Source organism: Schistocerca americana, chromosome X (genome assembly GCF_021461395.2).
Source record: "Schistocerca americana isolate TAMUIC-IGC-003095 chromosome X, iqSchAmer2.1, whole genome shotgun sequence".
NCBI lineage: Eukaryota > Metazoa > Arthropoda > Insecta > Orthoptera > Acrididae > Schistocerca > Schistocerca americana.
This window is the reverse complement of record NC_060130.1, coordinates 684,816,563-685,069,742: the sequence shown is the minus strand read 5'-3', so window position 1 is coordinate 685,069,742 and position 253,180 is coordinate 684,816,563. Positions and strand designations below refer to the sequence as shown.

The window sequence follows — 253,180 nt, the reverse complement described above, 5'->3', positions numbered from 1 at the left end:
CAGGATGATGTCGTAATCCGTGCGCCTGTTCCGTACAACCTCCATCGTAAAAGCATATTCTGTGGAGTCCAACATGAACTCAACGCAACAGCTGCCATCAGGTTTCACTATGCCGGGACCAATACCACTGATATGGTACCGCGGCAGTTGCAATGTTCTTTTATCTCTCTTCGATAAAAATGCCAAGCTGATCTGTGCGCCTGTGTCAATTAGCACGCGTATTGGTTTGCGGCCTCTAACACCATCGACAACCACGCTTGCCACCTTATAAGCTAGGGGGGTCACTATTTTTAACGGGGGCCAGGAGGGGTGGCACTTCCTGCCCCGCGGCCGTTTCCCGAATTCTGTGGTTGGTTTGCATTTCGCCAGGAATTTGCAGGCGGTTGTGGCCTATTATTTGGACAATGCACGCTTTGGTGACCCATGTTCCTGCACTGACGACAATATGGCACGCGACATTGCTCTGCCACATGTCCTTGTCTATTACAGCGCCCACACTTAGTATCGTTCGAAAAGACACGCGGAGACGGCCACAAATCGGCTCGCCTCCTCTCTTAAGTGCTAATCGCACGGCTTTGTGTAAGGTGCGGGGGGAAGCTACCTTGATTTCGCCCCCTATTTGAGGGTTTATGCCACAAATAAACACGTCTATCGCACGACATTCTGATTCTTCCAACAGAACCTCGTTACGAGCAGAACTGGCACTTAGTGCGTACGTGTGGCATGCGACGCTTCTAATCCTGTCCGCGAAGGCTTCTAAATCTTTTTGCTTATGGGTGGAAAGCAAGTCGCGATAGTAACTAATACCACGTTTGTCTGTATACCTTTCAATCAACCCTGTTGCAAGGGACTGGAAGGTAGGGGCATTTTTCAAGCTCTCTACCGACTGCACGTAGTTCCGCACTTCGCCGGTGAGTTTCATTTTCATCACGTTTAAGAGAAATTCATCTGGCCAACCGCAAAGCTTTCCGATGTCCTGGATATTCTGGACAAGCGTTTGAATATCCTCGTGCGGCTTTCCAGCGAACGCCGGAATAAACGCTACTGCTGGAAAGCTCTGGACCAAAGTAGAGATGGCTACTGCCACAGGTGATTCTGCACTTGAGTGGTGGAGTCACCTGCTTCGGCTGTTCTTCCACTAGCACTTGCTTAGCAACATTAGATTGTGGAGAAGCCATTTTAAGATCATCTATCTGTTGCTTAAGCTCCGCGTTAGTTAAAATTAATTGATTTAACTGGGACTGCAGCGCCAAGAGGGGATCTTCATCCTCTCCGGCTGCTCCTGCCTCCGATTGCTGCCTGGTGATCGGCATGTTACAATAGTGTGGGCATCTACACCACCGTAGCGTCGCTAGCGACTTACATTATTTGGTGGTGTGCAGACGACGGACGGCGGCGGTGTCGACGAGCGGCGGCAGGCGCGTTGATCACGCGCGGGCGCAGCAGGCGGCGGGCGACAGCATGGACAGCTGCGACGGCGGGGCGGCGCGAGGGCCGCACCCCGGACCCTGGCGCAGGCGGTGACCCGTGGCAGCTACGGACAGCGGCGGCGGCGTCGGCGAGCGTGACTGCATCGCGGACCCTCCTCGGCTGGCGTCCGGCGGCGAACTGCGTCACGCTTGTGGCGCGCTAGTGAGCGGCCACGCACATTCTGCAACGCAGGCGACCGGTTGGCACGCGCATGGCGCGCTGCAGCCTCGCCACGTTCGGTCTAGTTTCCTTTACTTGCTCAGCCTCGGCCCCTTTGTAGTACTCATACTCAACTCATGAGTTGATTTTACAACCGTAAGGTGGGTCGCATCCCACTCCTGACACCACTTGTTCGTCAGGATAGAGGTCAGGAGCGGAGGGCGTTGTAAAATGAAAAGTAATGAAGTGGAATGGACCCAGTTTATTCTTGTAATGATGATACAGGGGTGCCTACGTAGGGCCGAGCAGCCCCAAGAGAGGTTGCCGTCTGCTCATCAGAGAGGCAGAGGCTAGAGGAGCGACTACTCGGGGCTGAGGTCAGCAGCTAAGAGAGCGCGGAGCTGTTTCCAAGCCGCCCTCGCCGCTCCCGGCCGCGTCCCCACGTGATCACACGATTAGTCTCTGATTGGAGGATTGATTCCGCCAACGCGCCTTGCTAGTAGCGTACCCTCGTCAGCGCAACCAACCCGTGGGACTTGAGTCTGACCGAGGGGCACGTGGCAGGAATGTGCCTACCATGGTCTTCCGGCCAGCACCTTCCACCACAGTATGCCCAAGCCGGCTATGGCCGAACATTATGCATGGAAAATTCTATTTAATAAAATTTTGTCAGCATTGATCCCTCTGGGGGGGTCTCCTCCCTGCACACCTGCGAGGATGAGTCGCTAGGCAAACATCTCAATCGGCGCTGGACTCAGAGGTACAAAGGCGATGTGTAAGCCACAGTGGCTAGGTAAACATGTGTTTCGAAAGGAATTTCTTAGATGTCAAGTATGAAAGGGATGCTGCCGCCTCATGCTTTTGTTCGAGAAGTAGTGTCACATTCAATCTGTCAGTTGCAGGACCCGAGTGGACACCTGCGAGTGGCTCGGCAGCTGAAGGCCGTGTCGTCACTTTGTTGGGGCCACTGGTGCACCCTGACTTCTGGTAGCATGTGCGATGGCGTTCTGTGCAGTCCAGTGCATGGAGCATTCTTCGCGATCGAAAGATTTTTAACTGTGAAATTACATGTGGTAGGTTTACATAATGGTATTCCTTGTTGTTCAGAGTGAAAAGAAAGGCATTCAATTTAATTACTTCTTACAAGACCTGCATCTTCCCAAAAAGCAGAGAATAATGAGCAAGAGAAATCAAACCACAATAACTGTATTTTTAACAATATAGCCATGAATTTCCTGTCATGAGATCCTTCCTCTCCACCACAGAGCCACCAATATCCAGCTAGAGGAGGGGAGGGGGTTTACCGGGGAGGGGTTAATTAATTGATCAATTTAATTAAGTAGTCAATAAAATTGATAAGAATGGGAGGGGGATGTTTGAATAACTCAGACCTGAAAGTGTACCTGTATCAGCAAAGGGGGGGGGGGGGCGTGGGTTAGAGGTTTCCTGAAGGGTTGTGGGAGAGGTGCAGAGGGAAGGGCAGAGGAACAATAGGTTAAGAACCTGTCAATCAGAATGATAGATTATCCTCAGTTGGCCATTACCTGTCAGTCAAAGGAGAGCAATAGGCTTGCCCCTGAGTGCATGCTTGCCCCTGGTGTAGGCACCCCGCACTAGCAATATGCACCAGCTCCCTCTTTGTCCTCCTACTGGTATCTGGCCTGTCAAACACGAAATCATGATCCTCTTGCACGTCTGAAACGATATTCCTTAGCTAAACAAACTAATTTGAAGATTCTTGAGAACAGTGGTGTCGAAAGCCATCTGGAAATTTAGAAACTGCACAAAAAGAGGGAGCTAGTTGTTTGATCTGTGGCCTTTCAAACATCAGATCGTGAATGCTGTTGCACATCTGAATCGGTACTCCTTTGGTATGCAGTTTGATTGAATCTGCTTGGGATGAACGGTGTCAAAAGCCTTCTGGAAATTAAGAAATATATAATAAGTATGAGACCCCTTGCCAGTAGCAGTCATAACTTCATGCGAGCAAACAGTTAGTTGGTTGATCTATGGCTGACCAAACAGGAAATAACGAATCCTGTTCCACATCTAAAACTATACTCCTTCGGTACACAGTTTGATCTGATGCTGCTTGGGAAGAGTGGTGACGGAAACCTTCTGGAATTTAGAAACATGCAATAAATATGAGACCCCTCTCAGTATTAGCGGAAACCTGATGTGAAGAAGGAGTTAGTTGGTTGATCAGTGGCGTATCAAACAGGAAATCACGGAGTCTGTTGAGTGTTTTTATAACGATTCACCTTATGTGCACAGTTTGATTAGAAGCTGCTTGAGCGGAGTGGTGTTGAAAGCCTTGCGAGAATTAAGAAATATGCAATAAATTTGAGACCCCCTGCCAGTAGCAGTCATAACTTCACGTGAACAAAGTGATCGCTGTTTGGTCTGTGGCCTAAGAACCAGGAAATCAGGACTCCTTCGTTACACAGTTTGATTTGAAGCTGCTTGGGAGGAACGGTATCGAAAGCCTTCTTGGGATCTAAAAATATTCAAAAAATTTGAGACCCCCTGACAGTAACACTCATGACTTCACATGATGTAAGAGGTACCCGACTAATCTGTCGTCTGTCGAACAGGAAATCACGAATTCTGTTACCCATCTGAAATGATAGACTGTAACAGTCTGATCTGTACCAGCTTGAAAGGAGTGGTGTTGAAAGTTTTCCGGAAATTTAGAAATATGAAAAAATTTTAGAGCCTCTGGCAGTAGCACTCATTACTTCATGATGTAAGAGCTAATTCATTCATCTGTGGTCTATCAAACACGAAAGCACCAATCCTCTTGCACATCTGAAACGATACTCATTAAGTACACAGTTTGATCTGAAGCTGCTTGGGAAAAATGGTGTAGAAAGCCTGGGGACCTTAAAATATGCAATAAATTTGAAACACCCTCTCAGTACCACTCATTACTTCACGTGGAGAAAGAGTTATTTGAGTTATCTGTTGCCTATCTAACAGGAAATCACGAATCCTGTTGCACATCTGAAACGATATTCATTAGGTACACAGTTTGACTTGAATCTACTGGGGAGGAACGGTGTCGAAAGCCTTCTGCAACTCTAGAAATATGCAATCAATTGGAGACCTCCTGTCAGTAGCACTCATTACTTCATGTGAAGAATGAGCTAGTTGATTGAGCTGTTGCCTATGAAACGGAAAATCACGAATCTCGCTACACATATGAGACCATACTCCTTAGGTATACAGTTTGATTTGGAGGTGCTTGGGAGGAGCTGTGTCGAAAGCCTTGAGGAAATTTAGACGTATTCAATTAATTTGAGACACTCTGTCAGTAGCATTCATTACTTCGCGTGATGAAAGAGCTGATTGTTTGATCTGTGGCTTATCAAACAGGAAATCACGAATCCCATTGCACATCTGAAAAGATACTCCTTACGTATACTGTTTGATTTGAGGCTGCATGGGAACAATGTTGATATGAATCTGCTTAGGAGGAACGGTGGCGAAAGGCTTCTGGAATTCTACAAATACGCAATAAATTTGAGACCCCCTGCCAGTAGCGCTCGTTACCTCACGTGAAGAAAGTGGTAGTCGATTGGTCTGTAGCCTATTGAACAGGAATTCACGACTCCTGTAGGATATACTGTGGCGAAACGAGCGCTTCATCATTTGGGAGATACAGAGGCGTGCGAGTGTGCCGGGACTTATCCCAGATCACTGCTACTAGCGCCACGTAACCATAACGCGTCAGTGTGTAGCATAGAAGTATTGCACCGTAATCTAAGGATGAAATTAAAAATTAAAGTAAATTTTCCGTATTTTGTCAACATATGCTTCAGTATATTAATGTGAAAATACCGAACCTCAGAGTGATTAGATGAATATCTTTCCCTAAATACATCGTTTTAAGAAAAAAATAAGTTGCGCTTAATAATAAAGCTAGAAAATCAAAAATTCGTATGAAGCTTCTGTTCATAAAAAAAAACCTTAGCTATGAGACCCCCATTCAGCTACCTCTAATACACTACTGGCCATTAAAATTGCTACACCACGAAGATGACGTGCTACAGACGCGAAATTTAACCGACAGGAAGAAGATGCTGTGATATGCAAATGATTAGCTTTTCAGAGCATTCACACAAGGTTGGCGCCCGTGGCGACACCTACAACGTGCTGACATGAGGAAAGTTTCCAACAGTAAAGTTCCCCACTAGGATAACCACTTGCTCACAAACAGCCATTGATAATATCTTTATAGAAAAGTCAAATGAACAAAATTATATTACAAAACCAATAGTCAATGGCCTCTCAGACCATGACATGCAGTTCCTTCTGTTAAATGTTAATACTGAACAGGATATAAAATCTGTTAAATCTGAGCTCAAGAGGGTAATCAGTAAGCCAAAAATTGATTATTTTAGGACACTCCTCAGAGACATTCACTGGACTGATGTTTACAGTGCTCATGGCATGAATGAAAAATATAACATTTTTGCTAATAAAGTGCTTACCTTATTTGAACACTGCTTTCCCCCAAAACTTACCAAGGTTAGAGCAAAGTCTACAAAGAAGCCATGGATTACTCGAGGAATAGGGGTATCTTGTAAAACAAAAAGAAAACTGTATCTGTCAATCCGAAACATTTCCAATGTTGATGCTATAGCACATTATAAGAAATACTGCAAAATATTAAAGACTGTAATACGGATGTCAAAGCAAATATATTACAAGGAAAAGATAGTCATATCAGATAACAAAATAAAGACAATATGGGATATAGTGAAGGAGGAGACCGGTAGAACCAGACATGAAGAGGAACAAATAGCATTAAGAGTAAATGATGCATTGGTGACAGATGTGTATAGTGTTGCAGAACTTTTTAACAAACATTTTATAACTGTTACTGAAAAGATGGGGTTGTCAGGTTCGGTAGATGCTGCTATGGATTACCTTAGACCAGACATTTCAAGTAACTTCCATAATATGAATTTGACCCTCACTACCCCAACAGAAATAATGTCCATCATAAAATCTTTAAAATCAAAAACATCTAGTGGGTATGATGAAATATCAACAAAGTTAATTAAAGAATGTGATTCTGAGCTAAGTAACATATTAAGCTATCTGTGTAACCAGTCGTTTATCAGTGGAATATTTCCCGAATGGCTGAAATATGCTGAAGTTAAGCCACTGTTTAAGAAGGGAGATAAAGAAATAGCATCAAATTTCCGTCCAATTTCACTGTTGCCAGCATTCTCAAAAATTTTCGAAAAAGTAATGTACAGTCGTCTTTATAACCATCTTATCTCAAATAACATACTGTCAAAGTCACAGTTTGGATTTCTAAAAGGTTCTGATATTGAGAAGGCTATCTACACTTACAGTGAAAATGTACTTAATTCACTAGACAAAAAATTGCAGGCAACTGGTATATTTTGTGATCTGTCAAAGGCATTTGACTGTGTAAATCACAATATCCTTTTAAGTAAACTAGAATATTATAGTGTAACAGGAAATGCTGCAAAATGGTTCAAATCTTATATCTCTGGCAGGAAACAAAGGGTGTTATTAGGAAAGAGACATGTATCAAGCTATCAGGCATCATCCAACTGGGAACTAATTACATGTGGGGTCCCACAAGGTTCCATTTTGGGGCCCTTACTTTTTCTTGTGTATATCAATGACCTTTCATCAGTAACATTACCAGATGCCAAGTTTGTTTTGTTTGCTGATGATACAAACATTGCAATAAATAGCAAATCAAGTGTAGTCTTAGAAAGATCAGCCAATAAAATATTTGTAGACATTAATCACTGGTTCCTAGCCAATTCTTTGTCACTAAACTTTGAAAAAACACACTACATGCAGTTCAGAACTTGTAAGGGGTGTCCCAAGAGTATATGTCTAACATATGATGACAAGAAGATAGAAGAAGTGGACGGTGTTAAATTCTTGGGATTACAGCTTGATAATAAATTCAACTGGGAGGAGCACACCACAGAACTGCTGAAGCGTCTTAACAAATCTCTGTTTGCAATGCGAATTTTGTCAGACATAGGGGATATAAAAATGAAAAAGCTGACATACTATGCTTACTTTCATTCCATAATGTCATATGGGATTATTTTCTGGGGTAATTCATCAAGCCAAGCTAAAGTTTTCCGGGCACAAAAACGTGCAGTAAGAATTATATGTGGTGTGAACTCAAGAACATCCTGCAGAACCCTGTTTAGGGAACTAGGGATACTAACTACAGCTTCCCAATATATTTATTCCTTAATGAAATTTGTCATTAAAAATATATCACTTTTTCAAACCAACAGCTCAATTCATGGAATCAATACTAGAAATAAGAATAATCTTCACAAGGATTTAAAGTCACTTAGTCTTGTACAAAAAGGTGTGCATTATTCAGGAACACACATTTTCAATAACTTGCCAGCAGCCATAAAAAGCTTAACAACCAATGAAATTCAGTTTAAGAGAAGCCTAAAGGATTTATTGGTGGCCAACTCCTTCTACTCCATTGATGAATTTCTGAGGAAAACCAACTGATTTGTATATAAGTACAACATAACTTCTGCACAATTTCAGTGCAGTAATGTGTTCACTGAAAATTTGTGTGTGTGTGTGTGTGTGTGTGTGTGTGTGTGTAAGTATAATCTAACTTCTGCACCATTTCAGTGCAGTAATGTGTTCATTGTAAATAAGTATTACAGTAGTTGTATTACATGTTTCTTACCTTATAAATAAATATAAAACTTTTTTATTTTAAATTCAGTGCAATAGTATTTGTAAAATGACTCTTAGTGTTCATTAAAAAATGACGATCATTCCACTTGGGACCTGTGGAATGGTACATTAGCTTATTTGTTTTAGTTTAAATATTTGTCATGTATTGTTGTTTTTCTGACATGTTCCACATCCTGGAGGACCTCCTCACTACGGATCAATTGGAATGAAAGTAAATCTAATCTAAAAAATCTAACAGACAGGAGCGCCTGCGATGGTGTACTCAACGACGAACCTGGGTGCACGAATGGCAAAAAGTCATTTTTTCGGATGAATCCAGGTTCTGTTTACAGCATCATGATGGCCGCATCCGTGTTTGGCGACATCGCGGTGAACGCACATTGGAAGCGTGTATTCGTCATCGCCATACCACACCCGCGGATGTAGTGCTTGGAAAGCCATCACCGACGCGGGTTGGTATACTGTAGTCAACATCACTATCGACAGAACAAGGGAAATGTGAGGGTATGCTTAGGGGTGCCGATGAGGGGATGTATTGTTACAGCCATATTGCCCGTCCTGTTTGTACACTATAACAGGTCCAGTTGAACATTTGTATTGCTATATTGTGCAGCTGTTAACGAAATGTATCTATCACCACTTACGTTCTCATATACACCTCAGTGTGTTGAAATCACAGTTCACCATGTCCAGTCTATCCTTCCATTCTGACTAGGCATACATATTTTTGTTTTTGTTTTTACATGAATAGTAGTTTGATTTCTTCAAAAATGGTTCAAGTGGCTCTGAGCACTATGGGACTTAACTTCTAAGGTCATCAGTCCCCTAGAACTTAGAACTACTTAAACCTAACTAACCTAAGGACATCTCACACATCCATGCCCGAGGCAGGATTCGAACCTGTGACCGTAGCGGTCGCGCGGTTCCAGACTGTAGCGCCTAGAACCGCTCGGCCACTCCGACCGGCTTGATTTCTTCCCACAAACATATGTCGGATAATAAGCCATGGTACCTTTATGTTCAAGCAGCAGCATAACATTTCTGACTATCAATTATAGCTGTATAAAAAATTATGATACGTCCACACTTCCACCACCTGGGTGCAGTTCTGCTACTGGGCACAACAGAAATTACGGGATGATGACAGATTTTTTGCATGCGTTCTGTTTAGTGATGAAGCGTCATTCACCAACAGCGGTAACGTAAACCGGCATAATATGCACTACTGGGTAACGGAAAATCCACGATAGCTTGCGACAAGTGGAACATCAGCGACCTTGGTGGTTTAATGTATGGTGCGGCATTATGGAAGGAAGGATAATTGGCCCCCATTTTATTGATGGCAATGTAAATGGTGCAATGTATGCTGATTTACAACGTAATGTCCTACCGATGTTACTACAAGATGTTTCACTGCATGACAGAATGGATGTCCGGCACATAGCTCGCGTGTGGTTGAAGCGGTATTGAATAGCATATTTCATGACAGGTGCATTGGTCGTCGAAGCACCATACCATGGCCCGCACGTTCACCGGTTCTGACGTCGCCGGAATTCTTTCTATGGGGAAAGTTGAAGGATATTTTCTATCATGATCCACTGACAACACCTGACAACATGCTTCAGCGCATTGTCAATGCATTTGTGAACATTACGGAAAGCAAACTACTCGCTGTTGAGAGGAATGTCGTTACATTTATTGCCAAATGCATTGTGGTTGACGGACATCATTTTGAGCATTTATTTCATTAGTGTGGTATTTACAGGTAATCACGCAGTAACAGCATGCGTTCTCAGAAATGTTACGTTCACAAAGGTAGATGTATCACGTTGGAACAACCGAAGTAAAATATTCAAACGTACCTACGTTCTGTGTTTTAATTTAAAAAACCTACCTGTTGCCAACTGTTCGTCTAAAATTGTGCGCCATATGTTTGTGACTATTCCAGCGCCATCTATCACAAAGCGAAAAAAGTAGTGGTCCAACTAAAACATTCATATTTATTTACGTACTACACGAATATGTAATAAAAAAATGGGGGTTCCTGTTTGAAAAAACGCAGTTGATGTCCGTTTGACCTATGGCAGCGCCATCTAGCGGGCCACCCATAGCGCCCTCTGGTTTCCCCCTTCAAGCTAGACAAGTTTCGTTCTCTGTAGTTTTTTCGTTTGATGCTTATTTCGTTAGATATTTGGCCCTGTCACGATCAATGGACCACCCTGTACATATTTGATCGCTATACTTACAATTAAATCCTACGACAGCAGTCTCGGTTGAACGACATTCGAGAATGAGCGAGGTATCGGAAATACACCTTGCTGACGGCTGTGGCTCTGGAATTAAAAATATCTGTACACTTCTTATGACTTGCCATGCTCTTCCCTTTGCTGTAACAGCATTCCACGTCAAATGCATACCATCCTTACAGCTGGAGATAGTCATCTCCTTTGCACATATCGGAACACAAACGCATACTTATAAGCCTGATTCTCAAGGCGAACCTGTCACGCATCTCCTGTTACTAAATATAATACTTCGCCAATAACTGATTGCTGGCGATGCAAAATGATACTGACTGAAAATCAGCGATTGGTGTACATGTCACATAAGCTTTTCTTGCAAGTGGTACAATTGTGTCTTAGGGGAGAGGCGTAAACGTCTTACAAGCTGCCAGATGTTAAAAAACACGATCGCAACAACTACTGTGTGTTACTATCACAAGTGGTCTTGGTACTTCAGGTGCATACAAGTATCCATGTTAAAAGCTACACTGGCTTTATAAATCGAGGTATGGCATTACCTCAGAATGAAAAGCTTTTACCAGACAAATACCGCGACTCTGAATAAAACAGTGATCGCCAGAGTGTATACTATCAGAGCAACAGTGCAGTTACACGTCGCCGACAGTGCAACCTCGTAATAAAATTAGCGAATTTAGAAAGTGATTCGGCTAAGGAACATGGTATGAAACCAGTATTTGCAACTCCCTTATGCCGACGCTAGATATTTCTCCAGTATTTGTAAGAAATTCTGTCTCGATGCCACGTCAGACGTTCGATGATATATCGACTGGGGTTCTATGCAATGGTTGATTGAGAAGGATCACAAACAGTAGATGGTGTGCTGATTGAGGTCTTAAGAAATGTACAGTAGCTTCCCAGACCTCTAGTGCGACGCTTTCTGGTAGAAATGATGTCTATGATTTGGAATAAAGTCTTTTCTTTCAACCACATACCTGCGTTGGAGCCTTTGGAGAAGTCCTTTAATGAATACAGCCAATAGTGAATCATATTTCTGGCACTCTCATATCCTGCAATGAGTCACCTTTTTCGAAATTATCAGCTTCAGTAAAATTTTAGATAGTTTCCATGCCTCTTGCAACCGCCGCCATTTCTGCAGCTTCGCGCATCTGGCCGTTCCAGTTTAAGTAGGAACTGAGCAGAATACTGAGAGAGCTGTATCTACCGCCTTCGGCAACCCGTGTTGAAACAGAGTGATCTGAGTTAGAGCGACAGGACCATGTGTTGACCATTTGGTGGAAACGGAAATATGTTGTTGTAGCTCTGCCAACAGTGTACGATGTGAAAGGCCAGCGCCAAACGAAGCCTGCTTCTGGAACACGAGGTAGTATAAAAGACAGTACAGGAACTGCGGGAGGACGAGGATTTTGCTACTGCATTGTGCTGCACCCCCCAACAACATACAAGTACTGCTGTCCAAAGAAGATCCACATCCCTCAGGGCCCATTCACGTTTATCACACCAACATTCTATCTTCGTTATTCTATACAATCCAACAGAGAAAAAAAATTTTTTTTATTTGGTCATCAGTCTACTGACTGGTTTGATGCGGCCCGCCACGAATTCCTTTCCTGTGCTAACCTCTTCATCTCAGAGTAGCACTTGCAACCTATGTCCTCAATTATTTGCTTGACGTATTCCAATCTCTGCCTTCCTCTACAGTTTTTGCCCTCTACAGCTCCCTCTAGTACCATGGAAGTCATTCCCTCATGTCTTAGCAGATGTCCTATCATCCTGTCCCTTCTCCTTATCAGTGTTTTCCACATATTCCTTTCCTCTCCGATTCTGCGTAGAACCTCCTTATTCCTTACCTTATCAGTCCACCTAATTTTCAACATTCGTCTATAGCACCACATCTCAAATGCTTCGATTCTCTTCTGTTCCGGTTTTCCCACAGTCCATGTTTCACTACCATACAATGCTGTACTCCAGACGTACATCCTCAGAAATTTCTTCCTCAAATTAAGGCCGGTATTTGATATTAGTAGACTTCTCTTGGCCAGAAATGCCTTTTTTGCCATAGCGAGTCTGCTTTTGATGTCCTCCTTGCTCTGTCCGTCATTGGTTATTTTACTGCCTAGGTAGCAGAATTCCTTAACTTCATTGACTTCGTGACCATCAATCCTGATGTTAAGTTTCTCGCTGTTCTCATTTCTACTACTTCTCATTACCTTCGTCTTTCTCCGATTTACTCTCTAACCATACTGTGTAGTCATTAGACTGTTCATTCCGTTCAGCAGATCATTTAATTCTTCTTCACTTTCACTCAGGATAGCAATGTCATCAGCGAATCGTATCATTGATATCCTTTCACCTTGTATTTTAATTCCACTCCTGAACCTTTCTTTTATTTCCATCATTGCTTCCTTGATGTGCAGATTGAAGAGTAGGGGCGAAAGGCTACAGCCTTGTCTTACACCCTTCTTAATACGAGCACTTCATTCTTGATCGTCCACTCTTATTATTCCTCTTGGTTGTTGTACATATTGTATATGACCCGTCTCTCCCTATAGCTTACCCCTACTTTTTTTCAGAATCTCGAACAGCTTGCACCATTTTATATTGTCGAAAGCTTTTTCCAGGTCGAAAATCCTATGAAAGTGTCTTGATTTTTCTTTAGCCTTGCTTCCATTATTAGCCGTAACGTCAGAATTGCCTCTCTCGTCCCTTTACTTTTCCTAAAGCCAAACTGATCGTCACCTAGCGCATTCTCAATTTTCTTTTCCGTTCTTCTGTATATTATTCATGTAAGCAGCTTCGATGCATGAGCTGTTAAGCTGATTGTGCGATAATTCTCGTACTTGTCAGCTCTTGCCGTCTTCGGAATTGTGTGGATGATGCTTTTCCGAAAGTTAGATGGTATATCGCCAGACTCATATATTCTACACACCAACGTGAATAGTCGTTTTGTTGCCACTTCCCCCAATGATTTTAGAAATTCTGATGGAATGTTGTCTATCCCTTCTGCCTTATTTGACCGTAAGTCCTCCAAAGCTCTTTTAAATTCCGATTCTAATACTGGATCCCCTATCTCTTCTAAATCGACTTCTGTTTCTTCTTCTTTCACATCAGACAAATCTTCACCCTCATAGAGGCTTTCAATGTATTCTTTCCACCTATCTGCTCTCTCCTCTGCATTTAACAGTGGATTTCCCGTTGCACTCTTAATGTTACCACCGTTGCTTTTAATGTCACCAAAGGTTGTTTTGACTTTCCTGTATGCTGAGTCTGTCCTTCCGACAATCATATCTTTTTCGATGTCTTCACATTTTTCCTGCAGCCATTTCGTCTTAGCTTCCCTGCACTTCCTATTTATTTCATTCCTCAGCGACTTGTATTTCTGTATTCTTGATTTTCCCGGAACATGTTTGTACTTCCTCCTTTCATCAATCAACTGAAGTATTTCTTCTGTTACCCATGGTTTCTTCGCAGCTACCTTCTTTGTACCAATGTTTTCCTTCCCAACTTCTGTGATGGCCCTTTTTAGAGATGTCCATTCCTCTTCAACTGTACTGCCTACTGCGCTATTCCTTATTGCTGTATATATAGCGTTAGAGAACTTCAAACGTATCTCGTCATTCCTTAGTACTTCCGTATCCCACTTCTTTGCGTATTGATTCTTCCTGACTAATGTCTTGAACTTCAGCCTACTCTTCATCACTACTATATTGTGATCTGAGTCTATATCTGCTCCTGGGTACGCCTTACAATCCAGTATCTGATTTCGGAATCTCTGTCTGGCCATGATGTAATCTAATTGAAATCTTCCCGTATCTCCCGGCCTTTTCCAAGTATACCTCCTCCTCTTGTGATTCTTGAACAGGGTATTCGCTATTACTAGCTGAAACTTGTTACAGAACTCAATAAGTCTTTCTCCTCTTTCATTCCTTGTCCCAAGCCCATATTCTCCTGTAACCTTTTCTTCTACTCCTTCCCCTACAGCTGCATTCCAGTCGCCCATGACTATTAGATTTTCGTCCCCCTTTACATACTGCATTACCCTTTCAATATCCTCATACACTTTCTCTATCTGTTCATCTTCAGCTTGCGACGTCGGCATGTATACCTGAACTATCGTTGTCGGTGTTGGTCTGCTGTCGATTCTGATTAGAACAACCCGGTCACCTATCTGTTCACAGTAACACACCCTCTGCCCTACCTTCCTATTCATAACGAATCCTACACCTGTTATACCATTTTCTGCTGCTGTTGATATTACCCGATACTCATCTGACCAGAAATCCTTGTCTTCCTTCCACTTCACTTCACTGACCCCTACTATATCTAGATTGAGCCTTTGCATTTCCCTTTTCAGATTTTCTAGTTTCCCTACCACGTTCAAGCTTCTGACATTCCACGCCCCGACTCGTAGAACGTTATCCTTTCGTTGATTATTCAATCTTTTTCTCATGGTAACCTCCCCCTTGGCAGTCCCCTCCTGGAGATCCGAATGGGGAACTATTCCGGAATCTTTTGCCAATGGAGAGATCATCATGACACTTCTTCAATTACAGGCCACATGTCCTGTGGATACACGTTACGTGTCTTTAATGCAGTGGTTTCCATTGCCTTCTGCATCCTCATGTCGTTGATCATTGCTGATTCTTCCGCCTTTAGGGGCAATTTCCCACCCCTAGGACAAGAGAGTGCCCTGAACCTCTATCCGCTCCTCCGCCCTCTCTGACAAGGCCGTTGGCAGAATGAGGCTGACTTATTATGCCGGAAGTCTTCGGCCGCCAATGCTGATTATTTATCAAAATTTAGACAGTGGCAGGGATCGAACCCGGGACCGAAGACGTTTTGATTATGAATCAAAGACGCTACCCCTAGACCACGGGTACCCCCCCCTAGAGAAAAATTACGAACTATAAAAGCTCCACTAACTTTATCCAATAGAGAACTCGATAAGAAATTTATCACATCTCTCTCCTCCTATTCCTCCCATAATTCGAAAACAAATCCTGTCTGCATGCCGGCATCGAGCACATGTGATGATCCTCTTAAATATACAGCTATTGATCCATTTCATGGACCAGTGTAAAGTTGCAGCTCCTGTACTGTAGGAGGATGACCGTATTCCACAAACTATAAGTCGAAGAGACGCTCCCTGTGACCCTGTGTCGTTGTTTGAAACATTGTTTTTTTTCTCCTGTAACACACTTTGTACACTGCCATATATTTTGTTTTTATACTGCCTCCTGTTGCAGAAGCAGGCTCCGTATGGTGGTGGCCTTACACATCGTAACGTACACTGTTGGCAGAGCTACAACGACATGTTTTCGTTTCCACCAAATTGTCAAGACATGGTCCTGTTGCACTAACTCAGGTCACTCTGTTTCTAGACAGGTTGCAGAAGATGGGTAGATACAGCTCTCTCCGACTTCTGCTCAGTTCCGACTTAAAGTTGAACAATCAGATGCGCAAAGTTACAGAAATGGTCGCAGTTGCAAGAACCATAGGGACTATCTAAAATTTTACTGTAGCTGATAAGTTCGAGAAAGGTGACTCTCACTTCAGGATATGACGGTGCTAGAAATATGATTCACTAGTGGCTGTATTCGTTAAAGGACTTCTCCATAGGATCCAACACAGGTATGTAGTTGAATTCAAGGACTTGATTCCAAATCATAGACATCATTTCTAGCGGAAAGCGTCGCACTAGAGACCTGGGAAGCTAGTGTACATTTCTTAAGACCTCAATCAGCACACCATCTACTGTTTGTGATCCTTCTCAATGAACCATCGCATATAACCCCAGTCGATATATTACTGAACCTCTGACGTGGCATCGAGACAGAATTTCTTACAAATACTGGAGAAATATCTAGCGTCAGCGTAAGGGAGTTGCAAAATACTGGTTTCATACCACGTTCCTTAGCCAAATCACTTTCTAAATTCGCTAATTTTATTACGAGGTTGCACTGTCGGCGACGTGTAACCGCACTGTTGGTCTGATATACACTCTGGCGATCACAGTTTATATTCAGAGTCGCGGTATTTGTCTGGAAAAAGCATTTCATTCAGAGGTAATGCCATATCTCGATTTATAAAGCCAGTATATCTTTTAACATGGATACCTGTACGCACCTGTAGAACCAAGACCGCTTGTGACAGTAACATACAGTAGCTGTTGCGATCGTGTTTTTTAACATCTGGCAGCTTGTAAGACGATTACGCCTGTCTTTCTAAGACACAGTTGTACCATTCGCAAGAAAACTTATGGGACATGTCCACCCATCGCTGATTTTCGGTCAGTATTATTTCGTACCGCCAGCAGTCAGTTATTAGCGAAGAATTATACTTAGTAGCAGGGGATGCGTGATAGGTTCGCCTTGAGCATCAGGCTTATAAAGTATGTATTTGTGTTCCGACATGTGCAAGGAAAATGGATATGTGCTATCGTAGTAGTAGGTAGGGATTTCCAGAATAAGATTTTCATTCTGCAGCGGAGAGAGCGCTGATGTGAAACTTCCTGGCAGATTAAAACTGTGTGCCGGACCGAGACTCGAACTCGGGACCTTGCTTTTCGCGGGCAAGTGCTCTATCAACTTTTTTTTTTTTTAATCTCATTTTGTTCGCTTTTGTTCGTTGCGTCTGCTCGGGGCGGACGCCGTAAGACATCCATTTATGTTCGTTGTTGATCGATTGACTCAGTTTTTTTTTATTACAGAGGGCACGTAACCTTCTGACCGAACACGCTGAGCTACCGTGATACCAACTGAGCTACCCAAGCACGACTCACGCCCCTTCCTCACAGCTTTACTTCTGCCAGTATCTCGTCTCCGTCTGTGAGGACGGGGCGTGAGTCGTGCTTGGGTAGCTCAGTTGGTAGAGCACTTGCCCGCGAAAGGCATAGGTCCCGAGTTCGAGTCTCGGTCCGGCACACAGTTTTAATCTGCCAGGAAGTTTCAGGTGGGGATGTGATGGGAAAAACTGCGATGGCTGCAAACGGAATGAATTTTTTTTTCTTTTTACGTGAAAAATATGTCAAGTCATAAGAATGGTGATGTGTCGACAGAAGTGCCGACACAGTGTGATTTGAGGGGACCGCAATGCACGCTATAAACACACGAAGGATGGCGTGAGGTCTGAAACAGGGTACGTAATGAATGCTATAAGAAAAGTACGTAGCTTTTGGAATACTTAACTTTAATCCATCCTTGTTGTATACATCGTTCTTAATGAGACATGCTTTATACGATAAGTATCAATTGCTATGTAAGGCTAATGGCGCCTTGCTAGGTCGTAGCCATGGACTTAGCTGAAGGCTATTCTAACTATCTGCTCGGCAAAGGAGCGAGGCTTCGTCAGTGTAGTCGCTAGCAAAGTCGTCCGTACAACTGGGGCGAGTGCTATCCCGTCTCTCGAGACCTGCCTTGTGGTGGCGCTCGGTCTGCGATCAGACAGTGGCGACACGCGGGTCCGACATGTACTAATGGACCGCGGCCGATTTAAAACTACCACCTAGCAAGTGTGGTGTCTGGCGGTGACACCACATTCCTCCCCCGCAAATCGGCGAACGGTCGTGTTATAAGGCTTCCGCCCGCCGTGGGGAGGACCCCATGTTGACGTATGCGATGAGGTGGGGAGCCTAACAACAGGCGAGGCTGCGCCACCCGCACCCGGCCATTCGGTCCGAGGGGAGCTAGGAAACGCCTGAAAACCTAGTCCAGGGTGCACGTCAACATGCGGTGTATGCGCCCGTAAAGAGACAGGAGGGGCCGAAGGGTCGACCTCCATTGCGTGGGGGTACCCGACGCGCGAAGACGCCATGTGGTCCAGAGCGGGCAAGAGTTCCATGGCGGAGGACAGCTGGTCACGGGAAGCGATCGGCGGCGCGTGACCCAGGGAGGCGCCCGGCGGCTGCAGCGAAGCGTCTACTGCGGGCGTCGCCGGCGGGAGAACAATCGGCGGCAGCGGCGGCGGCGGCGCGTCGCCATGGGGCAAAATGGAAGGCAGCGTCGGTATCACCTGGGGATGAGGCGAGCCAGTAGATGGGTCCCCAGGGCGCTGACCGGACGGCACCGTCGCTGAAAGCAGACGGGGAGCGGCAGAACCCAGGCGACGACAGAGGCGCAGCTGATTGAGATGCCGACGCACCTCACCAGAGGCCCCCAAAACCAAATACATTGCGCGGCCGAGGCAGCCAAGAATGCGCCCTGCGAGCCAACCCCGTGAACCTCGATAGTGGCGATAGAATACAACGTCGCCTGGAGCAAAAGCAGGAGTCTGCCGCTGCACAGGAACCTGATGCGGCGGATGCAGCAAAGACATCAAGGTTCGATGAGGACGACCGTGGAGCAACTCAGCCGGCGAGCGACCATCTCGGGGCTGAGAGCGATACGAAGACAAAAAGAGCAACAATGCGTCCTCCCGAGAATGCGACTCTTTCAACGTCAACATCTGTGACTTGAAAGTCCGGACCAGTCGTTCAGCGGCACCGTTTGACTGAGGTGAAAACGGCGCGGATGTCAGATGTTGAATACCATTGGCCTTGCAGAAAGACTGAAATTCTGCGGACATGAATTGTGGGCCATTGTCGGAAACAATAGTCTGTGGAAGACCTTCAATGCAAAAGACAGCAGACAACGCTTGGATGGTGGCAGATGACGTCGTGGAAGACATCCGGACAACTAAAGGAAAATTACTGAAGGCATCTACCACAACCAACCATCTAGCATTCCAGAATGGACCAGCAAAATCGATGTGCAAGCGTTGCCAAGGGGAAGTGGCTTGTGGCCATGCAAAGAATTTCCGCGGTGGTGCGGATTGTTGTTCGGCACACGCCATGCAAGAAGAGCACATATTCGTAATCGCAGCATCGATTCCGTACCAAGTACAGTGCTGACGAGCAAGTTGTTTCGTTCGCATAATACCCCAATGTCCTTGGTGAAGAAGCCATAAGACAGAGGACTGTAACGAACGTGGGACCACGACTCTGGACTGATCATTATCAGAACGCAACAACAAAACACCACGTCGTACAAAAAGTCTCTCCTTGTGAGCAAAAAATCGGCGAACCAACGGATCCTCGATCCATGACTTTGACAAGGGCCATTGCGTAGCAACAAAACGCAAAACCGTAGCAAGGACAGGGTCAGCAGCTGTGGCTGTAGTACACGACGAAAATCAATCGGAAACGATTCGACCACGTCATCGGTTTCCGCATCAATGAACAGGCAAGCAAGTTCGGAAGAATCGAATGCTCTATCCTCAGCAACAGGCAAACGGGACAACGCATCAGCGTTTCCGTGCTTAGCAGTGGACCGATACAAGATATCGTAGCGGTACTGCGAGAGGAAAATAGACCAGCGAATGAATTTCTCCGCTGTACGTGGAGGTACAGGCTTGTTCGGATGAAAAAATGACGTCAAAGGTTTGTGGTCTGTGATGATGGTAAAGTGACGACCATACAAGAAATCATGGAACTTAGTAACACCAAATACGAGAGCCAAAGCTTCTTTCTCTATCTGTGAATAATTTCTTTGCGCAGACGAGAGCAATTTTGACGCAAAGGCAATAGGGCGATCATGCGATCCATCTTTGTGCGCAAGCACAGCACCGATCCCGAAATCCGATGCATCTACCATCAACAAAAGGGGTTTCTGGGGATCGAATGGCGTAAGGCAAGTATTAGAAAGCAACGCCGATTTCAACTGGCGAAAGGCGCGTTCGCATTCCGTCGTCCAGACGAACGGAACACCTGTACGGCGTGAGCGATGAAGCGGAGCTGAAAGAGAAGAGGCATTGTGCACATTCAATCACACCTTGCAATCTCATCACGCAATGCGTGGGGAACATTGCGCTCTCGGAAAAATTTCGGTTGCACGTTTACTTTCAGTTCCAAATGTGCTTTATAGTTCTTAGCGCAACCAAGGTCCGGTGCAAAAATGTCTGCAAATTCTGCACATAGGCGAGAAACACTGGCTGAAGGCACAGTCTGATGCACTGATAGGACCTGATTGACTATAGATAAGTTAAACAATTGAAATAAATCTAAACCAAACAAGTTTACTGCAGTAGAAGAACGAAGAACGTAAAATGACACAAGTTTAGTTTGACCCTTGTATGTTGCAAGAAGAGTGCACTGTCCTAACACAGTGATTTGCTGTCCCGAATAACTAGTGAGCTGAACATTTGCGGCACGCAACGGAGGTTTGCCCAGTTGTTTGTACGTGTCGTGATTGATCAATGAAACTGCAGCTCCGGTATCGAGCTGGAATGGGAGCACTTTGCCTCCAAGGTCCAAGTCTACAAAAAGTTTATTGTCCTGCTGACGACAAGAGCGACTTTCCCATGCAATTTGAACTGATACAGGTACAGAAGCACTTGCGACCGACGGGATTTCCGTCGACGGCGACGCACACGTTTTGTGGGACGAACACAGTCACTGTTAGAGAAAGTGGCACTGGACGGAGTGGAGTTAACTACATGAATGTCCATGGGTGAAGGTTCACGAGTCTGAGTATTCTTGGTTCGATGCCGGCACGAAGCAAAGGGCCTGGAATGATTAAGAGTGTCTGATCTGAGCTTTTTCTGGCAAACACTTTGAACATGTCCTTTCTTATTACAGTAAAAACAAATAGCTTGGCGTGACGGGCAATTGTCACGCGAATGTCTAGTTGCACACCGCGGGCATGATTTCACTGCATTTGCATGCTTGCGCGGCACACGTGGAGAGCTAGGCGGCAGCTGCGCGGACGAGCGCGAAGGCTGTTTACAGTTCCGTGCAGCTCGCCCGGCGGGCCGGTTAATGTGACACACGGCTGGCGAAGTTTCAAATGATTCCTGTGCAAAGTCAAGTGTGTCTTGTCTATCTAATATGTCTATCACTTGTTGAAGGGAGGGATTAACTAGTTTCAAAATCTGTTCCCGTATACGAACATCAGAAACGTTCTGTGCAATTGCATTACGTACCATTGTATCTGAATAAGGGAGTCCACACTCACACTCAAAAGCACAATCCCTTGTAAGGCCTTGTAATGTTGCAACCCACTCCCTATTAGTCTGACCGGCCGTACATTTCGTACGAAAGAAAGTATACCTGTTTGCAACTACATTGACTGTTTCTTTGAAATAGGCATCTAAAGCAGACAAAATTTCTTCGTAGGACAGAGTTGCTACGTCGCGTCGGGGAAATAATTTCACTATCACACGGTACGTTTGGACCCCTAACACGACAATAAGTGAGGCTGCCGCTCATTACCTTGAATTCTGTAGGCGGCGAGATGAAATCCAAACTGGCGTGACCACTCCGTCCATGTTTCCTTAGCTGGGTCAAATGGCCGGAACGGGGGTGCAACAGCATGTTGTGGCTGCGGTAGCGGTGAAGCGGCGGCCGCCGCATCGTTTTGCATTGCACGTTGACCCTGGACGAGCTGTCCAAGGGCATCCAATAACGCCTGCGTCTGCTGATTCTGCAAGCGATAAAATTCGGACAGTACATCTGGAGAAGCCATGACACAAGTAAATGTAAGCAAGTAGAAAGAACAGGACCCTTTTTTGACTCGTCGCCATATGATGTGTCGACAGAAGTGCTGACACAGTGTGATTTGAGGGGACCGCAATGCACGCTATAAACACACGAAGGATGGCGTGAGGTCTGAAACAGGGTACGTAATGAATGCTATAAGAAAAGTATGTAGCTTTTGGAATACTTAACTTTAATCCATCCTTGTTGTATACATCGTTCTTAATGAGACATGCTTTATACGATAAGTATCAATTGCTATGTAAGGCTAATGGCGCCTTGCTAGGTCGTAGCCATGGACTTAGCTGAAGGCTATTCTAACTATCTGCTCGGCAAAGGAGCGAGGCTTCGTCAGTGTAGTCGCTAGCAAAGTCGTCCGTACAACTGGGGCGAGTGCTATCCCGTCTCTCGAGACCTGCCTTGTGGTGGCGCTCAGTCTGCGATCACACAGTGGCGACACGCGGGTCCGACATGTACTAATGGACCGCGGCCGATTTAAAATTACCACCTAGCAAGTGTGGTGTCTGGCGGTGACGCCACAAATGGTATGGATATTTTTATTTCCAGAGCCACAGCCGTCACGTAGGTGTATTTCCGATACTTCGCTCTTGTCGAATGCCGTTCAACCGTGACCACAACAGTAGCATTTAATTGTAAGTATAGCGATCAAATATATATATATGTGGCCGATTTCGTAGGACGATTCTGTCTATGTGTGGTTGGTGTGACGGCGGCGGTGGCCTGTGACAGAAATGATTAACGTTTCCCACTAATGGCAGGAGCCGTCCGAATGGAAAGACCTGTTGGGATGCAGGAATGTAGTTGACTTAACCATGTCGTGCTCTAGACGGCCGAATAGCAGACTAATACTTAGAATGTGTTGGACAGCTTTGGTGATCGCATGTAACAGGTGAAAGACGGGTGGAGGACACGTTTGCTGGTTTTCTCGATATGAGGAACACCTTAGGTGACTTTGTATATTATAAGGATGGTTTGAAATCTGTTATATCACCAACATCGGCATTCGCGAGTGGAAATATCAGTTTACGCTATTTTTTTCGAGTTTTCACGTAAAGGTCGTCGCAGGTGGGATACGTTTCTAGTTACTCAATGGCTCACAATGATTTATTAGCATGGAATGCACTGACACAAACCCTGAAATTTGTGGCCTGAATATATATAAAAGACGCCACTGTGCGTTGGCTGGATTTACAAGTATCGAAAACACCAACAGGTTTCGTGGAAGTGGTGAAATCGATAAACCGAAAAGACTCTAGGGCTTTTTTAAATTGTAATTACATTCTTTATTCATCGACAAATATGTAACAGAAGGAGGCTTTTTTGCAATGCGAAAACGACACCCAGGTGGTGCAAGTGTGGACGTATCATAATTTTTTTTTGTACACCTATAACTGATAGTCAGAAATGTTATGCTGCTGCTTGAACATAAAGGTACCATGGCTTATGTTCTGACATATGTTTGTGGGAAGTAATCGAACTACTATTCATGTAAAAACAAAAACAAAAATACGTATGCCTAGTCAGAATGGAAGGATAGGCTGGACGTGGTGAACTGTGATTTCAACACACTGAGGTGTATATGAGAACGTAAGTGGTGATAGATACATTTCGTTAACAGCTGCACAATATAGCAATACAAATGTTCAACTGGACCTGTTATAGTGTACAAACAGGACGGGCAATATGGCTGTAACAATACATCCCCTCATCGGCACCCCTAAGCATACCCTCACATTTCCCTTGTTCTGTCGATAGTGATGTTGACTACAGTACACCAACCCGCGTCGGTGATGGCTTTCCAAGCACTACATCTGCAGGTGTGGTATTCATTATCACACAGTGCCGGACGTTTGTCCTTCATAACACTTCTTTGAGAGAATCTTGGCAGGCTGCAGCACCTTCCAGAAGTGCTGATTCGAAGACTTTGTCAGATAATTTTCTAGGAATGAGGAGAATCGAGACATATAGCTGATGTGAGTGTAGGGATACCACAATTTTTTCGGGCGCTGTACAGATATAAACGATAGCGGCACTGTTTGTGTAAAATGTGTATATATTACAAAGTAATGTTACTGTGGCTTATGTTGTGGCATGACCAGAGAAAATGAGAGTGTGTCCTATTGTGAGGGATGTATAGATTCAGCGCATCGATAACCGCAAGGGTATTAGAGAGATTTTTGTGTTGAAAATTATGTGCACTACAGATACTGAGGTTGGTTCCAGAACCACAGCTGTAAAGAGGAGACATTACCTGTACTCGATTTGGGTCAGACTGCAGCAGCAGCGTAATATTTAATTGTAGTTACACTGGCAAATATGTTCCTGGTTCCCAATATTCTTGTGAGTCTTGTATGTATTTGATGATCTGTAGGTAACTTTTGTGGGGTTTATCTAAGGAAAGTTCTGAGTGTAAGGTGATGTATTCTTTGTTGATGTGTTCAAAGACAAGTTGAAGCAGACCATCCATCTCTGGCGTGATGCTGTCCATCATCCGACATTGTCATATTTGGACATCTCCAAACCAGAAGCTGTAGGACACCGAAAATCCCAGCCACACTACACACACATCTCGTGTCGATGCAGCAGCCTCGCTGGGCAGGTAAACACCTGCGCGCAGCTGACGCGTCTCGCTTATACTGTTAGGATCGCTAGGAACAACGCACCCTGATCTACTCTGGGAAGCATTGGAACTGATTTCCATAGAGCTGGACCCGCAGCTCTGCATCATTTCGCTAGCAATGGTGCCTAGATGAACACATATTTCGACACGAATATCTCAGGTGTTAAGTATGAAAGGGATGCCACCGCCTTTTGCTTGCAGGACCCAAATGGTCACCTGTGCATGGCTCGGCAACAGATGATTTTATCGTCACTTTGTGGGACTGATGGTGCACCCCAAATCCAAGGGGTGCATGCGGAGTTGGCGACGTCGGTGTTGGGTGACGGAATGTGTTTTTTACTAGCGCTCTTTTGTTTAAACTATATGCCATTGAGTTCACCAACCAATAGGATGCTGCAAACTAAAAAATCTATCCCATACATGTGAAGAATATCGATTTAATTAATTTGCGTAATTTTTTTTATCAACATGGCGTTAGCAGTACAATAATTAAGGGGAGGGTGTGCGAAAGTGGGTGACGTGGAGTAGAACAGCAGGTTAAGAGCAGAACACTAGTTTAATTTGAATAATATTTATGTAAAACGCAGTACAATGATTTAAGGGGGTGGGTAACAAAGAAGAATGCGCCAGAAATGGCGTTCAAAAGCATGTGAAATTCTAAAAGTGTACCAGAAAATGGTGGGACGACGTAACTAATTACTTAATTTGGTATCAAAGGCGGTGCAACAGTTTAAGGAAATGGGGGTGACATGGAACACCACTTAACAGAACAGTGGGTTAAGTGCCGACAGAGGGACGAACGTTAGGTTACGACATTCACAGTGCAGTGCCAAACATCAGGTTATGCAACATGTTTGCTCAATGTAATTACTTCTTACAAGAGCTACATGTTTCCAAACAGCAGAGAATGATGAGCAAGAGAAATGCAGCCCCCACAAACCTAATTTCTTATAAATAAACAATATACCCTTGAATTTCCTGTTATGAGATCCTTCCTCTCCACCAAAGAGCCACCAATTTCCATACATTCTATACACTTCCTTGAATCCCCTAAATTGTTTAAATAAACAATATTCCATACATTCTCTAAATTGTTTAAACAATATTCCATACAGAATGAGAAACATCCCCCAGGCTGTGGCTAAGCCATGTCCCCGCAATATCCTTTCTTTCAGGAGTGCTAGTTCTGCAAGGTTCGCAGGAGAGCTTCTGTAAAGTTTGGAAGGTAGGAGACGAGGTACTGGCAGAAGTAAAGCTGTGAGGGCCGGGCGTGAGTCGTGCTTCGGTAACTCAGATGGTAGAGCACTTGCCCGCGAAAGGCAAACGTCCCGAGTTCGAGTCTCGGTCGGCGCACACAGTTTTAATCTGCCAGGAAGTTTAATATTCCATACACATCAGTCCGTTTCCAGACTAATTCTGTAACTAAATAAATAAACTATATTCCATACACTGCCATAAATAATGAAGTAAAATTCATACATTGTCTAAAGTGTTTAAACAATATTCCACACACTGCAACTGAATTCCCTCCAAATAACCGATCAACTGAGTCTCTTTCATGTCAATTTCCAGGAGGGTGGGAGAGGAGGGGGTTTACCAGTGGGGGATAGGTTAATTAATTGATAAATTTCATTAAGTAGTAAATAAAATTGATAAGAGTGAGAGGGGCTATTCCAATAACTCACTAGGGGAGGCCGCTAATTGTGAAATTCAGATTCGATTCATACTGCGCATAATAAAAGCTCATGGCCAGAGGTGTAATGTGGCAAAGCACCAAGATGCACTTCTCAGCCGTTGTCGAGAAAATCGACAGTTAAAAGAAACCGTTGCGGTGAAGCACTCTCTACGATTAATAATTTTCCACAGTGTCGTGGCGCAGCGGTAAGCGCTCGGGTTCGTAATCCGAAGGTCGACGGATCGAATCTCGCGCCATACAACCTTTTTTTTTTTAGTTTGTGTTTTTTGTAATTCAAATGTATACACGCACGCACGCACACACACACACACACATATATATATATATATATATATATATATATATATATATATATATATATATATATATAAAATTCCCTGCAATCAGTTGCAACAATTATGCATGTAATAAGTTGTTGCAAGTCGTTTGTTGTGGAAAAACTGGCGACTTCGAACATCATTATGTTTTCCGCAAATAAAGTTGTATTTCACAAATGTTATTAATTGTCTTCATAATGTTTACCACGTATAGTTAACGGAAGACATAGAAACGATATTCCGAAACGAATGCGTATAGTGTAAGTCAAACGTTCGTATTAGAATATAGACCCCACGAACACAAATTTGCTGTGACAGGTATGAAATATAAACTCCGTTACTCGCTCGTTACACTTGAAGGACAGATGTTGAATGGGCCGAAACGAGTCGCCGCATAACAGCGTAGTTGCCTGCTTACTTCGAAAGAAGGTAGCCCGGTCCCTAGCGCAACTTATAGCATCGTCGAAAATCAGTGCGTACGTGAGAGCTTTGGTACACCCTGTTAAACAAACGGAAAAATGGAGGCGGTTCAATTGGAGAGCGATCCGGGCCCTTCGCATGAAAGTGATGTGATCGAAGAAGATTCTATACAAAGTGAAGTGGCGAAACAACAATTGAAAGATGCGTTGGTGTATTTTGAAAGCCTCCTTCGTAATAGTAATCGCATCGCAGCAGAACCGTCATCATCAATCAACGAAGAAGCCATGGTAATTGGGGAAGAAATGTACCAGAATACGCTGCAAATGCTCTCCGAAAAAACCCTCGTTGATGATGAGAAACTGATAGACTTTAATGAAATCGACGATAATAGTGCCTACGAAGACGTTGAAACGGGTCCCATTGCCAACGAATCATCAGACGAATACGAGCCGGACGAGAAGAAAAAGAAAAGGGTACGACTATATTTCTCTGGATTACAAAATTAGAGCTGTCAATCTGGCCAAAGAACATCCAGGATGGAGTCTCAAAACTCTACAAAAAAGGGGTGCTCTCGTTTGACAAATATGGGCTATTTATCTAGGTGGGAAGAGCAAATCAAACGTGGCGGTAGCAAATTTGATAAATATTGTACCATCGATTCATGGGTGCATGATCGCTTCGTAGAAGCTCGACAAAACTTGCAGCAAGTTACTACCAGAAACCTGCAGCAGTGGGCCTTGGGCGCTGCAAGTCAGTTCCCAGATTTCAGCTTCAAAGCTTCAAAAACATGGGTCACCGAATTTAAAAAGAAGCATGGGAGTCGGCAACGGAAAATCACAAAATTTGATTCCCGGTAAGAGACGGCTACCCAAGACGAAATTTTGGCTGGAGCGGACACATTTCGTATCCAGACGCGAACGTTGATAACTAACTTCGACAAAGATTTCATAATTAATACTGATCAAACAGGTACGTAAAGAGCTGTTCACAAATGATGATAGAATATGATAATCTGATATATGATAGACAACACAGATTTCGTATATTTCTTGTATAAACGATATTTTTATATTTTGTTTGTCAGGGTGCCAGTACCACTCCACGTTCAACAGAACTCTCACCGAAAAAGGGTCAAAGGCTGTCCTGGAACCCGACACGACATGAACAAGGTCACGCATTCGTTTACAGCACAATATTCAATCATGATGTTTGGACTTGCCTCTTGTTTTCGTATGGCTCCAAGAGTCCACAGGTACGTTTGGACCCAGAGTACAGAAGACAGTCGACGAGTACACCAAGAAGTATACCAACTTTGTTATTACATCTTCCAAATCCGGTAAACTAACAACGGGTTTGTTCATGGACTTCTTGCGTAATGCTTTGCAACCATACATACAAAAGAAAGAATTTCTCCTTCTGATCGACTCTTGGGGTGGGCAAACGAACCCGGCGTTATACGATGAGATGTTCCAGGACGATAAGAAGTTACCAACGTGCACTACAAAAGTCATTCCTCCAAAGTGCACTCCTCTCGTCCAATCATGTGACATGTATTTTTACCGCCAGGTAAAAAATTTGATCAAGCGCCTTCAAAATTGTGCTTTTTCAATCGAGCGAAACCGTGACATCAACTCCATCGTCCACCACCAATTGTCTTCTCTGATTTTTGCCGATATGATATGATACGCATGGTATGCATCAAACCTGACGAACAATAGAACAATTTTTCAGAATGTCAATCAGGTGTGTTTCCCAACAGATAATTTAAAAAAACAATTGTTCTTGTAAATACGCATCGTTCATCAGATGTGCTCGATGTCATGCTGTTTCCTGGTTTCCATGTTTCTATGATAACTATCACTCTAGTTCGTGCGATACTCCAGCTACTTCTGGTCACTAGTTGTTAATTATGTGCGAGTGTATACCGAACTTTTCAATAAATTGTATCCATTTGAATATTATTTGTGATATTGTGTTTTATTTCAAGTATTATTTTTCCACGAGAAACGACTTTCAACAACTTATTATATGCATAATTGTTGCAACTGATTGCTGGGAATTGTGTGTGTGTGTGTGTGTGTGTGTGTGTGTGTGTGTGTGTGTGTGTATACATTTGAATTACAAAAGACAAATACTAAAGAAAAGGTTGCATGCCGCGAGATTCGATCCAGCGACCTTCGGATTACGAACCCGAGCGCTTACCGCTGCGCCACGACGCTGTAGAAAATTATTAATCATCGAGAGTATTTCACCGCAACAGTTTCTTTTAACTGTCGATTTTCTCGACAACGGCTGAGAAGTGCATCTTGGTGCTTTGCCACATTACACCTCTGGCCAAGAGCTTTTATTATGTGCAGTATGAATCGAATCTGAATTTCGCAAATGGCAGCCTCCCCTTGTCAGACCTGAAAGTGTACCTGTAGCAGCGAGTAGGGAGGTTTCCTGAGGGGGCAGTGGAACAAAAGGTTAAGTGCCTGTCAATCATTAGGAAGTATCCTTTTAGCACAACAATAGGTTAAGGACCTGTCGGCCAAAGGAGAACAATAGGTAAATGACTGGTCAATCAAAGGAGAACAATGGGTCTGCCCCTAAGTGCATACCTACCCCTGGTGTAGACAACCCGCATTAACAAAATGCACTGGCGTCCTTGTTGCCCTACTACTGACAATAGATCGCGGCTGCCTCCCGCGCTGAGGTTAGTAAAACACGGAGCTGCGTGGACCTGCGAGACACCTGCAAGCTGTTGCGCATGCTCACTGTTGCCCAGCCTCCCTGGAAGGTACCGCAGTAGGCAACACTCGCTGCCGCTTTCTGTTGACGCCGCTTTCATCGCCTGTCGTCAATTTTTATGTTTTGATCCAGACAAACAAATTCACCCATTAGAGTGCTGGAACCGTTTTAAGGATGTTTTGCCTAATGCATGGTCAGAGCGAGAGAAAATTTCTTTCTGATGAAGTCATTTGTCAGGAGATGCTTTGCGGTGGTCAGCTGACGTAATGATAAGATTCAAAATTCTTTCAGAATTTAAAATTGAATTTCTCAACGAGTACTGGTCACACAACAAGACAAAACGACGGTCTGAGAGAGTTATAGCGTGGTAAAAAGTTTGTTAGGTCATGTAACTTTATGTAGATAATATACTGTTGGCAACTCCCACATGGGAAGAACATACGAGCATCCTACTGATCAGGATGCTAGAAGCTATAGAAAAAGGAGGTATGAAATTGAAGTTAGAAAAGACAGTGTGTAACGTACAAAATAAGATTTCTGGGCTATGAAATTAGCACTGAAGGTATACTGCCTGATTCGTCCAAATTATCAGTCATTGAAAAATTTGAATTGCCCCGAAATAAAAAGCAGCTCAAGTCAATGTTCGGTTTATTCGGATTCTACCGCCCTTTTGTTAAAGATCGCTTGTTTAATTCATCTTGTTTATTCAACTTGTTGAAGAAGAAAACCCCATGCGTTTGGACTAAAGAGTGCCAGTCCGCTTTTGAAGAATTAAGAAACTGTTTGATGAATAATTATTTTTCTTGCTTGCCTTGTCTGTTTCTTGCATTTGTCTCTTCCAAAATGCCCACCCCACCTATCCCATGCCGCTCAGACGCCACAGCCACAAGCGTGAGATGCAACACAGCTAATGCAGATGTTTCCGTTCCAGACGCAGCAGATACCTACGTTGCTCAACACGGTGCAGCAGCTACTGGCCAACGCTGCACGCCCGGCGGAACAAGCACCTACAGCTATACTGCCTTTTCACCAGTTTCTTGAACAAGAAGAGGAATGGCTCGACTGGTTGCAACAGTTCGAAGCCCACATACTAGCTCACAACGTACCAGGTACTATGAAACTACCGTTTTTCTTATCCACGGTAGGAAGTGCAGTGTTCCGATTAACTCAAACTGTTTCCTAACGCCACTCCAAGTGAACTTTCGTGCGGGCAGGTTGTAGGTTCTCTAACTAACTATTATGACCAAAAAGTGAATGTGATAGCAGCTAGGTACCAGTTCTTTAATTGCAAAAAACGGTCAGAATAAACTTGGCAGGGTATGATGCGGAAATGCAAATTCAAATGAGCTTGTGTTGCTTTATACTCAGATGTTATGTTGCGTGATGCGATCATGTACAACGTACCTGATGCCAGACTCAGAGAACAGATTTTGAAGCAGTCCAATCCACCATTTCAGCAGATAGTGCAAATACTGTATCAGTATGATTCAAGTGCCCTGTCGGCTGATAAATTTGCACAGCCAGCAATTTGTCTGGTTGAGTCCCCTGTTTGCGATCGGCCCATTCCGCAGAGGCAGCTTGCACTTGCTACGTCGAGTAAACAACGTTCCACGCCGCGTAAACAGCTCACTAAGCATGCGGCTACACAGGCGAAAATAATTAAGTCTTGCCCTCAGTGTTATTCACGGCACAAATGCCAAGATTGCTCCTCCTGACAAGCTCAGTGTTATGCTTGTGGCAGGAAATGACATGTACAATCCGTATTTTTGAAACTGACCAAACATAAAAATTCGGCCCACTCATAAAAATCTAGTCAGAAGGCCCATGTCATTAATGCAGTATATACAAATTCTGTAACAGGCATTCACAAAACTGACACACGAGCAGTTTCTTCAGTGATACCCCAGTCCAACAAACTTTTTGTTCAATTGTGTCTTTGTGGGAAACGTGGGAAATTTCAGTTGGAAACGGTTGCCTCTGTCACATTGCTAAATCGTCACACATATAAACTATTAGGCACCCCATGCCTGTTTAAAACTCGCACGCTACTGACGGCTTATAATGGACAAGACAATCCCGGTCTTGGAAAATGTACTTTTCCTGCTATGTATCGCTCGTGTACGTGAACAGTGACTTTTACAGTGCTCCAATCACGCGGATGTGCGTACATATTAATTTTATTTGTTTGGCTTTAACATTCAGGACAATGTGTTGTCAGTGTCTGCATTCCATGCAAGAGACAGTGCAGCTAGCTTGTTAAAAGAATTCCCGGAACTCTTTTCTGAAGGTTTAGGCAAGGATAATAACTTTGTTGCACATATTACTCTGAAAGACAATGATCAGCCAAAACTTTGCTGGGTCAGAACTGTTCTCATTGCATTACGAGACAAAGTCGCTGCTGAACTTAAAGAACTGCAATATAGCGGAGCTATTGCGCCCATACAAGCTAGTCAATGGGCAAGTCCACTGGTTTTGCTCCCCAGACCTTCGCCTCTGTGTTGACTAAGTCTACAGTCAACCCACAAACTGTGATTGATACTTATCCATTGCCACGCCCTGAGGATCCCATGGACAGATTAGGCGCTGGTCGCTACTTTTCAAAAATTGATTTGCGCGACGCGTTATCTTCAAATACAGCTCGATGAAGAATCTCAAAAAGTGTAAATACTCATTTGGACTTGTTTAAATTTTTGTGTTTGCCTTTTGGAAGTGGCCTCTGCACCCGCAATTTTCTTGGAAGTGGCCTCTGCATCCGCAATTTTCCATCGGTATTTGGAACAGCTGACTGCAAAAGTGCCAAACTCTTCAAACTATTTGGACGATATTGTCGTAGCAGGTCGTACACATGAAGAACATATTGCAAATTTGCGTGATTTTTTCGTGTGTTACCTGATGCGGTTTAAAGTGTAGACTAAACAGTGCGATTTTTTTGAACCTGAGTTGCAGTATCTTGGTCATGTCATAAACAGTTAAGGTGTACATCCTCTTTAGTCGCATTTGCTAGCCATACGAGATTTGCCAGCTCCTCGCAATGTCACAGAATTGCAGTCAGTCTTGGGGAAAACGAACTATTATATTCGGTTCATACCGAATGCTACACAAGTCGCGGCTCAATTGCATCGCTTGCGTCGCAAGAATGTCGTCTTTGTTTGGACAGATGAGTGCCAAGTAGCTTTCGAAAAACTGAAAAATGCATTGCTCAGTGATATATCTAGGGTGACCAGAAGTCCGGATTAATCCGGACATGTCCTCCTTTTTAGCTCTTTGTCCGGGGTCCGGGCGGATTTTTACAGTGTCCGGCTTTTTAGCAAAATTGAGCGTAATACAGTTAAATTTACAATTCGTCCCGTTCTATTGCTCTTTTCTTAAATACTTTCACTATTGGCACAACCCTCGTGATAAACGCGCACGAAGGTGCTGTTAGTAGGTGGCACCAGGACCGTCGATGATATCGTTGATCGATCTATAAGCGAATGCAAATATCGATTATTTAAAATTTTCGTTTCGTATCTTCGCTTTGTATTGGCTTGGCTTCCTGTAGTGCACGTGTGATTTGTGAGTGTAATTTTTAACCGAGTGAGTTACGTAAAATATTTGGCTATGCATAAACGAAAGTGTACATTTTCTGATGTCCTTTCCTGCAAATATCCAGCTTTCAAGAAAGGGAGAAATGAATTTAAAGCGGAATGTAACATATGTGGAGCTGGAACGTACGTCTTAGTGAGTGGCCAATACAGGTAAGAAATAACTCGACAGATTAACTGTCATGGTTTTATTTCATTGTTTCACAGTCATTCCATTTATTTGCATTCGGAAGGTTAAAGTGCAGTTTACATGTCGTCAGCTGCTGCTTGAACTGTAGATGTTGGTAGCGATGCGTCATATGAAGGGAGATGAATCGTCTTACGTTTTTCGCTTTGTAAACAATTCCGTGTTGTTGACCTAACAAATCAATTGACGCCACATTGTCACCACAATCAATGTTTTTAATTTTTTTTATATTGCTCAGTTAACCACCACCTGACCATCAGTAACAATTAACTACTAGTTTTACCGGTAATTCCCGGTAGTCACGTGACTTGTACACAGCTGACGAGTGGTATCCTCATCTGCAGTTGACCCGTTTGATGTGTCCTCTTTTTCTCTTCCTTTGTCCTCCTTTTTAAACAATTGCATCTGGTCACCCTAGATATATCCTTACTTCACTTTGATCCTGACAAACCAGTTGTATTGCTAGTTGGCGCTTCCTCTTACGGAACTGGTGCAGTGCTTTTGCATAGAATTGGTGATAAAGACAGGCCTATTGTTTTCGCATCAAAGTGTTGTACAAATCTCAGTGTGACTATTCACAAATCGAGAAAGAGGCTTTGGCTATTGTGCATGGTGTCACCAAATTCCACCGCTGTTTGTATGGCACAAAATTCTGCTTAGTAACGGGTCACAAGCCTTTGCACTCCTTGTTTCATCCGACGAAACCGGTTCATGTACGAACTGTCCAAAGATGGGCTTCGTTGTTGTCTCAATACCAGTACGAGATTGTGTATCGTCCGACAGCTCAACATGGTAATGCTGACGCACTTTTACGTCTTCCGATTGGCCCTGACACAGACTTTGACGCTTCTGCTGCATCTTGTTGTCACATCGATGCTCAGAAGTCTGGATTCCTTCAAGATTTTCCGCTGAACTACAGAAGAATTGCTCAGGCTACGGAAGCTGATTCAGATTTGAACATTTTGCTAACTTACATTCGCACATCTTCGCCTAGATCTTCTCATAGCATAAAGAACGGTGTAGTGCGACGATACTTTGCCCTTCGGCATGGACTAGCTGTACAGAAAGGTGTGATTCTTGTTCAAACTGACAGTGGACAGTCACGTATGTTGATCGCCTAAAGGTTTGCAAAACGAAGTGTTGCACTTACTTCACCGAGGACAGTGGGGGATTGTTCGTACGAAACAATTAGCGCGTCGATGCTATACTTGGCAAGGTATGGACACTCAAATAGAACAGATGACGTCACAGCGTCACGCATGGGCGGGAAAGCAGTCTGTTCCACCACAAAAGTTCTTTGCTTGGCCTAAGTCGCAATCGCCATGCCAACGTGTGCACATAGACTTTGCAGGACCTTTTTGGGACACTTGTGGTTGTTGGTTGATTGTGTTTGACGCATACAGCAAATTTCCGTATGCTGTGCCAATGAACTCGACAATGTCACATAGCAAAATTCAGGTTTTGTCCTCTATTTTTGCTTCGAGCGTTTACCAGAAGTTATAGTCTCAGACAACACTCCTCAGTTCACGTCAGATGAATTTGAAATATTCTGTGAACGAAATGGCATACAGCATCTAACTTGTGCACCGTTCCATCCACAGTCAAACGACGAAGCGGAACTTTTTGACAGAACCTTCGAGCAGCAGATGGCCAAACTTCGATCCGCACACACCACAGATCAAGTATTGCAACTGTTCCTCGGCTCCTGTCGTTCGCACCCACGAGATGGCCCGTCGCCAGTGGAATTGCTTCATGGCCGCCTTCTTCGGACACTGCTCCACCCTTCTCAGCATCCGGCGCCGAAGGAAGGCCACAAGTATCGCTTCCCGCCGCGAGATATTGTCTTTTACAGGGTTTTTAGCGGCAGCAGACGATGAGCGCGAGGCGAGATCGTCCGTCGACTTGGCGCTTGTATGTATCTTATTTCAGGTCCGGATGGCGTGCAGCTCTGACATCAAAATCAATTTCGCCACTGTCATGTGCACGATGATCTTTCTGTGTCTCTTGCCCCAGATTCACGAATCCCAAGAACAGAACGGACACAGCAGCCGCCAGAGGGTGTCACCACGACACCGTGGGCCGACCTCATGGAAATGGAGTCTTCACCTCCTCCACTTCGTCTGATCCTAGCGATGAAGATGGACCCCCCACACAGCAGCAGCCTACGCTGTCCACATCTGGTTATTGGCCACCAGAGGTGGGCGCGTTTTCCAGGCGACGTTTGCGCCAGAGTGAAGGCCAGATAGCGGGGTACGACTGGAAGTATGACGTCCCCTGCACCCACAGCCACTGCTTCTGGTCCAGCACTGAGTCCACCCTGTGGCCTCCACCGCTGTTGTCGCACTCCCTACACGACGACGGTCTGTCGCTTTGAGGAGTGGAGGAGGGGGGGGGGGGGGAAGGATTGCTCCGGCATAGCACATAACATCAAGCACTGGCACATCAGCATGGAACATAGCCGCAGAGGAGGCTGTGAGATGATGGCAGCCAATAAAAGTATTGGGACAAAGCTGTTTCAACCCCTCAAGAGTACCGTCATCCAAGATGTCGGCCATTACGTCATCTGATGACGTCATCCAAGCTTGCGGCCGTTCTGTCATCAGATGGCGTTATCTAAGATGGCGGCTATTCCATCAATTAAGATGGCAGATTCTGGCGGGAAGTTTGAATTTTGGTGGGAAGATAGTTCAAGTGTGCTACCTCCACTAACATAAATCATCCGACCGCCACCTCTTCCTAGGGATTGGCTGGCAGAGGACTCTACCTGTGCTGGCATTTTTTGCAGGCAGTGCCTTCACTATGACAGTTAGACTCCATCTGACCTAGTACACAGCACTGCCACCAGAGGGTGCTGTCATCTCTCCTGTGACATAACCCAAGATGGCTGTCTGCAGGGGGAAAATGACTCAGCCTGAGCTGCCCTTCTGGAGAGATTAAGGAAGGAGTGTACTTTATTTATTATGGAACAATTAATTTAGGTATGGATTTTGAAAGATAGAATGTTTATCACACTATTACAAAACACATGATCTTCCATGCTTGGGCTCACACCACACAGCCCACAGACCTGTAAACTACTCCTAAATAGCACTCTGCTGACACGCAAACAACTCCTAAATTACCGAAATAATTTCAGTACAGACATGCAAACTCCTACTAAATAATGCAGTACACTGATGTGTAGACATCGTAAACTGTCCAAGTAACACACAGCACAATCTACAGACCTGATTGCAAAATAATGCAACAGACTTGCAAACAACATTCGGATGCACCGCCCACCGCCCCCTCTGCACTGGATCGTACAGGAGACTACTGCACACGCTCCCAGGAGTGAGGATGCACTGCCCCTCAAAGTGACGCAGCCATCAGCTGCCAAGCCTCGCACAGGTGCTCATACGGGTCCGCCAAGCATGAGGCGGCGACATCCCTTTCATACATGATACCTGAGAAACTCCACTCGAAATGTGTGTTCATCTAGGCACCATTGCTGACGTGACCAGATGGAGCGAAGACCTATTTGGGAGTGCGTCGACGCTGGACGCAAGACAGTGCGAGCCATTACTATCACTCCACTGACAATGGCACGTGAAAGTTCTTCGAGTGTTATACTGACGTCACATGTCTATCTAAATAAGCGCCAATCATCCTCTGGACTGCACGGGCATGTGTTTACCGATTCTGGGGCGATGATGCATAACTCTGGTGCAGATCCAGTGGCAGCACCATCTGCCATTGTTTTCTGCAGACGAGATTTTCGGCACAAAAATTATTTTGCACAGATCGCTAAATCTTACTGACAGATAAACCTGCAAAAGTTGTCTACAGATCATCAAATACATTCCAGATTCACAAGATACTCGAAGCCATGAACATATTTGCCAGTGTAGCTGCAATTAAATATTACGATTGCTGCTGCAGTCTGACACCGATCGATGTACAGGTAATGTCTCTGCTTGACAGCCGTGGTTCTGGAAGGAATCTCAGTATCTATAACTCACATAATTTTCCACGTAAGAAATCTCTCATATACCCTCGTGGTTATCGATGTGCTGAATCTATACGTCCCTCGCGATACGACACGCACTCATTTTCTCTGGTTATGCCACAACATAAGCCACAGTAACATTACAATGCAATAAATACACATTTTACACAAACAGTGCAGTTGTCTTTTACATCAGCACCCAAAAAAAATTATGGAATGCCTACACTCACACCGGCTATATGTCTCAGTTCTCCTCAGTCCTAGGAAATTATCTGACTGTCTCACAATCAACGTTTCTGGATGGTGCAGCATTCTGCCAAGATTCTCTCATACAAGTGTTATGAAGGACATGCGTCCGGCACTATGTGTGATAATTAATACCGCACCTACAGACGTAATGCTTGGAAAGACATCACCGACCCTAGTTGGTGTACTGTAATCATCATCAGTAATGACAGAACAACAAGGAAAGTGCGAATTCGTTCTTTCTCACGGTCCTAACGTGGTACCCCGTTCATCATGTGTTACCCTTCCTGCTTTTAACATACAAAAACGTTCCTACCGCTATGTAGAGACTCCTATATCCCAGCACAAAGGACGTCTTGTGAAAGAATGGGGGATTATGACTGGCTCTTATCGAATTTACCCACCGAATTACTGATACCACCGGTGTGGAAGCACCGTCTGCCTTCTCTTTTTTCCTTTCTGCAGACGAGATTTTCAGCGACAAAAAAACTATTTTACACTGATCGCCATATTGCACTGACAACTAAACCTGGATACAATTGAGTACAGTGCTATACTACGCCTCCCAATCTGTGCATTTGGGCTAAGTGTTGGTAGCTGTGCTACATTTACAAGCAGTTTTAGAATATAGAACGAGAGGTTATGTCATGATCGCATGGATAAAACTGACACAAAAAAATCTATAGAATTGCGAAAAATGACGAGTAATAGGTATAAACTGAATGAATATACATCAAAATGCGGGGAAACTGTGGAGGTACTTGCGCATCTTCTGGTTCGCGCAGAGCAATTTCTACATGGGAACAAGTATGCGGCAGCAAGAGGAATCCCAGAAAACGTCGACATGGAAGCGACGGGAATCAGGGAAACAGTCAATCTTTTTCCGTCGAGGTAGCATTATACTGTATGTCTATTGAGGTACGAGTGATACATGCGAGTTGACTACTGTACTTGATGCTTTTCGGGAAGACAGAGAACCAACCACCTTTAAACTTACTTGCGTCTGCGTTAAAGAAAAACAGCGAGTAGACGGGGTGATCGATTCAGATGGAGCTGTAACGAGGTACGATTTAATGGTAGACTGATGATGCATTCTAGAGAGGAGATGTTGCTGCAGGTCAATTTTTCCACTGTTCTGTCAGGATGCGTCCGACTCTTATACAGCCACGTGTTCAGTATGTGATTTAAAGTGCTGTCTACTTGCGATCTTTAAAAGTTAACCTGTCGGTCATCAGAGGACTTCCATCTCATGTGTGATGAAATGTGACACATCCCTCTAAATGAACTTTGATTTATATGATGTACACCATACCCCTGTCGCATCTTGGGTGTAAAATCGAGACTTCTACTTCATAACTAAGTTAGCGATAGGTGCTTGTGAGGTACTACAATCCCCGTGTATATATTTACCTGACAGAAGTGGTGTTTACAGAGTTGTGGCGGAGTGACTTGTAATTTTCACATGTCGGACGCTGCTGCTATGCGTTTATCTGTTTCTTTGTAAGAGGTATCCCCAGTTACTAATGATCATTTTATATAGGACAGATGCAGGCATAGTATAATTTCTGAACTGTGATCGGATGTGAACAGTGGATGCTATACATCTCCGGAAAGATGTATTGTGCTCTTATCACACAGAGCAAATGTTTTAAGGAAACAGTTTTTTCGTTTTACCGTTTGATAACATAGTTTGTCGTAGACAAACCGGGAAGCAGGATGTAGGTCATGTGCTTGAAATATATTTCTTACATGGGGGTATTAAAAGTGCTACATTCCATATCACTGATAGGTCGCAAACGCAAGTGATCTAACGTTATAGCCCGTTTTAAGTGCAGAACGTTGTAGCCTGAGGAGTGCATGGGTTTATGTTCTCTCTTACCAATACCTTCCAGGTACTGATTCTGTTGTTGTTGTTGTTGTTATTGTTGTGGTCTTCAGTCCTGAGACTGGTTTGATGCAGCTCTCCATGCTACTCTATCCTGTGCAAGCTTCTTCATCTCCCAGTACCTACTGCAACCTACATCCTTCTGAATCTGCTTAGTGTATTCATCTCTTGGTCTCCCTCTATGATTTTCACCCTCCACGCTGCCCTCCAATGCTAAATTTGTGATTCCTTGGTGCCTCAGAACATGTCCTACCAACCGGTCCCTTCTTCTTGTCAAGCTGTGCCACAAACCCCTCTTCTCCCCAATTCTATTCAATACCTCCTCATTAGTTACGTGGTCTACCCATCTTATCTTCAGCATTCTTCTGTAGCACCACATTTTGAAAGCTTCTATTCTCTTCTTGTCTAAACTATTCATCGTCCATGTTACACTTCCATACATGGCTACACTCCATGCAAATACTTTCAGAAACGACTTCCTGACACTTAAATCTATACTCGATGTTAACAAATTTCTCTTCTTCCAAGACGCTTCCCTTGCCATTGCCAGTCTACATTTTATATCCTCTCTACTTCGACCATCATCGGTTATTTTGTTCCCCAAATAGCAAAACTCCTTTACTACTTTAAGTGTCTCATTTCCTAATCTAATTCCCTCAGCATCACTCAACTTAATTCGACTACATTCCATTATCCTCGTTTTGCTTTTGTTGATGTTCATCTTATATCCTCCTTTCAAGACACAGTCCATTCCGTTCAACTGCTCTTCCAAGTCCCTTGCTGTCTCTGACAGAATTACAATGTCATCGGCGAACCTCAAAGTTTTTATTTCTTCTCCATGGATTTTAATTCCTACTCCGAATTTTTCTTTAGGCTACAACCCTGTTTCACTACCTTCCCATCACTGCTTCCCTTTCATGCCCCTCCACTGTTATAACTGCCATCTGGTTTCTGTACAAAAAGTAAATAGCCTTACGCTCCCAGTATTTTACCCCTGCCACCTTTAGAATTTAAAAGACAGTATTCCAGTCAATATTGTCAAAAGCTTTCTCTAAGTCTACAAATGCTAGAAACGCAGGTTGCCTTTCCTTAACCTTTCTTCTAAGATAAGTCGTATGGTCAATATTGCCTCACGTGTTCCAACATTTCTACAGAATCCAAACTGATCTTCCCCGAGGTTGGCTTCTACCAGTGTTTCCATTCTTCTGTAAAGAATTCGCGTTAGCATTTTGCAGCTGTGACTAATTAAACTGATAGTTCGGTAATTTTCACATCTGTCAACACCTGCTTTCTTTGGGATTGGAATTATTATATTGTATTGATCCTAGACTCTGGCATAATACTTTAAAATTGATAGCTTGGTTGATTCACGTAAAAATGCTTCGAACTCTATGCGCCTGGAACTGCATTGCACGTAAAAATCATCCGTTTCTTGCTCTTCTTAATCATCTGCTATTACATCACGACACTTTCATATCTGTTGCTATACATTGATGAGGAGTGCTAACCACCTCGACATGGGCGCACCTCGAGAAATTTTGTGCACCTGGATAGGTGAAGACTTGGCAAGCTCCATTCATTCATGACACGTGTAATGTAGCGTTCCACTTCTTGAAACTTCCTGGCAGATTAAAACTGTGTGCCCGACCGAGACTCGAACTCGGGACCTTTGCCTTTCGCGGGCAAGTGCTCTACCATCTGAGCTACCGAAGCACGACTCACGCCCGGTACTCACAGCTTTACTTCTGCCAGTATCTCGTCTCCTCATTCTGGAAACCTCCTCCAGGCTGTGGCTAAGCCATGTCTCCGCAATATCCTTTCTTTCAGGAGTGCTAGTTCTGCAAGTTTCGCAGGAGAGCTTCTGTAAAGTTTGGAAGGTAGGAGACGAGATACTGGCAGAAGTAAAGCTGTGAGTACCGGGCGTGAGTCGTGCTTCGGTAGCTCAGATGGTAGAGCACTTGCCCGCGAAAGGCAAAGGTCCCGAGTTCGAGTCTCGATCGGGCACACAGTTTTAATCTGCCAGGAAATTTCATATCAGCGCACACTCCGCTGCAGAGTGAAAACCTAATTCTGGTTCCACTTCTTGTCGGTTGTAGATTAAATCAGTAACATCGCTGCAGCGCGGGTTGGTCAATGACAGTGTAAGGGGGTCTTTCACTCTCTAATTTTACCGTAAGACAGCGAGAATACTCTGTAACTCCCATATGCATGTTATCACATCATTGGTCTGTGTTGAAATTACTGTAAAATTGATTAAATTTTTCACACTATCAACTGTGGTGCTTATTATTAGAGTACATCGATGGTGTCTTTTCCATCCCATCCATCCACTGTCACCCTGTTGGTTACCAAATAGTGAGTGACCGACATCGCTTCTTTGAGTTTGGGAAAGAGTTTTGGTGGTGGGACAGCAACTTCTAGGGTGGATAGCACAGAGACATTGATCACGTACACGACTGCAATATGAGGAATCAGTCGAAACGGAACATAGTGCCATCAGCTATTCCATCACTAGGACATATGAGTTTAAATGTAGAGCTCGTTGATCACCTTCGAACTGTGGTTTGGAAACTCTCCACAATGCAGCCAAACTCCTCCAGCTTCCTTATGTTGTGACGGCCTTTTATTTAAAATCATCCAGTGTATGTGGCGTGTTATGTCTTCTTTTGACGCCTGTGGTTCCGGAACGAATCTCAGTATCTGTAGCACGCATAATTTACCACATAAAAAAATCTCTCTCATACACTCATGGTTATTGATGTGCTGAATCTATACATCCCTCAGGATGGGACACACACTCATCTTCTCTGGTCATGCCACAACATAAACCACAGCAATTTTACAAAGTGATATATGCACATTTTACACAAACAGTGCAGTTATCTTTTAAATCAGCACCCAAAAATATTATGGTATACCAACACTCAGACTCTCCTTAGTCCTAGGAAATTATCTGACAAAGTCTTTCGATCAGTGCTTCTGGAAGGTGCTGCATCCTGCCAAGATTCTCTCGTACAAGTGTTATGAAGGACAGGTGTCCGGCACTATGTGTGATAATAACGCACCTGCGGACGTAATGCTTAGAAATACATCACTGAAACGGGTTGGTGTACTGTAATCATCATCACTAATGATAGAACAACAAGGAAAATGCGAATTCGTTCTTTCTCGCGGTCCTAACGTGGCACCCCGTCAAATGGCTCTGAGCACTATGCGACTTAACTTCTGAGGTCATCAGTCGCCTAGAACTTAGAACTAACTAAACCTAACTAACCTAAGGACATCACACACATCCATGCCCGAGGCAGGATTCGAACCTGCGACCGTAGCGGTCATGCGGTTCCAGACTGAAGCGCCCAGAACCGCGCGGCCACACCGGCCGGCGGCACGCCGTCCATCACGTGTTAACCTTTCTGCTTTTAACATACACAAACGTTCTCACTGCTATGTAGAGACACCTATATCCCAGCACAAACGACGTCTTGTGAAAGAATGGATGATTATGATTGGCTCTCTGCGAATTTACCTGCCGAATTACTGATGCCACCGGTGTAGAAGCACTATCCGCCTTTTCTTTTTTCTTTCTGCAGACAAGACTTTCAGTGGCAAAAAACTATTTTACACTGATCGCCATAATGCACCGACAACTAAACTTTGCAAAGTGGCCCACATATCGTCAAATACGGAAATACTCTTACTCAATTGCACTGCTCTCCCACTGAGGACAAGAGCTCGAATATTAGAATGTGAAACCAGTCTCCAACCCAGCAATATGCCACTGCGTACTGTGTCGATGTAGTAAACATACAATTCGTATCCTGCACCATACAAAATCAGCCCTGTTACATCATCTGTACATATACCGCGAAGACAGACAGCACTATATATACTCCTCGCAACAATGGATACTTCCATGCGACGTCGGCTGCCAACGACCCCGATGGGTGACCAGAGCGCGGACCGAAGTCACTCTCGGAAATGTTCTACAAATTCGGGCTCATACCCCCTTGGCACAAACGCGTTACTGTTTCTGGTCCCAACCTGCTTCCTTGCTTGCTTTTCCACACCCATAGCCAGACTCTGGGATTACAAGAACACATGTGTTTTCGCATGGTTTGCCATAATATTATACCATTTTCGCAGTACTTCTCGATATCAAGCACACAGCAGTATCTTACCGATCGCTCGCGCAACACAAGGTATAGACTGGAAATTATTTCTCTACAAACCCCAAACTTCAGCGAGGTGGAGCGTGCTGTAGACCACTGAGGAACTATAAACCTATCCCGTCTGCGACAACCTTTACGTGAGAATTCGAAACAAATAGTGGAAAATGATGTTTCCACTTGCGAATACCGCTGTTGGTGATGTAACATGCTCCAAAACATCCCTATAATTTACGAAGTCAACTAAGGTGTTTCTCATGTCTAGAGAACCGGCAATCGTGTCTCCCACCTGCTAGATGCACACCCCACAATCGATCTTCTCTCAACTAAATAAAGAAGTCAAATGCGAAGAAGCGGTCAACTGAACAATTTACATGGGAGGGAATAATGGTCCAGCGCAAAAATGTGTCCATTTTGAATCTTGTCAAATTTCCACTTGATCACGAAAGCGGCCTAACACGTACTAAGTACTAGTTCGCTATTCAACTGTCCAGAGGACAACACGGTTAATTCATCTACATTCCTACACTCCAACAAGTTTCTCCATTCTAACAGCTCGTACCGTTAACGGGAACGGTGAATCATTCCCGTCACTGGTGCTGCATGCCAAGCACGCACAGGTAGAATCGTCCTAATAAACTGATCACATACATACACTCTTGGAAACTGAAATAAGAACACCGTGAATTCATTGTCCCAGGAAGGGGAAACTTTATTGACACATTCCTGGGGTCAGATACATCACATGATCACACTGACAGACCCACAGGCACATAGACACAGGCAACAGAGCATGCACAATGTTGGCACTAGTACAGTGTATATCCACCTTTCGCAGCAATGCAGGCTGCTATTCTCCCATGGAGACGATCGTAGAGATGCTGGATGTAGTCCTGTGGAACGGCTTGCCATGCCATTTCCACCTGGCGCCTCAGTTGGACCAGCGTTCGTGCTGGACGTGCAGACCGCGTGAGACGACGCTTCATCCAGTCCCAAACATGCTCAATGGGGGACAGATCTGGAGATCTTGCTGGCCAGGGTAGTTGACTTACACCTTCTAGAGCACGTTGGGTGGCACGGGATACATGCGGACGTGCATTGTCCTGTTGGAACAGCAAGTTCCCTTGCCGGTCTAGGAATGCTAGAACGATGGGTTCGATGACGGTTTGGATGTACCGTGCACTATTCAGTGTCCCCTCGACGATCACCAGTGGTGTACGGCCAGTGTAGGAGATCGCTCCCCACACCATGATGCCGGGTGTTGGCCCTGTCTGCCTCGGTCGTATGCAGTCCTGATTGTGGCGCTCACCTGCACGGCGCCAAACACGCATACGACCATCATTGGCACCAAGGCAGAAGCGACTCTCATCGCTGAAGACGACACGTCTCCATTCGTCCCTCCATTCACGCCTGTCGCGACACCACTGGAGGCGGGCTGCACGATGTTGGGGCGTGAGCGGAAGACGGCCTAACGGTGTGCGGGACCGTAGCCCAGCTTCATGGAGACGGTTGCGAATGGTCCTCGCCGATACCCCAGGAGCAACAGTGTCCCTAATTTGCTGGGAAGTGGCGGTGCGGTCCCGTACGGCACTGCGTAGGATCCTACGGTCTTGGCGTGCATCCGTGCGTCGCTGCGGTCCGGTCCCAGGTCGACGGGCACGTGCACCTTCCGCCGACCACTGGCGACAACATCGATGTACTGTGGAGACCTCACGCCCCACGTGTTGAGCAATTCGGCGGTACGTCCACCGGGCCTCCCGCATGCCCACTATACGCCCTCGCTCAAAGTCCGTCAACTGCACATACGGTTCACGTCCACGCTGTCGCGGCATGCTACCAGTGTTAAAGACTGCGATGGAGCTCCGTATGCCACGGCAAACTGGCTGACACTGACGGCGGCGGTGCACAAATGCTGCGCAGCTAGCGCCATTCGACGGCCAACACCGCAGTTCCTGGTGTGTCCGCTGTGCCGTGCGTGTGATCATTGCTTGTACAGCCCTCTCGCAGTGTCCGGAGCAAGTATGGTGGGTCTGACACACCGGTGTCAATGTGTTCTTTTTTCCATTTCCAGGAGTGTATTTTATCCCTGTACTTACAACTAAATGTTACGATTGCGATCTCAGTTGAAAGACATTCGACAATGAGCGAAGTATCATAAATACACCCTGCTGATGGCTGTGGCCCTCGCTCTGGAAATAGAAATATCTGTACCATTCTTATGACTTGCCATACTCTTCCCTTTGTTATGGCAGTACACGACGTCAAATCCATACTTTCCTTTGCACATGTCTGAACACACACACATACTTTATATACCTGATGCTCAAGTTGAACCTGTCACACATCCCTTACTACTACTACTACTACTACTACTACTACTACTACATACACTCCTGGAAATGGAAAAAAGAACACATTGACACCGGTGTGTCAGACCCACCATACTTGCTCCGGACACTGCGAGAGGGCTGTACAAGCAATGATCACACGCACGGCACAGCGGACACACTAGGAACCGCGGTGTTGGCCGTCGAATGGCGCTAGCTGCGCAGCATTTGTGCACCGCCGCCGTCAGTGTCAGCCAGTTTGCCGTGGCATACGGAGCTCCATCGCAGTCTTTAACAGTGGTAGCATGCCGCGACAGCGTGGACGTGAACCGTATGTGCAGTTGACGGACTTTGAGCGAGGGCGTATAGTGGGCATGCGGGAGGCCCGGTGGACGTACCGCCGAATTGCTCAACACGTGGGGCGTGAGGTCTCCACAGTACATCGATGTTGTCGCCAGTGGTCGGCGGAAGGTGCACGTGCCCGTCGACCTGGGACCGGACCGCAGCGACGCACGGATGCACGCCAAGACCGTAGGATCCTACGCAGTGCCGTACGGGACCGCACCGCCACTTCCCAGCAAATTAGGGACACTGTTGCTCCTGGGGTATCGGCGAGGACCATTCGCAACCGTCTCCATGAAGCTGGGCTACGGTCCCGCACACCGTTAGGCCGTCTTCCGCTCACGCCCCAACATCGTGCAGCCCGCCTCCAGTGGTGTCGCGACAGGCGTGAATGGAGGGACGAATGGAGACGTGTCGTCTTCAGCGATGAGAGTCGCTTCTGCCTTGGTGCCAATGATGGTCGTATGCGTGTTTGGCGCCGTGCAGGTGAGCGCCACAATCAGGACTGCATACGACCGAGACACACAGGGCCAACACCCGGCATCATGGTGTGGGGAGCGATCTCCTACACTGGCCGTACACCACTGGTGATCGTCGAGGGGACACTGAATAGTGCACGGTACATCCAAACCGTCATCGAACCCATCGTTCTAGCATTCCTAGACCGGCAAGGGAACTTGCTGTTCCAACAGGACAATGCACGTCTGCATGTATCCCGTGCCACCCAACGTGCTCTAGAAGGTGTAAGTCAACTACCCTGGCCAGCAAGATCTCCGGATCTGTCCCCCATTGAGCATGTTTGGGACTGGATGAAGCGTCGTCTCACGCGGTCTGCACGTCCAGCACGAACGCTGGTCCAACTGAGGCGCAAGGTGGAAATGGCATGGCAAGCCGTTCCACAGGACTACATCCAGCATCTCTACGATCGTCTCCATGGGAGAATAGCAGCCTGCATTGCTGCGAAAGGTGGATATACACTGTACTAGTGCCGACATTGTGCATGCTCTGTTGCCTGTGTCTATGTGCCTGTGGTTCTGTCAGTGTGATCATGTGATGTATCTGACCCCAGGAATGTGTCAATAAAGTTTCCCCTTCCTGGGACAATGAATTCACGGTGTTCTTATTTCAATTTCCAGGAGTGTATAATACTTCATCAATAACTGATTGCCTATGATACGAAATTATACTGAGAGAAAATCAGCGATGGGTGGACATGTCTCATAAGTTTTTCTTGTGAGTGATACCACTGTGTCTTAGAAAGATAGGCGTAATCGTCTCATGTTAAGAACCCGATCGCAACAACTACTCTGATACTGTCATAAGCGCTCTTGGTTATACAGGTGCGCACAAGTATCCATTTTAAATGCTGTACTTACTTTATAAATCGAGGTACGACATAACCTCTGAATGAGAAGGTTTTTTGTCCAGACAAATACCGAGACTGATCGCTGGAGTGTATATTATCAGGCCAGCAGTCAGATTACATGTAGCTCACGATGCAACCTCGTGATAAAATCGCTGAATTTTGAATTTTATTCGGCTAAAGAATGTGGTATGTAAGTGATGTTTGCGGCTCCCTCACGCCGCCCCAGCTATATATTTCTATAGTATTTGTAATGAATTCTGTCTCGATACCATGTCAGAGGTTCTGCAATATATCCACCGAGATATAGGCGATGACTGATTGAGAAGGATCATGAACAGTAGTAGTAGTTGTGTGCTGATTGAGGTCGTAAGAAAATGTACACTAGCTTTTCAAATCCCTAGTGTTTCGCTAGCCACTAGAAATAATGTCTCTGAATTGGAATCAGGTCTTTCCATTCAAGCACATACTTGCACTGGATCCTATTGACAAGTCCTTTAATGATTACAACCACTACTGTCATATTTCTGGCGCTCTCATATCTCGAAACGAGTCACCTTACTCGAACCTGTCTGCTACAGTAAAATTCCAACCTGGTTTTAGTCACCCCCTACGAATCTTGCAAATGGTCCCATTTCTACAGCTTTGCACATGGGATCGTTCCAATTTAAGTCGGAACTGAGCAGAAGTTGGAGAAAGCCATAACCACCACCTTCTGCAACCCGTGTAGAAACAAAACGACCTGAGTTAGTGCAGCAGGACTTTGTTTTGACCATTACGTAGAAATTCGTGCATTGTGGTGCATTGTGGTGCATCTCCAAACCCGATACAGATACTACAGTCTGAAGCAGATCCGTGTCCATTCACATCTATCAACCCAACATGCTATCATCGTTATTCTGTACCATCCAAAAGAGAAAAAATTACAAACTGCAAAAGCTCCAGTAACTTCATTTGATATAGAACTCACCTAGGCACAATGACACATAGCTGCGGCGGGGGTTCAGCACGGAGATAGAGACGTTGCGATGCTTTCCAGAATAGCACAGAGTGCATTCCTCCTAACAATCCTAGTGGGGCAGCCCATCCGTCACTGAATTCATCTGTCAAACTGCTGCTGCCGCCGCCACCGGTGTGGGACGATCCTATTAAATATACAGGTACTGATCCAGTGGAGAGGTCAGTTTAAAGTTTTATCACCTGTACTGTAGAAGGATGATCATATCCCGCAGACTATTCTGTAAATCGCGAGAGACGCTCCCTTTGGACCTGTCTCGCTGTTTGAAACATTTTTCTGCTGTAGCACGCTTTTTACACTGCCATACATTTTGTTTTTCTGTCACGACTTTGAAATCTGTGTCACGTTCTCAACTGACATTAAGACGTTCTGATCCACGGCCTCTCTTAGAAAGCTAGACGACGCACAGTGTTAATCACATTGTTACTGTGGCTTTCATAACATGCCACACACACTGGATGATTTTAAATAAAAGGCCGTTACAACATAAGGAAGCTGGAAGAGTTGGTTGCGTTGTGGAGTGTTTCCAAACCACAGTTCGAAGGTGATCAACGAGCTCTACATTTAAACTCATATGTCCTAGTGATGGAATAGCTGATGACTCTACGTTCCGTTTCGACTGATTCCTCATATTGCAGTCGTGTACGTGATCAATGTCTCTGTGCTATCCACCCTAGAAGTTGCTGTTCCACCACCAAAACTCTTTCCCAAACTCAAAGAAGCGATGTCAGTCACTCATTATTTGGTAACCAACAGGGTGCCAGTGGACGGATGGGATGGAAAAAGACACCATCGATGGACTCTAATAATAAGCACCACAGTTGATAGTGTGAAAATTTTTATCAATTTTACAGTAATTTCAACACAGACCAATGATGTGATAACATGTTTCCCAATTTCAGTAGCATAGCTAAACCACCCCTTCTCCACTTTGCGAGTATCATTGAGAATGTGGATAGATGACTGCACCGTACGTCCATTCAAAGTTAATTCTCGAACACACAAATGCGTATGGGAGTCACAGAGTATTCTTGCTGTCTTACGGCAAAATTAAAGAGTGAAAGACCCCCTCACACTGTCGTTGACCAACCCGCCCTGCAGCACTGTTACTGATTCAATCTACAACCGACAAGAAGAAGTGGACCGCTACATTACACGTGTCATGAATGAATGGAGCTTGCCAAGTCTTCACCTATCCAGGTGCACAAGATTTCTCGAGGTGCGCCCATGTCGAGGTGGTTAGCACTCCTCATCAATGTATAGCAACAGATATGAAAGTGTCGTGATGTAATAGCAGATGATTAAGAAGAGCAAGAAACGGATGATTTTTATGTGCAATGCAGTTCCAGGCGCATAGAGTTCGAAGCATTTTTACGTGAATCAACCAAGCTATCAATTTTAAAGTATTATGCCAGAGTCCAGGACAAATGCAATATAATAATTCCAATCCCAAAGAAAGCAGGTGTTGACAGATGTGAAAATTACCGAACTATCAGTTTAATAAGTCACAGCTGCAAAATACTTACGCGAATTCTTTACAGACGAATGGAAAAACTGGTAGAAGCCGACCTCGGGAAAGATCAGTTTGGATTCCCTAGAAATGTTGGAACACGTGAGGCAATACTGACCCTATGACTTACCTTAGAAAATAGATTAAGGAAAGGCAAACCTACGTTTCTAGCATTTGTAGACTTAGGGAAAGCTTTTGACAATGTTGACTGGGATACTCTCTTTCAAATTTTAAAGGTGGCAGGGGTAAAATACAGGCAGCGAAAGGCTATTTACAATTTGTACAGAAACCAGATGGCAGTTATAAGAGTGGAGGGGCATGAAAGGGAAGCAGTGGTTGGGAATGGAGTGAGACAGGCTTGTAGCCTCTCCCCGATCTTGTTCAATCTGTATATTGAGCAAGCTGTAAAGGAAACAAAAGAAAAATTCGGAGTAGGAACAATGCACAAGAAATAAAAACTTTGAGGTTCGCCGATGACATTGTAATTCTGTCAGAGGCAGCAGAGGACTAGGATGACCAGTTGAACGGAATGGACAGTGTCTTGAAAGGAGGATATAAGATGAACATCAACAAAAGCAAAACGAGGATAATGGAATGTAGTCGAATTAAGTTGAGTGATGCTGAGGGAATTAGATTAGGAAATGAGACACTTAAAGTAGTAAAGGAGTTTTGCTGTTTGGGGAGCAAAATAACTGATGATGGTCGAAGTAGAGAGGATATAAAATGTAGACTGGCAATGGCAAGGGAAGCGTCTTGGAAGAAGAGAAATTTGTTAACATCGAGTATAGATTTAAGTGTCAGGAAGTCGTTTCTGAAAGTATTTGCATGGAGTGTAGCCATGTATGGAAGTGAAACATGGACGATGAATAGTTTAGACAAGAAGAGAATAGAAGCTTTCAAAATGTGGTGCTACAGAAGAATGTTGAAGATAAGATGGGTAGACCACATAACTAATGAGGAGGTATTGAATAGAATTGGGGATAAGAGGGGTTTGTGGCACAGCTTGACAAGAAGAAGGGACCGGTTGGTAGGACATGTTCTGAGGCACCAAGGAATCACAAATTTAGCATTGGAGGGCAGCGTGGAGGGTGAAAATCATAGAGGGAGACCAAGAGATGAATACACTAAGCAGATTCAGAAGGATGTAGGTTGCAGTAGGTACTGGGAGATGAAGAAGCTTGCACAGGATAGAGTAGCATGGAGAGCTGCATCAAACCAGTCTCAGGACTGAAGACCACAACAATAACAACAACAACAACAACAGAATCAGTACCTGGAAGGTATTGGTAAGAGAGAACATAAACCCATGCACTCCTCAGGCTACAACGTTCTGCACTTAAAACGGGCTATAACGTTAGATCACTTGCGTTTGCGACCTATCAGTGATATGGAATGTAGCACTTTTAATATCCCCATGTAAGAAATATATTTCAAGCACATGACCTACATCCTGCTTCCCGGTTTGTCTACGACAAACTATGTTATCAAACCGTAAAACGAAAAAACTATTTCCTTAAAACATTTGCTCTGTGTGATAAGAGCACAATACATCTTTCCGGAGATGTATAGCATCCACTGTTCACATCCGATCACAGTTCAGAAATTATACTATGCCTGCATCTGTCCTATATAAAATGATCATTAGTAACTGGGGATACCTCTTACAAAGAAACAGATAAACGCATAGCAGCAGCGTCCGACATGTGAAAATTACAAGTCACTCCGCCACAACTCTGTAAACACCACTTCTGTCAGGTAAATATATACACGGGGATTGTAGTACCTCACAAGCACCTATCGCTAACTTAGTTATGAAGTAGAAGTCTCGATTTTACACCCAAGATGCGACAGGGGTATGGTAATTGGAGGAAGAAGAGTAGGGTGCTTGAGATTTGCTGATGACATGGTCCTTCTAGCCACAGGGGAAAAAGAATTACAGGATTTGGTGGACACCATTGCAACTAACGGAAAAAAATATGGAATGAAAATTAACACAAATAAAACAAAAGTATTGGCAATAGGGGGAAATAAGGAAATAAAAATTGTGCTGAATGGAGAAACACTAGAACAGGTGCAAAATTTTAAGTATCTTGGAAGCAGGATAGACACCGACTGGAATTGCACCACAGAAATTAAAACAAGGATAGTAATGGCAAAGGAGGCGTTTTATAAGAAAAGGAGAATCTTCTGCAGCGGTCTGGACAGAGAACTCAGAAAGAGACTCATAAAATGTCTTGTATGGAGTGTTCTTCTATATGGCGCTGAAACATGGACTATGAAGAAAAAAGACAGAGAAAGGCTGGAGGCTTTTGAGATCTGGACATGGCGGAAGATGGAAAGAATAAGTTGGATGGACAGAGTAAAAAATGAAGAAGTACTGAGAAGAGTGGCAGAGAAAAGGCAGTTACTAGATGTAATAAAGAGAAGAAATAGGAATTGAATTGGGCATATATTAAGAAAGAATGACGGACTGATAAAAACAGTTTTAGAAGGTTATGTAGAAGGCAAAAGGAAGCGAGGAAGGAAGAGATTCCAGATACTGGATGACATGATGGACGGTACAACATACAGCAGCCTTAAGAAGGAAGCAATGGATCGCAGAAAATGGAGAGGCAAAGGACCTGCTAATATAGCAGATAACTGATGATGATGATGGTGTACATCATATAAATCAAAGTTCATTTAGAGGAATGTGTCACATTTCATCACACATGAGATGGAAGTCCTCTGATGACCGACAGGTTTACTTTTAACGATCGCAAGTAGACAGCACTTTAAATCACATACTGAACACGTGGCTGTATAAGAGTCGGACGCATCCTGACAGAACAGTGGAAAAATTGACCTGCAGCAACATCTCCTCTCTAGAATCCATCATCAGTCTACCATTAAATCGTACCTCGTTACAGCTCCATCTGAATCGATCACCCCGTTCACTCGCTGTTTTTCTTTAACGCAGACGCAAGTAAGTTTAAAGGTGGTTGGTTCTCTGTCTTCCCGAAAAGCATCAAGTACAGTAGTCAACTCGCATGTATCACTCGTACCTCAATAGACATACAGTATAATGCTACCTCGACGGAAAAAGATTGACTGTTTCCCTGATTCCCGTCGCTTCCATGTCGACGTTTTCTCGGATTCCTCTTGCTGCCGCATACTTGTTCCCATGTAGAAATTGCTCTGCGCGAACCAGAAGATGCGCAAGTACCTCCACAGTTTCCCCGCATTTTGATGTATATTCATTCAGTTTATACCTATTACTCGTCATTTTTCGCAATTCTATAGATTTTTTTATGTCAGTTTTATCCATGCGATCATGACATAACCTCTCGTTCTATATTCTAAAACTGCTTGTAAATGTAGCACAGCTACCAACACTTAGCCCAAATGCACAGATTGGGAGGCGTAGTATAGCACTGTACTCAATTGTATCCAGGTTTAGTTGTCAGTGCAATATGGCGATCAGTGTAAAATAGTTTTTTTGTCGCTGAAAATCTCGTCCGCAGAAAAGAAAGAAAAGAAGGCAGACGGTGCTTCCACACCGGTGGTATCAGTAATTCGGTGGGTAAATTCGATAAGAGCCAGTCATAATCCCCCATTCTTTCACAAGACGTCCTTTGTGCTGGGATATAGGAGTCTCTACATAGCGGTAGGAACGTTTTTGTATGTTAAAAGCAGGAAGGGTAACACATCATGAACGGGGGTACCACGTTAGGACCGTGAGAAAGAACGAATTCGCATTTTCCTTGTTGTTCTGTCATTACTGATGATGATTACAGTACACCAACTGGCGTCGGTGATGTCTTTCCAAGCATTACGTCTGCAGGTGAGGTATTAATTATCACACATAGTGCCGGACGCCTGTCCTTCATAACACTTGCATGAGAGAATCTTGGCAGGATGCTGCACCATCCAGAAGTGTTGATTGTAAGACTGTCAGATAATTTCCTAGGACTGAGGAGAACTGAGACATATAGCCGGTGTGAGTGTAGGGATTCCATAACTTTTTTGGGTGATGATGTAAAAGACAACTGCACTGTTTGTGTAAAATGTGTATTTATTGCATTGTAATGTTACTGTGGCTTATGTTGTGGCATGACCAGAGAAAATGAGTGCGTGTCGTATCGTGAGGGACGTATAGATTCAGCACATCGATAACCACGAGGGTATATGAGAGATTTCTTACGTGGAAAATTATGTGAGTTATAGATACTGAGATTCGTTCCAGAACTAGGGCTGTCTAACAGAGACATTACCTGTACATCAATCGGTGTCAGACTGCAGCAGCAATCGTAATATTTAATTGTAGCTACACTGGCAAATATGTTCATGGCTTCCAGTATTCTTGTGAATCTTCAATGTATTTGATGATCTGTAGACAACTTTTGCAGGTTTATCTGTCAGTAAAGTTTAGCAATCTGTGAAAATAATTTTTGTGCCGAAAATCTCGTCTGCAGAAAACAATGGCAGATGGTGCTGCCACTGGATCTGCACCAGAGTTATGCATCATCGCCCCAGAATCGGTAAACACATGCCCGTGCAGTCCAGAGGATGATTGGCGCTTATTTAGATAGACATGTGACGTCAGTATAACACTCGAAGAACTTTCATGTGCCGTTGGCAGTGGAGTGAGAGTAATGGCTCGCACTGGCTTGCATCCAGCGTCGATGCACTCTGCAAGTAGGTCTTCGCTCCATCTGGTCACGTCAGCTATGGTGCCTAGGTGAACACATATTTCGAGTGGAGCTTCTCAGGTACCAAGTATGAAAGGGATGTCGCCGCCTTATGCTTGGCGGATCCGTATGGGCACCTGTGTGTTGCTTGGCAGCTGACGGCTGCGTCACTCTGCGGGGCAGTGCATCCCGACTCCTGGGAGCGTGTGCAGTAGTCTCCTGTATGATCCAGTGCAGTGAGGGACGGTGGGCGGTGCATGCGAATGTTGTTTGCGAGTCTGTCGTATTATTTTCCAATCAGGTCTGTAGACTGTGCTGTGTGTTATTTGGACATGTCTGCACATCAGTGTAAGCTTGTTGGCCATACATGAGATCAAGAAGAAAAGTGCCTTGAAGAAAATATTTAAAATCTTAAGACAGGAGGAGAATGATGACGAGCAGTGGAGGCTAGTCAAAAGCCATTCAGGAATCTCTAATTATCCGAAAGTAGCAAAATACTACTGCTTACATAAATGAATTTTATTCTTAAGAAGGAAATGAAATTCAGCAGAGTGGAAAACAACATATGGATTTGCTGATAATTACTTGTATCTACGATATGGCTATTTGGGGCCAAGAAATGCATTGCTAAATTAAATGAGGAAGTCATTTTCGATAACATGCATCGTAGAGTAACAAGAAGGCTAGCATCCTGTGTCATTTGTCAGAAAGTATGTGCAGTAAGTTGTATAGTTCAGGGAGATATGCACGATGTAGAACCAAGTGAACCCCTGGAATTATGTGCAGCCGAAGTTTTTGGCCCCCTCCCAACATCTAAAGGAGGATGTACCCATGTTTGTTATGGTTATTTTAGCAAATATGTCAAACTATATCCGATGAAGTGAGGTAATGCCCAAATGCTGGTAGACCAGCTAGAAAATGACTATTCTGTAAAGGTTGGTAAGCCCAAGTGTTTCCTATCAGATAATGGTTCTCAATTTGCAGCTGCAAAAATTTATGGCATGTCTTGAAAAGGCGGGAATTCGCCATATAAGTATCTCGGCGTATTTTCCGCAGGGGAATATGAGCGAGAGTGTTATGCGTGAGTTAAACAGATTGTACAATGAAGCATTTGACTTGGGCCGATCATATAAAAAAAAATTGAAGAAATCATCATAAATCTTAAACATGGTGCCACAGGCTCTGCTCCTTGTGAACTAATCTTTAATCAGGAACCCCACAACGTCCTTTCAACAATGTTTGATTTTTCAGTCCTAATGCAGAGCTCATTAGATGAGAAGAAGCTTCAGGCTAGGGTAAACATACGTAAAAGATCCTTGGACAGAAAATGTAGGCATGACGCAAAGGCTTCCCCCACTAGTTTTAGCATTGGTGAACTAGTGTTGGTCGAAACTAAAGATAAGTCTAAGAAAATTTTGGCGGAAACAAGGAAGTTTGCATATTTATGAAGGACCATTTAGGACAATAAGTAAGCCTCATGCAAACGCGTACCGCTTGGAGTAACTGAAGAGTAAGAATGAAATAGGTATACGAAACATTGTAGAACTGAAGAAATTTAAAAGCAACAGTAACTAGATTCTGTAGGGAGACTGTCACTCTTTGGCGAATACGCAGTCTGGCGTACTGTACGGTGTCAGCTGGATGAAAATATTTTCCTTTCAAGTTTTATTCCCTTTTTCTGTTCTGGCAATACTTGATACTGTAGGGGGGCTGCCACTCTGTCGGATACACGGTTTGCCGTACTGTGTGGGCCCAGCCGTATGAAACTTTATTTCCCTTTCAAGTTTCATTCCCTTCTTCTGTCCTATCATAGTAAATAAGGAATATATATCTTCATGTTGTATATGTGCGTAATGTCTTCCTAGTGACGAAGACTGATATCCAGATGTGACTATACCCGAATGATGACTTACAAAAGAATGTGAGATATAGTTTTCAGTAGTAAATTCGAAAAGTTAAAATAACAATGGGTAACTTTTGAGCACCAATAACAGAAAAATCATGGCTAAAATAAATAAGTAATAAATAAGATTCGTGAAAAGGGTTATTAACTACGAAATGCCCGCATCTCGTGGTCGTGCGGTAGCGTTCTCGCTTCCCACGCCCGGGTTCCCGGGTTCGATTCCCGGCGGGGTCAAGGATTTTCTCTGCCTCGTGATGGCTGGGCGTTGTGTGCTGTCCTTAGGTTAGTTAGGTTTAAGTAGTTCTAAGTTCTAGGGGACTTGTGACCACAGCAGTTGAGTCCCATAGTGCTCAGAGCCATTTGAACCATTTGAACTACGAAATACGGAACACTTCGCATTAAGAGAAGTTATGAAGCTGGCAATTCCTAAAATCTGAAACAATAAGGCGGCAAAAATTAATAATTTTGAGTTGGGAGTAAGGTTGTTTGAAGGTAAGAAAGGGTAATAATATGGTGCCTCAAGAGGCAAGCTAAAGCGCTTTGATATTAATTAGAGGAGATGTGTGGAAGTGGTGTGAGGATCACGTCAAAAGTATAGGTAAATAATAAGGTCAGTAGACTGACGGATGTAAAATGGCGAAAGAAGCCTCGAAATAAATGAATAAATGAAAGTAGAGAGAAATTGGAGTAATGAAGTCATTGGGCTCACGTATCTAGTTGAATGGTGGAAATTGATGAAAAATTCTCACATGTCTCGTAAAAAGGTTATAGAAACGCGTAATATTACTTTAGGCAGATGGACAATTAACAGATAAATACAGACAACTAAATACAAATAAACGAATGGGTTAATAAATGCAGATTGCTAAGTATTGATATATTATAATAAAAACAGCTTTCTAATTATGTGTGTTACAAAGCAACGTAACTGCTGTCGAACAAATTACTTCTTTAGCATTCTAATCTGTACGACAATTGAGCCAAATGAAGGTAAAACTTACTAAGGTTACTCAATTTTCTAAGTTAAAGCAACGTCTAAAGTAATAAAATAAACTGCAAACTATCCAAAAATGTCACTGTTTAAGAACATAAATTGACCTTCAGTGCATAATAGCTATGGTTTATGTGTAAAAGAAAAGAGAACTGCAAAGTTTGTGACTCAAGCTTAGTAATGAAGTAAAATGTTTTATTATGTATTGTCAACAATTATTTTCAAAAAATTAGTAACAATTTCCTTAAAAAAAAAAGAGAAAAGAAATTCTTTCTGGTAACTTCTCAATTGTTGGAACTATTGAATGAAAATAGAATATAAAATGTGTTTAGTACTCCCTTATATGTAAGTTGAGAACAGAAGCATGGACTATGTCACCTGTTTCTTACGGGCAAGACAATCTATAAGTTGTAGTGGAGAAGGAAGCGAGGACGACGCGATCTACAGTGAATCCCCCCTTTCCCTTTTGTAGCAAAATATAATGGAGAAGTGACTTACCACCCCCTATCTTTAATGATAGAGTGAAAGTATGGTACGAACGCTCACAGTGGTGCCTACGATTGTGATTAAATAATTTTGTAATAATGGAAAGTGTCATTTCACGCTTTATGTAATTTATGTACTACATGATTTGCGAAAGTCATATATATAGGGCTATTACAAATGACTGAAGCGATTTCATAAATTCACTGTAGCTCCATTCACTGACATATGGTCACGACACACTACAGATACGTAGAAAAACTCATAAAGTTTTGTTGGGCTGAAGCCGCACTTCAGGTTTCTGCCGCCAGAGCACTCGAGAGCGCAGTGAGACAAAATGGCGATAGGAGCCGAGAAAGCGTATGTCGTGCTTGAAATGCACTCACATCAGTCAGTCATAACAGTGCAACGACACTGCAGGACGAAGTTCAACAAAGATCCACCAACTGCTAACTCCATTCGGCGATGGTATGCGCAGTTTAAAGCTTCTGGATGCCTCTGTAAGGGGAAATCAACGGGTCGGCCTGCAGTGAGCGAAGAAACGGTTGAACGCGTGCGGGCAAGTTTCACGCGTAGCCCGCGGAAGTCGACGAATAAAGCAAGCAGGGAGCTAAACGTACCACAGCCGACGGTTTGGAAAATCTTACGGAAAAGGCTAAAGCAGAAGCCTTACCGTTTACAATTGCTACAAGCCCTGACACCCGATGACAAAGTCAAACGCTTTGAATTTTCGGCGCGGTTGCAACAGCTCATGGAAGAGGATGCGTTCAGTGCGAAACTTGTTTTCAGTGATGAAGCAACATTTATTCTTTATCGTGAAGTGAACAGACACAACGTGCGAATCTGGGCGGTAGAGAATCCTCACACATTCGTGCAGCAAATTCGCAATTCACCAAAAGTTAACGTGTTTTGTGCAATCTCACAGTTTAAAGTTTACAGCCCCTTTTTCTTCTGCGAAAAAAACGTTACAGGACACGTGTATCTGGGCATGCTGGAAAATTGGCTCATGCCACAACTGGAGACCGACAGCGCCGACTTCATCTTTCAACAGGATGGTGCTCCACCGCACTTCCATCATGATGTTCGACATTTCTTAATCAGGAGATTGGAAAACCGATGGACCGGTCGAGGTGGAGATCATGATCACCAATTCATGTCATGGCCTTCACTCTCTCCGGACTTAACCCCATGCGATTTCTTTCTGTGGGGTTATGTGAAAGATTCAGTGTTTAAACCTCCTCTACCAAGAAACGTGCCAGAACTGCGAGCACGCATGAACAATGCTTTCGAAATTGATGGGGACATGCTGCGCCGAGTGTGGGAGGAACTTTATTATCGGCTTGATGTCTGCCGAATCACTAAAGGGGCACATATCGAACATTTGTGAATGCCTAAAAAAACTTTTTGAGTTTTTGTATGTGTGTGCAAAGCATTGTGAAAATATCTCAAATAATAAAGTTATTGTAGAGCTGTGAAATCGCTTCAATCATTTGTAATAACCCTGTATATATGAGAGAGCTTTTTTGTGCGTGTAGTAGTAAGAAATTTAGCTAAAAACAATTTCATTTAAAAGAGGTCAGCTATAGTAACATCCCTTGTTTCTAATATTTAATTTTGTTCAAATGAATTTTTTCACTAAAATAAATAGCGGTGAGGTGGCGAAACAAGCGCTATATCATTTGAGAGATACAGAGGCGAGCGAGTGTGCCAGGTCTTACCCCAGTTCACTGCTGCTAGTGCCATGTCACCATAAAGCGTCCGTGCGTAGCATACAAGTATTGCACCCTAATCTAAGAATGAAATTTAAACATTAAAGTAGCTTTTCAAAATTTTATGAACATATGCTTCACTATATTAATGTTTAAATTGTCAAATCTCAGAATGATCAGATGAATATCTTTACCCAAATACATCGTTTTAAGAAAAAAAGTGGGTCTAAATAACAAAGCTAGAAAGCCAAAAATTCGCATGAAGCTTCAGTTCGACATGCAAACCTTGTCTCAAAGATCCCAGTAAGCTACCTCCAATAGTTTTCGAGTAATTTACTGAAAACTAAATTAATGTCCTTATTTGTAATGGATTAAATATCATTTATATTAATGACAGGAAGTTTTGATTACAATACTTGACGAAACCCACTAAATAATAGAGCTATAGCGAGTTTCAAAACTGATGTAAAAAACAATTCATACAAAGTCTCTTGTAGTTGTACATCAGACGTCATGTTCTTCTGTCAGTTCCGTTCTAAAAATTCTAGACGGCAAATTTTAAGTAAAGGTAAGTTAAAACTTTTTCTGTGATTAAAAATACGTAACTCCATTCATATAAAAATTGCGAAAATTGTAAATTGATAGACAACAATGTTATAAAACATTGTGTGTCCGACAAAGCGGCCATTTAGAGGCAGCTACCCGGATGACAGCAGGTGTTCCCTTCGGCCGTCTGCCGCGGCCGTATATAAAGACTGCCTGAGAGGCAACGACTTCACTTCTCACCCTGCTGGCCCGCGTCAGTCGAACGCCCGATACACGCTTCCTCGCTGACGTCACATCCAAGCTGCAACTAAACGCATTTTTATGGCACAAATAGGAAGTGAACTCGCGAGGACTGTACAGCGACCTGGATCGCCTGACTTCGCGGAAGTAACTGTTCGTGTGCCGCCCGTAATGTTAACAAAATCGCGAGGCAAGTGGTGAATTTATATTCCACATTTGTAACGAGCAATTAACTTAGATTGTCAGAAGTTAGGGCGATAGACTATTTATTGGGAGATTACCACAGAGGACGCTTGTAGTACTCTTTATGATAGACACGATTCAAATGCCTCTGAGCACTATGGAACTTAACATCTGAGGTCATCAGTCCCCTATAACTTAGAGCTACTTAAACCTAACTAACCTAAGGACATCACACACATCCATGCCCGAGGCAGGATTCGAACCTGCGACCGTAGCAGTCGAGCGGTTCCAGACTGAAGCGCCTAGAACCGCTAGGCCACCTCGGCCGGCGACATCAATATTACTATTATCATTATCAGGAATAATACAATGTTGTGTGTGTGAAAGTTTATCAAATATATCAGTCAGTGAAAGCTGAAAACTTTCATTTACAATCATTGTTCCTAGACCCGCTGAGTAAGTAGAGAGTAGAAACATTTCTTTCAGTGGACAAGACAAGAATGTGGACTTGCAGACTGGAAACCATGGTCAGTATGTTCTCGATCGCCTTCTGGCTGGCCACAAACAGTTTTCAGGAGCTCGTAAAAGACAGCGAAAATGATTTCTTATTATTAACCCGCCGCTGCACAATATGGAATGATACTTCTTAGGTACACACTTTGATTTGAAGCTGCTTGTGAAAAATGGTGTCGAAAGCTTTCTGGAAACTTAGAAATATGTGAGTAGGTTAGAAGCATAACTCACATGCTCCAAAAACATAAATTTTACACAAATGACTAAAAACGTGTTTCACATGCACGTGCGCATGTCCCATATTTGACATCAGTATGTGCAAGAACAATGGCTATAAATCATTATGTATATTTCAGATTATGTTTGCTTATTGAGAAATTACAATTATTTAAGGTTATATTATGGATCATGTGAGTTTTGTTAATGAGCTATGGAACATGTAAGTTTAAACAATCCCCATTTTGGATCTTGTGAGTTTTTGGTACTCAGCTGTTTAGGCGATGTTGATTTCGCAGGAACTATCATGTTGCGACTCGATATTGCAACACTTTTTGATTCTGACTGCAAGCCACTTTCTCTTCTACAGTGTATATATAATATTACATTCCGATGGTAATCGTGATAAATACCAATTAATCATCTTTTATGGACTTTGCGTGTGTTAATTTACAAAAGATATTCTCTAGCTCGGAATACCGTTTGTAATTTCATAAAAGTAACGTCTACCGTGCACATTTCTTCAGTTTAATGATCAAATAAATTTACAAATTTTCCATTCATGGGAGCTAATTATTGATCACAAAGAAAAGTAGAATATTATAATCAGGAAAATAATTCAAACTTGTTAAGCATTCTTTGAGAAGAAAGAAACTATCAAATACCAAAAGAAAATAAGCTACTAACATAAAACTAAAGATTTGAAGGAGATTCACTTCTAAAACTGAAAATAATTTTACTCTTCTATGTCTATATCACAACATTAAGTTCCTGTTGAATCATGTCACACATTCACTCATGATCAGTTCGATCCGATGTATTCTCATCAATGACATGCTTATAAAACTTGAGCTCCTCTATTTCTCTTCAGTTTTCCCCATAATGGGCAGTCAGAAGGTTTTCAACATCCCTCCTTTTCTCTAAAGAGATTGAATTCTTTGGTTGGATGAGTTCGGGATGTGTACGTGAATTTACTCCAGATTTAAACACAGATCTAAACACTCCAAGGTCATTTCTGTACGTTTGTTCACCATGCACATTTCTGGATGCTGTGAATGTTTTCCTGGCCTTCCTCATTCTCCAATGGGTGGAACGTTTTCTTCCATGACTTGTGTCCCATATCAGTTTTATTGCAACCACTATATTGAATTATATTCCCCAAAATAACTACCGAACGAAGTGGCACAGTGGTTAGCACACTGGACTCGCATTCGGGAGGACGACGGTTCAATCCCATCTCCGTCCATCCTGATTTAGGTTTTCCGTGATTTCCCTAAATCGCTTCAGGCAAATGGCGGGATGGTTCCTTTGAAAGGGCACGGCCGATTTCCTTCCCCATCCTTCCCTCACCCGAGCTTGCGCTCCGTCTCTAATGACCTCATTGTTGATGGGACGTTAAACACTAATCTCCTCCTCCTCCTCCTCCTCCTCCTCCTCCTCCTCCTCCCAAAATAACTGAACAGAATAGAAAACACACTCCACTGGCATCAATATTTACTACTACACAAGAAAATGGCGCTGAGTGAGCTAATTGCTGATTGGTCAAGATGAGGTATGGGACAAAACTCACAAAGATCCTGCGGATCATGAGACTTTTGAAACTAACCATGCAGTTTAAAACCAGTTTTCTCAAGGATCTTGTGCCAAATGTGAATAACTGTCTCGTGAATTAAGTTCTATGTATAAAGCTATATGAAAATATGTCGGCATCTCAATTTTCATTATTTTGGAGCATGTGAGTTGTGACTAACGTACGCATGTAATAAATTTGAAACCCCCTTTCAGTGGCACTCATTACTTTATGTGAATAAAGAGCTAGTGATTGTGGGCTATCAAACAAGTAATCATGAATCCTGTTACACATCTGAAACGATACTCGTTAGGTACACAAAACGATTTGATGCTGCTTGTTATGAATGGTGCTAGAAACCTCCTGGGAATGGAGGAGGAGGAGATTACTGTTTAATGTGCCGTCGACAACGATAGTAGTGGGACAAAGTTCATACCACACCACTCTCCATTGTTGCCTGAAGTATCCAAGATGGTGGCGATGACGTCATCCAAGATGGCGGCCTGTAGACTTGGCAACAGTGCATGACGTCATCCAAGATGACGTCTCTGATGACACAAGTACCATTATCCAAAACGGTTTTTTTTTGTAGGAAAGTGCCACGCCCCTTGGTGGGAAGTTAAAATCCCATCAGGACAATGCAACACACCACGGCTACCTCTGCTAACCTAAGAAAATGGCTTGGAAAAAAGGCACTTGGGTTACCTCCACTAACCTAAGTCATCCAACTGCCACCTCTTCCTAAGAACTGACAGGAAAAGGACTTGGCCTGTGCTGGATAGGATGGACATAAGTCTTTATTTTGCAGGCAGTCTATTTAAACAATTTGAGGCAGTACCTCCATCCACTGTGTCCACCATGAGGTCAGAAGTCCAATTGACCTAGTAAACAGTATTGCCACCAGAGGGCACAGTCATCTCTCCCATGACATAATCCTAGATGGCGGCCTGGGGGGGGGGGGGGGGGAAGGGGGGGGGGAATGGCGGGAAAAAGACAGCGTGTGCTAGGCTGCTGGAGAGAGGAAGGAGTGTACTTTATTTCCAATCAATTTATTTAGGGACAGATTTCACATAGTTTATTTATTACACTGATACAAAACACTGTCTCTAACATTCTTGGGGTCACATCACACAGCCTACAGACGTGCAAACTATTCGCGAATTACCGAAATAATGCATGTTTAACGCACTACAGACACACAAACAACTCCCAAATTACTGAAATAATGCACTACACAGCACAAAGACATGCAAACTACTCGTAAATAATGCAGTACACTGACGTGCAGACACGAAATCAACTCGTAAATTGTCAAAGTAATGCAGTACACAGCATACAGACCTGGATACTACACATAAATCACCGAAATAATGCGTATATAATGCTCTGCCAACACGGTCACAACACTTGAACAACTGAAAAAATGAGCTGCACAAACACTCAGTGCACGTAAAAAAATGCTTTCGAACTATAGTCAATCTTGACGTATCAGAGGCTCCAACGTCTGCATGCATCGACGCAGCCGTGAGCCACCACTGCTGCCCTGCCATGCATAGGTGTCCATTCAGGTCCCTCAAGCATGAGGTGGTGGCATCCATTTCATACTTGAGACCTGAGAAATTTCTGTTGAAAATGCGTGTTCACCTAGGCACCATTGCTGGTGCGAAGACACACAGCTGTGGTGTGGATCCAGTGCCGAGAGAGATGTTTACATAGCAGCTAAAAGGTTTGTTATACTGACGTCACAGGTCGCAGAATAGAAATATGTTCGACTGTGATCCTAATGGGACAGCCAGTTCATCACTGAATTTATCCATCAAACTGCTGCGAGTGTGGTAGCACTGTATGCCATTGTTTTCTACAGAAAACACTTTCTTTGGCAAAAAAAACTATTGCTTTTTACATATCGCCATATTGCACTGACAGTCAAACCCTGCAAAAGAGCCCTACATATCGTCAAATACGGAAAGACTCTTACTCAGTTGCACTGCTCTGCCACTGAGGACGGGAGCGAAGACCGGACAGGAGTGAAGACCTAACTGCAGAGTGACTCACCCTCGCAGACGCTGCAGAAATCTGTTCCAATGCTTCCCAGAATAGCATAGGCTGTTTTCTCTTCCTCGTGATGCTAACGGGACATTCGAGCTGCGCCTAGCCATGCACACATGCTTACCTGTCCCAGCGTAGCTGACACATCACTGCAAAACATCCTCATGGTGACTCACCATCTAAAAGGTTCTCAGTGTTGTACTGATGTTACATGGCTAAGTAAAATAAGAGCCAAGTCGACCTCTCGGAAATTGTATGGTGTCCCAGAAATAGTTAACAGACGCTTTTTTAGGAGCTTTTATCATGTCTCAGCTTGTCGGCATGGAAATTCTTGTCCTAACAGAACCCGTTTACGAATATAGCGAAGAATAACGTGTAATGCCTTCCTCCTGATGGTATTAATGTGGCACCCCACCCGTTACGTGTTACCCTCCCTGGAAATCATTAAGTCCTGGTTTCAACAAACATCTCTGAAACACAAACATTCTCACCACTATGTAGAGGCTCCTACATCCCAGTGCAAAGGATTTCTTGTGAAATGAATATAGCATTATTATTGGCTCTTATTGAATTTACTCGCCGAAATACTGATCCCACCAGTGTGGAAGCACCGTCTGCCTTTCTTTTTTCTTTCTGCAAACAAGACTTTCAGCAGCAAAAATCTATTTTGCACAGTTCGCCATATTGCATTGACAATTAAACCTTGCAAAGTGCCACTATATATCGTCAAATATGGAAAGACTTAGTTACACTGATCTGCCAATGAGGACAGTAGCTTGAATATTAGAGCGTGAAACCGATCTACAACCCAGTAGTGTATCACTGCGTACACATTGATGTAGTAAACATACAATTCGTATCCTGTGCGACTCAAAAGTCGCCCCTTTTACATGATTTGTAAAGCTAACGACCACCAGACACTAGTACATATACCATAAAGACAGACAGTATCATATATCTTCCTCGCAGCACTATATATTTTCCCACAGCCGACAGTCACAAGTCATCTGCTCCCAATGCATGAACAGAGCGCCCTCAGCGGACCGAAGTCACTCTCAGAACTGTTCTACAAATTCGGGCTCATTTTTCCTCGGCACAAACACGTTACTGTTTCTGGTCCGGACCTGCTTGCTTGCTTGCTTGCTTTTGTACACCCATCACCAGACTCTGGGATTACAAGAACACATGTATTTTTGCATGGTTTGCATAATATTATACCACTTTCGCAGTACTTCTCGATATCAAGCATACAGCAGTATCTTACCGATCACTCATACAACATAATTCTCAAGATATAGACTGGAAATTATTTCGCTACAAACCCCAAACTTAAGCGAGGTGCAGCATGCTCTAGACCACTGAGTAACTAGAACTTATCCCGTCTGCGAAGACCTTTGTGTGAGAATTAGAAACAAATAGAGGAAAATGATATTTCCCCTTGCGAATACCGATGTCAGTGATGTAACATATTCCAAATAATCCCTATAATTTACAAAGTCATCTAAGGTGTTTCTCATATTTAGAGAGCAAGCAAATGTGTCTTCCACCTGCCACATGCACTCAACATACACCACAATCGATCTTCTCTCAACCAAATAAAGACGGGAAATATGAAGACGCAGTCAATCAGACAATTTACATGGGAAGGAATAATAGTCCAGCGCAAACACACGTCCATATTGAATCTTCTAAAATTTCCACGCAATCACGAAAGCTATCCAACACATACTAAGTATTAGTTCGCTGTTTGGCCATCTAGAGAACAACATGGTTAAGTCAGCTACATTCCAACAGGCCTCTCAATTTGGACGGCTCCTACTGTTAATGGGAAGCGTGAATCATTCCCACCGCAGGTCACTGGCATTGGACGCCAAGCACGCATAGACAAAATCGCCATAGGGAAAGAAAACCGGCCCCATATGTTTTATCCCTGTACTGACAACTCGCGTGTCATGGGTATTACCTCAATAGCCATGCAGTAGAATGCTGAAGCAATTGTTTCCCTTATTCCCTTCGCTTCCATGTCGATGTTTTCTCAGGTACCTCTTCCTGTTGCAGGCTTATTACCATGTACAAATACATACACGCGAGTTGACTACTGTATTTGACGCTTTCCAGGAAGACAGAACCATCTTCTCTAAACTTGCTTGCATCTGCGTTAAAGGACGACAGAGTGGGTGGGTTGGTCAGTTGAGATGGAGTTGTAACGAGGTGCGATTTAATGGTAGACTGATGATGCATTCTAGAGAGAGAGGTAGAAGTTGCTGCAGGTCATTTGATCATTTTTTTCCTGGTGTTCTGTCAGGATGCATCAGTTGTGTAACATAATCAGCATTTGACTCTTATACGACCACTTGTTTTGTGTGGATCTTAGAGCAGTTTCTACTTGCGATCGTTAACAGTAAATGTCTCGGTCATCAGAGGACTGTCCGCGCCGATAGCTGAATGGTCAGCGTGATGGACTGCTGTCGTAAGGGGCCCGAGTTCGATTCCCGGCTGGGTCGGGGATTTTCTCCGCTCAGGGACTGGGTGTTGTGTTGTCTTCATCATTATTTCATTTCATCCCCATCCAGCACGCAGGTCGCCTAATGTGGCGTCAAATGTAATAAGACCTGCACCAAGGCAGCCGGACCTGCCCCTTAAAGGGGCCTACTGGCCACTGACGCCAAATGCTCATTTCCATCACAGGACTTTCATCTCACATGTGAGGAAACGTGGCATTAATGAACGAAGATTTATGCGATGTACGAACGTTTAGAGGAATGTGTCACGTTACATCACACGCGAAACCAACTCCAAGATGATTCTCTGTCTTCCTGAAAAGTGTCAAATACAGTAGTCAACTCGCGTGTATGTATCTGTACATGGGAACAAGCCCGAAACAGTAAGAGGTATCCAAGAAAACATCGACATGGAAGTGAAGGGAACCAGGGATACAGTCACTCTTTTAACATCGAGGCAGCATTCTACTGCATGTCTATTGATGTAACAGTGATACATGCGAGTTGTAAGTACAGGGATAAAATATATATGAGGCTGGTTTTTTTTTTCCTAGGATGATTCTGTCTATGCATGCTTGGTGTGCGGCTGCCAGTGACCTGTGGTGGGAATGACTCACATTTCCCATTAATGGTGGGAGCTGTCCAAATTGAGAGGCCTATTGGAGTGTAGGAATGTAACTGATTTAAGTATGTGTTGGATAGCTTTCGTGATCATGTGGAAATTAGAGAAGATTTAATATGGACGTGTGTTTGCACTGGACCGATATTTCCTCCCATGTAAACTGTTTGGTGGACTGCTTCTGCACATTTCGTGAAAGACAGGTGGAAGACATGTTTGCTGGTTCTCTAGACATGAGAAACATCTTAGTTGACTTTGTAAATTGTAGGGATGATTTGGAATCTGTTGCATCACTGACATCCGTATTCGCAAGTGGAAATATCAGTCTCCTCTATTTTTTTCGAGTTCTCATGTGAAGGACTGCACAGACGGGACAAGTTTCTAGCTACTCAGTGGTTTACAGCACGCTCCACGTTGCAGAAAAATGATTTCCAGACAATATCTCCGGAATTATGTTGGGCAAGCGATCGGTAGGATACTGCTGTGTGCTTGATATCGAGAAGTACTGCGAAAGTGGTATAATATTATGGCAAACCATGTGAAAATACATGTGTTCTTTAAATCCAACAGTCTGGAGATGAGTATACAAAAGCAAGCAAGCAGGTCTGCACCAGAAACAGTAACGCGTTTGTGTCGAGGGGAAACGAGCCTGAATTTGTAGAACAGTTCTGAGAGTGACTAACTTGTGACCATCAGCTGTGGGAAAATATATAGTGCTGTGAATTAGTATATACGATGCAGTCTGTCAGCCAGAGTGTCTGGTGGTCGACAGCTATACGAATGATGTAAATGGGGGATTTTTCTATGGTGCAGGATACAAATTGTATGTTTACTACATCGACATGGAACACCGTGTTATATTGCTGGGTTGGAGATCAGTTTCACCCTCTAATATTCAAGCTCCTCTCCTCAGTGGCAGCACAGTGTAATTGAGTAAGAGTCTTTCTCAGTTTGACGATATGTAGGACATTTTGGCAGTGTTTAACTGTCAGTGCAATATGGCGATCTGTAAAAAAAAATAATTTTTGCCAATGAAAGTCTCATCTATAGGAAACAATGGCAGGTGGTGCTCCCACACCGACAGCAGTTTGACGGGTAAATTCAGTGACGAACGGGCGGTCCCATTAGGATCACAGTCGAACATATTTCTATAGTGCGAACTGTGATGTCAGTTTAACATTGCAAACCTCTTAACTGCTATGCAAACCTCTCTCTCAGCACTGGACCTGCGCCACAGCTGTGTGTCATTGCATCAGCAATAGTGCCTAGGTGAACACACATTTTCGGCAGGAATTTCTTGGGTCTCAAGTATGAAAGGGATGCCACTGCCTCATGTTTGCGGGCCCAAACAAATAACTGTGTGTAGCACACAATGGCGTCGATGCTTGCGCACATTGGAGCCTCTGATATGTCGCGATTGACTATACTTCAAAAGGGATTTTTTTAAATGCACTGAGTGTTTGTGCAGTGCATTATTTTCGGCTGTTTAAGCGTTGTGAGCGTGTTGGCAGAGCGTTATATATGCATTATTTCGGTGATTTATCAGTAATTTGCAGTTCCGCACATCAGTGTCCCGCATTGTTTCGGTGTTTTATGAGTAGTTTGCAGGTCTGTATGCTGTATACTGCATTATTTTAACAATTTACGAATTGATTCCGTGTTTGTACATCAGTGTACTGCATTATTTACGAGCAGTTTGCATGTCTGTGTGCAGTGCGGTATGACCCCAAAAACGTAAGAGCCAGTGTCTTGTATCAGTGTAATAAATCTGTCCTTAAATAAATTGTTCGAAAATAAATAAATTACACCCTTCCTCTCTCCAGCAGCCTAGCACAGGCTGAGTCATTTTCCCACCCTTCCCCCCCCTCCCCCCAAGACCACCATCTAGGATTATGTTATGAAAGGGATGACAGTGCCCTCTGCTGGCAATATTGTTTACTTGGACTCCAGACCTTATGGTGGACACACTGGATGAAGGTACTGCCTAAAATTGTTTGAATGAAGACTGCTTGCAAAATAAAGACTTATGTCCATCCTATCCAGCACAGGCTGATTCCTTTTCCCGCCATTTTCCCCCACCCCTAACCGCCATCTTGCATTACATCATGGGAGGAATGGCAGTACCCTCTGGTGGTGGTACTGTGTACTAGGTCACTTGGACTCTGGACCCATGGAGAACACACTTGATGGTGTTACTGCTTCTAATTGTTTAAATAAAGATTGCATGCAAAATAAAGACTAATGTCCAGCACATGCAGATTCCTGTTCCTGTCAGATCCTAGGAAGAGGTGGCGGTCGGTTTACGTAGGTTAGTGGAGGTATCCCAAGTGCCCTTTTTTCCCGCCATTTTCTTAGGCTCGTAGAGGCAGCCATGGTGTGTTGCATTGCCCTGATGGAATTTGAACTTCCCACCAGGTGGGCGTGGCGCTTTCCTGCCAAAAGACGCCATCTTGGATAATGGTACTTGCATTATCAGATGACGTCATGGTCACCATCTTTGATGACGTCATCGTCGCCATCTTGGATACTTCTGGGGATAATCGAGAGTGGGATGGTATGAACTTTATACCAGTACTAGCGACATCATTACAGACGGAGCACAAGCTCAGATTAGGGAAGGATAGGGAAGGAATCCGCTATGCCCTTTCGAAGGAACCATCCCGCCATTTGCATGATGCGATTTAGGGAAATCACGGAAAACCTAAATCAGTATGGCCGGATCTGGGTTTGAACTATCGTCCTCCCAAACGCGAGTCCAGTGTGATAAACTTTGCGCCACTTCGCTCAGTGGTGAATGTAGAAATACGCAATAAATGGAAGACCCCAGTCAGTAACACTCATTACTGCATGTGAACAAATAGTTACCTGACTGATCAGTGGCCTATCAAACACGAAATCACGAATTCTGTTGCTCACCTGAGACGGTACATCGTAGATAAACAGTTTGGTTTGAACCTGCTTGTGTGGAGTGGTGATGAATGCCTTCTGTAAATTTAGTAACACGCCGTAAATTTGAGACCCCCTGTCACCAGCACTCATTAATTCAGGTGAAGAAATAGCTAGTTGATTGATGTGTGCCTATCAAACAGGAAGTCACGAATCCTGTTGCACTCTGAAACGGTATTCCTTAGGTATATAGTTTGAACTGAACTAAGTCGAGAAGATCGTTGTATTGAGCCTTCTGGAAATTTATAAATATGCAACAAATTTGAGACGCCCTCTCAGTGGCACTCATTACCTCACGTGAAGAAAGTATCAGTCGAGTTATCTGTGGCGTATTAAACACTAAATTACGAATTCTGTTGCACGTCTGAAAAGGTGCTACTTAGCTACACAGTTTGATTTAACCAGCTTTGGAGGTACGGTGTCAAAAAGGGCTCTTGAACCCTAGAAATATGCAATAAATTTGAGACCCCCTCCGTTAGCAGACATTACTTCACGTGAACAAAGAGTTAGTTGGTTAGTGGACTATCAAACAGGAAAAGATGAATCATCTTCCACATCTGAAACGATACTTCTTTGGTACACAGTTTGACTTCATGCTGCTTGGCAGGAACGATGCTGGAAACCTTCTGGGAATACGCAATAAATTTGAGACCCCCTGTCAGTTGCGTGCATTACTTCGTGTGAACGAAACGTTACTTGTTAAGTCAGTGGCGTATCAAACAGGAAATCGCGAATCCTGTTGCACAATTGAAACGACACTTCTTAAGTAAACAGTTTGGTTTGAACCTGATTGAGAGAACTGCTGTCGACAGCCTTCTGAGAATTTAGAAATATGCATTAAATTTGAGGCTCACTGTCAGTAGCATTTATTACTTCATGTGAAAAGAGAGTTAGTTGACAGATTTCTGCCCTATCAAACAGGCAAATGGGAATTCTGTTCCACCTCTGAAACGATAAACCTAAGGGACCCAGATTGATATGAACCTGCTTGACTGTAGTAGTTCCAAAAGCCTTCTGGATATTTAGAAATATGAAATAAATTTGACACCTTCCGCCAGTAGCAATCATCACTTCACGTGAATAAAGTCCTAGTCGATTGATCTGCGGTCTGTCAAACAGGAAATCGCGAATCGCCTTGTACATCTGAAACGTTGATCCTTAGGTACGCAGTTTGATTTGATGCTGCTCGAAGAACGGTATGAAAGCATTCTGGAAATTTAGAAACGTTTAATACATTTGAGATCCGCTGTCATTAGCACTCGTTACTTTACGTGAACAAAAACTTCATTGATTTATCTGTGGCGTATCAAACAGAAAATCACGAATCCTGTTGCATATCTGAAACGATACTCATTATTTAAACAGTTTGATATAAACCAGCTTGAGCGGTACGGTGTCGAACAGCTTCTGGAAATTACGATATGTACAATAAATTTGAGACACTCTGACAGTACCACTTATTACTCCACGTGAAGAAGGAGTTAGTTGATTGCTCCGTGGCCTATCGAGCAGGAAACGACGAACTATGTTGCACATGTGAAACTGTCCTCCTTAGATACACTGTCTGATTTCGGTCTGCTTGGGAAGTAAAGTGTCGAAAGCCTTCTGGAACTCTAGAAGTATGCAACAAATTGGAGACCCTATGTCAGTAGGACTCATTACTCCACTTGAAGAAAGCGCTTACTGATTTATCAGTGGCCCGTCAAACAGGAAATCACGAATCATGTTTGGTATCTGAAATGGTACTTCTTAGGTGCACAGTTTGATATGTAGCTGCCTGGTTGGTTTGGGGTGTAAAGCGACCAAGCTACAGGATCATCAGTCCCTGGCTGCCTGGGATAAATGGTGTCAAAAGCCTTCCGTAAATCTACAAATATGCAATAAGTCTGACACTGGCTGTCATTAGCTCCTATTACTACACCTGGAGAAAGAGCTGGCTGATGATCTGTGGCCTATCAATCAGGAAATCACGATTTTTGTTGCTCATGTGAAACAATACTCCATAGCTAAACTGTTTGATTTGAACCTGCTTGAGAAGATTGGTGTTTAAAGCTGTCTGGAAATTTAGAAATGAAATACACTAAAATTTCAATAAACTGGAAGCAGTCTTGATCGCATAAATTTTTTAATGTGGTGACCGGTTTCTATCTTATTATAAGATCATCCTCAGACCTACAATGAACAAGAATCCTTATAAACCTATAAAGAACGAAATCGTATATTGATAAAACAGTAAATAACGCTGATGTACCATAGATGTCTGCTGGAGGTGGAGGCGCGTGGCGCATGGCAACCCTTTTGCTTGTGACTGGTGATGTACTGCAACGTGAAGTTTATTTTTTGTGTGGCAGGTTACTAATACATAGCGTCACTGGTTCAGATCCGATCCAACTGTCGCGGTGACGGTGGACAAGTAAGAGGAGACTCAAAGCAATCGCTGAATAACAGCCGAGCATAGCACTTTGAAGGTGTGGCGGTGGAACTTTAAGTTCTGTGCCACTCTCCGACAGAGGAGGGGTGCAGTAATGCGCCAACTCTATGGCCAAGGAGAAAAGTGGCTGGACGTGAACAGGCCACTGCTAGTGACTGTACGAAATGGGCAGAAAAACGTGGTCGTATTGGGCCTATCGTCAGTCATAGCCCGAATCCGAGTCCTCCAGGATGGTGAGCAGAACTGGGTGGCGCCGTGCAACTGTAGTGCCGATGGTTTGGAGTCCAGCGATTGCCTCACAGAGGAAGTCCACTTTTCTGTACAGTTGGCGAGCCTTATGGCGAATGGTCGTCTTGAGAAGGGCTGTATTTGTCTCCTCATGCAGAGTGACAATCCTGGTGAGCAGAGGGCCGTGAAGACTCCAACTGAGAACATTATTCTGTAGGCGCTGGAGCATCAGTATCCACACAGAGGAACCATACGTTAGTGAGGGTAGGTTCAAATGGCTCTGAGCACTATGGGACTTAACATCTATGGTCATCAGTCAATGAGGGTAGGACAAGGGAGTGATGCAGCCGGAGCTTGGTATCTAAATTTGGCTCTCGGTTGGATAAGAGCGGGTACAAGGCCTTTGTCAACTTTAACCCTTTATAGGTGACGTATTCTGTGTGACGGTGGAAGAAAAGTTTCTTATCCAACCAGACTCCGAGATACTTGGTAGCTTGGGCCCACGGGACCCAGACACCCCCGATTGAGATGTTGTTTCGGAGTACAGGGCGCCGCTTAGTGAAATACACAGCCATGGTTTTGGCAGCATTGAGGGTCATTTTACTGGAGCGACACCAGGTGACTGTTGCGTCCACTTGCCTTTGGAGGCGAGCAATGGCTTGATCAGGATTACGGCCGGTCATATAAAGCGCCGTGTCATCGGCGTATTGCGTCAAATGGCAGTGACAGATGATGTTTATGTCATTGACATAGACATAGACATTAAAAAGAAGTGGGGATAGCACAGAGCCCTGAGGGGTACACGTTGACATGTGGCATACACTGGAGCACTTTCCCCACTGAGCAACGAGAAAGGTCCTCTGGTGAAGGAAACCATCCACGATCTTAAAGTAGATGTCAGGGATTGGCATTTGTGCCAGCATCTTATACACCAGGTTGTCGTGCCAAATCTTATCATAAGCATTCTGCACGTCCAAGAAGACCGCTGCCGTCGCCATGCTGGAATTAAAACCCTTGCTGATGTGCTCCATGATCCAGAGAACTTGCAGTTCAGGGAACAGGTGGGAGGTAAACCCAAACTGTTTGGGACAGATCATCCCATCTGCCGCCAGAGGCTAGGAAATGAGGTGGAGTATGAGAGACTGCAGGATCTTCACCATGGTGTTCAAATCGCTGATAGGCCTGTTGTTGGTAGGTATCATAGGGTCTTTAGAAGGCTTTGGGATCGCAATAAGCTTTGCCTGTTTCCACTGTGGAGGGGAAAGGCTACTCTGAAAACAACAGTTCAATATCCTGGCGAAAAGGACCAGGGGCTTGCGCAGTAACCGACAGAGATGTTTGTTGATGATCCCATCCAGGCCAGGGGTCGAATTACCTCGTTTCCTCTGGAGGATTCAGAGCACTTCCACTGTGGACGTAAGGCGAGGGGCTATAAGTGGTGGTCTGTTTCGGTAGGCAGCTACAGCCCTCAGGATATCTTGGTCATCCTGGAGTGTACCTGGCGTGGGGTCCAGGACGAGCAGTTGGGTTTGGGCCTCAAAGGCATCAGCCAGGGTTTCCACCACACAGAGGGTATCATACGTGAGACCAGTCGCCGTCTGGATGGGGTGGTGGGTCTGCAAGGTGGTATGACGCAGGGTGCGGACGACAGCCCAGTCTAATTTATGCTGGAGGAGAAAGGTGGACATCCTACCCTCCCACTGTTCCGATTTCCAACCCACTAAGTGGCGACCAAACTTCTGGTGGAGATGCTTCATGCAACACTTGTCCCGAGGGTCACAGTGGAAGCACCGGCGGCGGCAGCGGTTCTTTTCGATTTTCAGTTCATGCAAAAGTGGAGGTAAATCATCCAGTGGGGTTAGAGCCCTAGGAATGTGGGAAGTAGAGACTTTTACCGCGCACTGAATTTTCTCGGTGAGGTAGTCAACCGCAGGTCTAGGTCCAGCCAGGTGCTGTGGTTGAGGATCCTAGCAAATTTGGCCCAATCAGTAACCGTGACAGTAGAACGGACGTCAAAGGACAATGCAACATCAGTAAGGTGTAGAAGGACCAGGTCATGGTCAGAAGTTAGGTCATGTACTGTTTCCAAAGAAAACTGTACAGTAATGTGTTTAAAAATGGCCACATCCAAAACATCCGGCTGGCAGTTGGAGCGAACTGGTATGTGTGTAGGAGTGTGTGGGCCATAGACAGACAGTGCCAAGGTATCTTCCTGCTCGAGGAGGAGACCCTTGGGATTGGCGACACGAGAATACCACGCTGGATGTTTTTCATTGAGATCAGCCCCAATGATAAGCTTGTCAAGTGACGTCAGCCTGCAGAGGTCGGCCTCAAGGAGTGGTTGTTTAGGCCTCAAATAAGGTGCAGCAAATGTGGTGGCCCCAAGTTGGGTGAAGACAGTGACAGCTGTAACCTCTATGCAGTCCAGTGGCTGAAGAGCCTCTTGGTTGTGGACCAACGCCCTGCAGAGGACCATGGCTGTGCCTCCACCGCGGTGATTGAGCCAGTCAGTCCGATAGCAGACCATGTTATGTAGGCAAAACCTGTCGGTCGGCTTAAGGTGTGTTTCAGTAACAAGGAGAATATCCAGATGGTAGTCATGTATGAAGGTGTTGAGTTCAGTCTTCATCTGTTTGATACCATTGGCATTAAGGATGCAGACGACAAAATCCCTAGGGGGATGGTGGCCGTGTGGTGGGCGAACTGCCATTATAATAAGATCTGTCTGAGCCCTGCAACCAGGGCGATGACCTTCATGAGCTCGTACTCCGACCAACGGATTTTTTGAGCCATATCACGAATAATCGCCCTGATGTGGGGCTTCGTGACAAAGGAGACGACCTGCAGGATTTCTTGCATGTAGTTCCGAAAGGATGTATCAGCCTCCCCAGCTGGGGGTATTTCCCGGGCGGGTTGCTGGACCCTGTGAAAAGCAGGCACAGGAGTTGGCACAGGCAGAGCAGATACCACCCCGACAGGTTGAGCCACTTTAGCAGGTGGGTGTGAGGACTCTGGAGCTGGTCTTTTTGTTTGGTGATCGTTAGCAGCCGCTGCAGGAGATGGATAAGGAGCAGGAGACCGAGCCACATCGGCAAAGGCGGGCATATGGGACGGAACCGAAGGGGGCTCCTGTGGTGGAATTGCAGAAAGGGGCTGAACATCCCCTGTTGGAGGAACCGCAGTTTGGCCCCGAACGAGGGGGAGATGGGTGAAATCTCGTGGGGTTGGTGGCAGCCGATTCGACTGAGGTTTCTTCCTAGGTGTGCGGAAAGACTTAAGCACCTTTTGACACACAGGGCAGCCCTTCCAGTAGGCCAGATGGTGGCGGACATGAGAAGTGCCCTGACATCTGGCACAGGTGGGCTTCTCTGAGGCTGGGAAAGTGCAAGTCTCCGATACATGCGGACCTACACACTTGACACACCGCAATGGGAAGGAACAGTAATTAGTAGTGTGGTTCAAGAGCTGGCACGTACGGCAAATGGAGGGCCCGGCGTGGCCTTCATAGGATTCAGTGCACACTTTAGTGCTCAGAAGACACTGGATTTGGTAGATCCTTTGAATATCATCCCTACTAGAGAGGGAGACCACATATGTGGGCAATGGGATTAACCTGCGGATCTCAGTGTCCCTCTTGCTGTATTGATGGACCAAAGGGTCTGGGAAGTTGAGACGGAGCAGTTCCCTCCTGACATCCACTTCCGTAACTTCAAGTGGCAAGTCTTTAATGACAGTTTTTGTATTCCTGTCACCAGAAACTTGGAGAGTGTAGTAAGGAATTTCCCGCGATTTGACCAAGTCAAGGACAGCAAGGTAATCACCTTTGTTATCAAGGAGATACTGGACATGGTCCTGCTGAAAGACAGCCCGCAACTGGCCACCAATGAGGCGTTGTAGTTCAGCATTCAGCTTTAGGTAATTCTTTGGATGGTATACCACAATTGGAGGGATTTTCTGCTTCTTAGATTGTGCAGATGGTGGAGCCTGAGAAACGGGACCAGGAGATGGACCCATGTCCATGGCATCATCGGGCGCAGCTTCCCCTTGAGGGGGCGCGGCAGGTGCAAAACCACCGCCACGGTGACGAGTGTTTCTACACGAATTTTTTTATCCCTATTTGCTCTTCTTTTAGAATCATATTTAGAATCGTCTATGTCTTATCATACCACCTCTTGGAGGCAAAAAATAACTTAAGTCTCATTGAAAAGAGACGCATCTAACGTTCTGCTTTCTCGCCGCTTGAAGCACTACTATCGCTCCAGCTGTCAAAATTTAACAAATTTTAGAGTGGTGAGTGTCGCGACTGTTAGGTTACACTGTAATATTATTAAGAACTTTAAACAGAACCCTGATGCCACTGACGATTTATTTTTCAGAAGTATTGCAAGACTTAATAAAAAGAGGCAGATGGTTTTTCCATCTAGAAAATCGTAACAAACAAACAGCATTTTCAGTATCCCCAGCAATTAATAATGTAACATATTTATCATCATAAAATATTGATTTTACTAATAAGCAGGCTACTAAACGTGACTGATTATTCACAAGCTGATATTCACAAATTTCAGTTCGTTGTTAACGGTTTTCAATGTCCAACAGCGAAAGAAATATTAAGTAAACCACGATAGTATTAAAACTGTTTTGACATTTCTTACCTTAGTGTTACGGCTAATTTTTCGTCAAGTTTTATAGAATATAAATATCTATTTGATGTACCCTTCCTGAAATCGTCTGTGACCATAGCTAGGAGGTAATTAAACTGGGTGATGTTTAACCGGATGAACTCACGAAACTTTTTGTCCTCGTTTTATAAATGACGATTGGTAAGTGCCCTAAAGACACCTTTGTCAAGTCTCGTCCTGAAGATGGGATGTGTTACAGCGTTTCCATTATGTATCTGTTGAAGTAGAATGTCTTCTTCTTCATCATTTTCTTCCAGCAGCAAATACAACAATAAATCGTGCTCACTCATTTTGAGAAGCGTACGTCTACTGCCATGAACTGCTCCCGACTGAGCTGCAGGCTACTTGCATGGGATGCGCTCAGGCAGCTCACTCGGCGCCAACGCCCTCGGACAAAATACTTCAACCAGTGGTGGATCATGGGCCTACGTTCCAGGGAGGCCAGGAAATATATTAGAAGAGGCCCAATAATAATTATAATAATACTAATAATTATAATAATACTAATAATAATAATAAACCCCGTGGAGGCCCAGGAAAAGAATAGGCCTCCGGTATGTTCTGCCAGTCGTAAAAGGCGGCGAAAAAAACAAACCACTAACAGGTCTAACCCCCCTTTTAGTGTGATTAGTTGGTTCAGGACAGAACTAATGAAGCCTCGGACAAGCGCTGTCATGGTCGGTGGACGACGCTTGAACCCTATGCCCGTCCACAATGGTAACGACACTGCTAGCCACACGGAAAATAATATAAATGCAAATACAGGTGTTTTGCGGGATATGCTTCCTGCAACCACTCTAGAAGGAAAACAAAGACAGAGGATGAGATGGTCAGATGAAGTTAACCGACACCTCATGTTCTATTATTACCAAGCAACAAAATTAGGAACCAACACAACTGGATACAGACCATAAGTATACACAACATTTATTACCAGATACCCAGAATTAAAATTTTTCACAGAACAACTACTAGCTGATCAGATCCGTGTAATAATCAAAAACAACAGGATACCCCAGTCAGAATTAGAAAACATCAAACAACAAATACTGGAACAAAATGATGTGTAATCAGGAGAAGAAGAAAATACAGTAATTGACTCAAACATCCCAGAGCAAACAAACAAAGAACACCACACATCAATTAAACAATCAGAGGAAAACGAAATCTTAAGACAGCCACCAGAACAAGCACAAATAGAACATGAAGTGACACACATGTTAGATATAGAAGAAAAATTTCAGCTAAAATATATAGATTACAGAGACACAAATACAGACATTAGACCATTCTTGCATAGACCACCAAATAACCCACAAGTCGAAACAACAATAACAACTATCAACACAATCATACACAACAAAATAAAGGAAAATACAACTATGGAAGAGTTACAACTACTGGTTTATACAGGAGCACTCACTGCACTACATATACACACTAGGCAGAGATCAGAACCAACCAACACACAGAAGAAACCCACAAAACCAGCATGGCAACACAGGCTACAGATCAAAATAGAAAAACTGAGAAAAGACATCGGACAGCTAACACAATTTATAAGAAATGAAATATCAGACAAAAAACGAAAAAGGTTAGGTAAAATCTCACAACAAGAAGCAATAGAGCAATTAGGTGAAAAGAAGCAGAAATTACAAGCATTGGCCAAACGACTTAGAAGATACAAAAAAAGTGAAAACAGAAGGAAACAAAACCAAACGTTCAACACAAACCAAAAGAGATTTTACCAGACAATAGATAACACACAAATTAAAATAGACAATCCACCAAACATAACAGACATGAACACTTCTGGAGCAACATATGGTCAACCCGGTACAACATAACAGACATGCACGGTGGATACAAGCAGAAACAGACACATACAAGATGATACCACAAATACCTGAAGTGATAATTTTGCAACATGAAGTCACCCAAGCAATTAATTATATGCACAATTGGAAAGCCCCTGGAAAAGACAAAATAGCAAATTTCTGGATAAAGAAGTTCATCTCAACACATTCACATCTAACTAAATTATTTAACAGTTACATTGCAGACCCATACACATTCCCTGATACACTTACATTTGGAATAACTTATCTGAAACCTAAAGATCAAGCAGACACAGCAGACCCAGCAAAATATCGCCCAATAACATGCCTACCAACAATATACAAAATATTAACTTCAGTCATTACACAGAAATTAATGACACGTACAACACAGAACAAAATTATAAATGAAGAACAAAAAGGCTGTTGCAAAGGAGCATGAGGATGTAAAGAGGAACTGATAATAGATGCAGAGGTGACATATCAAGCTAAAACTAAACAAAGGTCACTACACTATGCATACATTGATTACCGAATAGCTTTTGATAGTGTACCCCACTCATGCTTACTACAAATATTGGAAATGCACAAAGTAGATCCCAAATTGTTACAGTTCCTAAACATAGTAATGAAAAATTGAAAAACCACACTTAATATCCAAACAAATTCAAATAATATCACATTACAGCCAATACAGATTAAGCGTGGAATATACCAAGGAGACTCATTAAGACCTTTCTGTTTCTGCCTTGCTCTGAACCCCCTATCCAACATGCTAAATAATACAAATTATGGATACAATATTACTGGAACATACCCACACAAAATCACACATTTGCTATACATGGATGATCGAAAACTACTGGCAGCAACAAATCAACCAATTACTAAAGATAACAGAAGTATTCAGCAATGATATAAATATGGCTTTTGGAACAGACAAATGTAAGAAAAATAGCATAGTCAAGGGAAAACACACTAAACAAGATGATTACATATTGGATAACCACAGCGACTGCATAGAAGCGATGGAAAAAACTGATGCCTATAAATATCTAGGATACAGACAAAAAATAGGAATAGATAATACCAATATTAGAGAAGAACTCAAAGAAAAATATAGACAAAGACTAACAAAAATACTGAAAACGGAATTGACAGCAAGAAACAAGACAAAAGCTATAAATACTTATGCTATACCAATATTGACCTATTCATTTGGAGTAGTAAAATGGAGTAACACAGACCTAGAAGCACTCAATACACTTACACAATCACAGTGCCACAAATATAGAATACATCACATACATTCAGCAACAGAAAGATTCACATTAAACAGAAAGGAAGGAGGAAGGGGATTTATTGACATAAAAAACCTACATTATGGACAGGTAGACAATTTAAGAAAATTATTTCTAGAACGAGCAGAAACGAGCAAAATACACAAAGCAATCACTCATTCAAATACATAGGCTACACCATTGAAATTTCATAACCACTTCTATAACCCTTTAGATCACATAACATCAACAGATACGAAGAAAGTAAATTGGAAAAAGAAAACTCTACATGGCAAGCACCCGTAACATCTAACACAGCCACACATCAATCAAGACGCATCCAACACATGGCTAAGAAAAGGTAATATATACAGTGAGACGGAAGGATTCATGATTGCAATACGGGATCAAACAACAAACACCATATATTACAGCAAGCATATTATTAAAGATCACAATACCACAACAGATAAATGCAGACTTTGCAAACAACAAATAGAAACAGTAGATCACATCAAAAGCGGATGTACAATACTAGCAAATACAGAATACCCCAGAAGACATGACAATGTAGCAAAAATAATACATCAATGTAGCAAAAATAATACATCAATGTAGCAAAAATAATACATCAATGTAGCAAAAATAATACATCAACAGCTTGCCATACAACATAAACTAGTAAAACAACACGTTCCCACATACAAGTATGCACCACAAAATGTACTGGAGAATGATGAATACAAATTATACTGGAACAGAACCATTATAACAGATAAAACACCGCCACATAACAAACCTGACATCATACTCACCAATAAAAAGAAGAAATTAACACAACTAATCGAAATATCCATACCCATTACAACAAATATACAGAACAGGAGAAAAAATTGAAAAATACATCCAACTGGCTGAGGAAGTCAAGGACATGTGGCATCAGGATAAAGTTGACATTATACCAATTATACTATCAACTACAGGAGTCATACCACACAATATCCACCAGTACATCAACGCAATACAGCTACATCCAAACTTATATATACAACTACAGAAATCTGTAATTATTGATACATGTTCAATTCCCCGAAAGTTCCTAAAGGCAATGTAACATATACCGTACAGTTAAAAGGAAGTCACGCTTGATCAAGGTCCATGTCACTTTCCATTTTTAACCAGACCTAAGGTCTGAGAAAGGAAAGAAGGATGATGATGATGATGATGATAATAATGATAATAATGATAATAATGATAATAATGATAATAATGATAATAATGATAATAATGATAATAATGATAATAATGATAATAATGATAATAATGATAATAATGATAATAATAATAATAATAATAATAATAATAATAATAGTGGTGGTGATGAGGATGGCACTTTTATTTACAAACGAACTGGTAGATTGGGTATTTGAGTGTTATTATTTGTAAAACAAGTTATCTTAATTATTCTTCTTCTTCTTCCTGCATCTTCCACAGACATCGCCATGTCTATCAGTTTCCAAGTATTCGCAGTACTGGTTTCTCAACGGAGGTACAAGCAAGACCCAATAAGCGATCCTGGGCCATACTATTCCTCTAATACGTTTTTATGCGTTAAACACAAGAAAAACTCCATCCAACCGAATTACTGTGAAATGTTTGTTTATGATGAGAAGAAAATAGTCTCCAGTTCGACACGGAACCAAGAACGATTGAAGAAGAGCTACAATATTATTCAACACCTCGAAGTACACCTGTTTGTATATTGACATCAATGAATTGTCAATGCATTCATCGATCATTTCAGCGCTATTCATTGAAGCTTCAGGCTGCTAATTAGTCGACCGGTTCGTGGAACTTAAAATGTCGATCAATTTATCTTCATGTCTTAAGCTTTTTCATGTAAGCTGTGCATTCTGAGACAGCATTGTTATAAAACTGTGCATCATTGTTTTCTTTCTTCAGAAAGTTGAAAAGCAGTTCAGTTTTTAAAAATACTTTCAAAAACAGAAAGAAGAAAAATAAAGTCGAAGTCTAGTAGGTTATTTTTGAAATCCGCAGACTTATCTTGTAGTCATTACACTAGAGTCTGGACTGTCAATTACTTCATTTACAACCTCAATTAGTCCCAAACGGTTTTCACGAATGGCAGATATTATCCTAGCGTTACAGTTCCATCTACCAACAATACTGTCGACAACTGCCGTGCGTTTGGAAGGCCGATAGAAGAAAGCCAGAAACACCAAAGAGTGGATTAAAAAAAAAAAATTCTCAGATTCTTATGTTATAGCTCTGCTGCAGAATAGCTCTGCTGCAAAAATACAAATCAGTGAGTAAAAAGAGCTAGGTGGTAATTTGAAGGACCCGAGTTTGCAGGCCTCAGAGTCCACTTGTCTCACAACACTAGAGCATTGTGACTTGTCTGGAACATCTGCAGCTTCGTCCACAAAGCATGCATAAAATAAAGTTCTAGCCAAATTTCAATGCATACATTCACAAATCTCATTTATGCGTTCCATCAGTATGTTCTGTACAGTTTTGGAAAATCCACGGAAATAGCCCATCTTCTTCCACTGTGCTTAGATCTCTTCGTTTCTGTTTAGCACGAGTTTAAAAATGGCTCTGAAACTTTCGGGGTTCAGGGAATCTTTGTCTCATCATAACCTCTGAATCTTGCTCCTGCTTACACGAAGGACTTGTGACGTCAATTAGAATTTTCATGATGTTTCCGTTAGCTTACACTTCATTCTTGTGTCTGATTTTCATCAGTTTGTGATGTTCAAAACACGTGTTTGGCTAATTATTTATTTGAAATGAAACTACATACTTAGAACGGAATTGTCCAGTAAGACATATCGAAACCAACCTTGAATTTCTTTTACACAGGAAGAAGACAACGAAAGAAATGCACTGTCAAAATTTTAGCCGCTACCAGGCACTGCAAGTATAGAAAAAAAACTAAAAATGGACACAGAGAGAGAGAGAGAGAGAGAGAGAACTGAGGTCGGCAGTACATTTGTTAACTGGGAACACGACACAACCCGATCGTAATTTGTAAAGGATGTCTCAGGTTACCGTTCGTTGACACTTTCTCTGACACTACAGTGCCAAGTAACTATTCTCTCGAATTAGCCACTCATGTAACATCTATTACAAATTATCAGTTGCTTTTTGCAGTATTGATAGAGGAAAGTGCCCGAAAGCAGACCGCTCTCCTAAAGTGGACCCCCTGGTCTCCTGAACTCTAGCGGCACCAAGTGTAAACACTAGCTTACGCTTCTATCCGTCTGTAGTGGAACGCACCAGTCGCCCACTTCACTCATTGTTCGTCTGTCCGCCATTACGTATTCTGACAGTGGTTGAAGTTTTCACATCATGCTACATTTTTCATTATTTCTCCAAGATATAGGAAGGTAAGCGTTTAGACCCGTATATATTCTTAAATGGTAAGGTTCAAGGTCTTTGTTTATCACTAAACCCATTCATTTAGATGTTTGGTTAAAAATTGATACTGTTAAGAAAATGTAGGCTATAGTTGCCAAAACTGGACCCCACTTGGTTGCCTAAACTGGACCCCTTATACTTTCATGTTTGAAGTCTATCTTTATTTGTGCACACTCTTATTCTTTTGGAATTGTGTTTCAGATTCCAGGAGGATAATGGGGATGGTTGACCAAAGAAAGTGGAGTCCCTCTAAAAATGACTAAAGCTATTGACGTAGTTCAGAAAAAGAAGATGGGTTGGCAGAAGGCCAGTAATGTGTTTAATGTTCTAGAAACAACACTCATGAGGTTGTCCAACATAAAGTATGGCACACTTGAGGAAGCAGCAAAAGCCACAAGAGGTAGACCTACAGGTTTGGGTAAAAAAAAAACTTGAGGATAAACTTGTTCACTATTGTCTTGCTATGGAAGCATCTTTCTTCGTGCTTACTCGTAACGATTTACGAAGAATGCCGTGCAATTGGCAGAGTGAAATAACATTGAACATCCTCTCAAAGATGAAATTACTGGGAAAAAGTGGGTTAGGCTTCGCCACAATGATAAACCGTCAGAGAGGAAGCCTACTGGAACATCCTATGCTAGGGCTTGTGGATTCAGCAAGGAAAACACAGAGAAATTTCAAAACCTTCTGGAAAATCTTTATGACCGGTTTAAATTCACTCTTGACAGAATTTACAACGTTGATGAGTGTGGCATTACTGTGGTACTGTCAAAAGTAGGAAAAGTAATTGTCCTTAAAGGCAAAAAGCAGATAGCCTCCTTAACATCTGGAGAATGTGGAGCTCTTATAACAATCGTTGCTTGCATGAGTGCTAGTGGATCATTCGTGCCTCCTTTAGTGATTTTTTCCAAGGAAAAATATGAGTGAACAGTTGAAAAAAGGTGCTCCAGCAGGAGCAATCTTTGCAGCACACCCTTCAGGTCGGATTCAAATCAACTTATTTACTCAGTGGTTTCGACACTTTATTGAATTCGCCAAACCTACAGAGGAAAAACCTGTGAGGTTGCTCTTGGATGGCCATCTTAGCCACACGCAGAATATTGATGTTATCGACTTGGCAAAATAAAATCATGTCACCATTGTCTCATTGCCACCTCACTGCTCACACAAACTGCAACCTTTGGGACAACTTTCATGGGTTGTCTCAAAGTTTACTACAACGAGGAAATTAGGCAGTGCTTAAGGCACAATGAACGTGCTGTGAGTCCTTATGATGTAATGGAAATCATGCCAAACAGCCCAAAAAGCAATTAATGGATTTAAAGCAACAGGAATATACCCATTGAACAAAAACCTATTCTCAAATGATGAATACATTGAAGAAGCCAATAAAAAACGAGATTCATCTTCCTATGAAGCTGCGTCAATCAAACAATTAGTAGGAAATCAGGGGTTTTCAGAGGACAGAGAAGAATGTGATGACACAAATCACCCATCGACTTCGAAAAGCCTCGGTGTTCCTCTATCATCAGTTACACTTGAAGATCCTCAGGGCACCACATCTTCTGAGACAAGTCCATTCGATATCACTCCCATTCAAAATGTGTGTGAAATATTATGGGACTTAACTGCTAAGGTCATCAGTCCCTAAGCATACACACTACTTAATCTAAATTATCCTCAGGACAAACACACACACCCATGCCCAAGGGAGGACTCGAACCTCCGCCGGGACCAGCCGCACAGTCCATGCCTGCAGCGCCTTAGACCACTCGGCTATCACTCTCATTCCAAAAATTAAAAAGAGCACCTCGAATAGGGGACGAAAGGCCTGCAGTTCTACAGTCATCACATCTACACCTTATAAAGCGCAGTTGGTGGAAGCTCAAATAGCTAAAGAGGACAAGGAAGCTGAACAGCAAGCACGGAGTCATGCTCAAGGACTGAAAAGTAAATCCAGTTGGGGGCGTGGTTCAGCAGCAAAGTCCTTGAGTAAACGGAGGAAACTCGTGAAGAAACGTTTAAACTTCGAGAAAAATGAGAAGGAATCTAGCACTGAAGATGAACGCAGCGTGTCCCTAGGAACATCTGAATCGGAGTTTCTCCCTGGAGTTACCCCATCAAATGAGGATGATGCATGGTGTATGTTCTGTGACAGGAAATTTTCTGAAGACTCTTAAGGGGAACTTTGGGTTATGTGCGTTATGTGGTCGTGTTGGGCCCATGTAGATTGTTCTGGGGCTGAACGGCGTGTACATTTGCGACTTTTGTCACTGAACTATCTCATTTTGTCATCTACATTTTATGGTTTAATTGTTGAATATATTTTGTAATTTTTAAAATTAAATACTGAAATTGTTATGCAAAACTTACACTCTGAATTTAGTTTATGTTCTTATTGATATAATGCGCTTTTCTATTTTTTTTTTATTATTTTTACAAGGGGTCCGCTTTTGGCAACTAGTTTTCCAATTCGCAAAGTGCAAGGATCTCAACTATATTTTTTTTAAATACTAATTTTAATTATATTTCCTGAAAGTAAGTTTTAAATGGTACACAACATTATAGAGTATATAATAAATGCTTTTGAAAGATAGTTTTCTACAGTTTTCTATCATTTAAAAGGGCACTTTCCTCTAAGTATTGGCAATACAGATAAAGCTAAATTAATATTTATTGTGCTTTCGTGAAGCATGCCTGCTAATAATACCTTTTTTCCCTTCTTCCAGTTTCACAGTAATGTGGAATTCAATTAACGTTCTCAATTTAGTAACGATGAAACATGAGAAACGTGGTTTCCAGCCGAAATCATCTACTTCTCCTGAGGACGTACATATGTGTCGTTTGTCAGTTGATTTCCTTGACATTCATTCGAATGATATCAACATTTCGTTTTAAATTGTGGATACGTTAGAAGAAATAGGAAATAACCGTGATGATCCCATGAATTGTGGTTCGGATGACCGACAGTTGTGCGAATAACAGTTCTGAAGAAGAATACCTTCCAAGCCTTATAATAATATAAAAAAACCGTACTGCAACAGCTTTCAGCGACAAAGGAGAGGCAGCGAAATATTCGTTAAACGAAGGAAGGTAAAGAAGATACCTACAAGACTGGGCCCTCCGAACTGCATCTGATATGAACATTGCTTTCCAAGCTTCGTCGACCTGGCTACGCTGGTTCAAGAAATCGTACAGAATAGGAAGTCGCAAAATTACCAAGTTTACGTCACGTAAACGTGTAGAGCTGCTGCCAATGCTATAGAGAAATTCATAGCTGACGTACACACGAAACTTGCTGTTATCCCCGCAACTGCTGTTTATAACAGTGATCAGTCAGGTTTCGTGAAAGAACTGCGTGCACACCACACTTTATCATTTTGGGGTGAAAAAGAGACGGAGTCAGTTGCCCAGTCAATGAATGCAATGACACATTCATATACGATGATGCCAGTGACAAGTATGAGTGATTTACTGTTCCCGCAGCTGCATATATGTCTTCAAGAACCGCAAGGCAAATTAGGACCAAAAATGAAAAATGGACTGTTTAGTCGCAAAAAGCTTGTAATCCACATATCAAAATTTAGAAAAATGGGAAAGAATAGTTTTCTACATTTCGTTCGAAACGTATTCCTACCAGCTGCAGAAACTAATTCATTGCTTTTGTTGGATTCATGGTCTGGACATAAAGATACCTCTGTTTTGTGGAGGATGACGAAAAATCTCTAGATGTAATGTGGATTTCGCCTGGAACTGCTAGTGCAATTCAACCTCCCGATAAACAGTTTTTTCGACAGTGGAAAGTATTTCTCAGGAAATTATCAGACAACATAATTTCCGATACCTCTCTCTCATTTCAGGTTTATCAGCGGAACAGTGTTCTTAAGCTCCAGTCATTTGTGCATTACCAGTTTTCTTCGTCACGCTTTACGAATTTGATCAAGTATGCCTGGTATGCAGCGCAATATGCAGAACAACGGCCGGAACCATTTCTGACTCCATCCCAGTTCTGTCTAAATAAAACTAGCGGTTACTGCGAAGTGCTTGACTGCATCAATTTTTCCTTTTTCCGGTGTGCATGGTGCAAGAAAAATCTTTATTTTTGTCATTCAATAGCCATTTCGCATTTTTGTGACAACTACAGGGAATAAACGAAGAACTGTTCCACTAATAGCCAAATATACAGCGTTCAAACATTATTGTAAGGAATGGCCGACAGGAATTGTTATAAAAGGCAGCGCTGCAAGACATATAATTTCAACAAATTACAGGTTCTCATGATGGAAGACGTCTGTGACATCAAACACTGCCATGATTTTATTTTCTCTGCTAGCCACTTTTATCAGAATTACATGTCAAGAATTGAACTGTCAATATGACGTTATTCAAAAAATATTTGTATAGTTTAAGCCAAGTTTTCACCGAAGCTATCAAGTGTTGTGACTTGGCAAGACAGCCAAGCCACTAGAAGGTGAAGCCGAAAGGCACGCGTTTAAGCTCACGCAGGCTGGCGTGAGGTTTGGAACAGTTGAAGGATTTGAGTCTAGCAAATAAAGTACGTAGCTGTTGGAATACTTAACTTTAATCCATAATTGGTGAACATCGGTCTGACGGTACATGCATCACAAGATAAATAGCAAATGATAATGGCGCCTTGCTAGGTCGTAGCAAATGACGTAGCTAAAGGCTATGCTAACTATCGTCTCGGCAAATGAGAGCATAGTTGTCAGTGATCCATCTCTGGCTAAGTCGGCTGTACAACTGGGGCGAGTGCTAGGACGTGTCTCTAGACCTGCCGTGTGGCGACGCTCGGTCTGCAATCACTGATAGTGGCGACACGCGGGTCCGACGTATACTACCGGACCGCGGCCGATTTAAAGGCTACCACCTAGCAAGTGTGGTGTCTGGCGGTGACACCACATCAAGCACGAGCAATAGAGAATTCTGTCTGGTGTACCGGTAGGCCTCTTGCAGGTCTTTCAACTCGATACCACTGCAGCTACCTACGTAGTCCTAACCTTTCCCAGTTATGTAATCGAAAAATGGAGACCTGCAGTTTAACGTGAAATCCGAACCACACGTCTTTCATGGCCACTCCATCTGTGAAAAGTTGATCTCCACACACGTCACGCTTCCATACAAATTGAGACAAATTCTTTCTTCCCTGCACCATTTTGCATACTCTGTCCAGAACAGTGCACTCACCATGCAAAATAATCCTCAATGAACAGCAAAGCTTCGCATCGTGGCTCTAACAAGATAAAGTTGTATTCTGTATGCCGAATATTAGCTCCAAAAACTAACAACACAGCGTTCATAGGCAATGTTCACTACCTGCGGTTCTCTTCCGTTCCCTCTAGTACAAACGATTCTACCCATATACAAGCGAATGGTAGTGAATTTTCTACAAATGCTCATTCGCGCATGTTCTCTTCCATTCTCTCCATTGTAAACCAGGCTTAGGGTGCTTAAAATTGGTGTCTGTGAACTCCAGAGATTTCTGTTACGCGGTGCTCTGCGACTGACTCATCGAGTTGAGCGCTAGGCGGACAGGGCTGTACAAACTGTTGTTATAAGCTGTTCTTCGCACGGCAAAAATGCGTAAATTCAACATTTTTTGCAAGATACTTGTAGTGCCTCTAAGCAGCTAAAATTTTGGCAGTGCATTTCTTTCGTTGTCTTCTTCCTGTGTAAAAATTTTCAGGGTAGGCTTCGACATGTCTTATTGGACCATTCCCTTGTTATATGATCTATAGAAGAAGCATGGCATGCTAAACCTCTTAGACATTCTTCAGGTCATCAAAACCCTCAGTGGACTGTGTTTTCCTTTTGTTCAAATGGCTCTGAGCACCATGGGACTTAACATCTGAGGTCATCAGTCCCCTAGAACTTAGAACTACTTAGTCCTAACTAACCTAAGGACATCACACACATCCAGACCCGAGGCAGGATTCGAACCTGCGACCGCAGCGTCACGCTGTTCCAGACTGTAGCGCCTAGAACCGCTCGGCCACTCCGGCCGGCCTTTCCTTTTGTATGGCGAGAACATAACTACTTATGCTGCTCATACCATGAACTTTGGAATGCATGCGTTTTGAACCTATCTTTCAGAAGGGCGTGTACCATCGGTGTTGGACGTCCTTTCTTCAAAATTTCATGTCATTCAGTTTCACATCATCTTGAAAACGACGGTTCCTGCAAGTAAGTAATGATCTCCTCACTCGAAAGTGTTACATTATTACTTTTAGGCCTACAGAGTTGGGCTTCCTCCACATTCACTGCACATGTGACAACTGCTGCACACAAGACAACTAATGTAAGAGAAACACACAGTGGCGGCGACACAACTACTGGCCTCCTTTGCCACGGAAGTGCACTGCAGCACTGTCACCACAGTGTTTTCCCCATTTTTTTGTTACACAAATGTGATTGGCCTTCTCGTCAAACCTCTACTAGCCAGCTCTCAGTCCACCAGAGCAGGCAAGTAGGGGCCCTCAAGGGGTGCCCGTTGACCACACAGAGTTAAACAGGTAGATGAGCAAGTTGGTGCACTGATTTGGCTGTGAGTGGGCGGCTTTAAATTAGGGATAAGCTTTCGCACTTTGACTTTATCTTCAGTCCCGGTTTAGACGAAAAAACACAAGCTAACGTATTTTCTGTTCGCTGACAAAAGTACATAAAAGTTTATTGTAAACCACCACCACCACTGAAAATTGAGGAGGCTCAACCACCCTTGCCACCTCCAATAAGCTGCTACTGACTCCACCTCTTACTTCCTCCATATTATAGTGATAAACAGCTTTCCTTCAATGTGTTAAGTTACATTTAGTACACAACAACATATCACCAAAAATGAAACAAACAAAGTAGCCAGCTGCCACATTTTTCACTGTGAACCCATAACTTCCCGTGTAATATGTTAGTTGTAAAATTATGTATCAAAATGATATGGCTGATATGGAGAAAACACACACTTCAGCATCAATCTGTGATATAAAAGTATAAGAGATGGAAAAACAAATTTAGTGTGCCAAATAGTTTCCTCAGAATGGAATGAGAAGTATTATACAATTAAGAAAATGTACAGATCCAAAAGACATGGTTTTTAATTTTTTAAAGGGAAAGGATAAACCAGACTGAAAAACTAACTTTAGGAGTTGATGCAGCTTTGCTTAATTTATGTACAGTATTTTTTACAGCAAGATATTCTCATATACTGCATCGACTGCAAGCCACAGCTGCTTCATGGTAACCACTCATTAATGTCTCTAACAAGAATATCAGATGCACTGCAATGACCACAGCTACCAACTGCTTCATAGGAACTGTACCTCTACTCTGCAGATTGACAAAATGCATACCAGGTGCGGTGGTTCTGGAGCTCGCAGGGATGAAGTTTTGGAGCAGGCACATGACCATACGTCAGCAGGTCACAAAGGGTGCACAACAACAGATAGATGAGCTGCTGATAAATTCTGGTGAAAAACTAGGAGGCATGACATGGAACAATGTGTGAAAGACTGAGTACCTTGTCACAGAGGCATGGCCTTAGTCATCAGAGAATTCTGTTACAAAGATTGACAGAGGCATCTAAACCTTTTGAAATGGTTAGGCTGGATATCTTAGGAGCATTTAATAGAACACCAGCAGGGACTATGTATGTACTAATGATAACAGACCATTTTTTGCTATACATAACAGTGATAGCAATTCCAGACCAACAAGCTAACACAGTAGCACAGCTGGATACTAAAGTTTTGTTTACTGGATACCACAATTACTGTTATGTTTGTTTGATTCATATATGAAAATTCCAAACAAGTTGTTCTCATCTGTAAACAAATAGAAAAACAGATTGGATGCATAGAACCATTTCTAAAATTTTAAACCACTGTCTTACTAGCCAACACAATGATTAGGAAACATACCTTGAATTTATAGTCTTGGCATACAACTCCAAAGTCCATACCAGCATTAATCTTTTGTCATATGAGATGTTTTACAGCAGAAAGATCCCATCTGCTTTCAACACGATAAAGCCTACACTTGGAGCTTCAGCAAACTGTTTCCACAAAGCTTTCCAAAGAGTGCAGTGAGCCAACATGAAGTCCTTAGAACTTCAAGAACAGACAGGGTAATCTGTAGGGAAACTGCTGTGGTATAATAAGGGTCAGTGGGTACTGCTAACAAATCCATATACGCCTAATGGCAATAGGAAAAAGTTTTTAACCAAATATCACAGTCCATACCAAGTCAATGGAACGACCCAATAAATGCTAAGCTACAAGTGCTGACAAAAACTCTGTTGTTCTTATGAGTATGGTCATGCCATTCAAAGGAGCTGTGGATGCACTGCTGCAAGTCTCATCAGATGTACCCATACCAAAGAAAGCATCTAAAAAGGTTAGGAAACGGTTACCTAATGTCGATCAGGTTGCACACACCATACCTTATGTAATTGGATAATGGGGTAAGTAGTTTGTGATCAGGTTTTATGTCATCGCTAGAGTTATTGGATACAATTGTTGCCTTCATTTTGTTAAGGTTTACTACAAATTTATTGGTATGATATGTATCGTGGGGTTTGGAAGTTAGTTTTTCCATTATTTGTCAATAAGTAGTGTAGAAGTGATTTTTAGAGTTATTAATTTGTTTCAGAAGGAGGAAACTAATGAAGGTTCCTTTCTCTGATGTGGCATGTTAACCTGGACACCCAGGAGGATTGTCATAGTCCTGATATTATTACACTTCACTTCATTAGGGGTGTAGTACTGAATAGAGTTCTAAACCGCCCTCCAAATTTTGAGATATTGTTCTCCAGATGTCGGATGTGCTGCTAACTAGTCATCAGTGGACATTAAAATTAACATTCAATGTATGGGAAGTAAGGAATGACGTTTGCAGGTTACAAGGCTATCAGGGTTTCAGAAAGGAGTTCAATATGCACTAAGAAAAATTGTTGATCATTTGCACAACAACATAACATGTCTGACAGGTAGGAAAGCAAGTAGTAAATCTAATTGAAAACCATGTCTCCTGGACAACTTTTTCTGTTCCATTGATGAATTTCTACTTAAAAACTGGTAGCCAGTTCAAAAAATGTCTAGTTGCATGACTAGGACTAAAAATGTGTTCATTAATGTTAACAATAATCTTGCACACATGATCTGTAAACAGGCTCATTCCACGTCATTTTGATGAAAGAATCGTTCAAATGATCTATGGAACATGTAACTAACTATACTATGTCGACCATAAATAACAACCTGCAGAGGAGTACAGATTAACACACAGGCTTCTAAAGTACAGCTGTGGTGGACAGAATTGCTGGTCCCACAACCCCATTTCCAGAGAGTGGGAGCACATTGGATTTATTCAGTTTTCTCACCGGAAATCATAATCATGAACTGTTATGAGAACAGAAAGGTCAAAGACACAACAAAAGAAGAATTACAAAACAGTGGTGTACAGAATGAGATTTTCACTCTGCAGTGGAGTGTGCGCTGATATGAAACTTCCTGGCAGGTTAAAACGGTGTGTCAGACCGAGTCTCGGTCCGGCACACAGTTTTAATCAGTCAGTGGTATACAGATATGTGGTACAAACTGTGATCTAGCAGGAGCATAGTTTCATCTTCCAGCTACCATCAACAGTACAGCTACCATCAACAGTACAGCTACCATCAACAGTACAGCTACCATCAACAGTACAGCTACCATCAACAGTACAGCTACCATCAAGTTTTCGCACCTTATCCCACCCTGCATTGAGTTGGACAGAAAAACCATTTACAAGTATAAGCAGCATAAAAACTGACTCTCCTAAACAACGCCTTGAACCCCGAACTATTATGCTCATTAGCTTAACTTACAGCATCGCAGAGAGAATAAATTTCCACGGAACAAATGTTTCGGCATATCCAGCAGTACCATGACAAACCACATTGTAACACCACAACTATAAGCCTAAAACTGCCAGTGTTACCAATGTTCAATTACCAGTTTGTGTACTGTACTTTTGCTTTAAACATAAAAGCTGCACATCCCCCTGAGTTACCAGCAATCAAATACCTGTCAAGTGTATTACTAGTGTAAATAAGGAACAGAAAGTGTAACATGAGAAAACTGGTAATTCGTGTTAGCATATAAGGAGTCAAGAGAGACAACATACAGTGATCAGTCAGAACATTGTGGCTACCCACCTAATATGGATATAAACCCACCCAGGTGAAAGCCGCATCACCTGGTGAGGAATGACTGCTAGTCAGATGTACACACTGTGCGTGTCGCATCAGTGAACATGCTGTCCATGTGTAGAACAGGGAAGGTGTGCAATATACCCGAGCTTGACCAAGGGAGATTCTGATGGCCCATAGGGTCGGCACGAGAATTTCAGAAACTGCACAACTTGTTGGGTGCTTGAGGAGTACTGTAGTGAGTGTCTTCAACACATGGCAAAACCAAGGTGAAACCATGTCCCGACACTGTGTTGAGTGGCCACCCCTCATTACAGATGTCAGACAACATAAGCTGGGCAGACTGGTAAAACAAGGCGGGTGGTGAACTGTAACTAACATCAGACTTTAATGCTGGACAGAGTACAAGTGTGTCTTAACACACCATGCACTTAAAAACTCCAAACGATGGGCCGCTGAAGCCAACAACCCATGCATGTGCCAATGTTAAGAACATGGCATCAGCTACTATGACTGAAATGGGCACGTAACAACTGGCACTGGATGTTGGCACAGAGGCAACGTGTTACATGTCTGATGAATGCTGATACCTTCTTCATCATGCCAATGGGAGTGTGCAAATCTGTCGTCTTCCAGGGAACAGATGCTTGACACATGTATTGCAGGATGGAGACAAGCTGGTGGTGGCTCCATTATGCTCTGGGGAACAGTTACATGGGCATCCATCAGTTCAGTGGAGCTCGTGCAAGGCACCAAAATAGCCAAGCATTATCGTACACTAGTTGCAGACCATGTAAGGCCTTTCATGATGATAATGTTTCCCTATGGCAGTGGCATTTTTAACAATATAATGTGCAATGTCACAAGGCCAGAAGTGTCATAGAGTGGTTTGAGGAACACAGTGGCAAGTTCCAATTGATGAGCTGCTGCTGCTGCTGCTGCACGTTATGCGCTCCTGCCTGATCAGCCCCACCCTTATACGTAAGGGTAGAAACTTCCAGATGATGGGGCCATGCGCAAAGATGCCTATAAAAGGGCTACCCACCCTACTGGAAAGGTCTTTTGTTGCATAGGCGTCGGGAGGAGTATTGTGAGTGTCACTGTGTGCTAGGGGCTGGACTTAGAAGAATCTGATGTAGTCGATACTTAGGCCAGTACGCTCGCCTCTGCACTGTGAGACTTAGGCTCAGGAAAGAATAGGAAGTCTTATAGTCAAATTTAGATACTTTGTAGATAGACTTGTATGTAGGGAATGTGGTAGAGGGTGCTTCCTTCCAGTAATAGTAATCCTATCTCCCACTTTATGATATCCTCCTCACATCCACGATATTTCTGCTGAGTACTGTACTCCAACCCACTCAATAGCCTACTTTTGAGCCAAGCAAGTGAAGAGCAGGTGCCCCACTAGCAAAAGTTGTTCCTGACGTACCTAGTCGGTAACTTCCCTGACACACATTCGTGCAGTACTTCCTTCTCCCTCTCAGGACTCGTCAGTGGGATGCGACAGAGGTAGACCTTTTCTGGTGTTAATGTGGGTTTCGTTTTACTACTGTTGAGTGGAGGAATTGACTAGAGTACAGGAACAGGCAGAGGGGCGCCGCGCCGCCCCATCGCAGAACCGTAGGGGCGCCGCGCCTCGCCGCCCCATCACAGAACCGGATGGCCGTCACACCACGCCATCACACAGAGTGAGAGGAACGTCGCACCGTGCCATCATGGAGTGAGAAAGGTGTCACAATGCGCCACCACAGCAGCTGAGGGACTTCGCACCGCACCAGCTGCAGGCAGAATGCTGCACCGCTTTTGTGAGCACAGTGCTCACCTCACATAGCGCAAGAAACAAGGTGAGTAAAGATGAGAAATGATGCTAAAGTAAACTCCAATGAGAACAAGCTGCACCTATGTTACAGTTAGGCTACTTAACTAGTGCCTCGTAAGTTTGAAGGAGATAGGGAAAAATTATCAGAGTGCATTGACAACTGTGATAATGCATTTAATCTAGTAGAGACTAATGCTAAGCAAGTATTTTTAAGATTTATTGTTGGACAGATAACGCACTCTGCCTGCAGTAAATTATTAGTTAGAGACCACACAGAAATGTAGCCCGACGTGAGGGCAATTTTATTAGAAAACTATGACAGTAAACACACTATTGATTGTTACGCGTGTGCCATGTTCAGTAGTAGGCAAGGGAAAGAGGGAAGTGTGGCTCATTGGGGCTCTCATGTGGACACCATGCAATTTCATTCAGAGAAGCGATGAAGAGGGTTATTGAAGCGGAAGAGATTGCGAGGAGCAATGCCTTGCTAGGGAAGTTAGGACAAGCCGTATTCATTCAGAGGTTATACGATGACAGAATCCAGACTGTAATACAGGCTCAAGGAGAAAGAATAACACTATCCAAAGTCATTGACTTAGTGGCTACAGAAGAGTGCACAATAACGTCCGAAAGAGATAAGCGCCGAGTAGTAAATGTAACCCGGCCACAGGAAAGGGCCACTGCGAAGTGTTTCAGTTGTGGTAAGGAAGGGCACATAGCATGATAATGCAAGCAGATATATACTGTTTGCAAGACAGACACTGTATGGAAGGTTCCCCAAAAAACAGAACATAGTCGGCTGCCCATAAAGGTAATAGATATCCAAGAATTCAAAGGGAACGCAGTGTCCGCCACCAGTATGATGTACATAGAGCAACTGCACAGGACACTCTCCCCCATGCACTAGAGCAAAAGCAGTGATGTGCTTCACATGTCACTGGACCGGACACCACGTCCGTGATTGTCGCAAGAGCAAATGGGCCAATATATGTAAGAAAAACGCACAGGGAAATGAGCAGCGGGCATAATCCTGCAGTCCCATAACGCTATGTCAAGGATAATAAGAGCTGCTGACTGTATGGGAAAAAATGATTATATATAGGTACAGAATAGGGATTTAAAGGGCACTGATACAAAATTATTAATAGATAGTGGAGCACATATTAACCTTATAAAGGCCAAGGTCCTGTGGCAGTATGGTTGAGGTCCAAGATATGAATCGACTGGGTTACACAATTCCAAGCCGTAAATGATTGTATTGATTTACCATTTGACGAGTTGTTGGGATGAGAGTTCCCAGAAAAGATTAAAGTAGTATTGGATTATGGCCGTAGAAAAATGAGGGTGCATGGTGAATGGGGTGAAAAACAAGAAGCATATGAAGAAGCAACCGCCGGCAAACCAACCATACAAAGTGGAAGAGAAGGCACGTCTGATTGAGCGAGCTATGCAGAAGTGACGGAGTATGGTAACACGCCAGCAAGGACACCCGCACACCTGGAGACAAGAGCTGCTCCGTGAACACTAGGTAACAGTCTCTCCCGAGTTGTTGATGAGGGCACAGGTGAGGGTAAATACACGGCTAAAATACCCAACAGACTGCTGACCACATTGTCCCAAAAAGTTTGTACAAAACCCGGAAGAAATAAGCATGAATGAATAGAATGCCAAACTAGAGGACCGTAAAAGCAAATACAGTCAATGTGACATATTTCAAGCGCCAGAAGACATAAAGGAAATAAGGATTTGGCCAAGAGAAGAAAGATTTCAAAAAGTTTGTGTGACGCGAGGACTAGGGACCGAAGTGGTAATCCCGAAACAAGAAATTAGTCCAGGGGTCTATAAACTGGAAGCCATAGTGACTACCCAAATCGGAACGTGCATTACAAGTGTAATGAATACCACAGAACAAGAGGTCCGGTTTCCAGCACCGGAAGTGTTAGCAGAAAGAGTCCCACCCCCAAGCAGTTATAAAATCCGACGTATACCACCAGAGAAGAAAGGAAGGAAGGAAAACCTGACAGAGCTTACTGAAAGAAAATATGTGTGTCTCACACTTAAATCGGGAAGAGCGAGTAGTAATAGAAGAGTTATGTTTAGCATATAATGATGTGTTTCATTTGCCAGGAGATGTACTCACACACACTACTGTAGTAAAGCATCAAATCCCACTGATACCTGAGGCAGACGTCGAGATCATAAATCAGAGGCCTTATCGACTTTCCCAAGCACAGGAAGAAGCGATACAGATAGAGTTCGAGGGAATGTTAGCTGATGGCATAATTTATCCAAGTACTAGCCCATGGAATTTTCCCCTCATACTATTGCCAAAGAAGTCTGATGCAAGTGGCAAACAAAAGTGGCGAGTAGTTGCCGATTATTGGAAATTAAACGATATATCACTGAATATGATTCACTCGATACCCTGTGTCGATGAAATACTCGATAGCCTAAGGAAAGCAAAGTATTCCTCAACACTAGATCTCGCGAAAGGTTACTATTAAGTACTGATAGACGAAAAGAATAGGGAAAAAATGGCGTTTAGTACACTGACCGCCTACTTTGAATACAATAAGATGGCGATCGGGCTGAAGACGGCTCCATCCACGTTTCAGTGACCAATGAATACAGTGCTGACAGGAGTGCAAGGTAATGAAATATTCATATACATTGATGACGTTTTTTTTTTTTTTTTTTTTTTTGATTGTGATTTTAGGGCGCAAAACTTCTATGGTCATTAGCGCCCAGCCCGTGACGTAGAAAACAGGAAAAAAACGAAATTTAAAATCAGCAGCAATGGAAACATAGTCAGAAAATTGGAGAAACTAAAGGCAGAAGGAATGCTTAAAAGTCCACTATAGAAAGGGGTTGGTTGTCCACAAAAAAAAAACTTCAAATGACTGACGTCATTTCACTGTCACTAATAAACTGTAGAACGCGGTCAGCTGAGCGCGTGTCATCTGCTAAAATCGACGATAGATCAGGCGATAGCTGTAGACGGGAGCGTAACGGATTAAAATAGGGGCATTCAATTAAAAGGTGTCTGACCGTCCACAGCTGAGAGCAGTGGGGACAGAGTGGGGGAGGATCACCGCTTAAAAGATGTCGATGACTAAAAAGACAGTGCCCTATCCGGAGTCGAGCTAAAATTACCTCCTCCCGACGACGCGTTCGGGAGGAAGAGGTCCAAGCGCAAGGAACGGCTTTCACTTCCCGCAATTTATTGTGGGGAAGTGTTGACCAATGCGCATGCCATAAATGAGTAACTTGGCGACATAAACCGCTCCGTAGATCGGTAAACGGAAGAGACTGAAGAGCTGGCCGAGGAAGAGAGACTGCAGCCTTGGCCGCTATATCGGCCGCCTCATTTCCACAGATACCAGCGTGTCCCGGGAGCCAGAGGAACGCCACTGAGACGCCCCCCAGGTGGAGCAAGCGCAGACAGTCCTGAATCCGGTGGACCAGAGGGTGCACAGGGTAAAGAGCTTGGAGACTTAGGAGAGAGCTGAGAGAATCTGAGCAGATTACGTACTGTATCCGCTGATGGCGGCGGATGTAGTGGACAGCCTGGAGAACAGCGTAAAGCTCTGCAGTATAAACCGAACACTGGTCGGGAAGCCGAAAGTGATTTGGGGTGTCGCCAACAATATAGGCACTCCCTACACCTAACGATGTTTTCGAGCCATCGGTGTAAATAAATGTGGCTTCCGTCATTTGTGCACATAGAGCAGCAAATGCCCGACGGTAAACAAGTGTAGGGGTACCATCTTTGGGAAATTGACATAGGTCTCTGAGCAAGTCGATCCGGGGACGGTGCCAAGGCGGTGCTGTACCCCAAGTTGTCAAGAAGGTTTTAGGAAAGCGGAAGGAAAGAGAATGGAGCAGTTGACGGAAGCGGACTCCCGGGGGTAGTAGGGAGGAGGAGCGGCCTGCATACCCGACATCAAAGGAGGCGTCGAAAAAAAGGTTATGGGCTGGATTAGCAGGCATGGAAGACAGATGGCTAGCATAACGACTCAGAAGGACTGCCCGCCGATTGGACAGCGGAGGTTCAGCAGTCTCAGCATAAAGGCTTTCCACAGGGCTGGTGTAAAAAGCTCCGGACACTAAACGTAATCCACGGTGGTGGATTGAGTCGAGACGCCGAAGAATAGACGGCCGAGCAGAGGAGTAGACTATGCTTCCATAATCCAATTTCGAGCGCACTAAGGCGCGATAGAGGCGGAGAAGGACCACTCGGTCCGCTCCCCAAGAGGTACCATTCAGGACACGGAGGGTGTTAAGGGAACGCAGACAGCGAGCCGAAAGATAGGAAACGTGGGAGGACCAGCACAGTTTTCTGTCAAACATAAGACCCAAGAATTTAGCGACGTCGGAAAACGGAAGGTTGACAGGACCTAGATGTAAGGAGGGCGGAAGAAACTCCTTACGTCGCCAAAAATTAACACAAACGGTCTTACTGGGTGAGAAACGGAAGCCGGTTTCGATGCTCCACGAGTAGAGTCGATCGAGACATCCTTGAAGACGTCTTTCAAGAAGGCTGGTCCTTTGAGAACTGTAGTAGATCGCAAAATCGTCCACAAAGAGGGAGCCCGAGACATCAGGAAGGAGACAATCCATAATTGGATTAATGGCGATGGCAAACAGTACAACACTCAGCACGGAGCCCTGGGGTACCCCGTTTTCTTGGGAGAAAGTACGGGAGAGAGTAGTGTTCACCCGCACCCTAAATGTGCGCTCTGCCATAAATTCGCGAAGAAAAAGGGGCAGCCGGCCTCGAAAGCCCCAAGAGAACAGTGTGCGGAGGATGCCTGTCCTCCAACAGGTATCGTACGCTCTCTCCAGATCAAAAAATATTGCTACCGTTTGGCGTTTCCGGAGAAAATTGTTCATGATATAAGTGGAGAGAGCAACAAGATGGTCAACAGCAGAACGATGCTTTCGGAATCCGCATTGGGCTGGTGTTAAAAGACTGCGGGACTCCAGCCACCAAGCTAAACGGTAATTCACCATACGCTCCAAAACCTTACAGACACTACTCGTGAGAGAAATGGGGCGATAGCTAGAGGGGAGATGTTTGTCCTTTCCAGGTTTCGGAACGGGAACGACAATAGCTTCCCGCCATCGCCTGGGAAAGGTACTGTCGGTCCAAATTCGATTATAAAGGCGAAGGAGGTGACGCAGGCTATGGGTTGATAAATGCAGCAACATTTGGACATGGATACCATCCGGTCCTGGGGCGGAGGAGCGAGAAGTAGAGAGTGCATGTTGGAGTTCGCGCATGGAGAAAACAGTATTGTAGCTTTCGCGATTTTGAGAGGAGAAAGCAAGATGCCGCACTTCTGCTGCACGTTTCTTCGGGAGAAACGCTGGCGGGTAATTTGAAGAGCTCGAAATCTCAGCAAAGTGCTGACCCAATGAGTTAGAAATTGCGACGGGGTCCACTAAGGTATCATGCGCGACAGTGAGCCCAGAGACCGGGGAGAAACTAGGCGCGCCTGAGAACCGTCGAAGCCGACTCCAAACTTCCGAGGAGGGAGTGAAGTTGTTAAATGAGCTAGTAAAGAATTTCCAGCTTGCCTTCTTGCTATCGCGGATGACGCGATGGCATCGCGCACGGAGCTGCTTATATCGGATACAGTTGGCCAAAGTTGGATGGTGACGGAAAATGCGAAGAGCACGTCGCCGCTCACGTATTGCGTCACGGCAGGCCTCGTTCCACCAAGGAACTGGAGGGCGCCGGGGCAATTCGGAGGTGCGTGGTATTGAATGTTACGCAGCTGTGAGAATAACGTCGGTAAAATGTGTGACCTCATCGTCGACGCTGGGAAAGCGACGGTCATCGAATGTCGCGAGAGACGAAAAAAGTGTCCAATCGGCTTGGGCAAACTTCCAGCGTCGCGAGCGCATATATGACAGTTGAGGCTGCAGTCGAAGAACACATGGAAAGTGGTCACTCGAGTGTGTATCATCAAGGGCGAACCATTCGAAGCGCCGAGCTAGCGGAACAGTACCGACCGCAAGGTCCAAATGGGATAAATTTGCCGTGGAGGCAGACAAAAATGTAGGGACCCCAGTGTTGAGGCAGACTAGATCCGCTTGGTGGAAGACGTCTAGCAATAGTGAGCCACGCGGACAAGGATGTGGAGATCCCCAAAGCGGGTGGTGGGCATTGAAGTCCCCAACCAGCAAATAGGGGGGTGGAAGCTGATCAAGGAGATGAAGGAGATCAGCTCGTGCCATTGGTGTAGACGATGGAATGTATACCGTACAAAGAGAGAACGTGTATCCAGAAAGGGAAAGACGGACGGCGACAGCTTGGAAGGAAGTGTTTAAGGGGATTGGGTGATAATGGAGAGTATCATGGAGCAGAATCATGAGTCCTCCATGGGCTGGAGTGCCTTCAACTGAGGGGAGGTCATATCGGACGGACTGAAAATGAGGGAGAACAAAGCGGTCATGGGGACGCAGCTTTGTTTCCTGAAGACAGAAGATGACCGGCGAGTAGGATCGTAAGAGGATCGACAATTCCTCCCGATTGGCGCGAATGCCGCGGATATTCCAGTGGATAATGGACATAGGGTGAACAGAAAATGGAGGAACGGCACCAAGGGTGCTGTCAACTCAACGACTGCTCAGAGCTTGCGACCGACAGCATGGAATGGCATTCAGTCGAAGGCAGAAGATCCTGATCCATAGGTTGGTCAGGAGCAGCTCCTGCCACCAACGATCGGCCAGTCGACCGGCCACCAACAGTGCGCCTCGGCGACACAGAAGATGGCCGAGGGCGATTTCCGCCAGGTGGTGCTGTAGATGGGACACGCCTTGGCGGAGAAGGAGAGGAACTGTGTTTCTTCGTAGCCTTCTTGGAGGTATGTTTAGATGAAGGAGGAACCGATGGTTGTGAAGTTGCAGTACGTAAAAACTCTTCACGAGAATGCTCTTTTTTTGTAGACTTGGCGTCTGACTTTCGGGCTCGAGATTTAGCAGAACCCGACGAAGGGTGAGCCATAGAGTGGGCAGGCGAAAGAGGTGAGGTTGAACGGGCGATCTTTGCGCTGGCCGATCTGACGACCGTGGTACTAAATGTGAGGTCGCAAGTCTGCGTGGCCGCCTCCTTTGTTGGCCGAGAAGAAGCAAGGACAGCGCTGTATTTTCCTTTCTGAGGCACGGTGGGCTGTCGACTGGCGAGTAACTTTCGAGCAGCAAAGGTCGACACCTTTTCCTTCACTCTTATTTCCTGGATCAGCTTTTCGTCCTTAAAAACAGGGCAATCTCGAGAGGAAGCAGCGTGGTCACCCATACAGTTGATGCAGCGAGGGGATGGAGGTGGACAAGCACCCTCATGGGCATCCCTGCCACACGTAACACATTTGGCCGGATTGGAACAGGACTGGCTGGTGTGATTAAACCGCTGACATCGATAGCAACGCGTAGGGTTTGGGACATAAGGGCGAACGGAAATTATCTCATAGCCTGCTTTGATTTTTGATGGGAGTTGAACTTTGTCAAAAGTCAAGAAGACAGTGCGGGTTGGAATGATGTTCGAGTCAACCCTTTTCATAACCCGATGAACAGCGGTGACGCCCTGGTCAGACAGGTAGTGCTGAATTTCTTCGTCAGACAATCCATCGAGGGAGCGTGTATAAACGACTCCACGCGAGGAATTTAAGGTACGGTGCGGTTCCACCCGGACAGGGAAGGTGTGGAGCAGAGAAGTACGCAGCAATTTTTGAGCCTGGAGGGCACTGTGTGTTTCTAACAACAGGGTACCATTCCGTAATCTGGAACAAGACTTTACAGGACCCGCAATTGCGTCGACACCTTTCTGAATAATGAAAGGGTTGACCGTGGAAAAGTCGTGACCTTCGTCAGACCGAGAAACAACAAGGAACTGTGGCAACGATGGAAGAACCGTCTGTGGCTGAGACTCAGTGAACTTACGTTTGTGAGCAGACATAGTGGAAGGTGAGGAAATCATTGCGGAAGAATCCCCCATGATTACCGGCGTCTCCGATGGCGCGCTCCTCCCTTGTGGGGGCCCTCACCGAGGGCACACCCGCCTTAGGTGATTGTTCACACCTCAGGTCACACCTCCCGACATACGGACGGAGGGACCAATCGGCACTTTCGGAAGGTATCAGCTCGGGTAATCACCCCTCCCTGGGCCTGGCCTTTACCAGGGGGTACGTACGTGTCCTACCTGTCTACCCGGGGCGGGGAATTACGCGTTACCCCGTCACCGGCTACGCATGGAAGTGCGTGGGTCGGCCTTCAGACACGCACAGGGAGGAAGAAAGAGAAAGGGAAAGGAAAGAAGAGGGGGTCTCAAACGCCGCAGCGGAGAAAAGGGTAAAGAGAAGAGGTAAGGAAAGGAGATGGACAAAGGAAGGAAGAAGACATACAAGCAAGGAAGAAGAAGAATGCGGTACATTTACAAGCGTCCGTCTCCGGACGTAGGCGCAAACCATACTCCCAGAGGGGGAGAAAGTGAAGGAAAGAGCAAGAGGTGAGGGGGGGGGGTGAAGACAGGGGATGGGGAAGGATGCGGAAAGGGAAGGTATGCAGCCCGGAAAGGAAGGAAGGCCACATTAGCTCGGGGCCCCGTGCTCGCTACGCACGTATCCACAAAAGAGTTGTGGATCCCCTGGGGGGATTGATGACGTTGTAGTAGTGGTTATGTCACTAGAAAAACACAATGCCGACGTGAAGTGTTTGACCTTCTGCGATAAGCAAACCTAAAGTTGCAAGTTGACAAATGTGAATTTCTCCATACGGAAGTTACGTTTCTAGGTCACGTATTAACAGTGGAGGGTCTGAAACCCCATCCCGCCAAAGTAGTGGCGACAGAGAAGTAGCCCCAACTAAGGACAATTACGGAGTTAAAGGCAGACCTAGGAATGGTCAGGTATTACCAATGATCCTTGAGCAATTTTAGTAAAATTGCAAAACCCCTACATGAGCTGTTGAAGAAAGGAGTTCCATATGTTTGCGGTGTGGCACAGGAAGAAGCATTTCAACAACTGAAGAAGAAGTTAGTTAGTCCACCAATTCTACAGTACCCGGATTTCACTAAAGAATTTACGGTAACTACAGACGTGAGCAAGTACGCGCTTGGTGCATACCCGAGGCAAGGTTCAATAGGAAAGGACTTGCCAATTGTGTATGTATCACCTATGCTCAACAAGGCAGAGTTGAATTATAGTACAGTAGAACGGAAATTGCTTGCGATACTGTAGGCGGTTAAATACTTCTGACAATACCTATTTGGTAGAAAGTTCAAAATAATTATGGACCATAAACCGGTGGTGTGGTTGGGAATATTACAGGTCCGTTGTCAAGACTAATGAAGTTTTCGTTAGAGTTGGAAGAATACGATTATCAGATCCTGTATAAGAAGGGTAAACAAAACCGTATTGCAAAGCGTTATCACATATTCAAAGTGTGATGGATGGTGACAGACAACCACAGCTAGCAACTGAGGAGGACCATGGCGGAGATAAGCAGGGACAGACTGCACACGTGAAGATGAGCACTGAGACAGATAGTGGCAAGGTAGCGAGGACAGTAGAGGCAAAGAAAGTAGCGAGCCAGGAAGAGACAGCTGACGTGACCAAACTCAGCGGAGAAGTAGCCCTGAGTGGTGCTGATAAATTGGCAATACTAAAGGAGATGCACTTATTTCCAATAGGTGGACATCAGGGAATGGGAAGAATGTATGAGTGAATAAAGCAGTACTATACATGGCCCGGCATGTAAGCCGACAGAAAAATTCATAAGGACGTGTGAAAGATGCCAGAAAAACAAGATAACACCGGCAGAGACTAAGCAACCATTAGAGCTAACTCTGATCCCTGAATTCATCTTTGAAAGATGCGACACTGATTTAGTAGGTCCACTATCAATTATTCAATCTGGAAACAGGTATATTTTGACATTTTACGATTCCCTCATGAAGTTTGTTATAGCTGAACCAATCGACCAGCAAGACGCTGATACAGTCGTGCGTAAATTAGTGGAAAGCATAATTTTAAAGTCTGGGATCCCGTACCATTCTAACATCAATGGAGCATTAGAGCGTATGCACCGTACCCTGACAGAGGTGCTAACACATTATATTAAATAAAGATCAAACGAAATGGGATGAATGGATTGCGTTCACAAGTTTTGTATACAACCCTACCCCTCACAGCATCACTGGATACACCCCGTTCGAGCTGTTTTTGGTAGAAAATGCAATTTACCTAGTTGGATACTAAAGAAACCAGCAAACGATCTACAATTATGAGGATTATGTGACTGAGCTCTGACAGCGGATGCACGTGTTACACCAGGATGCCCGTATGGCAACACAAGATCATAAGGAGAAAAGAGTAATTACGACAAGACACAAAACCTGAAGGAATTTAAAAAGAATGATCGAGTTTTGTTGTATGACGAGAGCGTGCGTAGGTGACGATCAAAGAAATTAGATAGCCAGTGGCGAGAACCATTTACTGTGGCTGATGTACAAGGACCTAACGTTATAATTAGGCTCAAAGGAACGAAATGTATAAAAGTGCATGCCAATAGATGAAAGGAATATTACTAGGGACAAATAGGGAAGTTTCTTAGAGGGCCGTAATGTAAAAGAAGAGAGGAGACAGAAAATGTAGGAACAGAGGAGTGACAAGCGCATTTCTCTTGCAGATGTCAGGGATGAAGGCACTGTGGGTGACAGCCATTATCTTGCATACCGGCCTCACGAGACAAGAAGCACCACCGCAGGACGTACGAGTACACGAATTCCAGCCCACTCCGTGGTTTTCTTACGGTAACCAAGGTATAGTTAGCTTGCACAGTACAACGTTGAGAGTCGTTAGCTATTAAGAGCTGCATGAATAGTTTGAGCAAACACAGGTGCTCACTAACAGAGTGATCTCACATTGCATAAGTAAACTGAATCAGGTGAAAATAAGCACTGGAGAGTGCGAGAATGCGCAGCAAACTGTGAAGTGGTATGTAAGCAAAATTGCAGGAGCAAAAGGGTTGACCGACCAGTTGGCCAGGCATGAACAAACGAGGACCAAAAGAGGAATATTAAACATTATCTGAGAGACAAGTAAAGTGTTGTTCGGTATATTAGATGACGACCATGCAGCATTCTTCAAAACCAAAATAGATGTGCTAGAAGAGAAACAGAGGGAGCTGTTGCGGCTGTCCAAAGAACAAGTAACAATAGTAAGATCTTCTCTGACTGGGGTAAACCAAACACGTAATCTAGTAAACAAAAATACTCAGATAATTGCAGAAGGGATAGGAAAATTGAGTATGCATGTAGAGGAGTACGAGAATAGTACTAGCAAAAAGATACAGCAGGCTCTGATTCTCATAACTATCACTGAACAGTTAATAAAGATTACAGAAATGTTAAATGAACTTGAATGGGAATACGACTTATGATCTCTGCAATTGTGAACGCGTAGAAAGGTCTATTAGAGCCACATTTAATCAATCCAGGGGAGGGGAGCAGAGGGAAGGGGAGGGGTGGGGTGGGGAGGGGAGGGGAGGGGAGGGGAGGGGAGGGGAGGGGAGGGGAGGGGAGCAGAGGGGAGGGGAGGGGAGGGGAGCAGAGGGGAGGGGAGCAGAGGGGAGGGGAGCAGAGGGGAGGGGAGCAGAGGGGAGCAGAGGGGAGGGGAGCAGAGGGGAGGGGAGCAGAGGGGAGCAGAGGGGAGGGGAGCAGAGGGGAGGGGAGCAGAGGGGAGCAGAGGGGAGGGGAGGGGAGCAGAGGGGAGGGGAGGGGAGCAGAGGGGAGGGGAGGGGAGCAGAGGGGAGGGGAGGGGAGCAGAGGGGAGGGGAGGGGAGCAGAGGGGAGGGGAGGGGAGCAGAGGGGAGGGGAGGGGAGCAGAGGGGAGGGGAGGGGAGCAGAGGGGAGGGGAGGGGAGCAGAGGGGAGGGGAGGGGAGCAGAGGGGCGGGGAGGGGAGGGGAGGGGCGGGGAGGGGAGCAGAGGGGCGGGGAGGGGAGGGGAGGGGAGCAGAGGGGCGGGGAGGGGAGGGGAGGGGAGGGGAGCAGAGGGGCGGGGAGGGGAGGGGAGGGGAGGGGAGGGGAGGGGCGGGGAGGGGAGGGGAGGGGAGCAGAGGGTAGGGGAGGGGAGCAGAGGGTAGGGGAGGGGAGCAGAACGGAGGGGAGGGGAGCAGAGGGGAGGGGAGCAGAGGGGAGGGGAGCAGAGGGGAGGGGAGCAGAGGGGAGGGGAGCAGAGGGGAGGGGAGCAGAGGGGAGGGGAGCAGAGGGGAGGGGAGCAGAGGGGAGGGGAGCAGAGGGGAGGGGAGCAGAGGGGAGGGGAGCAGAGGGGAGGGGAGCAGAGGGGAGGGGAGCAGAGGGGAGGGGAGCAGAGGGGAGGGGAGCAGAGGGGAGGGTAGCAGAGGGGAGAGGAGCAGAGGGGAGGGTAGCAGAGGGGAGGGGAGGGGTGGTGAGGGATTGGGAGGGGTGGTGAGGGATTGGGAGGGGTGGTGAGGGATTGGGAGGGGTGGTGAGGGATTGGGAGGGGTGGTGAGGGATTGGGAGGGGTGGTGAGGGATTGGGAGGGGTGGTGAGGGATTGGGAGGGGTGGTGAGGGATTGGGAGGGGTGGTGAGGGATTGGGAGGGGTGGTGAGGGATTGGGATGGGTGGTGAGGGATTGGGAGGGGTGGGGAGGGATTGGGAGGGGTGGGGAGGGATTGGGAGGGGTGGGGAGGGATTGGGAGGGGTGGGGAGGGATTGGGAGGGGTGGGGAGGGGTTGGGAGGGGTGGGGAGGGGTTGGGAGGGGTGGTGAGGGATTGGGAGGGGTGGTGAGGGATTGGGAGGGGAGGGATTGGGAGGGGAGGGATTGGGAGGGGAGGGATTGGGAGGGGAGGGATTGGGAGGAGAAGGATTGGGAGGGGAGGGGTAGGGAGGGGAGGGATTGGGAGGGGAGGGGTTGGGAGGGGAGGGGTTGGGAGGGGAGGGGTTGGGAGGGGAGGGATTGGGAGGGGAGGGATTGGGAGGGGAGGGATTGGGAGGGGAGTTATTGGGAGGGGAGGGATTGGGAGGGGTTGGGAGGGGAGGGGTTGGGTGGGATTGGGAGGGGTTGGGAGGGGAGGGGTTGGGTGGGATTGGGAGGGGTTGGGAGGGGAGGGGTTGGGAGGGATTGGGAGGGGTTGGGAGGGGAGGGGTTGGGAGGGATTGGGAGGGGAGGGATTGGGAGGGTTTGGGAGGGAAGGGCTTGGGAGGGGTTGGGTGCGGAGGGGTTGGGTGCGGAGGGGTTGGGTGCGGAGGGGTTGGGTGCGGAGGGGTTGGGTGCGGAGGGGTTGGGTGCGGAGGGGTTGGGTGCGGTGGGGAGGGGTGCGGAGGGGTTGGGTGCGGTGGGGAGGGGTGCGGAGGGGTTGGGTGCGGTGGGGAGGGGTTAGGAGGGGTTGGGTGCGGTGGGGAGGGGTTAGGAGGGGTTGGGTGCGGCGGGGAGGGGTTAGGAGGGGTTGGGTGCGGCGGGGAGGGGTTGGGTGCGGCGGGGAGGGGTTAGGAGGGGTTGGGTGCGGTGGGGAGGGGTTAGGAGGGGTTGGGTGCGGTGGGGAGGGTTAGGAGGGGTTGGGAGGGGTTAGGAGGGGTTGGGTGCGGTGGGGAGGGTTAGGAGGGGTTGGGTGCGGTGGGGAGGGGTTGGGTGCGGTGGGGAGGGATTGGGAGGGATTGGGAGGGGAGGGCAGTAGAGGGGTGGGGAGGGATTGGGTGGGGAGGGCAGGGGAGGGGAGGGGAGAGCAGGGGAAGGGAGGGCAGGGCAGGGCAGGGGAGGGCAGGGGAGGGGTGGGGAGGGGAGGGGAGGGGAGGGGAGGGGAGGGGAGGGCAGGGCAGGGGAGGGGAGGGCAGGGCAGCGGAGGGGAGGGCAGGGCAGCGGAGGGGAGGGCAGGGCAGCGGAGGGGAGGGCAGGGCAGCGGAGGGGAGGGCAGGGCAGCGGAGGGGAGGGGTTGGTGCGGTGGGGAGGGGTTGGGTGCGGTGGGGAGTGGTTAGGAGGGATTGGGAGGGGAGGGGAGGGGAGGGGTGGGGAGGGATTGGGAGGGGAGGGCAGGGGAGGTGTGGGGAGGGATTGGGAGGGGAGGGGTGGGGAGGGATCGGGAGGGGAGGGCAGGGCAGGGGAGGGGAGGGCAGGGGAGGGGAGGGGAGGGGAGGGCAGGGGAGGGGAGGGCAGGGGAGGGGAGGGCAGGGCAGGGGAGGGCAGGGCAGGGGAGGGGAGGGGAGGGGTGGGGAGGGGAGGGGTGGGCAGGGGTGGGGAGGGGAGGGGTGGGCAGGGGTGGGGAGGGGAGGGGTGGGCAGGGGTGGGGAGGGGAGGGGAGGGGAGGGGAGGGGTGGGGAGCGTAGGGGTGGGGAGCGGTTGGGAGGGGAGGGCAGTGGAGGGGTTGGGTGGGGTGGGAAGGGGTGGGTAGGGGAGGGGTGGAGGGGTTGGGTGGGGAGGGAAGGGGTGGGTAGGGGAGGGGTGGGGAGGGTTGGGGGGGGAGGGGAGGGGTGGGGAGGGTGGGGTGGGGTGGGGTGGGGAGGGGTTGGGAGGGGTTGGGAGGGTGGGGTGGGGAGGGGTTGGGAGGGTGGGGTGGGGAGGGGTTGGGAGGGTGGGGTGGGGTGGGGTGGGGTGGGGTGGGGTGGGGTGGGGTGGGGTGGGGTGGGGAGAAGAGGGGTTGGGAGGGTGGGGAGTGAAAAGGGAGGCTGCAGCTGAACTCCTTTACAGCAAGAGTCACCTTGTCACATGCCAGAGTTCACTAACAGTACTACTTGTGTTAAATTAGATTTATTTTCTGGATTAAGAATGCACTAGTAAAAAAAAACCAGATGAAAAAGAAGGGAGGTGGAGGGAGGGGGGGGGGGGGAGAAACCACGTTATTCAATGCTCTGGAAACAGTCATTGGAAGGTCATTACAAAACTAGCCACAAAGACAATATGGATGCTATGTGAACTGAAGGTGGCCGTTATGGAAAAAACTTAAGTAGGGGCAAGTAGAGTACTGATAAAATTTTTATGCTGTACATCACCAATTATTTCAATTCATTAAGCCTCTTAATGCAAGGGGGCTATCATCTGATAACAGGTGCTAACAAAAATTAATCCCTTGGAAAAATAGGGATCGCAAGATATTTATATTTTAATCAAATATTGAAATCAATGTCTGCGATAGTGCACCTAGGGTAAAGGCATCCACGGCCATGAGTTGGTGACAGTGTGCCCCAGGATGCCAAGTCGTTATAGTGGGGAGCAGAGCACAGCTACCTAAGTTTTGGAAGGCCAGCATATGAATGCTAAGGTCAGAAACTAAAACACAGATGGAGTTTTCTAGGGTACATACTCCTTGGCAATAAGCAGGTGGGCGAGTCTAAGGAATTGATGTCTGGATAAAGAAAAATGGTCCAGCATCAAAATTTCTTTCATAAGAGGAAGAATGAAGTGTGAATTATTTCAGATACTGTATCGGCAGATTTTCCAGTGGAGAAACTGATGTGGAACAATACAACTTTGACAAGAAATTTATTGGTAACGTAGCTTGTATGACATCACAGGTCACAAAAGTTATAAGCAGGAATAACAAATCATTGTGTGGAAGAGAACATGCAGCTCCTTCCTGAGTTTATACTAGAACTGCCCCTATCCTAAAACCATTAGTTTTTGTGTAAGGATCTGTCTTATCATTTTGATTATACAATGCTAGAACTGGAGATGATGTTAGTTCTTCCTCCATGACAAAGGAAGATCTTTCTTCCACTTTGTTTCAGGAAAATTTATCATTTCCCAGCAGTAGAGTTCTTGCAAGGGACATGCCTTTGTACAGAAGTCCTTTGTGGATCACCAGTAGTACAAGCTCATTCTGGGAAAACAACTATCATCAGTATACCAAGTAGTGAGAAAATCTAGTGACTACTCTTATTTTCTCTGGATCACGATGGACTCCACCATCATTCACTACATACTCCAAGGTTTTTCTCTCTCCAGGAGTGAAGAGGCATTTTATTTTAATTTTTTTTTTTTTTTGATTAGGCAGATACTGTAATCTGAACACACATCATTATGGAGATGTCTATCATACATTCAAAGGTGGCTGGAGCATTTCATAGTCCAAATGACATAACTTTAATCTCACAGAGGTCATCAGGAGGTATGAAGGCAGTCTTCTCCTGGTCAGTCTCATCAGCCTCCATTTGTCAGTAGTCTGTTTCTATGCCATGGCTCACAAATACTTTGCTCTTTTGAAGCAGTCCAGGGTGTCATCAGTGCAAGGCAATAGACAGACATCTCCCTTCATTATTTTCTTCAGTTGTCAGTAGTCAATATACAAACAGCCAGGCTGTTACTCACCCTGCTCATCAGATAATTTCTGTGTCTACAGAATAAGAGTGGTCCTATCACACTTCCCTGTGGCACTCCTGGTGATACCTTTGTCTCTAATCAACACACTGCCGATGACAATGTACTCAGTTCTACCACTTAAGAAGTCTTCAAGCCACTCACATACCTGGGAACCTACTCGGTATGCTTGTACCTTCATTAACAGCTTGCAATAGGCAACCGTGTCAAACCTTTCCAGAAATCTCAGAATACAGAATCTGACTGTTGATCTCCATCCGTGGTTCACAGAATATCATGTGAGAAAAGGGAAAGCCGAATATCCCACACGAAATGCTTTCTAAATCCATGCCGAATCATTGACAAACGTTTGACTTTACAGAAAAACAAGTCCCTGGATTGATTAGTGTCTGAACCGGATGGCCATCAATGGTAATGTTGATACTTCCTGTCATATTGATAACTATCATCCATGATGTCTTTCAGCATAATAATAATTGAACACTAGTCTTCTTTCTCTGCAGTACTGCACACTGTGTCCGGGGCATCCACAGTGAAAACAGATGGGCATTTTGTCCTCCATCCTCCAAATGTCTGTTCTACTACGGGACATTTTACTTGGTGCACAAGTTGATTGTACCTGTTTTGGTCATATGCTGGGTTGTTGTTTGAAAACAGTAGCCAAAGTCAGAGTCCATTCTTCACGATGGGTTTGACTTAGGATGGAGGTTGGTGCCAAAGATCAATACACCACTTTTTTAACATTCTCTATTACCTTCTGACATATGAGGTCAACACTAATGGCTGCTATCTCTTGTGTACTCGATCTGACAATTCTGGCTGCCATACACTGCTGCATCTCTTCTTGCTGTGTCTCTTCTGTTACTACACTCTAAGGAGGAAGGGGGAGTGGGAAATGCCCAGGAGGAACTATCCAAATGGGATGGAAATCAGTACATGTGATGCATGTACAGACAAACTAATGATTACAATTTCAGAAAAATTGGATGTTTTATTCAAGACAAAGAGCTTCACAAACTGAGCATGTCAGTGAAGCACTGGTCCATCACTGGCTCTTATGCAAGCAGTTATTTGGTTTTGCACTGATTGATTGATTTGTTGGATGTCCTCCTGAGAGATATCATGCCAAATTCTATCAATTGGCACATTAGCTCATCAGAATCCCAAGATGGTTGTAGGGCCCTGCCGATAATATTCCCAATGTTCACAGTTGGGGAGTTATCTGGCAATCTTGCTGGCCAAGGTAGGTTTTACCAAGCATGAAGACAAGCAGTAGAAACTCTTATGATGTGCACATAGGCACAATCTTGCTGAAATTTCAGCCCAGAGAGACTTGCCATTGAGGGCAACAAAATGGAGCATAGTGTGCCACAGATGACAACCAAAATTGTCCTGCTGTGAAAAGAAATGGCACCTCAGACCACCGCTTCAGGTTGTTGTGCTCTATGGTGGACGACAGTCAGGTTGCTATCCCACAGGCCGGTGAGGTGTCTGGATGTCCTGGACAGCAGTGGAATATCAACCTGACTGCCGTCCTCCATTCATCGCAAGAACCACAAGTGCTGGTTGAGGTGCCACTTCTTTTCACAGCAGGGGCACTTTGGTTGTCATCTGCAGTACACTTACAGCTGTGGTATGTTGATGATATTTTATGCCCCATTTTGTTGTCCTTCATGGCAAGCCATTCTGGGCTTACATTTCACCAAGATTATGCCTGCCTGCATATGGCAAGTTTCTATTGCACGTGTTCATGCTTGGCAAACCCTAAGTTGGACAACCTGGTATTTCACCATATACATTTTTATGATGAAGATGTTGATTGACAGGAAAGACAGAGCTGGGTAGTGATGTGACTTTTAAGATAAATTCATTGCATGAATATCGACATTTCCCCTAGTTTTGATATTTTAGTATGAAGACTTATCAACATTTAACACCAAATGAAGTTCATCTCAGGAATTCCATTTATATTGTACAAAATAAATACCACTGATTGCAAAATAATTGCTGCAACACTGAATTGCTGTTTTTGGAGCACTTTTCTCCTTTCTCCCAATGCTGACTGACCTACTTAAGGTAACTTTTCTCACCACAATAAATATGCCGAAATTCTATTTTTTGAAATGTCAGAAATACGTACATGGATCAGAAAACTTACTAACAGGTTAATTATTAACCTAGTGACCTGTTTCTCATAACGAAGCTATACGCTTGACTGCATAACACTTAACTCACAAGTGGACCATTGTGGACATGTAACCGAAATTAAATCATGTTTGAAAATTCTGACATTGTCGTCATTTGCAGTAAATGATAAATGTGATGTAATCTTAATATTTTGTTTGTATAATGTACACACAACTTCAATAACGGAAAAGTTACTGCACTTCAAAAATTCCGTAACAATAGGAAATGCATATCTGAATACTGTCTGTGTGGCACGGCCGGACGACTGGGGGAGGGGGGGGGGGCACGGCACGGCCGGACGACTGGGGGAGGGGGGGGCACGGCACGGCCGGACGACTGGGGGAGGGGGGGGGGCACGGCACGGACGGACGACTGGGGGAGGGGGGGGGGCACCACGGCACGGCCGGACGACTGGGGGAGGGGGGGGGGCACCACGGCACGGCCGCACGACTGGGGGAGGGGGGGGGGACCGTGCACGGCGCGGCACGGCCGCACGACTGGGGGAGGGGGGGGGGACCGTGCACGGCGCGGCACGGCTGCACGACTGGGGAAGGGGGGGGGGGACCGTGCACGGCGCGGCACGGCCGGACGACTGGGGGGGGGGGGGGGACCGTGCACGGCGCGGCACGGCCGGACGACTGGGGGGGGGGGGGGGGACCGTGCACGGCGCGGCACGGCCGGACGACTGGGGGGGGGGGGGGACCGTGCACGGCGCGGCACGGCCGGACGACTGGGGGGGGGGGCGGCACGGCCGGTGGAGGGGGGCGGCACGGCCGGTGGAGGGGGGCGGCACGGCCGGTGGAGGGGGGCGGCACGGCCGGTGGAGGGGGGCGGCACGGCCGGTGGAGGGTGGCGGCACGGCCGGTGGAGGGGGGCGGCACGGCCGGTGGAGGGGGGCGGCACGGCCGGTGGAGGGGGGCGGCACGGCCGGTGGAGGGGGGCGGCACGGCCGGTGGAGGGGGGCGGCACGGCCGGTGGAGGGGGGCGGCACGGCCGGTGGAGGGGGGGGCCAGCGCGGCACGGCCGGAGGAGGGGGGGGGCCAGCGCGGCACGGCCGGAGGAGGGGGGGGGGCCAGCGCGGCACGGCCGGAGGAGGAGGGGGCCAGCGCGGCACGGCCGGAGGAGGGGGCCAGCGCGGCACGGCCAGAGGAGGGGGCCAGCGCGGCACGGCCAGAGGAGGGGGCCAGCGCGGCACGGCCAGAGGAGGGGGTCAGCACGGCCAGAGGAGGGGGTCAGCACGGCCAGAGGAGGGGGTCAGCACGGCCAGAGGAGGGGGTCAGCACGGCCAGAGGAGGGGGTCAGCACGGCCAGAGGAGGGGGTCAACACGGCCAGAGGAGGGGGTCAACACGGCCAGAGGAGGGGGTCAACACGGCCAGAGGAGGATGGTGTTGGCTGGAGACTCGTGGATAGTTGGGTTGAGAGCAACATGGTGGTGGCAAATGAATTAGGGTAGTGCTATGCTGGTTGGAAAAAATGGTTAGTACTACACCATTATTGGTTGGTGGGTCTGGTTTACATAATTGAGAACTTTCCTGCAATAGACTTGAACTCATTTTGTTTGAAATCTGATTTTCTACTGTTCAGAATTGTACCAAAGGAACTTCATTACACATGTAAACTTTAAATAAATGTTGTCAGCCACTTGAAAAAAGAAGAAAATATGTACTATGTAATGCAAATTAACACATTTATTTTCAAAAGTATTACTATTACATTAAATATCTTCATTTCAGCCTGTAATTATACTACTGGTGTTCAAAATTACTTTAACTTCATGGTTAAAGTACTGCAGAAGCCATACCCTGAATTGCAATGAACGATATGTACCACAGTAATTAATTTTTCAATCACCAAATGACAATTGTTTCAATTAACATTATATTTGCAAGTGCATTTATACTGTACCCACACTATATTTTAAAGACAACACATGAAAACTACATTGTATAGACACAAAAATTAGTAGAACTATCAGTCAAAAACTGGACTAGACAAAGTATAAATGTTGGTATATGCAGAAACTAAAAAGTACTGCAATGACGAAAGTTCGTAAGTACACATGAACTGTGTAGCATACACTACATTTACAATGAAAGCTGCACACGCACAAGCCTGTCATCCTATTAAGAAATGAAAGCAACAGTTTTGTTCATAATATTGTTCTGGAGAAACTGCCACTTATAAATCCTACAGATAAATATCTCAACACGTTTTAACAAATTGTCTCAATATAATATATGGTCCCATATATCACCTATTAGAAAGTGACAGCCAGTACCATTTTCTCCATATCACTGAACTTTTCCACTTATCAAGTTTTTCAAATACATTCTAGTTATAAACCCAATTAATACTGAAATTACAAAATATGACATGCAATCTAACATGTCAGTAGTAATAATAATGATGTAATCATGAAAGAAGAAGTAAATATACTGTAGCTTTTTAATGCTTTCTTTGAAGTAATGTAATATAAATGGTGCTAATATGATTTATGCAAAATTCCATTCATCTATTGCACAATTGTAATGGCTGTGCCTACAATCATATAGGCTAAGACATGCAGTTATGATTTTTTTAAAAATGTTTCTGTTGGTATTTGAAGTGAATGAATCTCTGCAATAAATTTTGTGATACTTCTGAACTAACATGAACCTCTCATATCTAATACAAAAATAGACCACAGGAAAGAACAATTTCAAGTCTTCTGCAAGGTATTATTAATCCACATTGTTATATTTGTAATGGTCTGTTAACATTTACATCAAGATGACTCTAATTAGAGTATTGCCTCACCAATCAAAGTGTGTGCTTGGATGGAGCCATTTACGTAACTACCTGTGCTTCAATAGAGCCAGGGCTCTCTTTACACTACTATTGGGTACCAGCTTGTCTGGAAAGCAGAACAATAAGAATTTTATAATATTGCACTACATGTTTACTTTTACATTTACGCTGAGTTCAGTCATCCTCTGCTACTTTCCTTCCAAACTACAACATAGCATAGTGACGTCACTATGCACACACTTCTATTGGCTCAGCCATATCTAGAGATTACCAAATTACAAACACTTTACAGATTGGTGAACTACTGTTGCTGCAGCACATAGGAATGAATTAAACATCGCTGGAGTTAGTAAAGCTATAGCAAGTCACTCATCTGTGATAAAATCAGTGTCATATGTGACTGTGCTTACACTGTAATCATTTGCATTTCAACTTTGATAGTTAATGTGTCCTTGATTTTTGTATAAATAGATCAGCCCTTCTGATTATATCAGTTTCCATTTCCAGTAGTATAATTCTTCTTCCATGATACCACATCTATCTCCCACTTGCAATAAACTTAAGCCAACCACAATTGTAACTGGTCATATTTTGTATGTCCCTCTTTCAGTTGTCAATTAGTAATATTTTTTTACTTTCAACAATTTAACAATCTGTTACTCTAGTCACAATGTACTTTATCACATTTAAGCTAACATTCTTCTCTCCCCAGAATATTCCTGGAGATAGAATTATGTTAATAAACAGTTGGAATATTTACTTTATCACAAGGAATTTAAGTTATATCTAGGCACAGCCCACTTTCAAGATGTAACTACAATTACATGAAAGACAAAAAGGTTTAAAAAAAATACTGCGACAGGCTAAGTTAATTTAGGAAATATTACATATGAAAATACACACACTCACAAAAAGGCTAGTGTCTCCTATTTATATGTGCACCTTAGGCCGCAAATAACTGAACATTCCTACATCAATGTTTGGACAAACCAGTAGTTTGAATCATGAAAACTTATTCTGGATACCTCGTAAGGGACCTTCATCAGAAAAGGACATTTTAATAAAATTCAGAAATTTAACATAAATTCACCAATTCCACAGCCAGAGTAACTTCAATACATTTTTACCTGGCCACTGCAAAAATTACTGATGACAAAATTTTGAAGGTAGTTAAAGAGGGTACTTGCACATAATCAACATGTTTGATCAAACAGTAGTAAGTCCAGTTGGTTTTCTTAAAAGGACAGTTATAAATCTAACACAAAAACTCTTAAATCAATACTGAGGCACACAAATTTCAGTCGGCAATGGTCAGTTACACTGCTTCACCTGTTGAGCTTTCTAATGGAATTTTGCACATAACTGCAACATCACAAATTATCATCTTACAGATTCCACAGTTATGGAAGAGGAGGAGACATCAGCTGCTGATAGTTTCATGGCAGAAAATAAATATTTTATTCCTTGTTTTATTTCCATATTCAAACAGTTGTATTTATCACTTTTAAATTAAATTTTGAACAATTTTGAAGCCACGAGACTCCATCTTTAGACAATAAACGTGGCAATCTACATGTAGTACATCTGCAAGTATACCATCTGAGCATGTGGCAGCTCATCCATCCATAATAATGTATGTTGATGGCTCAATGAACTCCGTAATGCTCAAGTGATCTACATACATATTTACTGTACACTGACCCCTCATTTAGTGATTTGATATGGAGTCATGTGATTTTAAAATCAATTGTAATCAATTGGTAAACTGTTTGAATATAGAAATAATGGAATAAATAGTATTTACTTTTTGTCATATAAAATATTATTGCTAAATCTGCCATTTGTATTCCAGGGGGAAATGAAATGGACGAGTCCACTCAAATTTGCAATGTGGATGAAGTAGGCCCATCTGATGACAGCTAGGACAGCACAGCATTATGCTTACAAGAAGGCACTGTCAAGCCCGGCTTCTGGACATTAAATGATTGAATGCTGCACTAAGTTTTTACTGTTTAAAAACTTACTTTCACACAAAAACGTCGGTAAAAATATGTCATCAGTTTAATGTAAGTATAAATGTTTCAGTCTGTACTCTGCCTAACTGACCTAGCTACTTATTTTCTACAATATGTTGCCAATTAAAAATTTAAAAAGACACTGCCCATACAGGTCTAAAAATGGTACACATGTGTGTATTTGCATATGATATGGAACTACAGTATGTACAACACAGGACCACACAAAGCTGCTAAGTTATGGCTAGAGAAGATGCAGATATTATCACAAACGAGAGATTTAGTGGTATATACACACTTTTTAGAAGTTTGTTGAGGAGAAGTGAAGCATAAAAAAATTAGAGATTTTTTCTCGACTTAGAAATGGGAAGGGATGCACTAGTGGCAACTGAAGGGAGCTGGTCACAAAAGCAAAGTAGATGAAATTAAGATTGCAAAGAAGATTTAAATTACTACTTCCATGACTAGAACTGTGACTGCCATGAAGCTACCCCAATCAGGTAATCAATTTTTCACATATAATCCCAGCAATATTTCACTCGTAATCTTTACCTACTTTTCAACACAAAAGAAATCAGGAATGGGCTGCCCAAAATGATATGCCTCAAATATGCCAATAAGAAAAATATACGTTTCCTCTCACAAAACAGGTGAATAGGATAATCAGCTAACTAGACAGGCATCTTCAATGTAAATTGAGTGTAAAATCAAACACATTATTATTATAATTTCATTATTTTTTTACGCTGTTTTCTATTAATTTGTTTACCTTTTAAACATTTGTTTAACACCTGAAACCTATTATTTCTCAAGTATTAAAATTTGATTTTACACCTAACATTTTCATGCTAACTCCTGCCCCTTCTCCCCCACCTCTCACTCCCACCCCCTCCTCTCCCAGTCTGCATCAAAATTACTTTCTTTTTGCCCTAGACAGCTTTTCTCTCTTTTGTCTTCATTTCTGCTACTTTGTCTTTAATCCACAATAACAACTCCATAATTTCCTAAATCTGATGATGCAACAAATTTCATCTTTTATGTTTCCATTAACAGTGTTATAGCATCTTTATGCAGGGTTATTCATGAGGTAGCACAACAAACCCAACAGTAACAACATCAGCCAAATCCCAAAACAAAATAGATGCCTTTAGTCTGGTAGGTGACCTGTGTAACAGTTATTATGAAAATAAATTACTCTCTTCCCTTTGCCACACATATTTTCAAATTAGTAACATTTTGTGGAGACAGAATCATAAACCTGAATCTAACTCATCAAGAAAGAGAGAGAGAGAGAGAGAGAGAGAGAGAGAGAGAGAGAGAGAGAGAGAGAGAGAGAAGGAACATGGTTAGAGCACTGTGCTTTACATAAGATACCTATCATACCATTGTATAAATAATAGTCTGCTCCCCGATTTCTGGAATGGAGTGGTGGTAATACTGGGAACAAGAAAAAGGGAACAATGGATGACAGCAAAACGTATAGACCAATTAGTCTTGCCTGTATTTTAAGTAAAACATTTAAGGGGATCACTGACTGTGTGTGTGTGTGTGTGTGTGTGTGTGTGTGTGTGTCAAAACGTTAATATCATTTACAACAGAGTAATACTGTATATTACTACACTTCAACTTTTATAATGCTAGAAAATATGCTGGAAATGTACCATTAAAAGTTAGAGCTTGTGAATTTTTTAAATTTATTGTTTACTCTCCCCATGTGCTTTTACCTATCACACGAACTTCCAGAAGAGTATTTGACTTTTGACTTATAGTAACACAATGTAGATAAAATTACTTTCATTTACAGTTCAAAGAAAATTACGGGGAGTCTGATACAAAAAACTATAGATATGACATAATAAAGCACGTTCTTCCAATGACACTGGAATAGATCATGTGGACAATACTGCACAATCAACACACATCATATAGTATTCACATGGTCTTCCATAACAATAACTACATTTATGATCTTTGCCTCTGACTTCATGGTCATCTAAAACAGCATAATAGTAATTTGCTGTTTAACAGTGAGTTAAAGTGAAAAGGTGAATTAAAATCTGAATGAGGCAACACCAACCAGAGAAAATGTGCACCAAGTGTCATTACTATAGCAAAATTGTACTATAATGGGGGTCAGCAATATTCTCATCAATATTCCATTATGAATCCACGTAGTATTTATATGACGATTTGTAATCTCTCTCTCTCTCTCTCTCTCTCTCTCTCTCTCTCTCACACACACACACACACACACACACACACACACACAAATGTAAATGTAAATGAATTATGAAACTTCAAACTATTTTGAATGCTGTACATACCATGCTTCACTAATTCACATTTTGTACTTTTGAGTATTTCAGTAGATCCATCTTCATCCACACTACATGTAGGGTTGGCTTATTTTATCTCAAATCTAATAAACTATACTTCATTGTGCTAATTATAATGATTGTCAGATAGGAATGCTAAGCATTTAATAGTATGTACAGACCTTCTGAATACTTAGGACCATATTGAGACTGCAGAAATAAGGGCTGTACATTTTCTTTACACATCTGAATATTTATTAAATTTGCCTTGTTCTTACTGTAATAACAATCTCTACAGACTGGAAAATAAGCTATATGAATACTTGTTCTATTAGATGCCTTAATTGCCTGGTACCAGACCAAACGCTAAATAAGACTGGAACTAGTAATTGCACTTTCCACAATGGCAGCACTGCACAGTGATGCAATCATTACTTTACAGGAACAATACAGACAAAATTACATTTTTAAGATGCTTTGGCCTTAATTAGTATAAGCATATTCTACTTTACTGGGTACTATATGTTTGAGAAAAAAGACATAGCAAACAACATTTTTGTTTAACTTATTACCTGAGTCAAGGAATATTTTTTTTCTTAAATCTTAACTCTATATGAATAATAATTACATGCTCATTTTCTCATTCTCCACACGTATCATGCAAATTTTCAAATTTGGAAATAACTATCTGACCACAACTTCTGAAAACCTTAATGAACATGACAATGACAATGAAATGAACTAAGCTACCACTTTAACATGACAACACACAAAGACATTAACAAATCCTTGTAGCTAGTTGTACAAAAATCTAAAATGATTTGCGCTCTGAAGCTAAAGCAGGGTGGGTATTTGGACTACGTATAAAATGTAGACAATATAATATCATAGAATGATAAAATAACCAAAACATTTTATGTAAACAGTACTGCACAGCAACAACGTATTTAGATAATGGCATCACAAAACCACCAAATGCTGTTGTAAGGTGTGTATTTATGGACAACTAATTTCAGTCAAATGACCATCGAGTGACAGATGTGACTAAGATGGTCTATTGGTTGAAACTGATTATCAGTAAGTAAGTACACAGAACGGTACGTTTTCATGGCTATGTGATGCCAGCCTTTTAAAGATAAAAACCACTGAAACACTGCTATCAAAGTGCTGAAGCATAAACCCCAGGCAGTGAACAACTCAAGTTTCATGGTATAAATTCTGCACACTGAACAGTATGAAAATACAGTTTACTGAATTTGTGTGTGTGTGTGTGTGTGTGTGTGTGTGTGTGTGTGTGTGTGTGTGTTTTTTAGAATTTCAGCAACCATCCAAATAATGGGAAAACTACCAACAAAATGTTTGAAAAAATAAAAAATCACTTGAAGGAAAATCACTCATAACATACTACTGACAAACTTTCTTAGTGATGACTAAGTCATGTACTCAAAGGATTACACAGAAAAAGCAAATACATTCTAGAACATAGGCAGCATGTATGGTTAATGATGCCATATTAACCACCACACTCATTAAAACCTACAAGACTTATTCAAAAGCAGCACTGTGTTACACTATCAAGTTAACAAAAGGTGACAAAACATTTGAAAATTTTAAAAGGGAATCCCATTTACAATTTCACAGAAAGGTGTAGAATGAAAATAATTCCAAGATGCAACCATTTGTCCATTTTAATTCAGGAAATCACTGTCCTATCCAAATGGCGCTTCAGTGTTTTTCTAAATACCCAGCCATTAAGCCATATAACAATTATGACAAATTAAGCAACCAAAAAACAACAAATGACAATTGTAGAATAATTCACAATAAAATTTCATCATCATCTCACAATCACCATTCATATACTAAAAAAAAAAAAAAACAATTTAGCTACAAAGTCTATGAGTCTAGTAACAATTCAATTAAATGTAACTCACTTATAATGACCATATCACAACCATATGCAGATGATAAACAAGATTCAGTTTTACAGACTCAGAAATAAAATAGAAATAATTATTGCACTCCATCACTATTCTACAATGAAAAAGACTAAAGCTTTCCACAACACAATATCACTTGCTCTCTCTCTCTCTCTCTCTCTCTCTCTCTCTCTCTCTCTCTCTCTCTCTCTGTGTGTGTGTGTGTGTGTGTGTGTGTGTGTGTGTGTGTGTGTGTGTGTGTGTGTGTTTTTAAAAAATAGCGTAACGGCTATGGACTAAACTAGCTAGACACCTGAAGAGGCTTGCTATGTTGTGAGGTTTCACTGCAACCCCTAATTTCTGGAAGGACCTCCTCCCATGCACCAAGGCACTGCAATGAAGAGAAAAGGCTTTAAAAAACTGCATGACAGTATTAAACAGCAATATAAAATTACTTCTTAAATAACTGACCTCATACTGCAGTCCTATAAAAAATATTGCCTAAACTTCTAAAAATATAAGTTACTTAATTCCTTCAGTAAGAGTAATGACAGGAATAATATTTTAAGACACCAGTAAGAATAATATGACAGGACTGAAGTCTTTGCTTGAAATTAATGGTCACTAAGCAGGAAGCTATGACTAGATGTATGATAAAACTTTATGACTGGGATCACTTTGTCCTCCATTTTCTCAGTGGTTGAAGATACTATTAGTGGAAGAATAATATGCTTCCTGCATCTGTTCTCTTTTCTTTCTTGATATTCTGGGAAGTCAGCAACAACATGAAAATTGCTCAAATCCATTTTATACTACAAATGCTGGCAGCATTTCCACAAATCTTTCTTAACTGGAAGTATATTCACAGAGACTGATAACAAAAAGGGAGGAAAAAGGTGAGGAGGCTGAGGGAAATGACAGGCATGTTACCCTTTGCAAAGCTTTGAATGCAGGATGTTTGAAGAAAGTATCACATTACCCACTTTCTCTCTGCTACAAGAGAGGCTAATCTTATGCTAGAGCTTAAGGTCCATCATATTTTTAGCCTCTTTAGGCTCCAACACTACTACTACTACTACTACTACTACTACTACTATTATTACTCCTCCTCCTCCTCCTCCCCCCCCCCTCTCTCTCTCTCTCTCTCTCTCTCTCTCTCTCTCTCACACACACACACACACACACACACACACACACACACACACACACACACACACACAAATTGTGACTAATATGGCACAGAATTATTCCGTATTTTCCATATAATCATTTTTTAAATCACATTTTAGTTTTTACCTTAATTTACCTCATTTGGAGTCACTTTTGTCTTTTACATACAATAGATTTCTCAATGAAATTTGTGTGTGCTCTTAGTGTATTTTTACAACAGTACACAGAACAAAATAAGTAAAATAAGCAAAGAAGGATCAAACGTTAATGACACTCATGCAAAAGTAATCAAGATCTAAGGGGGGAAAACAGCATTTTAAGTAATTTTCTCATAGCATAAAGCGATACTAAGATGTATACTAACAGAAATGCATGGTAATGTATTAAGAAGGAATTAACTCTGAATAAGTAGTTGACTGCTCTGGGAATTGCCAATAGATAAAAGTTTTTTGCACCATGGGTTTGCATCCGATGCAGATTAGTGGATAGTTTTATTTCAGAGTTATATTGCTGAAACAATGAAAATGGAGAAAGATTTAGTGGCATAGGTGCACCCAAAATGCTTGATGTGCAAGATCCTGTATGTATGTTATGGAATAATGATAACTATTGGATGTACAAGGAAAAGTATTAAGGGCACCAAAGACAAAGAAACGAATTAAGAAAGTAGGGCATGTAAAAAAAAAAATACATTGTCCCTCTGGTCACATGCAACCTGGATGAGTACAGAAAGGAAAGAACTCAATGTTATACATCTTCATATGCAATCACTCATGGCTAGTTCAAGTTGTTCAAGTCTTCACTATTTGTGCTGCGTTGAACTACATCACAGCACTTAAAATACAGCAGGAGTACAAGAAGTTTTTCTTTTATTTTAGGTGGAAATATTTATCTGAATTTTTTATTTCATGAAGAGAAGAGAGACTTTCTCCCAGCTGTTACAGTTTGTGGTTCCCAGATTAGATACCTTATTTATTTATTTTATACATCTAGTTCCATAGCAGTAAATTGTGGCACAATTAACACCATAAAGCTAATAAATGATTATATAAAATTTACACAAATTCTATGGTGATGACAAGCTGGTGAGTACGCACTCAAATCAACAATGTAACACCAGAAATGGTTTCTTTTTTTTTTTCAAAGAACTATCTGACAAAATAGGAGTGAGCCATATGGAAAGTCTTCAATTTAGACTTAAAAGTGGGTAGATTATTGCCAAGGTTTTTTTAAATTCTTGTGGTAGTTACTGAAAATGGAGGCAGCAGAATACTGCACACCTCTGCACGTGAGTCAAGGTAGTGTGATGCAAATGCACATTGGATTTTTGCCTAGTATTAACTGACAAGGTGAGTGAAAGCTGCTAGTTCTTGGTAATAAGCTCATTTTTTAACTAACAAAATGTAGATTGAGAGGTCAATGTCAGAATTCCCAGACTCCTGAACACAGGTCAACAAGAGATTTATAAACTTATAACACTTATTACTCGAACTGCCCATTTCTGAACTGAAATTCCCTTTGTATATGAGAAGAGTTACCCCAGAATACAATGCTGTGTGTTGTAAGTGAATGAAAATAAGCAAAGCTGTCTAATTTACACATTGGCCTATAGTTACTGTAGATACTGTTCTAATGGTAAATATAGCAGCATTCAATTTTTTTGAATGGGAGCCTGAACATGGGCTTCCCATGACAACTTACCATCTATCTGAAGACCTAGGAATTTTGACAGTTCATACTAACTAATCATATGTCCATCCTGTGTAATCAAAAGATAAGTTGAGTTGAAACGTGTGTTGGACACTTAAAAACCCGAGTCTTACTATGTTTTAGCATAAATTTATTTTCCAGAAGCCATGAACTTATGTCTTGAATTACAGTATTTGCTACTTTACCCCTATGTTGCAGTCAACATCCCTCACTACTACGCTAGTGTCACGAACAAATAAGAGATATTTTAGAATCACGACTTATATAATATAAGACATTTGTGGTTCCAGCACTGATCCCTGGGGACCACACTCCCCCCCACCCCCTTTCATTTAATTGCGCCCCAATCAGGCTCGATGGCATAGCCATCTTCATTACTGTGGAGAATGATCTTTTCTATCTGTTTTTAAAAGTATGAGAGAAACCAACTGCAGAAATATTTCAAGATCAACACAAACAAACACCTTAGTTAAATCAAACCACACACTTAATGTTTGTAACTTTTTGTTTAATCTGTCAACTGCCTCACAGAGAAAAGGAAATACAGCATTTCTGGTTGTCAAAACACTTCCAAAACCAAATTGTATGTTTGGTAGCTAGTTACATGAACTGGAACGATCATGTTGCCCTTATATATACATCCTTTGCAATAACTTTTGCAAATGCAGATGGCACAGAAATAGGCCTAAAATTGTCTATCTCATCTCTATCTCCTCTTTCATAAAGTGGTTTCACTCCTGAGCACTTTAATTATTCATGAAACTGACCATTCCTACAGGGGGAAAAAAAAAAAAATCAAAAATAAGGCTAATTACTGGGCTAACATAAGCAGCACAGTTATCTAGTAGACTGCTAGAGCCATCATCTTTACCATAAGCGTCCCTAGTCTTCATCAATATGACACCAGTTCCCTCTTATTACTATCACTGAGGTATATTTCAGTCTGTCTTGGAAAGCAATTTTCTAACAGAGAAAGGATTCCCTATAGCAACTAAGGTTTTATTTAATAAGTCTGCTATATTCTGAAAGTGATTGTTAAATACTGTAAATATACCTGACTTTTCAGAAACAAAAGATTTGCATTACACATAGATTATATCCTTGATGTTGCGCTGTTGGCCAGACACTTCTTTGATGACTGATCATAAGGTTTTAACTTTATCCTGAGAATTAGCTACTCTATTGGCATGTCACATGTTTTTTGCCTTCCTAATAACAATTTTAAGTGTCGAATGTCGTACTGAAATATGAGGTCTGTTCAAAAAATTCTGGAACTTAGTCCAAAAAATTTTTCTATACTTACCTTTTACTTATTGTGCATGGTCACCTCCAACATACTCTCCTCCATAATTGATACACTGCTCCCAAATCCGTTTCCACTTCCAGAAGCAGTCTTAGTACGCCTCTTGCTGGATTGCATCAAGTACCGTCTGTGAATTTTCTTTTACCTCGTCTATCACTGCAAATCTTCATCCTTTCACCTGGGTTTTCAACTTTGGAAATAAAAAAAAGTCTGCAGAGGCCAGGTCTGGAGAGTACAGATGATGAGGCTGTACAGTGATTTCGTTTTTGTGCAATAGTCATATGCCAACAGGGTTGAATGTGCGGGTGCATCATTGTGATGCAAGAGCCATGAACTGTCTCACCACATTTCAAGCCATTTCCTTCTCACATTTTCTCACAGGTGTCACAACACCATTGATTAACAGTTTGTCCTTGCGGCACAAATGCCCGATTAACTTATACTCCAAAGTCAAAGAGAACTATCAGCATGGTTTTGACATCTGACCTGACCTGACCTGACGAGCTTTTCTTTGCCTTGGAAAACCTTTCATGATCCCTTGTGAAGATTGAACCTTGGTCTCAACATCAAACAATAGACCCACGTCTCATCACCAGTTACGATTCTGTTAAGGAACATCTCATTCTCATTTGCATGATATAAAAGCTGTTCACAGATTGCAAGGTGCAGGTTTTTCTGGTCTTGGCTCATGAGTTGTGGGATGAACTTTGTAGCAACACGATGCTTTCCAAGATGCTGTGTCAGGATTTCATGACATGATCCCACTGGAATGTTACATTCTTTTGCAATCTCTCTGATGGTCAATCTTCCATTGGCATGCACAATTTCATTGACGTTCTTGACATGAGCATTGTAGGTATACGTCAAAAGAGCATTCTAAACGAGGATCATCTTTAATCTCTCATCTGGCCATCTTTACCATTTTGGAACCATGTGAACCATTCATAACACAGATTATGGCTTAAGCACTCATCACTGTAGGCTTCTTGCATAATTTTGTGTGTCTCTGTGAAGGTTTTCATAAGTTTCATACAAAATTTAATGCAGAAGCCTTGCTGCTCTAACTCTGCCATTTCGAAATCCGCAAACCGTGCGACACAATGTTCTACTTAGTAAAGAACTGAACAATAACTAACAGACATACATCAATGAAACTTATGGCTGTTACACATTAAACACAGGTATGTGCAGAGATGCCAACCACTTTTCACTCCAACACACCACTGGCACAAAATTATGAATGTTCCGGAATTTTTTGAACAGACCTTGTAAGTAGTGTTAAAATGGTTGCCTCCTGTCTCCCCATAGCATATTTGATGGTGTTAATCACTATGATTAATGCAGTTGCTATATTATGCCATTTTAAAAATACCTTACTGACATTTATCATGAATGTGATATTTTAAACATAACCCATCAGCTGTTCATGTACTCCAGCCTGACATTGGTGTTGCGTACATACTGCTTCATTTTGTTTCACAATTTTCTGTATAGTACTCCATAAAGTTCAGGTATAGGATCTCATTTGAATATGCTGTCTGCACAGTTTTGTTAAATTATCTGGTGGTGTTATGTAGTCAGTTCTGTAGTCCTGCTACGTAGCAGGCGCTCTCTCTCTCTCTCTCTCTCTCTCTCTCTCTCTCTCTCTCTCTCTCTCTCTCTCTCTCGCGCTGAGTAGACACTAAGGGGCACATTTGTCAAAGTGGAGGAAGTCCAAGACTGAGTTCCAAAATTTTACATTTGTAACAATTCTAACACTATAATTTCTTTTCGAATGCATTTACCTAGCTTGAGTGTCGAGTGTTGTCTCAGCCACGCCGAATGTGTATGGGTGGTGAAAAAGGCAGTGGAGAGTTGTTTTTTGACAGTCAGCCACGGCAGGTGCCCTCTTGCAGTGATTGTGGAGCAGGAAGTTTTATATGTAACGTGCCCAGTAGAGTGAAGATTTGATCACATCATGCGGTGTCCGTCAACAGCTTTTGAAGGGTTCTGTATGCCACTTTAATGTCCATGCGGAATGCGTTCCAAGAATCCTTGGAGCAGTCTACAGTCCTGTTTGAGTGTATGGGCATGGAATGTGACCAGCTTAACTGACATGTAATCAACAGTTGTGGAAAGCTTGCCCAGTTACCAGACTAGGCCACAGAGAAGGGAAGTTGCAGTGGGACGGTTACACTTGTTGTCAGAAGTACGATCATATGGGGGTATCAAGCAAAATTTGTGACTGGATTAAGGATTTTTTGGTAGTGAGGACACAGCAGATTATCTTGCATTAGAGTCATCATCAGATGTAGAAATAACTTCAAGTTTTCCCCAGGGAGTTGCATTGGGACCCTTGCTGTGTGTTTTGTATATTAATGATCTCGCAGACAATATTAATAGTAACCTCAGACTTTTTGCAGATTATGCGGTCATCTATAGTGAAATGCTGTTTGAAAGAAGGTGCATAAATATTCAGCCAGATCTTGATAAGATTTCAAAGTGCAAAGATTGGCAACTTGCTTTAAATGTTCAGAAATGTACAACTGTGCTCTACACAATATGAAGAAATGTAGTATCTTATGACTATAATATTAGTGATTCACAGGTAGAATCTGCAAACTCTTAAAAATACCTGGTAAAGCAAGTGGTAGACTTCAGCGTACTGGTAGAATACTGAGAAAGTGCAATCACTCTACAAAGGAGGTTGCTTACAAATCATTCATGTGACCTCCTGAGGAACATTGGTCAAGTGAGTGGGACTTTTAACAAATAAGACTAACATGGGGTATTGAACATATACAGAGAATGGCAGCATGAATAGCCTCAGATTTGTTTGACCACGGGAGATTGTCACAGACATGCTGAAGAAACTTAACAGGCAGACTCTTGAAGATAGACTGCTCATTCACAGTAGTCAGTCAGGCAGCTGCCACCAGCGAGGAAACAGCAGCAACAAGGAAGTAACCGATGTTGTGACTTTTAAGATTTCCTAGTGAGGCGCAAATTATATAGTTTCATCTGTGTGCTTTGGTAGTTTAGTTTTTGAATTTGTGTGTGTGAACTTGGTATTTAATAGACACATTTCTCGCATTTTTGTTTTGAGTCAGAAATTAACTGATTTTGTGACATTTTACAAGTTCCGAACCAGCAGCGAATTATTTAGTCTCATCTGTGAGCTTTGGTAGTTTAGTTTTTGAATCTCCACCTGTGAATTTAATTTAGTAGATACAGTTCTTGCATTTTCATCAGTGTTTAATGTAGAGTTCTACAGTGGGTGTTGACAGTCATTCGTTTGTCTGTGAAGTGTAGTACCACACCTTCTTTAGTATGGATAGGGACTGTGATTGCTGTGTGCGGATGCGAGCTAAGTTGGTGACACTTTGCTGTCAGCTCCAAGCTATGTTGGCTTCAGTTGCACAGCTTGAGGCATGAATGGATGGGCATCACTGTTGCGGACCGACCGTGGAGATCCAACAGACGTCCAGCTGATCGGTCCACACCAGTGGCCAGCCCAGTTACTGCTTGCATTGAGGTAGATCCCTCACCCATGGGCAAGTGGGAGGCCGCCTCGGGGTGTGGCAGGCAAAAAACTTCCCAAGGGGCCAAATATAAGGCCTCTAGTTAGTCTGATGAACAGCTTCCAGGTGCTATCTGTGTTTGGCGATGACCCTCAGCCACATCCAGTCACTTGTCCTGTTTCAGAGGAAACCTCTCAGCCTGCTAGATCTGGGTAATAACAGAGGCTGAGATTATTGGTACTTGGGAGCTCCAATGTTGGGCGCTTTATGGGGCCTCTTTGGGACATAGCTACCAAGGAGGGGAAGACAGCCAGTGCACACTCCGTGTACATACTGGGTTGAGTCATTCCAAATGTGGAACAGGTCCTTCTGGATGCCATGAAGAGCACAGGGTACAGCCAACTGCAGGTGGTGGCCTATGTCGGTACCAGTTGTGTGTGTTGCTTTGGATCAGAAGAGTTTTTTCTCGGTTTGGAGCGGCAATCTGAAGTGGCAAATGCTGCCAGTCGAGCTTTCGAGATGAAAACAGAGCTCCCAACTTGCAGCATAGTCAGCAGTACCGATTGCAGACCTCCGACACAGATGTGAGTGGAGAGTCTCAATCAGAGGCTTAGTTCTGCAACCATATAACACAGGAAGAACCTAGATTTAGGAACCATCAGTATAACAGTTGTAAATTGTCATAGCTGTGCTGCGAAAGCAGCAGAGCTCCAGGTGCTAATAGAAAGCACTGGTGCTCAAAGTGATACAGGCACTTAAAGTTGGCGTTGCAAAGGACCTAAACAATGTTCAGAAAGGATGGGCTAAATACAGTTTGAAGTGGTGTGTTTGTTACTGTTAGAAATAGTTTACCTTGTAGCAAAATTGAAGGAGATAGATCCTGTGATTTAGTATGGGTAGACATCATTCTTGGCAACTGGAATAAAATAATAATTTGATCCTTTTACCGACTTCCAAACTCAAATGATACAATTGTTGAAAGGTTCAAATAAAACTTGAGTCTAATTTCAAACACGTACCTGACTCATACACTTATAGTTGGAGGTGTCTCCAATTTACCCTCAATATGTTGAGGAAAACAAATGTTTAAATCCTGCAGTATCCATAAAACATCACCAGAAATTGTGCTAAACACATTCTCTGAAAACAATTTCGAACAATTAGTTCGCAAGCCCACTCGGATAGTAAACGTTTGTGAAAATACACTTAACCCCCCTTAGCAACAAACAATTCTGAGCTAATAATGAGCATCAAAACAGGTACACAGATTAGTGAACACAGGGTTGCCACAGTGAGACTGAATACCATAACTCCCAAATCCAATAAAAATAAACAAAAAAGTATCTATTCAAAAAATGATATAAAAATTCACTTTATGTCTTCCTGAGACACAATCTCCTCTCCTTCCAAATTAACAATGTAAGTGTAGCCTAGATGTGGCTTGTATTCACAGAAAAGCATCACCAGCAATTGAGAGATTTATATCAAATAAATCAACAAAAAGTGGAGCTGATTCCCCATGGTACAAAAAACAGGTCAGAATGCTGTTGCAGAAACAACAAAAAAAGCAAGACAAATTTAAATGAACACAAAATCTCAAACAGTGGTGATCTTTCACATAAGCTCAAAAGTTAACATGGGCTTCAATAAAATAAGACTATTCTAGTTTCCACAATGAAACTTTGTCCTGAAACCTAGCAGAAAATCCAAAGAGATTCTGGTCGTATGTAAAGTATGTGACTGGCAGGACATAATAAATGCCTCCTCTGCGTGATAGTAATCTAAGTACTATCAATGACAGTGCTGCTATAGCAGAGTTACTATATACAGCCTTCCAAAATTCCTTCACCAAAGAAGGCGAAGTGAATATTCCACAATTCGAATCAAGAAAAGCTGCCGACATGAGCAACTTAGAAGTAGATATCCTCGGAGTAGTGAAGCAACTTAAATCACTTAATAAAAGCAAGTCTTCTGGTCCAGATTGTATGCCAATTATGTACCTTTCAGTGTATGCTGATGCAATACCTGCATACTTAAAAATCATGTAGAAGTGCTTGCTGGATGAAAGATCCATACCCAAAGACTGGAAAACTGCATGGCTCACACCAATATTCAAAAAAGGCAACAGGAGTAATCCACTACATTACAGGCTCATGTCATTGATGTCAATATGTAGCAGGATTTTGAAACATATTTGAACATCATAAATTACCTGAAAGAGAATGGTCCGTAAACACACTGTTAACAAGGATTTAGGGAGCATCACTCTTCCGAAACACAACTAGCTCTTTACTAACATGAAGTGCTGAGTGCTATCAGCAAGGGATTTCAAATTGATTCTGTATTTCTCGATTTCCAGACAGCTTTTGACACCGTACCTCACAAGCAGCTTGTAATCAAATTGCATGCTTATGGAATGTCACCTCAGTTATGTGACAGGATTCAAGATTTCCTGTCAGAATCACAATTCGTAGTAACTGATGGAAAGTCATTGCAAAACATGATTTCTGGCATTCCCCAAGGTAGTATTATAGGCCTTCTGCTGTTCCTTATCTATATAAACAATTTAGGAGACAATTTGAGCAGTCATCTTAGGTTATTTGCACATGACGCTATCGTTTATTGTCTAGTAGACTCATCAGAAGATCAAAACAAATGAAAAAATGATTTAGATAAAATATTGGTATAGTGTGAAAATTGGCAATTGATCCTAAATAATGAAAAGCATAAGGTCATTCACACGAGTGCTGAAAGGAATCCATTAAACTTCAGTTACACAATAAATCAATCAAATTTAAACACTGTAAATTCAACTAAATACTTAGGAATTATTATTACAAACAACTTAAATCTGAAAGAAAACACAGAAAATAATGTGGGGAAAACGAACCAAAGATTGTGTTTTATTGGCAAAATGCTTATAAGATGCAACAGAGCTACTACACAGACTCCCTGCACTAAGTTTGTCTGTTCTCTTTTGGAGTACTGCTGCATGGTGTTGAATTATTATCAGATACGATTAATAGAGTACATTGAGGAAGTTCAAAGAAGGGCAGCACATTTTGTATTATTGAGAAATAGGGGTGAGAATGTCGGACACGGTATAGAATTTGTGGCGGACATAATTAAAACGAAGGCGTTTCTCACTGCGATGTGATGATCTCATGGAATTTCAATCACCAACTTTCTCCTCTGAATTAAAAAATATTTTGTTGGCACCAAGCTACAGAGAAATTATCATCACAATAAAATAATGGAAACCATAGCTCATACCAAAAGATGTGTGTTTGTTTCTTTCACACACTGTTTGGGAGTGGAATAATGGAGAATTAGAGTGAAGGTGGTTCGATGAACCCTCTGCCAGGCACTTAAGTGTGACTTGTAGAGTAGCAATGTAGATGTAGATGTGGATGTCAATACAGAAACTAGTCCAAGAAAGCCTACTTATGAAGTTTCAAGGACCGGCTTCGAGTAAATTACATGAGAGTTGCCCAGAAAGTAATGCTTCGCATTTTTTTTCTTTCAACAATTCTTTATTGAACGTAATGAGAATTACACACACACAAAAGAATGGTGTTTTGTCTACACGCCCTATTTTTCCAAGTAATTTCCATCCCATTCTATGGCCTTCCTCCAGCAGGAAACATGGGTGTGTATGCCCTGTCGGTAGCAATCCTTGTCCTGGTGGTGGAGCCAGTGCTTCACTGCGTGAATCACCTCCTCATCGTTCTCAAAATGTCTTTCTATAATGGCATCCTTTAATTGGTCCTTGTGAATGACAAATCAACTCGGTGCAACATGTCAAGTGTGATAGCCGTGGATGGTCTCCCCGACCCCTGCAAATTGTGTAACTCCACCAAACTGCCATTTGATGACCTCACCCTCTGTGCCCAGTGAGTAACTGTACTTCTGTTAACAGAAGATGCTCCATAGACTTCGTACAAGCATTTGTGAATACTCCCCACAGTTTCTTTCTCTGCAGTGAAAAATTCAATGACGGCATGTTACTTGCAATGTACATCACCTACGGATGCCATTCTGAAACTGTCCTGCAGCTACGCTATCTGTCGGAAGTGATGGAAACTTGGCACACTCACTCAGGACACTTCAAATAATACATACGTACTGTTTTGCATTTGTAGCATTGTTTTCAGTGGAGAAAAAATGTGGTGCATTACTTTCTGGGCAACCCTTGTACAACAACCCTCCACTTATCGCTCACATCAGGATCATGAGGACAAGATTAGATTAATCTACAGCATACACAAAGGCATTTAAACAATCTTTCTTCTCACGCTCAATACATGAATGGAATGAGAAAAAACTCTAATAACTGATACAATATGATGTACCCTCTCCCATGCACTTCAGAGGTTTGCAGAGTATGGATATAGATGTAGGAGTTGCCTAATTTGTCTAATAATTGTTCTAGTTTTATACTGTCTGTGTTAATGAATTGCTCAGTTTTTGAAAAGGTGGTTGTATTGTGTGACATAGTAGCTGAGCTATGAAGTGTTATCTATTAACTGACAAAAATACTAACTGATTAAATCACTTATTGTTTTTACTCCTGTGGCGCTATTCAGTTTACAAGTATGGATTGTAAGATTGTCAGTTTTACTGAGCCAGCTAATGGATAGGAACTAATAGTCAACTTTATTATTGACATTTCTTAAACCTAGAAGAAAATTTTCATTTTGACATTCAGTTTTAAAAGTGCAATGGTTGCCTTATTAGAAAGAGTTGTTGTGTTTATTGGTCAGGAATTGTTTTAATTGCAAAAGGGGTTAAGGCTGACCGTTTTGCTGAGTCAGACAATGGCATATAATAGTTAAACCAGTTTTAAAATTTATTATTGCTATTTCTTAGAATTGGAATAATATTTTATTGGTTTTAAAACATGGAACGAAAGCCTCTTTTGAATGTGTTGTTACTTCTCTTAATAAGAAATTGTTTCAATTGTAAAAAGTTTTAAGGCTGGCCGCGTTGGGGTGTTAGCAAGTGGAAGGTTTAAGTTGAACTAGTTGTCAGTTTATTGGTGCTATTTCTTGAAATCGAAACAAAATTTTCCTTTTAGTATTCAGTCTTAAAAGGTTTTAAGGCTTGCCACATCTGTACATATTTATCATTTCAACCCAATCAACTTGCAACAACAAGGAAAAGGAAATTAGACTTTTTAAAATTTACAATAGAAAAGAAACCACTGAAGGCAACTAAAATAACATACTAGCCCTGCGTATAACTGATTAACGTACAAGAAGAAAAACGCCGATCTAAATGCATAGGAAAATCTACAGAAAAGTCATAAAACTAAAATTTGTAAAACCGAACCTGCCTTTCTGTATAGTTGATAACTTGCCATTAGATGAACATGTCCTCAAACCAGCTTATAAAATGCAATCTGTTAGAATATGTTGTATGGAGATTTGTCTGGCACAATCATCACATAAAGACCAGAGTACAAAGTAGCCAGTGACCACAGAGGTCAGAAGGTGTGACTTCATTCCATATGCCAAAGCCAGTCAGCTGGTTGCAGCAAACTGCAATTAACATCAAGAAATTCTTACTAATACTTGCAAATAAATTATTTTGAACAGTGAGACTGTAGCCTGTTGAATAATGGCACACTGATTCCCTGAATTCATTTGTGCCCTTGAACCCAACAATGAAACTGGTATTTCTTACTTTGCTGTAGCACACCACAAAAAGTCTTGGTTATTTTAAATTTTTTTTTTCTGTTGGGTCTACCTGTGTTGATATTTGTAGAGCACTAAGAGAATTTGAGCATTGATAAATTTCTTTCATCAGTGACATGGTATTCTATGTAGCACTTTGTCATAACACTTGGGTCAGCTCTAAGTACTGTAAATCAATTAGAGATTCAACTTCTCTGGCAAACAATAATTAAATTTGTTTCATGCACTGACACCCATAATCAAGACAGGATAAGACAGAGACCTTGTAAAATTAGGCAACAGTAACTGGGTCTGCTCCTACTACATTGGGCTTAACATATTTTAAAATTTTGATTATTTGTAGAGACTGCATTTTAATATAGATTAGGTGAGAGACCTAGGTATATTATGCCTCCCACCTGGCATATGTCAGCTGCAAGCTCAAAAATTTGTATCACCAGGAACAAGGTGTACTGAAATGGTGTTCTTGCTGTGAATGCAATGTCAAAATTAGCCACACTTAACCTACAGGGTACTTTTCTCTTATCTGAATTTACCTTACAGGACCCCACAAGCTCAGCATTTCAAATAATTTTGAGATAATGGACCACACGAAGTTGGTACAATGTCATCTGGTATGTATTCAATGAATGTGTTTGATATGTCTCCAAGTATTATCACATGTGTATTCAACATAAAGACATCTGTTATGTGAATTCTCAACAATAAAGCTTTGTCCACTGGGAACAGGTTCTCAGTGCTGAAATGCTATCTCCTGAAACTGTAAAAGCACTAACATAGAAACTGTATTACGACAAGGCTCCTAGTAGGATATCAGTTTACCATGTAATACATTGTTTTCTGTATATGACTAGTGAGGGCAACACTAAGGTATGTAGCATCCTCTCCCTGTTCTACATAGGGTACTAAATAGAGTACCTTTTCATGAGTTGGAAAATTATTCTACCACATATACAAAAATTATAAGAACAAGGATATTTAATTTTGTCTGTGATTTGTCCTATCAAGAACCAGGTGTTGTGTCACACATCACACATAAAGCAGAACAGTGAATTGTATGAAGGGAGCAGGAGCTGGCTGCAGTTGAAGGCTCTCAGGTGGAGCCACACCAAAATACAAAATAAAACATATTCCTCAGAAATGTATTACAGAATTCATATTAGCAGGACATGTTTTTGAAAATTTCTCAGAGATTTAAATAACAGTGACATTTTTGGAATGGTTAAATAGAGTAAATTTTTTTGAATGGGTAGTAGCTAGTCTGAAGGTTGTACCTGAAATGCTATTTACCTCCGTGTAATAGAAGTATGGGAGCATGGCTTCCATTAAGGACAGTTCTTATGGGCTTCCTGAAGGCTCTGTTTGTAGAGCCTATAGGTGTCTCACCAATCTCCACATGATTTTCACATTCTGCTGCTTAAAAGGGAATCAAAAGGGTGGCTGAACCTTCACTCTCAAATCTTCATCTCTGAATCTCTCATGTTTTATGCATCATTAATCAATGTCTTGACAAAGTTACAGATTTTTGTTTCTGGCATTGGCAATCCACAGGACGAAAGGCATGTTACGCTTGTAACTCACTAGATTGCAGCAGAATATGGGAACGTGTGTCACTAACTGGCAACAGCAAATAATTGCATGAAACATGTGCCATTATCTTCAGATGCTAACAATTTTCTTGCCTGTTAATGGAATTTGTGGGATAAAATGCATTATTTGCAGGTTTCTTTTTGTGAGTGTATTGTACCCAAGTTTCTGTGAGTTTTATTTTATTGTGAATAACTGCATTACACCTAGAGTCTTAAAAACTGTAATATCAAGCAATATGCTTAGCCAACATCATCTTTCCTTACGCTTTAGCACAAGAAACCACACAAAATGATACATTTTGGAAAGTTCTTTGATGTGGTCTATCAGTTAAAACTGCATATTTTTAATATGCAAGTAAAAAACAAAAAAAAAAACCATCAATTACAGTATGTTATAACTGCTCAGTTTCCTTCTCTCAGCCCATCACAGCACAGGACCTGTGACATCACCGAAACATCTCAGTTTTGTCACTCATGAAAGCCATGAACTGAGCACACACTGGAAACATTAAATGTCAAGTTCATAATTGAAACATCAAACATGCAATGAAGCTATTATCTCATATTTGGAGGTCCTCACCTTTAAAGTGTTACAAATCTCTCCAACATGCTTCATTTTTAATATGGTTTGGTGTGCTAAATTTTTGGGAATTGTGACACAGCCTGCAAATTTTTTAGAGAGCCCTCACACTGTATTTCTGAGAGATAACAGTCACAGCCTTCCTGTATGGCAGCCATGAGCAATACCTGCAAGAGAGGGAAAGCTTCAGCCAACCACAGCCCAAAAATGGGCAGTTCTAAGTTACATTTTAGTTGGTTGGTTGATTCAGGGGAGGGGACCAAACAGCAAGGTCATCAGTTCCATCGACTTACAAAAGGTTGGGGAAGGGAATCAGCAGTGCCCCTTCAAAAGGGACCATCCCAGAATTTGCCTTACATAATTTACGGAAATCATGGAAAACCTAAATCAGGATGGCTGGACACAGGTTTGAATCGCCATACTCCGAATGTGAGTCCTGTGTGCTAACCACTGCACCACCTCACTCGGTGGAGTTACATTTTGATAGGGGCAGCTGTAGGTTATGTTACTGATAGGAGACCCAACTGCTTTTGTGAACTGGTGTACCGTGGTTAAATGATTTGCAAGAACATGAAAATAAAACAGCAATGTACTTGGAATAAACTGAACAAGATCGTGCTGCTGCTAAGAGACTGGCCTTATATCTGGAAGGCTGGAGAATCCGATCTCCATCCACATGTACTGATTTAAGTTTCCTATGACTTTCTTCTATCATTTTAAGCGAATTATGGGATTGTTCCTACAGTAAGTAGGTCCCATCCTAGTCAAACTTTGTGATACCATGATATGTCCAGTAACTTGTAAATGTTATCCATAGACAAATAAAACGGATGAATAAAAACAACAATAGAAGCCACCACCACCACCACCACCACCACCACCACCACCACGACCAGTTGGCTGATCACATTTGCAATATGAGCCATACTTCCAAAAAACTAGCTCAGTGTTCAGGTACACTGCATCCAGTTTAGGTTCCCAAGCACCCAACATGGCCAGTGTCATGGCTGTAGGACAAGTGAACAAGTGAAATGTGGAAGTGACACACACACACACACACACACACACACACACACGGTCACAAGAAGTAGTTCGTCATCTCCTCCGAAGAGTTTCTTACAAACAAAGAGATAGATTTATTTAATAGGTTGTTTCACATTTTGGTTTAGTCCTATACAATCTGTTGAACAGTAAATGAGTAATGCACAAATTTCCTAAATTGTAGAAATTTAAAATTTAAGAATGTTTTGGACTGAAATTTACTATTGAAAAGCATTTATTTGTTACCCGATTGAAATAAGAATTAGCTTCAGTGAAAAACATGTTATTAGATGAAACTTTTTGAAAATTATAAAGTAAAGAAACCCACAAAAACTAGAGTTTTCAATAGCAAATTCAAAATTTATTTAAAAAAACAAAACTTTCATTATGAAGATTTAAAATTCTAGTTTCCTAAAATGTATTCTTTTGTTATAACTGAAAGCATAATTAGAAAGGTATTGTAATTAGAAAGCTTATGTTTCTAGGACTTTTTGGTGTTTCTAAAGAAGTTATATGCACACGAAAAGTGCACCAACTTCATAATTGCTCAGTCACATGTTCCCTATGTATTCACATGTATATGCACTCAGATATTGTAGGTTCTATAAAACAATTTCTTTGTGATGTGTATTTTCTAGGTGATCTTTTAAAAAATCATTTTGGGAGAAAATGAATGTCAACAACTAATGTGCAGAAAAATGTTTCAATAACATCAAACCCACTTCAAACAAACATCAAAGTCATGAATGAGATTTTCACTCTGCAGCGGAGTGTGCGCTGATATGAAACTTCCTGGCAGATTAAAACTGTGTGCCCGACCTTTGGAGACGAGATACTGGCAGAAGTAAAGCTGTGAGGACCGGGCGTGAGTCTTGCTTCGGTAGCTCAGATGGTAGAGCACTTGCCCGCGAAAGGCAAAGGTCCCGAGTTCGAGTCTCGGTCGGGCACACAGTTTTAATCTGCCAGGAAGTTTCATCAAAGTCATGGTTCATTTGCATCTCCCAAGTCATGAGAAAAAAAATTATCTTTAATAATATTTGTAATTATTACTTTCTACTGACAGATTGCTACTTACTGTAAAAAAGACATGTCGAGTTGCACACAGGCACAGTTAAAATACACTTATACATAAAGCTTTCGGCCACAGCATTCATCAGTAAAGAGGCAGACACACATGCAAGCACACCTCACGTACACACGACCACCAATTCCAGCATCTCGCACCAGAGACACTGGAGTTGGCGCTTGTGTGTGTGTGTGTGTGTGTGTGTGTGTGTGTGTGTGTGTGTGTCTTTTACTGATGAAGGCTGTGGCCAAAAGCTTTGTGTAAGTGTCTTAATTGTGCCTGTCAACAACTTGAAGTGTCTTCTTTATGGTAAGTAGCAATCTGTCTTTCCCTATATTGTTGATATTCCTGCCTGGAGTTTCCATTGTTTGATTACTTCCCACTCAGAAATATATAATGCAAAGTTGGTGTTAAATATGCCAAGTCTGCACTTATGATGAGCCATGTTGTATGTTTCACATAACACTATTTGGCTGTGTAACACTATATGAAGATTTTGTAAAATGAAACATGATTTATGTAGCTAATCAAAGAAATACTATTACAAGATGTAATATGTTAAAGACAGAATGTTACCAGGATAGCACATATCTATTTTTGTAGGAAACTCGTGTGGTTGCTGCACACAAGGATTTTACAACTTGTTGCAAGGGTCTAAGTATGGGTATCAACTTTGCAGTGAATATTCTGCATGTGTTTGGTACAGGCAGCATCCATGGGGAGTTTTCAGCTCGTGCATCAGATGTCAGCTGCATGCATAAATCCATAACAATAAGGGGTGCACAGGATCTTTGCACTCAGTGGGTGGGTTACACACTGTGCAAAATTAAGAAAAAATATGGAAGTCAAACCTTGAGGGGGGCCTTAAGTAATTAAACAGGGTTTCATGAGCAGAGCTAATTATTTTTCTGAAACTTCCTGGCAGATTAAAACTGTGTGCCCGACCGAGACTCGAACTCGGGACCTTTGCCTTTCGCGGGCAAGTGCTCTACCAACTGAGCTACCGAAGCACGACTCACGCCCGGTACTCACAGCTTTACTTCTGCCAGTACCTCGTCTCCTACCTTCCAAACTTCACAGAAGCTCTCCTGCAAACCTGCAGAACTAGCACTCCTGAAAGAAAGGATATTGCGGAGACATGGCTTAGCCACAGCCTGGGGGATGTTTCCAGAATGAGATTTTCACTCTGCAGCGGAGTGTGCGCTGATATGATTGACAGGAATGGGGAAAGAAATACAGTAGAAGAAGAATGGGTATCTTTGAGGGATGAAGTAGTGAAGACAGCAGAGGATCAAGTAGGTAAAAAGACGAGGGCTAGTAGAAATCCTTGGGTAACAGAAGATATATTAAATTTAATTGGCGAAAGGAGAAAATATAAAATTGCAGTAAACGAAGCAGGCAAAAAGGAATACAAACGTCTCAAATATGAGATCGACAGGAAGTGCAAAATGGCTCAGCAGGATGGCTAGAGGACAAATGTACGGATGTAGAGCCTCATCTCACTAGGGGTAAGATAGATACTGCCTACATGGAATACTGAAGACACGTTTGGAGAAAAGAGAACCACTTGTATGAATATCAAGAGCTCAGATGGAAACCCAGTTCTAAGCAAAGAAGGGAAAGCAGAAAGGTGGAAGGAGTATATAGAGGGTCTACATATGGGCGATGTACTTGAGTACAAAATTATGGAAATGGAAGAAGATGCAGATGAAAATGAAATGGGAGATATGATACCGCATGAAGAGTTTGACAGAGCACTGAAAGATCGAAGTCGAAACAAGGCCCCGAGAGTAGACAACATTCCATTAGAACTACTTATAGCCTTGGGAGAGCCAGCCATGACAAAACTCTACCATCTGGTGAGCAAGCTGTATGAGACAGGTGAAATACCCTCAGGCTTCAAGAAGAACATAATAATTCCAATCCCAAAGAAAGCAGGTGTTGACAGATGTGAAAATTACCGAACTATCAGTTTAATAAGTCACAGCTGCAAAATAATAACACAAATTCTTTATAAACGAATGGAAAAACTGGTAGAAGTCGAACTCGGGGAAGATCAGTTTGGATTCCGTAGAAATGTTGGAACACATTAGGCAATGCTGACCCTATGACTTATCTTAGAAGATAGATTAAGGAAAGGCAAACCTACATTTCTAGCATTTGTAGACTTAGAGAAAGCTTTTGACAATGTTGACTGGAATACTCTCTTTCAAATTCTGAAGGTGGCAGGAATAAAATACAGGGAGCGAAGGGCTATTTACAATTTGTACAGAAACCCGATGGCGGTTGTAAGAGTCGAGGGGCATGAAGGGGAAGAAGTGGTTGGGAAGGGAGTGAGACAGGGTTATAGCCTACCCCCGTTGTTACTCAATCTTTATACTGAGCGAGCAGTGAAGGAAACAAAAGAAAAATTTGGAGTAGGTATTAAAATCCATGGAGAAGAAATAAAAACTTTGAGGTTTGGCAATGACATTGTAATTCTGTCAGAGACACCAAGGGACCTGGAAGAGCAGCTGAACGGAATGGACAGTGTCTTTAAAGGAGGGTATAAGATGAACATCAACAAAAGTAAAACAAGGATAATGGAATGTAGTCGAATTAAGTCGGGTGATGCTGAGGGAATTAGATTAGGAAATGAGACACTTCAAGTAGTAAAGGAGTTTTGCTATTTGGGGAGCAAAATAACTGATGATGGTTGAAGTAGAGAGGATATAACATGTTGACTGGCAATGGCAAGGAAAGCGTTTCTGAAGAAGAGAAATTTGTTAACATCGAGTATAGATTTAAGTGTCAGGGAGTCGTTTCTGAAAGTATTTGTATGGACTGTAGCCATGTATGGAAGTAAAACATGGACAATAAATAGTTTGGACAAGAAGAGAATAGAAGCTTTCGAAATGTGGTGCTACAGAAGAATGCTGAAGATTAGAGCGGTAGATCACATAACTAATGAGGGGGTATTGAAGAGAATTGGGAAGAAGAGAAATTTGTGGCACAACTTGATTAGAAGAAGGAATCAATTGGTAGGACATGTTCTGAGGCATCAAGGGATCACCAATTTAGTACTGGAGGGCGGTGTGGAGGGTAAAAATCGTAGAGGGAGACCAAGAGATGAATACTAAGCAAATTCAGAAGGATGTAGGTTGCAGTAGGTACTGGGAGATGAAGCATGCACAGGATATAGTAGCATGGAGAGCTGCATCAAACCAGTCTCTGGGTTGCAAACCAGAACAACAACAAGTCAACAACAGGATATTGTTATTGACATTGTGTAAGGAATAATTAAGCATTTCAATTCTTAAATATTTTTAAGTTCTGTTACATTCAGTAACACTGCACATATTGCCAGAATGTAACAAAGTGCAATAATGAGTGAACATCAACCACTGTTTATAGCAAACTCAAGAAAAATCCATAGCAACAAGTAAAACATACAATGGCCATGTCCATCAGTCATGGATAGAAAATAGAAAATGCAAATAAATTACACACATTTATGAAGATATTAAGTCACACTTTGCTATAGCCAAACATTAGTAGATCTGTTAAGTCTTAAATATCATAAATGTAACCAAAGGGAACTATTTCACACACAATAATTCACACAGACTCAACTGATGTACACAAAGACACTTGTTCTCAAAAAAAAAGTTCACTCCAACTTTCAGGCTCCTGATGAAATGAAGTCATAAATCAACTTCAAAAAATCTGTTAATACCTGCTCATAATATTTAATCTGCTGATTTGCAAGTGCAAGAAATATTTTCTTCAGATCTTCTTTTTTCTCGTGGTTCCAACGCTCCAAATCAGCTCTCAGATCTTCATTTGCACATTCAACTTTGTCTTGATTTTCCTAAACAGTGTAGGTATTTTAATTGGTTAGCAAATTCTCTTCAGTTAAACTAAAATGATGAAGGCATACTGAAAAGTAATGTCTCCAAATTCATTATTTGACAATTCTTAAAGATATTTCAACAAACAAACATTATTGACATTCCGCATCCTCATTCTTCATGTCTACATATTTATTTCTCAATACAGTCACCCTGGCAATGAGCACATTTCTCCCAATGAGAGACCAGTTTGTTGATATCGTCACTGCAGGTTGTCTGATTTTTTTTGACGGACCCACACACTTTTGGCTTTGGCTTTGTTGATGGTCCCGCAACCTCCGCTCTGCTTCCACCACTTCGTCACTTTCAAAGTTAATCCTCAAAAGTGGTCTTAAAGTTCTGGAAACAGATGAAAATCAGATGGGGCCAATTTGGGACTGTAGGGATGGTGATTAGTGACAGTGAACCAAAGGAAATGGATTGTTGCATATGTCACAGCACTCGAGTGCAGATGAACTCTTAGAACTATAAACTCTATTACAGCAGACTATTTCTCATGCACCAATGCAGTTATGTTTAGCACCATTTTGTTACATGCTATAATTCAGATGCTTCTAGTGGTGGAGGGCTGCAAATATGTAGACATGAAGAACAGAGATGTATAATGTCAATAACATTTGTTTTGTTTAAAAAGTTTTATGGGTTTTCACATAAAAATTTGGAGGCATTACATTTCAGCTCTCCCTCATATTTAATACAAAAAAGACTTCAATATTAATGATTCCTTTACCAATGTAAGTTAATAGTATTAATAAAACACATTTGTTGTTTTAGTCAGACATATCTTTCATTTACAAACAAGTTGTTCTTACTACTAGTGTTACACTTATATATCTGTTTACATGTCTTACATTCTACAGTCTGCAAGGTAGATTACCAAGTTCTGCTAAGCCCAGATTAGATTTAGATTAGATTTACTTTCATTCCAATTGATCCGTAGTGAGGACGTCCTCCAGGATGTGGAACATGTCAGAAAAACAACAATACATGACAAATATTTACAACTAAAACAAATAAGCTAATGTACCATTCCACAGGTCCCAAGTGGAATGATCGTCATATTTTAATGAACACTATATGAGAGAGTCATTTTACAAATACTAATGCACTGAATTTAAAATAAAAAAGTTTATTTATTTATTTATTTATTTATTTATAGGGTAATAAACATGTAATAGAACTACTATAATACTTATTTACAATGAACACATTACTGCACTGAAATGGTGCAGAAGTTAAATTGTACTTATATACAAATCAGTTGGTTTTACTAAGAAATTCATCAATGGAGTAGGAGGAGTTGGCCACCAATAAATCCTTTAGGCTTCTCTTAAACTGAATTTCATTGGTTGTTAAGCTTTTTATGGCTGCTGGCAAGTTATTGAAAATGTGTGTTCCTGAATAATGCACACCTTTTTGTACAAGACTAAGTGACTTTGAATCCTTGTGAAGATTATTCTTATTTCTAGTATTGATTCCATGAATTGAGCTGTTGGTTTGAAAAAGTGATATATTTTTAATGACAAATTTCATTAAGGAATAAATATATTGGGAAGCAGTAGTTAGTATCCCTAGTTCCCTAAACAGGTTTCTGCAGGATGTTCTTGAGTTCACACCACATATAACTCTTACTGCACGTTTTTGTGCCCAGAAAACTTTAGCTTGGCTTGATGAATTACCCCAAAAAATAATCCCATATGACATTATGGAATGAAAGTAAGCATAGTTTGGCGGCTTTTTCATTTTTATATCCCCTATGTCTGACAAAATTCGCATTGCAAACAGAGATTTGTTAAGACGCTTCAGCAGTTCTGTGGTGTGCTCCTCCCAGTTGAATTTATTATCAAGCTGTAATCCCAAGAATTTAACACTGTCCACCTCTTCTATCTTCTTGTCATCGTATGTTAGACACATACTCGTGGGACACCCCTTACAAGTTCTGAACTGCATGTAGTGTGTTTTTTCAAAGTTTAGTGACAAAGAATTGGCTAGGAACCAGAGATTAATGTCCACAAATATTTTATTGGCTGATCTTTCTAAGACTACACTTGATTTGCTATTTATTGCAATGTTTGTATCATCGGCAAACAAAACAAAATTGCCATCTGGTAATGTTACTGATGAAAGGTCATTGATATACACAAGAAAAGGTAAGGGCCCCAAATTGGAACCTTGTGGGACCCCACATGTAATTAGTTCCCGGTTGGATGATGCCCGATAGCTTGATACATGTCTCTTTCCCAGTAACACCCTTTGTTTCCTGCCAGAGATATAAGATATGAACCATTTTGCAGCATTTCCTGTTACACTATAATATTCTAATTTACTTAAAAGGATATTGTGATTTGCACAGTCAAATGCCTTTGACAGATCACAAAATATACCAGTTGCCTGCAATTTTTTGTCTAATGAATTAAGCACATTTTCACTGTAAGTGTAGATAGCCTTCTCAATATCAGAACCTTTTAGAAATCCAAACTGTGACTTTGACAGTATGTTATTTGAGATAAGATGGTTATAAAGACGACTGTACATTACTTTTTCGAAATTTTTTGAGAATGCTGGCAACAGTGAAATTGGACAGAAATTTGATGCTATTTCTTTATCTGCCTTCTGAAACAGTGGCTTAACTTCAGCATATTTCAGCCATTCAGGAAATATTCCACTGATAAACGACTGGTTACACAGATAGCTTAATATGTTACTTAGCTCAGAATCACATTCTTTAATTAACTTTGTTGAGAATCACCATACCTATTTATGCTTTGTTTCATTACAAGACTATCAATTTATGCTAGAACAAAACAACTACATCAGACTGTTTTTAAGTAGCCACCACTGTCTATCCATAACATCCACCCTGTGTGGGTATCATACTATTGAACACAACTTCTTTCAACTGTACAAAAAATGTTTCAACCTCCAAGAGGACTATGAAACTTCCTGCCACATGAAAACTGTGTTACAGACCAGGACTCAAATCAATAACATTGCTCATACCACCTGAGCTATCCAAGCACAACTCGTGATCCACCATCACAGATTCATTTCTCTCAGTATCTCTTTCCTACTCACAAAACTACTTCCAAAGTTCTCCTGCATTCCTTTCAGGACTAGCACTCCTGAAGGAGTTCTACAAGGTACACAGGGCAACTCCTGTGAAGTACAAAAGCTAGCAGAGAGGTACTGGCAGGAAGACAGTAGAAAGATACTGGTAGAAGTGTTAGGGCTGGTCATCAGCCGTGCTTGTATAACTCAGTCAGAAGCAGCATTGCCTGTGAAAGGCAAGGTTCTGAAATTAGTCCTACACACTGTTTCAGTTTGCTACAAGGTTTCAAAACAATTCGCACTCAGAGTGAAAATTCATGCAATGTTTATAAATAAAAATATACAAACCAACTTGAGGAAAGATTTTTATTTAGTTTAAAAGATCATTCAGATATCTATTAACTTACCTCTACTTGCTTGATTAGTTGTGGTATAGAAGCACCTAATTTTTGTATTTTTTCCTCTCTTGCTTCACCAGAACTTCTCCACAGTGAGCCTCCTCCAAGACTGAAGTTCCCTCCAGAATTCATTGGAACCTGTTGCTCCATAGCCATCAGCTGTTAAGGCAAAACGATTTCTTATGAAACTATGGTTTTCACAATAAGAAGAGAACAGTAAAATCTTTAGATACAGCTGAATGTACAATTAACAGGACAATGCATATTCTCTGGAACTGCGATGCCTAAGAAAGGTGAAATATGGAATTCAAGACGTATTGGATGTGCCAGATAGAAAGGCAGTAGCTATAAACATTCTTTTATTGCTTACCTAAACCTATATTTTAAGTGTAAATACACTAAATATAAATAACAGATGTTGGTCATACAGCAAATCAAACTCTTAAATCATGTTGTGTCAGGTGCATATAGCAGTAGCCAAAAACTTTACAGGAAACCTTCATTCACTAGTGTCCTGGTAAATAAATTTACAATAAATCTGAACATTTACAATTTTGGAAGTGATAAATTCTACAAAACATCCTTTACAACCAGTTCAGAAAGCTTTGTCTATATACCGGAAGAGAATGTTCAGACACACATCTATAACATAAGTATTACATTTTTGGTGACACCTGATTTTCAAGTATAGATCAGAATCATTTGTAATAACAATAATCATTGAGGTACACGGGAGAGATGTGCCTGTATGTGTGCATGCACACACTGGTAAGGGTAAGGGGTGTGTGTGTGTGTGTGTGTGTGTGTGTGTGTGTGTGAGAGAGTGAGTGAGTGAGAGAGATATTATATATATATATATATATATATATATATATATATATATATATATATATATATATATAACAATAGAAAACCTCAACAGAAGGTCTCGAAAAATTCCCCTGATTTGAAATGGATTTTATAGTAAATTTAAAAGTAGCACATTGTATAACCAATACTCAAGCCACCTCACTAAGCATTGCAAACTGAACTTAAGAAACAATAAACAAAATCTATATCATCATATGGGCCAATGAACATACCAAAGAGAAAATTTTATAATAGCAGGAAATCTATTGATTTGATGTAATTATATTTTCCTGTAGACATGCTGAGTCTCAACTTTATCTTCGATAAGGGTAAAAGCTGAAGTAATGAATTACAATTTGAGCCAAGGCCAGGACTTTAAACCGCATCTCCTGCTTACTAGGCAGATGTGCTATCCACACCACCACCTTGGGCACTGTGGCTAACACAGCTGCACAGAATACCCTAGTCCAAAGCCCTCCCCAACACAATCTTGATTTTCCCCTTTTTATATTATCAGTATTGCCAAGGCTCTCCAATATTGGAATAGTACCCCAGTTTTGTACATAATGGGGAAATCTTGCATGTACCTCAGGTGTAGATCATCTATTGATCTGATGTAATTACATTGCAATATCCGAGACCCCTGGAAACAGTTGTGAATTGAAGTTTGTGTTGGGGAGGCCACTGGACTAGGGCAGTCCATGCAGCTATGTTAGGTACAATGCCAGGATGGTGTAGTGGATAGGACATCTGTCTAGTAAACAGGAGACACAGATTCACGTCCCAGCCCTGGACAAATTTTAATTCATTACTTCAACTTCTATCCTTATTGAATATCAGGAAAGATGAGGAAAAACTTTTGTGATCTCCTCAAGTGCACAATAACCCACATAAATAAAAATGATATTAAGATCTCATCAGTGGACTTCAGTGCCCAACTATTTAAAAAAAAATAAATAAATAAAATAAATAAATAAATAAATAAATAATACTGCGACATAACTGGGAAATTAGTTCTATGCTAACATATCAATAGGAATGGCCATACACTTGTCAAACTCTGCAGACAACACAACATCTCAAAGTCTACATACTACACATGAAGGCCAGACAGACCTAAAACCAAGTGCTAAAAGGAATAGACATAGTCTAAAGCAAAATCAAATTCACACTTCTAAGGATGAAGAAATAGAATACTAATGAAGAAAACAAGACTTACAACTCTCACCAATTAATCAGAAATGACAATTATCAAGAAATAACCTGAACCATAAAATTAACAAACAATTTAGAAAAACTGATACCAATTTCCTAACAACTGCTGAAAATTTAGCCCCCTTAAAACCTCAGAGATGGCTGATGAACTTCAAAATGTGACAAATTTCATGAACAAAGACAGCAGACATGGTTAAAATTTCAATTCTGCAAAATAGTAGAAAATGTCATCATTCTCAAAAATATCAGAAAAAAATTCACCAAAATTATCAGACAAATCACGAGACAATATCAGAATGCTGTGATCCACTGAACAGAAGGAATCAACCACAAAACCTTTTCTTAAGGCTTTTTCACTATATATTCTACCTCAGATCTAGAAATCAGTCACTGTGTTTCTGTAAAACAGAATACTTAATTTGTGCAATTCCAGAAGCTATTTCAAAATCTCTGAAAACCAACAAAAAACTACAAATCCCCTTCATTAGTGCCAAAAAGTAAGGAAGAATAATTGTGCACAGCAATAATGAAAGGGCCAAAATCACTGCAGAAGCGTTCAAGAAAATTTTGAACTGTGAAGAACCCAGAAACTTTTCAAAATTACCTTAACAAAAAAATTCTGACACCAGCCCAAATTCTGGAAGCAACTCTCAAGATGCTGGAAACCACATGGCACCATACAAAATTTGAATAACAGAAAAATTCCTTTAACATTGGACCATGACTTTAATCCACCCATTCCACACAAAAAGGAGATAAGAGTGTTCCACATAACTACAGAGGTACTGCACATAAAAAATTTTCTACAGAATTTTATATAATAGGTTTAAACAACAGGAGAAGATGTAAGTTAATAACTGGAAGGTTTCAGACCCTGGAGAAGCTGTGCACAGCAAATCATTGCTTTAAAGTTAGCCACGGCATATTACAGTCTATCAAATGAGCCTCTTTGATTTACCATAGTAGATTATAGAAGATGTATGATTGTGTCCACTGATCTTCAATATTTCAAATCTCAAGAAATTTTGGAAAATGTGAAGATAAGTTCAGAGTAGGATTTGCTGGTCCTTGCCTCATAAAAACAGGTTTAAGTTGGAGACTGTTCATCACCTCTGGTGTTCTATTATTTGTTGGAATAGTGTTTTATTGTGTGTTGGACTACTTAATAAGGGGGTTAACCCACAGAATAGTAAAATTGGAAAATCCAAAGTCAACATAACTTTAAATCACTTGATATTTGTTGATGACTTTGCTCTACAAAAACATTCAGGAAACTCAACAACAAGTTAAATCACTATAGAAAATAGTACAGAAAATTGGCATCAGAATAAGCTTAAAAAGTTCTATCAGTGTAAAGAAATTTAAATACTGAAGAGAAATAAATTATAATTCTCAACCAAAACTTATAAGACATAACAGATTAAACCATGATATATATCACCATGAATACAAGCAAATAAAAGGTGCCATGCAACAGCCAGAAATTTAAAACACAAATAGTAATAAATAAATAAATAGCACATGCAAATGATACTGATTTCAAAACAACACAGCAAAATAGACAGACTACTCGAGAAAGAAAGAATAATATCACAAAATGCATAGCTAAAAAATACCAGGAGATGTATTTTGTTCTTTGGGCATTTAATGAGGACACCATAAAATGGAGCCATCAGAAGAAGTATGTGTCCAAAAAGTTAAGCATAATCACAAAAAAGAGGACATACTGTCTTCAGGATGTCCAAAGGATTACTTAACAACCTACAGCTTAATCACAAGACATTTGGCAAACAGCAGTGTCCAAAACACAACGTTAGGAAAGTTCTGATAGCTAAGATACAAATTTGTGAGACAACAACACAATTGGGAAATCTCTTCTGCAACAAAAGAAGCTGTTAAGAGTGGATATGGTTACTCCTAACAGCCACACATGCTGCATAACTGTGTGGCATGCTCTCTATGACATGGTTCAAGAGCTATCTTGGTAGTAGAACCCATTCCTCAGCAAGAATGATGCGCAAGTCTGGAAGTGTCCTTGGTGGAGACTGATGAGTTGCCATATGCCTCCCTATCATCCATAAAGAGGAAGTCTGGACAAAACACACCTCTGAAACTGCTAACATGTGGTACCAGTACCTTACCTCTGTATCCGAGCGTTTACGGTATTCCTTTGACCACCAACAAAGATACGCAGCTATGTATGGCCATTTAACATGATGCCTCCTCACACCATCACCACCAAACCAGTCTCTTTCCCAAATGTTCCTTGGGTTGTATCAGCTACCATGTTCTGTTCAGACTAATGTGTGACAAGAATCATTTTGCAAACTGAAGCAGGATTCATCAGTGAAGAGTACATTCCTCCATTCACTCATTGCCCAATTTTGATGCTGCCAACTCCACAATACTCAGGCCCAAAACTGTCCAGCATTGAGCAGGATGGACATATGGCAAACAGTGTTGCCATTCTGAGCCTCTGATACACAGTTTGTCAGGAAACAGCAACTTCTGAGGCAGCTGCACACTCTGCAGCCAATTCTCCTGCATGTGTACTCCGGTTTCATTGGACAGTTACGACCAGTTATTGGTCCTGCTGTGGCGTGATTATTCTTCATCGACCTTGTACAGTCCTACGACGAACTTCTCCGGTGTCTCGAGACTGTTGCCAAAGCCTTGAAATGACACTTGCTGGCACATCCAAGGATACTGAGACTTCAGTAAGTGTCAAGTCTGCTTCCAGGCAGACTAGTATTCTACCCAGCAAAACCTGGTCCAAGTAGCGTCTTTGTGACATTATGCTGTCAACTTCATAAAGAGACTGCACTCTGCTCGCCATGAATGGACAAACAAGACAAACATGAGTGGTACTGTTTTTATTACCTTTTGGTTATGGCACTATTCACAACACAGAGTATTCCTTTCCTACACAGAGTAAGCAGGTAAAGTCCATAAATAAATATTTATGGTGACGAAGAAATTTGGTAACTTTTTTTTATTCTGTCCCTGTACGTTGCATGGATATGCAATATTTTCTGCAGGGGTTACTGGTTTCAGGTTGACACACCCATTCTCAAACCACACTCCTTGTTTTAACCATAATTAGTCAAACAATATGGTGCCAAAAGGCATGGACAGATTCTGTACAGAAAGTCAAACTGTGGGCCACACACACACACTCATCAATAAGTTAGCCAATGCATCTCTTACACCAGTTTGTTTTATTCTAGTATTCAATAAAATCCTCACTGATCCATTTTTCTTTTTAAAAAATTACCACTGGAATGTGACACTAACTCCTGCCTAGCTCTATTATTTCCAATGCAACATCTTTTGAATTCTGGCCCTGACTGTTTCCTTATTTGCCACAACAACAGAAAAATGTTTTACTTTTATTACATCATGGGTTATCACTCAGTGACTCAAAGTTAGTCACCTGCCCAGGTTTATTAGAACACGAATTCTGATGTTTGCGCAACAGTTAAAATAGCTCTGAACTCTGTTCTTCAGACAAATGTTGCCTTTCATCTTATTTATTTTTTTATCTGCTCTACTGAACATGTCATTTCCTTGACTTTTTCTCTGCAAGTGTGCTTTTATTTACTCCTTGGTAATTCCCTTTACAATCATTGTTTTCTTATATCCTCCAGCATCAAAACCTAAAATCTTATTCTTAACAATATGCAAGAAATCCATCCACAAAGTAATCTTCTTAGTCAAACCAGGCACCACAAAACATTTAGAAGAAAAACAGTTTCCATCAATCTCGAGTAACAACAACAACAACAACAACAACAACAAATATTATTATTATCTTCTTTCCTTTCTCAGACCTTACGTCTGGTTAAAAATGGAAAGTGACGCAGACCTTGATCAAGCGTGATTTCCTTTTAACTGTACGGTATATGTTACGTTGCATTTAGAAACTTTCGGGTAATTGAACATGTATCAATAATTACAGATTTCTGTAGTTGTATATATACGTTTGGATGTAGCTGTATTACATTGATGTACTGGTGGATACTGTGTGGTATGACTCCTGTAGTTGGTAGTATAATTGGTATAATGTCAACTTTATCCTGATGCCACATGTCCTTGACTTCCTCAGCCAGTTGGATGTATTTTTCAATTTTTTCTCCTGTTTTCTTCTGTATATTTGTTGTATTGGGTATGGATATTTCGATTAGTTGTGTTAATTTCTTCTTTTTATTGGTGAGTATGATGTCAGGTTTGTTATGTGGTGGTGTTTTATCTGTTATAATGGTTCTGTTCCAGTATAATTCGTATTCATCATTCTCCAGTACATTTTGTGGTGCATACTTGTATGTGGGAATGTGTTGTTTTATTAGTTTATGTTGTATGGCAATTAGTTGATGTATTTTTTTGCTACATTGTCATGTCTTCTGGGGTATTCTATATTTGCTAGTATTGTACATCCGCTTGTGATGTGATCTGCTGTTTCTATTTGTTGTTTGCAAAGTCTGCATTTATCTGTTGTGGTATTGGGATCTTTAATAATATGCTTGCTGTAATATATTGTGTTTATTGTTTGATCCTGTATTGCAATCATGAATCCTTCCGTCTCACTGTATATATTGCCTTTTCTTAGCCATGTGTTGGATGCGTCTTGATCGATGTGTGGCTGTGTTAGATGTTACGGGTGCTTGCCATGTAGAGTTTTCTTTTTCCAATTTACTTTCTTCGTATCTGTTGATGTTATGTGATCTAAAGGGTTATAAAAGTGGTTATGAAATTTCAATGGTGTAGCCGATGTATTTGAATGAGTGATTGCTTTGTGTATTTTGCTCGTTTCTGCTCGTTCTAGAAATAATTTTCTTAAATTGTCTACCTGTCCATAATGTAGGTTTTTTATGTCTATAAATCCCCTTCCTCCTTCCTTTCTGCTTACTGTGAATCTTTCTACAGTTGAATGTATGTGATGTATTCTATATTTGTAGCATTGTGATCGTGTAAGTGTATTGAGTGCTTCTAGGGGTAACATCTTTGATTCATAATCAGAACGTCTTCGGTCCCAGGTTCGATGCCCGCCACTGCCTAAATTTTGATAAATAATCAGCATTGGCGGCCGAAGACTTCCGGCATAAGAAGTCAGCCTCATTCTGCCAACGGCCTCGTCAAAGAGGGCGGAGGAGCGGATAGAGATTCAGGGCACTCTCTTGTCCTAGGGGTGGGAAATTACCCCTAAAGGCGGAAGAATCAGCAATGATCAACGACATGAGGATGCAGAAGGCAATGGAAACCACTGCATTAAAGACACGTAACGTGTATCCACAGGACATGTGGCCTGTAATTGAAGAAGTGTCACGATGATCTCTCCATTGGCAAAAGATTCCGGAATAGTCCCCCATTCGGATCTCCGGGAGGGGACTGCCAAGGGAGAAGGTTACCATGAGAAAAAGATTGAATAATCAACGAAAGGATAACATTCTACGAGTTGGGGCGTGGAATGTCAGAAGCTTGAACGTGGTAGGGAAACTAGAAAATCTGAAAAGGGAAATGCAAAGGCTCAATCTAGATATAGTAGGGGTCAGTGAAGTGAAGTGGAAGGAAGACAAGGATTTCTGGTCAGATGAGTATCGGGTAATATCAACAGCAGCAGAAAATGGTATAACAGGTGTAGGATTCGTTATGAATAGGAAGGTAGGGCAGAGGGTGTGTTACTGTGAACAGTTAGGTGACCGGGTTGTTCTAATCAGAATCGACAGCAGACCAACACCAACAACGACGTCGCAAGCTGAAGATGAACAGATAGAGAAAGTGTATGAGGATATTGAAAAGGTAATGCAGTATGTAAAGGGGGACGAAAATCTAATAGTCATGGGCGACTGGAATGCAGTTGTAGGGGAAGGAGTAGAAGAAAAGGTTACAGGAGAATATGGGCTTGGGACAAGGAATGAAAGAGGAGAAAGACTAATTGAGTTCTGTAACAAGTTTCAGTTAGTAATAGTGAATACCCTGTTCAAGAATCACAAGAGGAGGAGGTATACTTGGAAAAGGCCGGGAGATATGGGAAGATTTCAATTAGATTACATCATGGTCAGACAGATTCCAAAATCAGATACTGGATTGTAAAGCGTACCCAGGAGCAGATATAGACTCAGATCACAATATAGTAGTGATGAAGAGTAGGCTGAAGTTCAAGACATTAGTCAGGAAGAATCAATACGCAAAGAAGTGGGATACGGAAGTACTAAGGAATGACGAGATACGTTTGAAGTTCTCTAACGCTATAGACACAGCAATAAGGAATAGTGCAGTAGGCAGTACAGTTGAAGAGGAATGAACAACTCTAAAAAGGGCCATCACAGAAGTTGGGAAGGAAAACATAGGTACAAAGAAGGTAGCTGCGAAGAAACCATGGGTAACAGAAGAAATACTTCAGTTGATTGATGAAAGGAGGAAGTACAAACATGTTCCGGGAAAATCAGGAATACAGAAATGCAAGTCGCTGAGGAATGAAATAAATAGGAAGTGCAGGGAAGCTAAGACGAAATGGCTGCAGGAAAAATGTGAAGACATCGAAAAAGATATGATTGTCGGAAGGACAGACTCAGCATACAGGAAAGTCAAAACAACCTTTGGTGACATTAAAAGCAAAGGTGGTAACATTAAGAGTGCAACGGGAATTCCACTGTTAAATGCAGAGGAGAGAGCAGATAGGTGGTAAGAATACATTGAAAGCCTCTATGAGGGTGAAGATTTGTCTGATGTGATAGAAGAAGAAACAGAAGTTGATTTAGAAGAGATAGGGGATCCAGTATTAGAATCGGAATTTAAAAGAGCTTTGGAGGACTTACGGTCAAATAAGGCAGAAGGGATAGACAAAATTCCATCAGAATTTCTAAAATCATTTGGGAAAGTGGCAACAAAACTATTCACGTTGGTGTGTAGAATATATGAGTCTGGCGATATACCATCTGATTTTCAGAAAAGCATCATCCACACAATTCCGAAGACAGCAAGAGCTGACAAGTGCGAAAATTATCGCACAATCAGCTTAACAGCTCATGCATCGAAGCTGCTTACAAGAATAATATACACAAGACTGGAAAAGAAAATTGAGAATGCGTTAGGTGACGATCAGTTTGGCTTTAGGAAAAGTAAAGGGACGAGAGAGGCAATTCTGACGTTGCGGCTAATAATGGAAGCAAGGCTAAAGAAAAATCAAGACACTTTCATAGGATTTGTCGACCTGGAAAAAGCTTTCGACAATAAAAAATGGTGCAAGCTGTTCGAGATTCTGAAAAAAGTAGGGGTAAGCTATAGGGAGAGACGGGTCATATACAATATGTACAACAACCAAGAGGGAATAATAAGAGTGGACGATCAAGAATGAAGTGCTCGTATTAAGAAGGGTGTAAGACAAGGCTGTAGCCTTTCGCCCCTACTCTTCAATCTGTACATCAAGGAAGCAATGATGGAAATAAAAGAAAGTTTCAGGAGTGGAATTAAAATACAAGGTGAAAGGATATCAATGATACGATTCGCTGATGACATTGCTATCCTGAGTGAAAGTGAAGAAGAGCTAAATGATCTGCTGAACGGAATGAACAGTCTAGTGAGTACACAGTATGGTTAGAGAGTAAATCGGAGAAAGACGAAGGTAATGAGAAGTAGTAGAAATGAGAACAGCGAGAAACTTAACATCAGGATTGATGGTCACGAAGTCAATGAAGTTAAGGAATTCTGCTACCTAGGCAGTAAAATAACCAATGACGGACAGAGCAAGGACGACATCAAAAGCAGACTCGCTATGGCAAAAAAGGCATTTCTGGCCAAGAGAAGTCTACTAATATCAAATACCGGCCTTAATTTGAGGAAGAAATTTCTGAGGATGTACGTCTGGAGTACAGCATTGTATGGTAGTGAAACATGGACTGTGGGAAAACCGGAACAGAAGAGAATCGAAGCATTTGAGATGTGGTGCTATAGACGAATGTTGAAAATTAGGTGGACTGATAAGGTAAGGAATAAGGAGGTTCTACGCAGAATCGGAGAGGAAAGGAATATGTGGAAAACACTGATAAGGAGAAGGGACAGGATGATAGGACATCTGCTAAGACATGAGGGAATGACTTCCATGGTACTAGAGGGAGCTGTAGAGGGCAAAAACTGTAGAGGAAGGCAGAGATTGGAATACGTCAAGCAAATAATTGAGGACATAGGTTGCAAGTGCTACTCTGAGATGAAGAGGTTAGCACAGGAAAGGAATTCGTGGCGGGCCGCATCAAACCAGTCAGTAGACTGATGACCAAAAAGGAAAAAGGTCTGTGTTACTCCATTTCACTACTCCAAATGAGTAGGTCAATATTCGTATAGCATAAGTATTTATAGCTTTTGTCTTATTTCTTGCTGTCAATTCTGTTTTCAGTATTTTTGTTAGTCTTTGTCTATATTTTTCTTTTAGTTCTTCTTTAATATTTGTATTATCTATTCCTATTTTTTGTCTGTATCCTAGATATTTATAGGCATCTGTTTTTTCCATCGCTTCTATGCAGTCGCTGTGGTTATCCAATATGTAATCATCTTGTTTAGTGTGTTTTCCCTTGACTATGCTATTTTTCTTACATTTGTCTGTTCCAAAAGCCATATTTATATCATTGCTGAATACTTCTGTTATCTTTAGTAATTGGTTGATTTGTTGCTGCCAGTAGTTTTAGATCATCCATGTATAGCAAATGTGTGATTTTGTGTGGGTATGTTCCAGTAATATTGTATCCATAATTTGTATTATTTAGCATGTTGGATAGGGGGTTCAGAGCAAGGCAGAAACAGAAAGGTCTTAATGAGTCTCCTTGGTATATTCCACGCTTAATCTGTATTGGCTATGATGTGATATTATTTGAATTTGTTTGGATATGAAGTGTGGTTTTCCAATTTTTCATCACAATGTTCAGGAACTGTATCAATTTGGGATCTACTTTGTATATTTCCAGTATTTGTAGTAACCATGAGTGGGGTACACTACCAAAAGCTTTTCGGTAATCAATGTATGCGTAGTGTAGTGACCTTTGTTTAGTTTTACCTTGATATGTCACCTCTGCATCTATTATCAGTTGCTCTTTACATCCTCGTGCTCCTTTGCAACAGCCTTTTTGTTCTTCATTTATAATTTTGTTCTGTGATGTATGTGTCATTAATGTCTGTGTAATGACTGAAGTTAATATTTTGTATATTGTTGGTAGGCATGTTATTGGGCGATATTTTGCTGGGTCTGCTGTGTCTGCTTGATCTTTAGGTTTCAGATAAGTTATTCCAAGTTTAAGTGTATCAGGGAATGTGTATGGGTCTGCAATGTAACTGTTAAATAATTTAGTTAGATGTGAATGTGTTGAGATGAACTTCTTTATCCAGAAATTTGCTATTTTGTCTTTTCCAGGGGCTTTCCAATTGTGCATATAATTAATTGCTCGGGTGACTTCATGTTGCAAAATTATCACTTCAGGTATTTGTGGTATCATCTTGTATGTGTCTGTTTCTGCTTGTATCCACCGTGCGTGCCTGTTATGTTGTACCGGGTTTGACCATATGTTGCTCCAGAAATGTTCCATGTCTGTTACGTTTGGTGGATTGTCTATTTTAATTTGTGTGTTATCTATTGTCTGGTAAAATCTCTTTTGGTTTGTGTTGAACGTTTGGTTTTGTTTCCTTCTGTTTTCACTTTTTTTTGTATCTTCCAAGTCGTTTGGCCAATGCTTGTAATTTCTGCTTCTTTTCACCTAATTGCTCTATTGCTTCTTGTTGTGAGATTTTACCTAACCTTTTTCGTTTTTTGTCTGATATTTCATTTCTTATAAATTGTGTTAGCTGTCCGATGTCTTTTCTCAGTTTTTCTATTCTGATCTGTAGCCTGTGTTGCCATGCTGGTTTTGTGGGTTTCTTCTGTGTGTTGATTTGTTCTGATCTCTGCCTAGTGTGTATATTTAGTGTAGTGAGTGCTCCTATATAAACCAGTAGTTGTAACTCTTCCATAGTTGTATTTTCATTTATTTTGTTGTGTATGATTGTGTTGATAGTTGTTGTTGTTGTTGTTGTTGTTGTTGTTGTTGTTTCGACTTGTGGGTTATTTGGTGGTCTATGCAAGAATGGTCTAATGTCTGTATTTGTGTCTTTGTATTCTATAGATGTTAGCTGAAATTTTTCTTCTATATCTAACATGTGTGTCACTTCATGTTCTATTTGTGCTTGTTCTGGTGGCTGTCTTAAGATTTTGTTTTCCTCTGATTGTTTAATTGATGTGTGGTGTTCTTTGTTTGTTTGCTCTGGGATGTTTGAGTCAATTACTGTATTTTCTTCTTCTTCCGATTGCACATTATTTTGTTCCAGTATCTGTTGTACATGTTGTGTGATGTTTTCTAATTCTGACTGGGGTATCCTGTTATTTTTTATTGTTACACGGATCTGATCAGCTAGTCGTCGTTCTGTTAAAAATTTTAATTCTGGGTATCTGGTAATAAATGTTGTGTCTACTTGTGATCTGTATCCAGTTGTGTTGGTTCCTAAGTTTGTTGTTTGGTAGTAACAGAACATGAGGTGTCTTAACTTCATCTGACCATCTCATCCTTTGTCTTTGTTTTCCTTCTAGAGTGGTTGCAGGAAGTATATCCTGCAAAACACCTCTATTTGGATTTAAATCATTTTCCGTGTGGCTAGCAGTGTCGTTACCATTGTGGACGGGCATAGGGTTCAAACGTCGTCCCCGACCATGACAGCGCTTGTCCGAGGCTTCATTAGTTCTGTCCTGAACCAATTAATCACACTGAAAGGGGGGTTAGCCCTATTAGTGGTTTGTTCTTTTCGTCGCCTTTTACGACTGGCAGAACATACCGAAGGCTTATTCTTTTCCCGGGCCTCCACAGGGTTTATTATTATTATTATTATTATTATTATTATTATTATTATTATTATTGAGGATGTGCTGGAAAGTAATGCCACTGAACTTTTTATGTGAAAACTCTTCATGCTTTTTAAACATAATAAATGTTGTTAATATTCTATATCTTTATTCTTTATGACAACATACTTATTTCTGAACATAGTTATCCTGGTGAAGAATACATTTTTACTGAAGGGAGACTAGTTTTTTGATACCGTCACTGTAGAATGTTTGACTTTGTTGAGGGACCCACCACCTCACCTCTGCTTGCACCACTTCATCACTATCGAAGCAAAGTCCTCGATGATGTTCTTTTAAGTTTTGGAAACAGATGATCATCTGATGGGGCTGACTCAGAATTGACTGTAGGATAATTGATTACAGTGAACACAAGATGCTGTATAGCTGCAGATGTTGCAGTGCTCACGCATGGTATGGCATTGTCATGCTAAATGTGATGGTGCTCCAATTGCGGATGAACTCTTTGAATTCAAAACTCAATTACAGCACGCTGTCTCTCAAACACTGACATAAGTACATTACACACTCCATATTACTCGCTACAATTCAGAGTCACAGACGGCTGCAGATGTATAAACATAAAGAAAAGATGTGGAGTGTTAATAACATTTGTTTTTATTCAAAAAGCTTTAAGAGTTTTCTAATTAAAAATTCTGAGTTATTACTTTTCAGTGGGCCCTTTTATTATTACTATCATCACAACCACCACCACTCTTATGGTTGTTTTCTGTTGTTATGGTTCTCCCTATGTCATACTATCTTAGGCCTACAAGAGATACCTATCCATCTTTTCAATAAAATTCGGGCATTCCTCCACAGCATCAGGAGTAGTGTGGATAAGTTCACACTGCAATGACTCTGGAAGTCTCCTTTTCAAGGTATAAGTTTCTGTCAGTCCCTTCAATGGCCTGTCCAAATGAATCAATTTAGTTCTCTCTCTCAAAATTCTTTTTTTCTTCTCTTTCCACTCTTGTGACACAGCTCATTTAAGAAATCATTCTGTAATCTGAGTTGAGTGGCTTGCCCTCAGTATTTATTTAAAAGCCTAGCTTAAAAGACTTTATAATCTGGAATGCTCTGCATGGTGATCAGCATATGTCTGAGCTCCCCTTTCTGTCTCTTTACAAATTTACCCTTGGCAACATCACTCATACCAGCAATAAAATTAACTTTACTTGCTCTCAAGAAATCCACATCACACTGTTTATTTTCACCAGTTTAGCCCATAGCCCCTGCCCCATGGGATACCCCCACTGGTAAACCTACTCATCCAGCTACGTTATTTATTGTTTCTTTGAAATGATTTATCTGCTCTTCAATATTCTCATGATTGGTTCTTGTGCTTCTATTATCCTCAGATATGCACACAATAACTGAATTTAATGCTGCATTTGCTTCCAACTCTTACTTCTTACATTTCTGTTCTTCTGCCTCAATTCATTCCCCCAAGATCACTTTCCATAGCTCCCACCTTTGTTACAACTGCCATTTCTACTTAATCCACTTTATTACTGATTCCCTCTACCACTTTAACATTTTCCCCAATTTTATCTTTAATTCCTTTGAACATATCCTTCAACTGATTAAATTTCTCACTGACCTTTTTTGAACATATCCTTCTACCGATTAAATTTCTCACTGACTACATTTATTTTACCATGGAGTTCTGATTTCAATTCCCCTAATGTTTGACTTCATCTCCCCAAAGTTACTGCCACAGATAGATTTCATTCTAGACAAATTGTTTCCACTCCCATCTTTAACCCATTTACTGTGTTTAAAATTAACAACTATAATTTCCTATCATCCACTGACTTTTCATATCTACTGTTTGCATTTTAAGGCTGCCTCAGTCACTTGCTACACCTCAGAAACACAATTACTTAACAGCATCAGCCACAGCTGATGGTCAGAAAAAACAAATTGTACACCTCAACTGTTGCCTGTCTTATCTCGATTTCTCATCCATCATATGCTGCTTCTGCTACTGTCAGTCCAGTGTGAAACACTGTCACTGTCTGCTACCACTGTGATGCAAAGCTGCTGTCCATGACATGTACATGTCACCAGCCACATGAAACTGTTGCCTACGGCCGCACCATACTGTTGTGCAAATCTGGCCCTCGTGAATCACTCTAGATGTGGAGCCACACAAATTATGTGCTGGGTACCATGTGGGTATACTCTGACGTGACACTGCCTATCTCTGCTATCCGCTCCACTGACAATGCAGCTTGCAGCTCCTGTCAACTGCTGCAACATAATGCTATGGAATGCCTGGAGCAATGCAATTTATGTGCCCAGTGCCTTATTGGTGACAGCAGGCTATCTCTGCTCCTTGCTGTGCAACATGTGGTTGCCACTAGCCACTGTGTCACAATGTGAAGCAACTACTAATAGGCTGCTCCCAGGATGCGGAGTGGTGTGATGTTTATATCTAGTGCCTCATAGGTGACTGGGCAGGTCACTGTTCACCTTTTCTGCCTCTGTCAGACCCACACTTCTTTGTTCACGACTGCATACCATGTTGCTGATGCTGGACTACATACAGTTCTCAAGTCCCCATAGTAACTGCATGTTCTACAACAGGTTTTGATTATTCTTTTAATCATGCAACCAGTGTCAAAACTAAAATTCTCAATAAAAAAATCACAACTCAAAACTATAGTCCTATCCTTGGCAGAAACTTTAATCACAACGAACAAGACTGATCGAGAAACCCAATTTACAACCACAATGGCAATTTTATTGGTCAGTAAGAGTGTGGGCAATGCATGACCTAACTTGCTGACTTTACTCATTATGGTATCAGAGTCCAACAAAGGCCATATGCTTGTTACATAAATTATCCTTAAACCTTTTAAGTAAGGGCAGATAGTATATCTAAATAACTAAAATGGCTGGGTAACTCCCACAGGATTAATAATGTTGATGAAATCAGAGGATTATAACCTAAACCAAATAAATGTTTATTCAATAAAATTAACATGTGTCAGTGGTGGCGTCAAAAACAAATGTGGATTCAAATGAAAAGCAACTTAACAATAATTAATGAACAGGGGGATTATAATATTGGAGTTTCAATTTCAAAATGCTGTAAATAAAAGCACCACTACTCAGAATGGTGCCAAATTTAAACAGAATATTAGTGAAGAAGGTGGAAGCATTATAGAAACAAAAACAATTTAATGAAAATTTTACCACTAGATGACACTGTAGGCAGCAGAATATGCAAAATAAAAGACACAGGGTACACGGACGGCTATTCCTCAGTTTGTGTCTGAGCTGCTCAACATAACAGTCTCAATGCAGGATTGTGAGCTGTTCGTAAATTTTTTTTTAAAAAAACAGTGATTGTGTGCCAGTAGCTCTGCAGAAGTTCGAGACACTCAAGGGTACAAAAAAAGGTGTTTGTCCTATGTCCACCAAGGGTATGGAGAAAATGATATGAAATTTGTAGAGGCAGCTACTTTAGAAGTGCAATGTGCCAGAGGGAGGAAAACAACTGATCCAACATCTATTGAAAATGCAGCCACAGCACTGCAGGAGGGGTCGAGCGGTGATGTACAAACACGCAGTACATGGGAAGTTGCCCAAACTTTGGACATACCTGTGAGCATGATTAATAAAATCTATGAAAGAGCCCGCATTTCTTATCCATACAAAATTAACCATTTTCAGAGTTGCTTCATATTGACCTGCCTGTGAGACAAATGATTGCTCAAGAACTACTTCCTCGGATGGAAGTGGACAATGAATGGCCACGGAAAATCCTGTGGATAGGAAAAGCTCATTTCCATCTCCATAGACATGTCAATACATAGACTTGCTGAATATGGACACGGAAAATCCACTCGCACATCAACCGGTACCACGTCATTCTGCAGAGGTAACTGTGCGATGAGGATTGACACCATCGTTTATCATAGGGTCATATTTTTCCAAGGAGATGGGTCCTGTTACCTGTAATATCACTGTTGAATGCTATGAGATCCTGTTGTGCACCAACATAATTAAAACTCTTCAACAGTGTGGATCTATCGGTAGGATCATTTTTATGCAAGATGGCGCTCCACCATTCATTGCACAGCCAGTGAAGCAGTCACTGCAAAGATATTTTGGCAATGCTAGAATTATCAGCTGTCATTTTCCTTCATGCTGGTTGTCCAGATCACCCGATCTTAACCTGAGTGACTTCCGGCTGTGGAGTTATCTGAAAGATGATGTGTTCAATGCTCAGATTACAAACACAGTTGAAATGAAGGGATACACTGCACAACACATTCTGAACACAACCCCTGAGACACTCCAACCTGTTGTGGAACATGCTGTTTCTCAATTTCAACTTGTGGCACAAAATAATGGACAGCAAACAGAACATGTCTTACATGTCTACTGACAATTAAAAACTGATTTCACTGTTGCATGTTATGCAATTTTTTGCCTCATGACAATTAAAAACCAATGTTTTATTTCCTTTTTATGTGGTGTTTAGCCTTGGGACAGTTAAGAATAGATTTTTCCCTATCTGATGTGCTGTGACCTTCCAATGGTGGATGGGCTTTTGGACTTACTAACAACTGTTGACTGCCAAACTTGTGTGGACATGCACATTGCACAGTACATTTGGTTTAATGTGCAACTCGCACCATAACTCCCATACTGCGATTCATCCACCATTTGTAGCTGTAATGTTCCCCCCTTCATCAACAACATTCTGTTCAAATGTGCCATCATTCTGAAGAGCAGTTCTTTTTTTTACAGTGCTTTGAAATGAACTTTCATTATAACCACCCTACATGTAGCATCTGCATTCCATCAAAAATAGAGGATGTGTGAGCAAAGTTCATTTAACTGCAAAGTAATTCAAGAAAGTTAACAGCAAACATTCACAGCCTGCAAATGTAGTTTTCCATCACCAATCACTACGAACTAAAGTTTGTTATCCTGAATAACTACTGTGAAAAAGCACCAAGTCCAAAAATAAAGTTAAATTTTGTAAAATCATGCAAAATTAATCCACAAAAACAGTGTCAAATACTTTAAGATGAGCAGAAAGAAAGTACATAGCACATGCAGCTGATGGGCCCCACAGTCCTATGAACAGATTTACCAACAAAGACTGACCTAAGCACAACGTGCACTGACCAGCGAAAGACATGTGTCCTACAGCTAACCCATAAATATTTTCTGATGTCACACACTACAGAATCCGTATCAGACACTTGAATGATGACTGCTGTTTACATCTACAGCTTATTACAAACACGCGCGCGCACACACACACACACACACACACACACACACACACACACACACACACACACAATAATATTAAAATTATTGTGGTGATTTTTTGACCTTTTATTGAAGAAACAATATTAAACATGTTATCAACTCAATAGGAGGAGATACAGAAATCAAGGATGAGATGGTATGGACATGTTAAGAGAATGGAGGAGAAGAGGATACCCAGGAGGATACACAAGATGGAACTGAAAGGAAAGAGACCAAGAGGAAGACCGAGAGACAGATGGCTGAAAGGAGTACAGGAATGTGTCCAGAAGATAGGAGAAGACTCGATCAAGCTGAAGACGGAGAGATGGTGGCAAGACAGAAGACAATAGAGAGGCCTATGTTCCATACAGACCCGGCCAGAGGCTGGAAATTGTCCAAGATAATGATGATGATGATGATGATGATGATGACGATGATGACGACAATCAATGATATTCACAAAGCATGCCTACATCTGCTTTTACAATGTGACTAGAAACTACATAAAACTATAAATACATGTGGCCAATTTGAAGAACAAGTATTATCCTGCTCTTTAGTTTGAATTTATTTATTTACTTTTTTCATTATAATCCATCCCTCCATGGTTGTTTTATACAATTTTATTAATGGCAATTTATATTACTAATCGATTAAAGCAGGCTGTTCCAATCCTGCCCCAGAGGGTGTAGACACACTGGGGCACCCCTCAGCTCACTCGAGGGCATGTGCAGCACGTATAGGCTATGTGCCGCACTGCCCTATTACATGTATTTTGTACAGGTATTTTGTGCATGTGTATGTGTATGTCCAAACCTCTTGACAAACCCTGCCTGCATGCATATGGCCGGTGCACAACCATCCCAAGGCTACGGCCTGGTTACCCAATGGGTCACACATCTGCCGATTGCCCACTCCTGCCCACCTGTGCTCGTGGGTGGGCCCAGTTACTCACTGGTGGGCTCATGAGCTGAAACAGTCTGAATTAAAACATATCAAATCATAAATTGTGGGTACTCATCAACTAGGAAGCTTAGGTTGGGACACTCAGGCTGCCTTCCTATCATAAGGGTTGTGCTATGACCCTTACAGATCCTGGATGTTGAAGTGTGGAACATGGTGTTAAGCGTCTGCACCCGGGGTGTTAATGAGACAGCATTAGTGGTTTAGACATTTATTAGTTTTTGTTTTACAACAAAATCATCACCACCTTCATGGCAGCAGCGAGGGTAGCACAGGCAGCACACAGGATTGGAATGCACCAACGTGTCCATCCCAACAGTCTTGAGGCCATACCGGGGGTCAGAGCTGCTACAGCAGCAGAAGTGGCACTGTGAAAGTGGCCGATCCAGATGGTAGCAGGCACTGTTTGTCTGGAGGTGACACTCCACAGCTTCACGACACTTTTTACAAGGGCACACTCGTTGACATCTAAGGAGTGCCCCAGTAAGTTTCAAGCAACTCTGCATAGGACAGCAGCGGTGGTGTAGATTAACATCATGGCCTCTCCACAAGAGGAAGAAGGCCATAGATGCCAGAGCCTGCTCATAGATGCAAGTTGGAGGAATGGGGGGATTGGCAGCAGCAGCTACCACACCTCCCCCGTACAAGGACAGTTTGACAGTGTACCATACAACATGACTTTGGCCCCCAATGAGTCAGTGGAAGACTCCAAGTCTTAACATAAGTGGAGGAGAGGCTGGCAGCTCACAACAGCTATGTCCAGCAGACCAGGCTGGCTGCAGTCTTCAAGGCAGTAGTCATCTACCAACTGGTAGTCAGCAAATCACAGATCCTGCCTCGAAGCTGATTCACTGTAATTGGATTAGAGAAGGCTTTGGGAGCCAGACTAATTGTACCTATCTGTCTGGTGCAATGAAGTTCTCCCTCGGTGAGGATGACCGAATGTGGCCTACTTCTCTGGGCTTGTCAGCATTCTTCACTGTTCTTCTGTGTCTGAAGTGTGCCTTCGAACTCTTCAGCTAGGTGCTTTCCACAATGTCAGTGGGCTGTAAGGCATTCTTGTGTAAGACTTTTGTGTTACAGCACCTTGTTGGGCTGTCAAAGTGATGTTATGTTCCCTTCACAGTGAGGTCATATTGCTGAACTGGTGATTCATACATAGATAGGTGTGGCAGTGGCCTCCACTGTGTGTCACTATATTTGCAGTATCAGCTCTACTGCCTGTTTGACATTCTGGTAATGATACTGTCTTGGTTTGGCTCTGTGATGTCTTTGAAAATTTTAAGAAATTTTAACATTCACCCAGTATCTCTTTCTGCAGTGCAACACTACTACTTATAACTATGGAGGATTTATAGTACTGACACATTTGTTTATCAACTTTAATTATTTCATGTTTAACTACTTCACTTAGATTAAATATATGAGAAACCGAAAGTGAAATGGGCCAGAACTAAAATTTTCAGTACAAGCAAAAATGTTTGATAATGCCAAACGTATGTAGTTTCATTTATTTTCAATATAATTCTGTACATGCTCATAATGATTTTAAAGCTGTTTGAATCCAATAGGGGCCAATATCACATTAAAAGCAATTTATGCCAATCTTCTAAAACCGGAACTCCTGTCATTACGGAGAAGTAACACTGGCCCAACAGGGTGCTCATTTTCTGAATCTTGCAACTAAATATGTAATGCTTCACAAAATAGTGCCTCCTAAAGTTTACATGCATTGTAACAATAGCAGAGTCATTTTGTAGAAAAAAGAAACATTTTGTGATTACAATAATGCCAACAAGACAAATGGTTTCGTATTATATGAGAGTTACAAATGCCTAGGAATGTTGCCAATTTGCAGCTGACTGCCCTAAAACAACAGCTGACATTACTGTAGCAACAAAAACATGCTTACACCCTTGTTGTAACCTGAAGTAGATCACAACGTATGTACTTACTTGCACATTCTAAGATCAGAGGTGATGCAGGATTTTTGGTCATCCCTTTCACTGTACACAAAGGGCTGTGTACAGGAGTGAAACGGCAATAGGGTCAGGCTGAGATTTTTCAGGTCTATGTGGTTGGAGACAGTACAGAATGACTTGCTAAGGAGGTAGGTTTGGTCATAATAGGGAAATGAGACTCTGGGATGGCTTACTGGTCTGCTTTTTACTGCTTCTTCATATGTTTGCAATGAACATGCAACAGAGCGAAGACACTAGTATACAAAAACAAAGATGAGGCTTACTAGAGTCTACAATCGATTACCAGAACAAATGGGCAGCCTGGCCTTTAACTTTGTCAAGTTTCGGGCATAGACAGTAACAAATGGTACTACAGACCACAAATCATGGAAAAGCCAGCAAATCATGGAAAAGCCAGATTCTATTGCTCTGATCAAATCCTCAGGTTCAAGCACTCATTACAACCTAAGACAAAGGCACATGTAGACAACAACTTTTGTCCAGAGGTATGTACAGGTTAGCTTTGCAAGTCCACCTTAGTATACAAGCTTAACTGAAGATAATGCTCCCTTTCATGGGATCTTCTGTAGGCTGCGGTCATCCATGCTGCTCTATCTGGAACCCTTCTCGGTCTGGGACTCTGATGTTCACTAGAACTCTACCTTGGTTGATGTTTGAGGGTCTCTATATACGGTATTTGGGGCTGTTTGCTTACAGATGAGACATGATTGTGTTGTTTTATACCTCCAATCCACAGTCAGTGTTGAATCAGAGGTTTCTCTGTGTGTATGACCTCTTAGGGGACTGAAGAAAGTGGTTCGCACTGTGTATTTCTACCTAAGTTACAAGGCTTACAGCTAATATTCATACCTACAAAAGACACTCCCCATTGCATCCCCCCCCCCCCCCTCCCCCAGATTTAGTGGTAAGAAGACCCAGTGGAAAGCCCACGAAAACCTGAACAAAGATCAAGCAAGAAAACAGGAAGGTGTACTGAACTGTGAAAAAAAGCAAATTAGAAAAAATAAATGGTCCAAGGAGAAGTAGTGCAATATAGAGCAGCTTCAGAGAGCATCAGCATCGAGGCTACATGGTCACAGTGTTGGATTGCCAAGTGGGCAACCCATGTTTGAACCTCACTAGTGACTGCAAAACAAAAATTTGTGCCAGACCAAGCCTTGAACCTGGATTTCCCACCTGTCACAAGCAGTCACCTCAACCACTTAAGCTATCCGAGCACACTTCCAGGAGCGGCCCCAATCTCCATGGAGATTCTACAGTTTATGCAGAAATGTAATTACAGTTTTCAAGTTCATTCTTAATTGAATATAGCTGTTGGTTGTCAATGCATTGTCTCAAACATTGCACAATAGTATTTCATGACATAGTAAGGCAATGATGTGAGAGAACAGTCTCACCCAATGTGGGAGTCATGGTAAAGTAGTGCAAGCACAAGGGAGAGTAGAGCCCACGACAAATGGAGATTTGGCGCCCTTCTGGAAGCGTGCTTGGGTAGCCGAAGTGGTTGATGTCACAAGCGGCTGCAAGCTAGATATCCGGGTTAGAGTCCCGGTCTGGCACAAATTTTCATTTGTTCTCAAATATTCTACAGCTGATGCAGAACCAAAATCATAATTTTCTAGTTCATACTAAGGAAAATTTTGAAGATGGTGAAAACACTTAGGGTACACTCAAGAGTGCATACACGTACAAAAAAAAGATTTTTCTCAGACTTCCCCTTAAAAATAAACTTTTTCCCACATGAAAATACATCACTTTTTCAGGAGTGAAAATACGCTACTTCTGCATTAAGTGACAGTATACTTTTCCTCATATCTGTAAAAATTGTCTATCCTTTGAATGGTAAAGGTTTTATACACCAGCTTAGAGCTTCCTGGCACTTTAGGAAATGAAACGACGTGTTTTGGAAAGATGTTTGATGTTCAGCAACATTTACACTGCATATTTTATTATTACTAAAGTGTAATTATGATTACCATCAGATACAGCACATTAGTTTCCAAAGCACCAAAGCGAGATTGCGAATCACTTTTGTCAGCCAACCATAGCTCATGTCACAAGAGCTTGCCAGTCAATAACAGCAGATATTCAGAGCATAACGACATGTAATGTAGTCGGCCAACAGCAACACCACTATTAAGTAGCGTGTACACACATTTATGAAAAGTTAATGGTTTTAATTAATGGACATGTACTATACCTACAAGTAAATCTAAGTTTTCACATGTAATATTGGTCCTTTTTTGTGTGTGTTGCCCTTTAAGATATATCAAATACAAATGTGCCTGTAAAATTTTAAATGGCTTGTCTTCTGGGCCACATTTTTTTTTCTAAGTGGCTGGTCCTCAAAGTGTTAAGTTTTAAATGACAGTCAAATGCTCTGTGGTTGAAGTTCACTGTACTATCCCAACTTAATTTTGTGTAAAAAAAAATTACTTTGAAAGCAATGCTTCTCAAACACCATTCACAATATCTTCCCATGACCTGTTAGAAATAAATTAATCTGAGTAGTTGCCAGAGAGATCCAGAAGACAGGTGTTACTGCACATGCATAGCTATGAAACACAGAAAACCTGTGCTCAGTGTTTGGCCAGCTCATATTATTTTCGATGCATTTCTGCATACTTGGACGTCAGATGACCACGTGTAGCACTGCAGCATGTTGTTTGAAGAGCACAAACAGAGTTATTGTACTTAGGTCAAATGTTTTATCATAGCCTATGCAGATACAGAATACAAAACAAGAAATCAGTCTTTGGCATAATATTCATTTCAAAGTAGACTCTGCAACTCAAAGTACCCAAATATTTTGTTGTATAGTGACATTAACATAGGGTTTTTTTTTTCTTTTTCTTTAAAAAAATGTTCTCTGCAATACTGTTTTATAGCATTTCCAATCAGGTTTCCAGCTGCACAGCACTGCAAACAGCTGGTAACAAGGACTAAAAATTTCCTGCAAAAATAAACATGTTTTGCGATTGAAGAACATTGTGTTTCACAGAAAACAGGTTTGTAAGTTTCTCCTAAGGCTGTCAATTTATTTGAAACAAAACATTTTGTTCCATACTGCTGACCAAATTTGCCTTCTTAGTCAGCTTCAAGTGAACATTTACATATGTTCATATGTATATGGCATTAACAGATCTTACACTATTTCATAAAAGAAACAGGACATCAGAATACTCCAAGAGCATCAGAATTTCGTAAACCATACTTAAATGCATAATTTGGCTTAAACTGCACATCCGTATGTCCAGATTCACAGTGAAGTAGGCCTCTACAGGATATTAAGCTTTTTGTGTGGCTTTCAGGATGCCAGTTTTCTTGGATTACCAGCACTATATTACCTCACATTTGGTTCTTTATTATGGCATTATGAAAGATGTGCTAGAAGATGAAAACATCCACTTGAAATTCAGCAAACAGCAGAAACTAGCCAGTAATGTGAAATGAAACACTTAATTTCAAATAAATTGGCTACCTCTGCAGAAAAAATTAGTAAGAACCAAATTTCTTTAGCAAATCAACAAAACAACTTCATTGTTCTGCAAGATGATTAATGGTTGATTGCCAATATGTGGAAGTAAATTAAAATCACAAAATGGAAACTAACAACATATTTTAGTCTTCTGTGATTACGAGAATGTGTTTTAATTCACTTTGTAGTTCCCAGCCACAGAAATCAATTTTGTTTTCGTTTGACATGAAAGCTGTAAATGAAGTGAAAACAGCGAAATCACCAAAGGTAAACATGGGGCATGTGGAGACTATTAGCCCCCCTCCCCCCCCCTCCTCCTCCTCCTCTCCCCCCCTCCCCTCCACTATAACTCGGACTGCTCTGTGCATGCACAAATCTGGCAGCTTCAGCATGTTAGAAAAATTTTCAAGCTAGTATTTGGCTGCTTGCTGCCACTGCTTATACAGCTAACAGCCACACTTCAAGTAGTCAGAAGCGAGAGAAGATGCTGCTCGTATGCAACTTTAGCTCCGCACATGTGTGTGAGCCCTTTGGCAACTGCTCAAACAAAACTAATGTAAACAGTTGTGACACCACACTCATCGAAAGCAGTTGGTTGTTACTAAGTATAGCACAGTTTTCATCCTAAAACCTTTGACACATTTTGCTGTTGGCAGACACTTGTTTGTGCACTGTGTTTTGTTGTAAATGACACATTTTTTGCAATTTAAGTTTTGTTTTGGTGTTTTTCTCTTATTTATGTTTTATTGCTGCAGTATGATTCTGCAGTAGCGGGCTATAAAAAAATTATTTGTTAGAATATCAGTTCTTATCAATCAAAATTACAAAAATCTAACTGAAAACTTACACAATGAAAAATTGCTGAAATTCTAAAAAATTCTCACTTTTTCCTAGTCTTCTCTGTGATGAAAAAATTCCCAGATTTTTCCCAGATTTCCAACTTGTCTCAGGACATATACACCCTGACACTACAGTTTTGACATGATCCAGTATGTTCACATACCCAGTAACCCATTACAGCCTAGTCCTATTTATTTCTTGGGCCCAGGAGGAGGAGGAGGAGGAGAAGGAGATTAGTGTTTAACATCCCACTGACAATGAGGTCATTGAAGATGGAGCACAAGCTCAGATTAGGGAATGATGGAGAAGGACAGCAACCATGGTCTTTCAAAGGAATTACCCCAGCATTTGCCTGAATCGATTTAAGGAAATCATGGGAGACCTTAATCAGGATGGCCGAACATGAGTTTGCGCTGTTGTACCCCCAAATGAGAGACCAGTGTCCTAACCACTGCGCTACCCCGCTCGATTTCTGGGTTCCATTCAGAATCGGAGTAACTGGGGTTGTGTGTGAGACTGCACAAACAAATGTACTGGTGAGTCCCAGAACTCTAAGAACAACAAAGGGATTCAACACTTAGTATTTTCTACACTTATTTGAAAACTACAGTCGTGCTGCTAATTGTGTAGGACAAACACGAACAGTATTTTATTAGGGTATCTTGATTGGAGAATCTGTAGTAACAAAGCAAGAGAACTGTTTTGTCATTCATGGCAGTAGACCACACAAAATTTGTGGGATTTGGACTTTTAAAGAAGAGATACTTTAGGGTTACTTATGTCTCTTTCGTACAAGAATTCACTTATTGAGAAATCTATACCTACAACCCATAATAGCTCTAGTGTTGTTGGAAATGTAAAGGTTGAATACATATGACTTGCTAAAGTTCTTTAAGAATAGTAAAGCTAACAAAGTATCTTACATAACTAATTATATCCACTATGAGTTCAATTTTAGCTACAAATGTTTCATACATTGCAAAATGAACATTGACGGAAATGGATTCATGCACTGCGCTCTTTCCCAAAGACAATGGACCCCTTGAGTTTCCCCCTTCAAGCACAAGTCTTTAGAAGTAGAAAATCAAATCCGTTGGCCACTATAAAAAAACAACTTTTGTAGTCTTTTTGGAGGTCTTGGTAACTCAAAAATTTACTTTTGGTTGTGCCCACTAATGGCTCTAAAATCAAAATTTGTTCCAAAAGACACAAAAATAACAAATTCTGGAGAAAAAAAAAAAAGCAGCGAAGGGTTTACTAATTTTCCCCAATTTGGGGACAATTTATATGGTTTTAAATTTCTGTACACTGTAATGTCCTACAGGTCTGGAGGTGTTAACCACTTAATGTGTAATGTTAACTTCAAAAACTCTGCACTGTTTGACAAAGTATGTTTAGACTTAATTCGCATTATCTCAGAACTCATCTATTCTATCACAAATATTAAACCTTTCATAACTCACTCAAAGATCTTTTATTTTTTATTTTTTTTATTTTTTTGCTAACTGTTCAGAATTTCATGCTGAACATAAAAATTACACACACACACACACACACACACACACACACACACACACACACACACGCGAGAGAGAGAGAGAGAGAGAGAGAGAGAGAGAGAGAGAGAGAGAGAGAGAGAGAGAGAGAGGATACACATCAACTTTCTTTTTCGAAAAGTAGCTTCTTGGAATGTTTACTGCTATCGCCATATTTTATTTGACACTTCATATGATAAGATTTCTCCAGAGGATCAGTTGTTATCAATTTTATAATCTGCTGTAATTAAAAAACAATTGCAACTTTCTTAATCTCTATCTTAGAATCATGCTTTGAATTGCAATGAACTTGTCTCATTGCTATGATTTTTGCGGTGTATTTAGTTTTGCACATAATCTTTATTGTAGTTGTGTTGTAAATATAATATTAATTTTTCATTTCATCTGCCATCGAGTCTCCACCCTTCAGCCAAGCACTCAGACTCAGGCCTTGGTGAAAGTCCCTGTATTTGGTGGCCAGCCACCAGCCTAACTAATTTCCTCGCCCAGTTGACTGACCGTGATGAGCTGTCTCAGCATTCACCATTGTCTCAATCTGAGAGATGGCTTCTCTTAAAATCTTAACACACAACCAGGATTATGGGTATTAAAAATACTACTACAGATAACATTTTTATACACCACATTTTTCACTGGAAAGTCACTGAATAAATTCTACAGCTGTATGACAGATCATTATACTCAGCTGCAGGTGTTTATTATGATAGTCATTAATGGGAGCCTGAACGATGGAAATGCCAAAATTAAGGTTTTTTTGGTTTTTTTCATTATAAAATTACTTGGAATTTTCTGAATAAAACAAATCAAGTTTCACCCTTCTAAGTGAATTCTAAGTGTGCTTTTTATTGCTGCAAAGTTGACGCACCGCGTAAACCGTTGTAGAGACTTGGTGTGTCATCTCTGACAGCACCACTCGCTGGCTGCAAGCAGGGTATCTTTGCGGAATTAGACAGTGTTCTGGTTTACAACAGTGTATGGCTTTATCTCTGTGACAAGTGACTGTTCATATCAGTAAACATAAACGCTATACTGTGTGTGTTGACTTGAGGAGTTTGCTTTGTGTTGTTTAGCTGTTCAATTTTATGTATTTGACGAATTTTGGTTGTACCTGTTTTACGTATTTGATTTGTGGATATCAATATGTCCCGTTTCAGCAATCGAGTGTTTAAGAAAAGGCACGAGTGGAAGAAGAAATCTTTTGTTGTTTCAAAGGGAGATGCTGCTCAGACTGCTTTTCCGACTACTCCATATGAATGTGATAGAACTCCTTCCAGCAAGAAACTTTGTGATAGCAAAGAAAAATTTGAAAACTATGAAAGTGACAGTAATGATGTGAATGAAATAATTAACATTTCCTTGCTCTCTAATATCTTGAAACATAACATATTATGCCAAGTTTGCAAAGAAAGAGGACTGGAATTGAAAATAACTTCACACATTGGTTTGGCATGTAAAATGTTATTGAAGTGTAACAAATGTGCTGAAGAAGTTTTGTTTTCTAATTCTAACAGTATTCCTCACAGTGGTAATAGTGGAAAGAAGGTGTATGATATAAATGTTAGGCTAGTGTATGGCTTGCATTGGATTGGAAAGGACAGTGCTGCAGGGACAATGTTATGTGGAATTATGAACTTGCCAAAACCACCAACCAAGTTTGGATTTTATAATGAATTGGTGGGATCTTCTGCTGAAGATATTGCTCAAGCAACAATGAAAAAAGCAGTTGAAGCTGTGACAGATAATGGGAATTGTAGAGATTTAACTGTTGCTTTAGATGGATCATGGCAACGTAGAGGTCATAAATCTCTAAATGGAGTTGTGACAGCTACCAGTGGAGACAGTTGCAAAGTAATTGACGTAATTCTCTCAAAACAACATAGATGTAAGGGCAATACCAAGGACAAACAAAGTGAAAGTTGTGAAGCAAATTTTCACGACATGAGAGGAGCGATGGAAGTAGAGGGAGTGAAAGCAATATTTTCCAGATCACAGTAGTGGTATAATGTACGATACACTAACTATCTAGGAGATGGTGATTCTAAGGGATATAAAGCTGTAGAGGAACTCGAACCTTATGTCAATGAGATTCACATTAAGAAACATGAGTACACTGGACATGTGGAGAAGTGCATGGAGGCTTGCTTGCGTGAACTAAAGCAGTTATTAGCATCCCAGAAGCTTAGTGATGGCAAGACCCTTGGAGGAAGAGGAAGATTGACAGATGAAGCAATTGATAGATTGCAGAGGTGTTGTTGTTGTTGTTGTTGTTGTTGTTGTTGTCTTCAGTCCTGAAACTGGTTTGCCACGCTGCCCTCCAGTACTAAACTGGTGATCCCTTGATGCCTCAGAACGTGTCCTACCAACCGATTCCTTCTTCTAGTCAAGTTGTGCCAGAAACTCCTCTTCTCCCCAATTCTATTCAATACCTCCTCATTAGTTATGTGATCTACCCATCTAATCTTCAGCATTCTTCTGTAGCACCACATTTTGAAAGCTTCTATTATCTTCTTGTCTAAACTATTTATCGTCCATGTTTCACTTCCATACATGGCTACACTCCATTCAAATACTTTCAGAAACGACTTCCCCAACACTTAAATCTATACTCGATGTTAATAAATTTCTCTTCTTCAAAGACGCTTCCCTTGCCATTGCCAGTCTACATTTTATATCCTCTCTACCTCGACCATCAGTTATTTTGCTCCCCAAATAGCAAAACTCCTTTACTACTTGAAGTGTCTCAGTTCCTAATCTAATTCCCTCAGCATCACTCAACTTAATTTGACTACATTCCATTATACTCGTTTTGCTTTTGTTGATGTTCATCTTATACCCTCCTTTCAAGACACTGTCCATTCCATTCAACTGCTCTTCCAAGTCCTTTGCTGTCTCTGACATAATTACAACGTCATTGGCGATGAATAACATCGAGGATAGGCTACAAGCCTGTCTCACTCCATTCCCAACCACTGCTTCCCTTTCATGCCCCTCCACTCTTATAACTGCCATCTGGTTTCTGTACAAATTGTAAATAGCCTTTTGCTCCCTGTATTTTACCCCTGCCACCTTCAGAATTTGAAAGAGAGCATTCCAGTCAACATTTTCAAAAGCTTTCTCTGAGTCTACAAATGCTAGAAATGTAGGTTTGCTTTTCCTTAATCTTTCTTCTAAGATAAGTCGTAGGGTCAGTATTGCCTCACATGTTCGAACATTTCTACAGAATACAAACTGATCTTTCCCGAGGTCGGCTTCTACCAGTTTTTACATTCATCTGTAAATAATTCACGTTAGTATTTTGCAGCTGTGACTTATTAAACTGATAGTTCGGTAATTTTCACATCTGTCAACACCTGCTTTCTTTGGGATTGGAATTATTATATTCGTCTTGGAGTCTGAGGGTATTAAGCCTGTATCGTACATCTTGCTCACCAGATGGTAGAGTTTTGTCAGGACTGGCTCTCCCAACACCGTCAGTAGTTCTAATGGAATGTTGTCTACTCCCGGGGCCTTGTTTTGACTCAGGTCTCTCAGTGCTCTGTCACACTCTTCACGCAGTATCATATCCCCGATTTATCTACCTCCTCTTCCATTTCCATAATATTGTCCTCGAGAACATCGCCCCTGTATAGACCCTCTATATACTCCTTCCACCTTTCTGCTTTCCCTTCTTTGCTTAGAACTGGGTTTCCATCTAAGCTGTTGATATTCATGTGGTTCTCTTTTCTACTAAGGTCTCTTTAATTTTCCTGTAGGCAGTATCTATCTACCCCTCGTGAGATAAGCCTCTACATCCTTACATTTGTCCTCTAGCCATCCCTGCTTAGCCATTTTGCACTTCCTGTCCATCTCATATTTGAGACGTTTGTATTCCTTTTTGCCTGCTTCACTTACTGCATTTTTGTATTTTCTCCTTTCATCAATTAAATTCAGTATCTCTTCTGTTACCCAAGGATTTCTACTAGCCCTATTCTTTTTATCTACTTGATCCTCTGCTGCCTAGACTATTTCATTCTCCTTCTACTGGTTTAGTCAGTTTATCCAGGTTCCATCTCCTTAAATTCCCACCTTTTTGCAGTTTCTTCAGTTTTAATCTACAGGTCATGACCAATAGATTGTGGTCAGAGTCCACATCTGCCCCTGGAAATGTATTACAATTTAAAACCTGGTTCCTAAATCTCTGTCTTACCATTATTTAAACTATTTGATACCTTTTAGTATCTCCAGGGTTCTTCCATGTATGCAACCTTCTTTCATGATTCTTAAACCGAGTGTTAGATATGATTAAGTTATGCTCTGCGCAAAATTCTACCAGGCGGCTTCCTCTTTCATTTTTTAGCCCTAATCCATATTCACCTATGTTTCCTTCTCTCCCTTTTCCTACTCTCAAATTCCAGTCACCCATAACTATTAAATTTTCATCTCCCTTCAATACCTGAATATATTCTTTTATCTCATCACACATTTCATCAATTTCTTCATCATCTGCAGAAATAGTTGGCATATAAACTTGTACTACTGTAGTAGGCGTGGGTTCCGTGTCTATCTTGGCCAGAATAATGCGTTCACTATGCTGTTTGTAGTAGCTTATTCGCACTCCTATTTTTTATTCATTACTAAACCCACTCCTGCATTACCCCTATTTGATTCTGTATTTATAACCCTGTATTAACCTGACCAGAAGTCTTGTTCCTCCTGCCACCGAACTTCACTAATTCCCACTATATCTAACATTAACCTATCCATTTCCCTTTTTAAATTTTGTAACCTACCTGCCCGATTAAGGGATCTGACATTCCACACTCCGATCTTTAGAACGCCAGTTTTCTTTCTCCTGATAACGACGTCCTCTTGAGTAGTCCCTCCCGGAGATCCAAATGGGGGACTATTTTACCTCCGCAAGGCCGTTTCGGTTAGTGTTACAGGGCCAGATCAGTCAATCATCCAGACTGTTGCCCCTGCAACTACTGAAAAGGCTGCTGCCCCTCTTCAGGAACGACACATTTGTCTGGCCCCTCAACAGATACCCCTCTGTTGTGGTTGCACCTACGGTACGGCTATCTGTATCTTTGAGGCACGCAAGCCTCCCCACCAACGGCAAGGTCTATGGTTCACTGGCGGGGGAGTGGGGGGGGGGGGGGGGCGGCAGAGTTATTATGGGGTGCAATTAGGCAAAATACAAGAAGCATTGAGCATATGAGGAGAGGAGTATGGGCATTATTTTTTCATACTGTATCAACAAATGAGCACCCACAACATGCACTGTGTCCCACTGGTGATGACTCATGGTGTAAGTACCAATCAGGAAAGGAATATGCCCATAAAAATGTTGTAATTAATGCAATTAAGCCCATATTCAGAGATTTATCATAGCCAAGTTTATTGGAAACGTGTTTACATGGGAAAACAAAATCCAAATGAAAGTGTAAATAATTTAATTTGGATTAGGATTCCCAAAAGTGTGTGTGTACAGATAAAAACACTGCATTTTGAAGTGTATGATGCAGTGGCACCATACAATGAAGGAAACATTATCAAATGTGATTATTTTGAAACGTTTAGGTTTCCAACCAGGACACAACACCATTTCCACAATGTGCCTAATTGATGAAAGACTAAGAGGTGCAGGAAGAAGAGACAAAAGCTTACAACATGCAGCAAAAGGGAAGAAAAGACCAGTGAAAAGGAAACTAACGCTGGAAAAGAGGATGATGCTGATAATCCATCATATGGGACAGGAACGTATTAAAAAACTTTTGAAGCCACTTCCTGTAACTTTAAAATTTTCATCTTTGAGGAATATTTTCTCAAAAACTGCTAACAGTATATCAATGACATTTATAGACAATATTGTTTATTTCTTTTCCTTGGTTTTTATAACAAATTGTAAAAAAATATTGTATAATTCAAGACTTATAGAAGAAAATGTGCAAAATCTCAGAGAAAAAATAAGCATCTGTTTTAAAAAAATTGTAAAACAAAAACCAATAAATATTTCTTAACATGGCATTATAACTTTTTAGAGAAATATTCACTGAACATGTAGTCCAAATTTCAGAGCAATGTGTTTAATGGTTTTGGAAAAAATGTTCCTTCTATCTGCTAAAATTAACATGGAGGTGGTGGATCGTTCCAGCTCCCCTTAACAGGAATTCATCTTTCATTTTCATCTGCCATTGAGTCTCCACCTTTCAGCCAAGCACTCAAACTCAAAAGCAACTGAGAAATTCAAGAAGTATTTGAAAAGTGCAAACTTACAAAACAAATGCAGCAAACAAAAAATTGCTGCACTCTCATGACTTGCATAGTGTATGTGAGTAATCAGAAACCTCTCTTCTTGACCACAGGAAATCATTATGTACTGCATACAGTATTAACTGACATAAAAGAAAATCTGCAATCAAGTGCAGTTCAGCAGAGCATGCTGTGCCTCTAAAAATGAAGAGGAGAAGAGCAGTTTTTACAGTTCAGTCTCACAATGCGCCTCTAAAAGTAAATTTAAGCCGACACCATATGTGCACTGTCACTTTAGGGCAAAAAGGGTTGTCAGCAAGGAAAGTTGCCCTCCAAATTTGCATATGACGTATCAAAGAACTTTGAACATTTGACTGTTATTGGGACAAACAAAATACTGGCAATCTCACTTAAAGTTGTTGCCCACAGTGAAGAGCACCACCTTATTACTGCTACATACAAATTATGGCTCATACATACACTAAGAAGAATGCAAACAGAACTTTGTAGTGGTTTCTTGGAGGCAGGGCAGGCTGCTCGGATCCACGGATCTGCGAAGATGTGCATTTATGAATAGACTGCCTTTATATAATTTTGTTTTTATTTCACAGTAAAGGTATTTAGTTTCATAAAGCTTATTCCAGAGGCTAACGCATTTTACACCAAGTTTCCTTTTCACACTAGTTTCGTGAATCCAAGAGAGAGTGAACAGTGAACTGGAGTATTTGCCTGTTCAACACATGTACGACAGATGAGGTACCGAAGATCCAGTCTCCCTTTCAGATTTGACTTCGGATCCAAAGGCAACTTGGCCTGGGAAACAAATAAAGCCGATGATCTACTCAACCTTAGCTTCATTTCTATCCTGGTATCAAGCTATCAACCCCCCCCCCCCCCCCCCCTCCACAGTGTAGTGTAGCACGAGATTCTCAGGAATAACATGCTCCACTACTATCCTCTTAGGTCAACTAAAGATGCTTGTGAAAGTTGAAAACTTACTTTAGGTAGTTAGTAGCTAGTAGACAGGGATCACACAACTGTGCACACTTTGAGGATTAAATAAGCGTGGACACAGAACACTGGCCAAGTGTGATGGTGATCCAGTGTCTCCATCGCCTGTGAAGCCATCTCCTGTGAAGCCATCTCCTGTGAAGGGGTTGCTTATGCTCCAGTGTCATGGCTTGGCAGTGTTTTGGATGGCAATGTCAAGACCCGAGAAAACAACTGAAATTTTTTAAGTCTGAAATGTAACTTTATTTGACATACTCTTTGAGGGGATGTCTTAAGATTCACTCCAGATATGTTGCTCTAATTAATGAGAGATCTGTTGCCCCACTAGGTAATTGTTTTATTTGTGTGTGCACGTGCGCGCGCATGTGCGTGCACGCTTTGAGAGTTTATGCGCACTCAACAGTGAGGTTATCAGCGTCCTTACAAATATTGAAACAAACAAACACAAATGTAAGGGCTAAGAATGTTGTCACACCATGAGGCATAATCCTAAAAATGAGACTCACTCATATACTCCCTCCCAAACCATGTGCACGGACACTCACAATTACTCTATCTCACATGCCATAAGACGAGAGAAAGGGTGAAAGATGCTAAACCTGGGACTAAAACATAAGAAAAATGACGGTATAGCTAAAACAACAGCACAGAGAAATGTGATTGGCAGACCAGTTACAAAAAATATGGGTGAGCCAGTCACCCTGTTAACACATTAAGAATATCTCTCTAAAATTTTAGGAAACAAGTTGGACATATAACAAAACCTTAAAACTCTAAGCACATTTGTTTGAATGTCACTTGAGATAAATGATAGCTCTGTCAGCAAATTGGTGACTGCCCTCTGGTCTGAAAATAAAACACAGTGATCTGTACACCACAAGCACCACATACTGGAGGGTCTTCTCACTGGAGCAAGAAGCCATGCGTTATAGGGCTGTGGCCTAGAAGATGAGTAAGAAGACCTCATCCTGCCTGTGTGGTTTGAAGGAGGTGGGCCACTGCTGTGTTGTAGACTTTACTAGACAATTTATTGTCTGCCACTTCCAGCCACTCTTCTTCCAGTCAACACATGACCGTACCTCAACAGTGACAGCATGCAGGGGTGGCAGAATGAACAGAGGATTGTGACACACAACCTCGGCACCTGCTTCCGCCTTCCCCAGCCTAAGTAAGTCGAGAAGGATGTTCTGGATATCCTGGACTACTTTATCACCTTGATACCAAATAATGCTTCCATTCCAGACTCATAGACATACAAATTTTAATATCTTATACCATCATAAATGGCAAAGTTCAAATTTGTTGTTTACTCATAACTGATTGGCAAGCAATTTAAAAAAAACTAAAACTAGAACATATAAATATGTTACTCCATCACTCAAGACCACTGAAAGTTAAAATTGCAGTCTTCTTACAATGTTAACTTTGAAACAGATGGTTAATAGAAACATCTAAGTTTTGGATCGTGTTTGTTTGTGGGATGGTACGTTTGATGTGTGCACTCTGCCATTTGTTATTAGAATGATGCATACTATTGCAGCACACTAGACAGTGTATTTCAAATTGATCCCTGAAGTGGCTAGGTATATAAGTAGACAAATACGAGATGAGGCAAAATGGTGACACTTTTGAAAACTGAAAGAACATGTTGCTGGAGTGAATTACGTGGAGCAAGTGTTTATAAGGCAGTAAATACACCAGGCAGTTTGGGAGTAAGTTTCCAAGTCAATGATGCCATATATGAAGAGAGAGACTCCATTAGCCAAGAGTCATAATGAGTGTAAACCTATCCTCATATCCCCTATGTTTCCAATAGAATCATAGTGTTTTTGAAAAGAACCTTATAGTTAGTAAGCCAATTTAAGTCAGAACTAAACCAGCTTATCTAACAACTTACTTATACAAATAAAATTTGTCAATTTGTATAAGTTAAACGTCTACCAATGAGTGGCAATCTGTAAACCAGGCAACCACCAAGAATGCCATAGCATGACATAAATAGGACCAATAGAATGTGAACAACTATTTAAAAAAATAAAAAGTGTAATGTGTCCAATACATCTCAATTAAAGCATTAAGACTGATTAGTTGCTGAAGTTCAACATGGCTGTATCTATATAGTGCTCTGCACAACAAAAAGGAAGGACTATTAGAGTTTGAAGACATTTCAATGATGTCGTCATTAGAACAGATCACACGCGTGAACTGAGGATAAAAATGGGGCGCAATTGGTCATTTCCTCATCACAGGAACCATCCCAGCATTCACTCCAATCAATTTAGGGAAATCGTGAAAAATCTAAATCAGGATGGCTACACAGAGATTTGAACCTTTCTCCTCCTGAATCAGAGTCCAGTGCCTCAACTACTCCACCCCATTGCTTGATCTCTCTCAACACTCTGATTATTAATGATGGTGTTCCCATTAGCTAAGCCAGCCTTCTAGCAATTTCGAAGAGGTATTTTTCATAATATCCTTGCATAAAATCTTTCCTGTAGTTCAAGGTACTGTGCAGATCTGTTATTATACAATGTCCCTGTTGTGTAAAACTTCATACACAACAGTAAGAAGAGGTGGGCTACAGAGTGGTGCACGGACTGTCACCATGGGAAAGCCAGACAGGAGCAGAAATGATTAGTGACCAAGTTCGCAGAGTAAACAGAAGATTTACTTAACTTGTATTTCTCCAAGCATATGACGACTCATTACAAACACTGCAGCAAGGAATAACATCCAGTTCTCAATATCAACAATTATTAGGCTCTCTGAACTAAAGCACGAACATCGGTCTCCGAGCCATGACTGGACATAGTGTCATGTAGTGCAGATGCTCCAAGCGCGAGTGGGTTTCACCTGCCACCAGCCATCCTATAATGCAGCGGCAAAGAGTGCTTGTGGTACCAAGCTGCCGGAGATGTGGCTCAGCGGGCATGCTCCATTGGGTCCACCAGATGCCGCGCGACCACTATCAGCGTCTGACGGAAACTTACAATTACATTGCCAACTTTGATGCCCATGGGGTGGTATCAATAGATGATACCACAGTCCCCAACAAGATATTTTGCATTAGAGTCAAATTCTATAATCTTTCAGTCAAGTCCAACACATCAGCTGTTTCTGACTCCTCTGGATGTAAAAAAAGTAAAAGGTTTTCAATACTTTCACCTTCTCCATTAACAACTGCACTCAGTCAAGCAACCTGTGTCCTGAAACATCACCATGAAACTACTTTGCTGTCAGTTTCCGAAGACCTGCCTTTGATGACAATAATGTCTGGAGATCCATTAAAGCCAATCACAGTTTCAGTGAATTGCTCATTCAATTGTGTGGAACTATTATGGGAAGCTGAAACATTTTTGAACATCACATCTATTTATGTCACTTTAGCATGTTTTTGAGGCTTTACAGGAACAATACACTTGTGGTGCTGACTGGTTTCCAGAAAACTTTATGACCCTAAACTAAAACCCTGGCACTTCTCCCAAATTCCCCGAGGTGTTCACCATTATGCACAAAACAAAAGTTAAGGATACCTATGATGTGCTACAGATATAGTAAGCATGATCCTTAATCATAACTTCCTCACAGTTTCCTTGTATCTCACAGCCACTACTGTTTGGCATCTATAGAAAATTATGACAAAAGAATTAAGAAACATTTTGGATGACTACCATACAGCACCTGTGATAATATTGCAGAGAAGGTGGGTAGTCTGCATCATGTTAGGCAGTGTATTACATTCTTGTCTATACAGTAGTACAATCAGACACTGTGCCAATTTAGACTGATAGTTATGTTCAAATTCAATCTGCAAAAGATGCTGATAATATCAAACACCACACATGACCTGCCCACTGACCCAACTAATACTGTCAAGCACTTGTCTCGTATCTAACAGATAGTCTGGTGCAAGTTTCCAACACAATTGACAATAGAATTAAGGGCTGCTCTTTCCAATGGTGTAGTAGTCTTTTAAATAAATTATGAGTTTCAAATACCCCTTTTGCAAAACTGCAGCTGTAGTGCAATTACATTCATTCCAGTGTTGCCATTAGGATAAACACCTGAATCCATGCATATTTAAATAAATTATTTTTAACAGACACTGCTGTTCTTCCCTTCAGCAAGAAACTCTTCCAGATGAAACATGCTGATCCATACATCTGCTGTCACCTGTTCACTTCAGCAACTGAAGCTGTCAATGTAATGACTGTTTAACATGATTTTCTCCCATATTGTTCATATTTTGTTGAAATACATTTCATCACAAATAAAAGCTCTCTTTTACTTTTTATATACACACAAAAGCAAGTAGGATTCTGCAATCCATTTCTTCAAATTTATTTGTTTGCGAAATCATACTGAATTTTTTTAAAACCCAGAGAGGACTAGTACATATATTTCAGTCGATGAACAGAGTCAGGTAACATGTTTCTAATGTAATTTGAAGATAGACTGTTTTGAAATGAAGAGTAATCTTACTAACATTAACTGATTAGTTAACTTTTAATACTTACAGTTAATTATGGATTAATTAGGTGGGATTTTGTTACCTGTTCCTTTTCTGCTCTTTTTTTCTTAAGCTCATCCACTGCCAACTCATACTCTATTTCAAAGGCATCTCGGCGTTGCAGGGCTTCTTTCACTGCTTGAATGTACAGCAGATACTCCTTCAATGGCTAAAAATATAAAAAGTAATGAAAAACAAAAAATACTTTCTTGAAGATACTATTAATAATGTAGAAAAACGATTGTTTACCTGTACAAAGCTCGGGTTAGCAGCAGCAAGAACATTATGCAGCGAACGAGAATTATGTTCAACAGCACTTGCCAAAGCAAGCAATACTGGACTAAGTTCTGGCTCAGATGCGGACCACAAGGTAAATATAGGGTGCATCTGGTGCATCTCATATAAATATTCTGGAAAATTATAAATTCAAGTGAGAATTATAAGGTACATAGAAAGAATAATATTTTAGAGGTTCACATCTCATAATAGCATATTTGCAAAATGTGGCTCATTACCACAAATACATTAATTTTTCGGAAGATTTTTAGATTCGCTAATCTTGATTAACAAAAAATAATTCATAATTATAACTAGTCACAATGCTCTAATTCTCTGAAACAATGAGATCTTAATACTGCTATACTATGACAAGATGAAAAGTTCCTAGCACAGCATGAAGTGTCACACATTTCATTCAAATGGCTGAACTATGATGATATGAAATCTTAAAATTCTGTTTTTGGGCAGTGAAAACAGAAATTCATTGAAAGTTGATGAAGGGTTATAAGGAATTTGCCCTCCTTCATTTTCAATAGATAATAAATGGTCAGCTGAATTCAATACAGTCATACAACACACACACACACACACACACACACACACACAAAGGTGGACTGCAGTGCCAGGTCACTGGCGTTGGATGGGTCAATGTAGCCATGTGTGTGTGCACCTGCACATGTTACTACTTTGCAAAGCTGAGTTACATTTTCAGTATTTTCATGTGCCTGCCAACAGATCAGTGCAAACTATATGGCAAGTTGTTACCTGTACCACTAGCACTATTTGCTTCCCTGTTGCAGGATTCCAAGCAACGTTGTGAGCAGACGATGGTGATGACTTTTTGGGCAACAGTGTAAGGATGTAAACAGTGTGACGTGTGGAAGTCGGTCCAGGAAGCCTGTATTGATAGCTGAAGTAATTAAGGCAGCCTCTCACAATAAGGTCCGAAACCCAGGTTCAAGACCGGGTCCAGCACAAATTTTCACACGTCAGTAATGGGTAGTAGATTTATACCTAAAATAGCTGATATCTGAATTTGCTGTCAGAAAATTAATTTTGAAGTACTCTGTATAGCTGTGGGTCATGTGTTCTTTCAGACATGCATGAAGAAATACGAGGTCTGTACAAAAAATTCCATAAATTTGTCCACAAAATTTTTCTATACTTACCTTTTACTTATTGTGCATGGTCTCCTTCGAAATACTCTCCTCCACAATTGATACACCACTCCCGACATTGTTTCCACTTCCAGTCTTGGTATGGCTTTTGCCAGATCACATGAAGCGCCATTTGTGAATTTTCTTTTGTCTCGTCTATCGTCGCAAATCTTTGTCCTTTCCACATCTCAATATCATAACTATAGACCCATGACTGATCACCAGTTACGATTATCTTATAGAATATCTCGTTCTCATTTGCACAATACAAAAGCACAGACTGCAAAGTGAAGATCTTTCTGGTCTTGACTCACGAGCCGTGGCAACAACTTGGCAGCAACATGCTGCATTTGAAGATGCTGTGTCAGCATTTCATGATATGACCCAACTAAAATGTTACATTCTTCTGCAATCTCTCTGACAGTCAGTCTTCGATTGGCACACACAATTTCATTGATGTTCCTGACATCAACGTCGCTGATAGACGTTGGAAGGCGTCCTGAACGAGGGTCATCTTTAACTTCTGTCTGGCCATTTTTAAACTGTGTGAACCATTTGTAACACTGAGTAAGGTTTAGTTACTCATCACCATAGGCTTCCTGCATCATTTGGTGTGCACGCGCACTCAGTACAGCTCTGAATGATAACTAAGGGACATACAATAATGAAACTTCCGGCAGTTACACATTAAACACAGGGTTGTGCAGGGATGCCAACTGCGTTTCGCTCGACCACACCACTGGCACGAAATTATGAATGTTCTGGAATTTATTGAACAGACCTCGTGCTTAAGATGCCTCCATTGCAAAAGGAAAGAGAATAAATAAATTCTCTTCCTTTCAACCAATGCTTCTGCACACGATGTTCCAGCACAAAGGTAACAGAGACCAAGTTATTGGAACATCTACATCAGATATGGCACCTGCTGTCTTCCCAGTAATCTAACAGTTACAGATTTGTTGCTGGAATTGTTCTGGGTCAAATTTTGGCGTTACGGCAACTGGTATTTTGCAGACCTCTCGGACTTTCACTTGGAAGATAAAATCCACTCCCTAGAAAAAGCTGTACATGTCACCTAGACCTAATAAATCAAACCACACAAAAATTTGAAAGTTAACTTCATTAACTGAACGTGGTGGTAGAGGGTGGAAGGGGACAAGGTATTCCATCGTCACGATGAGAAATCACCACCTTCCTCTCACACCCAATTTATTTTTGTCTGTGGTGCATCAGAAATACGGGAAGAAGAAATAAAATACCAGAACTATGCAAATTATATTAACAATACTATCAAAATTTCAAAGTCACATCTTTTAAAAGTCAGTTTTTTTACAGCAGTAGATAGTAATGAACATGCTTAACATTTGTGCAGATAGCGGCTTGAATTTACAACACTTTAGGATTATTCCAGGATAAAAATAACCAACTTTATAAGAGAATATTCATTCTTCTGGATAAAGCAAAACTGATAGAAAAAACGCATAACTCAATTTAACTAGATCATACTACTCAACCCTGGAAATTAATAATCATGTTATACAACTACATTATTATCATTAATATACACTACCTGATCACAGCTAATCAGACATCCCTATGTAATGTGGAATTGACCACTGGATGTCACCAGTATAAAAGGAAATGTGGGTACTGTGTTGTCAGTATAGAAGAAGTAACAGCAGACTGGGTCAGTTAGGAGAGCTTAGTGACTTCATATGAGGACTAGTCATTAGACGTCACACACACACACACACACACACACACACACACACACACATATGAGGACTAGTCATTAGACGTCACACACACACACACACACACACACACACACACACACACACACACAAATTAGGTCATCAACAACATACAGCAAGAATCACCATCAACAGTAATGAATATTTTTTTCCATTGCTAATCCTTTTTACTTTATGAGATATTTTCAGATTTTGTTCTGAGAGAGATTACTTTACAAGCAAGTAATTGGAATTTGAACATCCACGAGTACAGGAAGTACCAAAGTACATTCCAAAAGTTATCTTTAAGAACTTGCAGCACAATGATCCATTGCTTAAATGTAGATAGGAGGATGTTGAAGTATTCAATGATTTGATGATTTCATAACTGGTAACTCAAACACAGTCATCGAGGAAATCAGTCTATCAAATCAATAATGAGAACCCACAAAAAATTATTATGAAATGATACAACACCCACAGAAGCCACAATAAATAATGAAATCATGTTTATTTCTGAATGTATACACACTTGCAAGTTGTATATTGCCTGCAAGCATGTATGTTTCTCAGCGTGAAACACCTGCTGTCAGTTTTCCTAGAGAGCATAAGGGTGTCTACATAGTTGTGAGCAATGTGGTCCAAAGAATGCTCAGGCAAGGTTCACCGTTTCATTTTTTATTTTTCCCCACTGGACTGTTAAGGACATTGCTCGCAAATGTATATGTACCTGTAAGTGTTTTACTCCTGTACTTCACACTACACTGAAGAACCATATGGGAACACAAAATTCAATTTCTGAGTGAAGTTATTCAAATAATTTGTGCAAAGCTCTTTCCTCTGCGAGGAATGTTGGACAGATGGAAGGCAGACTAATGTACAACATCTTACTGAAAATGAAGTCATTACAGACTCGGCAAATACTCACACTAGAAAAAGATAGGACAAGAAATCAGTCTTTTCAAAGAAACCATCCCACAATTCCCATTGAGCTATTTCTGGGAACCACAATGAATGAACACAAGGTACTTATTCAGGAAAACACCGAAGTTCTCAAGTTCGAGAAACAGAACCCACTTTCTCTCCTAATGCCAGGATAATGTTCATAAATCAAATTTCACAACAGGGAAATTATGAGAACTGTTTTGTAGACAGAGGCTGGGACCTCTCTTTCGTAATATTCTGCATAATACTGGGGCTTGTTTTATTTCAATTTTCCTCTTTCCATCTACTGGATCCCATTTTCCTTGTTAAATATATCTCAAAATTTTCTTAAGGAGAATTCTACCAAATTTTCAGTAAAGTTTTTTCATTGTAAGTTTACAGTAGTGTAACATAGTACACATCTAATGCTTTTGGTTATCTTATTCACATAAGCAATAACATGTTCAAAATGTGACAGGTGCTTTCAGTAAATGGGCTCAGATCTTTCTTATGTCTGATTAATTTGAGGTATAAGTACAGGGTTGTCCTATAAGTACAGGATTATGATGGACTCATTTTCAAAACTTTGTATTTATTCAAGTACAAATCCAAACTGAACAAGATTTATACCAATGAAAAGATGAGGTTTCAAAATTTTTTTCATAATGTTTGATATCAATTTAATAAATTTAATAATTTGTATTGAATTAGTTTTTAATAATTATTTAATAATTATAAATGTGATAAATGTTAGAAAAGTTCAATGTGCCCACTGTTGGCTGCACAGCAAACATTGACGCATTAGCCAAATTAGTCATACACACGCAAAAGCGTATCTGCTGTTACTGAGTGCACAGCAGCAGTGATCTAGTTGTGCAGATTGTTCAGAGTGGTTGGCAGAGGTGGGATATAAACAGTTTAATTCACATAGCCCTATAAGAAATAGTCTCACAGTGTGAGATTAGGAGATCTTGGTCACCCGAAGTGCAGAGCCAGGTCCTGAAGTCCCCTGCAACCGATTCAGTGCTGAGGAAGGGAGTCATTCAAAAAGCCTCATACATCACAGAGCCAATGGAGCAGAGTTCCAGCCTGTTGGAAAATGAAGTCCTGGGAATCTTCCATGACTTGAGGGAACAGCCATTGTTCCAACATGTCCAGGCACGTGATTCCCATTACAGTTATTTCCACAAAGAAAAATGGTCCATAAACCTTTGTATGAGTTATGACACAGAACACATTGATCTTCGGTGAGCCTCTTTTGTGTTGCAGTAGAGGATGTGGACTTTCCAAACCCCATAAGTGAACATTGTGTCTGTTAACTTTTCCACTAAGGTGGAACATTGATTTACTGCTAAAAATTACACGCTATAGAAATGCGTCATCCTCCATCTTTGCTAGCACATAACCACAAAATCCACAGAAGACAGCAGGTCCATCTAGTAGAGAGTGTGCAGCGACAGATTTTATGGTATTTTTCTTCTTGTCAGCGGCAGATGTTGTCATTTCGACGTCTTCAATTGTTTTATATATATTGTCTGTCTTGGACGGCGACGATATCTTCTGTATGGCATCTTGGCAGCGTTCAATGCAGTTGCCTGTGCAGCAGCAGCAGCGCGAATGATCCGCTCCGCAGGCAGCGCTCGCTTTTATGGCCGCGTAGTGGCGCTCTTTGTCATTGGGGTCGAGAACCTGCACAAGTTGTAATCGGTAGGGCTTGTACAGCAAACGCGGTCTCAGAATGTTCCATACAGTTGGTTGGGGTATTCCAAGTTCTCAACTGGCTCTATTGGTAGACTTAGTGGGCCTGCGCACAAAACTTTCTTGAATGCATTGGACATCATCCTCTGATACATGCGATTGCCTGTGCTTCTTCCTTTTCACACACTCACAGTCTGTTTAAACTGCTTAAATCAATGGCTAATACTTTTGCGAGTTGTTGAACACTGAATTTGGTATGAAATGCCCCCTGCTCAGCAATTTGCGCCTCACTTTTCGCGAACTCAATAACACAGAAAACCTTGTGCTCCACAGTCACCATCTCACACACAACTTGACAGTAAAACAGAATGACGGCCCTATTGCCACACAAACTCTACCAGCCACTTCTGAAACCATCACTGCCCGCCCACTGCCACCTGCCAAAAACTTTGAAACTTCCTCTTTTCAACTCGTATAAATCTTGTTAATTTTGGATTTGTACTTGAATACATATGAATTTTTGAAAATGAGTCCATCATTTAGAATAACCCTGATAATAAGTACACACATTTCTTGTGTGTATGTTTACCTTGTCTTAATATCAAACACCATTTGATGATGTTTTGTTCTGTATCTGAGTCATTTCAGCACTGCAAATGTTATATGAGTGATACTTCACTCAAGTTTAGTACTGACTTGGGGGGTGGGGGTATATCTAACTGCAGCCATGATATGTGGTAATGGTGTTATTCTTTTTCTACCTGCACACCCTTCAATGTGACATCTTCCCCACTAACAGATTACTTAAATGATACCATGGTTCTGGAAGTCTGCATTTTGACTGTTCTCTCTCATCTGTGGAAAGAAGAAGTCACTGTGTGCCATTGCAGGAAAACATGACAGGTTGAGGTGAAATCTGATAGCCCAAACAAGCAGCATGTGTTACTGTGTGTCCTATTCAGAGTGAGCTGAGGTGGTGATGTGGAGCAAAAGAAGCCCTTTGGCAGCTTCACACAACACTTTGTCCTGTAATCTCATCCAGAGATTTCTGTAGTATGCTCCTGTGACAGCATGCCTCTTGCAGGCATTATCTATTTGAACCAAAACATAGCAGTCCCAGAGTACACTCAGCATCACCCTGACTGGTGATAGTTGTATCTTCATGTTTACTGGTAGTGGTGGTGGTGAATCCATATATTTATCCTGTGCAGTTTGCTTCTGTGTCTCGGGATCATAATCTTACATCTAGCACTTGTTCATTGTCATTAGGTGGCTTTAGAAGCAGTCTGACATGGCTGCAACATTTCAGATGCTGTGTCAGTTAGCATGCTTTTTGAATGGTTGTGGACAATATTGAACCCACCTGGCTGCAACCTCTGTCGTGTTCAAAATGTTTTGCACGATGTTGAAAACTCATCCACAGCTAATTTTCATTTTCATTTTATTTTCTTAATGTCAATACACTGGTCTTCAAGCATCACGGCCTCCACTTGTCTTGTGATTCCTCATTCTTCACAGAGAAATAGTCTGCTACATCGTTATTCATCATTCAGTCTCGTTTGACCACACTGAAAGTGTCTATGTCACCTAACCACTGTATCGCAAGATGGTGCACTGCAACTGCACACTTCCATCAATTCTGCATGGACTGTTGCAGCATTGTCCATCATCAAATTCAGAAAACAAAGTATGATATGATACTCCACTTTATCAATGGGCTGCGTCTTTTTATTTTGGCAGTGCATGACAGAATTGTGGTACATAGATTGAATATGTGCCATGACTGCAGACATGTAGATGCAAACCAACAAAAAATTAATTACACAACTTTATTTCTTTGAGGTCATAATTAAAACATCATGAATATCACTTGTTTGACTGACTGTCTCAGTTTCAATTGTCATGTACATCGATCAAGAAGGCATATGAAATCTACTTAAAACAGTATCCAATTGATTCCATTCTTGATCAGAGTCAAATCCCACTGTTTGTGATCTCATTATTGATAGCATTCTGTGAGACATTTCTAAGTGTAATAAAAGAAGTTATATAACAGAATTAGACATGCAGTGCAGCAATAGCAGAATTATCATAGCTTCTATCTGAAGAGGTGAGGTGGTCTGTATTAAACCAAAAGCAACATCATAAGCAGGATCTAGAGGTGGTACAAAAATGAACTGAGTTACTAAGAGACATACCAATCAAGACAGCAAATTTACTTAAAGAACTTCTTCTACATACATCAAAGAGAGGAGATTAATTATCTCCTTGAGTGAACAGAGGAAACAGTTAAACAAGCAGATGAGAAATTTGTCAGATGATAGACTTTAGGACTGGGTGGATATTGATAGCAAAATTGTACAGCTTAATGAAAAGTATGTCCTACATTGATATATCTAAATAGTGAAAGAGAAAGTTTAAGAGGTGAAAAAGTATACCCAGAAAAAGTAAATCTAAATGGCAATCGGCGACAAAATCAATATCTTCAACATGCTCCGAGAAGATGTAGATTCATAGCTGCACAGAGAAGCAACCTTTCTAATAGAAAAATTTGATTGAGGAAATCAATGATCATTGAGTATTTTCATGTATGCTGTGAAGCATATCTACAACTCATTTAACTCTAGCAGTAACAGAAATGTTAATGCTAATGCTAATGAAAACTTGTGAGACTTCACTATCTATTTGAGTATTAATAAAACTGTCCACATGTTGGCTTCAGATGAAGAACCTGAAGCAGCAACAAGAGCATAGTTTGCTGTATCATAATAACATTTAAGGTTCTGGATAATGAAATCATCAAAAGCCTCATAAAATGAAGCTTTTGTTTTTCTTAATCCTGTAAATACACTGATGGTAAAAACAAATTGCAGCACCAAGGAGGAGTTGTGTGACATAAATGAAAGTTGGCAGGCATGTTACCACATCTGAAAGATGATGATTATTCAAATTTCCTGCTAGTCACTTAACAGTGGGATTAGTAGTGCCACTATGACTATGCAAATACACATTTTAAAAGTCATGAGCATTATTTACCTTTGAGATTGGATGTGGTGAGTTGATGTTACTCAAGAATGCCTTTAAGGTGACAAACATGCCACTATCAACACCTCACAGACTTTGAACGAGGTTGTGTAATAGGGCTACAAGAAGCTGGATTCCTGACAAGTCTTTCTGCAGTATCACAGAACCTTCTGTGATACTGCAGAAAGACTTGTCAGGAATGTCACCACTGTAAACGATTGCTGGCAGCAGTGGTCACAAGAATATATGGTCACAAGAAGATTGGGCTCCAGACAGCTACATGGTACTACTGGGAGGAAAGACCATCTGGTTCAGCATATGGCTCTGCTACATCATAATACTTATGCAGCAGCAATTTGAGCATCAGTTGGTACCATAATGACACAACGAACTGTTACAAACTGGTTACTTCATGGACAACTCTGAGCCAGATGCCCTGTAGCATACATTCCACTGACCAGCGCCCTTTGTGAGACTTCAGTTATGTCACCCGAGAACTCACTGGATGGCAGGGTGGAGGTCTTGTGTTTTCTGATGAAAGCTGCTTTTGCCTCGGTGTCAGTGATGGCCGTGTGTTGGTCAGGAGGTGGCCAATTGAGGGCCTGCAACCAACCTGTCTTTGTGTTAGACACAATGGACCTACAATTGGAGTTATTGTCTGGGGTGTGATTTCATGTGACAGTAGTAGCATTCTTGGGGTTATCCCATGCACCCTGACTGCAAAATTGTACATCAATCTGCTGTGGTGCCACTTATTAACAGCATTCCAGTGAGTGTTTTACACCAGCATAATGCTCACCCACATACCACTGATGTAACCCGACATGATTTACAGTGTGTTGACATGTTGCCTTGGCCTGCTCAATCACCAGGTCAGTCTCCAATCGAGCACATATGTGAAATCAAGGGACGACAACTACAGCACCTTCCACAAACAGTAGTGACCAACCAAGTGCAACAGGCATGGAACTCCATCCCACAAACTGACGTCTGGCACCTGCACGACACAACAAGCAATAGCCTATCTCCCACTTACATTGACCTGTGATCTTGCAGTGTTAATTACTTAAATATTTTACTCAGACATATATATTCCCAAAATTTCATTACTCCACACTGATTATTTTTTGGTGTTATGATTTTTTCCATCAGTTTATTGGAGCCGAAAGTGGAACGGCACATTTTCAACCCTGTCACACCAATTCACCCTTTTGGCTGCTGTATGAACCACAACAGATGATCTTTCCTCAGTGAAGCCTCATCTGCCCTAATGGCTTACAGATCACACACAATTCAGCCTTTCATTAAACATATCTAGTAGGCAGAAGCTGAAGACTTGATCTGGAAAAAATAGTGGATAGTCAAAGGTGTCTCTCCATTTTGACCTTTCCATAAATACAACATTAAACTATAAGGCTCACCTTAAAAAATTATTAACAAAAGATCTAAAACTTGAGTGTGGATTGCTTTATTCTCTAAACTTAGATTTAAAATACTTCTATGCCTCAAAAGAAAGTAGTAGTAGATTTGCTTGAGTTTTCTGTAATATATTAATACTCGTCACACACACATCTAAAAGAATTATTTGTAGCAACACAGAAACACCCAAGACTGATTCAAGAAGATTCTTCCACACTTGCACCTTATTATCTGGCACCCCCTTTCCCTTGTACACTTTCACCCTTATCAGTTTTCACTACTAATTGTGATAAACACTGTATACAAAACTTGCACTTAGGTGCCTCAAGCAGCAGCTTCTGTCATTTGTGCCTTAAACTGGCACTTGAAATGCCAAAAGCTGGTTACTGAACAGTCACTCCATGGTTAGATGAGAATTTGTACAGCATACAAGTGCCAGGGTACAAAATAAACTGAAGTGACAGAAGTCATGAGATAACGATATGCATGTATACAGATGACAGCAGTACTGTGTACATATGTTTAAAACAACAATGCATTGGCAGAACTGCCATTTGTACTCGGGTACTTTGTGAGAAAAGTTTCCGAAGTGATTATGGCCACATGACAAGAATTAACAGACTTTGAATGCAGAATGGTAGTTGGTGCTAGGTGCACGGGACGTTTCATTTCAGAAATCTTTAAGTGAATTCAATACTGCGAGATCCGCAGGGCCAAAAGTGTGCCATTACCTCTCGCCACGGACAATGCAGTGGCTGACAGCCTTCACTTAATGACCTAGAGCAGCAGTGTTTGCATATAGTTGTCAGTGCTAACGGACAAGCAACACTGTGTGAAATAACCGCAGAAATCAATGAGGGACGTATGATGAATATATCCACTGTGGCAAAATTTGGCAGTAATGAGCTATGGCAAGTAACAACTGATGCAACTGCCTTTGCTAACAGCATGATTACACCTGCAGCATCTCTCCAGGGCTCATAAGCGTATCAGATGGACTCTTGACAACTGGTCTGATTTCAGTTGGTAAGAGCTGATGGTAGGGCTCGAGTGTGGTGCAGACCCCAACAAGGTACTGTGAAATTTGTTGGTGGCTTCATAGTTGTGTGGGGGTTGAGTTTTCATGGAATGGACTGGGTCCTCTGATCCAACTGAACTGATCATTGACACAGAATGTTACGTTCAGCTACTCTGAGACCATTTTCAGACACTCATGGACTTTACGTTGCCACTGAACAATGGAATTTTTATGGATGACAATGCACCATGTCACCAAACTATGGTTGCTCGTGACTGGTTTCAAGAACTTTCTGGAAAATTTGAGTGGATGGTTTGACCACACAGATCACTGAATGTCAATACCATGAACATTTATGGGATATAATCAAGAGGTCAGTCCGTGAATAAAATCCTGCACTGGCAACTCTTTCGCAATTATGGATGGATATAGAGGCAGCACGGTTCAATATTTTTGCAGGGGACTTCCAGAGTCTTGTTGAGTCCATGTCATGTTGAATTGCTCCACTAAAGGAGATCCAACACACGATACTAGGAGGTATTCCATCACTTTTGTCACCTCAGTGTATATTCCGTATATTTGTTGCACCATGAGATGCTGCTGTCTATTGTGAAGTGGCAGCCCAGCAGCCAACCCAATTCTTCCACAGTAAACTGCAGTTAATACCTTCAGCAAGGTAAAGTTCTTAGTGATATCACTACTTCCTGTATCCAGAAGAAAAGTGGCGAAGATAAATGCAAGAATAAAGTTGAAATGGAGCTAGTTAGGTGCCACACTATGATAGCTACTCAAGAATTTTGGCTCAAGAATGGTATATTAAAACAGCTTCCTTTAATGAGTTGGGAATTGCCCTGTGTGTCACATCAAGTTACAGAGTTTCCAAGTGGTGTAATTTTGGAAAACATTCCAGCATGACCACCATGGATTTTGCTGAAATTTTGTGTGAACATTTGCACATGTTCCCAACAGCTATTGGTAAAGTTTCATAACTAATTCAATACTTTCACCAATCAACAGTGCACCCTTTGAGACTTATCTCTGGCAACATTTTCATGAGAGAAAAAACTAGGCAGTCTTGTACAACTTTTTGCGCTCTCTTAAGTGAAATAATAAAACAGATTTCCTGAGCAAATTTCATATGGATAAAAAACTGATACTCAAAAAAATGAGAAGTTTAGCTTTTTATATCGCTGGAAGTAATTGTGGGATACACCTGAAACTTTGCACATAATAACTTACCCATACAAGGTCTTAGAATACACAATTTCAATCTCCTGTTTTCCAGTAGTTTAGAGTCTGAGGGCAAAGTTGACAATTTCTCTAAAAACGCCAAAAATGGCTATTATTGGCCCACTTTTACAAAAAACAAGTCTTCTGAGAACTCTTTTAAACCATTTTCATTAGAAATATCATGTTCTAAATCACCTAAAAACTAGTTTGTTTTACTGTGTGAGCATTTAAGGTCCTAAAAACAACAAAAATGTGGAGGTGCATTGAAAATGTGCCCATATTCTGCTGGTACTCAAATCTGACATATTTTATTAGTTGTACAATTGTTTTAGAACTCTCTGTGGAAAGTAATATCAAAATGAGGTTGAGCCAGAAAAACTGCACATAAGTAGCTTTTGTTTTTTAGATATCTCTACAGCATTCATCTCTTCAAAATTCTTTTTATAAAAAATTATATAGAATAAGGAATCCGATCGAAAGAATAGTTTTCTCTTTTTTGTGGCTCTAATAATTTGAGGCAATCACCGCTGGAAACTAATTTTTTTGGGTTCTGCCTTATCAAAATTTCTCCCCGCACAATCCCATCAGTGACATCATATGGCTGGCAGTAAAGTTTTCCTCGTGACATTCAACAGTAAATTAATGAAACCTGTAAGAAACTCAATCAGCTTGAAGTAAACATAAGCTTAGAATCCTAAAAAAGACCTCTTCTATCTTTGGCCTCACACTTATAGAAAGGCATCATCAGCCTTGGGATGCTCTATAAAGAAACACATATCAGGCTTGGGAACTTGTGATAAAGAAACCCGACCGTGGCTGCTGTTGCAAAGCTATTTGGTGTGGGCCCTATGGTGATAGGGATGATGGTTTTTTCTCATTTTAAAAGGAACCAGCAGTGGTTAAGCCACCATGGACCATAGCAACACATTTGCACAATTTTTCATCAGTACACTAATGTTCCATATAAACTGCAAACTTTGCTAACATGAAGTATGCTACATCCTAAACTGGAATTAAACTAGCATGTCAATAACATTAAACAATAAAAAGACATACTAACAATTCTCTATAACACAAAACTATTCCAAAAAATGTCATACAGGCTGCTATGAACTTCACCAAAATTTATACAATGTGAAAAACCTGAGGGCCATTTATACAGTGCAACATGGAATTGTTATGCAACAATTACACTAGCATGGTCTCCACTGTCTTGGTACTGCACAGTTAAATTTTTAAGTTTACAACCAGTCTGATTTTGTAGGTACAGCATAAAAACAGACAAATGTTTCACGATGAGTGGTCACAAAAGACACTCCTTTTTGAAGTTTTTTGAGTTACTTGGACTAACTCACTTCCTAGTCCTCAGGACTACTGATATTACCTTTCCCAGAGTACCAAACAGTCGTACAATTTGGTAAAGTGTGTAAGGTTTAATTTGAGTACCAGTGCAGTATGGGCCCATTTTCAATGCACCTCCAACTTATCATTGCTTTCTGTGGCCTTATAAGCTCAAGATTGTAGAACTAAATCTAGTTTTTAGGTGGTTTAGAACAAGGTCTTTCTAATGAAAATGGTTTGGAGGAGTTTGCAGATGACACTTTTTTGTGAAAGTGGGTCAAAAATACACATTTTTTGCTTTTTCTGGAAAAATCACTAACTTTGCCCTCAATGTGTATCTCATGGAAAGCAGTAGGAGAATGAAGTTTTATTTTCGGAGACCTTGTATTGGTAGGTCATTAAGTGCAAAGTTGTGTACCGATCCTGCAGTTAGTTCCTGAGGATAAAAAGCTAAACTCCACATTTTTCCGAGCGTCTATTTTTTTTCGGCCAACATTTCTTCAAATTATCTATACGAAAACTGTTCAGGAAATCTGTTTTTATTATTTTGCTTAAGACAACACAAAAAGTTGTACAATGTGGCCTAGTTTGGTTTCTTTCAAGAAAATATTGCCGAAGATATTATGTCTCAACTTTGGCAAAAACTTGTGGGTGCTCCATTGATAGCTGCACTACGGGGTCAAACAAATGACTATATCCAGAAGTATTGAATTATTTATCATGAAACTTTACCAATAAGTAACATGTACAAAATGTTTACACAAAATTTCAGCAAAATTCATGATGGTCATGCAGTAACCTCCAGACCACACGGCATGGAATGACTCATTTACTGATCAGCAGAGTCCCATTTCTCATTACAGCATTAATACAGCATTTTATACCTCTTTCGGAAATAATACTAACTGCTTCCTATACCTATGTTAGTTTAGTAGAACAGGTTATGGTATTCAGGAGCTGCTGTTGTGAGTTCTCCATAATAATTCTGTTATATTTTGTCCTCCTTAAACAAATGCGTATGTGGTTCTCTTCAATAGGGTGGCTCCAGAACATATGAAGTGTTACCTATAAACCACCAACATTGTAGCAGCACTTACCTCTCCACCAGACAACAGACTAGTTTTATAGCTTGTTTGAAGACAGTGGAATGGGTGCTTCAGTGGTATGATGAATGATGTTAATTTGATATGCCCAGCCCTGGACGCTGTCCTAATGTCCAAGCACAGCAAGTTAAGATGTACAGTGCCCAGTTTGCCTTGATGGGACCTCATCCTGATCCTGATCATTTTATTTCAGGCACCATGGTATGGCGGTTGTATCCAAATTGGGATGCGTTCTGTTAACCACGGATCATCAACCACTTCCCTCTGAGAAATGTGTTCAGGTGCCAGGGTGCAACCAAAAGATCAATGACTGAATGACCCTGTAGCAGCAATGAAGTGTGCTACATGCTCGAAAAACATGTCTTCCAAAACCAAAATGCTATCTGAAACTCACTCTTCAGAGCAGGTGGTTATTGCAAAAAGCCGTACTGCACCATGTGCACTTATGTTACTGCACATGATGAAGGGGAGGGGGCACTGAAACTGTCAGGTCAAGGAGACTTGCCTAGGGGAATCATGTGGAGGCATGTAGTATTTATTACGTATTTTTCTACTTAATACATTCACCATGACAGCAAGTTAATCACCAGCAAATACAGCCATTTCCGTTTTGCACTCTCCCCTTTGTCAACACACATTCTTAAATACTGAATGGATAGACACTCCCTAAAATGTGATGACCATAGCATATCGCAGTGCCTGTGTTCTTCAGAAGTACGACACATTCACGGTAAGTTGCAAATCTGGGTTTGAATCCTGGTCCGGCACAAATTTTCACTGTCATTTAATTATATAGCTGATAGTTGTCCATATTTGCAACTGCAGATACATTTAATGTCATTAAAACATGCTTCCTGCAAGACAGCCACAAAGGTCTTCCCTGTGCTGATGGTATCAATTCATCGACATATGACCTGAACCCATGCTTACCTGTATTATGAGAGCCTCTTTAGTGGTGATGGTTTTCCTTGGATTTTGTCTTCTATCAAACAGGAAAACTTGTGGAAACCAGTAGTTTACATCATGAGCTTTTTGGTTCCTTCAGGCTGACCAAGTACAACTTTGCTGTGATCATAATTTAACAGAAAGCCCATTTGTGGTGTGACGCAATTTTTCCCCAATCTGCTGATTTTATGTACATTTTCTCTTTTTACGTTGAAGGTAAAGGCTTAATGGTTTGAAGCGCATTAATTAATTTGCTTTATTCACCTGCTGAAACAGCATGGTGGGGTTGGATATATGAGGCTCATTCAAATGAAACCTGGCTAGTGTGTCTACCTTTGCCTTACACACAAGGTAGCATCCCGTAACAGCAGGTATGGTGGTGCCCATCTACTGGTAGAGAGACTGACGTGTGCATTCCACTTGGTGTTGCATAGCGCCAGTGTGGTTTCACACCAAAGAGAAGGCGGTCACACAACTTATCGCCCACTACCGAACATGCAGGTGAGTAAGCAGAAACAACAAGGAGTGATTCTATTTTTGGAGGAGGAGGGAGCTGTATTTATGGATGAAGGCTGTGTATGGTGAGTACAGTCTGAGTCATTCAAGTGTTGTGTAATGGCACAAACGATTCCTTGAGGGGCGCGAGTCAGTGGAAGACAATGCTCGTCCTGGACAGGTTCATTGTGTCATCACACTAGAAATGGTTGCGGAAGTGAATGCTTTAGTCTAGGACGTCCACAGAATCACCATGGACGCGATCCATCGGTTGCTGGATATTAGCGTGAGCACCGCCCATAATGCATCAACACTTTAACTTCCCAAAAATGTGTGCGCAGTGGGTTCCCCACTAACTTACTGCCGAACAGCACTATACTCGAATGGCACTGTCTGTGTCATCTGCAGCATTATCATGAGGAGGAATATGGCTTTCTGTTGCATATTGTCACAGGTGACAAAACAGTGTCATCAGTTTGAACCGGAAAGCAAGCATCAAAGCATGCAGTGGAACATATGACTTCACCACCTCCAAAGAAATCAAAGGCCATGCACACCAGTTCTGGTACGGTCATGACGTCGTCCTTTTTTGACAAGGGCCCTCTGTTTGTCGAGTTCCTAGAAAGAGGAACCACCATCAATTCCCAGCATTATCAAGCCACTTCACAGAACCTTAGATGACTGATCAAATCGAAATGCTGAGGCATGTTGTCCAATGGCATTATCCTCCTATATGATAATGCCTGCCCACTCACGGCCAATGCGGTGAAGATAACATTGCAGCAGTTTCGGTGGCAAATGCTGAAACATCCACTGTACTGTCTCGACCTTTCACTATGTGACTCATGTGTTTCGACCTCTAAAACATCGATTCGCAACGGACGATGAAGTGTGAGACTGGGTCCTGTCCTGTATCCGACAGCAGCCTACTAACTTCTTCAAGGATGGAATCTACCAGCTAATGTCACAATGGGATAAATGTGCCAACAGATTTAGTGACTATTTTTGACTATGTGTACTGTGGTTGGTTGGTTGGTTTGTGGGGTTGAAGGGACCAGATTGCAAAGGTCATCGGTCCCTGTTTCCACGACCATGAAAACCCACAAGGAATAAAAACTAGGCAACAGAGGTAACAAGGGATGACACAGAACAAGAAAGACAGACAAAATCTACATGATTACTCTGCTATTCACAATAAAGTGCCTGGCAGAGGGTTCAATGAACCACCTTCAAGCTGTCTCTCTTCCGTTCCACTCTCGAACGGCACATGGGAGAAACGAGCACTTAAATTTTTCTGTGCGAGCCCTGATTTCTCTTATTTTATCGTGATGATCATTTCTCCTTATGTAGGTGGGTACCAAAAGAATGATTTCGCAATTGGAGGAGAAAACTGGTGACTGAAATTTCATGAGAAGATCCCATCGCAATGAAAAATGCCATTGTTTTAATGATTGCCGCTCGAACTCACGTATCATGTCTGTGACACAATCTCCCCTATTTCGCGATAACACAAAATGAACTGCCCATCTTTCTACTTTTTCGATATCATCCATCAGTCCCACCTGATGTGGATCCCACACCACACAGCAATACTCCAGAATAGTGCAAACAAGTGTGGTGTAAGAAGTCTCTTTAGTAGACCTGTTGCACCTTCTAAGTGTTCTGCCAATGAATTGCAGTCTTTGGTTTGCTCTACCCACAATATTATCTATGTGATCATTCCAATTCAGGTTATTTGTAATTGTAATCCCTAAGTATTTAGTTGAATTTACAGCCTTCAGATTTGTGTGACTTACCGCGTAATATAAATTTAGCTGGTTTATTTTAGTACTCATGTGAATAATTTCACACTTTTCCTTATTGAGGGCCACTTTTCGCACCATACAGATATCGTATCTAAATCATTTTGTAATTCGTTTTGGCCATCTGATAACTTCACAAGACGGTAAATGACAGCATAATCTGCAAACAATCTAAGACGGCTACTCAGATTGTCTCCTACGTCATCAATATATATCAGAAGCACTAGAATGCCTGTAACACTTCCTTGGGGAACGCTGGATATTACTTCTGTTTTACTCGATGACTTTCCATCTACTACTACAAACTGTGACCTTTCTGACAGGGAATCACGAATCCAGTCAACAACTGAGGCGATATTCCATAGGCACGCAGTGTGGTTAGAAGACACTTTTGGGCAAGATCTACTGTACTTCACGGACCCAAGTTCTGTTTTGCTATGCACTGCTTAGAAACCTTATTCGCTTCAAATAGTCAACTTTTTTTTAGGTTGGTAGGCCGAGAAACTAATACACTTTACTAGGAAAGAGACTAAGAGAGCCCTTCCATCTCAGGCAAGATGCATAGATAAAGTAACGTAATCTCATGGTATATATTCAGTCAAAACATAATTCGTGTAAAGCAGTTGCTAATTCGCATTACAATTGACTTCTCACTGGATTTTTCCTCAATGCTGCACCGAAGGTGTTGCACAATTCCCAAAACCCTTACATTAAGGGTTGACAAGTATCAACTGTCATCAGCCTACACAATTTTCACTTTAAGAGCGTTTGTAGATTGCGTGTTTCATACAAGTATGTGTCTCCTCTTTATCATTTTTATTACCAGAATATATACATCCCCCAGGCTGTGGCTAAGCCATGTCTCCACAATATCCTTTCTTTCAGGAGTGCTAGTTCTGCAGGATTCGCAGGAGAGCCTCTGTAGTATATTCCTGCCTAGAAACATATTTAAGACCACAGAGTACCGAAGAAACATAGCCTGCCCGAGCACTAGAAAGCTGAGTCAGTTTTACTACCATATACGCTAGTGTATTGATCCGAAATTATCGTTAGGTTTAGGCATACGTTTCAAGTTATTGTGTTTTAATGCGTAGAATTCTGTTTGCTCAATAACGTGTACTGCCGTCGTGTATACTACGAACGCTCCTCGTTTTGCGCCATACCCCTCGATATTTAATTTCCATTCTCTCCTCCTGTAGGTTTAAAGACAAGTCTACAATCTGACACCAAGAATGAACAATGACAGTGACAAGAATCTGACCGTTCTATCTCCATCACCATCGTACTGACTGCTATCAAAGTAAGCTAGCTCCAATGATGACCGCGGCAAATCTATCTTCATTTACTGTTGAGATGTCACAGAGTTAAAAATTTTTCCTTTGCCACATGAAAATTCGATCAAACAGGCCGTAACAGCAAATAACCACAACAGTTGAGATGTTAACTTGTCACAACGGGCTGCACGAATATCTGGAGTCAAACTGTATGTCGCTTTACTATAAAACTACATTAGTTATTGATGTGGTCAAACTAGAGTAGTGAGAACAGACTCAAGCAGAGCTTTTTGAAATGGGAGGCGGAGGGTAAAACGGCATCCAAACAACAGTAAGATTTGTAATTTATTAGATACACCAACTGACTGATATGGAATTAAGTGCCACAGTAACTCTTAACTATCCTGAAAATGAACTTCGCAGTCAGAAAATATCAACATGGTAGTAAATCACAAGACAGTAAGCCATACCAGGGAAGGAACTTTTGTGGTATGTCAAAGCTAATGCACGACCGCAGCATAACTGTCAAAAGTTTGCAATTGCCAAATAATACTAAAAATATTTAATACACCCTGTACTGAGTATCTCACAACAACACCCTAATAAAGTATACAAGATGTGTACAGCCCAAACTTTATACACATGGACGAATTTTGGGTACCAGTTGGATCATCATCCTCAGTGGATGTTTATTTTTAACAGAAGGTGCAGACTGCGACTCTTCAAGCTGCCACCTTTCCCACACAATCTAATAAGCAACGTTATATTTCTGCCCTTTTTTTTTACTTTGGAGGATTTTAACAAAAATTATGCACGTGTTCTCTCTGCAGTAACTAAACAAAAATTTTCAAAGGAAAATCGTGAATTAGTGGTGTGGTCAATTTTGGATTCACTTCTACCAGAAAGATGTTTTCTTCAGTGTTTTGGCATTGTGTACACCATACAATCTTTCAAAACGGTATAACACTACCCTTTTAAAAGATGTATCTATGACTCCTGTGCTCTAATCTGTGAAATGACAACTCTAGTTCAGCTGCGAGTACCAGTAATTTCATTGTGATGCAGTTTTGGGTTGTTATTAATGACTGGTCGTTGTCATATCTACTACGAAGATTGTAGAGTATCCACTATAATGCCGGTTAAATTGACTTTTTTTGTTATGGTTTTAGAGAGCAAAACTGCTACGGTCATTAGCGCCCGGTCTGTGACAAAAAAAGCAATGGGAGCAAAACTCAAAAAAGTGGGGAAACCAAAAACAGAAGGGGGTTTGTTTGTCCCCAAAAAGAGCTTCAAATTACTGACGTCATCTCACTGGCACTAATGAAATCGAGAACGCGATCGGCCGAGTGCGTGTCATCTGCTAAAATTGACGATATATCAGGCGACAGCTGTAGACGGGCGCGTAACGGAGTAAAATAGGGGCACTCAATTAAAAAGTGTCTCACCGTCCACAGTTGAGAGCAGTGGGGACAGAGTGGGGGAGGATCACCTCTTAAAAGATGTTGATGGTTAAAAAGACAGTGCCCTATCCGGAATCTAGTTAAAATTACCTCCTCCCGACGATGAGTTTGGGAGGAAGAGGTCCAAGCACAAGGAAGAGCTTTCACATCCCGCAATTTATTATTGGGAAGTGTCAACCAATGTGCGTGCCATAAAAGAGCAACGACGACGACATAAAACACACCACAGACCGGCGAAGGGAATCATGCGAATAGCTGGCCGAAGAAGAGAGACTGCAGCCTTGGCCGCTATATCGGCCGCCTCATTTCCACAGATACCAACATGTTCTGGGATCCAGAGGAACGCCACAAAGCCATCCCCCAAGTGGAGCAAGTTGAGGCAGTCCTGAATCCGGTGGACCAGAAGGTGTACAGGGTAGAGAGCTTGGAGACTGAGAAGAGAGCTAAGAGTGTCTGAGCAGATAACATATTGTATCCGCTGATGGCGAAGGATGTATTGGACAGCCTGGAGAACAGTGCAAAGCTCCGCAGTATAAGCCGAACACTGGTCGGGAAGCCAAAATCTATTTGGGGTGTCGCCAACAATATAGGCACTCCCAACACCTAACGATGTTTTTGAGCCATCAGTGTAAATAAACGTGGCATCCTTCATTTGTGTGCAGAGAGCAGCAAATGCCCAACAGTAAACAAGAGAAGGGGTACTATCCTTGGGAAACTGACAAAGGTCATGGAGCAGGCAGGTCCGGGGCCGGAGCCAAGGTGGTGATGTACCCCAAGTTGTCAAGAAAGTTTTAGGAAAGTGGAAAGAAAGAGAATGGAGCAGTTGACGGAAGCGGACTCCCAGTGGTAGTAGGGAGGAAGGGCAGCCAGCATACCCTAAATCCAAGGAGGCGTCGAAAAAAATGTCCTGGACCGGATTTGTAGGCATGGAAGACAGATGGCTAGCGTAACGACTCAGAAGGAGAGCTTGCCGATTGGACAGCGGAGGTTCAGCAGTCTCAGCATAAGGGCTGGTGTAAAAAGCTTCAAACACTAAACGTAATCCACAGTGGTGGATAGAGCTGAGACGCCGAAGAATAGGTGGCCGAGCAGAAGAATAAACTATGCTTCCATAATCCAATTTCGAGCGCACTAAGGCGCGATAGAGGGGGAGAAGGACCACTCGGTCCACTCCCCAGGAGGTACCATTCACGACACAGAGGGTGTTGAGGGATCGCAGACAGCGAGCCGAAAGATAGGAAACGTGGGAGGACCAGCACAGTTTTCTGTCAAACATAAGACCCAAGAATTTAGCGATGTCCACGAACCGAAGGTTGACAGGGCCTAGATGTAAGGAAGGCGGAAGAAACTCCGTACGGTGCCAAAAATTAACACAAACGATCTTACTGGGAGAAAAGCAGAAGCCAGTTTCGATGCTCCAAGAGTGGAGGCGATCGAGACATCCTTGAAGACGTCATTCAAGAAGGCTGGTCCGTCGAGAGCTGTAATAGATAGCTAAATCGTTCACAAAGAGGGAGCCTTAGACATCAGGAAGGAGACAATCCATAATTGGATTAATGGCAATGGCAAACAGTACAACACTTGGCACGGAGCCCTGGGGTACCCCGTTTTCTTGGGAGAAGGTACGGGAGAGAGTAGTGTTCACCCACACTTTAAATGTGCGCTCTGCCATAAATTCACGAATAAAAAGGGGCAGCCGACCTCGAAAGCCCCAAGAGAACAGTGTGCGGAGGATGCCTGTCCTCCAACAGGTATCGTATGCTCGCTCCAGATCAAAAAATATCGCTACTGTTTGGCGTTTCCGGAGAAAATTGTTCATGATGTAAGTGGAGAGAGCAACAAGATGGTCAACTGCAGAACGATGCTTTCGGAAACTGCATTGGGCAGGTGTTAGACTTCAGGACTCCAGGCTAAATGACAATTCACCATACGCTCCAAAACCTTACATACACTACTCTCGAGAGAAATGGGGCGATAGCTACAGGGAAGATGTTTGTCCTTTCCAGGTTTCGGGACAGGAACGACGGTAGCTTCCCGCCATTGTCTGGGAAAAGTACTGTCGGTCCAAATTCGATTAAAGGTGAAGGAGGTAGCGGAGACTATGGTATGATAAATGCAGCAACATTTGGATGTGGATACCATCTGGTACTGGGGGGGAAGAGCGAGAAGAAGAGAGTGCACGTTGGAGTTCCCACATGGAGAAAACAGTATTGTAGCTTTCGCGATTCTGCGAGGAGAAGGCAAGAGGTTGCACTTCCGCTGCACGCTTCTTTGGGAGAAACGCTGGTGGGTAATTTGAAGAGCTCGAAATCTCAGGAAGGTGTTGACCCAATGAGTTAGAAATTGCGCCGGGGTCCACTAATTTATCATGCGTGACAGTGAGCCCAGGGACTGGGGAGAAACTAGGCACACCAGTTAACCCCCGAATCCGACTCCAAACTTCCGAGGAGGGAGTGAAGGTGTTAAAGGAGCTAGTAAAGAAGTCACAGCTTGCCTTCTTGCTATCGCGGATTACGCGACGGCATCACACACGGAACTGCTTATAGCGGATACAGTTGGCCAAAGTAGGATGGTGTCTGAAAACGAGAAGAGCATGTCGCCGCTCATGTATTGCAGCACGGCATGCCTCGTTCCACCAAGGAACTGGGGGGCGCCGGAGCAATTCGGAGGTGCGAGGTATTGAACGTTCTGCAGCTGTAAGAATAACTTCTGTAATATGAGTGACCTCATCGTCGACAGTAGGAAAGTGACTGTCATCGAATGTCGCTAGAGACGAAAAAAAGTGTCCAATCGGCTTCGGCAAACTTCCAGCGTCTTGGGCATATATACGGCAGTTGTGGCTGCAATCTAAGGACACATGGAAAGTGGTCACTTGAGTGTGTATGAGCAAGAGCGAACCATTCGAAGCACCGGGCTAGCGGAACAGTACCGACCGAAAGGTCCAAATGAGAGAAATTTGTCGTGGAGGCAGACAAAAACGTAGGGTCCCCCGTGTTGAGGCAAACAAGATCAGCTTGGTGGAAGACGTCTATCAATAGTGAGCTGCGCGAACAAGGATTCGGAGATCACCCCAGCGGGTGGTGGGCATTGAAGTCCCCAACCAGTAAATAGGGGGGTGGAAGCTGACCAAGAAAATGAAGATCAGCTCGTGCCATTGGTGTGGACGATGGAATATAGACAGTACAAAGAGAGAAGATGTATCCAGAAATGGAAAGACGGACAGCGACAGCTTGGAAGGAAGTGTGTAAGGGGATTGGGAGTATCATGGAGTATCATGGAGAAGAATCATGAGTCCATGTGCTGGAGTGCCTTCAACAGAGGGTAGATCAAATTGGACTCACTGAACATGGGGGAAAACAAAGTGGTCGTGGGGACACAGCTTTGTTTCCTGAAGACAAAAGATGACCGGCGAGTAGGATCGTAAGAGGATCGACAATTCATCCCGATTGGCTCGAATGCCGCGGATATTCCAATGGATAATGGACATAGGGTGGACAGAAAATAGAAGAATGTGACCAAGGTTGCCCTCAACGACTGCTCAGAGCTTGCGGCCGACAGCATGGAACGGCATTCATCCGAAGGCAGAAGATCCTGATCCGTAGGTTGTTCAGGAGCAGCTCCTGCCACCAGCGATAGGCTGGTTGATCGGCCGCCAGCAGTGCGCCTCGGCGACACAGAAGACAGCCGAGGGCAGTTACCACCAGCTGGTGCTGTAGATGAGACACGCTGTGGCAGAGAAGGAGAGGAACTGGGTTTCTAATTAGCCTTTTTGGAAACAGAGTGTTGAGATGAAGGAGGAACCAATGGTTGTGAATTTGGGGTACGTAAAAAATCTTCACAAGTAGGCTCTTTTTTTGGAAGTCTGGGTGTCTGATTTTGGGGCTCAAGATTTAGCAGAACCTGATGAAAGGTGAGCCATAGAGTGAGCAGGTGAGAGTGGGGAGGCTGAACGGGCGATCTTTGTGCTGGCCGATCTGACGACCGTGGCACTATAGGTGAGATCACAAGTCTGAGTGGCTGCCTCCTTTGTTGGCCGAGGGGAGGCAAAGACAGTGCTGTATTTACCTGTGTGAGGCACAGTGGGCTTTCGACTGGCGAATAACTTTCGAGAAGCAAAGGTCAACACCTTTTCCTTCACTCTGATTTCCCGAATGAGCCATTTGTCTTTAAAAATGGGGCAATCCCTAGAGGAAGCAGTGTGATCACCCATACAGTTGATGCAATGAGGGGATGGAGGTGGACAAGCACCCTCATGGGCATCTTTGGCACACGTAACGCATTTGGCCGGATTGGAACAGGACTGGCTGGTATGACTGAGCAGCTGACACCGATAGCAATGCGTAGGGTTCGGGATGTAAGGGCAAACGGAAATTATCTCATAGCCTGCTTTTATGTTCGATGGGAGTTGAACTCTATCAAATGTCAAGTAGACAGTACAGGTTGGAACAATGTTCGTCTCAACCCTTTTCATGACTCGATGAACAGCCGTGATGCACTGGTCAGACAGGTAGTTTTGAGTTTCCTCGTCGGACAATCCGTCAAGGGAGCGTGTATAAACAACCCAAGGTGATGAATTTAAAGTGCGGTGCACTTCTACCCGGACAGGGAAGGTGTGTAGCAGTGAAGTATGCAGCAATTTTTGTGCCTGGAGGGCACTGACTGTTTCTAACAACAAGGTGCCATTTCGTAATCTGGAACAAGACTTTACAGGACCTGCAATTGCGTCGACACCTTTCTGAATAATGAAAGGGTTGACCGTGGAGAAGTCGTGACCTTCGTCAGACCGAGAAACAACAAGGAACTGTGGCAACGATGGAAGAACTGTCCGTGGCTGAGACTCATTGAACTTACGCTTGTGAGCAGACATAGTAGATTATGAGGAAACCATTGCGGAAGTATCCCCCATGATTACCGGCGTCTCTGATGGCGTGCTCCTTCCTTGTGGGGGCCCTCACTGAGGGCACTCCCGCCTTAGATGATTGTTCACACCTCAGGTCACACCTCCCGAGAAACGGACGGAGGAACCAATCGGCACTTTCGGAAGGTATCAGCTCGGGTAATCACTCCTCCCTGGGACTGGCCGTTACCAGAGGGTACGTACGTGTCCTACCTGTCTACTTGGGGTGGGGAATTACACGTTACCTTGTCACCAGCTATGCATGGGAATGCGTGGCTTGGCCTTCAGACATGCACAGGGAGGAAAAAAGAGAAAGGGAGAAACAAAGAAAGGGAAAGGAAAGAAGAGTGGTTTCAAACGCCGCAGCGGAGAAATGGGTGAAGAGAAGAGGAAAGGAAAAGAGAACGACAAGGGAAGGACAAAGACTTGTCAGCAGAGAAAGCGAAGAAGAGAGACTATTTTACATTTTCGAGCGTCCGTCTCCGGACGTAGGCACAAAACATACTCCCAGAGCACAGAGGGGAGAGGGGGAGAAAGGGAAGGAAAGAGGCGGAGGTGAAAGGGGGGGGGGGTGCAGAGATGGGGATGGGGAAGGTTGCGGAAAAGGAAGGTATGCAGCCCGGAAAGGAAGGAGGGCCACATTAGCTCGGGGTCCCGCGCTCGCTACGCATGTATCCACAAAAGAGTTGTGGACCCCTGGGGGGATCCAGGCATAATGTTGCAAACCAATATAAAATGGATGAAGCACATAAGGTTGGGAGTAGGGAAGGTGAATGGTCAACTTCAGTTTATTGGGAGAATTTTAGGAAAGTGTAGCTCGTTTATAAAGGAGATTGGGTATACAACGTAAGTGCAACCCATTCTTGAGTACTGGTTATGTTTGGTATCCTTACCCACTCGAATTAAAGGAAGACATTGAATCAATTCAGAGGTGTACAGCTAGATATGTTACTGGCAGGTTCGGTCGACGCACAAGTACTATGGAGATGGTTGTAAACCCAAATGGCGGGGTCCCTGGAGGGAAGACATTCCTTTCACAAAACGCTATTGAGAAAATTCAGAGAACTGGCATTTGTGACTGATTGCAGAATGATTCAACTGCTGCCAATGTACATTTTGCATAAAGACCACAAAGACAAGATAGGAGAAATTAGGGCTTGGAAGGGACCTGTAGACAATCTTTCTTCCCCTCACTCCATCTGTGAGTGAAACAGGGATGATTACAAGTAAATAACAACATAAAGGCAAAGAGGACATAGTACACATGCACGTGCATACGTATGTGCATGCATGTGCACAGAGAGACAGAGACAGAGAGAGAGAGAGAGAGAGAGAGAGAGAGAGAAATTAAGGTAGCACATTTACATTTACCTTGTCTTTCCTTTTGAATCCTTTGTGCTATTTTGTCTATATTTGTAAGTTTTTCTCCAAGTGATGTCAAATAGTCCCTAATACGGTCAAACTCTGAATTCTTCTGATGCATCATGTACACTGAAGCCAAGTTCTGCAAAGAGTTTGACACTCTTCCAAGAAGACTGAGTCGGCATTTACGGTGTATTGAAAATTCCTGCAGCAATAAATGAATAAAATATTACTATTACATGCAGGGCTGTCAACAGAAAGGTCCACCACACATTTTATATACTCACTGATGGTTTTGCAGTCAGAAATATTTTGAGATTCAAGTTACAGCTCAGAACAGGATGACTTGCAATTCTATTAAGAAAGCGATGGAGAAGAGCCATTCTTGCTATAATGAACTCTTTTGAGTACCGATCCAACTGAGCTATTAAGGTGTGTTTAGCTGGAAGGGGCTGTAACACATGAAAATGCAATCACTGTTCACAATAACTACATAATAGAAAATAAATTATGTTTTTAATTATTAATACAACAGTCATGTTCAAATATCAACATAAAATTTATTATGTAGCCCATTCTAGTTCACACTAGCTAGTGAATAGTGGGTGCCAGGAGACTATGGAATGCATCGGAATCATGTTACATGAGGAACTTGCAGTAAATAACTATTTTATATTAATTCAAGCATGTAAAAAGTCAGGGAAGTTAAATCCCATGTATTTCACCCCTTGCACAGCCTATCAAAAATCTCGGTGTCAACCATCATTGTCTTCCACTTACAGCTTATGGACTAGAACCAACAGCTGAGCCAACAGTTAGCTAGTAAAGGCTCATCAAAGCTCCCTATTCATTATATTATTGTAGCAGTGGCAGAGCATATATTAGTCATTCAGTAGTTGGGTAATACATTGAGGTGATGAAAGCCACGAGATAGAAACATGAATATATGCAAATGGCGGAAGTGTAACATACACAAGGTATAAAAGGGCAGTGCATTGGTAGATCTGTCATTTGTACTAAATGTTTCATATGAAAAGGTCTCCAACATGCTTATGGCCCCACAGCAGGAATTAACAGACTTTGAAAATAGAATTGTAGTTTGAGATAGACGCATGGTTAAAGTATATTGTCCATGGCAAAATGACACTATCCATAACCGGAGTAGACGTAACAGTGGTGCACCACAGGCCACAGAAGATTGGGTTGAACAACAGCTATGGAGGTGTGTAAGGGTGAATAGACGCGCAATTACAGGGTGTGGCACTTAAATTCGGACAAATGAAACATTTTTTAAAAAGCAAATTTATTACAACAAAATACAAAAGAAAATGAAAATTCTTTTATTTATAAGTAGTGTTATCCTTCAAGAGTAACATTACTCGATGCAACCCCCTTCGGCCGCATTGATTGCCTCCAATCTCATCCTGAAGCAATTGCGTGTGCTCTTTAAAACAGCGCTATCCACATTTGTGGATGCTGCTTCAGTAGTGGTGTGTACAGATGGGGGTGCCTCATCTTACTGGTAACACTTTCAACTACGGTCTACACATAATAATTGAGGGGTCTCTAATCCGAGCTATTCATAGGCCATAACTCCTTTGACCAGAAGATGTCAACGTTATCCGAGAGCGTTTTGGACTAACTGGCTCGTATGAGGTCCTCCTCTAACTTCTGATGCACTGTTCACTTGCTGACACTCAATACTGATGCCAATTTCCTCAGTGATGGCCCCGGGTCCTCCAAAATCAGCGCCTGAGCCTTTTCGGCGACTGCCGCAGTTCGTGACGTATTTCCTCGAACGAGGTTAACCCACCAAGTTAGCAGAACCTTACCCAGAGTTCTCCGAATCATTATACTTGGCCACAATATCATAAATAGTTGATCTCGAGTACCTGAAGAATCTAACTATTTCAGTGGGCGAACACCTAGCACGAAGGCTTTCGATAACTGCGACTCTACGGTTGTACTCCCCACTTGTCTGTAACATCTCTGTCATTTCTAGGTTCTAACTCTTTACTAGATGCCTATGGCTTTCAACAACATCAACCACTACCTCTGGTGGAACTACGATATGGCAGGAAATTCAAATTGAAATTTGTCTGTATTTAAGTGCCACACCCTGTATTCAGGAACTGACTGCCCAGATAAACCACAGCGCTAACAACAACAAAGCCTCATCAATGACCATTCAGTGAACATTGCTGCGTATAAACCTCTGTAGCAGGCACCTAGTCCACACACCTATGCTGATTGCTGTTCATTGAGGACAAAGGCTGGAACTTTCACACCAATACAGCAACCGGATGTCCACTGAGTGGCAACAGGTGAACTTTCAGATTAATCGAGTTTTATGCTACATCAAATAGATGGCTGTATGCATGCAGGCATAAAATGTCTGAAAGCAAACACCCTGCAACAATCATTAGAAGGATCCAGGACCAAGTGTTATGTTCTGGGGAATGTTTTTGGGCATTCCTTGGGTGATTACATCATTCTAGAAGGCATAACGGATCAACACAAGTATGTATCCATTCTTGGGGGTCATATTCACGGTTCTGATGGGTGGTCAATTAGGAACACTCAGCTATTGGGAGCATACAGACATAAAATTGAAAAGCATTAAATATTTCAGTAAAAAATTACCCTTTCATTGAAGAGATCTGAGGAAAAAATCTAAATACCAATTGAACAAAATGACTATAGGAGAAAAAATAATACACTAGCCTGGTAAGGCCACATACATGGACATTAAGTGAAGTCACAAGCAGGTAGTTTTTAGTGAGAGAACTACGACTTCAATCTGAGAAACCTCTTTCTCAGCACTTCCCATGAGTTTTGTTTTCATACTTGGTAGAGCTCTTAGCTTTTCTCTAATCACTTTCTTCTTCTTCTCGTTTCCTTTTGAGGACTTGTCAGCTGTCCTTTTCTCTACTCCTGTTTCAGTGTACCTACCATGTGCATTATGGAGGCTGTGTATTAACTGCTTTGTGATAGTTACATATCCATCACCTCCAGTGACCCTGACTGCATCGTGAGCAGCACCAACATCTATGAGAGAGGCTTCAGTCAATTTTTTGACCAGAATGAAATCATCAGAGAAACCTCTTTCTCACGGCTGGCATTGCTATGGAAGAGACCGAAAGCAACCTTGGTAAAACTTTTCACATCTTCATGTCCAATTACGAGCCTGATGACCATCACCCAGAACTGAGTGATGCAAACACCATCCCCATCAAATTCTTTGAGGATTTCCTTCACTGACACGATCTCCATTAGATTTTGGAACTCATGGGCAATGGCGTCAGCCTCCTGACCACCAAAGCATTTTAAGGTAGTGGGATGTGCCAATGCTATGTGTAATTGTCTCTTCTCATGGTCAGCAGTAATTGCCACTTCTGGGACTAAACATGGAGTGACCTTCGTAAAGAAATAAGAAAGGCGAGCAATATATCCAAAATTTTCATAAATGCAAGATATGTTAATATCTGCTGAGTCCAGACTGATACCATTTTATTTTCCACCCACCAAACAGCAAAAAATGTTTGTTGAAAAACAGGTGCTTGTAATATTATTGAAATTAGTTTGGCATGAGGGAGCATTTTTAAATGCATTTACGTACAGATCTCAGAAACTTAACAAACAAGAGTCAAACCAATGCTAGTACAACCTGTATTAAAGTCACCATGTCACATGTCACAAAGCCCAAAAACATAGGACCCTCTAGATCACCCTCAGCTTTGATTTCACTTTCTAGATCTCTTAGGAATGCCTTATTAACATTAGGGTCATCCATGGACACCTAAACAACTTGCCTTTTTAAAATTTACCTCATATTGGGATGCACCTGCCTCAAATCCTTCAACTAAATATTTTGCAGTACTTTTTCTCAAAAACACTAAAGTGAGGTATCTGCTCAAAATCTGGTCCAATGCACTATCCCAAAATTGTACAAAGAGATCAATCTCAATCACTAGCATGTACCAGGCAGCAACTCTTTCCTGTATTTGTTTAGTGAAAAATGGCTCCCATCCAAACACAATGCCATAGCTTACTTTTGGGTTTTGAAGCTGCATTTTGGAGGCAATGTTACTGTCTGGGAAATCTGGTGAGAGATTCACAACATGCCAGTGTCCTGAGAAGATTGGAGTCATGCAGTAGCCAACAGACACAAATGAATCTTTGCCTTCATTTACAGCATCCCTCTGCATGTAATCTAGCATTGTTGGTTGTTGTCCAGAAGTTCCCGCACAAGGTGCTTGTTTTAACTGCCTTGGGGTAACACCTGGCTGCTGGGACACATCACAACTGCATGATGCACTCCCTGCAGACTAAAAATACATGGAGGCTAATTAGAAATACTACTTTTCTTCATTAAAACTGATAATTTTATTTTCCAGTGTACCTGCAGCCCCAAATCAAGGGCACCATCAGGATTGTCCTTTCCATTGTCAGAGATAATCACCTGAGTGCATCCAGAGATGGCAGGTGGCTCTGCAGGGGCTACGTCTGGTGCATTAGCATTGAGGCCATGGCCATTTGTGGCAATTAGCATGTATATACACACGAACTTTCCTAGTAGCCTCAAGCCCAGCATGCTTCTTTTCCTAGTATAACCGGACAAGGCCTGCTGCCTATACTGGTGAGTGAGAAGTTGGTTTTACAGGCACTGAATTTTTCACACGTGTGCTTTGTGAGCCACCTAAATTTTGGATCCTCAGTCCAGCAGGGGTTGAATGCACACTTCCAGTTTATCAAGTAAGATCTGAGGTAACATATGCATTAGAGAGCACCACACCTGAACAAGTAGTGAGATGTGGCCAAGAGTTCACAAAGAAAGAAAGCCACTAAAAAATGTCCCGACCTGTGCATTTTTATTTCCTATGAGCAACTTCCGCCCCACCTTCTTGTCTACATCTCTTGTCTACACCTACGCCTACAGTCCCCACACACCCTCCGGCCACCTACACTGCACTGCAGGCATCATCTCAATACTAACTTAACAAACAATTGCACAACAAAACCCAATAACTGCTCGTTCTATAATCAATCTTATTCATATACAATGCAATTAGACAGAGCTGTTGGCATGTACAACAGTAATTTTTCGGTATGTATCCCAAAAAAACGTACTGTATGCAAACCTATAATGCTCTAGTATTCCTGGTTCAAAATAAATGTATCTGAATAGGCCAAAAACTCCCCTACAAGCGCACATCTTCATGATAACATCATGTTAGCAAATAAGGCAGTATGTTTGCACAGATATATATGTAAGTCACACCAAATACTCATCACAGATCTTTGCTGGTCACATTGTGTCACAAATACAAAAAAATCACGACACATCAACGAACAAGAGTAGCAAGGCCAGGCTGCAGTGATGGGCATGCAAGCTATTCAATGTCAACAACAACATACCTCCACACAGCTTGTCTGGACTCTGCCAGGACGTGTTGGCTGACTGGCCACTGCACTGGACTGAGTGAGGGGAGGGGTTGGAGGATGCCAAAACCATGGCGGAGGGTGGTCTCACAGCACTGAGCAGAGTGTGAACAGTGAGCACGGCACTTCATCAAGCCAAGCAGAAGGCAAGCAAATGCCTGTGCCCAAAATCAAATGAGGCACCATACCTTTTCCAGGGTTTTTAGGAAAACTGCAAAAATTCCCTGAGTTCCCCAAGTTTTCCCGAACAAAAAAAAACTCCCTGTTTTCCAGGATGCTGAACACCCTGTAATAACAACTTTTTCTGGCATCGCAGCAGAGGACATACACCATTCATTGACAATGTTAAGGCTACCGCCACAATGAGCGGTAGGTCAGATGAGATTACTCTCCACGTGGCTAATTTACAATTGACAGGTGAAGCAAATACATACATATTGTACTGTGAAGTTCATGGTAAGGCAGAAACATTCCAGTGGTTAAGTGACAGGTTACGAGAAAATTATCAAAAATAGAACAACACAAGGTTTTTTCTAGGAAAAAATTGAGTACCTTAGCAGAGAAATATAATGAGTCTGCAGAAACCTTTTCAGATAGGATCCAGAGGATCACTGTACAAACATGCCAACTGACGCAAAATGCGAAAAAAGATAGTGTCTTGTTGTGGGAAGCCAAAAATAGGGCTTTGGATTTTTTCTATTTGGTATCTCCACAGAGATGTCACATAGGGTAAGAATGGAAAATCCTGTGGATTTAACTGCAGTTCTTAGCGTCACAAAGCAATTAGAGGAATCTGACACTGAGATTAGAACAAATATGGCCCACAGCAGTTCTTTCTGCACAGTTGGAATGTTACAGGTGCAGATGTAAAGGGTAGGTATGGAAGCAGTGTCAGCAGCCAGAATGCTACAAGTGTGGCCAAACTGGACACCGAGCACAGGATTGTGGGAAGAATAGGAAGGGAAAGCAATGGCATCAGTAGCAGCCTTTAAATGCAAATGGGATTTATTTCAACCATCACAATAAATTCTCACTAGGACATAGCATTGCAAATATAGATGCACAGACAGAATTCTGCTTGTCAGGCTGTGTAAGAGGCAAGGAAAACAAATTTTTGGTGGACATAGCTGTGCATGTATCAGTTGTCAGTCTGGACCTCGTAAGCACGAGGAGAATGGGTCCCCAAATAACAAATTGCATGAAGTGGGTGATAATAATGTAGAGTCGTTGGGTTCAACATTGTTCAGTTTCAGTATTGAAACTAGATAGTTCCAGAAGTACGTGGACATGTTAACGTACATAGGTGAAGACTATTCAGCAATTCTTGGACTAGATCTTCTCAACAAACATCATGCTGAAATATATCTTTCACAGTATACAGTAGAACTCAGTGGGATTTTGTCTTCATTGGGGGACATAGCTGCAAGCAAGACAATGTCACAGAGGTGCACATGTCATCAAGGTGTTGCCGACTAAACTGTGAACACAGACTGTTTTTTTCCAACTAGGGTGCAGGGGAGCAGTAGCACAGCCATAGACAATATTTTTACTCATTCTTCATTACTAGAGGGGCATTCCGTTAGTAAAAGGGTGAATGGCTTTTCAGACTATGATGCACAAATTTTAACACTAAAAGGCTTCTGTACTCAAACAAATGTCATGTATAATTACAAACTATGTAGGACAGTTAATCCAGCAGCAATAGAGAGATTTTTTTTAAACCTTGTCAAAGAACAAGAGTGGCAGGGTGTTTATTGTGTCAATAACATAGATAATAAATGTAATGCTTTCCTTAACATATTTCTCATGCTCTTTAAGAGTTGCTTTCCATTATAATGTTCTAAATGGGGCACTAGCAGTAATAGACAGCCCGAGTGGCTAACTAGTGGGATAAGGATATCATGCTGAACTAAGTGGGAATTATGTCAAAACGTTAAAAGTAGTTGAGCTACAGTAGCCCATTACAAACAGTATTGTAAGGTGCTTAAAAATGTTATTAGGAAGGCAAAGAGTATTTGGTATGCAAATAGAATAGCTAATTCACAGGATAAAATTAAAACAATATGGTCATTTGTGAAGGAAGTGTGTGATCAGCAGCACAAGGTCGTTGATATAAAGTCAGTCTGTAGTAAAAATATTTGTGTTACTGATAAATCAGATATATGTACAGTAATTAACAACCATTTTCTGAGCATTGCTGGTGAATTAAATAAAAATTTAGTTACTCTACTGTGATACGGACAAGGGGGAGATTGAGTCAATAATTAAATCACTGAAGACTAAGGACTCTCATGGATATAACGGAGTGCCTTGCAGAATATTACAGTACTGTGCTGCACAAGTTAGCCTTGTATTTAGCCATATTTGAAGTTTTTCCTTTAGGAATGGCCAATTTCCTGAACGATTGAAGTACTCAGTAGTAAAGCCGCTTTATAAAAAGGGATAAAGGAATAAGGTAGATAATCCTAGACCTATTTCTATGCCATCAGTGTTTGCTAAAGTTATTGAAAGGCTGTGTATGTAAGGATAATTGATCATTTTATATCACACGATTGGCTATCAAATGTACAGCTCGGCTTTAGAAGTCATTTAACAACTGAAAATGCTATATTCTCTTTTCTCTGTGAGGTACTGGATGGCTTAAACAAAAGGTTTCCAACACTAGGCATATATTTGATTTAACTAAGGTATTTGATTGTGTTGATCACAAAATATTGCTCCAGAAGTTGGACCATTATGGAATATGGGGAGTAACTCACAACTGGTTCACCTCTTACTTTAGCAACAGACAGCAAAATGTAATTATTCACAATGTTGAGAATGGCTGTGATATGGAGTCTGAGTGGGGTACGGTCAAGTGGGGGGTGCCCCAGGGACCATTCCTGTTCCTTATTTATATAAATAATATGCCCTCTAGTATTAAGAGTAACTAAAATGTTTCTGTTTGCTGGTGACACTAGCTTGGTAGTAAAAGATGATGTGTGTTACATTCGCGCTGTTTCAAATAGTGCAGCTTGTGACCTAAGTTCAAGACTTGTAGAAAATAAACTAATGCTACATCACCATACAACTCAGTTTCTACAGTTTCTAACACACAATTCAACAAAACCTGACGTTTTAATTTCACATAATGGGCATATGATTAGTGAGACTGAACAGTTCAAATTTCTAGGTGTTCAGATAGATAGTAAACTGTCATGAAAAGCCCATGTTCAGGATCTTCTTCAAAGACTTAATGCTACCATTTTTACTATTTGAACGGTATCTGAAGTGAGTGATCACCCAACACGAAAATTAGTCTACTTTGCTTATTTTCATTCACTTATGTCGTATGGTATTATATTGTGGGGTAACTCTTCCCATTCTAAAATGATATTTTTGGCTAAGAAACCATCGGTTCAGACAATAAAAGCTGTAATTTCACAAACCTCTTGTCGACCTCTGTTCACAAATCTGTGCATTTTGACATTGGCCTCTCAATATACATATTCCTTATTGTCCTTTCTTGTTAACAATATTAGCTTATTCCCAAGAATAAGCAACTTTCACTCAGTTAATAATCGGCAGAAATCAGACCTGCATTTGGATCGGACTTCCGTAACTCTTGTGCAGAAAGGTGTGCAGTGTACTGCTGCATCCATTTTCAATCAGCTACCACTCGAATTCAAAAATCTTAGCAGTAATCCATGTGCTTTCAAATCGAAACTGAAGAGTTTCCTCAAGGGCCACTCCTTCATTTCTGTCGAGGAGTTCCTTGAAAAATTAAGCTGATTCTTGTCGTATTGTTGATTGAGTTTACTTAAACTTATGGATGGACTTTTTTCGGTTTCATAAACATTTTATTTTTATCTGTTATTACTTTTATGTTGTAATTTCATGTACTGACATATTCCATGACCTTTGAGATTTGCTCCTCAATTTGGTCCCATGGAACTTCACATGTAAAAAAAAAAAAAAAAACCGTAGAGACTGGTTCTCATGATAAAATACCAGCAGGTACAGGGAAGTTAGCATGGGTTTCCTTTGATACCAATTTGCCAAAGGCAGCGTTATATGTAGTGGAGCCACGATAGGAAAATAAACAGTTACGTAGAATGCATTGCTTCGGGCATAGAAGTGTAGTGTACTTAAGTAATATTAATAGTGAGTTTATGGTTCCTGAAGTCTGGCTAAATTCAGCATGGACATCATTGGTCTGTCAAAGGACCTAATGACTGCCACATTAGAGGTTTTAGATGAGGAAGGTATTGATAGGTCAGGTGATAAGATCTGCAAGCAGTCTCTCGATGCACCAGGATTACCAAAAATGATAGGTCACTTGCAATGCACTTATCGGAAGGCAATGGGAGTTTTGTTACTACAGTTTGGGGATTTATTTAACATGAAGGGTACTTTATCAGCAATAGTGATTATGCAGCACCATATATCTACACTGAACAATGAACTAGTTTATAGGAAGCTGTACAGCACAGTGAGGCACCTTCAATCCATAATGAAGTTTACAGATTAGCAGGTAGTGGAAGGTATTACACAGTACAGTGATAGCCCACACGGCAGAAATGATGATGTCCTACAGAAAAAGTCAACAGACGGTACCAGGAATTAGAGATTATGTTGCAATTACTAGTAATAAAATGTGGATGCATATCCAGTCCCTAGTATTACAGAAACAACCTAGGACTGTGCCAGTACTTTATACCTATGACAGTGCCAGTACTTTATACCTATGACAGTGCCAGTACTTTACATGAATGGAATTGAGAAGCAGGAGCCACCAGCTGGAGGTAGTCCCTGAGGATGGACCAAAGTCAGCTTTCACAGAACCAAGTAGATATTAGAAGCATAAATGGATGCTCTCTGGGCTGAAAAACACACCAGACATGTTCCAAAGGTTACTGGATGGAGTTTTATATGGGTTGAAACTGAAAACTTGAATGATATATTTGGATAATATATTTCCAAAGGGTATGCGTGCAAGTCATATGCTTGGACAATTTATTCAGCAGGTTGTGATCTGCGTATCTAACACTTAGCACAGACAAATGTCATTTTGCACAAACACAGGTAAATTACCGTGGGGATGTGGTTAGTGGGAAAGGTGTTCCAACTGATCTTCACCTAACAGAGGCAATCCAGAACTTCGCAGTGCCACAAAGAACAAAGCAACCACAGTCATTCCTGGCTTTATGCAATTATTATTGAAAACTCACAAAAAATTCTGCACAGTTTACAGAACACTTGATTCAGTTGTTGAGGAAGGGCCTGAAATTCCACTGGACAGGAGAATTTCAACCAGCATCTGAGGCACTGAAGGCAGCATTAGTTTCTGATCCGGTAATAGCTTTTCCTGATTTTGAGAAGGAATTTATTCTATGCTGTAATCAAAGCAATGGAGCAGTTGGTTGTATTTTGAGCCAGAACACTGATGACCAGGAACATCCAGTGGCATACAGAGTGCGTTCCAAAAGTAATGTGACCAATTTTTTTCTGATGCAACGGTACACCACAGAATGTTGTAACTGGCTGGGCTAAGTGGAGGGCGGTGTTAGCTTCAAAACACTCTGTCTCATTCAGCTGTGAGCTCCTGGAGAGTCAGGACGTGCATTTCTGTCAACCTGTTTTGAGTTTATGTAACACAGTACAATGTATCATTCTGTAAAGCAACGGTACATTATCAAATTTTGCGTTAAACTTGTGAAGTCCACCACCGAAACGCTTCCATTACTTCAGCATGCCTTCGGGAATGATTGCTTGTCCAAATCACAAGTTTTCCGAAGGCACAAGTCATTCATGGAGGGCCCAGAGGAGATCACTGACGAACCTCGCAGTGGACGGCCATCAACTGGACGACTCGATGAAAATGTGACGCGTGTGCGCGATTGTTTGAACTCTGACAGACGGCTGAGCCTTCAATTGATACTACAAACTCTAAACATGTCAAAAACAACAGTTTTCCACATTGTGACCGAAGATTTGAACATGAGAAAGGTGTGTGCCAAAGTTGTCCCAAAAGTGTAGACCGACGAACACAAGCACATGTGAGTGCTTCGGTGCCAGAAAATGTTGGAAATGCGTGAAAATGAGCCTCATTTTTTAAACTCAGTTATCACTGGCGATGAGTTGTGGAATTTTGAGTACGACCCTGAGACAAAAAGGTAGAGTTCAGAGTGGCACACCCCATCATCGCCCCATCCCAAGAAGGCACGCATGAGCAAGTCCAGGATCAAAACCATGCTCATAGTTTTCTTTGATATCAGAGGCATTGTCCACCACGAATTCGTACCTACCGGGACTACAGTGAACTCAGCTTTCTACTTGGAAGTGCTCAAAAGCCAAAAGCGACATCAGGGACACGTGGAAAGTTCACCACAACAACGCACCGAGTCACAGCGCCTTCATTGTAAACGACTTCCTGGCCAGGACCAAGACCCCATTGGTGCCCCAGCCTCCCTACAGTCCTGACCTGGCCCCCGCTGACTTTCTTTTGTTTCCTCAGTTAAATGGAGTCATGCAAGGAAAACATTGGAACACGATTGACAGCATCCAGGCGCATGTTACATCTGTTCTAAAGGACATTCTGGAAAAGACGTTCCAGGATGCCTTCCAGGCATGGAAACACCGCCTCCAGAAGTGTATCAACACAAGAGGGTGCTATTTTGAAAATTTCTCATTATTTCTACTAATATATTCAATAAATGATTTTTTATTGATTTGGTCGCATTACTTATGGAACGCACCTTGTATGTATGAAGTTATTTTATAAAGTGGAATATAACTGCTCCAATATGGGATGTACTTTTGTTGCTATTTATATGGATTGAAGTTTAAGATTGTCACAGACCATGCTTCATTGACCCTCGAGTGTGCGCACTGTTGTAAAAAGTACAACAGTAGTGGTTTTTCTGCCTAACCTTGAGCTACTGCTTCACCACTTCTGTGTATCCTATTATTGATGTTTTCTCAACAATATTGAAGTGGTTTCAGTTCCTTTGATTAGCTTTCGCAGTTTGTTATTTGAAGCAATGAGCTGCTGAATGCTGTAAAATGTGCAATGTGCGCCTGCTGGTGTCGCAGTTGCAAGCCTTGTTTCGGCACTCAATATGCAGAGGAAACTGTAATAAAAACTTAACTTTACTTATTCACTGTTCTTTTATTTTGTATAGAAGCACATTAATAAATATTAATTTGGTTACACTGGCATCTGAATTTATTTATTCATTTCCTGAGATTAGAGGGTGTGTCAGACAAGGAAATTTGCAAACTACTCGAAGAAAGTGATTATGAAGTCTATCCAGAGTTTTCAGACCTCAAGGAAAGTGAAATGGATTTGAATAATGAAAATAATGAGTACGAGTAGCATGGCAGTGAACCTGAACATGAAGGTGACCTCAAAGAGATAGCAGATATTTGGAAGTTCTTTATTGGAAAAAACAAAGTTACACTGTAAAAGCAAGTATGCTACGTTAAAAACCAAGAGAAAAAACATTCTGCAAATTCTACCAGGTCCAAAGAGAAACATGATGGATATCTTTGATGAAGTTAGTGCTTTCCTGAAAATAACTAATCTTGACATTATTGATGAATTCATGAACTATATCAATACGTACATAAATAGACAGTGATGCACACGTCAATTCCCATGCAATAGACTGGACATCGAGACATAGAAGGAGGACTGTGTTTGAGTTTTTTATTTTTTTTTAATTTTTAACTGGAACCAGAAAAGGCCATCATGCTAATGTATTGGGAGTCTGGGCAGCAGATGGAATGGGAATGCAACTGATCAGAGTTGCAATAAGTTACAGAAGGTTTTTGTTCCTTCTGCACTGTATGTGGTTTGATGACATTAAAACTAGGAACTACAGGAAAAAAACTGGTAAGCTGGCTGCAGTTCATACAGTAATGGACACTTTTGTTGCCAAATGTCAAAGTTCTTACAACCTGGGCGAATTCACCGCAAGATATGAATTGCTTCACCCTTTCAGAGACCATTGTGGATGAATTCAGTACATTCCCAGCAAACCAGCTAAACAAAGGATAAAATGTTTACACTTCGTGATGTAAAAACATCTTATTGCAGTAACATGCATGCTGTGACATGCATCAGAGGGGCAATATCTGGTATCTAATGCTCCTGAGTGAAAGACTTCTCGTGCCTCTAGAAAACTAACAGGAACCTTACAACTGACAATTAGTACACAAGCTAACTCCTTTCTGAATATTTGCCGCAGAAGAAAATCACTTGTATTGGTACAATGGGCAAGAACAGATGTGAAATCCCTCCCGAATTTCTCCCAAACAAAACATGAAAAACTTAAAGTGTAATGTTTGGATTTCAGCAGGTTAAGACCTTAGTTCCTTATGTTCCTCATAAAAACTGTTCTGCCATACTTTTGTCTACTATGCATGACATGGCGACAGTTGAGGAAGCACACAAACTGGAAATCATAACTAACTACAATGTGACAAAAGGTGGCATTGACATCGAAGATAAGATATGCACCTGTTACTCAGTTTCGAGAAGGTGTTGTGAAAGTGAACATATGTCAGAATAACTGGCTGAACTGTTATTAAAAAAACTAAAGGAGGAAAAGTTTTTGTTATAAATATAATAGTTTGTTCAGCACAGGCTTGTTTTTAGTGACAACTGTCCATGTTGTAAATTTGCTCATGTGACAACAATAGGCCACCTGCTGGAGGGTTAAAATGGTTGCTGGTGCTAAAAGACCCGTTGAGTTGGTTAACAAGATGGGCACTCAAACTCATCTATGCATTACCACGTGTTGTCATGTCATGGAGGATGCTGAGCAAGACCAACAGACATGTAGCAGAAAGATTCTGGTGGTGAACCAGGAAATGTTATGTTGAACAATAGGTAAAGGGTTTTGTGCCTTTTGTGCAAAGAGCTGCATGTTGTCCCCAACCCTAAATGCCTACAGGAAAGAAGAAAAAATTCTGACTAATTATCAGTATCCTCATAAGGTCATCAAGAGGACTTCTCCGGTAAACATTAAAGTGTAGTTTTTGACTAAAATGTCTATCATCCATGTGAGTAAAGTTAATCCCTTTATAGAGATGGTGGATGCATTGTCACAAGTCCCAACGATGGAGTCAGGGTGCATGAAAATGACTAGAAAAGTTTGGAAGCATATACCATTAGACAAGAAGAACGCACAGTGTACCTTATGCATTAAAATCACACAACAAACAGCAGTATTTAAGTTTAGTTGTGTTATGCCTACGAGTTTTTCTATTCTTTTCAAATGTATTCAGTGTTTCACTACGAGTTGTTATGGTTCTACAACAGTCATGCATTATTTCTTAATTGTTTCCATACATACATGTGTTTTCGAAGGACAGAGGGGATGACAGAAGTCCCATTCCTTAGGTGGCGAATCACCAAGAGCAATGGGATCGGTGTGATAATACACATGTCGCTTGACAGCATCAATGGAGAAGCAATGCATATGAGTCACCAATGGACACTGAGATTGATAATTGATATGTGGGAGCTAAGAAACAAAGGTCATAGATTGCAGGTAGCATTCGTGCAGCTGCATTTTGAAGTGCAGGGCAACAAAATTCTCACCAAGGTGCACGATGAACACTAGCAACAGAGGCTGTCATATGGCAAACAGAGAGCTCAAGTGATGCAAATTACTGACATTGTACAGCAGCCATTAGTTCATAGGGAGAGAAGAAAAAAGAGAGAGAGAGAGAGAGAGAGAGAGAGAGAGAGAGAGAGAGAGACTGGTTGGACACAAGAGAGAAATATCTTAAAAACAGTTTTTGGGACAGCAAATAATGATGTCCAGGAGCTGAATAACACAGTTAGGCAAGTGCAAACGTTGGAAAACACTACCAAAACTATAGTAGGGTGGCCTATGAGGCAATTGTCAAACTTAGAGCAAGGCATTCTGGGTAGTAAACAAGTTAACATGGGGTTGACCCAATACACATGGGATATGATGAAAGCTGTGAACAGTGATTTAGGAGAAATACAACAAACACTACTGAGCTTACTGAATAGCAAACTAGCAATAGCCAGTCTCTTACAAGCATTGGCAGATCAGTTCAACGATGCAAGAATTGAAGTGAGGTCACAACAGAAAGCAGTCTATCATGCGTTAAACATACAGTTAAGTTCTGTGTTACTGCCACCATAATTCTTGACAAGGTTGCAACTAGCAAAAAAAAATTCCCTGCAAAGCCATGGCATGTAGTAGATGTGTCGGAGAAAAATGTTTTACCACATAGCAAACATGGAAGTAATTATGGCTACAACAAAGTTACACATGTTGTTTCAACTACTAGTAGTAAGGACAAATGCGCGGTATGACATTAAATGGTTCACCCTCATCCAGTAAGATGGACAGTAATACGAAAATGGGTTGAAGTAAAGTCCAGAAAGGTGTTAATTATTTCTGAACATGGAGAAGCTCTTATCACTATATTCATGGGTTGCAAAATATCGGTGGTCACTTCAGAGTTCTGGAAGAATGGAGAAACAGAGGAAGCCACTAGGCAGGAGAGCCGCCAGTGGAAGAGTAACCCAGACTAATGGCAGGCGAACAAAATGCGGCAGACTGGGGACAAGACAACAAACCAGGACAAGGACAAACAACCTAGACAAGCTCCACACAGCCGCCTAATTACCAGTCACATGAAACTGCGTTGGTCACCAAACTCCAATGTTGGTACAGTGGCACACTCACTGTGTGAGCACTGCACAGTGCAGCCAAAATACCCTCCAATGGCTACCTAAGTGCATCTCCTCTGAGGGGCATACAACCTACCTACCTACCTACCTACCTACCTACCTACCTACCTACCCCCCCCCCCCTTTCCCAAGCCAAAAAACGCACATTTAGGTGGAGATGCCCTGGACAGTGCCTTGGGTGATGGCAAGAAGGTATAGTAAAGACCTGTACTCCTCGACTGTTAGTTTTGGGAAGGGAGGATGGTAAGTGCGTAATGTTGGAAATGGGACAGATGGGAGTAGGGTGCAGGAGTAGGTGGTGTCAGGAGATGAAGCAGGGTCTGCAACTGCCATCCGCGCAGCAACTCAGCGTGGCTACAACTGTCAATAAATGCTTGTCATCCACCCTGATGCCACCTACTCCAACCGAGGGCCCTCCCCACGGGCGCCACCCAGCCACAGCAAAGGCCAGCTGGCAGGATGGCCATTGTCGGGAGTCCTGATGCCTCAGGGAGATGGGCATCTACTCCTTGGCATACATGGGGAGTTAACGGCGCAGGCATCAGTAAAGCGATCCCTGTGTTGTCAGGGGGCTACAACCAACAGGATACATGGCGGCCCCACCACAACGGACTGGCTACTGTGCTGGATATTAGGTGCCACAAAGGCCATGGTCATCATCACCACATAAAGCAACACTACACAGAGCATAGTGAAAATTGCACCCAGGAACACATCCTCGCCCAAGAGATGGAGAACAAGCGGGATGGCAATGCGACGACGATAAAGCTGGCTAGAGGTCTCAATGCACGATGGACAAAATGCACAATGTAAGGCGTCCTTCCCCAATTGGCTCGGTCTGCAGAAGAATTTGGAAAGATGGAGGTCAAACCCTAATGGGGACCATCACATTAAAGGCAGAAACAGTTGAGACTCCTTTTAGTCACCTCTTACGACAGCAGGAATACCGCGGGCCTATTTTTACCCCCGAACCTGCAGGGGGGCATTGTTGTGCGGTGAAACTTCCTGGCAGATTAAAACTGTGTACCGGACCGAGACTCGAACTCGGGACCTTTGCCTTTCACAGGCAAGTGCTCTAGCATATGAGTTACCCAAGCATGACTCACACCCCGTCCTCACAGCTTTACTTCTGCCAGTACCTCGTCTCCTACTTTCCAAACTTTACAGAAGCTCTACTGCAAACCTTGCAGAACTAGCACTCCTGAAAGAAAGGATGTTGCGGAGACATGGCTTAGCCGCAGCCTGGGGGACGTTTCCAGAATGAGATTTTCACTCTGCAGCAGGGTGTGCGCTGATATGAGACTTCCTGGCAGATTCCCGAGTTTGAGTCTCAGTCCGGCACACAGTTTTAATCTGCCAGGAAGTTTCATATCAGCACACACTCCACTGCAGAGAGAGATATCTTAATGAGCCATGTAAGGTGTTTGTAGGCAGCCGTGACTAAGAACTACCAATGAAGGGGATCAAAAGACACAAGCATGATGAACATACTAAGTCTTTTCACAAGAAACTGTAATTATGGCATGATAAAGTTTCAGTTATGTGATAGTGGTATTTTGGTGAGATATCTGGGACAAACTTCTGCCTCTCTGCTACACTCATGGGTATGACAGCACTCCAATTCATTCCGTCTGCACTGTACTCGCCAGAGAAAGCATCCGACATACTGCCACCATTATGACTTGTAGTTTTGCCATGTTACTGATAACAATTTGCATACTTCACTTTTTGTCTCAGACGTAGGAGTATACATCCTCCAGACTTACCGACACTTAAGATACCTGTTGGGAGGTTAACTAGCATAAGGCAGGAAGTGTAGAATAAAGGAATTGTAAATTAGTATAGCTTGTAAGGAAAGGAAACAAGGGTAATGAATGTAATTGTAAAATAGGGCTCAGGAAGCCAAAACTCTAGAATTAGGGGAAAAAATGTGAGAGTCAGCTGCCAAGAGCAACTACATTTGGCACCAAGTACAGTTATGTAAGCAGATCTATGAAACAGTGTAGAGGAGAGTCAGAGGGAAAATTCAGGATGAATTTTTTGAAATAGGGGAAGAATGCTGCACAGCAAAATAGTTTTATTGGGCAGGCTTAAAATGTTGTTAAAGTTCTAACCGGCAAGCTCGAAGCAGCTTAAGTTAGTGCCAATCATTATATGAACACGGCTCGCCGCTGATGAAACAGAATTCTGAACTGGGCTGGCAGAAATGCAAGCACTACTGTGTTACTTCAAACATTGAGATAACACCACATAATGTCACTGCCCAAGCACTGCTACAAAACCATGTACAGACAGGAAAGACCAACCTCAGTGACCCAGAATCATTATTGAACTTATCACAGCAATCCAAGTAGTGGTCATGGGTCCAATAATAGGGACAAATATGCTCATACAACAAGAGCCACTACATCACAGATGCAGGCTTGACCCATTAAACAGAGGTGCTTTCGGAGCTCAAGAACACATTCTGTCATGCAGCCATTCTGTCCATGTTGCTAAAACCAGAGAGAATGATAGTCTGTTGAGTTTCAGTGGAACTATGAAATGCTGATCTATGATGGCTAGCCTGCTACTTGCTTGCTATCTTCAACACCGAGAATCAGTCAACCTGATGCATATCACAGCTGTGGTCTGCCACTGTTACCCACTGGGACATGATGGATTGTAAGACAGGTGAGCAGCCAGCCCTCCTTCACTACTGGGTCATCACAGATGATCGACAAGCTGCCATCTTCGCAGTGACCAGGTGAGGTGCATTCCCACCATCCCTTGGCCAACTTGTGAACATCTGCTGCAGTCTTGGTTGATCCCTGGTGGGTGACCAGGGCCTAGTCTTCATGACAACCGGCATCCTGGACCACAGTCGGCAGTCTCCACCTGAGCACCTGACAGGCACTCTTCGAAAGCATTGAGATGGTAGCCACACTGAGTCATTGCAATATGTCTGGGTGGGCTGTGCCTTTCTCGTGCCACTACTGTCACCAGCAAAGGATGCAGCCATGGTACTGACCTGCTGTGACAGCATCACGACTCTCTGACAAGGCATCAGCATTCCTTCACGGCACGTGCAACCGCTCTTCGCCACTTTCTACAGCTCTGATGACAGTTATACCTTTGTAAACTCTGCTCGGCCAGCAAAACTTATTACAGATAACGTTACAGCATAGACACGTCTGGGTATGCACTAGACCATTCAGCCTCACTCTTCCCTCAATCTCCTGATAACTGCCCATCTCCAGATCCAGGTCAGTAACACATGAATAAAGTTTCACTGGTTGTTCAATTGTCAAGCAGCATTTCTAAAATTAAAAAAATGTATTAATATATAGTCTTTTCTTGCCTTTCCCGATTACCAGAAATAGTTTATACTGTGATGCAACTCTAGCAATTTAGCCTTAGGTTGCATTTGAAGTCAGGATATAGAGGACAAGACCACCCCATAATGCACACATCCAGACAGCTTAATAGAGCAGGAATGAATTATTCAGCAACTGAGAAAGAAAAGCTTGCATTAGTATATGGTTTAACTTATTTCAGACATTATTTATGCAAATGATATTTTAGCATAACAACTGATCATGCAGAACTCAACTGGTTATTAGGATTTACCGATTCAACTAGCAGATTAGTTGGGTGTTTGTTGCATATCAGTGAGTTTGATTTTGAAGTAATACATCATCCAGGGAAGTCACACACAGAGGGTCTAAACCACAAAATAAGCACCATGGAACGGGTTGGCATAAACGAGGATGAGTGGAAGGGAGCACAGAGCAATGACTTATACTGTCAGCTGTTCAGACAGTTGCAATTCAGTATGAAAAACAAGAGTGCTGTACAGAAAGATGAGATGCAGGTTACACACAGTAGTACCAGTGGAGTTAAGAAACGAGGTATTGAGACCTGTGACTATTTTAGCCTGACACATTGGTTGAAGGGCAACAGAAAACAGAGCAATGCAACATTATTACTGGTGACAAACTGCCTATTGGCTTCTGTCTCGGGTTCTTCGGCCGATGTTCATCTAATGATTTTTCTGACGTTTCGCCAGCACGAGTGGCTGGCATTGTCAAAGCTTCACCCTCCATTGCCGGTGGTGAACTGGAGACGAGCTCGCGGGCGCAGACTATATGTACCTGGCGCGCCAACGTCCGAGGGCTTCTCCGCGGTCATTTCCGGTGCGGTTCTCCTCTTGCTACCTGCGACGGTCGTTCGCTGCAGTACAGAAAGCCAGGATCCGTTGACCTTAAGGCTTTCCTCTCTCTTGTTCAAACTGTTCGCGTGTTTTTGTATTTCTACAGCTTCTCTGAACAAGCGCGTGTGATAGTGCTTCTCTACGGGCAGAACTTCCGTGTCGGCGAATTTTATTACGTGGTCGGTCTCATTGAGTGCGTGCTCTGCCACGGCCGATTTCTCCACCTGCCCCAACCTACAATGTCGTTTATGCTCATTGATCCTGGTGTTGATGGATCGTCCAGTCATTCCGACATAAACTTTTCCGCATGTGCATGGTATACGGTATATTCCCGACATTGCAAGTGGGTCTCTTTTCTCCTTCATCAATCTAAGACACTCTTTGATCTTCTTTGTCGGTTTTAAAATCGTCTTTATGCCATGTTTGCACAACATACGGCCGATTCTGTCCGTCACTCTGGGAATGTATGGCAGAAAGGCCGTACCTGACATTTCTTTTTCTGGTTCCTTACTTCGCCGAGTGTTTGGCTCTGTTACACTTCTAATATAATTTTTGGAGTGCCCATTGCTCCTCAGGACAGTTTCCAGGTGTTGCATTTCTCGTTTGAGGTGTTGCGGCTCACATATTCGTCCTGCTCTCGTTACGAGCATACTAATCATGCCTCTTTTCTGGCTCGGGTGGTGGTTTGACAGTTTGTGCAGGTATCGGTCCGTGTGTGTCGGTTTTCGATACACGCTGTGTCCCAGGTTTTCGCCGTTGCGCGGCTCCAGACTGTAGCACCTAGAACCGCTCAGCCACTCCGGCTGGCATATGGGGGGTGTCGACCTGTTTGACCAACTTATGTCTTGCTACTGTAATTCCTGGAAGTCTAGGAGATGGTGGATGAAAGTGTTCTTTCTCATAGATTCTGCTATTGTTAACGCATACATTATATACAAGACAACTATGCAACTATCAACATTTAGAGAAAAGCCAATGACACATTTGAGGTTCCGCAAGCTGCTTGCAGATGAGCTGATTCGAAGTTACAGCAGTAGAGTTCAGAAAGGGACAAGATCAAATGTTGTAGTAACAAGTTCAAGTTACAAGATAAAAAAGAAGAGTGGCAGAGCTATAAGATCATTGCTGCAATTTACTAATGTTGGGGAGCATTTACCAGTCCGAGGTAGTTGCAAAAGATGTGCTTACTGCAGCACAAACAAAGCTGTCAAACATTATCTGCAAAACCTGTGAAGTGGCATTGTGTTTAGATTGTTTTGTACCATTTCATGGTTAGTTTTCTTTGTCATTTTTCATGTGTTGTGATAAATTCAGTGTAGTTTCAAGAGACATTGTTTTGAAATACTAATTGTATGGTTTTAAGTTTACATTAAATTTCATTCGGCAATTAAGCAATGTATTCTTCTTTATACTGAATAAATAAACCAAAATGAGTAATGCAAAGTTCAGAAGGTTTCCATATATTTAGCCACTTACTATGTGTCGCTTTAAGGGAACAGTGGCCAAATATTACGCCACCCAATAGTGAGATAACTAGAAATAATATTCACTAGAAAATTACAGCTTATGGTGCCCTGAGTAACTTAGAATTAAATTTCACAAAAACAGTCTCTCTGAATTAAAAAAAATAATTTGCCCGTTCAGAGATAAATTTGGTGGCTAAAAATTTTGCCTCCAAGCCTTAAAGGGTTAAACAATGTGTCTGTGTCATGCAGCACACAACTAATGCTGTATCTGAACATTACAGGTACGTTTTTCCTACTCATCCGTATTAACTTATATTTTTCTACATTTGTAGTAAGTTACTATTCATCACACCAACTACAAATTTTGTCTAAATCGACTTGTATCCTCATACAGTCAACTTCGACACCTTACTGTACCCCATAGCATCACTAGCTAACAACTGCAAACTACTGCCCAACTGGTACACCAAATCATTTATGTAAATCTTGAATAATAGCAGTCCTATCACACTTCCCTGGAGCACTGCTTATGATACACTTGTCTCTAATGAACACTTGCCGTCAAGGACAACATACTGGGTTCTACAACTTAAGAAGTCTTCGGGCCACTCACATATTTGTGAAGCCATTCCATACATTTGTACCTGCTTTAACAGCCTGCAATGGGGCACCACATTTCAAATGCTTTCTGGAAATCTAGAAGTATGGATGCTGCCTGTCACCCTTCATCCATAGTTCGCAATATATCACGTGAAAAAGGGACAAGTTGAGTTTCACACAAGCAATGCTTTCTAAAACCATGCTGATTTGTGGACATAAGATTCTTGGTCTCAAGAAAATTTATTATATTCGAACTGAGAATGTGTTCAAAGATTTTGCAGCAAACTGATGTTGGGTATATTGGTCCATAATTTTGCGGGTCCATTGTTTTGCCCTTCTTATACACAGGAGCCACCTGCACTTTTTTCCAATCACTTGGGACTTTGTCTTGGGCGACAGATTCATGATAAGTGCAAGCTAGGTATGGAGCCAAATGCTGTAGAGTGCTCTTTGAAAAAGAAAATTGGGATTCCATCCAGACCTGGTGACTTGTTTGCTTTCAACTCTTTCAGTTGTTAATCTATGCCAGGGATGCTTATTACTATGTTTTCCATATGAGAGCCTGTTCAATGGTCAAACAATCGTACTTTTGTCCGATTTTCCTGTGTGAAAAATTTCTTAACTTCTTTATACCTGTTACAAACAAGGTCGACCTTGTGGCACACTGTGTATTGAACTACAATGTTGGGGTTGTTCATGGCACCCAATGTGATATATCCAGACCCACCTTCCCATTACCCGCCACCATTACACAACTACCATCCTGAATGTAGCCCACACATTGATTTGTGTATCTGACCTACCCCTTGAAATTTTACCCACAGAAAACTGAATTTACCTAAATCACACATTAGATCTGACTCTGCTTGCCTTCCCAGACCGAATATTTGCTGCACAAATAATATTGCATATCAATGGAACACTTTTTAGACCACATATAAAAACTACCATACTAAGCATCATCAGCTAGTACGCTATTCATTTTTTCTCTACAACCAATAGTTTCTGTACTGCAAGGATTAGAAAAATCATAATTATCAAAACTATTGTTTTAACAGTTTAAAATTAATGATCATCTTTAAATGAAGTGGGTTAAAAACAAACATTAAATGTGCAGTAGAGTTATACCCGGTGATCAAAAAGTCAGTATAAATTTGAAAACTTAATAAACCACGGAATAATGTAGATAGAGGGGTAAAAATTGACACACATGCTTGGAATGACATGGGGTTTTATTAGAACAAAAAACAGTATTGCTAGACGCGTGAAAGATCTCTTGCGCACGTCGTTTGGTGATGATCGTGTGCTCAGCCTCCACTTTCGTCATGCTTGGCCTCCCGGGTCCCCAGACCTCAGTCCGTGCGATTATTGGTTTTGGGGTTACCTGAAGTCGCAAGTGTATCGCGATCGACCGACATCTCTAGGGATGCTGAAAGATAACATCCGACGCCAATGCCTCACCACAACTCCGGACATGCTTTACAGTGCTGTTCACATCATTATTCCTCGACTACAGCTATTGTTGAGGAATGATGGTGGACATACTGAGCATTTCCTGTAAAGAACATCATCTTTGCTTTGTCTTACTTTGTTATGCTAATTATTGCTATTCTGATCAGATGAAGTGCCATCTGCCTGACATTTTTTGCACTTTCGTATTTTTTCTTTCTAATAAAACCCTATGTCATTCGAAGCACGTGTGTCAATTTGTACATCTCTACCTACATTATTCGGTGATTTATTCAGTTTTCAAATTTATACTGATTTTTTGATCACCCGGTATTAAGGGATAAATTGGGTTCCAGGGACGTAATAGAGTGGGGTGGAGCAGGTAGGAGTACAATGGATGGTAGGTCCACAAACTGAAGATCAAGAAGGTGATTTCTCACTACATCATAAGAAGCAACTACACAATGTTTCACAAAGCTATACCGACCCTCCACAGCGCGTCCCATGAATCACTGGTGATGCAGTGTGTAGACATGCTCTCGGGGTGTTTATTTTCCACAAAATACTTTAACAGTGCGTGAAAGGCAAGTACGAGTTTTTCATAACACAAACACAAGAAATGCATATAGACAGAATCTACATAAATCCCTGCACACTGCTCAACACTGATGGAGTGGAAATTGATTGTTAGTCATCTGTACAGCTGCTTTAATGTTCTTCCGGAGGAGTCAGTTTCCCCACCACGAAAGCTGCTCACTTTTCAGTTTACAGACCAGCGTTTTTTCTGTACAGTTCTCTTATCTGAGTAGACAAAATAACTACACTGAGCTTTTATTTACACAGTGGAGCTTTTTTCAATTCATTAAGTAAGTACTTATTTACAGTTGCTATGTGTAAGAAAGCTTAACTGTTGGAACTGTCAACTGTACACCACCCTGAAAAGCCTGTCCCAAGTGTAACGTGCTGTCAATATCTATTCAACAATGTTGATATCATTGTCTCCACTGTCTTTATCTGAAATACTTTTCACAGCACTAGGGATATCAAATTTATCACCTCAGCCTCACCTCTCTCAACATCCGAAGACACCCAGAGGCTTCAATGATCTCCCTCTGAAATGGAAGTAGTTCATCTAGGTGTTCTAGGACTTCAGGTATTTCAACATAATTCAAGCAATGCATTAAAGTAGATTACTGATCTAGACTAACATGGCCAGCCCCATTCCATCATAGATATTCACCTATCTTTGAAGACGTAGTATGGTGGTGTGGTAAGTGGCTTCACTAGGTGCAGTCAACTCTACAGTATTCCTGACTGGAAAACATTTATGCAGTCTACCAGTAACACAATGGTGAACTAAGTGCAGTACCTCCCTGATAACCACCAAGTGACTATAACCCAATTATATGGCTTCACAATTCAATGTGCTGTCAGTAGAAAGCAGAAAAGTGCCACATTTACCTATCCAATCCCCGTCGCACAAACACTACAAAGATCACCGACAATATCACATTTACAAATTATACACTCCTCAGCCATTTTTATAGGGATGTATTATACATCAAAGCTCACTCAACAACTGCAAATAAGTACTCTTTTAATAAAATTAAAATAACTCCACTACATAAACATGTGCTCAGTGAAGCTGTTTTGCCCATTCAAATAAGACAACTGGACAGGATATGCTCGGGAGGTATAGTCTATCTGTCCGCAAACTGAAAATCAAGTTGTGCTCGTGGTGCAGGAAGTCGCGTTTCTCAGAAGAACACTAAAGCTGCTGTACAGTATATCTAAAAATCAATTTCCTCTAGAGCAGTGTATAACAGTGTGCAGAGATTTATGTAAATTCTGTCCGTGTGTGTTCTTGCATTAGCATAATTAGTAACTGATACCTGCATTCTATCTAGTGTTCAGGCATTTTATGAAAAACAAACACCCTCCAGATGAAATAAAATATCTGACAGACAGCAGTAATAGCTTCAAAAATAAATTGAGATCATATCTCCTTGACAACTCCTTCTATACCATAGATGAATTCTTGAATAGAAATAGATAAATCTATAAATATAGTATATGCATTTTGTGCCATTTAAGGGAATGGGGTAAATAATAGAAATATTAATCTTTAACTCTGTGTGTGTGTGTGTGTGTGTGTGTGTGTGTGTGTGTGTGTGTGAAAAAAAATCTTGTTTCATATGTGCATTTCTTGTGCACTTGACATGTTCCACCTCATAACAGCTACCGTACTGTGCAACTGATCAATGGAACATGCAACCAACTAAGAAACATTCTGCATTGCCAGTGATTCATAACACACACTGTGGAGCGTCAGTATAACTTTGTTAAATATCATGTAGTTGCTTCTTGTGATCTAGGGGGGGTAGGTAGAAATCACCTGCTTATCTTCAGAAGAAAGGATCAGTTTATAGCACACATTCTGAGACACCAACAGATCACCAAATTAGTACTGGAGGAAAGTGCGAGGGGCAAAAATTGTAGAGGGAGATGAAGAGATGAGTACATTAAGCAGATTCGGAAGGATATAAGTTGCAGTAGTTATTTGCAGATGATGAGGCTTGCACAGGATACAGTAGCATGGTGAACTGCATCAACCAGTCTTTAGACTGAAGATCACATCAACATCTCCAGCTCGCATACCTATGAAGAAGGGAAGTGCATGATCGCAATCTGGCAACCTAACTTGCCTTGCACTTTTATTCCACACATGCCACCCCCTCCAACCAGTTACACCCCCAGAACACAATTTATCCCTTAATATAGCTCTACTGCATATAGATGTGGTACCCATACATAATATTCATTTTTAAGCCAATACATTAAAGATAAACAATTTTTAATGATATGTGATTTTTCCAACCCCTGTGATGTGGAAACTATTAGCCCTAGAGAAAAAATGAATAGCAGCCTTTTGGCAGGAAATTGAATGCAATTTTATTCTGTACTGGGAAACATTTTCACTAGAAGTCATGCTTTCAAATTATTAAAAAAACATGAAAATACCCCCACCCCGGAAAAACACACACACACACACACACACACACACACACACACACACACACACACACACACACACACACACCTTTCTATGTGGACACAAGAAAGATATGTAATAGCTTCTCCGAAAACTGCCCTGTCACACACTTGTGCACAATATACAAATTGTTCACATCCTGTACAGGCAAAATTATGTATAGACAAATGCTGCAAATTAAGGTACTGGCAGAATAATAAACTGACTGAAGAAACCTCACGGTAGCAAAGAACAGCTCATCACAGATTGTCATACTAATTTAGCAAATAAAGAACTTAACGTGTTTAGGATCTGCAATTTTTAAAAAGAAGGCTTTAGTCCTGTTTCGCATACATGGCTTACTAAAATCCAGTAGATTTATAAGATAAACCGTTCAATCACCAACACACTTATTTGAAAATAACATTATGGAATTGTCAAAAATAACCCAGCAAAAGTTATGGCAGCAATATGTGTTAATGAAAGTCTTCTGTCCATACTACCGTTACGATACTCTAAACAGAAGAAAATAAAAATTTCTACATTTACTGGAACCTCAGCATAAAAACCGATAAGACACCCTGATGCAAGCAACCAATAAAACGTGCCAACTTGCTTTATATACCTTGCTGTATACAACACACAGCATTTGCAAATTGCCTGCAATTAGAAGATGAAAAGAAACAGGGATCTCGCAGGTGAAAGAAAAGCCGTGTGGGAACAATAATTCAAGTTGTAATATTGGACTCTGGCACTATCCCAAGGCAAACTAAAGAGTCTACATCACCTAGAACTTGTTATTGAATGTGTTGACTACCACAGGAATAGAGATGCATGTTTCATCACCAGTCCAGGGTAGCTCCTGAGATAAGGCGTGAGGCTCTGCTGTGGCCGTCTATGTCAGTCGACATGTTATACTGTCATTGTATCAATACTGTGTAAAAATGAGTAGCTAATAACAGCAACAAATGCATTCAGAATGAAATACCACATAAAAAGTTTGGTTCCAGTGAACAACACAAGCCACAAATGCAGTCATGTGTTACATAACTGGCATCTGATATTTTGTTTGTATGTTTCAGTTGTTATGTCATTTGTGTGTTTTTACAACATGCCCTTAATTACTTTGTGTGGTAGATTACATTGTGTTGGATACTAGAGCTGTGCAGATCCACTGGCAATGTGCAGATCCACTGGCAATAGCATGTGCATAGAAGATTGTAATACTGCCAATCATTATTCATTTTCTCTCTCTCTCTCTCTCTCTCTCTGTCTCGTGGTCATGACAGATGATCTGTAGTGTAATCTGAGGTTTAGGTTTGGTTGTGAGTTGAAGCCAACAAACGTGTTTATGTAAAAATCCAATTATTTATCGAGACAGTAATGAGACTGAGCTGCAGCATTGTCTAAGGCTTAGGTTAGATTGTAAGGTGACAGTTGAGAGTTCGCAAACCCAATAAAGTGCCATGACAGTCTGTTTATATTTCACGTATCCTCATCTTTTCAATACCATTTCGGCATGATCTTCCATCCTGGTCGTGTGTGAATGTTGAAGTGACAAGAGTAAATGAAGAAATGAAGAAAATTTGTAAATACTTTAAAAATGTCTGTTTTGTAAACATAACTAACTTAGGTACAAGATTTCACACTGTTCATGGTCTCCATCTGAATCAACTCGGAAAGAAGTATGTGAGTAATGAAATCATAAAACTAGCCAATGAATTAGGCATAACAAAAATCGAGAGCTCTAAGTCAATACCACTTAGATTTAAGGAAAACCCTTTTTTAGAGGTAGCAAAGAAGGGCTGAGACCAACAGCTTTGCCCAGATTCACACTGGATGACCAGATTAAAGATAAGAATAATATAATAAATGTCAGTAACACTAGAGAGAAATATAGCAGTAATGATGAATGCCCCATTAACAAAAACCACTCACCAACTTTGTCTTTCAAGATAGGTTATCTCAATATTGAAAGTATAGGTGGAAAACACACAATTCTAAACGAATTTGCAAATGAGAACTTATTTGATGCATTGAGCACTGGTGTAAAGGAAATGAAATATCTTTTCATGTACTAGATGATTTCCACTCAGCAAACAGTTTTAGCAGAGAGCAAGATATTCATGGGGGTGTATCAATTTACATTATGAAGGGATTAATAAATTGTAGTAATGAACTAGATCTAGGATTTTTGTGCAGTGAGATACATTTTGAAGCCACAGGCATATATCCGGATCATTTAAAAATTGCTACTGTATCTCTTTATAGATCACCAGATGGAAGTCCATTAATATTTTTAGAAAAACTTGAGACTTCACTAAATTTCTTTCTTAGTCCTCAGTGGAAGAAATATAGTATTGTGATTGGTGGTGGCATCAATGCCGCATTTGATGTAAACAAAGATGTGCACACTGTAAATGAATTTAAAATCCTGTTACGACAATTCAACTTCATTTTTACGAACTGCAAACCCACAAGACAGTCCGCTTGTCTCAACAACATACTTACAAATGTCAATAGAGAGTTACTGTCTTCAGATGTAGCTGTCTTCGATTTCTCGGACCATGACTCAGTTTGGGTAAACATGGAGGCATAACATGGAGTATAAGGAGTTTAAAGAGCATAAAATAATCACCACAAGACCAATAACGCAAGAAAAATTGCCTAATTTCATGGTCTCACTCAGTAATTATGACTGGTCACATCTGTTTAACAATAATGCTCAGGGCTCTGCCAATACATTGTTTGATAGATTTTTTCATTATTTCTTAAATATATTCGAGACCAACTGTCCTCAATACAAATGTAAAGTTAACCCTAAAAGTAACAGTAATAGACATAGGGATAAGAGTCCATGGTATACCGCTCAACTAGCCAATATGAAAAGAAGGCTGTTGTCGTATAGAGATTCTTACAGACTTCAGAAAACTGATATGGCTAAACAAAGGTACTCAAGAGCACAAAAGGAATATAAGTATGCTTTAAATGAGGCCAAAAAACAACATAACCTAGTCAGCATTGAGTCATCAAAAAATAAATGCAGAAAAGCATGGACTATAATAAATTCAGTGGCCAAAAGCAAGCAGAAAGTTGAGGTAGTGACTTCAGCAGACGAATTTAATAACTACTGTATAAAATCTGTTAACCAAATTAGGGAAAGCATTGTGAGGCCACAAGAGACTGTTGCTGATCTCATTAAATACCATAATGTAGACTACACCCTGAACGATAAATTCCTTTTAACAGAGGTCACACCAGATGTAAATAACTTTAGACCCTCTGATAGTGAAGATATATATGGTATTTCTTGTAATATGTTAAAAAAGGTAATTGGCTACATAGTATATCCTCTCACTAAATGTATAAATAGGTGTCTAATTAAAGGAGTATTCCCTGAAGTATTAAAATTATCTAGGGTAGTGCCCATTTACAAGAAAGGAGACAAAAATTGCCCATCTAGCTATCGCCCAATATCCCTGACACCTATTTTATCTAAAGTTTTGGAATCCATCAACAACTCCCAGTTGTGTGATAATCTGACATGTAATAACATTATTACTGCGGTACAATTTGGCTTTAGGAAGGGCAAATCCACAGTCCACGCCATTGACACCCTGATTAAAAAAGTGCTTAATGCTTATGAAGGAAAAAATTTTGCTCAGGCTACCTTTTGTGATCTTAGCAAAGCCTTCGATTCTGTGGAGCATATTTCACTCCTCAACAAACTAGTTTATTACGGAATCACAAACAGTGAAGTTGACAACATTTTTTAATCTTTCCTCAGCAACCGTAGACAAATTGTTTGTATTGGTAAACAGAGATCACAGCTAGCTGAAGTTAAGTGCGGTGTGCCACAAGGCTCAGTATTAGGACCTCTGCTATTTATCCTAATGACAAACGATCTACCATCCTACATAAATACTCACTCCATTCTCTATACAGATGATACCACTTTTTTCAATATCAGCTCAGACATTGATATGCTCCAAACTGTGGCAAACGACAATATCACAGGCATCAGTCTGGTTCAGAGCTAATGGGTTCCTGCTTAATGAGAGTAAAACTCAAAAGATTGTATTTAGTTTGAGAGATCCGCCAGCAGAAGACTTCAAGACTAGTGTTAAGTTCTTAGGTATTGTTATAGATACTAAACTGACTTGGGAGCCACATATTAAATACATTAGTTCAAGGCTGTCTAGAGTGGTGTATTTGTTAAAGAATTTAATAAACCATGTACCTGCGGCCTATTTAAGATCAGCCTACTTTGCTTTTTTTCAAAGTATTATATCTTATGGGCTTTTAATATGGGGCAATAGCTCACACCTTCAGGACATTTTGGTACTTCAGAAGAAAGTAATTCGAATTATCACAAACAGTGATAAACTGGCCCACTGCAAACCACTGTTTGTCAACTTAAAAATATTAACTGTGATAAACATGTATATTTACACTGCCCTACTGTGTATAAAGAGCAACTTATCAGAATACCAGCATAGGAGAGATGTACACTCTCACGGAACCAGAAATAGTAGCAATCTTGACGTACCTTACTACAGATTATCCAAGTCATTGAACAGCTACGAAGTGGTGGGTATGAAGATGTTTAATAATTTGCCACTAGAATGGGTAGAAGCTCCATTTGATTTATTTAAAGACAAATTGTTCAGTTGGTTAGCTGCAAATCCATACTACTCACTTCAGGTATTTTACGACTGAAAAATATCATAGTGGTACAGATTTGGAGAGTGCAGCATAATTTCTTTAACTGAATCAGTTATGATGCAATGCTTTCATATTATTTCATTTTAAATATTGTATTTTATGTAAAACCTATGTCACATGTTGATCTTTAACCCATGTATATATATGCTGTATAACTTGTATATATGTAACTTGACTTTGTCAATTGCTGTAATAGCTAAACGACAATAAAATTTCATTCATTCATTCATTCATTACACCATTGTTACAATTACATCCCTGGTTAAAACCTATTTTTTCACTGTGGCATTATATTTTCCAGTCTTTAACAAGTTTCACGGTGTTAATAACATCTCCACCCAAAATCCCCTATTCCCAAGGTGGTCCAATTAGTTTTTCAGCTTTTGCTTTACTAATGTTTTCACACTGCTAGTGACACCATCATTTATTCATTTCTTGAGGCTTTTTTTCTCTGCCATGTTCATTACATCATCAGTCTTTCAGTGCAGTATTACCTTGTTTACTAATCCCAAATATACCTAGATGAAATAACTGCCCACAACCAGCTTGTGAAAATTTTTGATTGCATTCTTAGTTTCTGTTTCACCAGCAGAAAAAACTCTACGTTGTTATGAAATCACATATACAACATAAAATGTTTATTTCATGAATGTTGTTAATGTATGTAACAGGAACAGTTATTGAAAGTAAATTGTCTGAGAACAGTTTCAGTAATAGTTACCAACCACAATATAATATTACACTGCAGTTACTGACAAATTATTCTCAAACAAAAGAACTTTATTGTTTCTTTAGAAAACCACAAAACATTATATTTGCAGCTGATGGAGAGTGTAATAATACAATGAAATGTTACTGGGGATTCAAATCACACAGTCTGGTACTGTTCACAACACTACCAGCAGCCTTACAGGATTGACAACATTCTTTCACTGCAGAGTATGAGATATGGAGTATGTCCATATACTATCTCCAAAACTTTCATTCTTGCAAAAAAGATGTATACATGAACAAATGTGGAGGCAAAGTGCTTTACTTCCTTACACACACCTCCACATCACTCAAGAATCATGAGGGAGTGGTTTTCCTGCAGAACAGTGTGGCATGATAGACTATACTCCACATGCTAGCCACATTATGGCAGCCATCACAGATGCCAGTAGTAGTCTACAGTCTACGGCAATGAATGACAGTACAGTTTTAAAGTTCATTTACATACTTAAAGTACAAGCGCTTTATTCATGAGCCATGAGACCATGCCACAGTACAGCGTTCCTGAGTACATGGTATGAAGGTGGCAAAAAAACAGTATTCAGTTTAGAACAGTGAAGTAGTCAACACATCATGATTTTTTTTTATGTGGAGCAATTGAAAAACTGAAGCTGCCTACCATCAAGCTATTTTCAACGTTTGTTACCATAATATTACCAATTCTATAAAATAGATCAATGTAATTCATCCTGCATTAGAGTATGCTTTCATCTTGAGTTAAATAGAATTAATAATATATGATGAAGAGTGTGTGTAAACTACTACAGCTGTGGTCCAGGGTTCATAAGCATGCTTGGGTGAGGCTCTGTCCATACCTTTTTACCAACATGCAAGCCAACTGCATCAAGCTCTAGACATTTTGTTTGGTTACCAAATGACTATTCCATATGGGTGGTTCCAAACAATTTCTCTTGCATACCACATACAGCTGCAGGACAATTATGAAACATGTGGCACTAACAGCTTGCTGCAATATTACAGGTGGCAGGTCAAAATCCTTAGTGCTGATACAGATGCAACACTAGACCATGTGCAGTGCAACCATACATAACTAAACAGCAGCATTTGAAACCAATACAATACCAATCAACACTGTAGTCACCAGCAAAGCATATTAGTGTGCTAGCACAGGACAGGATATCAATTTCAAACCTTAGATCTCTATGGACAGAAGGATTTGAAACCTAATCCTCTTCAATGTGAATCTGTTGTCTTAACTGCTACACTGTCACTTAATACATGCAGCGGAGGCAGCAGAATGTCTGCAGTGTCGTTTGGATATTCTACAGCAACATACTTCTCTGCAATTCACAGTTAATTCTCTATTGTTCCACACTAACAGCACACAGGGAAGAACAAACACTTAAATCATTCTGAGGAAGCTGCAATGTATTTTATTACAATAACTCCTCCTGTCAGCAGGCACTATTTCCTCATTTGGAGGGGAAAGTCGCTGATTGAAATGTTGTGAAAAGATCTCACTGCAATGAAAAATACCTTTGTTTTAATGACTGTCAACCAAAACTCATTTATATCTGACACCCCCCCCCCTTGTGATAATGCATAATGAGCTGCCCTCCTTTGACTTTTTCTGTGTCTTCCATCAATCCTATCTGGTAAAGATCCCATGCAGCACAGCAAAGCTCTAGCAGAGGTTGAACAAGCTTAGTGTAGGCAGTCCCTTTAGCAGACCTGTTGCATCTTCTAAGTGTTTGACCAATAAATCAGTCTTTAGCTAGCTTTCCCCACAACATTAGCTATGTGAGAGTTCCAATTCAAGTTATTTGTACACTGGTTCTCTAAATTTATGCACTAGGTTTTCAAGAGGACATCACTGACCAACTGAATCAAATTCCCTGAGCACCTGTGTTCTACATTTGTGCAGATGTATGGACTTATCCATCCTAGAGGTGTGTGCTTAAAGTTTTTCAGTGTTCACTGCCACTCGCACTTTAAAGGACTTAACACTTTAGGCCGCCTACAAATCAAGAGTTTTGTCACACTAGACTTAAGTTTCCTTTACAGAACTTTATAAGAACCATTGAAATAAATCTGACTTTCATCCATCTTCCCGGCTACTGATTTCATATATTCATTTAATTTTCTATCACTTCCTAGTCCTATAATCAGATTTTTGAACTACCCAAGAAGTCCTAGAATTTTACCGCTAATTTTGTAATACTATCTGCTTCTGTTTGGACATTACACTTAAATGACCCACAGCTGCCATTCATTACATCAAGTGCAAACAGCGAACAAATTTCAATGCATTGCCTTACAATCATACAGTGTGTTGACATTATCTGCTATCTGTATACACAGAGCATTAGCAGTCCTATTACACTTTCTGGCAGCAAACTCCATGTCACTTTTTTTCTGTTGAAAGTTTGCCGCCCAGTGCAACATACCAGTTTCCAACTGATAAATATTCTTTGAGTCAATCACATATTTGTGCTGATCTTGCACATCAATGTAGTATAGTGCCAAATGTCTTCCAGAAATTAAAGAAGACAATCTAGCTGTTCACCTACAGCTACTGTTTGCATGATTATCTTGTATAATTACTGCATTCTGTTTTCCCTCAATTCTTAGAGAAAAGCTTTTCCTTTAGAAACATCATGATCTTAAGGGCACAGAATAAACTCTAGGAGTCTGCAAGAGATGGATGTTAGAAATATTGGTCTAAAATTCAGTGTACCTGTCTTCTGTTACACAATAGTAAAATGAGCACTTTTTGGTTTATTGTATATATCTAACAGTTTACATTTAGCTATTTCTCATGCCAATCAAATACTCCAGCTAAAACTGATACAAAATCTCGTTTCTGGCGTGTGCTAACACACTATATGTTTATCGACAATAATGTGTCATAACAGCCAATTTGTTGATTATGACTGCTTTATGTGAATAAACACTACAGAGAGATTGGGGACGTGTTTCGTCTTGACAAAGGCATAACTTACCGATAACTACGGAAGTGTTATCCTGTAAGCATGATTTTTACACTTACTGGAATTAGATGAGTTGGAAACGCTTCAACCAGTTTCAGACGAAGCCAAACGAAATCATTGTACCTCCTCCTAACTACGTATTCAGTTTCCTCGTACTCGGTTCGCGTCGTCTGAAAAATGTTTCTATAAGTTATGCGCAACGTCAATGTCGCAGTTCAATACGCAATGTGTCGTTGACGTACCTTTGTTGTAATACGAAATGTTATGTATGTTTCCAGTGTGTCAAGGTGCTTCTGTGGATTATCAACTTTCACCACCAAATCCCTCGTATCAACACCAAACTCTGACAATTCCTGGTCTGGCAGCGTTGAAAAGCTCTCAACTGATGGGGAAGCAACCTGAAAGGATTATGGAAGTTACTACTACGAAATATTTAGAGGGTCATTCAAAGCTTTTCTATGTGAGGCATATTTCGCCACATTATATTGTGATAATATTATCGTACCACGGAATCATCCAATGAAGTACTGTAATTAGACATGACATCTGTATCCCTGCTACACTGCCTCTGCAACATTAAGGACTTGCATTCGGATGACACGTCCAAAACAGCCGTATCGTCTATTTCCGACATTCTCCCTTTCCTCTCAATCAACACCGAAGCGCGAACTGTCAATTCCCATAAGATTTACACTTCCAATAGAGGTCAGGGTGGTAAGTCAATAGCCTAAGAAGTCTAGAATCTTTGTTTCCACCTATGAACTTTGCTAAAGCAATGCAAAGAGTGCATGAAGGAACACGCATTCCCGGATGAAATCTTTCCCATAGCAAGGAGAAACATTTGTTCATGGAAATCGGAATAGATGCACATTGCTACAATGTAAACTAATATCCGGTGTTATTAAGTATGTTATCGTTTTCAGCAAATTTAGTTAAAGAGGCACACTGATGCAAAACAAATAGACAAAGCATTCGCATAACATACATATTTCGTCCAAATGCAACAATGTGTATGTGCAGATGCGCAGATATCTGCGCACATAACTGTGCATGTATTAGATCGCTGAAAATGTTGTATGTTCACACACAAGTTCCAATGTATTGCTCGACCGCCATCTACCGGCATAAAAAAGAAATTTCAATGGCAAGCGACTACACCCTCGTACAGTAAGTCTATATCATCTATTCAAAAATGGAGGAAATTCTATTACGGTCTGTGTTCCTAATTTGTGTTGCTAAAAATATGCAAACAAAATGCGAGAAACAGAAAGACAAATTAAAATGCTCTTCATAGTGGCTACTTAAACGAAGGCGTTGTCGCGCATAAATTTACTTCACATGTTCAGGGCAAACTCCACGACTTGGGTACTTATTTGAGTATGGATTTAGAAATGTGTAGTTGTCTTTTGACTCTGACAAATCCTAGTAATCAAACTTGTATGAGGAGAGCAATTTCGCCATATGAGTGGCTGATGGTGAAGTTAAGGTTCCTGGCAATAGGAAATAGGCTACAAATATCTGCAATAGGAGCTAGGCTACAAATATCTAGGATTTGGTACTGCAATTTCGAAACAAGTATGAATAAAATCATACCCAATACACTTGAACTACTTACGTTGTCCTGAAGGTTGATTTCCTAAAAGAAAGTAAAATACTGTACCCCTATTCTGAAATGTTACAGATAATATTT

The 253,180-nt window shown here is 41.8% G+C and overlaps 1 protein-coding gene across 1 annotated transcript; it reads right to left on the bottom strand.

The window, feature by feature from the left end:
* Positions 1 to 125,145: 125,145 nt before the first annotated feature.
* LOC124555126 (sorting nexin-7-like) lies at positions 125,146 to 252,217 on the bottom strand. Its single transcript, XM_047128930.1, has 10 exons — positions 251,996 to 252,217; positions 251,733 to 251,888; positions 251,550 to 251,660; positions 216,431 to 216,595; positions 216,153 to 216,348; positions 189,232 to 189,392; positions 189,026 to 189,151; positions 150,165 to 150,314; positions 146,535 to 146,669; positions 125,146 to 125,555 (listed from the first exon to the last, which is right to left on the bottom strand). Exons 1-10 carry the CDS (start codon positions 252,122 to 252,124, stop codon positions 125,466 to 125,468), a joined length of 1,419 nt encoding a protein of 472 aa, XP_046984886.1. The 5' UTR covers positions 252,125 to 252,217; the 3' UTR covers positions 125,146 to 125,465.
* Positions 252,218 to 253,180: the final 963 nt, after the last annotated feature.

Bases quoted from the DNA above. Each gene is read 5' to 3' on its own strand.
- LOC124555126 (XM_047128930.1), bottom strand. From the start codon at position 252,124: ATGTCGGAAATAGACGATACGGCTGTTTTGGACGTGTCATCCGAATGC. The intron at 251,661-251,732 runs GTACGTCAACGA...AACATTTTTCAG, and splicing joins CATTTCGTATTACAACAAAG to ACGACGCGAACCGAGTACGA. The intron at 189,393-216,152 runs GTAAATGTAAAT...ATAATTTTCCAG, and splicing joins GATTCAAAAGGAAAGACAAG to AATATTTATATGAGATGCAC.